A 211,759-nucleotide genomic window follows, 5' to 3' on the forward strand; every position below is an offset into this window, starting at 1 on the left:
TCAAGGCAAGAGACGTTTAGAGGTGGTTTGCCGTTGCCTGCCTCTCTCTGCATAGCAACCTTTGCCTCTCTTGATGCCTTTCTCATCCAAACAGGGCCAACCCTGTTTCCAATATATGATGAGATTGGCTACCCGGATCATCCAGGTCAGGCCGCCACTGTAATAGAACCAACCCAAACATCTCAAAAGAGCATCCACACTTGTGAGTTCTCTGGAATTCTTCAGCTGGCTTGAAGTAAAAAGGGGGAAGAGGGGACAGAAAAACAGATGTTCCCAGCTCTGATTTTAAGTAGCCTGTAGCCTGATGGGGAAAAAATGAATAAAGTGCTGCTGGGCGGGTGCCTTTAGGGAAGAAGAAAAGAGGATGGCAATTGCCAGTTAAAAACATAAAAATTAGTAGCTCAACAACTCTCTAACTCAAAATACAGGGAATGAAAAGGAGAAGAGGCATGGTTGGTGTCCACCTTCTAACAACTTGCTCTAGATGCTTGCTTTTCTTTTTCTGTATTAGGTATGCCTCTAATGCTTGGGCTAGGTGAGGGAGCACGTCAAAGGGCAAGAGCCAGCTCTTGGACCATTGGCTCTTAGCCTGGCACTCACAGCTGGTGCCATTGGATGAGCCAGCAACGGAATCCCAACTATCCCAAGATCTAGTTGGTTGTTTGCATTGCTTTACTTACATAATTTATTTCTTTTGCTGATATATCTTTTGCTATATTGCTGATGAAATGCTTAAAATTGCTAAAGATAAAGGAAAAGCAAAAGTAAATGGTGACATAAATAGAATCAGAATCTTAAATGTAGCTTTTCAACAACTTGTACAAAGAGACAAAAAGAACTTTTATAATAACCAGTGTCCTTATGCGGACTCTGTTTAAGGCGCACATTCACCCTGTGTTGTGCCAGCTGTAATGGAACCCAGTTGAGTTCTGGATCCAGTTCAAGGTACTGATTCTAGTATTTAAAGCCCTTCATAGACTGGGACCTGCATACCTGTGGGACCGCCTCTCCCATTATGTCCCCCGCTGGGCCTTGTGCTCTGCAGGTAAAAAGCTTCTGGTGGCCCGTGGCCCGAGGTACATTTGGGCGCGAGGTGCCAGGATCGCTCTCCCACTGGAGACCCAGGCCCTGCGGGACCTATTACAGTTCTGCAGGGCCTGCGAGATGGGGATGCTCTGCTGGGCCTTTGATTAGGGGCCAACTTTGTGTTCCCCTTTCTGACCGCCTTGCCCTCCTTCTGCAGCCGCCCCATATTTACATCATAGTGGCACCCGTGGTCTATAGTGATTTTATAGTAGCCTGATTGGATCAGTGGCGCCTGGACTTTTTTTCATGTCATCTGGGTTAAATGGTTTTTAACGTTTTTATTGGAATATTGTTGGAAGCCACTCTGAGCCCACTTGCGGGAAGGGTGGGGTATAAGTCAAATTAAATAAATAAAGTGTCAAAGCAAGATTACTGTCATGTATGCGTGCTGTGAAACCTACCACATGCCCACTGGACCCGTGCCCATCATGGCTGGTGAAAGCTAGCAGTGATGGGATTTGGGCACCATTAGCTGACATCATTAATCTTTCTCTGAGTTCTGGGTTTTTTCCAGAATCACTGAAGGAGGCAGTGGTGCGGCCCTTATTGAAGAAGCAATCATTGGATCCTGTTGATCCAGCCAATTACCGGCCAGTTCTGAATCATCCGTTCCTGAGTAAGGCAATTGAGAGGGCGGTAGCAGAACAGCCGCAGGTATACCTGGATGATGCCTCTATCCTGGATCCATTCCAGTCTGGCTATAGGCCTGGCCATGGTATGGAGATGGCTCTGGTCGCCCTCACAGATGATCTGTGGTGACAGCTGGATCGGGGTGGGTCAGCACTACTGATGCTATTAGATCTTACAGCAACGTTCGACACGGTTGATCATAATCTTCTGATCCACCGCCTTGCCAATGTGGGGATTTGTGGGACAGCCCTGCAATAGCTGAACTCCGTCCTTCAAAATCGGGGACAGAGGTTGGCACTCGGGGAACAGATGTCCGCTTGCCATTCTTCGGTATGCGGTGTCCCTCAGGGGGCGATTCTTTCCCTGATGCTATTTAACATCTATATGCGCCCCCTCACCCAGTTAGTGTGCAGCTTTGGGCTGGGTTGTCACCAGTATGCAGATGACACCCAGCTCTATCTCCTGATGTACAGCCAGTCTGATCTCACTCCATATTCCTTGGCCAAGGGTCTTGAGGCTGTAATGATATGGTTACATCAGAGTTACCTGAAATTGAATCCCCTGAAGTCGGAGGTTCTGTGTCTGGGTCATGGGGCAATTGAGTTGGGGACCCAGCTCCCAACCTTCAATGGGGTACAATTGAAACCTTCACTGACAGTGAGGAGCCTGGGTATGACCTTGGATGCCACACTTTCAATGGAGGCCCAGGTTGCAACCGTTGCCAGCTCTGCCTTTTTCCATCTTCGACAGGCCAGGCAACTGGCGCCCTATCTTTCGCCCTGGGACCTGGCCACAGTAATCCATGCAATGGTCACCTCCAGGCTAGACTACTGCAACTCACTGTATGCTGGGCTGCCCTTGGGCCTGACCTGGAAGTTACAGCTGGTCCAGAACACAGCGGCACGCGTCCTTACTGGAACGCCAATCCGAGCGCACATTCATCCTGTGCTGTGCCAGCTGTACTGGCTCCCAGTGGAGTTCTGGATCAGGTTCAAGGTGTTAACCTTGGTGTTTAATGCCCTTCACGGACTGGGACCTGCATACCTGCAGAACCGCCTCTTTCATTATGTTCCCTGCACTCTGCAGACAAGCAACTCCTGGTGGTCCTCAGCCCAAAGGACATCTGTCTGGCCTCAGCCAGGGCCAGGGCTTTTTCTGCCCTGGCCCCAGCCTGGGGGAATGCTCTGCCATTAGAGATCCAGGCCCTGCAGGACCTGTTACAGTTCTGAAGGGCCTGTAAAATGGAGATGTTCCGCAGGGCCTTTGGCTGAGCATGTGTCCTCCTTCTTCCATCAAAGACCACCACTTTTTCTGGGGCTGCCCTCAGCCATCTGCTATGCCCATTTACGGACTCCCAAATATTTATTTAAATAGCCTGCATCTGGACTATTTTAATGTCTTTTAAAGATTATTATTGATTTTATGGTTTTAATTCACTGTTATATGAAGGTTATTAGCTGCCCTGAGCCCATTTGTGGGAAGGGCGGGGTATAAATCAAATCAAATCAATAAATTGGGAGGGGTAGCCAATAAGGTTGAAGACAGAGTAAGGATACAGGATGATCCTGACAGGCTGGAAAACTGGGCTAAAACAAATAAAAATGAATTTCAACAGAGAAATGCAAAGGTCTGCTTTTAGGAAGGAAAAATCAAATGCACAATTATAGGATGGGCGAGACTGGTCTTGGCAGTAATATGTGCAAAAAGGATCTAGGGGTCTTTGAAGACCATACCCTAAACCTGAGTCAGCAGTGTGATATGGTAGCTAAAAAGGCAAATGTGGTTTTGGGCTGTATCAACAGAAGCATAGTATCCAGATCATGAGAAGTGATGGTATCACTCTACTCTGCTCTGGTTAGACCTCACCTAAAGAATTGTGTTCAGTTTTGGGAACCACAATTTCAGAAGGATATAGACAAGCTGGAACGTGTCCAGAGGAGGGCAACAAAGAGGGTGAGGGGTCTGGAGACCAAGTCCTATGAGGAAAGGTTGAAAGAGTTCAGAATGTTTAGCCTGGAGAGGAGACGACTGAGAGGTGATATGATAACCATCTGTACTTGAAGGACTTTCATATAGAGGATGGCTCAGAGTTGTTTTCTGCTGCCCCTGAAGGTCAGACCAATACCACCGAGTTGCAATTAAATCAAAAGAGTTTTCAGCTAAACATTAGGATAAACTTCCTGACAGTTAGAGTGGTCCCTCAGTGCAACAGGCTATCTCAGGAGGTGGTGGGCTCTCCTTCTTTGGAGGTTTTTAAACAGAGGCTAGATGGCCATCTGACAGCAGTGATGATTCTGTGAACCTTGGCGGATCATCTGGGGGAGGGCAGGAAGGGTTACATCAGTGCTTAGTTCTCGTGGCCCCTTCTGACATGCCCAGGATAAGGCCCATTGCAACCATGAGGTTAGGTAGCAAATTTCTCTAGGCCAGTTTGGCTATGGATCCTGATGGATTTTTGCCATCTTCTGGGCATGAAGGTCACTGTGTGTGTGTGTGGGGGGGGGCATATTTGGGAATTTCCTTCATTTTGCAGGGGTTGGACTAGATGACCCTGGAGGTCCCTTCCAACTCTATGATTCTATTCAAGTATATGCTTAATGGAGTCTGAACTTGCTGAGACTGAGAGGGAAAGAGACCATGGGGATTGTAACGAGCAGCTCAATGAAATTGTCGACCTATTATGCCAACTCTGTGCTGGGGATTATTAGGAAAGGGACTGAAAATTTAACAGCCAATATTATAATTTCCTTGTACAGATCTGAGGTGCGGCCTCCTTTGGCATACTGTGTGCAGTTCTGGCCCACTGTATTTCATAAAGTACATTGGAGAGCTGGAAGAAGTACAAAAAGAGGTCTGCCAAGATTATTAGGGGTTTGGAGCATGTTTCCTGTGAGAAAATGCTGGAGAATATGGGAATTTTCAGTTTAAAAAAAGATAATGGAGGTTATAAACCTTTTATAAAGGTTTATAAAATGATGCACAAAGTAGAGAGAACTTTCTCTCTCTCTCAAAATTCTAGAACTGGAGGGCATCCAATGAAGCTGATGGGAATGAGATTCAGGACGGGTAAAAGACTGCTTTGCACAGTGAGTGGTTAAGATGTGGAATTCACCGCCAGAGAATGTAGCGAGGGTCACAGTCATAGGCAGCTTTAAAAGGGAATTAGACCAATCCATAATAATATTGGCCATTTTATTTTCAACCTCTTTCCTAATAATCTCCAGAACAGGGCCAAGGAGGCAACTGCAGGGGAAGGCCTCAGCCTCTCTGCCCGGCTGTTAGCCCTCCATAGCAACTGGTTGGCTGCTGTGTGAGACCAGAGGCTGGGCTGGATGGACCACTGGTCTGAACCAGCAGGACTCTTCTTACTTTTCAGAAAGGAAGTGGGAGAGTTGGATCTCTGGTGTCTTTCCCCCAATACCTAGCACAATACATCCAGGCCTCATCTAGTGGAATGCTGGTGTACAAGGAGACCAGAAACACACCCAAATACACTGGAAACCCTCAGAATACAGCATCAAAGGAAGAGCATTGTGTGAGTGCAGTCCACGGCCTGCCAAACGATACATAAGATAAGAGCATCTGGAGCATTTTTATATTGGTTTCTGAATGTGTGCATTTGATTATCGTAAATACTGTACAATTGACCACTGAGGAAGGCCTTGGGGCCAAAACACGTCTGATCTGCCTTTGAGTTGGTCATTGGACTGTATCATCATCATGTGTATGGAGAATGTTTCAGCAATTTTTAATGTATGTATGTAGCCTGCCGTTCAGGTCTTACGTTTTTAACTTGAATTTTGTGCACACCCATAATAAATATCTTTTTGGAATATATTTTACATTTTAGGTTGTAACTTGACCTCTGTATTTTCCCCTGCTTGTTTGGGTTGAGTCTGTGGGGGCTGTTCCCCCCCACCCCCTTCTCTTCTTTGTTGCCTACTGGAATCTGGCCTACAGGAGAAGGACCTCTCCACAGCCCATTGCAATCGTTTTGCCCAACACTTTGCAGATAAAATACCAGGCGTCCCTTTCAACTGGAATTTTACATCAGCAGCAAGAAGACTGGGTGGTCCCAGGATGCCAGTTTGGCCAGGGGCACCTTTCAGCTAATCCAGCCTGAGAATGTGGACAGGATTCTCGGAAGTTTGAGACCGACCACCTGCCTGTACGAACTTTGCCCCTCTTGGCTGCCTAAATCTTTTGTGGGTAAAATCTTGTCCCTCTGCCAGGACTTGCTGGCCACGATTGGACTACTGTAACTCACTCTACGCAGGCCTACCCTTGAAACTGACCCAGAAACTGCAACTGGTCCAGAATGTGGTGGTATGTATCCTTGCAGGAACTCTGTTTAGGACATATATTTGACTTGTACTGTGTGAGCCGGTTGAATTCTGAGTCAAGTTAAAGGTGTTCGTGTTAACCTTCAAAGGGCCCTTAGTGGACTGGGACCTGCATATCTATAGGACCGTCTCTCCCTGTACGTTCACCTGAGGGTGTTATGCTCTGCAGACCAACATTTGCTTGGGGTCCCTGGCCCCAAGGATGTTCGCCTGGCCTCGACCAGAGACAGAGCCTTCTCACTCTGGCTTGGGCCTGGTGCAACACTCTCTCAGCTGAGATCTGAGCCCTGCGGGATTTATTAGTTCTGCTTGGCCTGAAAAACGGGGATGTTCTGCCAGGCCTATGAAAATGGTTGAGGATTTGGCGAACTATCCTGCTGCTCCCTTGCCTGGTCTGCTTCACTTCCAAAGCCTAACAGATCTGTTGTGCCTACCCAGGGTGATATGCACTGAAGTTACCGCCCGGCCGTATCTTAAAGGTCCTTGTTGGAATGTATTTTATTGTTTTACTGTTTTATATGGTTTCAAGTTATAAGGTATTTATATATTATTGCTGTTAATATGACCTGCCCTGAGTCCACTTCCAGGGAGTGCAAGATATAAATCCAATAAATAAATAAATAAATCTAATAGGAGGGGAAACAGGGTTGCACTTACCTGTAACTGCTGTTCATTGAGGTTTTCTGTGCAGACACACATGGGACTGCGCTTGCGCAGGCCTACCAGCCGGAGGATATCTTAGCCTAAAATTTCCACTAGAGGGCGCTCAACGCCTCTCAGAGCGCAGGCGCGGCTGTTTTCCTGCCTAAACAGCCTATACCCGGGAGGCGCGGCGCCCTTTGCCCTCAGCTCCTCTTGCCACCGCCCCCACACAAGGTGAAGAGCATCAGCAGGGAAGGAGGGGGGGCATGTGTGCCTGCACAGAAGACTTCAATGAACAACAGTTACAGGTAAGTGCAACCCTGTTTTCATTGTCGGTCTTCTGTGCATTCCCACATGGGAGATTAACAAGCTTCTTACTTGGTCAGTGGAGCTTACTCTTCAATGAAAGATGGATTGTAAAACAGCTGTGCCCACTGACGTCTCTCGCCTATCAAGGACGTCCAGGGCATAAAGTCTCACGAAGGTGTCCGACGATGACCAGGTCGCTGCCCTGCAGATGTCCAGCAGAGGAAGTGCTCTCAGGAACACCGTCGACGTTGCCTGCGACCTCGTGGAATGCGCACGGACTCTCAAAGGACAAGGTTAAGTTAGGGTTTTTATAGTATACCTTAGTGGTCTGAACCACCCACCGTGCGATGGTTTGAGCACTTGCTCCTTTCCCTTTTTTAGGGCCTGCATAACAAACACTTAATTGCCTATCTACTCTGAACATCTTAGTCTGGTCTAGGTAAAAGAGTATGGCCTCCGCAAATTCAATGTGTGAAGGGCCCTCTCAGCTTCCTCCACAGAGTTAGGAAAGAAAACTGGGAGGGACAGTTCTTGCGTCACATGAAAACGCAACACCACCTTGGGCAGGGATTCTAACCTAGGTTTCAAGATCGCCTTCTCCTTGTGTATCTTAAGGAGCAGTTGATCCATGGAGAGGGCCGCTATCTCACTAACCCTTCTGGCAGATGTTACCGTAAGTAATGTCACCACCTTCATAGATGGTTCCCTCAGCCCACATGTGGCCAAGGGTTCAAAAGGGCTCGACATAACTAGCTGTAGGGACCACTGGGGAATGATCTTCCCCATTGGTGGGAAAAGATTCAATAACCCTTTCATGAACAACTTTGAGGTGTAGTGTGAAAAAACCGTCTTTTTAATCAACGGGTTTATGAAAGGCTGATATTGCTGCTAAGTAAACTTTCACTGACGAAACAGAGTCCCTGTCTTTCAGTTCTAATAGAAAATCTAACACTGTAGCCAAAGGACAGGTAAAAGGGTCAACACCCTGTCCTCCTGCCCAAGCCACTAATTTTCTCCACTTGTAGTGGTAACATTGTCTGGTGGATAGTCTCTTGGCGTTTAATGTAACGTCAGCCACTTTAGCAGACAACTGTCCTACAGTCTCAGCAACAAAGCCGTCAGTCTGTTTGTTTACAGCATGGTGACATATCCCACGACACAAGATCAGGTCCACTTCTTTGGGAAGGTGCCGGAAGGTCTGATTCAACATCTGGTGTAGTGTATGCATAGGAGTATATGCGAAAGAGATCTTGGGGTAAGAGTGGACTGTAAACTAAATATGAGCAGTCAGTGTGGTGTGGTGGCAAAAAAAGCAAATTCAGTCTTGGGTTGTATCAAAGGGGCCATTGCATCGAAATTGCAGGAGGTCACAGCCCCTCTCTATACTGCCTTGGTCAGGCTGCACCTGGAGTATTGTGTGCAGTTCTGGAGGCCTCACTTCAAAAAGGATGTGGACAAAATCGAGAGGGTGGAGAAGAGAGTGACGAGGATGATCAGGGATCCGGAGACTGAGCCCTATGAGGAAAGGCTGAGGGCCTTGGGAATGCTTAGTTTGGAGAAGATTGAGAGGGGACGTGATTGTTTTCTTTAAATATTTGAAAGGCTGTCATTTGGACGAGGGTAAGGAGCTGTTCCAGGTGGCAGCAGAGGGTAGGACACGAAGCAATGGGCTTAAATTACATGCACAAAGGTACCGGCTGGATATCAGGAAAAACTTTTTCACGGTCAGAGTAGTTCAAAAGTGGAATCAGCTGCCTAGGGAGGTGGTGAGCTCCCCCTTACTGGTAGTTTTCAAGAAGAGGCTGGACGAATATTTGTCAGAGATGCTTTAGGCTGATCCTGCACTGGGCAGGGGGTTGGACTAGATGGTCTGTATGGCCCCTTCCAGCTCTGTAATTCTATGAGAGTGATGAGGATGATCAGGGCTCTGGAGACTGAGCCCTACGAGGACAGCCTGAGGGGCCTTGGGAATGTTTAGTTTGGAGAAGAGGAGATTGAGGGGGGGGAACATGATTGCTCTCTTTAAATATTTAAAAGGTTGTCATTTGGAGGAGGGCAAGGAGCTGTTCCAGTTGGCAGCAGAGGATAGGACTCGTAGCAACGGGCTTAAATTACATGCAGAAGGGTACCGGCTGGATATTAGGAAAAACATTTACACAATCCGAGTAGTTCAAAGGTGGAATCAACTGCCTAGGGAGGTGGTGAACTCCCCTTCACTGGCAGTTTTCAAGAAGAGGCTGGATGAATATTTGTCAGAGATGCTTTAGGCTCATCCTGCATTGGGCAGGGGGTTGGACTAGAAGCTGTGTATGGCCCCATCCAAGTCTGTGATTCTGGTACAATTGATGAAACTAGAGTTGTCTTGGCCAAAAGGGTGTCACCACTATGGCTGCCATCCCATCTGCCTGCATCTTGCTCACCATCCTGGAGATTAAAGGTATCGAGGGAAACACACAGAAGAGACTCCTAGACCAGGTGATCTGAAAAGCATCCCCTAGAGAGTCTGCTTCCAAGCCCCCTCTGGAGCAAAACGGGAGCTTTTTTGTTCACCCTGGTGACAAAGAGATCTACATCTGGTGTGCCCCAATCTGAGAACACCTGTCTTATATAGTGGTCCCTGATAGACCATTCGTGAGTGTCTGACCCTATTCTGCTTAGCCTGTCTACAACAGTGTTTTCTATACCTGGAATGTGGACTGCTTGAATGTGCGCACCGTCCTCTACAGCTCGCTCACACTATTTTATTGCTTCTAGACACAAACGCGGGAGGTCGTTCCCCCTTGCTTATTCACACAGAACACAGCTGTGCTGTTGTCTGTAAGAACCGGCATGTTTTTGTTTTCTACTATATCTGAAAAAGACATTAAGGCAAAATGTATCACCATCAATTCAAGGATGTTGATATGTAGGGAGAGTTCAGATTCCGCCCACTTGCCATGAGCTGAAAACCCTTCGCAGTGTACGCCCCAGCCAGCTGTAGAGGCATCCGTGGTAACAGGTACATCCATGCAGATCAACCCAAAGGGTACCCCACACAGCAAGTTATCAGCCCACAAGCACCATTCCAGGCTTCTAAGGACTGGCCTAGGAATACTAAATTTCTTCTCTGGGCTGTGTGTTGAGGTATGGTAAACAAAGATAAACCACAGCTGAGCCTTTCTTATGTGCAGTCGTGCCAGTGGCATCACCACTGTGGTAGACGGCATAAGGCCCAGCAATGTTTGGATCTGTCTAGCTGATTGAAACCTATTTCTGAAAAACATCCGAATCATCCTTTTAATTTTCACTATTCTCTCCACACGGAGAAAGGCCTTACCCAAGCAGGCGTCCAGGGCTGCACCTATGAACTGAACCCATTTGGAGGGTTGCAATCTAGATTTTTTGTGGTGAACTACTAGGCCCAATTAGGAGCAGGTGTCTAATGTTAACCCCACCTGTCTATCCAAGTCCCTTTCTGATGTGGCTGAAAGCAGCCAGTCATCCAGGTATGGATAAATTGAACACCCCAAAGTCCTCAGATGGGGCACAACTACTGCCACACATTGAGTGAAAACCCTTGGGGCCGTAGAGAGCCCAAAAGGGAGCACTTGGTACTGGTAGACTTCATCCCCACAGGTAAACCTGAGGTACCTCCTATGGGAGGGATGAATGGCTACATGGAAATATTGATCACCTGCAAACCAGGAACCCAGGGGCAGGAGTGTCAGCACCACATTAAGGGTGGTTATTCTGAATTTCTGTTTTTCAGGCGACTTACTCAAGTCCCTGAGATCTAGTATGGGTCTAAAACTCCCATCTTTCTTCTCCACTAGGAAGAAGTTCGAATAAAAAACCCAATGATCCTGTCCAGGGGGCACCAATTGTATCACTCCCTTATCCAAGAGAGCCTTCAACTTGGATAGCAACTCCAGTCGTGGATTGCTATCAACTCTACCAGGAAAATGCAAACACGGTAAGTAAAAGAATTCAATTTTATAACCATATTTAACAATGTCAAGAACCCAAACATCAATAGTGACACCACTCAGAAAAATAATTACTGAGCCGGTCCCCAAACATTGGCCCAGAGTCCGGGCCTAGTCAGAATTGCTTCTAAACATTTTGCTGTTGATCCTTCATGGGCTGTAACTGCGCACCCGACCTAGGCCTGTAGCTGTGTTTCTTCTTAGAAGGGCCCCCTTGACCCTCCTGATATGGGCAACTGAGGATATACATAAGAGTGATAGGGCTGGTAGCGGTATTCTCTGCCCCTATAGTAGTGCTGTTGCCTATACAGGGGCTTCCCGACACCCTGTTGCGTCGATGGGAGAATGCCATAGGACTTGGCTGTGAGTCTGTCCTTTCTCTTTTGAGAGAATTAATCATCTGTCTTCTCCGAGAAAAGGGATTTTCCCTCAAATGGGAGGTCTTCCACCTTGTTCCTGGTTTCAATCAGTAAGGCTATCGACTGTAACCAGGTGTGCCTCCGCAGGACGACTGCCAATATCAGGGCTCTAGTTGCTGCATCAATCGTGCTCCTCCCTGCATTTATCTGGTGTCTCGCCAAGCGTAATGCCTCCTCCCTGATAACCTTAGCCAAAGGTTTCTGCTCATTGGGAAGTTTCTCATGAAAGGCAGCCGCCTTTCCCCAAAAGAGTATTTGATAGGCACCTATCATCGCCGAATAGTAGGCAACCTTTATGCTCAGGGCCGCGGATGCATATATTATTCTCCCGATGGCATCCAACTTTCTCCCCTCCTTGTCGGAAGGCATAGAGTATGAGCTTTGGTGCTGACGTGATTGCACTTCCTCCATCACTAAGAAGCAGGGGGGAGGATGCATAGAAAGGAAAGGGCAGGAGTCATCCCTGATCCTGTACAGCATCTCTGTCTTCTTGGTAGTAGACAGTTTAGAGGCTGGCTTTTCACAGAGAGAGTTCATAAGGTTGACAAACCCCTCAATAACAGGGAAGGTGACATTAGATGTAGATCCTAAGTACTGAACAGGGGTCATTTAGTAGAAAAAGAGCTGGAGGAACTCATTAGCATAACTTATTAGCATATCTCATTAGCATATGCCACGCCTCTTGCCATCACCGGAAGTGTGTCATTAGTGTAACTGATTTACATATGCCACACACCCCTGACATCACCTATCCTGGCTGTTTTGGACCCAATCCTGGCCATTCAGGGCTGAAATTGAGCCCAAAATGGCAAAAAGGGGCTGAAAATGGCTGAAAGGGGGCCCAAAATGGTCAGGATCGGGCTGCTGCTGAGCGGGAGAGTGATCCACCACCCGTCAGAAGCCCGATCTGGGCCATTTCGGCCCCAATCCAGGCCGAAACGGGCCCAAAATGGCAGAGAGTCAGGTGGGCAGGGCTACCTGACATGTGACCTCTTTGAGGAACTGCGTTCCTGTGTGTTCCCCCTCGAAATGGTTCCCCTGGTACTGAAGGATGTTGTCCTTAGACTTGGTCTCTAATGATGTCATGTCAATTTTCAAGGCTTTAGCCATCCTCTGGAGCAGTTCAGAGTAGGACCGAAAGTCATCTGCAGGGGAGGCCTCGCCTGTCTCACCCGAAGCTTCATCTGGGGAAGGGTCCGATGGTCCGCTTGGGCTGACTTCCCTCTCATAACGGTCAGGTTCAAGGTCCCGGAGTTGGAAAGACATTGCTGATTCTGGGATGGAATGGGGTCTCCCCCAAAATCTGAACAAGACAGCTGTGAGAAGGGCTCATTAATGTCTACATCCGAGAAGTACCTCGGGGAGCAACCATGAGAGTCCCACATAATTTCACCTTCCTTCACAGAGGATGTCACTGAGGAGGACTGGGACCTCGATGAAGGGATCCTTGGGAGACCCAAGACACCTCTCTCTCTGAAGTGCCCTCCTTTCTCAGTCGGGCCCTGCTTGGGTCCTTCTCAGTCAGGTGCTTAGTTTTTGCCTATTTCTTCTTAGGTGGTTGCCAAGGGACTGGGTCTGATGTTGGTTCCGAGGTTTTGGCTTGTGCCAGAGTGAGGGTGTCGATACCCTTCTCTTCCAGGAACACAAGGCGGAGAGAAGAAAAGATGTGAAAACTCACAACGCAGTTCCAAGCAATCGAACCTGTCACAGCAGCAGCAAAAGAGGAACTGAGGGGCAAAGGGTGCCGCGCCTCCCGGGTATAGGCTGTTTAGGTGGGAAAACAGCCACGCCTGCACTCTGGGAGGCGTTGAGCGCCCTCTAGTGGAAACTTTAGGCTAAGAAATCCTCTGGCTGGTAAGCCTGCGCAAGCACAGTCCCGTGTGAGAATGCACGGAAGACCGACACTGAACTAATGGATTGGGTCCAGGAGACAGTAAATGCCTCCCTGAGAGATGGAGAGAGGGGGCTCCCGCTTCCACCCTCTGAGCCCTGCCACCACTAGCCTGACTGGCAGGGGGAAAGGCAGGGGAAGAGGCCTCCTAGGCACGCTTCTGGAGTGTTGCGCCTTCAGTCCTGGGAGTGACATCACTGCGCCACCCCAAGAGTGCTCCTGTGCTTGGGAGTGGGCCAGTTTGGGCTCCAAATTGGCCCGCTGTGGAGTGCGTGCTCCTGGGCCTGCGCAATTACTTCTTGGAAGCAAAGAAAAGGTGAGTGCAAGGTTCCTCCTCCCACCAGGAGGGTAAGGGCAACCCTAGGGTGGTCACTCCTGCCTTGAAGTGGGCAGTGGTGCATCCGCTCCTGGAGAAACCTCCTCTGGACCCAGGAGGGCTGAATAACTACCGTCCATTCTCAAACGCATAATTTTTGAGCAAGGTGGTTGAACGAGTGGTGGCTGGGCAACTTCAGGGATTCCTGAATCAAGTGGATTGTTGGATCTGCTCCAGTCTGGTTTCAGGCCTGGTTATAGGACTGAAGCAGCCTCGGCCACCCTGGTGGATGACATGCACCAGGAGATGAACCAGGGGTGTGTGGCCCTGCCACTTCTCCCGGGCCTCTTGGCAGCTGTTGTGAGCATTGATCACGGAGTCTTACTGGACCACCCTTGGGAACTGGGACAGGGAGGCAATTCTGCAGTGGTTCCAGTCCTACTCGAAGACCGGTTCCAGAGTGTGGTGCTGGGGCACTGCTGCTCTGCCCTCGGCCTCGGGGTCCCATCTCCCCCCCCCCCACCATGCTGGGTAAAGCTGCGGGGAGGGGTCATCCAGAGGGGCGAGTTGATACCAGCATGCAGGTGGCACTCAGCTCTGTCTCTTGCTATCGGCAGATCCAGGGAGACTGTGGAAACTGCGAACAGCAGCCTGGAGGCAGTTTTAGGAGGGGGGAGGACGTCCCCTGGCTGGAGCGGGGGGCTGGCAGAGAAGGGCAAAACCTGCCCTTGATTGGATGGCTGCTGCTGCAAAGGCATCAGGGGGGGCTCCCCTTCCTTCAGGTCATGTCAAAGACTCGGGAAAAAGTGGCTCTCAGAGAGCATCAGGGACCACCTAGCTGCAGCCGAAAGAGAATGTATCTTAAGTTATTTAAAGAAAACAATTCCCACAGTTTAGTTAAAGAAAGTTTAATATATATATATATATATATATATATATATTTATATTTATTTATTCATATATATGTATATAATATGTTTGTTATAACAAAATAGGCAGTTATTGAGGGTAAAATATTCATTAAAACCTGATCTCTAAGAAAGTATTTATACTTTGAACAGGACTCTTACCATCAAGACAATGGTCGCCACAAAACCTGTCCTTCCTACGTGAAGCAGAAGCTCTTGGGGTGCCTCAGCAGGTCTGGCACCCCACCCACCCCGCCAGACACACCCAATTGTGTCCTTCCTGTGCTTTTAGAAACAGAAGCCCTCTGCAGCCCTAGCAACAGCAAAACATGAAAAAATAGACTATAAAGAACATTCTTAGGAAATTATGAAAACAAGTTTTCCCTTGTGAAGCCGTGGCAATTGTGCATACATTATCTTGGACATTTTTAAAAAAGTTTTTCATTTAACCACTTGTAAAATTTGCTGCCAACAAAAGAAAACTATGAAACAAAATCCTGCAATCAAATCTCTTGAATCAAACCATGCAATTAAAGTTAAGCATACAGAGTTGCTTACACTTAACATTGTTTAAGACCACTTTTCTTTCATTTCATTAGGAAATCTTTAAAGAATGTATATAAAGCTTTTATTTCTCAAAATCTCTGAAGGATACTTTCCCTTAAACATTAAGGAGTTTACAGCGTAATTCTCCACCTGTCATCCACAACAGCTGGCCAAGCTGCTTCTTCCCGGTCTTTGAGAAACTGGCAGTGCAAAAGCAGATCGGGAGAGTCAAACTGGTCTAAGCTCAAAAGGGGTGATGAGTGTAAAACACTCCCCTAAGCCGTGGGGCGCAGCGGCTCCAGGGAGACCACCCCCTCCCCCTGTGCTGAGGAGGAGCTGGAGGTGGGATCGGCAGCCAGGCTTTGCGTCGTGCATGAAGCAGAGCAAGCCTGATCCGGAATGCAGGGGCTGGCTGGCCTTCACAATTTCTCCTTGGCTGGTACCCAGATGGAGGGGCCGGAGTGCTCTTCAATAATCTGCTTTACTTGGCTGTAGATCTCCTCCAGTGTGTCTCCTTGCACTGTTGCTGCAGAGAAGAGAATAAACCACCACTCACTCATCTCGCGCGTCTGCTTTTCTTTTGCTCACCCATGGCATGGGGGGGGGGGCGGGTGCTGCCTTATGCCAGGTGGCTCCTCTCCCCCCACTACCTTTTCCTCCAAGCTGGATCACTGTTCCTCCATGTTTCTAATCTCTACTGTAGGCAACCCTGAGGCACTTGGAGGTCCAGACTCCCTTGCAGGCTGCCTTAACACTAGTATCGGTGAGCTATTCACTCAGAGCAGCACTCACTGTGTGCTCACTGCTCCTCACCCAAATCTTTCTTAGTCCAGTATTCAGTCTGCTAAGCCAGCAATCTTGGAACCACTAGTTAGGCGTACCCCTCCTGACTGTGCAAATTACGTGGAGAATCCATACAGCCAGAGCCCATACAAAGATGTCACTCCTTCTGAAATGCCACCAGAACTTTCAGAAAGGTTCTCAGCAGATTGGATGGTTTTGCATTTCATGAAGGGCGACAGGAGAAACCAAACGAGTAAGGATAGAAAAACATCCTCCACACTTTCCGAGAGAGCCCTCCTCCTCTTTAGCCACAGGGCGTATGAGATCACCATGACCCACACTGAGTCATCTAACCAACCTGTAAAATGTTCTGTAAATTCTTGCTCTAGCTTCATGGCTCTCTCAAAAGTCTTCCGGGCTTGCTCTTCTGTTAATCGTTTATTCATTTCCCTAAAATTGTAGAAGTCATCAATAGCATTAACTGTGACAGATCACAGAGTTTCATGTAAGGAAAAAAACAGCACAGAAAAGATGTTCTGGGAAATATTTGTTTTGGGAAACAAACGGGCAGCGCCTGCAGAATGTTCACATGCTCAGAGCAAGTTTTGGGCCAAGCTTTCCTCCCACTGGTTAGGAGATAGAGACACGCAGCTGTGGCTGCTGACCTTCCCCCCAAAGGAGTGGCATGCATGCCATATACTAACAGGTAACAGAAGCCTCGTCACTAGCCCAGAGAGGAAAGGGGACAGAGCAGCACTGCATGCAGACAGCTGTCACTCACATGATGTTTTCCATCGATTTAGGTCTGATGTAAATGGAGATCGGATGCAACTGAGCCACTTGAAGTCTCTTGATTGCATTTCCAGAGACGTCGAGGATGCAGTGTTTACCCTGGGACAGGGAGGGAAAAGGTATTTCAGAGCAGAACATGGAATCTGGTGGGAGCTCCAGCTTCGGATAGCTCTGAATGCAGCTTCCGAGCCATGCTGTCAAATCTGTACAATGAAACTGCTGAGGGAGGCTGTCTGGAGACTGGAAGTAAAGAGTTACCCATATGCAGACGGTGCCAAGGCTGTTTCTCTGCTGCAAACAAGGTTGTCTGGAGGCAGAAACTGCCTAGATAACGGCCACAGAACTGATGCTCAGTACAGACAAGGCTGAGATGCTGGTTGACAGTATGGCCAGAAGCTTCAGCCTGGTCAACGTGTGCCGCCCAATGTGCCGCCCCCCCCCCTCCGCCTAAGAGAGCAAGCAGGCAACTTCAGAGTGCCACCAGACCCGAGTCTGCCGATGGATGTGCAGACCTGACCTATGTGCACCTTCTGGGTGCGCAGCAGTCCTGAGCCACAGCCCTCCATAGCCACCAGGCCCATTACTCCTCCTCGCCTGCAGCCTCTGCTAGTTGGGAGCGCCTGTATCTCTCTTGTGTTATTCACTCGTAGGGAAGGGAGGAATCCTGTGTGTGCTTTTGTGTGTGTGTGTGTGTGGGTGGGTGGGTGTTCTGCACTAAATGACCAGTAAGACTAAGGCTTGTTGCATATTCAGGATTTTAACCAGGATTTTAACCACAAGTATAGAAAAGTCAAATGCATAATTATAGGATGGGGGAGAAGAGGAGGTTGAGGGGGGACATGATTGCTCTCTTTAAATATTTGAAAGGCTGTCATTTGGAGGAAGGCAAGGAGCTGTTCCAACTGGCAGCAGAGGGTAGGACCCAAAGCTATGGGCTTAAATTACATGCAGAAAGGTACTGGCTGGATATTAAGAAAAACCTTTTCATGGTCAGAGTAGTTCAAAAGTGGAATCAGCTGCATGGGGAGGTGGTGAAGCTCCCCTTCACTGGCAGTTTTCAAGAAGAGGCTGGATGAATATTTGTCAGAGATGCTTTAGGCTCATCCCCTGCATTGGGCAGGGGGTTGGACTAGGAGGTCTGTATGGCTCCTTCCAACTCTGTGATTCTGTGACTTGTTTTGGCAGTAGTATGTACAAAAATGATCTAGGGGGTCTTAATAGACCATACACTGAACATGAGTCAGCAGTGTGATACGGTAGCTAAAAAGGCAAATGCAGTTTTGGGCTGTATCGACAGAAGCACAATGTCCAGATCACGCAAAGTGATGGTATCGCTCTACTCTGCTCTGGTTAGACTTTACCTAGAGTGTTGTGTTCAGTTTTGGGCACCACAATTTAAGAAGGATATGGACAAGCTGGAACGTGTCCAGAGGAGGGCAACGAAGATGGTGAGGGGTCAGTTTCCTATGAGGAAAGGTTGAAGGAGCTCAGTATGTTTAGCCTGGAGAGGAGACAACTGAGAGTTGATATGATAACTTGAAAGGCTGTCATATAGAGGCTGCCATATAGAGGATGGCGCAGAGTTGTTTTCCGCTGCCCCAGAAGGTCGGACCAGAACCAATGAGTTGAAATTAAATCAAAAGAGTTTTCGGCTAAACATTAGGAAGAACTTCCTGACAGAGCGGTCCCTCGGTGGAACAGGCTTCCTCGGGAAGTGGTGGGCTCTCTTTCTTTGGAGATTTTTAAGCAGAGGCTAGATGGCCATCTGATGGCAATGCTGATTCTGTGAACCTGGGCAGATCCTCTGGAGGAGGGCAGGAAGGGTTACATCAGTGCTTAGTTCTTGTGGCTCCCTCTTACATGCCCAGGGTAAGGCCTTGGGGGTCAGGTAGCAATTTTCCACAGGCCAGTTTGGCTAGAGATCCTGGAGGTTTTTTGCCACCTTCTGGACTTGGAGCAGGGGTCACTGGGGCAGTCAGGGGGGGGGGAGGAAGAGTTGTGAATTTCCTGCATTTGTCAGGTGGTTGGACTAGATGGCCCTAGGGGTCCCTTCCCACTCCATGGTTCTATGACCTTTGTTCCAATCGAAAGTGTTGGGCTACACAATAGCAGGGTAAGTTACAACATAATACAACTGCAGAGAAATTTCATAAGCATTTGCAGTTTTGTATTTTATTGCTATGTAATTGTATATATTAGTTCCAGATTGAGTCATTACACATCAGAGAAGCTCATGTCTTCTGAAGCGAGCTTCAACCAGGTGCTTGTAGCATCAAGCTACAATTATATTTTATGTCCTGGAATCAAGTTGTCAACAACAAGGTAAGGACTTTCTACTCTAGAGTTTATTTACTGGAAATTAGTTGCTAGTTATAGGATAAGATTCTTCAGTTTATGTCTTTAAGGAAGCATATGACTGATGGTTCCACAGCTATTTGTTAGCATTGTGGGTAGAAATTGGTAGTTTGGTGTATTGTGGTTATTTTGGGACGTGTTATAAAAGACAACAATAATAAAACAGATTAATGAAACAAATATACATTCTGCCACAGGCGTTTTTACGGTCACATCGTTGTTTGTTCCAGTGCAGTGTTCCTTCCTTCCTTCCTTCCTTCCTTCCTTCCTTCCTTCCTTCCTTTTGTGTACTTTACACTGTGGTCCCCCCGTGTGCCTGGCAGCCTTGGACAGTCAGCAGGAGGGCACATTAACGACCACCAAAGAGAACGTTGTTTCTAGTAACCCTCTACTCCACCTTTGAAGGCAAAGGGCACCGGTCTATAAAAGGGGGGGGGGTCACTGTACTGGCCTTTTTACTTTCAGCCCTCTCTCTAATCATACTAAGCACGGAGTTCGCCTTTTTTACCTGTTACACACGGCGCTGACCTTTTTTTCACTGAGCTGTCCGCTATAATCCCAAGATACCATTCCCTCTCGATTTCAGCATTGCACTAGTAGACACCTACCTTTTCAGCTACCTCTCGCACAGACTGAACGCTTGTCCCATACAGATGATTGTTGTACTGTCCAGCTTCGATAAATCTGTGATCCTGAATATCTTTTTCCATCTGTTCACGGCTCATTACGAAGTGGTAGTCCCGCCCATCCACCTCATAGTCCCGTTTTGGTCGAGTGGTATCTGTACAAAGAGGACAACCAGGCAGATGGAGACAAGACTCATCCATTTGAGCCAGGAGTTCTTGGGAACATCATGGCTTCCTGAGATGGCCAATGACAGCCAAGGACCTCTGCCCACTGCTAGCCATGATGAGAAGGCGAGGGGGACTCCTCAGCTGCGGAGGCTCAACAACTCCACCTGCAAGCCCCGTCCCTTCTCACCTGTGCCCTGCCAATGCAGCTGGCTGCTGCTGAGGTTGACATCTTGCAATACAGCGTGCCCCCTGCAAATCCCAGCCCTATCCATTCTCCTGCCTCTGCACAGTGCCCCCCGTTTTTGGGACCTTCCATTCCCACATCACCTACATCCTAAGCTTTCCGTTACCTGCCTGTACTGCTGGGGCATCCAAGCACCTGGCCCCTCAGCCTCATCTCCCTCGCCTTCTCCCTGCTTCTGTGGCCTCAGGAAATGGGAAGGAGGGGGAAGGGGCTCCAAGCCACCCCTCCTCTCTGTATCTGCCAATAAATCTCGGGTTTGCATCCTGGTGCCCTCCTGCCTTCATTTCTGCGCTTTTTTCTGGCTTCCCTCTATCCTCTCACCTGCCGCCGCCAAAATCACCCTCTTTCTTGCTGCTCAGAGCTTGTGCTCCAGCCCTACAGACTATCTCTGCACCCTGCCTCCATCCAGGCCACATTCCAGGTCCTTCCAATCTCCTGTGACCTCACCTACCCCCATCTTTCACAGTATACATGACAGCAACTCTGATGTACAGGTTTACAGGAACGACTGAGTACCCTGGATGAATATGCTCTAGAATACTGTACAGGATTTATCGTGCATGCTTTATGCTAGTCTACACGCCTCCTTCTTCTGTGAAGCCTTTGTCCTAATTACAACCCCACCCCCACCCACCCCCAAGTGTTCTCACTTCTGTTCACATCCACTGATGGTTCCTTTTGTCTTTCCTGCTGAAATTTCAATTCTAAGCCTCAACGGGGCAGGTGCCTGTTGTTGCTGCCTATTTATTTAAGCCTCATCATAATGTGCCTCCCCTGACCACCCTTTCCATACATACGTGGAACGCATGATCCAAATTTGTCTGGAAATTCAGATATCAGGTCATCATTTATCCGGTCTTTCATAGGTCCGAGAACGATCACAGGCCGCGTGTAACTTACTGAAAGAAAAATGGACACACGTATTTCGTTACGGGCTGTCTTGTCCTGTTTCAGCAAAGTCCGTGCAAGCAAACTAGCTGGGGGCCAGCATGCTTGTACTAAAGAGCAGTTCCCCACCGTCTGCAAAGGGAACAGGATTTTCCCAGGACAAGGAGGGGATGGCTGGTTGCAACATCATGCTGCCTGGTTACGGAGCGGTTGGCAGAGCCTCCCACCCCGCATCAGGTGGAATAAACTTCAAGGACTATGCCATTTACTCTGCTGGAAGGGAGAGCCTTTCCAAGATGTCAATCACCTGAAAGCCTCCCAAACAGGCAGTGGAAACTTTTTTTTTTGTTATGCAGCTGGAATCTCTGCGTTATGCCCTTGTCTTTGTGGCACAACAGAAAGGTTTGGCCACTGCTCACTCAAGCTCTGAGGGCGAATCACAGCTCCCTCACTGAATGAGCCCCGGGCACCTCAACCCCAAGGATCCAAAGTGGAACTCTGGAAGCAGATATTCAAGGGAAAGAGCTGCCTCTAGAGCGACATCCCAGCTGATGGCCTTGGCTGAGCAGACACCATGGACGATCTGGATCGAGGAGGGTTGGTGTGCTGGTGTTGTTGGATCTCACAGTAGCGTTTGATACAGTTGATTACGACCTCCTGACTCACTGCCTCGCTGATGTGGGGATAAGTGGGACTGCCTTACAGTGGCTATTCTTCATTCTCCATGGTTGGAGACTGAGGTTGGCGCAGGGGGAGCAGTTGTCGCCTCGCCACCCTTTAGTGTGTGGCCCTCCTCAGAGGGCAATGTTATTTAACCTCTATATGCACCCTCTAGCCCAGCAGGTGCAGAGTTTCAGACTGGGTGGCCATCAGTACACTAACGACACCCAAAACTTTATCTGCTGATGGACGGCCAGCTGAATTTCACACTGGACAATCTGACCAGGGCTCTGGATGGTTAAAATAGAGCCGACTGAAACTAAACCCGATGAAGACGGAGGTCTTGCACCAAGGTGGTGGGCTGTACGGTTCCGGGATTTGACTCCCATCCCTTCATGGGGCACCGCTTATGCCTGTATCGACAGCAAGGACTTTGGCCGTGGTCCTGGATGCCTCCTTATCAATGGAGGCCCAGGTCATGGCAGTTTCCAGGTCAGCGTTTTTTTAATCTTTGCCAGATTAGACAACTTGTCCCCTACCTTTTGACCCACAACCTAGCTGAGATGATTCATGTAATGGTCAGTTCTAGGTTGGACTACTGCAACTTGCTTTACGCTGGGCTGCCCTTGGGCCTGCTTTGTAAGCGGCAACTGGTCCAAAATGCAATGGTGTGTGTTTTGACTGGTACTCCGTTCCGGCCACATGTAACACCAGTTCTGCGCTAGCTGCACTGGCTCCCAGTGGAATTCCAGATCAAGTTGAGGGTTTTGGGTTTAACCTTTAAGGCCCTTTGTGGACGGGGACCAGAGTGCCTGCAGGCCCGCCTCTCACCGTATGTTCCCTGGAGGGTGCGTTGTTCATCAGATAAACATCCACTGGTGCACCCTGGCCCCAAGGAGGCTCACCTTGTCTCAATCAGGGCCAGGGCTTTCTTGGCCCTGGCACCAACCTGGTGGAACTCTGTCTGTGGAAACTCAGGCCCAGCAATATGTGCACTGCTGTTTTTATGTTGCCATGTTTTTACTTATATATGATATATGAGAGCAAGTTTGGTGTAGTGGTTAAGAGCGCGGGACTGTAATCTAGAGAGCCGGGTTTGATTCCCCACTCTTCTGCTTGAAGCCAGCTGGGTGGCCTTGGGCTAGTCACAGCTCTCTCAGAGCTCTCTCAGCCCCACCCACCTCACAGGGTAATTTGTTGTAGGGATAATAATGACATACTTTGTAAACTGCTCTGAGTGGGTTTTAAGTTGCCCTGAAGGGCGGTATATAAATTGAATGTTATTATATGGTTGTAATTCACTCTGAGCCCACTTGCGGGGTGAGCAGACTATAAATGTAAATAAATAAATAAATAAATAAATTCATTTATTTATTTAATCACATTTCTAGACCGCCCTCCCCGTCAGATGGGCTCAGGGCGGTTTAACAACAACTTAAAACAGTAAAAACATTATAAAAACATTAAAACATCAAAACAATTAAAATTGGCGGGTATAAAATATTAAAATGCAGCATTGTCCTGCATGGGTGGTGGAAGGTCTTCAGCGGTATGGCCGGCGAGAGGAGAGCCCAGCCCCCACCAAATGCCCGGCGGAACATCTCCGTCTTGCAGGCCCGGCGGAAATAACTGAGAGGCCTGGACGGGGCTCCCTGCTCCGCTCCCCACCCACTGCTGACTCCTCTGTCCACCTCCTGGGCTCCCAATTCCTCCTTTCCACCCCTCTGCTTCTTCCCCCAAGGCTCCTTCCTCCTCCGCCTCCCTTCACGGATCTCCTCCTCCCTTCCTTCCTTCCTTCCTTCCTTCCTTCCTTCCTTCCTTCCTTCCTTCCTTCCTTCCTTCCTCCCTCCCTTCCTTCCTTCCTTCCAGGGAAGGGCTGTGAGGCAGACTGCTCAGCCATGCTGCCCACTTGGCCGTAGGCCCGGGTTCCTTTTTGTGAAGGCACAGGGTTGCCTGGCAACCTCTTCATCCAACTGATTCTTCAGTTAGTGCCACAAAGACACTGAGACACGAGGGGCCAGAGTTTGTTGCCTGGCTGGTGATACAACAGGTGGTAAAACCTGAACAAGCTGTTCAGTCTTCTGCGGCTCTCTCATCTGGACTTCAGGGTGGGGAGCACAGATACTTAGAGAGATTTCTTTCGGTCTGTAACGCTGCTGTTCTCTCCTCCCTTTCAAAGGGACCAGCGAAGTGGCTCAGGAGGAAGAGACAAGCAGAGATGTGGAGGTGAAATATATTCAACTAAATGCAGAATTTGCATTTGAGTAATTTCTCCTCAACAATATTCAGTCAGTCATGACTCACGTTTTTGTCAGAGAACCTAAAAGGACAACCTTCATTTACATCTTAGGCCGTACATCTTTATTTTCAACATCACTCACTGCAAATCAGGTTACAAACTTCCATGCAACAGATTATTTTGGCAACAAAAGTGATTAACAGGTAGGTCTCCTCCAGTGTGCCTGAAAGTAACAAAGACTTCTGCACCTCTTGAAGTGTCAAGTGGTAGTCACGGAGGTTGGGGCCCACTTACCACCTCATGAAAACTGGCAGCAGCCCACCCCTTTCAGCCCAGGGAAGGTCTCCGGTGCTTCCTCCGCAGTTGCACCACATCATGGCTGAGCACCAGGGCTACGCATTCTTGCAAGAGGCCCCTTAGCATGTTTCCTATCGCACAACTTTTGATGTAAAATAGTAAAGAGTCCAGTAGCACCTTTAAGACTAACCAACTTGTTTGTAGCATAAGCTTTGGAGAGCCACAGCTCTCTTCATCAGAGCTGTGTTTCTCGAAAGCTTATGCTACAAGTAAGTTGGTTAGTCTTAAAGGTGCTACTGGACTCTTGACTATTTTGCAATTACAGACTAACATGGCTAACTCCTCTGGATCTGTGAACTTTTGATGTGTGCATTTCCTTGTGCCCTCCCCGTTGTCCTCACCATCACTCACCTCTTTTATTCCAAGGTTTCTTCTGAGCTCTGTCAGAGGTCTTGCAGGTGACATTCTTGCTTCACACTGCTGCCATCAAATGGGCTCTCCCTACCTTGGATCTACTGTGTCTATTAACATGTCTATTAATATTCTAACAAAATAAAATCTTACTGGGAAGAACTGGAAGAAGAACCAAAAGTAATTCCCCCCCAATCTCGCCTCTTTAGTTCCAAGACTGCCAGGCTAAGTACTTCCTGAACACAGTTGCACAAACCTTCTTGTTGAGTGACGGGCTCATAAGACAAGACACACTCCTCTTGGCCACCTAGAAGGTTGGACAGAAAAAGTATTTTTTCAAACAATAATGTTACTCCTCCCCTTCACTGCCCGGAGAAATGTAATAGCTTTTTTTTTTTTTTTTAAAGGCAGGGATGAGGTGAACAATCATTTTCTGTAAAGGTCATTTGATGAACCTTTAAAAACCAGACCATTCTAAAAAAGGAGCATCTCAAGTTTAGCTGACCTGAAATGCAATCTCTTATTGCAGAAGATTCTTGCATATGTTAACACTACAGAGCAGGTAAATGATACGGTCGGTCACTGCTAAAGGGGCGAATGTCCTCTATCTTTGTCTACCAGAATTTAGGCCCCAGGAGCTTAAATCAATTCAAATATGGTCATTTCACTGTCTTCTTGCTAATATCAGCGTTTGCAAGGGGTATGTTCTGCCTAAATGCCTTCTCAGCCAAGGGCTGCCAAGCTCGGTGAGGCTACGGGCACTTTGGGAATTTTGAGAAAAAGTAACGCACACCACACACAAAATAGCTGCCATAGGATATCCTTACGCATCCCAAACATATTTTTAACAAACGTTTCAATTCAACGCATCACTGGATGGGAGGTGTCACAGACCCCTCAATTCTTCAAGAAGCCCAAGAGCAGAAGTTAAGAACAAAACACACTGCTGAGGGGCAAGAACCTCACCTCCCAGGTGAACAATTGCCATCACCAGTCCCTGTGAACTAACCCTCAGCTTAGAGACCAAAAAACAAAGTCTACACCTATTCTGGGTGTTGTCAGCTGACTTCCAGAAAGCAGTTATTTGGTAGCTGTTAGACATGGGCATGAATCGAAATACAAATCAAATTTCATGACGAATTGAACCGATTTGTGTATCGCGAAAACATGTTCTGTAGGGCCGCATTTTTCACGAAATCTATGACTTTTGGGGCCGATTTGTTTGACTCGTGAAATGCTTTGTGATGCCAGACAGGCTGATTCCCTAGGCAACATAGGCCCGGAATGTCTGCAGACCTTTTGTTGCCAAGAAAACCCCAAGCTTAGCCCATATAACCTTGATAGGCAGCTCTCTCTGCCAACCTGAAAGCTCTCATTCTATTCTATGAGAGCAACAAGCAGGGGGGACATGGGCCTTCTGTAGCCATGGGAAAAAGAACACGCAAGCCTCCTTCCGACTCCAGCACGTCCTCCCCCTCCCCCTCGGAACAACTCTTTCCAAATCGCAGTTCAGTGCATGCCCGCCCCCCGGCACAGCCACTGTCCAAACACAGCACGCTTCCCTCACCCCTCCAGCCCCTCTCCTTCTCACTTTGGGGGGACTGCAATTCTAATCACAGAAACTCTCATTCAAAACTCCACATTAATACACAGAGATAAAACACACAAGCTTATTTACATAGAAACACAGAGCTGGAAGGGACCCCCCCCACACACACACTCCCAGTGACCACCACTGCCAGTGACCGCCCAGAGGAAGGAAAAAACTCCAAGATCCCCAGTCTGGCCTGGAGGAAAATTCCTTCTTGACCCCAAAGTCAGGGCGATTGATTGGCATTAACCTGGGCATACAAGAAAGGGCCACGAGAGCCTAGCGCCAGCTCTCCACATGCCCTCCCTCTCCTGATCTGCATACAAATGGCAAAACATTACACTGCAGAAATGAGTTTTCTAGAGGATACGAATAACTGCGCACTGGAGCTGACTGGAAGTGCAGCAATGGAGCGAGGAGGCCCTGTGACGGACAGGCAAAGGCCTGGCCCTTCAGAGGGAGAAAGACTGGAGGGATCCTGCTTTACAAGTGAGTGTGGCAGACAGAGTTTGGGTCCCGAGAGTGTTTGCTGAAGAAAGCCTGTCACGGAAGACTCCGGAAGTTGCTGAACCTGCCTCTTTGGGGCAAAGCACGCTAGCTTGAGGAAGAGATGGCAGTTATCTCAAAGCCCCCGATTCTGAGGGAATCTAGAGAAAGGTTTATGTTTTCTAGGAGGAGCTCACATGTACACTGGGAGAATCCTGAGGTGGAGGGAAGGCCAATATTGGCCTTGGCTGGTGGCTGCTCTTTATGGTCCTAGATTACCAACTCCAACCTTATCAACAAAATGTGCCCAGCAAGTCTGTTACACCTGTAAATTGGCTCTTTCCTCTTTTCTGAACCCTCTTATTCCCCTGACCCTGGGAGTAAATTAGAGTTACTGTTCCTCTTCTGTTTCCCTCACAGGTGCTGAGCTTATTCCACGCAGAGGCCACTTGGACGGGGTCTATCAGGAGGAGGGCTGGGGTAGAGGCCACACAGGTTGAGCCTTACATCACACGACCTCTGACTGAGCGTCATTTTAAGAGCAGTGAAGTGACTCTATACTTGGCTCTGAGTGGGGCTTAAGACCTGGTGTGAGATGTCGGCATTGTTGCACTGATCGGTAATTGTGACCACAACACTATTAAGTTCAGCATTCATGACAATGGAAAGTTAGCACTAAAGATCAAGAAACATTTGATTTCAAAAGGGGAAGCTTTGCAAAAATAAGCAGGCTACTCAGAAGAAAGATAATGAAGAGAGTCCAGTCCTTCCAGAATGCCTGGGATATCAGAACAACACCCCGGGGGGGGGGCGCTGTAGTGATTGCCCCCCCACCCCGGTCAATAGGCGCAGGGTCTGAGTCTTGTTTCAGAGGGCTGAGAGTAACGGTGCACTGCTAAGGTGAGACTGGGGAAAGCCCATTTGAAACAGGGGAAGGGGTGGGGGTGGTCTGGGATGCTTGCAGTGCAGTTGCTGCTTGCAACGCAGTTGTGGGAACGGACTCTTGGACGTGGAAGGCCGTGCTCGGCGCCTGGTACGGTATCCTGCAGCAGACAGCAGGGAGTTATGGCAGACTGAGTCCAGGCCGCAGGCACAGTGTCAAACAGCAGGCGGGGGAACGGGCAGCCCTGAGACGGTCGGCAGTCCTTTGCCTTGTCTGCTTGGCAGTGGGAACACGGGACCCTCCAGCACACCCTAACGACAGGCTCCCCCTGTGCTCAGTGGAAGGCAGGGGTAGAAACGGCAACGGCCGTGGTTTTAGAACTACAGTCACAGTTATGCTTGACTGTATCACATTGTTATTTATTTATTTATTTATTATATCTGTTAGGTATGTAAACCAGATACAATTCCACAGTAATAAAACCACTAAAACATTAATACCATAATAATTAAATAGTAAGTACAATGAAGTCCATTACTCTATAAAAAAGTATAAAACAAATGAGGTGTAAAAGCTGTCGGCTGCACCCTACAGCTGGACCTAGGCAACGAAGGCAGTGCTTGTGGCCACTGGAAAGGGGCAATTTGGCCAAGTCCCACAGACCCTTCTTTCTGGTAGGCTGCTGCACCAAAGACGCCTGGCCCAGAGAGGGAGTGGACGACATGCTCAAGAGAAGGAGAAAGAAAAAAAGAAACAGGGAGGGAGGGAGGATCTGTAGGAGAAGGTGGTGGTGTAGATCACAAAGTTGCAGGAGGGAGTTCTCAATTCTGCCAAGCAGGGAGGTTCAGATGCCCCCATCACTGTATGCACATCAACACCCCCTTTCCTCAGATCCGGCAGGTCCTGGCTCCCACAGCTAGAAGGCCCCGAGTAAGAGGATTCTGCAGGCACATAATCCACTGGTGTGCATGCATGAAACACCACAGAGAGGAAGTTACGAGGCATGGGACATGGATTTCCCTAGGATGCTATAGCAAGATCCCTGCATGCTCTTGGCCCTAGCCATGTCATGAAAAGAGGGGCATACAAGGAGTTTAAATAAATCAATATTGGTCACTGAAATTCAAGAAATATAGAGACAAAAGATTCAAGGAGACCAACAAAAATGACCAACAACGTTTACTGCACAGTCCGCTGAGGAAGGTAGAAGAAACCGTGTTTAGAGATTTCGGAGGAGGTTTTGTAAATGAATTTTCACTCAAGGATGAAATTATTAACAACGAAAGGTGAGGCAAGTGAAACGTGAGGGGATGGGCAGGATAGCAAGAATGTGAGCTGTCCCACCGAGGACATCCACTCTGGGTCATTTTCGCGTCAAATCTCCTCTCTGGCGTTGGGGCTTTCTGAGATGCCTGACAGGAGCACCTGGTGAGAACGTGTGTGGGAGTGAGCAGACACCAGGGTGGAGGAGGGCGTATCGAGTACTTGGATCAGAAGCTCCCTCAACCACAAGGCAGCAACTGCCAAATCAAACAAAAAGGCATGAGAGAGGAGGCCAGCAGACACTCATCCAGCAGTCCAGCCCTCCTTGGAAGAAAAGCAAATGGGGATAACAGCTTCAACACAAGCGCCACAGCTCACTGAGCCTGGACCAGAACAATCACATAAGAAAGGCTTGGGAGAGACTAGAGAAAGGGTACTTGGGACTCCTATAATGTAAGCACAAGGGAAGAAATCCTAGCCGCTAAGCTACTACCCAAAGATGAAGAGAGATACTTACGGTAGCTACTTTCACTGTCACTGGCGTTAGACGTTACATGTTCTGTAAATGCAAAAAAAGAGAGAAAATAAGGTGCTGTGAGACAATAGCATGAATTCTGGGTGAAAGCAGACCAAAGGAGCAGAAATGGCTAATAGCCTAGGTAGTTCACCCAGAAACAACAACATCAGAATAACTTCCTTGACGTCCAAATCACACCCTGTGATTTTTCGACTGGTACTCAGAAGAGGTGTTACACAGTTATTGTATGTAGAACAAAATGGCTGATCTGCTACTCCTGTTTTACACTGGCTAAGCACCTGCACTCAAGATTTAATACATACCCGGGGGTGGGGTGGGGGGAGAACCAACCCTCCAGGATACAAAAGAAGTTATTAGGATGCACAGAAGAGTTGAGAAATGCTGGAACTCCAACGGAATATACTACCCTGCAGAGAAGCTGCTTTCTTAGGAATTGTTTAGCCCTGCAAGGTTGGCAACCAGAGGCTTCCTAGACTGTAAGGAGGGGAGATCGGGGCTCTCCGCTCTTCTCCCCGCCTCCCACTCTCATTGTCCACTCCTTATTCCTGTCCCCACAAGTACACCCTTTCAATTGGAGTCAACAGACTTCGGGCAAGCAAAGCTGCCTCTGCTACGTACACTCATACCACTGACTTGGCTTCCAGCTTTGCAGTTCCTTCCCACAATGCAATTTAACTAGATGCTGTTTATTATGCTGGCTCCATTTTATACCTCCTTTTCTCCAAGGAGCTCAAGGTGGTGTACACAGAGCGATTTCCTTTAAACTGCACCGAAGCCTGAGCAGTAGGTTACGCTGGGCAACAATGACAGCTGTGCGGCTGCCCGGTGAACGTCATGGCTAGGTGGAGATTCCAGCACTCCATCCGTGCCATCTAATGAGCTCTCTGTGTTTCTCTTGTGCAGACGAGGCCTTAATTACACAGTGCCTGCTACGTTCAGGGGTGGAGAGAAATCGCGCTTGATACTATCCGCTGTGCTGGAGAGCGTGCTTGAAGAGGAGACCAAACTCCTAAGCGAACTACCTCCTTTTTCCCGTGATGCCACCCTAAGGGCTCCAGGGAGCCATGTCTGGAACCCTTATTCCACTTAGGGTGTCCAATCTGACATCAACACAGCATAGGGTAAAGAAAACTGGTAACGGGAGCAGAAATTCTTGTAACTGTGCAGACACGGAAAGGCCTCTTAGTCCGAAAGCAAAAGCAGAGGGCGGTCATGTCATCTCAGCAAGATGGCAAACTACTGAAAAGTAACGGAAGCCCAGCAGAGGAATCTGGCAGGCAGGAGCTCCTGCCCCCAGCAGTGTCCACAAAACACGACGTCTCGGAGGATGAAGTGTGCAGGCAGGAGGCAGGGCTCAGAGGGTCACAGGACTTACTCGGGTGGGTCACTTACTCAGGCCTTTTGATCCCATGTCTTCAGGGATCTCCTGCAGAGCAGTTCCCAGAGGGCAAGCAAGAGAGAGACAATCACAGAGAAAACAACGGTCAGTAGCATGTAACAGAGGTGTACAACAAGGCGGTTCCAAGAGCGTCTACAGGGGACAAAGAGACCTACTTAAAATTTAGTCAGGCACCAATTCAAGAGCAGCACAGCAGACTCAAAGGAAACCACCCTCCGTCCCTCTGCGGACGTGATGGGAGGGTCTCCAACGCAGCCACTGCAATCGGGCACCACATTCTCAGGGGGGCAGCCTGGCTGTCCACACCAGCCAACAGGCACAGCATCTCTCTGGTCCACGGCAGCCCCCTGCTGCAGCTCTTGGAACCGCCTCCAAGGGAACCCCCTGCGGCACACCAGGCAGGCCCTTAGACTTGTCCACCTCTCTCTCTCTCTCTCTCTCCCTCCACCCACATACTTACGGTCAGCATCACTGGTCTCTTGCTCACTCTGCTCCTTGTTCTTGTAGAAGGGGAATTTTCGGGAAAAGAGGTTCTTTTTACGCTTGTCATTGAATGACTGCTGAAGAAGAGAAGGAGGGGCAAAACAAAGCACGTCGAATGTCCAGTGTGTCACAGAGAGGCCCAGCCCTAGCCACTTGCTGAAGGTTGACTTCTCGGTCCACCACATGCAGTTTGTCTGAAAACGCCGTGGCCTTCTGCAGGCACAGAGCGGCATTTAGGCATTTGGGAGGAGGAGCTTTCCAGCCGATCAGCAGCAGGAAACGCTGCAAGGAAGACCAGACTGCCGCCGCAGCCCAGGAGACGGGAAACACGGGCCGCTCTCAAGAACGAGAGTAGACTGTCAACCGACAAAAGCTTCGGACGTGCACAGCATGCACAAGGGCTGGTCTGCTTCTATTTAAAAAAATCCTGTTTTCCCTTCTCCCTGAAAAGGGGTCATGTATGTATAATAGTATATTCCCCTGCAGGAAACCATCAATCACATCAACCAACAAGCCAATCATCGAGCTCGGAAAAAGAGAGAAAAACATCTCCCATCTTGACCTGCCCAGCCTGCAGACTTGTGGGCGAGGCCTTTCTGGGGAAAGCAGCATGGCGGGCAACGCCAGTGACAGGCAGAGACCCCTGGCAGGGTCTTTTCCACGGCTGCCCCCAAGCTGCGGAGCTCTCTTCCCCAGGAGGTGAGGGTGACACTCTCGACAGGCCTCTTAGGGATGAACAAGAACCTTTCCGTTCTGGAAGGCCTTGGAGCGATGCGCCTGGCTGAAGAGGCGCTGCTGGTTGGAGCCCCCAGGCTCAGCTTTCAGCTGCCTTAAATGGTTCTCAGTGGACTGTACGTTTTATTATATTTATGACTGTTTTATTTTTTTTAATTTGCTGTAACTTCTCTTAGGATTTTTGAAGTAGAAAGCAACATGAAAGTGAAAGTGAAAGAAACATACTCTTTGCCAAAAATGCCACAGCCAGCCCTGGCATTAGTAAACAGCTGCTGTTTTATCCTCTCTGGGTAACTGTCCGGGCGAAGGGGATTTTCATGCTGGGGCTCTGCCGTTGTTGTTCTAGGATCACCCTACCTAAGACACAGTTATCCCACGACAGTAGGAGACCTGTGAGCAGGAGTGGCTGAACAGGAGATCATGGGCTGCAGAGAACCGCGGGGCATCACAGCAGGGACACGGGAAGCCAGGCGTTCCCTCCCCTCCCTCACATGCGGCTCCAGAGGGTCCCCTCTGCCCAAAGGAGAGGCTTGGGGAGGAAGGGGCGGTCTGAAGAAATGCTCTGGCATGCCCTGTGGCTCTTCGGGTTCTAGTCCCTGAAAGCAAAAATCCCCTCGGTCAACGAGTGTCTTGACTCAGAAGCCTGGCGGCAGAAGAACTCACCCTGCCTGTCTTGGCACAGGCTCCTTTTGGAGCAGAGTTCATGTTACCTCTAGGCAATTCTTGCCACACGTCTCCTTACCCGCCTGCAAACTGTCATGGTAGCTTTGCTCTGAGAATCCAAAAAAAAAAACGCTTTGAAAGAACGCTGCAAGAGAAGCAGCCTCCTGGCGTCTCCTGGACGACCAATGCAACGCTGCGTGCGGCCTGCCCCTACAAGAAGCCAAGCAGAGGCTCCCAGGGGATTAGCCACAAGCTCGCTTGCCTCCTCCCTTTAAAACACAAATCTCGAAAGAACAACAAGCTCATCAACTGCATGTGGAAGGAATGCTGAGAAGTCAGCTCCGACAGCAACAAAACAAAACAAAATAAAATGTGGTTAGAACTAATGGTGCTTTGATTTGTGGAAAATATCAGCCGTGTGATTTTAAGGCACTTACAAAGCAAGAAAGAACTGCATTTTAAGTTGTAAATCCACATTAACTTCATGAAAGCTCTCGCAGCCTCTTATCAGTTCTACTTCATTAGTAAGAATGTGTTAAAAAAGGAAGCACCTAAAAAAAAAGACCCCACCCGGATAGTGGCAACTGGACACTCTTTCTGTGCCGGACATGGCATGTGGCATAAGCGGACTCTGCCCAGGGCCGCTCCCCCCCCTCCCCCCCCGTGTATTTCTGACAGAGATTCAGTCATTGAAGCCTAGCATAAGAAGGGCAGGAGGGTGTGCTATAAGCAGAGGGGTGGGGGGCTTCGGCACGCACTTTCTAGAGAAGGAAAAAAGGGCAACAGCCGCCTCCGCTTGTGGCGAGGTAAGCTCGATGATTCCAGTGTTAGAGGTTACATTCTTTTCACAGCCAGGTTTAAGAAATAAAAACAGCCACTGAAGACTGCAAACGTGCATAAAGCTCTCAGCCAGGTCAGAGGAGAAGCAGAAGAGGGAAAGCGGAGCTGGAGGAAGGGCAGATTTTAAGGCAGGCAGTTCTGTCTCAATGGCAAGCGTAGCTGGGTTTCCACTCAGGATCTCATGCGTGGGTGTGATGCAGTGTTAGGACACAGGAGCAGTGTACAAATTGTCACAGTCAGCACACGGCATGGGAAGATGGGAAGCAACCAGCAACCGAGGCCGTGTGCACACAGCGATGAATGACCAAAACACAGATCAGCATTCTGTGCCGAGGCAGAGTGGACTGCGGGCGGCACACACCGCGCAACCCAAGAGGGTCCTCTGGGACTTAATTCATGCCTCTTCCCTAACTCACAGGGAAGAGCCAGGAACTGTGCCGGCCACGTCAGCCATCGCCCAGGCCTTGGGCAAGATGCTTCCACTTCTCCTCCCACCCTCTTGGTTTCTGACAGTTTATTGGGTGCATCAAACTTCTGTTCACATTCAGAACAGCTACAAAGAGGCCTTAAGGAGGGGGGGGGGGGGCGGGGGGAGATCAGGCAGTCACCTTCTCCACTCAGAGGACCCCAGAGGTGATCAACGTATCAAATGCTACAGGCTGGATCCACGGACTCTCTTTTCTTATCTCGGTCCCACTGGAAGACAGTCCTTGGACTCAGCTCTGTATTCTATCATAACATCCCATTTTGTTACTTTTAATGCAGCGTTTTCCTTGCCTACACTCTATTGGGCCTATCACTCACTTGACAAGGATGAGGCGCACAAAATATTTCACCTTTTTAGAGAAAGCACTTGAACAATGCCAGCATGATGATGATGATGATGACGGTGATAATAACAACAACAACATTCGATTTATACACCGCCCTTCAGGACAACTTACTTTCTACTTAGAGCGGTTTACAAAGTATGTTATTATTATCTCCACAACAATAATCACCCTGTGAGGTGGGTGGGGCTGAGAGAGCTCTGAGAGAGCTGTGACTGATCCAAGGTCACCCAGCCGGCTTCAAGTGGCGGATTGGGGAATCAAACCCAGCTCTCCAGATTAGAGTTCTGCTGCTCTTGACCATTACACCAAACTGGCATGCCAATTTCCGACTGAGAATAGCAAGAGAATTCTGCGAATCTGCTTCTGCACTAGCCAAGCTGGTGGCTTCCACAATGCATCGGATCACAACCCAAGCAATTTTCAGTGAGCCAGAATCCAGTGTGTCAAATGGCTTGCACAGCTCTGGGAATCTTTCCAGCCTGCAGGTAAACTGGAAGAGAGGGCACTGCCCAGCTGCCCCGAAAGGCCACAGGGACCTTCCCTGGGTAGTCCTCTAGAGGAGATGCGGCCTCTCCTCCCCTCCCTGCATCTTTATCCTTCTTCAGGAGTGGGACAGCCACCCACGCTTAAGGCACTGGCGGCCCACCTGACCGGTGCCTTCACACCCTAATGCAGATATTACTTTTTAGGGCCCGCAATAAAAACATGTTATCCGAGGGCAGTTCTGCCAAGCCCACATTTTCAGCATTCAAGTGTGCCTGCTGAGGCTACCTCCCTTCCGTTAGTTCCCAGCCTCCTGGCAGCCTAGAAGAGGGAAGCAGGAAGAGGTCGCTGGCAGGCCAGCTAGCGATCTGCGCAACACAATACCGCACTGGATTCTCTCTGTCCTTACACAGGACTTGTTCCTCAGAGGCCTTCTCGGAGTGATGCTCAGCTCCACAGGAAAATTAGCCCTTGCGGGACAGATGTAAGACTCAGATTAATCCCGCCCCTGTTCCCACCAGGTGTTTCTGGGAAGCCACACCCTGTCACATCCCACAGTAGATGGTATTCAGACAGACAAATCTTGGATGATGGAGATGCCACTGACCATCGTCACTCATAACCACTGTCCGATCTCCCCTCCAGGAATTTGTTTGAAGGCACCTAATTGCCGCTTTTGGCAGCAAATTCTATCAGGTGTTGCATGAAGATACGCTTTCTGTTGTCTACCCTGAATCTAATGTCCTACCATTTAATCGAGTTAACTGCCTGCCAGCATTAGGAGAGGGAGAAAAAACCTTACCCATTTTCTGCTCACCACTTATAATTTTATTATTTATTTACTTGTTATTACGTCTTTACATCCCGAGATCATTTTTCTAAACTACAACTGGAAACGTTTCGGACTTTCTCAAGACGGAAGGTCCTCCAGCCCTCTGAGGGTTTGCTGCACCGTTTCCAGCTCTACAGGAGCCTCTTGGACGGGGTGACGCAGGGCTCCCGGTGTGGCTGCACAGCGAAGCCACGTAAAAACATGCAGGGGACAGCCACCGAACTATCCACCTCTTCCCCAATAGCCTGTGAACTGCATTTTTTCACCACCGATGCCTCCAGAATTGCATTTTTCATTGATTTGATCACCACAACCCCCAAGATTTCTTTTTTTCCTGGTTAGCCACTTGCACTTCAGAGCCCATCAGTGTATAATTTACTAGGGATTTGGGGTAGTGGGGTATCGTAAACTAAAGAGGCAATAAGTTGTCTCCAGACTCACCCCTTTGTCGCCTCTTGTTTTAGAATTAAATTTCACCGTTTTTAAACGGGCTCGTTCTTTCTTCTCAACCCTGCCAGGGAAATGCGAGAAGAAAACACGTGACTTCAACACTGCAGTACATGTTGCTGCCCAATGAACCTCTACGTGCTGCATTTAATGAAGAAGACCACACCAGCCCCCTAACTAGCAGCTGGAAACTGACCGACACAGTAAAGCCCAGGCAGGGGACGTTTCCCTGGAGCCATTTCCACAGCTGACATTGCCCCGGCCCATTTTTATAACGAAACAAAAGGGTGGTTACAGGAGCCAAGGAACACCACTGGGATTTTTCCAGCGCTCAAATTGCCTCTCGTATCAGTAAGAAAACAATTTCCAGCAATAATAATCATTACATAATTGACAGTTCTCTCAAATGGCAGAAATTTAACTTCTGGGGTAAAGATAAAGTATAGTGCCAAAAGAGGGCATTACAATTGTTCCCATGAACAGCTGCAGGAATTACTTGAGTAAAACGAACACGTCTGCCGGGGGCCTTCTGGCTGGGGAAACGTCTCCTCCTCCTTGCAAGGCACCTGCCCAACGGCAAGGGAGTCACTGGGTCAGAACAGGTGGGCAGTGGGGCAGCAGTGGCCACTTTCCAGGGACAGTCAGGGAGCCAGGGAAGGGGGGGGGGGGGCGCAGTAACAACAACATTCGATTTATATACTGCCTCTCAGGGCAACTTAATGCCACACTCAGAGTGGTTTACGAAGTGTGTTATCATCATCCTCAAGACAATCACCCTGTGAGGTGGAGTGGGGGGGGGGGCCTAGAGAGCTCCGAGAAGCTGTGACTGACTCAAGGTCACCCAGCTGGCTTCAAGCAGAGGAGTGGGGAATCAAACCTGGTTCTCCAGATTAGAGTCCGGATGCTCTTAATCACGACACCAAACAGGCAAACAGTTGTTATTTTATGAAAGGTAATTTGGAACTGCATTTTTTGTTACCTCGTAGATGCAAAAACTTCCTCACTGCATCCCAAATGAAGAACCTTATGAAACAGGGGAACCTGCAATGGCTGACCTGCACTGGACAGAGGTCTTCTCCTTTGGGTACTACTTAAAAGTTGTCTTCTCTCTTAACATTATTTATTTATTTATCACATGTATAACCCCACCTAATTTCCTGGCCTTTGTGTCCCTTGTGGCTTTCTCAGACCAAGAGCAGGCATGGCTGTAACAGGGAGAGGACCTTTGGGCTCAGAAAGCAACTCCCCAGCCATTGAGGGAAGCAATACCACTTGTGGGTGAAGGAGGCACAGAAGAGGAACTGGGCACCTTCTTTTCTGTGTGTACACTGAGACGGGCGGCAAACACCTTTGCTCATCAGGCTCCAGTACCTGCGCTTGCTTGGGATCACGCCAACCTCGTCGCTTTCGCCACCCGGCATGACCAGCCGTGCCTGCCACCATTCATCATCGGAAGCATTGAGGACGTGGAGGATGTCGCCAAAGCGGAAGTTCAGCCCCTGGCTAGGGAGGCCACTGTCTTTAGTCTTGTCATAGTCAAAGAGTGCTCTGGAGACAGAAGGGAAAGAGTCCGCGCTTGAGCAGGAAAAGGAAAGCAAGGAGCTCGGTACAGGAAGAAAACAAGCCATCTCCTCCAGGCAGCTTTATTCTTCCTTCGACTCCAAGAAGCGCACTGGATTAGCACAGCAGCAGTTATCCACTGCCAGAAAAGCATTCATGATGGGCAGAGCAAGATGCTCTGAGCCAAAGCTGCTGTGGCGGTGTTGGGGAGAGCAGCGCATGGCCTTTGCCACCAGGCTCTGCTTCTACAAGGCACAGCATTGTTGGGTGCTACGCAAAGCAAGGCTCTCTTCCCACCTCCTCTTCTGTCCGTGGGACAATCAGAGTTGGAATGGAGCAGTGAGAGTCTTCGAGTCTTGCTCTCAAAAAACACTCACCTGGGTCTCCCCTTCCTGAAGGCCCCCAAGGAAAGACATTCCTAAGCCTCCTCTGGCAACTTATCTTGCAAGACTTGCAACATCAAGCGCTTTGTTTATTGAAAACATTTATATCCCTGCTGTCTATCCTAAAATGGGTTCCCCAGGGCAGACTACAGTGGATTTTAGAACAGTAAAAGGACACAGTATTTACAGCCAGTGAAAGCATCCATTTATTTCCCAAAAATAAAAACAGTCACCACATCAGTAAATGCAGAAGCAACATCACAGCAGGCAACAGTCTTTTAAGATGTATTTATAAATGCTGTAACCTGCTCTGAGCCTGCACGCGGGGAGGCAGGGCTAAAAGCCTAGATGATGATGATGATGATGAACAGCATCAGCAGTCAATTCACAGAATCATAGAGTTGGAAGGGGCCGTACAGGCCATCTAGTCCAACCCCCTGCCCAGTGCAGGATCAGCCTAAAGCATCTCTGACAAGTATTCGTCCAGCCTCTTCTTGAAAACTGCCCGTGAGGGGGAGCTCACCACCTCCCTAGGCAGCTGATGCCACCTTTGAACTACTCTGACCGTGAAAAAGTTCTTCCTGATATCCAGCCGGGACCTTTCAGCATGTCATTTAAGCCCATTGCTTCGGGTCCTGCCCTCTGCTGCCAACTGGAACAGCTCCTTGCCCCCCTCCAAATGACAGCCAAAGCCCCCCTTGCAGAGGACCATCTTCAGCACAGACTGGGGCACTGCCATACGCTCTACTGGGGGCCCTCCCTGTGCAGAAGGCTGCGGCTAGACTGCTGGGGTTGGGGCCAGCTAACAGGAGCAGGTGACCCTGATAGTTCAGCAATTGCACTGGCTGCCAATGAACTCTCCGGCCTCCATCAATGAGCTGGCTTTGTACTTGAAAGCCCTACGTGGCTTGGGGCCAGGGCAACGGAAGGTCCACCTTCTCCCATATGTTCCTGCCTCAGAGGCAGGATCATGGAGGGAGGCCCTTCTGACTGTCCCATCAGCTAAGGAGGTTCATTTGGTAGGCACACAAGGGCAGCCTCTTCCAGGGGCAGTGCCACAACTATGAAACAGCCCCCCCGCCCCGCCCCCCCCACCGGCATGTCGACCTGTAGGAGGGAGCTGGAGACTGCGTTATTTAGGACTGCTTTTAATTAACTCAGTTTTCCACACTGGTAGTCTTAAACTGTGTTTTAAAATTTGGGGTGGGGGGGTAGTGTATTTTTATTATTGTTATTGTTATTTATCTAGTAAGGTGCCTTGAGTTCCTGCATGGTAGAAATGAGGATAATAAATGTTTTAAATAAATTAAAAAGAGCAAAAGTGCTCAAAAGACTTCCCTTGGGGGGATACTCCAAGATGACAGAGGTGATCTTGAGACAGCCCCCCCTGTTCTACAGAGGGTGGACCACGAAGCTCTCTGGTGACACCTTCTCTGCTCGGGCAGGTGTGTTTGCGGCAGGCCGTCTGCCAGGCTCCGTGGACCCAGACCGTTACCCACTGCACTTTGAACTGGTCCCCCACACTGGCAACCAGGACAGATGGAACAAAACAGGAGTAAAAGAAGCTGCTGGCTAGCAGATTGGCAGCCACGTCCTGGACCAGCTGCAGTTTCTAAGCGTGGCTCAAGGGCCACTCTGGGTAGAGCGTGCTCTGACAGAGCGGATGGATCCTGTCCAGGAACATCAAACTATGGCCAGACCCCTCCTGTCCAGGAATGGATGCAAGTGGCAAGTCAACTGACGCTGGGGAAAGGCACTACTGGCTTAATGGAGCCAAGCGTCCACCTCGAAGTGTGGATCTGCATTTTTTAAGGGGAGTGGCGCCAGCTGAGAATTCCCACTGCCTTCCTCGGATTTGTTGAAAAAGACAGACACAGCTGGCGGGGGGGGGGTGTCATCTCCGTATTAGAAGAGAACAGCATCAGAAGACAAGATGCAGTCCAGGGGCACCTGCAGGCCAAAGCCCACGGGGCAGAGCAGCAGCCCCCCAACACCGCCCATGGAGACCCTGTCCTCCAGCAAGAAGAGCACTAACAGGAAGGGCAGCAGGTGACTTAGGCAGATACCACCAGGCCGTGGCAATCAAGGCAGAGAGACGTGCCAGTGCACTTTCCCTCTCTCTAACTCGTGAATAATGAAGGGTCAGTTCTGAAAATGCTGGTTACCAGGGGATTCGTTTCCTTGGATTTCTGTACCACTTCATATGACAATACAACAATACCTCCCTCTCTGCCATACCAGCTCCACATTTGGTTGGGCAGCATTAACTGCGTCTGAATTAGCACTTGAGCTGGGAGGGGCCTCCTCAGAGCACACGGCGCACGTGGTTTCTCCTCTTCCCGCCTTGCTTGCCACTCCTTTCTGCGTTTCAGAAAGGCAAGGCCGCCCTCATATCGCCTGTGGTTGTTGTGCCTGTGGTTGTTGTTGCCCTCATATCACGACAGCCGGCCCAGTGCTTGCAGAGCTGCTCGTAGGAGCCACGATCTGCACTGGGGAGCAGCAGAAAAAATGCCCTGACACCTCCCTCTAGAAACACCGCCAGGCCCGGCACTGCCTTCTGATCACTCATTCACAGAGAGCAGAAGCTCAAAGTCAGCCTGGGGCTCCCTGATGCCAGGCGCATCTGAATGGCCAGCAGATCTCTTCTAGGGCAACAGCGTTTTTACCCTCTTGCCATCAGTGGTAGCACACTTGTTTAAGGAACTAACTTCTATAAAGGTTCTCGAGGGGGCTTCTGCACAGTCCGCAGCCTACATCTTAAGACAACGCCACAAGAACACAGGGCAAAAGCGAGACCCGTTACAGAACCACTCCAGATGCTCTGATGAGCAACAGCGCCACCCACTGGCAGGAGCCCATTACTCTGGCCAGAAAACTTTTCACCCACAGCAGCTCCATCTCGGCTGATAGCACTTCACTTCAATAACATCCTCATCTTGCCCAAGGGTGCCTCCAAACACTCGTTCACTCTACCTCCTTTGCTTCTGTGACAGCCTGGCAAAAATGAGGGGGGACTGGCTGAGAGCTCCTCCACTGCATTGCTGGATCAAGAGAAAGAGCACTGGGCTCACTCTACTGGTGACGGAGTGGTCCAAATGTCCAGGTGACCTGGCCCGTGCTTTCCAGGTATTAAACACCACAGGAGACGAAGCAGAGCCACGTGGCACAAGCGCTGGGGAGCAGAGATGAAGTTCTCCAACACTGCCCCCCCTTCTGCCGTTTTCTTTCCAGGCAGGCTACCAGAATCACTCTCACTCCATCCCCCCAACTCCCAGCACAGACCACAGGCAGTTACACTCACCACAAAGAAAATGTGCAACTCAGACCAGCTCCTGAGAGAGCACCTCTCTCAGTCCACACCCCAGTCCCAACGGCAGGGGCCGTTTCTTTGCCTTCAGTCCAGCAAAACACTAAAGCCAGGTAAGGCCGTTTCATATGAAGACAACACCCTCTCCTGTCATGTCCTGCAAGCAGGACGGCAAAGGGAATCAAACCCTTACAAACAACACCTGACCTCCTGCGTGGCATCCAATTTAATAACAGGCAAATGGCCTCACCTGACATAGAGGGACCTCTTCTGACTGGTCCGCAGGGACCCAGACCCTGAACTGATGCTGCTGTTCATCATCTGCTCTCGCAGGTCATGGATTTTAGCTTCAAAACGGCTGTATTCTGCAAAAAAAAAGGGGGGGGGGGGAGAGAGGGAGAGGGTACAGGTTCATAGCAATTCCGCAACTCAAATCCGCCTGCCAACTGTTATAACCGCTGCTAGTTAACAACAACAACAACATTTGACTTATATATCACTCTGTGAGGTGGGTGGGGCTGAGAGAGCTCTGAGAGAGCTGTGACTAGCCCCAGGTCACCCAGCGGGCTTCAAGCAGAAGGGTGGGGTGGGGTGGGGGGGGGAACAGCTTGGATGCGGTGAGTCTTGCAGCCTGTATCTGCACAGCCACTTCAAGGCACCGCCAGCCAGGCCTCCTGCTTGGCTCATACAAGCAGGTCTGGTGAGGGCCCTACTGCACTTTTGCACCTGAGGGAGGGAAACCTCTCCTGCTGCCCTCCCCCTTTTCCGCTCTCTGGAAAGCGGGACCAAACAAGCATGCAATGGTTACAGAGATCAGGCGTGAGGCATTCCACATATTAAGAAGTCTAATAAACTACTAAAGCATCGGAGTGAGCAAGGATAAAAAGGAAAGTTGAAAACATGTGACCCTCTGGGCCCTAACTGATGCTCTATGGTGTTTAATTGCGACTCTGCCTGCGGCTCTTCTTGCGCAAGCCTCATCACAAGAACCGGACCCTCCCTTCCCCCCCCCCCCCCAGGACGTGGCACTCTGTGCACTGCTGAAGTGCAACAGAGTCACTTGCCTTCTGGACGGTACTGCGCCACGATAGTCACAGCCTGGCCTGCGTTTTTCAAGGCAGCGGCAGCCTCTTCGTGAGTTGCAGCTTTGAGGTCCATGCCATTCACCTGCAAAAGCAAATACAAGAGAACATGGAGAGGCACTTTTCATAGACCTACACAGCTGGAGTCTGTGCAGGTTCCCGTCGCAGCTGGAGGTAAAGCAGAACTCCCATCGAGGACTGCTGGAGATGGAAAGAGACAGAAACTTTCCCAGGAATGGTTGTTGTGGGTTTTCCGGGCTGTACTGCCATGCCCGCTCTGAGTGGGCATTAAGTTGTCCTGAAGGGCGGTATATAAATCGAATGTTATTATTATTATTATTATTATGGTCTTGGCATTGTAGTTCCTGACGTTTCGCCAGCAGCTGTGGCTGGCATCTTCAGAGGTGTAGCACCAAAAGACAGAATTGACAGAGATCTCTGTCTTTCGGTGCTACACCTCTGAAGATGCCAGTCACAGCTGCTGGCGAAACGTCAGGAACTACAATGCCAAGACCACGGCCATACAGCCCGGAAAACCCACAACAACCATCGTTCTCCAGCCGTGAAAGCCTTCGACAATATATTTCCCAGGAATCTCCAGCCTGCAAAGCATCCCACATGCACAAAAGCAGAGCGGAGCCACTAGCCAATCCACGCCCAGAAACCAGATGCAGTCAGACACAGAAAGAAGCATCCCTAGGGGCACCTTCACTAACGTTCTGTCTTCAGGGACTGAGGTTAAGGAACGATCTCTTTCCAAGACAATCCACACGGGTAGGCAACGTAAAATACGCTACTCCGTTCATGCTCATCCCTGGCCAGAAAGAACCTCTCCAATCAAGAAGGTCATCCTGGTTTGCAAGGAGGAGGTTGGGCTTCAGTGAACCTCAGAGGAAGAAGGTTCCAGAGCTGGGAAGCAGCTGCTTAGGTGGCCTCTCTATTCCAAGAGGGAGGGAAGGAGGGCACTGAGGCGGAGGATGCCTGCTCTCTTTGGGCTGTGCTGACCAAAACCAGCACAACTGAATGGTGGGCAGGATGGGAAAGGAAGCCAGTGCAGACTGGAGCCCTGACCCAACGGCCCAGGGACTGTTGTCCAGACAGGGCTGCCATATTTCGCACTGCTACAAGTTTCTAAGGGTTAGGGTTTCTAAGGGAGACTCCATTCGCCCTCCCCCCCCCCCCCCCGCTTATCTACCCAATTTACAGAGCACTGTGGCTGTCTTCCTTGTAAGGTCACAGAGACAAATACCAGGTATGCATTCTGGAAGGAGAGGCTGCTTTTGAAAAACAACAACTCTACACTTCCACTTCCAAATCTACTGGCATTCCAAGCCTACGCAACCAGGAGAAGCTGAAGATATGAGCCAGCCCACAGCCTCAACCACTTGGTTCAGAGAGAGGCCCGAGCTCCCTCTCTAGTTAGCACACCTGCCATCCCACTGCTACTCTTTACAGACCGGCTTTTCCCTCGGGCCCTTGCTCCTGGCTAGCATAACCCTAGCCGTTGACAGCATTTACACACTCTCTCTCTCTCTCACTGGCCACGTTCTGTCAATGTGACTGAAGAAAGCAAAAATACCCAAATGTTTTCTCCAGTTCAAGCACCCTACCGAGATTATGCGGTCTCCTTTCCGGAGCTCGCCACTGAGATCTGCAGGCCCTCCCGCAAGGATGAAAGAGACAAAAATTCCTTCACCATCTTCCCCACCGACAATGTTGAAGCCAAGGCCTGTGGAGCCTCGATGGAGCACCACCTTCCGTGGTTCCCTGCAGGAGAGAGAGAGAGAGAGAACACTCTGGCCATTAGCCACCACTCTGCAAATCAAACGTTTCTTTAAACTAAGCTTAAAAAATTATAATAATGTTGAATGCCGGGCACTGTCACTGCTCTGTTCTGAAGCGGCGCTTGCAGCATCACTGCGAAAGCTTCCCAAATCTGAGGTCAGCATAGTGAAGAAAAGCAGGTCAAATCTTCTACCAGAGCACATTTCTTCTTTGAACCCTGCAGAGCGGCTTGGCTCCTCCCCAGAGTTTCCTTCCTCCCCTCATACCACACACCCCTGAGTCCTGACCTGCTGGAAGTCCATAATACACCCCTAACCTTCTCTGTGCGCTGCATGGTTTCCGCTTTGAAGAAATCCTCATTCATTTCCATTATCTTACACGCAGCAAGATACACGCCCAATTTTCAAAAGCTACAACCATTTTCCTAGCATTGCTGTCCAGCAATAGGACTCTTCATTCATTTCCAAGCCCTTTCACTCTGGAAAGTTACAGGGAACCCCACAGAACCAAAATGCTGATGGGTTTGGGGGCAACAACGGAAGTTCTCTCTAGCAGTTTCTTCTTCTGTCACTCTCTTGGGAGAAACTCCAGGCAGAAGCCACGACGAGCTCCTCGGCAGGGTAAAAGTGTGTTAATAACAGTCATTAACGGCAGCTTATTTAGCATGTTGTTGTCACTGATGCAATGTGGGTGCTGTGCGATGTAGCAGCTTCCTACCTGGTTATCTCGTCATCTCCAAGCATCCCTTTGGGAACAGGGGAGTATCTTCCTGACGATGCAGGCGAGAGGGACTGCCCCACGTAGGTTGATGGACTGATATGGTTGTCAATGGGTAGAGGATATGCTAGAAAGGAGAAGCCAATGCTGAACACAGAAAACAAGCCACAGGCAGTGCCTTATGGGGGCACAGGAGACACACAGTTTTCTTTCCACTTCATCCCTCCGCTAACTGAGCCGTTTCCAATGTCAGAGTAAGAAAGACCAAGGCAGCCAGCTCCCTTCCCCTGGGCTAGCCTGAGACAGACTGCCCAGTTCCAACCAGCTCTCTTCCCTACAGGCTATCCACTGGGACGTGTGTGTGGGGGGGGGGAGTGTTCTTTTACCAAGGCAAACCTTTCTTGTAAGATAGTTATTCCAATGATATTGTACTGTGAGTTTAAAATATAAGTAATAGTAGTAGTTCTAGTAGTACTAGTTATTATACTAATACCAATTATAATGATATTCAGAATATTTATCTCATTATACTAAAAGCTTTGTTAATTGGGATCTGTGGCTACTGTTCAACCAATTAGGGCTACTGTTCAACCAAATATGCTGGCAAACCAAGCTTTTACGAGATGTGCAGTTGAGTGACATGGCTGGCATGCTGGTTAACTGAGCTGTCCAGTTAACCATGCCGTGTAATAAAAGTTTTCACCATGTTTTGGACAAGATGCAACCCCGAGGAAACATTCTAGTTAGATCACAGATTCCAACACAACAGAGAACGATTCCCACAATCCACGGCTTTTTCTCTGCCGGAACTTCGTTCTGGCAGTTCTCCCTCCCTCCCTCCCTCTCAGCCAGCCCTCAACCTGCGCATTCACGATGTTGTATCTTCCGTTGCATATCCTCCCTTCAAACTCTCCCCAGTAGTTATGTTAAATCCCCTGCAATTCTCCTCTTTTAATCTTGATACCTCTTTATTGGCCTAACAATTAAAAAGGATATGTTGTTTTTAATCAGTCCCTGCCGGCCAGAAGAAGCAGGGGAGGGTTAAATTTAAAGAGCCCTTTCTGTGTGTGACCTGATTTGACTGGCGCTTTGTGGCACAAAGTCGCACGTGAGCAATAAATGGGTTAACAATGAAGTTGGACCCGTGCAGTATGGGAGTTGTAGGCAATAAGGATTTGGGGTAGTAAAACACTGTGCGGCCTCCTGTAATGGCCGGTCCCAGGGATGTGAGGGGGGACAGTTCTTTCAGCGCAGTCTGATTCTCTCCCTACTAAATGCAGCAAATGGCCCTGAATGAGGAGCTGCTTTTAAAAATGTATTTTTAGTTTGCTTAAAATACACAGGTCAGTTGTGCCCTTCTTTTTTCCTCCTTTCCTATATTCACTTTCTTGAATTCTGGTACACTAGCAAAGAGGCTTTCTTGCCTGGTGGAGTTCTTGTGTTCTTTATATTCTGCCGAAGTAATTGCATGCTTGTGACATTTTTACTATATCTTCCTTTACCCTTTTACTTGTGTTGGTAGATCTGTAATGACTCCTTTCTCATACGTGCACCACGTGAAATTGCAAGTGCACATTTGAAAATTCATTGGGGTTTTATTTCTTGTTTAAATTTCAGCTTCATTGAGGGACACTGAACTTTATTTTGTGAATAGTTCCAGACGCATAACATTTGCCTTTCAAAAAACCAGTCTGTGCATGGTGTTTCTTTCATTTCCATGGTCAGTCATTTTGCGTACTCAAGTCTTGTTTTTGCACCAAGTTTTTGCGCCGTGAAAATCCTACTACATAATTGCCTTAGCGTCTTTCAGATGACTCACAGGGATTCTACAGAGCAGGCACGTGAGTGCGGCGGCCCTAGCTGTGATAAGGTGGAGTTGCTGCCGGCTGTGCTCACTGCCGCATTGGGTGCTCGAGCCTCCGGCTCTGTGCAGAGGGAGCCGCAACTCAGAGGTGCGAGGCGCTCAGAGAAGAGCTCCCAGGCAGCCACAAAGCCGAGCAGGGCAGAAGCCACGACGCTGTAGCTGCCAGCTAGCCAGGCAAGCAGGCAGGCAGGTGCCCAGCTTGCTCTGCCGCCTCCTGGCTGCTCAAGGCAGGAGGGTGTTGGGGGCGCTAAGGCAGGAGGGGGTTGGGGGCTTTCCAGTGTATTGCACTGAGTGTCACATGTATGACTATCTGCCTTCTGGTCAGAAGTCCTGGATGTGTGCTCGCTGCAAGGAGCTCCTGGTTCTCAGGGAACGAGTACGTACCCTTGAGGCCAAGGTGGCTGACCTGGAGAAGCGGAGACAGTTAGATAGGCACGAGGACAAGATTCTCAGGGACAGGATAGATGTGTCCCACTCTAAAAATGGCAGCGTTCTTGTTGTCAAGGAGAATGAGGATCTTGTGGAATCAGGGCACCGTACTGAGGATAAGGGGAACATGCCCTCAGAAGGGACCTCTTCTTCAGTTGGTGAGCAGGTTTCCTTTCGCATCAAGGAACCATCCCTGGGTGGGGCGGGAGGGAGGCTCTTGGTAGTTGGTGATTCGATCCTTAGACAAGTAGATAGCTGGGTGGCACAACCGCGTTCTGATCGTATGGTGACTTGCCTGCCTGGTGCGAAGGTAGCGGACATTACGCGTGTTATAGATAGGCTGGTAGATAGTGCTGGGGAAGAGTCAGCGGTCGTGGTCCATGTTGGAACCAACGATGTTGGGAAATGCAGTCGTGAGGTCTTGGAACAAAAATTTAGGCTGTTAGGCAGGAGACTCAAGGCCAGGACCTCCAAGGTAGCCTTCTCAGAAGTGCTACCTGTTCCACGCGCAGGGCCAGAGAGACAAACGCAGATCAGGAGTCTCAATGCGTGGATGAGACGATGGTGTAGGGAGGAAGGGTTCAAGTTTGTTAGGCACTGGGATTCTTTTTGGGACAAGCGGGAGCTGTACAAGAGAGACGGTCTCCACATGTCCCGAGAAGGAACCCGGCTGCTGGCACTTAAAATCAAAAAGGTGGCAGAGCAGTTTTTAAACTAAATGCTAGGGGAAAGCCGACAAGAGATACAGTGTCTCTGGTTCAGGATGGTTCATCTCAGAGAGATGAAGGGCTAGGTATAACACTTCTACAGGGAGATAGATTAGAGTTGTCAACTGAGATGGAGACAAACAGTGCAGATGACCTAACTACGTCTCGAGGCAAAGTGTGCCGGGGAAGTTACAGGTGTTTATATACAAATGCTAGAAGTGTCCGAGGTAAAATTGGGGAGCTGGAATGTTTAGTGTTGGGCGAATCCATAGACATTGTGGGCATATCAGAAACTTGGTGGGATGAGGAAAATCAGTGGGACACGGTGATTCCTGGATATAAATTATATCGGAAGGATAGGGAGGGAAGGGTTGGTGGTGGGGTGGCTCTATATGTCAGAGAAGGTATACATTCCAGTAAGATTGAGAAGGTAACTGAATTAGATTCGCTTCTGGAAATGCTATGGGTTGAAATTACGGGCCCAAATGGAAACTTAACTGTGGGAGTTTGTTATCGCCCTCCAGATCAGAAAATAGAGGAGGATTATAAAACGATGACAGGATTAAAGATGGCTGCTAAACAAAAAAACTGTGTTGTAATGGGTGATTTTAACTACCCACACATTGACTGGGCCAATGGGTGTTCGAATCGGGGGAGAGAAAGTGAGTTTCTAGACTGTCTCAATGACTGTGCTATGGAACAGATGGTTACAGAACCTACTAGGGGAGAGGTGATCCTGGATTTGGTCCTCAGTAATGCTGAAGACCTGGTGAAAGATGTAAATGTGATTGCACCACTTGGGAACAGTGACCATAATGTTATTGAGTACAACATATGTATAAATAGGAAATTGCCAAATAAGACCAACACAGCCATGTTTAACTTCAAAAGGGGTAACTTTTCTGAGATGAGGGGGTACGTGAAGAAGAAACTGAAAGGGAAAGTAAAAAAGGTCAAAACACTTGGGGAATCTTGGAGACTATTTAAAACTACAATCCTGGAAGCTCAAATTAAATATATACCGCTGGTTAGGAAAGGCACAAATAGGTTTAGGAAAAGGCCAGCATGGTTAACAAGCAATGTAACAGAAGCTGTAAAAGGTAAAAAGGATTCTTTTAGGCAGTGGAAAACTAGTCGGAGTGAGGTTGATAAAAAGGAGCATAAGCTGTGGCAAAAAAAGTGCAAGTCTGTGATCAGACAGGCAAAAAGGGAATATGAGGAGCATATTGCAAAGAACATAAAGAAAAACAATAAACAATTCTTTAAATATATTAGAAGTAGGAAACCAGCTAGGGAGGCAGTGGGGCCCTTGGATGACCAAGGCGTAAAAGGATTACTAAAGGGTGATAGGGAAATGGCCGAGAAGCTGAATGCGTTCTTTGCTTCTGTCTTCACTGTGGAAGATAAGAAGTGCATGCCCACTCCGGAAGCACTGACTTTGGGAGGGGTTTTGAAAGACCTGAGTCACATTGAGGTGACGAGAGAGGAGGTTATGCGACTGCTAGATAATTTAAAAACTGATAAATCACCGGGCCCAGATGGCATACATCCAAGAGTTCTGAAAGAACTCAAGTGTGAACTTGTAGATCTCCTCACAAAAATATGTAATCTGTCATTAAACTCTGCATCTGTTCCTGAGGACTGGAAGGTAGCTAATGTTGTCCCCATCTTTAAAAAAGGTTCCAGGGGAGATCCGGGAAATTACAGGCCAGTCAGCCTGACGTCAATACCGGGTAAGTTGGTGGAAACTATTATCAAAAATAAAATTAGTGGGCACATTGATGACCAAAAGCTGATGAGGAAAACTCAGCATGGGTTCTGTAAGGGAAGATCTTGTCTCACCAATCTGTTAGAGTTCTTTGAGGGAGTGAACAAACAAGTGGACAAGGGAGACCCGATAGATATTGTTTATCTTGACTTCCAGAAAGCTTTTGACAAAGTTCCTCATCAAAGGCTCCTAAGTAAGCTCAGTAGCTATGGGATAAAGGGCCAAGTCCTCTTGTGGATCGAAAACTGGCTAATTAATAGGAAACAGAGAGTGAGTATAAACGGGCACTTCTCACAGTGGAGGGTGGTGAGCAGTGGGGTGCCACAGGGGTCGGTATTGGGTCCAATGCTTTTTAACTTGTTTATTAATGATTTGGAATTGGGATTAAGCAGTGAAGTGGCTAAATTTGCAGATGACACGAAATTGTTCAGGGTGGTGAAAGCCAGAGAGGATTGTGAGGCACTCCAAAGGGATCTGTCGAGGCTAGAAGAGTGGGCATCCATGTGGCAAATGAGGTTCAATGTAGCCAAGTGCAAAGTAATGCACATTGGAACCAAAAATCCAAAATATAAATACAAGTTGATGGGGTCTGAACTGGCGGAGACTGACCAAGAGAGAGATCTTGGAGTCATGATAGATAACTCACTAAAAACGTCAGCACAGTGTGCGACTGCCATAAAAAAAGCTAATGCTATGCTAGGGGTTATTAGGAAAGGGATTGAAAACAAATCAGCCGATATCATAATGCCTCTGTATAAATCGATGGTGAGGCCTCATTTGGAGTACTGTGTACAGTTCTGGTCGCCACACCTTAAAAAAGATATCATAGCACTGGAAAAAGTACAGAGAAGGGCAACTAAAATTATTAAAGGGTTGGAACACTTTCCCTATGAGGAAAGATTGAGGCGCTTGGGGCTCTTTAGCCTGGAGAAAAGACGACTGAGGGGAGACATGATAGAGGTTTACAAGATAATGCACGGGTTAGAGAAGGTAGAGAAAGATGTGTTTTTCTCCCTTTCTCACAATACAAGAACTCGTGGGCACTCTATGAAATTATTGAGCAGTCGGGTTAGAACAGATAGAAGAAAATACTACTTTACACAAAGGGTGATAAACACATGGAATTTGTTGCCACAGGAGGTGGTGGCAGCTACAAGCATTGCCAGCTTCAAGAGGGGACTGGACAAATATATGGAGCAGAGGTCCATTAGTGGCTATTAGCCACAGGAGATAGATGGTATTCTCTTTGTGGGGAGGTGGTGCTCTGTTGTCTTGGTGCTGGAAGGAAGGCAGTGGGAGGGCTTCTGGTGTCCTGGCCTCACTGACAGTCCTTTAGATGGCATTGGATTTCTAGCCACTGTGTGTGACAGAATGTTGGACTGGATGGGCCACTGGCCTGATCCAACATGGCTTTGCTTATGCTTATGTTCTTATGGTGGCGCATGGCCTGATTGCGTGCGCAGCCACCGGCTGCCGGGGGGGGGGGGATAATCATGGCAGTGACTCTGGCTCCCCCTGGCAGAGCCCCATAGAGCACGCTCGGAGCCTGGCCCATGGAAGGACAGCGCAGGCGGGCAGGTGGGTGGGCAGAGGCTGCTTCTCCTTTAAGCCTCCCGGCACTGAGCCAGACTGGCTGGGGGCTCCTCCTTCCCCTTCCTCCGCACCTGCCACCCGATTCAGCCTCCCTGCCTGGCTCTCCCTCCCTGCTTGCTCTCTGGTGCGCCCACTGGCTGTGCACCAGCTCCCCCTGGCAGGGCAGAGTCCCGTGGAGCACACGCAGATCCTGGCCTGAGGACGTGCGGGGGCGGGGGGGGGTGGAGTTCGTTCCGCCTTCAACCCTCCCAGCGCTGGCTGGGCCGGCTGGGGGCTCCTCCTGTGCCAGGGGCAGCCAGCCAACCAAGCTGCAGAGAAGGAGAACCCAGATGGGGTCCCACCCAGATGGGGCTCAAAAGGCGGCAGGAGTGGGTTGCCAGCTCCAGGGGGTGAAAGCAAGCAGAGACGGTTCCCATTTGCAAATCAGGAGCCCTTCTTGCCTGGGTGCACCCTTCTTTTTCTGAGATAAAGGTATTCACAAAGTGCCTGGAGAGAAGTGGTGCAGTCACCGCTATTGGTCTTTGTGGCTCAGCTAGATTCCCAAGTTCCCTGGGGTCTTGAGTGTGCACATGGGAATGCGCTTAGATGTAAGCCCCACTGCGCACCGCAGCATTTATTTCTGCGTGAAGGCCCAGTGCTCTAAAGGGTCTTGCGGTTGCAGGGTGGTACTTGCAGAAGGCTTTGGTCAGATGAATGAAACTGTTGTAACAAAGTATATTGGGAGAAGTAAGAATGAGTCCCAGACCATGAAGGACTTCTTCTTGCCTATAAAGAACTTGAATTGAACCTGAATATGAAGGGAGCAGCTGATCTGTTGGTGCGATGGGCCTACTCAGCCTAGCCAAACTATACTCCCATCCTAAAGAGAGTCACCCCTTTCTACGCCCGTAGACTTCAGTGGACTGAAAAGGGCGTGTTTAGGAGTGTACTGCTAATCCCCTTAGCCTGGATTGTGGGGGAAAGTGCTCCAATCTCTTGATCATTCTGGATGCTTTTTGGCACCCTTTCCAGCACTACAACCACTTTTTTGAGATAGAGCAACTAGAATTGTACGCAGTATTCCAAATGAAGCTGCAGCATAATGCCATAGAAAAGCATTACAATATTGCGGTGGAGGCGGCAGGGAGGCCCGGCACAGCGCATCCCTCCCAACCGTTTGCTAGAGCCCGTTGCATTTTTTCACGCAACGGGCTTTGTTGCTAGTGTTAACATAAATGTTTTTAAGGCAAGAGACGTGGTTTGCCATTGCCTGCCTCTGCGAAACAACCCTGGAGGGATCACCTACTTAGCTTCCAAGATCTAAGATCAGGTTAGCCTGGGTTGTCCTGGTCTGAGCTCAGGTGGTATACTGCCCCAGTTGACTCTTATGGTCTCAAGCCTATGCTTGGTCTCACCATGCTCATCCCTGATTTAGATTGGGGTTGTGCAGGGAAAGAGTTCTGGCCCTTTGAGCCCAGTTTGCTTTTGCTAATCCAAGCTGTGTTCCCTGTGCTGTGGTAGCATTTTAAAAGAAAAAAGATGCTTCATTTTCCCTTTAAAATGCTTAAAACAATGCAAGAAGCCCAGTTACAAGAAGTGCGAATATACCTTTCATCCACACATTTCTCTAATCGTTTTTGAAGTCCCTAACACCCTCTAGCAGTTGCCACTTCATGTGGCAGTGAATTTCATATATTACAGATGCGCTCTTTAATATCCAGAGGAGTTAGCCATGTTAGTCTGTAGTTGCAAAATCGTAAAGAGTCCATTAGCACCTTGAAGACTAACCAACTAAATTGAAGCATAAGCTTTTGAGAACCACATACATAAGTGGGTGTCAAGAAAATATTGATGGCACCCAATACCAATACCTCAGACAATCTAATTCAAAAGTCTTTTAATCAAATGGATTCTGGTTCTGGAAAAGGCATGCTCAAAACTTTCAAGTTGCTGCTCACAAAGTAAATTTCTGGCTCACAACACTGCACCGCTTAGAGGGAACATGACAGCGGATCTCTTGGATGAACGTGATGGTTGTCTTTCATAGGCATCTTTCAGGCACATGTCTTGACTGTTTTGTTTTCCAGTTAAATAGTAGAATTAACTGCATTGCTGCCTCCCTACACACATCAGAAGCTGCTCCAATTCTACTTCAATTGCCTTCCTGATCCCTAAAAAGATGAGGCCTGGAGCCACAGGACCACCTGAGCAGACGGCTGGGGAAGGGGAATGGGGGACAAACTGTGTTTGCCACGGCCTTTCACCAGCAGTTTGTGGGATAAAATCTCTTTACTTCGAAACAAAACAGAATTCGCTCTTCATTTTGCTTTGCTCCTATAAAAACCCGGTTTCCCTTCTGCAGCAACTATGGTCCCTGGTTTAAAGATCGTCTGAGCTTCTGGACTGCTCCTTTCTGGTGCACGGTCAAGGATCTACCAAGCACTTTTGCCATACTTTAAATAATAGTTTGGTTAATTGTGTGTGTGTGTTTAAATGTACCCAAATAATTTTCATATGCAGTGTTTTGATACGAATATAGTGGAGATAAAAACGTTTGGTCAATTGTTTTTCTAGAAGTGTTGTATATGCAAATTAGTGAAAGCAAATGAAACTTACAGTTGGTGACGTCTGGAGGAGTGTACGTATCATTCATGAACATGCTGGTGGGTTTTGCAACTCTGAGATAAACGCAGTCTGAGGTGTTCTTTAAGGCAGCTACTGCTTCTTCATGTGTGACTTCCTCTAAGCAAACACTGTTTACCTACAGAGAAAGCACAAAGGGGAACTTCGAAAAAAGTCACAGGTATGCAGAGGACTGTGAGGTGACAAATGTAAAGCCTATTGCAAGCAATATTTGTGGAAAAGTAAGGAGTGGGAAAACGGTGAAGGAAATGCAGCTTGGAGATCTGGAGCTTTCCATGACAAAGGTGTGAAAAGACTGCTAAAGACAAATGGGGAGGTTACAATGAAACTGAAAGAACTCTTTTTGTGAGTTTTTATTGTGGAAAATGTGGGGCAATTACTCATACCAAAGCTGCTGTTTTTGGCAAAATGTTTAGTTCTCTTCTTGAAAAGAACTAAACATTTTGCCAAAAATGTTAGCCCTTCCAGGGCTAACAGAGAACTTCCGTTCCATACCGTGTAAGACAGAATGGTTCAGGAGACATTTTTATAAAGGGAACAGAACGGTAGTATAAAGGAACAGTTCAGGAGGAGGCTTTTTTATGAAAGCATCAGGGCTGCAGTGTTTTGCAATGTTTATTGTTTTAGCCTGTTATTATTCCAGTGTCTTTTATGTTTGTAATTCCAGTCTCTGCACAGTTTATGATACATCTGATGCTTTCTCCACTCTGCATTGTTTTTCTAACTTTCACAAGCCAAATCCTATTGCACTGTTTATTGGATGTCTTAGACACGCTGATTACGTTGCTTTATACCATGTGACCTGCTGAGTCTCAGCAAGAAAGGCAGGAGATAAATAAATAACCTTAATCTCTAACGTGTCTGCAGGAACCCCCCCCATCTCACCTCCCACTTGGGAGTGCTGGACCCCAGCCACTGCAGCAGCCAGGCAGGCAGGGGGTGGTTCCACTTATTTAGGAGACAGAAAGCTCTCCCCTCCTCAAAGGCCAAGCTGCCCAGCCTTGGGTTTGTTTCTGGGCTGTACCCATGCACAAGACATGAATTCCAGTCTTCAATTGAGTAAAGGATAACTTTATTAATTAAGGAGCATCTCCAGAAAGCAGGAAGCATTCTTACTCAGGCAACAGGCAATAAAGCAAGAAATCCTGACTATTGCTAAATAGTGAAATCTAAAATTTAAAGAGTGAGCCACCTAAGCGGCTCCAAGTGGTCTCCATTGTTGCATCTCCCACCCATCCATCACAAAGTGAGCCATTTCTCTTGCACTCAGTCAATCCAGTGCAACAACATGCTAAAGATGCTGAAGTAACACGCAGGTCTCAGCTTACAGCTTCCGTCTCTCTGAATGTCACGAGTGAACTGAGAAGCCCTCTTTTTCAGGCCTCCGTGACTCACCTGGCAACTCAAGAACCAATCAGGGCTAAGCTGTTACTTGGCATTTCAACTGTGTGAAATCGAGGAAGTTAAAACACAGAGCTCTCTGAGACTGGTCTCTTCAAGGCTGAATCTCTGGGGAACCTAGAGATTGCTCCACAGGTGTTCCCAACCCGTTCTGGTAAACTCATTCCAGGGCTAGACCACAGACCCTACAGCACTTTGTATGAAAGTCACTAACCTGAGACTAGGTCTTTGCAAGAGACTTAATCCTTATTGCATGTACTTGTTCATTACAATAATCCTTTATGTGTTAGTATCTTGCTTTATTAAAAAGATTATAGTTTATTTCAATAAAGAATAAATATTAAACTCTAAAAGAAGTCACTGTGTGCCTTGATTGGAAGAGTTAAAACAAGGAGAACCCATACAAATTATCTGTACTAAGATCAGTTTGTAGGCCTCGTTATCTATAGAGAGCCAGTCTGGTGTCGTTGTTAAGAGCGCGGGACTCTAATCTGGAGAACCGGGTCTGATTCCCCACTCCTCTACTTGAAGCCAGCCGGGTGAGTCACAGCTTCTAGGAGCTCTCTTAGCCGCCCCCCCCCCACACACACCTTACATGATCAAAAAGAGTCCAGTAGCACCTTTAAGATTAACCAATTTTATTGTAGCATAAGCTTTCGAGAATCAAGTTCTCTTGATTCTCTCGAAAGCTTATGCTACAATAAAATTGGTTAGTCTTAAAGGTGCTACTGGACTCTTTGATTTTGCTACTACAGACTAACACGGCTAACACCTCACAGGTGATTATTGTTGTGGGGATAATAACAACATATTTTGTAAACTGCTCTGAGTGGGTGTTAAGTCATCCTGAAGGGCGGTATATAAACTGAACGTTGTTATTGTTATTATTATAAAGCCACTGGAGCTGTTTAAGAGTTGGGGTATAAATCTCAGAACTGGATGGTCTGGAAGTTTTAACGTGGCACAGATAAAACAGTCCATTGCACCGTAATACTAGCACACAGGGACACCCAAAGAACCTGGGGGGGCAGTTGATTCAGGACAGAGGAATGGAGGCACAGTGAGCCAGGCAAGGGCTGTCGAATCTGCCCACAAAAGGCAGCTTGGAGATCTACAGAGAAAACAAAAGGAAAGCCGAACTGCGACTCACTGCCAGAAGCTTGTCTCCAATCTGGAGCCTGCCATCCTTGTGCGCCGCCCCTCCTTCAATAATTTTGGTGACGTAGATGCTGTTGTCTCCAGGGATATGCTGGTTTCCAACACCCCCAGCTATGCTGAACCCAAGACCTGCTTCGAGAGAGGAAAGACAGTCAGCACCACTTCTACGTTTCACCACCTGATGTTGCTGTTCAGCATATTAGAGTACGGTTAAGTCATCTGGAATTCCGGAACCCTTTTCAGAGAAAGATTTTATGGAAGCGGTTGCTTTGGTAGGAATCAGACAGGGGAAACGGAACCAGCTGAAGAGGAGTTCCCTCAACTTCCTGCAAGGTTCACAAAATCCCCCAAGAAACATCTGGCCCAGCGGCAAGAAATGTGTCCTCCTCCCAAACGAAAGCCAACACACAGCCCAGAATATACAGAAGGAATTGGATTTTATTGCTCTTTGTGGTCTGGACACAGTTGTATAGAATCCAAAACCCTCCCTGAGAGGTAGTCCACTGAAAACTGCAGGCTGACCAGTCACTAGGGAGGGGGAAGATAGAAACTACTGACACACAACACAGGCACTTGTCAGTTGCAACTGTTGACAACACACAGACCACACCAGCTCCCACTGCCTATCACAAACCTTTGGGGCCTTTCACAAGCTTTATCTCCATGATCTTTTCTGTGACTTGCTTTCTTCTCTTGACATACAGCCGAACCATAGACCCAGCCTCTTTTAGCGCTTCGACCGCTTTGCTGTGTGTCACATCACGGACGTCCACCTCGTTCACACGCAAAATGCAGTCATTAACCCTGCAGATGGGTAGCAAGGATTCTCATGAGTCACTTTCAATCCTCTCCTAAACCAGAAGGCTAAACCACAAGCTATTTTTACTAACAAGATCTGGATTTTTGAAAACCCAAACTCCAGATCAAAAAACATGCAGCCATCTTTGGGAACACCAGTGTCCTGTTCTCAGCTTGAAATGTGTAACAGACACAACATTCTGAGCAAGCATCTAAAAACTGATAGATGTCACATCTGAACTTGCTTTCCCCCACCCGATTTTGTACATGTTTACTTGGAAGCAACTCCCGCTCAGTCCACTGGGTTGGCTTCCCTGCAAGTCTGTGCAGTGCAGCTGCCTCCACGTTTCCCCTCGGAGGGCTGCCTTGTCCCCCACTCTGCCGGCAATGGGTTAAAACAGCACACTCACGGCTCCTTTTGCTCCTCCCACAATGGACAAGGGAAGTAAGAAGCAGTGAACTCAGTTACTAAGCAGTTTTGTTACCAAGTAGCGGTACCCCCCTCGTCCAGCTGCCGTTCCCTGCTTTCCGCCCAAAGTGTCCTTTAGAAGGGCATGTGCACAACATGCTTCCATCTGAACGCAAGCAGTTTTGCCACTGACATACAAGCTGATACAACTGACTGCTGCAGAAATGTGTCTACTATGAACTGTCCTGGGAGACTATCCTAAGCATTCTGAGTAAGGTTTTCACTCCTCAGCCCCGAGAGGGCAGTTCCCTTCCTCAAAACACTTCCAACATTTCCGTTTTGAGCAATGTGGAGGAGCTTGTCAGGCAAGCCAGCCAGCCTGCCTGCCACACCTGGGAATGCATATCTATCGGGGGTGGGGGTGGGGGATGGGTAGTAGTGTAGCTTCCTTCCCTCCCTGCATCTTGGCTACGCTTTGCTTGGGCTGAGTGGGGTTATCAGTGCAGCTGGGACTGAGCGGCGGGGAACCGACCTTGGGAAACTCGGCTCTGCATCCCTTTCAGGACTTTCGCGCTTCGCAGCTATGCGCCAACTTCAACTGACCCTTGTTTGAACTGGGCAGACAGGCCTGGAGGTATAACTTCTCAGGGAAGACTTTGCTTTGGCAGTCCAGGCAATTACTATGTACAAGTGCACTTCTAGGGAGCAATATCTAATAAAGGCCTTTAAAGCATACAACTGTGTTTGATGAAGTGGAGAGTCTGAGAGAATCCCCTAGCCAGGCCTGACAGAGCTCAGCTTGTGGCTTCTCCAAGCAATGAGGACGAAGCCCCCAGTGCAGCGAATCTTCCACCAGACAGACGAAGAGGAAGGGCCTCTCCAGCACACACGACACTCTGGCCAGTCTGAAGGCTGAACTGGTGGAAAGGGAATGGTGTTACCACTAAGCTTCAGTGCGCACTTGGGCCTGGGGACAGGAACGGAGAGCTTTACGTGTGAGGACTCTCGGGATGCCCCAGCTGGTCCAGGATGCAGGGGCAGAGGGGCTGCTGGAGAGGCCTGAAACACCTTCCCTGGCAGCTGGCTGGCTTATGGACAACGGTCAGTGGCAAAGGCCAAGGTGGCCTGGGACTGCCCCTCCTGCAAACCCACCAGCTCAGGGCCTCCTGCTCCCCTCCACCACAGCCACAGGCCGCCAGGAGTGTGAGGATTCGTTTTTTCTAAGCGATCCTTGTGTGCATATGGGAGGCTGGAAAGGGCAAATGCTGCTGTTGAAGACTCTGCCAGGGATATTCCTCACAAGAACTCCACACAGCAGCTCAGTTGGCTCCGAACTGACATCTCAGGAACATCAACATGGGGCAGAGAAGCAACAGTTTTGGCACCAAAGTATGACACTCCCTCACAAGGATGGTGGCGAAAACTGATTGAGATGAGGTCAAAACCTCAAATAAGACGTATGTCCAACATACCGCAATCTTCCGTCCTGTGCTGCTGCACCCCCTGGGATAATCTTCGTAATGAATATACTGGAGTCATCACCAATGTGTGGGTTGTCAGTTCCTCCTGCGATGCTAAAGCCAAGACCTGAATTGCCCTGGAAAAGAAACACATCAGCTAGAGAAATCCCCGGAATTCAAAAAGTTTATTTTGCCAAGGGCACCCCCAAGCAGATGACAAATTAAGACAGGGAAATAGGGACAATATTTAGAAATAAAACATCCAAAACTTACAGAACCCCTCCCATCTGATCAGATCTTGTCACTGAGAGAAACAATCTGCCTACATCATTAGCTGGAAATGGAAGATTTGTGTTCACTCACCGTGAAGCTTCCTTTCTCTGTGGTCCAGGAGTGGGTCAGTCAGACTCATGGGAAGTAGCTCCTCCTCTTGCGCAGGGTCGGTTTGGCTTAACAATCCCAAGTAGGAGGAGCTCTTCCCTGGATCTCCAGTTCTTCTCCAAGCCCACGATCTCCTTGCTCTAGGCTGCTGACGCCTGAATATTGTCTTGCCATCTGCTTATATCCATACTGAAATACGTATAAACTCAACAACCAACATTAACTATTTACATCAACATATAAGATGTTTCCCTCCCAATCTGAAAATTACTGGGCGGGTTTTGACTGACCCACTCCTGGACCACAGAGAAAGGAAGCTTCTCAGTGAGTGAACACAAATCTTCCATTCTCCCATGGTCCAGGAGTGGGTCAGTCAGACTCATGGGACATACATCTAGCAGTGAACTACCGGGTGGGTAATTTGCATATTATGCCTTCAGAACGTACTGCAGCACCCTCCTCCCAAAGGCCGCTTCCGCTGATGCTATCTGATCTATCTTGTAGTGTTTGGTAAAGGAATGCACCGATTTCCAGGTGGCTGCCTTGCATATCTTTTACAAAGTTGGAAAGGCCCTATATGCTGCTGAGAATGGGCAGTAATGCCCTCAGAGAATGGGCAGTAATGCCCTCAAGGGGAGACACCTTACTTGTCTTGTAAGCCAGTATGATACAGTCTCTGATCCACCTGCTCAAAGTAGATGTGGATACCTGACTTCCTAATGAACCTTTCCTAAAGGAGACAAATATATCCTCCACCTTACGGATTGTCTTGGTCTTTTCAATGTAGTCACTCAATGCTCTCCTGACGTCTAGTCTGTGCCATTCTTTCTCTTTAATATGCTTAGGGTTTGTACAAAAGAAAGGAAGCACAATGTCCTCCCCCCTGTGAAACTCTGAATTCACCTTCGGGATAAAGGTCGGGTCAGGCCTCAAGACTACCTTATCTGCATGAAAAATGCAAAGATCCCTATTCACTGACAGCGCCCTTATTTCTGATACCCTTCTCGCTGACATCAGCCCTATCAGGAAAATAGTCTTGAGTGTCAGCTCTCTAAGGGGGTCGAGCGCCATGGGCTCAAATGGTTCCTTTGTAAGTGCCGGCAGCACTACATTGAGATTCCAAGTTGGGAATCTATGCACCTGCGGTGGATTTATCAGCATGGTTCCCCTTATAAAGCGCCTCACGTGAGGGTGTTTAGTAAGGGACCTCCCCCTTCTAGATCCCCTCACTGCTGATATGGCTGCTAATTGTCTCTTCAAAGTACTAGTACTTAGTCCCTTGTCCAAACCCTCTTGCAGGAAGAGCAAAATCTGTTTAATGGATGCAGTCAAAGGGTTACAGTCCTTCTCTGTGCACCAAGCCGAGAACACCTGCCAAGTCCTGTCGTAGCTTCTGTTTGTTGAGTCCTTCCTAGAAGCTAACATGGTCTTTATCACTTTCTCTGCGTAACCACATTTCTTCAGTTGGTCGAACTCAACTGCCAAGCTGTCAGTCTTAGCAATGTCGGATCGGGTGTTGTATCTCCTCCTGTCTCAGCAGGTCCAGCCTGTGAGGCAACTCCCATGGTTCTGTTCTCGATAGTCTCATAAGATCCTGGAACCATGGTCTCCATGGCCAGAACGGTGCCACCATGATCACCTCTGCCTGCTGCTCCACTACTCTTTGTATCACTCTGCCGAGGATGCTGACTGGAGGGAAGGCGTACAGCAGTATACGGGGACAATCCTCACTCAGGGCGTCGGTCCCTATTGCCTCCTTTTCCTCCCACCTGGAAAAGAATTTTGTGACTTGACTGTTTGAGGCCGTTGCAAACAAGTCCACTTCTGGTGTTCCTAACCTCCTACATATCTGCCTGAACACCTGTTCGTTCAGCTTCCACTCTGTTTGGTCCACCGAGTTCCAGCTCAGCCAGTCCGCTACTGTGTTCTGTGTCACTGCTAGATGCATTGCCTTTACTGAGAGGAGATGTGCCTCTGCCCATCAGAAAATCTCCCCCGCATCTCAGTTCAGCATTGTGGACCTGGTCCTGCCTTGCCTGTTCATGTAGGCTTTCGCTGTCATGTTGTCCGTCCTTATTAGCACATGTTGATGCTCTAAGGCCTCTTGCATCTCCCATAGTCCGTAGTTGATGGCTCTCAGCTCTAGGAGGTTTATGCTTTGGTCTCTTTCTTCCACTGTCCAGGTTCCCTGGCACATCCTGCCCACCATGTGAGCACCCCATCCTGACAGACTCACGTCCATCATCATAATGATCCTCCTTGGGTCTCTGAGAGGCATGCCATCCATGAACGTGACTGGATCCGTCCACCAATCCAGCTCTGCACTCAGTGACTCTGTTATCTTTACCCACTTTTTCTGTTTGTGGGCTATGATCTGCTGGAAAGGTCGTAGGAAGTTCTGTAGCCAGCGAGTGTGGAACTGTGACCAACTCACGATGTCCTGGCAAGATACCATCATTCCCAAGAGTTTTGCCAGAAACATCACTTCCACTGTTTTCCTGTCCTGAATCAATTTTATCATCGTGGTAATCTTTTGTTGTCTCACTTCTGATAAGAAGGCTCTGTCCTTCACTGTATCTACGGTTACTCCCAGATGAAGGATTCTCTGTGTCGGAACAATACTGCTTTTCTTCCAGCTGATCACAAATCCATGTTCCTGCAGGCAGTGTGTGGTTTCCTGTGCTGCCATCCTCCTCGCCGACAGAGAGGGTGCCTTGATCAGCAAATTGTCCAGATATGGGGACAGGGCTATCCCCTGGACTCGAAGTACTGCTATTAAAGTCACCAGCACCTTGGTGAACACCGTCAGCGATGACTTTAGCCCGAACGACAATGCCTTGTATTGATAGTGTTCTCCATTGTACATGAATCTGAGATATCTTCGGTGAGATTGGCAGATAGGTATATGAAGGTAGGCCTCTGATAGGTCGACAGAGGCCAGGAAGTCATCCTTCTGAATCGCCCCTACAGTTGTCTTCAATGTTTCCATTTTGAACTTGCGGGACTTTATGAACTGGTTGAGCCATCTTAAGTCTAGGATGGCTCTTATCTCTCTGTTTTTCTTCGGCACAATAAAGAACACTGAGTAGACTCCCCGGTTCCTGAATGGTATCAAAACTGGTTCTATTGCTCTTATTGTTATCAGATGGTGGATGGCTCCCTGGATCTTGAAGTGTTTCGATTCCAGGGGGTGTCTCGGTAGCGTGACCAATCTCGGGGGCGGTTGCCTTTCAAATTCCAAGGAGTAGCCCTTGGATACTGTCTCCAGTACCCACTTGTCCAATATGGATCTTGTCCATTGGTCTGCAAACTCCTGTAATCGTCTCCCGATTTGGACGGGCTTCCCGCCAGCTTGATAGTCATGCCTGGGTTCCTTTCTTCTGACCTTTTGACTGTTGGCTCTGTCTTCTGAAGTTGAAGTGTTTGTTGTCGCTCCTAGGCCTTGTCTGCCACCGGTTCTTGAAAGATCTATCAGATCCCGGAAGAAAGGAGAGCTTGGAATCTCAAAAGGACTGCTTATCCTTGCTCTTCAAGTCACATTTCTTGGATGACAGGACCTTTTTCTTTTCGGAGTCTTCTACCAAGAATTTATCAAGCGCCTCTCCAAACAGCTTGGTCCCTGAGAAGGGTATGGCTGCCACCTTATTCTGCACTGGGGGGGGGGCACATCCCAGTTTCTGAGCCACGTATTACGTCTTGCTGTTACATTGAAGCTCATGGCTCTCGATGACATCTGAAAGGAATCCATTGAGGCATCTGCCACGAAAGCTGTAGTCAAGGCTAACTTCTTGATCCCGTTCCTGAACTTCTTTGGCATCTCCTTGCCCACCTCCGCGAGATCCGATGCCCAGGTGAATGCTGCCCTGGCGAACAAGGAACCTGTGGCTGAGGCTCTTAATGATGCTGCAGATGATTCAAAGTTCCTACGCAACGCTTGCTCCATCTTTTTGTCAGAGGGATCCTTAGGCATGCCCTCTGCGTCCATAGGCAGCACAGATGTAGTAGCCAAGCTGGATATAGGGTCATCCACTGCAGGTAGCTTGATCTTCTTTGTTGCATCTTGACCTAGCGTGTAGAACTTATTGAACACTGACTGTAAGGACTTTGGCCTTGCCGGGTTATCCCACTCTGCCTTTAGTATGCCGTGGAACATGGCTGGTAAGGGCACCCCCGTCTGTGGCAGTCCCACTTTGGGAAGAACTCTATCACTGCCCTGTGGGTAGGACTGGTCTGTGTCCTCTTTCCCTGTGTCCTTTTGGGCAATTTCGAGCACCCTCAGAACCTTTGGTAATAATCTTGAGTATAGTTCCTGAGGAAAAAGTTGGATGTGTGCAGAGGCTATTGTCTCTTCCTCTTCCGACAGCTCTTCCTCAGTATAGGACTCTTGAGCCGAGACTTCAGAGTTAGAGTTGAGTTCCTCAGACTGGCTAGAGGACTCCTCTGACCAGTCCTTCTCTTTCCTCCTCCTCTTAGACCTATGATGGGAATCAGACTTTCCCAGTCTTTTGCCTTTGTTAGAGGGCGGCTTCTGACTCCCCTTAGTGGATGGTGTTTACTTTTCTCTGAACTCTTGCACTACTGCTCTCAGTTCCCTTCTCATTTCACCCCTCATCCAGGCCAGAATATTTGCTTTTACAGCCTGGCCAGAGAGATCTACGTCCTTATTATCCTGGCTCACTCCACTGGGGCCTTGTACTGACTGCGGGGAGAGGGGTGAGCTCGGGGTATCCAGGCTGCTTAAGGCTCCCTCTGCTGTTCCTGCTTCACTCTGCCCTGCCTTGGAAGCCATTCCTGCCAAAATCTTCCCGCCTAAGGGAGACAAAATGGCACCCGTTCAGAGGGATATAGGGAGGGAAGGAGAGAAGGGGATAGTGGAGGAGGAGGAGGCAAGGGGTGAGCCTAAACACCACTAGCGACTCCCGGGAGGCCATTCCCAGCGCCCACTGGCTCACTCTCTCCAAAGGCTCCAGGGGCAGAAAAACCTCTCTGGTTGTGCCTTGCTCCCCTAAGGCCCCCGCCAGAAAACGCAGCTCCTTACCTTCTGCCAGGGGGCTGAATTCGCTCTCAGGCACTGCTGCCACCGTTGCCCGTGCACCCGGAGCACCGAAGGTTGCTTTGGGCCGGCTTTCTTGGATGCAGAAAGATGCATTGTTATGCGTGCCGCCGTCGTGGGCGCCTGCAGCCTCTTGATCGCACTGCTTTTCAGCGCCGCTTTTCTGGCCACTTTCCCTGCGGCACCCAAGGTGGGGGGGGGGATAGAGCAGGGTAGGAAGGACAAGCCTTTCCTTTTCCCCTTTCCCCTGCGGTTGTCTTCGATCTTCTTTTCTTTTCCTTTTTTTTCTTTTTTGGAACTGCTTTGCTCACCGGAGCAAGCCAACACACAACCCTGCAAGGGCAGGACCGGAAAAAACTGGAGATCCAGGGAAGAGCCCCTCCTGCTTGGGATTGTTAAGCCAAACCGACCCTGCGCAGGAGGAGGAGCTACTTCCCATGAGTCTGACTGACCCGCTCCTGGACCATGGGAGAATGGTCACCTTCTGCTTCTCACTAGATTACTGGCCAGGCACTCAACAGACACTGGGGCATACTCCCAAACACTGAAATTAGATCCAAATGAAGACCGCATCCCTCCCAGTCAAGGTCCAGTGATCTGTTACTGCCATGGTAACTACACTAGAACAAAAACCTCCCTGGGAAAAATGGAGCCCAAATACATAAGCAATGTGCTGACAAGGATAAAACAGCACTGCAGCCATTCTTGCACTCCAAAGCCAGAGGTCAAAACTATACACAGCCTTTACTCCAATGTGGACTTTATTTAATCAATTGAAGACATTTTTCTGCCGCCTTCCCACTGAACCTAGGGCCCCTAAGGTGGCATACAATAAAAACTCCATCTCCCAGTGAAGGGCAGCCAAGGCCGTTTCAGTCCCATAACCAGGCCTGAAACCAGACTGGAAAGGATCCAAACACAATCCACTTCCTCCAGGAATCCTTGGAGCTGTCCAGACACCACTTGTTCAACTGTCTTACCCAGGAATGGCCACTGGAGGGCTGGTCAATAGTTATTCAAATCTCCTGGGTTTAGAGCAGAATCTGTGTGGTTCTGTGTAGATTTTTCCTTTGAGCCTCAGCTGAGGGGAACACAGCACTCCTGCCAGCTCCAGAAGCAGCTTCAATTGTAGCTCAGGCTTCTTGGACTTGAGCATCTCCAGAATTCAAAGCAGGGCACTTCCTAGATAATGATGAAAGGCACTGACTCTGTCCTCCCTGCCTCCTCGGCGGCTGGAATAGAGATGCCCCACTGGCGCCAGGTTTCAGAACAGAGAAGGCTGGATGTATGGAAAGTCTCTGACTATCACCACTACTCCAAGTTCCGGACCAAAAATATTCTGAATTTGCAGTCTGACCCCTTTCTAACAGGAGGTCTTTTCCTGTTCCCCTTAAAGCTGAGAGACAGATACTGTTTGGGATTCCCAAATAGGAATCCATGCCTACGTAACCTGCCACACACCTGCTCAGGGTGCCGTATTAAACCAGCTATGCTGCTTTGCTCATTTGCGTCTAGATTCAGCTGGCTGCTGCTTAAGGCCCTTCCTGACCAGGGGCTCATGGAACCGATGGATGGCCTCTCCTGCTACAGACCTCCCCCGTCCACTCCTGTTGACAAAGCCATTTCCTTGGGGAGCCTACAGCGCATCCCCCAGGAGCCAGGCTTCCTCAAGCTGCTCTGGAACTGGCTGCATGAAGCAGTGGGCCAGATCCACTCTCGAGAGGACTCTCAGAAGGCCTCTAAAGACTTGGCAATGGAGAGCTTTCTATTAAGGCCTAACTGAATCTGTGTGCAATCAAACTGTTGTTCTCACTTGGACCCTTTCCATGAATTGGCAGTTGGCAGGGGTAAGGGCATTGAGCTTTAAATTCTCTTGGTACATCTTTTAGTTTACAGTGCGTGTTTTTCAAAAAAAAATTAGTAGCCTTCAGAAAAGACAGGATATGTATACTACTATAAACAAAGTATCTGGGAAAGACAGATTTAATTTTCTCATTCCTCTACAAATGAGAGCTTTTCTGCTTCCCAGACTCAAATTCTCACATGCAGAAAAGCCCCTCTATACCAGTCTAAACAATTCAACAACATACATTTTAAGTAACTTATGCTGTCCGAGTAATACTGTATGAAGAAAAAGGAAGGATGGGACATCCCTGCAGAGCTCAACTTATCACTCTTCATGTGCCTAGGTGTCCAGCCAAACACCAAAATACTCAAATCAAAAGAGAAAAAAAGGGAATTTCAAGTAAGTGAAAATTTCCTCCTCTTTCTTCAGGTTCAGAGGGCGGTCTCAATATCTTGATGTTAAAAAGTAACACAGCCTCACTGGGCAGGCTCCAGGCACTGGCCGAACTTTATGCCGCACCTACTACCTGTTGCAAAACTCTGCCGCAAGGAAGCCCCAGTGGAGTCCCAAATATCTACTTTGTGGCGCTCTGCAGATGAATGGGCAGAGGCCCAAGTGGAAACTAGAGGTGGACACAAACTGGGAAAATGGTGGTTCATGAAAGCAACAAACCATGAACCACTATGAATTTGCCTAGTTCACAAAATGATTCGTTTGGTTCATGGTTTGTAACTTCAGAGAGCCATAGAACAGCCCCCTTGACAGTCAGAGATGCCAAACTCATCAGAAGTCTTCAGCAGGCTCTCCTCCAGCCACCTTCCAAGTTTGGCGAAGATTGGATTTCGGATGTCTGAGTTATATACCCCCAAAGCAGCTGCCTCCAGGAAAGTTCCATTAGATATTATGGGAGCCACAAATGCCAATTGACTTACATTGGCTCCATTGAAATACATTGCAGCACCAGAATTTCAAGAAGAAGCTTCAAATACTTCCTTCTGTGACTGAAAATCCAACACCATTTCCTCCCTGTCTAACTGCCTGCTGGAAACTGAAACCACTTGCCTGAGAGCTGAGGGGTGCTCTAATAGAGCAGAACTGGAGCTCTCTGGTGGCCAGCCAGAGCTGCCTATCAAGCTTTGGAAGGCTGTCATTGGTGTTCCCAGGTCTGCAGAAGTCCCCCCTGTTGCCTAGGGAATTGATTGATTGATGCCAGGCTGTCTGCAGTGACGAACTGAAAAACGAACCAAAAGAACCACCTTAAAATTCGTTGCGGTTCGTCACGGTTCATCAGAAATGGGCTCCAACGAACTGTCAGTTTGCAAACCAAAAAAAGCCAAAACGGCCTGGTTCATGACGAGCTTTGGTTCATATTTCAGTTCATGCCCATCTCTAGTGGCAACTCTTGCCAGGCCCTGAAGAATGTGCCCCTCACACCATCAAGGGGACAGAGATCCCCAGCTGTGGGGAGGCGTCCTTGCAAGCACCTTGCATTCCTGTCCTATACTGAGCCATCCAGCCAAGATTCTCTTCGATACCTTTTTGCCCAAGGCTTCCTAACTGAAGGAGCCTGAGGTACCTGGACCCACTGGGAAGTGGCCACAGCTGCCCAAAGCTGCAGGAAGGGATTCTCAGGGTGGGCCAATCCCCAGTTCGCTTGCTGTAGAAACTCTTGCAGCTGAATGCAACGCAAGAGACAACATAAGAGCTGGAATTTCAAATGTCTATGGTGTGTCCCTCCTCCCAGAAACCTGTACAGACAAAAGGGCCCACATCCCTGGCATCCCTCCAGGCCCACTCAGATCATCCGGCAGCCCTTCTCCAATTCAGCTTATGCTTTTTACTGTGGCGGACAATGTGCAAAGAATCAGTTGCGAAGGGGAACCATCACCCAGCAATGAAGCAGATGGTGAATCAGAGCCTTTCGGACCCCACTCCGGTCCCAGGCAAGAAAACCACCAACCACAGAGGCACACCCTCCCAGGCCATGCCAAAAACCTACGTATGTGGGGATAAGAGGATACAGGAGGACTGCTCCACAGATTTATTACTTATTAGCAAGGTTTTTAGCTGGCCTTTCTGCCCTCATGGGGCCACCAAGGCAGTTAATAAAATTAAAACATACATACAAATTAAAATCACATCTTAAAATCTCATGACAGAACCTTGTTCAGGATCAAGAGGTGCCTCCGAGAGGTGCTCGGTGTCTGGGCTCTACAAGAGCCCATCTTGCAGAAGCTGCAGGACCCAGACGATGGCCACAGGGTCCTACTTTGGCGCCCTATGACACAAAGACTCCCCATTCACTGGCAGATACACTCTGAATGCGGACTCTTGTCTGGAGGATTGCAAACTGAGTGGCTCGCCCAGGAGCACCCAATGGGTTCCGTGATGGGACGGGGATCTGCCTGGGTCTCTCCTCAACACTGCACCACGCCCAGTGGCCCCCAGCTCAGCCCTGCCAATGCACAGATCTCAGGGGAGGGGCTGCCACTGCAGGTTGGCTGCACGTGATTCTGGAAGGGCAGCAGGAATCTCAACTAGCCAGACCTGGCCAGGCTGCCCCCGCTTGGCAGGACATTAGCGCGCCAGGCCGCATGGCCAATTTCTGTGATGCCTACAGAAGAATGAGCCAATGAGGACATAGTTGAGGGCACAGCTGGGATCCTCAGGTGTGCCAACCCCAGTGTTACTGGGACCTAACGCTAGCCAATGAGAGGCAGTGCCTCCCTTTGTGTGCAAATCTGAGACCTCTCGTATCAATTTCTCTGACTGGGATATGGAAACAGGTTGCTGATGCATCTCTGGATGTCATGAAATGCCCTTTTAAGACTGAGGCTGGGACTGATTTCAGAGCTCCCTGAAGAAACATGGTTTCTTCAGGAAAACGTTTAGCTCTTTCCCTTGCCTCTGCAAGGCTGGTATCCAAGTGAGCTCCAAAGAGCTTTCAGCCCGAAAAGAGGAAGACAGCCTGGTGCAGCTGTGATTCCAGCTGGGAAGCAAAAGATCCCATCAGGATTCCATTGGAGGACACAGTTCATGCTTGCTGGCTGGAATGAATCTACTGAGCCTGTAAGCAGAGCTGCAGAGAGGGAAATGTTCCTTAGGATACCCTGGTCTTCGGGAAGCCGGTACACCGGCAAAAAGAGAAAGTGCAGGCCCTGGCTGTAAAAGAGGGAGCTTCGAAGCTGTGTCTTGCTGCATTTCAAGTCATTTTATTGCAAAGGTCTAAGCAAATGCCCTTTCTGGACTGCTTAGGAAGTCGTGGCTCATATGGAAGTATCCACTTGCAGGACCTCGATCTGTTCCACGGCGCTGCCGGAAAAGATGTCCTGCTGGATGACAAGGTTCCCCCCAGTGCTCTACAAGCTCTGACTGCACGGAGAACCCTGGATACGGAACAGCCAGTGCCCTCGGCCGCACCCGAAGGCAAAGGAGCTAACTTTCTCGAGAAGAATGGATGCCGTGGTTCCCCACGGAGGCAGCCCATCACTGGTCCAGGAGCACAGGGCCCTGCTGTACAGGGAAGAGCAGCTGAGACATTTGAGCTTGCGCCCACTCTTCTCAGATAACATGCGCCCTCCTCCTACCAATGCTGCTGAGGCCCTGCGCTCTCCATAACTGAAGCAGAGACCAGAGGAGAGCTCTTCTGGAGGCAAGCTGCTAACCAGGCCAGAGTGCCACAGCTCAGGTGGAGAGGCCGCTAGGCCCACCCAAGTCTGTTCTCTCTGACTCACCCCCAATTCCCTAAGTAGCGACATATGGGAGGATGGGGGAAAGAAAGAGAAAATGGAAAAGTCAGAGAAACTGAGCTGAAAGAGAAAATCTCACTTTAGGAGAGCTGGGAATCTGGGACCCCTATCCTGCTAGAGGAGCATGAAGACTGACCCTGCCTTGTGGCCTCGCTGAGGAGTTTGTGCCTGGATGTCAAGGCGGCTTCTGGAGCATCGGCCACATGCTTCCCACCAGGCTAGCCACTTTCCACCCTGCATTAGCAGCAGTGGCTGTTTCTAAAGATGCCTCTTGCCCAGGAGGGCAACTATGCTGGAGCACAGGCAGGTCCTCCCCCATGCATCAGAGGCCCATCCAGGTCTGGCCGTGTCTGAGGACAAACTTATGAAGAACGAAGGGAAAGCGCCTGAAGAGGCAGGTGCAGGACTACGAATCCCACGGACCTCAGACTTTCAGCGCTGGCTGCTGAGCCCCCTAGGTCCCCTGCCTCAGCAGCGCCTCTCATCATAATGGATTTGGGAGGTTTATGCCGGGCTACCATCTTTTCCTTACCACTCAGAGGATGCTGCATACATTAATTAGGCCACAAATCCTGCCAAACCTGTGCAAAGGAGACCAGCATTCTTTCTCCTTCACAGAAATGGAGCTGAAGCAGAGGAGCAGCCACTGACTGACGGCAGAGGGAGCTGATGGACGAACCAAGAGCAGAAGGGACAAGAAGGGCAGCTGAAGGCGGGAAGGGAGTGGGAGAGGCCTGGCCAGTGAGGGACTAAGGGGTTCACCGGAGCCCACCACTGCCGCCTCAGGCGTGGCTCAGTCCTCCAAGGCTGTCTTCTGAGGGCAGCCAGGTGACGTTCAAAAGGTATTTATTTTATTTATTTATTTACTAAGATTTATAGTCCGCCCTCCCCAACCAAGTGGGCTCAGGGCGGATTACAACAATTTAAAACACAGTACACAATACATCAGCAATAGCCATTTAAAATATAAATAATACAAATCATTCATTTAAAACATTGGCACCATATAAATACAGTTATCAAAATTGCAAACAGGTAGAGCACACAAAAGAATTTCTTTTCAGATTCTTTGAGCAACAACACTCTATGAAGAGATGGGAGGCGAGAAAAAGAATTTGTCCCCAAGCAACTAGAAAGAAAGACTATTTACCCGTTCCAGAGTAATTTCTTCATATTCATACTCTGCATCAGTGCCATTGACCTAAAGAAATACAAAAATATCCATGACACATCTGCCACCTACTCAGGGACCAACCTGCAAGCGGCAGAGACAGGCGAGGCGGGCAGGGCTGCGTTTCTGAGGGAGAGGGGGCCCTTGGCTTCCGAGGTGGGGGGAATGGACACTTGTGGACAGTTGTTGGCGAGTGCCAGGCTGCCAGACCAGAAGGTCTTCTGGCCTCATCCAGCACAGCTTTTCTCCTGACGGCTGAGCACCACATGGCCACCAGTCCTTCCCATGCAGGCCCTGCGCAACCGGCATGGACCCTGACCAGGCCCTGCAAGCATTCCAGCACCACTTTGGGGAAAAAATGGCTCCCAGGCCGCTGCCGTAACACAGAAGGGCGACCACACTTCCCTTAAATACTCTCGGAAGGACATGTGACGATGCAAACCACAAAATGAAAACTCGCATTTATCTCGGGTCTTGGAGAAAGACACTTTCAACTAAGAGCAAACTAAGAGCAAAATGAGAAGCGGGGGGAAGATTTCATGAAAGTAGCACCACAGCGCAATATTCTACAAATGCTGACAGTGGGATTGTCTGACTTGCTCAAAACAAATCTTTTGAGAACATCTGTCAGTGACATTTGTGTTTTGCAAAGAGGATTGAACAGGGCAGATACTGGGCCTGTAAAATTTTGTGGATCTCCTCTGGATACCTTTTTAAAAACCAGCTTTACGCCTGAGATTTCTCAGTCCTCTGGGAGAGCAGCCAGTTTCAGTCACAGGATTTTTTCAGGAATTCTTCCAGAGCCCATCAATGTGCACGATCCCGATCGAAGTTCTTGCCAGTTTCTAGCCTGCTTACTGGCCCCATGCTCTGGCCCTTGTCCACCTGCCCCAGCTCTGGAGTCAGCCTTGAGTGACAGCTGGAGAAGCCAAAACACGTGGTTCTCCGCCCTGGCACAAAGGCTCTCTGGAGAGATACAGTGGTGCCTGATAGAAATACTGGCCAGCGGAAGACTTACATAGGTGGGTGTCTCCGGAGCTTCTGTGTTGATCACCAGTGGGGGTGGATTTGCCTTGAAAGTAAAGGAAAGATCCATGTTAGAAGGAACATCAAAAGAGAAGCAACGATTCCCTCCTAGTCACTGCTAACTGCCACTCACTGGAATGGAACAGCTCAGCTGAGTAACCTGCAGCCCAAGCAGATCAAGCTTCTTGGGAAGAAACAAACTCGCCAGTTCAACCACCTCTAGCACTGCAGCCTGTTTCAAAGCCAGAAAGTGACATGCCTCCTGGTCGTTTGCACCCCACAAACCTTCCCAAACCTGTGCAAGGCCCAGGAATCCTCCTCTCTGACTAGCCAACAGAAAAAAGGGGACTGGCTTTCCTTTGCGAACAGAACAGGAAAAAGAGCCTCTGCCTATCATCTCTGAGAATTCTTGGAGAGCAAGTGAGGTACTCGATGCAGGAAAATGTTGTCCCCATCTTCAAGAGGGGGAAAAAGGAGGAACTAGGTAACTACCGACCTGTCAACATGACGTCCCTACTTAGAAACCTTCTAGAACAAATCATCAGTCAGTCCTTGAGCATTTAGAAAAGACAGCTGTGGTTATTAAAAGCTAGCACAGGTTCCTCAGAATAAGTCGTGTCAGACTAACCTTATCTCCTTTTTTGAGAGAGTTACTACTTTGCTGGATCAGGGGAATGCTGTGGACGTGGTTTATCCTGATTTCAGTAAGGCTTTTTGATAAGGTTCCACATGATATTCTTGTTGACAAGTCGGTAAAATGTGGGTTGGGTGCTACTACTGTTAGGGGGAATTGTAATTGGTTGACAAATCGCACCCAAACAGTACTTGTTAATGGGTCCTCACCCTCTTGGAGGAGAGTGACAAGTGGAGTGCCTCAGGGATCCGTCCTGGGCTCTGTGTTGTTCAACATCTTTATAAACTACTTGGGTGACAGAACAGAGAGGGTGCTCATTACATTTGCAGATGATACTAAATTGGGACAAGTTGCAAATACAGTAGAAGACAGAATCAAGATTCAGGATGATCTTGACTGGCTAGAAAACTGGGCTAGAACTAACAAAATGAATTTCAACAGAGATAAACATAAGGAAAAATCAAAGGTATAGTAGGTATAGGATGGGGGAGACGTGTCTTAGCAGCAGTGCATGTGAAAAGGATCTAGGGGTCTTAGTAGCTCATACACTGAACATGAGTCAGCAGTGTGATGTGGCAGCTATAAAGGTAAATGCGATTTTAGGCTGTATCAACAGAAGTATCATGCCCAGATCACGTGAAGCCGTGGCATTAATTTATGCTGCTCTGGTGAGACCTCACTTTGAGTATTGTGTTCCATTTGGGGCACCACAGTTAAAAAGGATAGTGGCAAGCTGGAACGTGTCCAAAGGAGGGCAACGAAGATGGTGAGGGGGTGTGTGGAGACCAAGTCCTATGAGGAAAGGTTGAAGGAGCTCGGGATGTTGAGCCTGGAGAGGAGACAACTGAGAGGTGATAGGATAACCATCTTCAAGTATATGAAGGGCTGTCGTGCAGAGAATGGAGCGGTTTTATGTTGCCCAAATTAAAATTAAATCAAAGTTTTCAGCTAAACATTAGGAAGGACTACCTGACAGTCAGAGCGGTCCCTCAGTGGAACAGGCTTCCTCGGGAAGTGGTGGGCTCTCCTTCGCTATCCTTCTTTGGAGGTTTTAAGCAGAAGCTATATGGCTATTTGTCAGCAATGCTGATTCTATCACTGGGAATGAACTTAGGCAGATTGTGAAAGGGAGGGCAGGAAGGGATGAGCCGGTGCTCGGCTCTTTTGGCTACCTTGTAGTCAGGAAGGAACTTCCCTCCAGGCAGGATTGGCTAGGGATCCTGGAGGTTTTTTGCCTTCCTCTGGGCACTGAGCAGGGGTCACTGGGGAAGTGCGGGGGATTTAAATTCCCTGCATGGTGCATGATGTTGGACTAGATGACCCTTGGGGTCCCTTTCACCTCTATTTTTCTATGGTTTCTGTTATTTATTTCCCCAAAATGGGGGGGGGGAGTATTTCTAATTATATGGCACCTTTTGCCACATGGAACATTCCAGGAAGCTTACACTATGTAAAAACTCAACAAATATGAAGCCGTGAAGACAGATGCAACCGACATTTTAAAACCTTGGAAAACACAATGGAGGAGAAATGGTAAAGTGGCAAGATGACTACTGTTCTTTGTGATGTGATGCCTCTGGCTTCACAGAAGCATCTCTACAACCCATGTGCAGCAGGACATTTTCACACCAGGCTGTGGATTGTGAAGAAGAGTATGGCTGGGAGAGAAATGAGGGCAGGAAATGGGATGTGGAGCGCTTGTGAAGCCCTCACCCAAGGTCAGTTGCGGCTGCAATTCTATCAGGAGCCGGATTATCCCGTATCTTGTACTATTAAGAAACAAGTCTCAGAAAATCGCGGCCTTCTGTTCTCTTGGCAAACTACTCTTGTTGATATGTAGCTCTCTGCATCTGGCTTGCATCAGAAAACTGTACACTGCAGGCATTTTGGCTTTGTAATTGTAACACACACACACACACACACACTCCTTAAGGATCATCCACAGCCTGTTTTGGGAACCACTTCTGGATTAATGACTGGAATGTGGGGCTGGACGTTATCTTTGCAGGAAGCCACAATTTCTTTTGGGGAGCAACAGGACTATCTGACCACTCTGGTGAGGCTTGGAAAAGGGGTACACATAATCATCCCTTTGCCAGCATTAGGCTCCCCCTCCAATAGGGATTCCATTCAGAAAGGAACATGCAAACAAAACGGAAGCCGTTTCATTCCACAGATGACGGAACTGTCGTATATGCCTCTTGCATATCTGCCATGATTGTATGTTGTTTCTGACTTTGGCCTCTGAGAGTACGGGAAGTTCTTTATTGCTGTACTGCCAGAAGGTTATCTTGCAAGTGTTTACTTGCTCTTTCTCGCTCCACGGAGCCAGTGTCCTTGGATGCCAGCTAGACTGGCTGGAGATGTAGCCGTCTTGAGAACTGAAAGATACTACACCGAATTGGCTCTGGGTGTATTTTGAACATATCCCACGCTTTCAACTCACAGCTCACAAATTTCCAACAATATAATTGCAATTCCTGCAATACCCAAGACAGCATAATAAAAACAGCAACGATAAATCCAAAAAAGAGGTTGTAATCAATAAGCATCAGGAAATAAAGAGACACAACAAAGCCAGTAGTCAGTAATTCTCAGTCACAGCAGCACAAAATATATTTATATCCCTGCTTTTCTACACAATGCAGTTTACACAGCCATCTAAAATAATACAAATGCAAATACTTGCAGTATGAATTAAAAACAACAAGAAACATGCAATAAAGTGGCTATAACTTGCAGGTTCCCAGGAAAGCAGGGTTGGAGGTGAGGCGGGCAGGCTTAATATTTATTTATAGCCCAGAGTTTCAATCTGGCAGTTTACATGGCAATTAAATCAACAGGACTGATAAAAAATACAATACTTGCCAGAGTGTCAAAAACAGCACTGTAGCTTAAATAAATTTGTTAGAGTACCCTTAAAAGCAACCAACACATATAAACAGCCCAACCGTCAGCTAGGCCAACAAAACTCAAAGCAGCATGCGCAGATAGCAAAGGCTGTCTAAAATCTTTCACAGTCAGTGGAACCTCTGAAAATAAGACCAGTGGTAGGTAAAACTTCCTAAGAAAATCCAACAATATACATTCTTCGTTGTTTCTTCTTTTATTTTGTTTTGTATTGGCTTTCTCCCCTTGTTTGTTAATAAATTGTTATTTTATTTATTTATTTATTTGACAAATACAGCACCGCAGAGTAGAGGTGGAAGGATGACAGATACATTGACGAAGAACCAGAAATCTTTGAAAGTGAAGTGAAAGCTGCACTTAAAGCAACTGGGAGAAACAAATCATCAGGAGTAGATGGTATACCATTAGAGCTATTTAACACTACAGAAATTGATCCCATCTAAATCTTAACAAGAATCTGTCGACAAATATGGAAAACAAAACAATGGCCCACAGACTGGAAATGCTCAGACTAAATTCCAATTCAAAAGTGGGGGGTGTGTGCCAAAAAGTGCAGCAACTTCACTGAACTCATGCATTAATTTTCAAAGCAAACAGAGTGATGCTCAACAGCAAAGACTTTCACCACATATGGAACAAGGAATGCCAGAGATTCACGCTGGATTCAGAACAGGAAGAGGCACTAGAGACTGACGACGGCTAATGAAATATACCAGGGAATTTCAGAAGAAAATCAGCCTATGTTTAATAGATGACAGCAAAGCTTTTGATTTTATGGCTCATGAAAAGCTATGGAGAGTGTTAAAAGAAATGGGGGTGCCACAACATCTGATTGTTTTCATGTGCAACCTGTACTCTTGACGAGGGGCTACTGGTAGGACAGAATATGGAGAAGCAGAATGGTTTCCAATTGACAAAAGTATCAGACAAAGATGCATATTATCTCCCTACCTGTTCAACCTCTATGCAGAGCATATCATAAGGAAAGCTGGATTAGATTTAGAAGAAAGTGGAGTGAAAATTGGTGGAAGGAACATTAACGATTTGAGATATGCAGGTGACAGCATGTTACTGGCAGTGAAGACTTGAAATGACTACTGATGAAGGTTAAAGGAGAAAGCGCCAAAGCAGGATTACAAATGAACATCAAGAAGAAAAAAGTAATGACTAAGGGTGTGTAATTCAGGTTTCAGATTCAGGTTAAATACCCAAATCTGACCCCATTCGGAAAGATTCGGAAATGCCAAAGCAAAGCTTTCTGAAGCGATTTGGGTCATTTCGGAAAGCTTCAGGAGCAGCCGGCAGCACTTTGCTGGCTCTTTGCATTTGCAAACAGCCAGCAAAGTTCTGCTGCTTTCAAGCTTCCCGCTCTTTTTTACCACAAGAGAGGGGGAGAAGTAACGAGTGACTCACTACAACCTCCTCCTTCCCCCTCCCATATGGTAAAAAAGGCAGGAAGCTTGGAAGCAATTTTCTTGCTGTTTGCAAAGTTGCATAGTACAAGGGGGAAGAGGGAGGGGAATGGAGAAGGGATGGGGGAGTTAGGAGTGTCCAATCCCTGCAGCATTTCTCCTTCCAGCCAATGGGGATTCTCTGGAAGGAGAGTGCCTTTTTTGAAATGCTGCAGGGATTTAAATTGGAGGCTTGACCTTTGATCAGCTTCCATTTTTCCCTGGCCTAGAGAGACATTGAAACTTCCTGCTGGATTCTCTTGTCTCTGTGGTGGCCTGGGACTTGGCTGGCCTTCTGGACTCATCTGGACTGACTGACTGCGTGGATTCCTTGGTGAGACTCACCACTGGACCTGCTGAGCTTCTGGACCTAACTGGACCTGCACCTGAAGACTGGTAGGAGAGTCATTGACTCACTGGGTTTTCTCCTTGGGGGAAGGGAGTTGGTTGGTTGTCTGGGTAGGTGGGAGGGGGAAGTGAAGGGAAAATTTTTAAACTTTTTAAATTTTAATTATAATTTATTTTTTTTCTGATTGAGTTATTTCTTGCTGCCAAGAGGGAGAGGGAGAGGGAGAGGTGGCCTTTCGTTTGAGTGGCTGGGGCATTTGTTTTTGGAAGGGTGGCTTGGCTTGCTGGGTTTGAGTGCTTCTGCTTGGCTACAGTTTGTGTTAATTTGGTTTTAAATTGGTGTTTACTGTTTTCTTTTTTACCTGTGTTTTTTACATTTTCTGTGTCTCTGGCTTGTGGGGGGGGGGTGGCCTTTCTGGGCCTGCATTTGTTTGTGCTTGTTTGGTTTAAGACTGCTGTTTTCTAGTATATGTGCATTTTAAGTTTTCTGTGTCTCTGGCTTGTTGGGGGGGGGTCTGTGTGTTGGAGGGGGGGCTTTACAGATTGTTCCTGTTTCCTTTATTGATTTTTTTTTGGTGAGCTGTCTTGGGGGGGGGTTGTTGTCTAGTTTTGAAGTTCTTTCGGGGGTCCAATATGGTCCAGTATGCAAGCTTTGTTGCTGAATGGGCAGGGGGTTGGGACTAGATGGTTTGTAAGACCCTTTCAACCCTAGGATTCTATAATTGTACATTGCTATTACATGTAAAATATCTTAGATTTCTTTGCAGGTATCATATAGCATTTACTATAAAAGGTGCTAATCCAGGTAACAGATCAGGGTCTTGCTGAAAGAAAACTCATGTGAGAAAATTATGCTAATCTGTGAACTTATGTAACGAGACAGTTCCCGTGTCTAAAACCAAGTTTCAACTTGCCAAGAGAAAGATGGATCTCTCTCCGGGGAAGCCGAAAGCAGTTAGTCTTTAGACCTGTCAAACAGATAAGTTCTTTGAACCAGCTGTTTATCAGTACATTTATTTATATAGGGTTCAATATTGCTTTGCAACTCCCCATCAAACACACAGACACCAATCTAGAGTTTATTTCACTTTATTGAAAATACACCCTAGTTTTTTAATGAAGCAAGCAATCAAAATATAAATGGCTATTAATATGAATCCTATAACAACAGAACATAGAAAGGCAATAAGAAATAAGTTCACTAACATTTCTCAATAAATCCTAAGTTCAACATTGCTCAAAGTTTCTATGAAATACATAGGTAGAAATAGTTTCTCACCTAGATTCTCCCAAGAGATCTCTTCCATCAGTACCCTGCTTATTCTTTCTGTGTTTGCAATGATATACCTAATCATATGCAAATATTTAGGGTCTATTCACATGATAGCACAAACAAATATTGATTGGTTTGACACTTCACTGAATATTCATAATTTCATAGTACAGCCTTCGAATTAGTTAAAAAATTATGTCATAATCTGTACTGCAGGAAAATACTATAAATCTCTGACAAGTGTCAAGAAAAGTTAAGTTGGACGATCACCATTGGTTGAATCTCTGATAGAGGAACATCAATCTCGGTAGAGTCCACTATTTTAATTAATTGTCAAAGGATGAAAGCACACCTGTTGAATTACCTTATACATAGAAAAAATACACTGAAAGTTCATGTAAAGTTTAAAAGTTCATCTAGAGAGTATAGAAGCTAGGCCTAGTATTGTTCAGTATTGATCATTGGCATATGATCTTAATCTATATTGGCATAACACTTCAATACATTTCACAGCAAATCTGATTCTGAATCAATCTTAGATTTGATAGAGATTGTTAGGTGAATTAATCTTTGTTGCTTGTATTTGTTCCATTCTTATCAGTTCTACCTGAACAGTCATTTGTATTTTGATATCTTGTTTTATTTAAAGGAGTAGAGTTTATTTCAATTAAAAACACACACAACTCTAATGAGAAGTCTCTGTATGTCTTGATTGAAAGTGTTAAAACAGGAGGAACCCATATAAATTACTTGTCCTAAACGACAGGTTCCTCCAAAGACAGATCTCTGTTTTTGGGTCTCGGAGCTGATCAGCGTTGGGATAGAAAGCTTAACACGAAACAGTCAGAAAGCCTTACTGGGACCAGATAAGCATTCCATTACAGCTCACCAAGCTTCGTGTTAAGCAACACCCATGGAAAGGAAACTCCAGACTTGAGGAGCCTCAGCCAAAAAGGCCCAGCCATGCTTGCCGTGCTTCCTTGGGCACGTGGGCATATTCTGAGTTGGGCCTGGGAAGAGGACTGTAACTGGTGCGGGGGGGGGGGAGTACACATGGGGCAGCTTCATTCTGTGCCAACTGAATTTTCTGAACTGTCTTCCGAGGCAGCCCCGTATACATGGTGTTGCAGTAGTTTACGTTGGAAGCAACTAGAGCATGGTTAAGCGCTGGCCAAATCACACTGCTCAAGGAAGGGCTGCAGCCGCCAGATCAGCCGAAGCGGATCAAAGGCACACTGGAGCACAGAAGAGATCTCTGTAGACCAGGACCGACCAGCACACCAAGCTGCAAGCCCACTCATTCCGGAGAAAGGGCTCTGAGGAGAACCAGCTGTGTCCTCTCTCACTGCTCGGCGGGACTGCTGGCAGTAGCAGTAGCACCTCCATCACTTCAGTTCAGTTGGCCCTCAGCCTGCCCATGACTCAGGGACTGCTCAGAGCCAGCACTCTCTCTCCTGGCACGTGCACCTGCTTTCCTCTGACCCCTCACTCCAAACCCCCAGCAATTCCACTAAGGATGTCTCTCAAGGCTAGAGTCCAACTTTAGAAAGTTTATTCAAAGCACACACAAAGACAGATGAGGAAGATTTGTAAAGGGAAACACAGAATTTGGGAAACAAAAACCACAATTTCCAGCGAATTCAAAATCACATGATTCTCAGGTCTTGCGGGGGGGGGGGGTCTCTGTCAAGCATTCCAAGGTTCCCTACCAACCCCTCTCTTCTTGCTAGTCCTTAATTTGTGGGTTCTATGTTAGTCTTTCACAAATAAGAAAATGGGAGACTTATTCAAATGTTCCCCCTCCAAGAAGGTCCACACCGATAAACGGGTTCCCCAGGATCAAGTGGGTTCCCCCTTCTGCACTTTTCAATTTGTGGGCACAGATACAGGGCAGGCTGCACACTTCACCGGAGGGATGAGCCTGGGGGGAAATTTCCCTTCACGGTTCCATCACGCGTGGCTGGGCTCTCCGTGGTCTTCCTTCAGAGGTGTACTTGGCAGCCATCTTGGCGTCGAGTCCTCGAGGCTGATGTGATCTGCCCTTTCCCCAGCTCATGACATGGAAGGTTTGGCCAGCTAAGAACCTCACAGAAAGAACTGGCCTCGTACAGTCAGACAGCAGAAAGGGCATTTCTTCAACAAGAGCAGCACCAGATGTGACGCTGAAGGAGCTGCCACAGGACGCTTCTTGCATAAATTTGCTTCTGGACACGCTGCATGAAAGCAGTGCCTCACGGCTGGGAGTTGCATTTTATTGTGAATGTTTTAAATTGTGATTTATAAGCTACCTTGAGCATGAGGAAAGGGTGCATATAAATACTTTAATAAATACTTTAATAAATAAATACATTTTAAAAACTAAAGTGGAGAAAAAGGAGGGGCAGATAGATAATCCTTGTTTCTTTGCAACTTTCATAGGTAGATTAATGGATTTTTCTCATGTATAATAAAGTATTAATGCTACATTTTTGAAAACAGGAAACAGATGCATCCTCTTTGTTACATAAGAGTAGAATTGGGATTGCCACGCTCCCCAGCAACTGCAGTTTTGTGTTAGAATTTTTATAGGCTCCCACGCTCCTTACTTTCTGCAAGCGATGCAGAACGGAATTATTCAAGAGGGCTTTTTGCTCAGACAGGAGGGCTGTGCTGTAAGAAAGCGCTCTCCAAAGGGGTGCCTAAGAAAGAGAGAGGGGCTGTAGTCTTCACTACTATGTACTGTCCATTGCAGTGCACATAACCCTCCTGGGTAAGCTGCTATGTTGCTTGACAGGTCAGTCCTAGAATGGCTTATGCTCCGTTCCAGCATTTCTTTAACTCTGTATTGGATTTCTGCAGGTTTGAAATCTTTGCAAATTTGCACTTATACACTCCATTACATTATTTATTGAAATTATTTGAAATTGACTGTACTGACTTATATTATATAATTTGCTTTGAGTATTAGTGAGAAAGGCAAACTATAACTGACATAAATAAAAACAAATGAATAAATAAATAAGGATGGTGGGGCTTCAAAGGTTTGACCCAGTAGAGGTCCCCCGCATGGACAACCCGACATTCTTCCCCCCTCCTCCAGAGTATGTCGGTGTGGGGCTGGGAATTCTGTCTGGTCTTGAAAATTCTTGCGCACTGAGGACAGGTTCTTCCCAGATACGGGGTTCCACTCGAAACAGAATGTCTTAAAAGACACGCCTTTCCTGAAGAGTCACCCTGCAATATACTGAAGCCTTGGTTTTGTCAAGATGGGTGCAGATGACAGGTGGCATGTCAAAGCAGCACCGATTCCATGATTATCAGCAGCCCATGCAAACAACACTCAGCCAACCTTACAGAAACAGCCCAGCACAAAAAGCTGCATGCAGTAACAGAAACATTCATATCAATAAAGACGGTAATAAGCATAAAATGGCAAAAAAGGAATAAAAACCTGTGATATGGAGGATGGGATGAATGTGGCCTCGGCAGGGACTGGCAGTACAGAGACAATGGGAGGAGAGAGCGGAGCCGCTTCTGTAGTCTAAAATCATCAATGAAGAAAGGTCAAAAGAGCAACGCAACAGTTGTGGACAAGCACTCCAACAAAGGACCCAGCAGACAAGCGGCCTGGTTGTAGCCGTCGGCCGGCCGGCCGGCCGTTCTTTGGGAGAGGCACCCCCCCCCATCTATGTCCCCAGGACACAGCACACCCCCAAGCCGCCTCTCCTCCCCCCCCCCCACAGGCAGAGGGGGAGGCCAAAGTGGCTCTCCTACATCACCCAGTGATAAACTTCCCAGGCCCGTGAGAGGCAAGGGGCTCAGGATTCTGATTCAAAGCCCATTCAAGCTCAACTTGCTACTGCAAACTTCCGGACACAGGGGACCCTCCCCCGCCACACTCCCACTTACGCCTGACTGGCCAAAGGGAACCTTTCAGACAATTATTTTAGAATGGCATTTTGAACAACTACTGGGCACTGGAGTCATGGTTTGCACATGTTTATTTTAAACATGGCTTGGGTTGCGGTTCAAGGGAAGGGAAACAGGAATGCCCGGCCAATAGCAGAGCTCTTCTCTGCCCAACAAAGGGAGCAGTAGCACCACCCCGGGTGATTCATACTTTGAACAAGAGCTGCTTCATATGTCAGGGACGCTTCCCAGCTCAGCAGCACAGCACTGGCTCCCCCTGACTCCTGCAACCACATACTCTGCTCATACACACAAGTAGCACACATCTATCCCAGCAAAAGCATTTTTCTCAATGCAGAAATTTAAGATGAATGATCAAACAATCATTTCAGATCTCCACTGTAACATCAAAAAAACACTCATCGATACTATTAATATAACATTTTAAAAGAGTGAAATGTGATAATTTTAAAGAATGCCCCCTCAATCAGTTTATTTTATTTATATCCCTCCTTTCTTCCAGTGGGGACCCAGAGTGGCTTACGTTGTTCTCCCTTCCTCTATTTCATCCTCACAACAACAACCCTGTAAGGTGGGTTAGGCTGAGCGGGCGCGACCAGCTCAGGGTAGCCAGCCTCACAAGCTCTCACAGCAGAGTGAAGAAGCCCCTCCCCAGATCCCAGCCCAACACTCTACCACCACACCATGCAGATGCGCACATGCGCACACTCTCTCACTACTGAACTGCCCTTGTGAAAGGAAACAACTGCTTGACAAATGTGCGCAAGTCTTGGGGAAGCCCCTGCGCTGATTTTTAGGGACGTGTGCACAGAAACACAGCCATCGCCTGTCACCAGGAAATAAACCAAGAGCAAGCTGTTAATAATCAGATAATGTTAAGTCCCAAGGAATTGGTTGAGATAAAATAGAAAAAACATCAAGGAAGGCGACAGTTTGTTTCCCACGCGATGGACACACCCTTTAGCAAATTCTGTGGAGAGCTCTTAGATGGAAGGAAAACAAAACAGCTGAAATAAAGCAGGCCCTCGCCCTGATGTAGGGGGGCCAGGATCACCAGCTATGCTCCAAGGAGCCCAGGGGGTGGCCATGGGAGGCCGGGCAGTTGGAGAGCAAGTTCCTGGACCCGGGCACCCAGGATGCACCATCACTCTGCAGCTCTGAACCCGGGTTTTTCGAGCCTTAATCTGACACGCCAACCACGCTGTGACCCTGATCTCTGCAAGCCGAAAAGCCTGCTGGAGACGGAGATCCCACCAGAGCAGGACGCAGCAGGGCTCAGCTGCAGGAGACTGTAACAGACGGCTTGTCTGCCTCTCATTAAAGCATCCGCTGAACAGACTTAAGACCTTTATCTTAATTCTGAGTCGTTTTCAGACTATTAAAGGAGACCTGGAAAACAGCTCTCTCCTTCGAAGCGGCTGCTTATCAATACAAATTATTTATAGGGTTCTTCTTGCGAAACCTTTCCCCGTCAAGACACACAGAGTCCTCTCTAGAGTTTAAGTACCCTTTTATTGAAATACACTCTAGTCGTTTTAAAAATAGATATGCTTATTAATATAAAACCTACAAAGATGGAACAAGTAAAGGCAGTAAGAAATATGTTTCCTACCACTTCTAAATTAACTCTTAAGTTAAAATCAAGCAGTTTTTCTATGAACTGCACCAAGATTTCCCTTAGCACATGACCAAGGTAAGATTCCCACCTAGAACTTCATGAGACCACCTTTCCAGCCACAACTCTGATTGAATGATCTGAGTTGACCCTTCTTATAGGTTATGAGCAAAAATCTAAGATCTTTTTTCATGCTTTAAGCTTTATTATTTATATTTTCAATTGTATAACATTCAATTGAGCCAAAAGATGACGCTATGTGCAGCTGCAAGGTAAAAAGCATACATCGCTAGAAATGATGGGAGAAGTGAAGTGAGCGATCCATTCTAGGATTAGGTGACACTCATCTCCATACAGTCCACTATTTTTAATTAGCCGTCAAAGATGAAAGAAATCCTGTTTTCGTTTTACAACAAATTTTAAAAAACTACAGCTAAGTTCAAACAAAGTTCATGTAAAAGTCACTAGAAAACCCCTGCATTACTAAATTATATGTGACACGGTGGCTGGGCTGGACACAGCAGCAACCTCCACTGACTCTGCACCTAAACCTGCAGCCAACATAACTCCATTAAGATCAAACTTCATTGACAGAAAAAAATGAAGGGGGAGGGAACAGTGAGCGTAGCTGAGCCCAGGAAATCCTGTCTACCTCCCCAACACATGCAGCCAGATTCAAACCACTTACAGGGAGGCCAAATGCTCTCCTGCCTCTCCTGAGAACAGGACTCACAGAAAGAATTCGTGTTTTCTCCAGGGAAGGTTGGAGGCCATTCTAGACCCTGGTGGACATGACAGAGCAGCCTCTTCCTGGGAGGAATTAAAGCTGTGCACCTGATTCTCACGGCTTTTTGGCAGGGTCCTCCTACCAAACACCACTTCAGCAGAAGGAAGCTTGTCAACTATATAGTGCTTAAGACAATTAGTGAAAGGACGCCCACGCGGCTGCCTGACCTTGCCAAGAAGTCATGCCGAGATGTGGACTAGCCAGTTCCAGGCCCCATTCCGTGCAGTTTGCATAGGTCCTCGGCCCTTCTAGGACCAACAGTAGCCTATCTTATTGTCCTCCCCCCCACCCCAATATATCAACTTGCTCCCTATCCACCTCGGTACTGGATTCTCTACTGGATCCTTGTTATTTATAGATCTCTTGCCGTACTTCTCTCTCTCCACTTTCTTTTCCTACACTCCCTCTTCCTCATCCACCTGCTCTAACTCTTTGCACCGGGCATCACTTCTTGATTCATTTGGCCATACGCTGCACAAGATTTCCATTCTTTTCTGATTTTATTCCATTTGGGGTCTCAATTTTTTGTAAGCCAGTTAACAGGTGACAAAATTATTCAAAAACCAAGGCTGATGGTGAAAAGCACCAAGAGAACCTTCACAAACCGGGCGCCTGAGCAACAATGGGGCAAAATTGGAGTTCAACGCAGGCAAGCGCCAGGGGAGGCACACAGGACCAAAAAAGCCCAACCCCAAGGATGTGCTTAAGGGAGGCTGACCTTGGGAAGCAGCTGCTGGAGCCACAGCGGGCAGCTCAATGAAGGTGCCGCCCTAGTGTGCCGTGGCAGTGAAAAGGGCAAACTCGATGCTGGGGATTATTAGAAAAGGGACTGAAAATAAATTCAGCCAATATTATAATATCCCTGTATAGACCGATGCTGTGTGCCATTCTAGTCACCGTGTCTCCAAAAGGACATTGCAGCGCTGGGAAAAGCACAGAAGGGGGGGGCAAGCAAGAGAATTAGGGGGTGGAGCTCCTTTCCTAGGAGGCAAGGCTGGAGAGGCTGGGACTTCTTGGTTTAGAGAAGAGACAACTAAGGGGAGACGTGATAGAGGCTTATAAAGTTATACGCAAGGTAAGAGCAAATGGACAGAGAGAACTTTTTCTCCTCTCCCGTAATACTAGGACTTGAGAGCATCCAATGAAGCTGATGGGCAGGAGATGGAGGACAGACAAAAGGACGAGTGATTAAGACGTGGAATTCACTGCCAGAGAATGCAGAGAGAGCCACAGGCACAGACAGCTTTATAAGGGAATTAGATGGGAGTTATGGAGGAGAGGTCTACCCATGTTTGGTGTAGTGAGCCAGTTTGGTGTAGTGGTCAAGAGCGCGGGACTCTAATCTGGAGAGCCAGGTTTGATTCCCCTCTTCTCCGCTTGAAGCCAGCTGGGTGACCTTGGGCCAGTCACAGCTTCTAGGAGCTCTCTCAGCCCCACCCACCTCACAGGGTGATTGTTGTGGGGTAATAATGGCATACTTTGTAAACCGCTCTGAGTGGGCATTAAGTTGTCCTGAAGGGCGGTATATAAATCACATGTTGTTGTTGTTGTTGTTGTTACGGCTACTAGCTGTCACGACTAAAGGGAGCCTCCACATTCCTAGGCAGGGAAGCACTGAGCCAGAGCCAGGAAGCCACATCTGGGAAAGGCTCAGCCTCAATGCCCTGCTGTCAGCCCTCCACACTGTTGTTTTATGTTGTTAACCACTCCAGGCCTCATTCGAGGGAAAGGCAGTATAAAAATCAAATCAATCAATCATGCTGTTTTATGTGTGTTCTTTCTCACATTTTTGTAATCTAGCTCTACTGCGCTGTTATACTACTAGTAATAAAGTCTGTTAGGGGGAAAAAATACAACGGGCTCTAGAAAGGGCAGGGCACGCGGGCCAGGCATTGCTGCCTCTGCTGCTCCCGAATCTGGTCAGGGGGAGGGCAAGGCAACTGGGCCTGGCATTGCCCCCTCTCCAGCGCCCTGATCGAGGCAGGGAGAGGGCCGGGCGGCTGGACCTGGCATTGCCCCCTCCTCAGTGCCCACTGGCGCCGGATCAAGCCACCACAAGCAGGGAGCACTGCCCCGGGGGGGGGGGCAGCGCCACACCCCCTAGCGGGCTCACGTACCCGGTAGCTGCCCATTTCAGCTCCTTTGGGGCCAAATCAGGCTGCGGCAGGCGGGGAGCACCGCTGGGAGTGACTCCCCTCTTATCCCTGCTAGGAGCGCGCTAGTGCACCTGCACTCTGAGGTAAGAGCTAAGCAGTCTGGAAGACAGCTCCCCTTTTATAGCTATAGATGATTTAGGGGCACCTCTAGCCTCTGTTTATATGAGGGATTTTTTTTACAACAAACACAGAAAACCAAACCTTTTTCTTGTTTTTCGAATCTTGACTGTATCCACGTGTCAACCTTGCTAAGAATCCCAAAAATGGCACTTTAGTTAATACCGTAGGGCTGCAATTCTGTGTTCCCTTACTTAAAAGTTGCAGCCATTTCCTTCTAAGGGAACACGCACATGTTCACTCTAGGAGGGCTACAACTTCCACCCACACCCACCTCTACCCACACTCAGGGGTCAGTCTCACTGAACCAAATGCAATGTACTTCTGAGTAAGCATGCTTAGAAGGATCAAGCCCTGTGCCTCTGGGCCTGGCGCTTCAGTCACGGCTACAGCCCTACGGATGTGTGAGGCTGCCAGCTGGGCAGGAAAAAACAATATATCCTGGCCTTCTAAGGGCAGTTTGGAAATGGACAGTTGAAGCTTTTCATGGCACAAAGTCTAATAACGTCCTCGAATAATTGCTGCAGATGAAACTGATATTTAGAGGGTCAGCTAGAGGGACCAGTTTAAAAGTTGGCAATCCTGCCCATGCAGTGAAGGTGTTTTGCAAAATGGTGGCTAGTACCAAGCCATGCATTTGTTTGCCTTGTGCAAATACTCAAAGCAGGACTTTTTTGTTTTCTTTCAGGAATTAGTGGAAGCAGGTGGAAGACGTTTTTGATCAAATACTGGGAACACATAAAGCTACCTTTTGCCCTCTGGAACCGAGATTGTTCACGTCCATGTGCAAAGATGTGTCTAGAACTTTGAAGGGCCTATAGGAAAAACAAACCTGCCTAGCTAAAGCAGAACTGTTAATGGTAATCCTGAGAATATGGGGGGAGGGGGGAGCGCTGCTGCTGCTGCTGCTCCTGCTTGGCGTGTGGAAGCTGTTAAAGAGACGTAGATGCCCTCTGGGGGCTAGCTGTTGGCAGCCCTAAAGGGTCCTCTGGCTAGTCGTAAACCACATGTGCAGAAAGCAGCAGTGAATAAGCTTTAGAAAATTAACACGGAGCAGAAAAAGAAGGGTGCGCCCAGGCAAGAAGGGCTCCTGATTTGCAAATGGAAACCGTCTCTGCTTACTGACTTGGGTGGACCTCCTTGCCATGGGGCAGCGATTCCTTCTGCCCCTGAGCAAGCAGGAGAGGCCTGCAACCTCAGAGTCTCTTCTCCCCCTGACGTGCTCTGTCATCAAAGGCAGGCTGTCGACCTCCGGGTGGTGACAGAGGTCTGGAATGACAACTCATCTCCAGGCCACCGAGATGAGTTCCCCTGGATGGCTGCTTAGGAGAGGGGACTCGATGGCATTATATCCAGCTAAGCTTCCATCCTTCCCTGAACTCCACCCTCTCCAGGAATTTTCCAACCTGAAGCTGACAACCCTACTTCCCAACCTCCAGGTGGTGGCTGGAGATCTGGAGTTACAACTGGTCTCCAGCTGACAGAGATTCCCTTCCCCTGGAGTAGAGGGCTGCTTTGGAGGGTGGACTCCATGGCCACCCTCTCCAGGCTCTCCCCCGCCCTGATCCCCCAGAATTTCCCCACCTGGAGCTGGCAACCCACAAGCTTGCCTCCTGCCACCTTTCGAACCCCAGCCGGGCGAGGAGGAGGCAGCACAACCTTACAAAATTACAGTGATGGATACTGACAGGATCCTGGCATCTAAACTTACTTTAAAACAAGAGAATAGGTTTAAGACGTTAATTAGCAATAGGAAGAGATCAAAAATAGTTTGTGGTGTTTTGTCTCACAACATCGAAAAGGTCAGTATAAATAACTCTGATCCATCCAATCATCGTCTATCCTCCCAAGCGGTTGCCATTTCCAAGTGTTTTAAGAGTCCCAGAAAAAAACAAGGGGAAACCAGGGTTGCACTTACCTGTAACTGTTGTTCATTGGGGTTTTATGTGCAGACACACATGGGACTGCGCTTGCGCAGGCCTACCAGCCGGAGGATATCTTAGCCTAAAATTTCCACTAGAGGGCACTCAACGCCTCCCAGAGCGCAGGCGCGGCTGTTTTCCAGAAGACTTCAATAAACAACAGTTACAGGTAAGTGCAACCCTGTTTTCATTGTCGGTCTTCTGTGCATTCCCACATGGGAGATTAACAAGCTTCTTACTTGGTCAGTAGAGCTTACTCTTCAATGAAAGATGGATTGTAAAACAGCTGTGCCCACTGACATCTCTCACCTATCAAGGATGTCCAGGGCATAAAGTCTCAAGAAGGTGTCTCACGACGACCAGGTCGCTTGCCCTGCCTATGTCTAGCAGAGGGCCTCCTCTCAGGAAAGTCGTTGACATCGCCTGCGACCTCGTGGAATGCGCACGGACTCCCAAAGGACAAGGTAAGTCGGCATGTTTGTAGCATACCTTAATGGTCTGAACCACCCACCGTGCGATAGTTTGAGCACTTGTTCCTTTCCCCTTCTTAGGGCCTGCATAACAGACAAACAACTGCCTATCCACTATGAATGCCTTAGTCTGGTCTAAGTAAAAAAAGTATGGCCCTCCGTACTTCCAATGTGTGAAGGGCTCTCTCTGCTTCCTCCACCGGGTTCAGGAAGAAAACTGGGAGGGACAGTCCTTGTGTCACATAAAATCGTGATATCACCTTGGGCATGAAATCTAACCTTGGTCTCAGTAGCACCTTCTTGTTGCATATCTTAAGAAAAGGTTGGTCCATAGAAAGGGCCGCTGTCTCGTTAACTCTCCTGGCTGTTGTCACCGCAAGTAACACAGCCACCTTCATAGACAGCTCCCGTAACCCACATGTTGCTCAGGGTTCAAAGGGTCTCGACATCAGTCTGGACAGGTCTAGCTATAAGGACCACTGGGAAACTATCTTTCCTGTTGGCGGGAACAGGTTCAGCAACCCTTTCATAAACAGCTTTGAAGTGTAATGTGAAAACACTGACGTTTTGTCGATGGGGTTATGAAAGGCTGATATCACCGCTAGGTAAACCTTAACGGACGAAAACAGAAAGTCCCTTATCTTTCAGTTCCAATAAGAAATCCAATATCACAGTCAGAGGACAGGTGAAAGGGTCTGCATCTCTCTTGCCTGTCGAAGCCACAAACTTCCCCCACTTGTAGTGGTAAGATTGTCTGGTAGATAGTCTCTTGGCATTTAGTGTAACGTCAGCCACTTTAGCAGACAACTGTCCTACGGTCTCAGCAACAAAGCCGTCAGTATGAGTTTGTTTACAGCGTGGTGACAAACCCTGTGACATAGGATCAAGTCTACCTCCCTGGGGAATGCTGGAAGGTCTGGCACGACATCAGTACAACTGAGGAAACCAGGGTTGCCTGGGCCAAAAAGGTGTCACCACTATGGCTGTCGTTCCATCAGTCTGCATTTTGCTCATCATCCTTGAGATAAGAGGTATTGGAGGTAACGTATAGAAGAGACTCCCCGACCAGGTGACCTGGAAGGCATCTCCTACGGAGTCCGCTTCCAACCTGCCCCCCTTGAGCAAAAACGAGGGGACTTCTTGTTTGCTCTGGCAGCAAAAAGATCTATTCCTGGTGAGCCCCAATCTAAGAATACCGGTCTGATATAGCGATTTTTGATGGACCATTCGTGTGTGTCTGACCCTATTCTGCTCAGCCTGCGTGCAACGGTGTTTTCCACACCTGGAATGTGGACTGCCTGGATGCGCACACTGTGCTCTACAGCCCATTCCCCTAATCTTATCATCTCTAGACACAAATGACGGGAGGTTGTTGCCCCTTGTTTGTTCACATAGAATATACCTGTTCTGTTGTCTGTTAGAATCTGTACATTTTTGTTTTCGACTATATCTGAAAAAGACATTAAGGCAAAAAATTCAAGAATACTGATATGCAGAGAAGCCTCACTTTCCGTCCACTTGCCATGAGCCGTAAGCCCTTTGCAGTGAGCACCCCAACCAGTTCTTCTGAGAAAGGTAGTCATCTCTTTTCTCTGAAGAGAGAGATTTTCCCTCAAATGGGAGGTCTTCCACCTTACTCCTGGTTTCAACAGGCAAGGCCGTCAAGCATAGCCAGGCGTGCCTTCAAAGGACAACCGCTGAAGTTAGGGCCCTAGTTGCAACATCAACCGTGCTGCTCCCTGCATTTATTTGGTGCCTCGCCAAGCGAAGTGCCTCCTCTCTGATGACTTGTGCCAGAGGCTTCTGTTCATCAGGGAGTCTTTCATGAAAAGCAGTCACCTTCCCCCAAAGGATGCACCCATCATTGCCAAATAGTTGGCGACTTTAATGCTCAGGGCTGCCGATGCATACGTCTTTCTCCCTATGGCGTCTAACTTCCTTCTCTCCTTATCAGAGGGCATGGAATGTGATCCCTGGTGTTGCAACTGCATTTCCTCAGTTACCAAGGAGGAAGGAAGAGGATGCATTGAAAGGAAAGGACAAAATTCAACCCTGATCATGTAAAGTGTGTCTGTCTTCTTTATAGTTGACGGGTTAGAGGCTGGTTTCTCACAGAGAGCATTCATGAGGTCCACAAACTCTTCAATAACAGGGAAGGTGACATTTGATGAAGATCCCGAGTACAGGTACTGGAGGATCTTGTCCTTAGGTTAAGTCTCCAACGTAATGTCGATCTCCAGGGCTTTAGCCATCCTCTGGAGCAATTTGGAGTATGACTGGAAGTCATCAGTTGGAGAAGCCTCACCCGTCTCTCTCAACACCTCATCCGGGGAAGGATCTGATGGTTCCCCTGAGCTGAGTTCCCTTCCATAACGGTCAGGTTCAGGGTTCCAAAGTTTGAAAGACATCGCTGACTCAAGGACGGAGTGAGGTCTCCTTCCAAACTCTGAGTAGGATGCCTGTGAGAATATGGAATGAAAGGGTTCCCCAATGTCCACGTCAGAAAAGTATCTCAGGGAACGACCACGAGAGTAAGACCACTCACAGTATGGGTGGTGTCTGCTCCTCCTGGATGATCGTTCCCTCAGGATCTCACCCTCCTCCATAGATGATGTAACTGAGGAGGATCTGGACCACGTTGAAGGGGTCCTCGGGGGATCCCGCGTCTCCAGTTCCGAAGAGCCATCCTTCCTTAGTTTGGCCCTGCTTGGTTCCTTACTCATCAGGTGGTTGATCTTTGCCCGCTTCTTTCTTGGCGGTTCCAAGGGAGCCAGATCTGAAGCCAAATCTGAGGATTGAGCTTGCACCAGTGTGGGCGTCGATGCCGCAGGATGAGATGACTCCCTCAACTTCAAGCGTCGTATCTGAGTGGGCAATGCAACCAAGTGTGTGGGCAACCTTGGTTCCAAACGCCGCTTCTGACTTCTGCCCGAGTCAGAATGGGTAGATGGTTCCCTGGATAGTTCTTGGGCCCAGGGCATAGTTGGTTCCAACTGGGACGTCTGGGGCACCAGGACCGAGGTCGGATCTGGTTGGCTCTCAGTGCCTTCGGGTCATTTCAAATCAGCTGACTTCAGTCGCAGGCTTGGCATAGCCATCGCCTTCTTCCAGAGAGCCGCTTTTAAGTGAGAAGATCGATCTGCTCGAGCTTTAGGGGTAAAAGCTCTACAGATCTTGCAGACTTGAGCATTGTACGCTTCTCCCAGGCAAAGCTGGCAAAGGGAGCGCCTGTCAGTTTTTGCCATTTTAGTGTTGCAATTAGGGCAACATTTGAAAAGGGCCGTATCAGCCACACTCTAACTCCTTTCTCTTTTCCAGAAGGAACATGAGTGGAGAAGAAGAAAAACGCAGAAAAACTCACAAGACACTTCAAGCTATCCAACCTCTCATGGTGGTGGCAAAAGAGGAATTGAGGGCAAAGGGCGCTGCGCCTCCCGGGTATAGGCTGTTTGAGTGGGAAAACAGCCGCGCCTGTGCCCTGGGAGGCATCGAGCGCCCTCTAGTGGAAACATGAGGAGAGATGTCAGATAAGGGATGGGGGTAAAACCCAACTCGATAGTGGAAATTTTAGGCTGAATAATCCTCCGGCTGGTAGGCCTGTGCAAGCGCAGTCCCATGTGGGAGTGCACAGAAGACCGACAATGGACTGAGGAACAGCAGGGCACACCACCTTTGCAATCTCTTCTATAGGGCCACATTAAAGCATTTTCAGTGATTTATGAAAAAGTTACAAGTTTACATCTGATTTCACCTGGCAACATTAACTTTTACAGTTAAATAATCTAAACTGTGGCCATTTATTGGAAATAACCATTATTTGGGAAAGGTACAGGTTTAAGAGACATTGACCGTACGGATACTAAAGAAGTCAGGCAGTATGAGGAGAGATGTCAGATAAGGGATGGGGGGCAGGGGGAAACCCAACTTGATAAACAGGTCAGGAACCAATAAGGTTGAATGACCAAGAAAACATTTAAATAAAATATAAAAGAAATGTAATAATTATTTATTACACAGTGGTCTAATGTGTTAATTTACATATACAAAAATTTTGTGGCTCGTAACAGGTGACTCATATTGGGGGCTATAAGTTTAAGTGCCACACTACCTTTTATCTTAACTATATTTACGAATCATTTTGATTGCATTCTGTAATTGACCTATATCAATATGTCTATTTTTATTTCCAGTTTTAGGTTTAATATTTTAACTACCTGGCCTGAACCAGCAAAATTTATATTTATATTTATGAGCCAAAATATATTTTTAATGTGTGTGTATTAACAAATTAGACCACTGAAGAAGGCCCTGCATTTGGCCTCTGTATATGTGCAATCAATTCTGTGGCTTGGCTGTGACTCTGTGTAACCTGCTGTTACTAGGTCTCATGGTTTTTAATCACTTTTACACTGTGCCATGAATAATAATTAGATTTCTTCTCTATTTTAGGGTTTTTTTTCTTGGCCACTCAACCATATTGGCTCCTGAGATAAGGGAAGGGACAAGGCCGCCTTAGTCCCAATGTTTTCCAGGGGGACATGTTGTAAAAGCAACTAATAAGGGAAGAACAAATGAACAAAAAACTAATACCGTTTGAGGAAGTGAGTGTGAATCCTCCCAACAAAGAGATATTTATTTAAAATCTACCCCACTCGGAATCTAACTGGCCCAAAGGCGAAGCTGCAGGTCTCTGGGGTTGACAGAAACAGGCTGCAAATATATCAAGATGGGTAGCTGTTTTTGACTGTAGCAGTAGAAAAGAGCAAGAGTCCAGTAACACCTCTAAGACTAACAAAATTGATGGCAGGGTAGGAGCTTTCGTGAGTCGCAGCTCACTTCTTCAGATACAAATATGACAGTAGGGCATCATCTCAGCATGTTCTGCTTCTTTACACTGACGCACAGAAATCGTTTCCTTCTGTGGCACCTCACAGCAAAAATCCCGTCCGTCTCCAGTGTATAGGGAGACTGCTTGGCTTGCTCTGCTAGCACTTTATTCCCACCCACCCCTGCTTCTCCTCAATCAAGCCCCGAGCTGCAAAGCCGGGATAAACGGAACACGGGTGCCATAGCTAATGCACAGTACTGAGTAGCTGGGACAAAGGCATCCAGCCGCAAATCCAGACAGGCGCACGGGAACTTCCTTCGCCCCTCCAAAAGCAGAGGGCCAGCCTGCCTCTGAACGAGCCCTCTGAACCACAGGCCATTGGGCAAGCTTTATAAACAGTCTGCTAATCGATATGGGCCCTGGAGTGATGTACACGGGGACCCTTCTGCCCCCCTCCCACCCCGCTGGACGTAACAGGAGCTGAGCCAATGAAGCCCCAGAGGCCACCCCACTGGTCCCCCCCCTGCCATCTCACACATCAACACCGCTCCCTTCAAAGCACTGAGCTGCGCCACACAGGTTCCCCAGGAACAAGGGAGCTCTGACGCACGCAAGCTCACCCCCTGGAGATCTAGGTTGTCTCTAAAGCAGCCCTGGACCCAAATCTTGCTCTTCTACTACAGGCCAACATGGCTACCCACCTGAAAAGATCCTCTGTGAGACAGGAAATAGGGTAGCTGGAGGTTAAGCCATGGTCTCGGTGCACTCTATAACCGGTGGCAGAGCATGATCCTGAAGAGGCTGCCTGGCCCTCCCGGCCCCTCCCAGTGAGCTTACCTGTTCCAAAGAGCAGCCACACCCCAGGCCATCCAAGCCACTGTCTCTGCCTGCCTTCGCTTTGCCCGTGCTTTTGGTTGGACTCTTCTTCACACTGTCCTTCAGAGCAGTGAACCTGCCCCTGTGCTTGGTAGGAACAGGCCCCGGGGCTGAAACGCCAGCTGCCCGTCCAGCTAGGGCCTGTGGCTGATGCTGGCGACACAGAAGTCCTGCAGTCCGGGTGCTGCCTGCACAGCCAGCCCGTTGGAGCACTCCTGCTCCCCGGCCATCTGGAGCCCCACAGAAGCTCTTTTGCAGGTGACCATCAGCAATCATTCAGGCACCTGGCCAGGCCCCTTCAGAAAATGAGTGCTGCAAGAGAACAGAAAGGCAGGGCCAGGCAGGAGCAGCGCGAGCAAAAGGCTCTTTCCATCAGCAAAGCAGATGCCCAGGCTGGCACGCGCTCTCCTGAACGAGGAAAGCATTCCATTGGGCAGCACGCTGTCAGCCCCTTTGCTAGGCAAAGATAATCAATGCCTTTCTGTTGGAGAGCACATAGTGAAGGTCACCTGGCATTTCCACAGCTCATTTTAAGACATGTTCCTCTACACGCTGAGAGCCAGTGGGGCAAGAGAGACAGGGAACACTCAGGCACTGCTAAGAAGGCGCACTATTTGCCGAGGGGCTCTTCTGCAGGACCTGTTTCATGTTGCTCCCTTCTGCTCCAGCATGAATCAGAGTTGTGCTTATGACGCACCTGGAACTGCACATATACAAGATGCAAGCACGGAAGGAGCCAGATCTGCGGGAGAGCATGAGCGGCCCTCTCTGCAGCTAAAGTGCATTTATCTTTTGCATGGAATCTTCCTCCTCATTTTCTGAGCCTCCAGAAAGCGCAGCTGGCTTAGCTGATTAAACCCCCAAGTGCAAAAGACACACTCACTATAGATTCAACACCATTCTGGGAGGAATGTGAGGTTGCGAGCAGAGATCTGTCTTAGGCCAGCCAGTGAGCCTTGAGCCTAAGTATGGTGTGGATCTGGGTCCCCCCAGAAGAACACTTTGCTGAGGAGACTGGTTAGGCCCCTGGGCGATTCTGCCCTTATCGCTGGCATTTGGGCAATCCTACACACGGAGGGCCACTGAAGAGAAGGCCACTTGAAGAAGAATCACTTCCATGTCTTTGCAAACCAGTTTTCTTATCGGCAGCCCTGGAGCTGCCTCACATACAGCAGATTAATGAGTTGCCATATCTAGCGATGGCGGCACGTCCTCTCAAGCACAGATGATGAGTAATTCAGCTCACCTGGTGGGTACACAAGAGAGGACCTTTTTGGTGACAGCCCCAGGATTACGGAATGGTTTAGGGTGGGCAGCCATCTTGGTCTGCAGTAGAACTGCAGGATCTGAGGCCCGTAGCACCTTAGAGACCACAGAAGATTGTAACGAGTCAGTTCCCGTGTCTAAAACCAAGTTTCAACTTGCCAAGAGAAAGATGGATCTCTCTCCGGGGAAGCCGAAAGCAGTTAGTCTTTAGACCTGTCAAACAGATAAGTTCTTTGAACCAGCTGTTTATCAGTACATTTATTTATATAGGGTTCAATATTGCTTTGCAACTCCTTATCAAACACACAGACATCAATCTAGAGTTTATTTCACTGTATTGAAAATACACCCTAGTTTTTTAATGAAGCAAGCAATCAAAATATAAATGGCTATTAATATGAATCCTATAACAACAGAACATAGAAAGGCAATAAGAAATAAGTTCACTAACATTTCTCAATAAATCCTAAGTTTAACATTGCTCAAAGTTTCTATGAAATACATAGGTAGAAATAGTTTCTCACCTAGATTCTCTCAAGAGATTTCTTCCATCAGTACCCTGCTTATTCTTTCTGTGTTTGCAATGATATACCTAATCATATGCAAATATTTAGGGTCTATTCACATGATAGCACAAACAAATATTGATTGGTTTGACACTTCACTGAATATTCATAATTTCATAGTACAGCCTTCCAATTAGTTAAAAAATTATGTCATAATCTAAACTTCACAACAAAACTACAAATCTCCAACAAGTGTCAGGAAAAGTTAAGTTGGACGATCACCATTGGTTGAATCTCTGATAGAGGAACATCAATCTCGGTAGAGTCCACTATTTTAATTAATTGTCAAAGGATGAAAGCACACCTGTTGAATTACCTTATACATAGAAAAAATACACTGAAAGTTCATGCAAAGTATAAAAGTTCATCTAGAGAGTACAGAAGCTAGGCCTAGTATTGTTCAGTATTGATTATTGGCATATGATCTTAATCTATATTGGCATAACAAGATTTTCAGAGTGTAAGCTTGCGAGAATCTGCTCTCTCTCTCTCTCTCTCTCTCTCTCACACACACACACACAAATACATTCAGTCTCTACATAAAACCTTTATGTGAAATCATTAGTGGTTTTGGAATAGGTTGTCCTCAGCTCTGCGTTTCTTCATCCAATCCCCCGATGATGCAGCAGAGACTCTGCCCCAACACTTGACTTCTGGGGTTAAATAGCTCAGAGGAAACAAGCTGGAACAGAATCCTGGCAAGACGGAGGTAATGTGGGTTGGGGAAGCAGAGACCCTGAAGAGCATAACGGGGCCCAGCTGACACTCACTGACTCAGTTAAAAGCCAGGAGGAGATACTGGATCCAGCCCTATTACTGAAGAATCCAGCCAATGCAGCTGCAAAAAAGGCATTCTACCAACGGGGCTTGGCTTGGAATACTGCTCCCCCCGCCCCCCGCAATATGGCTGCTCTGTCCATGTAGCTCTATGCTATGGTTACACTTCAGGGCGAACGTACTTGTCTAGACCTAGAGAGCCCCGGCTGCCGTTCCCAAGCGCTGCACAGCCAGCCACTGGAACCCCCGAGCAGCCTTAGGGGGGCTGGCCCTTCGTTTGAGCCTCTGCAGCCTCGGGGTTCACTTCTGAGAGGACAGGCACACATTCCATCAGTAACTCTTGACACCAGAAGTAAAATATATTTTGTTTATTAATACATTAATTCAGATTAGGAAGCGTGCGCACATGGCAGGAGCCACTCTAGTAAAGCACAGAGCAAAAGGCAATGAAAATAATAACAGCTGGTCTGTGCCGGCTAAGACTGACCAACTAACTAGACACTAAAAGCCCGGCTGTCCTGCATCGCTGACATAGCTTCCAGGCATTGCTCGCACTCACAAAACTTAGAAAGGAAAGTCCCAAACCAGGCCAGGCCATTCTGGTCATCTCGGTATCTGGCATGGAGCAGGTAGATACATGCAGGTAGAATGGTTCAGACTAGAGAGGATCCACACTGCTGTGAGCAGCCATCTTTTCAAGAGCTGTCAGCCAGTCAGGGCACACTTAGATAACAGAACTGCTAGCAAGAGAAACCAGGAAGGGTGGCTGGAGGCTGATCCCCCCCCCCTGCCTGCGTTGGGAGCAAACAGGGTCCAGTTGCAGCTAGTCAGGAGGCCCAACTGAGTTTGGACCCATGGAAACTTTTACCCTCCTGAACCATAGTCACACAAGCAGCAGGTGAGCCATGTAAGGTTTTAGAGGCTGGTCTCAACAGCACTCTGCATGGGTCTGCCCCTCAAGACAGCTGAATGCTGCAGCCTGCCTACTACCAGGCGCTAAGCTGAGTGTACAGGTCACTCCGATTCTGCATGTACTCCACTGGTCCCTGATCAGTTAGCATGTTCCATTCAAGGTTCTCGCTGTCAACTACAAAGCCTCTAATGGCCTTGGGCCCAGATGCCGGCAGAACTGCCTCTCCGGCTATGCTCCACTACGACAGCTGTGCTCACCTGGGCCAAACACTTCTGTTGATGCCTCCCTGCAAATGGGTGGGGCTGGCAATTGCCATTCACGTACATTCTCAGTGGGGGCTCCCGCCTTGTGGACCGGCCTGCCTGAGGCTATAAGGAAGGACCTCACACCTCTACCATTTTGCAGAATGACAAAACAGAAAAGCGCTGGAAGGCATTCTTATAAAAAGACCAGCACTACGGTATAATGGATCAGCTCAGGAAGTTGCTTCTATAAGGAACAGGATTACGATACATTGCATTCTCCACTGTACCACCCACCTTTAACTGCAGTTCAGTCTCTTCTACTTTTGAAATGCTCCCTGCAGTATGATATGCCAATCTTTAGGCCACTTTGTTGCCTCAGACAATTTTTTGTTGGCTTACATCATTTCAGTTCTTCAATCTTAACCCCACTACATTCTCATATTTATCAGAAATCTCTGCTGTTGATTGAATTGTTTTTATCATTTGTAGCCTGCTGTTTGTTTAAATTGCTGTTATCGATTTATAATCCACCTTGGTTCTCAGAAAGAAAGGAATAACAATTCAGCGGCATGTGCTGACCCAGGCTTACACACAGCCCTAAATCTCCACAACCCTGGTATAAATCTACCATGACCCTGGTGGAGCCACTTTGGTGTCGTGGTTAAGAACAGCAGAACCGGGTTTGATTCCCCACTCCTCCGCTTGAAGCCAGCTGGGTGACCTTGGGGCAGTCGCAGTTCCTTCAGAGCTCTCTCAGCCCCACCCACCTCACATATACCAAGACAACAGGCAATGCTGTCATTATAGTCCATTAAATGGTAGAAACAAAAATTCAGAATGTGTTTAATTCCTATCACACCTACAAGCTACAGTAAGTATAATATTACTGTAAGAATGGCAGGACTCTAATCTGGAGAGCCGGGTTTCATTCTCCACTTGAAGCCAGCTGGGTGACCTTGGGTCAATCACAGCTTCAAGGAGCTCTCTTAGCCCCAACCACCTCACAGGGTGTTTATTGTTGTGGGGAAAACAACAACACAGTGTATTGTCGAAGGCTTTCACGGCCGGAGAACGATGGTTGTTGTGGGTTTTCCGGGCTGTATTGCCGTGGTCTTGGCATTGTAGTTCCTGACGTTTCGCCAGCAGCTGTGGCTGGCATCCTCAGAGGTGTAGCACCAAAAGACAGAGATCTCTCAGTGTCACAGTGTGGAAAAGATGTTGGCAGGTCATTTATATCTACTCAGGAGGGGTGGGGTTGAGCTGAGTCAGCCTGTAAGAGTTTCCCAGGGTGTGGAATGCTAATGGCAGGAGGCTTCACTGTATCCTGAGGAGGTTCTTTTGCATATGGATTGGGGCTTGATGCGCTAATCTTCTCTGCAGGGCTATTGTCGAGTATAGAGTGTTTTGTTAGCCTGGTGTTTTTCAGAACTGGAAACCATGTTCTGTTCATTCTTAAGGTTTCTTCTTTCCTGTTGAAGTTTTGCTTATGCTTGTGAATTTCAATGGCTTCCCTGTGCAGTCTGACAAAGTAGTTGGAAGTGTTGTCCAGTATTTTGGTGTCCTGGAATAAGATACTGTGCCCTGTTTGAGTTAGGCTGTGTTCAGCCACTGCTGATTTTTCAGGTTGTCCAAGTCTGCAGTGTCTTTCATGTTCTTTTATTCTTGTCTGGATGCTACGCTTTGTGGTCCCGATGTAAACTTGTCCACAGCTGCAGGGTATACAGTATAGTCCTGCAGAGGTGAGGGGGTCTCTACTGTCTTTTGCTGATCATAGCATCTGTTGTATTTTTCGGGTGGGTCTGAATACTGCTTGAAGGTTATGCTTTTTCATAAGCTTTCCCATCTGATCAGTAATTCCTTTGATATATGGCAAACAGTTGGGAGGGATGCCCTGTGCCGGGCCTCCCTACCGCCTCCACCGCAATATTGTAATGCTTTTCTATGGCATTATGCTGCAGCCACGTTTGGAATACTGTGTACAATTCTAGTTGCTCTATCTCAAAAAAGTGGTTGTAGTGCTGGAAAGGGTGCCAAAAAGCATCCAGAATGATCAAGAGATTGGAGCACTTTTCCCAACAGTCCAGGCTAAGGGGATTAGCAGTACACTCCTAAACACGCCCTTCTAAGTCCACTGAAGTCTATGGGCGTAGAAAGGGGTGACTCTCTTTAGGATGGGAGTATAGTTTTGCTAGGCTGAGTAGGCCCATCGCACCAATTGATCAGCTGCTCCACGCATATTCAGGTTCAATTCAAGTTCTTTATAGGCAAGAAGAAGTCCTTCATGGTCTGGGACTCATTCTTACTTCTCCCAATATACTTTGTTACAACAGTTTCATTCTTCTGACCAAAGCCTTCTGCAAGTACCACCCTGCAACTGCAAGACCCTTTAGAGCACTGAGCCTTCACGCAGAACTAAATGCTGCGGTGCACAGTGGGTCTTACTCCTAAGCGCATTCCCACGTGCACACTCAAGACCCCAGTGAACTTGGGAAACTAGCTGAGCCCTAAAGACCAATAGCAGTGACTGCACCACTTCTCTCCAGGCACTTTGTGAATACCTTTATCTCAGAAAAAGAAGGGTGCACCCAGGCAAGAAGGGCGCCTGATTTGCAAATGGAAACCGTCTCTGCTTGCTGACTTGGGTGGACCTCCTTGCCATGGGGCAGCGATTCCTTCTGCCCCTGAGCAAGCAGGAGAGGCCTGCAACCTCAGAGTCTCTTCTCCCCCTGACTTGCTCTGTCATCGAAGGCAGGCTGTCAACCTCCGGGTGATGATGGAGGCTTGGAATGACAACTGATCTCCAGGCCACCGAGATGAGTTCCCCTGAATGGCTGCTTAGGAGAGGGGACTCGATGGTATTATATCCAGCTAAGCTTCCATCCTTCCCTGAACTCCACCCTCTCCAGGAATTTTCCAACCTGAAGCTGACAACCCTACTTCCCAACCTCCAGGTGGTGGCTGGAGATCTCCTGGAGTTACAACTGATCTCCAGCTGACAGAGATCCCTTCCATTGGAAGAGGGGGCTGCTTTGGAGGGTGGACTCTGTTGCATTATACTGCACTGAAGTCCCCAAAGCTCCACCCCTGATCCCCCAGAATATCCCTACCTGGAGCTGGCAACCCACAAGCTTGCCTCCTGCTACCTTTTGAACCCCAGCTGGGCGGAGGGAGGGGGGGACTCGGCCGGGCTCTCCCTCACTGCAGCTCCATTGGCCGTCAGCCCCTGGCTCAGGAGGAGCCCCCAGCCGGCCTGGTCCAATGCCGGGAGGGTTAAAGGAGAAGCGTCCTTTGCCTGTCTGCCTGCCCACCCGCCCGGCTATCCTTCGGCAGGCCAGGCTCCACGTGCTCCAAGAGGCTCTGCTGGGGGGGGAACCAGAGTCTGCCAGGACAACCCTGGCAGCCGGTGCACACGTGCGTGCGCGTGCGCACGCGAGCAAGGCATGCAGCGTCCGCTTGCCCTGAGTGGCCGGGAAGCGGAGACCCGGCGGCTCAGCTTCTCCCCTGCCTGCCTTCTCTGAGGGAAGGGCTGCCGCCTCGGAGAGCTTCTGGGCGCGCCTTCAGGCCCCTGAGCAGGTGGCGCTCTCTCTCTGTTGTCTGATTCCTCCTGGGGCTGCTGAGGGGCCGCCCGGCTCTGGCTGCAGTCTCTGGCTGGGGGGTGCGTGCGCAAGCAGCAGGGCATGTGGAGGGCACGCTTGGCAGGCTTGTGCGCCTGGCAGTGGCCCATTCCGGCCTCGTTGCACCTGCTTGCCTTCCTGCCCGCCTGGCCGGCGGCTGGGATGTGGCGGCGGCTTCTCCTGTGCCTGCCTTCTGCGAGGGAAGAGCTGCCGGCAAGTTCAGGGGCTGCCTCGGGGCCCGGAGCCGGCAGCTCCCTCCAAGCCACACCAGAGAGAGCTGAGCTGCACTGTCTCTGCCCGGAGCCACTGAGGCGGCGCCGGGCTTCAAGCCGAACAGCGCCAGGAAGCCTCATGCACCCAGAAGCAGCTCTTGCAGCGTCGTTGCCACCGGGTCGGGCCCGGCACAGAGCGCAGCTCGGAGTGCCTCCCCCTTATTCCCACTAGGGGCGCACTCCTGCGCCTGTGCTCTGGGAACTTTTGTGAGTCATCTGATAGATGCTAAGGAATTATGTAGTAGGATATTCTTTTGAGCGAGGTCCATTGTATGCACGCATGCATGCATGCATGCACACATTTCTGCTTTTTTTAAAGCAGCAGAAATCCTCAGGGCCACATCTAGTAAGCAGGCAGGTATGCCAATATCCAACTTTTTATATTTCTATTTGGAGTCTCGATTCCCTTCCCAGAAGAGCTCTGGAGTGCTTGGCACACTGGGAAAGGCCTTCCTTGCACAAGCGCAGGCTCACACATATGGTTGCTATGACAACGCTTCAGGTTGTGACTGCCTTGTAATAGAAAACCCACCAAATAATCCAGACAGCTATTCTGGACTGTGTGCTTCACTTATGACCACAAGGACACAAGCTATGCTGCGGATAAAAACAAACTTAATCCCAACAAGACAGACGTGCTGTGGCTGAGCGGAAAGGCTGACTCAGGATTTAAGGTGCCACCCCTTCTGGATGGGGCTGCACTCCCCTTGAAAGAACAGGTCTGTAGTTTGGGTGTTCTTGGATTCAGGCCTGCTGCTGGATAAGCAGGTGGCAACTGTGATCAGGGGTAATTTTTACCAGCTTCAACCGGTTAGTCAGCTGCAGCCTTTCCTGGGCAGAAAAGATCTGGTCACTATGGTGCATGCCCTGGTTAGATTACTGCAATGCGCTCTATGTGAGGCTGCCCTTGAGGAGTATTTGGAAGCTTCAATTGGTGCAAAATGCTGCAGCCAGGATGCCGATTCAAAAGGACTGTAAGAAACATATCACACCAGTTCTGCCTCATCTACACTGGCTCCCAATTTATTTCCAGGCACAATTCAAATACTGACATTTAATTCAAACACTGACATTTAAAGCCCTATATGGTTTTGGACCAACGTACCTGAAGAACTGCCTACTCCCTTATGAACTAAGCCAGCCGCTGCAGTCATCTTCGGAAGCCGGGCTTCAGGTGCCTCTGCCTTCCGAGATTAGGCAGGTGGGGACACAAGAGAGGGACTTCCCGCTGATGGCTCCGAGACACTCTCCCTAGGGAGATCTGCCTGCCCCTCCTTCATAGATCCAGAGGAGTTAGCCGTGTTCATCTGCAGTAGCAAAATAGTAAAGAGTCCAGTAGCACCTTTAAGACTAACCAACTTTACTGTAGCATAAGCTTTTGAGAACCACAGTTTTTTTTGTCAGATGCATCTCTGACTAAGAGAGCTGTGGCCCTCAAAAGCTTATGCTACAGTAAAGTTGGTTAGTCTTAAAGGTGCTACTGGACTCTTTATGATTCTGCTCCTTCTCGTTGCGGTCTTCCACCAGCAGGGAAGACATTCTTGTTTCGCTTGGCGTTTCCTCAGTGATCCTTACTCTCTTCCCAATGTTTTAACTGTTTTTATCTTTTACATTTATTTTATGCTCTGATTTTAAGGTTTTTATATAATGTATTTGTGTGCTGGTTTTAATGGATTTAAGGTGAGCTTTTTATCTGTATGGTTTAATTTGTTAATCACTTGGAGGCCCTACTGGAACAGAAAGGTGGAGCAAAAATCATGTAAATAAATAAATAAATAAATAAATAAATAAATAAATAAATAAATAAATAAATAAATAAGTAACTGCAAAGCAAAATATAAATGCTGAAATCTCCATGCTGGATAGCTCCTCCGACATTGCGCGCGCGCGCGAGTGTTCCGTATTCAGCTTTTCAGTATTTTGCTCCCTTCTCATCTTACCTTCCCCCTCCAGGTGACCAGTCACCGGCCTGCCAGAATCAGGACTGTCCTCTGAGGCCAGCAGCGCTCTCCAGGCCCTCTGGTGGGTCCTTCCCATCACCAGCTCCCCCTTCCTTTGGCCTGGAGAAGCCAAGGGTGGATCCCGAGACCCCCTGCATGCCACGCAGGTGCGCTGTCACTGAGCCGCGCCCCTGTCGCAACCTGGGCACCAAAGCATCTAGCCAAAATGCCACCTTTTACCGATCTGCCCGTGCTAACAAGCAGAGTCGAAACAAACCGTACCCGAAGACATTCGCTCAGCAGCCGTCACCCGAGCCTGCTCTCCGGGCAGAGGGGAGCGCTCGCCACTACCAGGGTACCTTCAGCATAATTCCTTATGCAGCTGTTTTGATGACAGATCAGTTTTCTCGAGAAACCGCACGAGTACTTAAAAGCTTTTAGCCTTAGCTATGATAACCACAGCCAGGGCGCTACAATTGCCCATAATGGAAGCCGCAGAATCTCTGTTCTTTCTTCTTCATACATATATAATAGCGTTAAGCTGGAGGTGAAGATTTCTGTTTATTCATTTGTTTCTTGGCACCTGTGAAACACATTACAGGGGCAAGCCTTGTGACCGTGCCACTGGCAAATCCCCGGCATTCATTCAGACCGTTTCTATTCTGTTCAGAGGATGGATTTTTTGTTTCCCCCCCTAAATGTAAACTGCTGCTCTGTGTGAAAGGCTGACATGAATTATGGGGCAGTTAAGCTGCTTTACTTAAATGTAGGCAGCTTGCAGCTACAGCAGCAGAGCCCCTCATCCCTGTTACTGTCACCCAGCTGGGCCCCACGGACCCTAAAGTCTTTTATATATAATCCTGACGCGATCCTGTGCTTAACGAGGCCAACCCAGCGCGTTGGATGCCCTCACCAGAGGCCATGGAAGGCCGCTCTGTCTTCCTCTGGGCCAAGCTGCCAGGCTGCCTGTGGGGCCCAGGCCCCAGAAGGGCCCTCTGCAAGAAAAGGCCGCCCCGCTGCTGCCGCTGCTGCCGCTGGAGGGGTCAGGCTCCCAGGCCTGCTCCTGCGTGGGTTTCATGATCCAGCTGCTCCCTCTGTTAGGGACTCTCCCCTAATGTTCAAGTGATAGCCTACCCTCCTGGACCTTCAGAAGCAGCAAGGTGGTCAAGTGGCTGGGCTGGGAGCCAGACCTCTGCTGCTTCGAATCCTGCTGCTCCCGCAAGCTCTGCAGGGGGCCTTGGATCAGACCCTCCTCTCCGCCCCGCTCCCCAGCTGCTTTGTGGGGATACTAACACTGACTTCTGTCATCACCTCTCTGAGTGGGGCACTCGTCTGTTCAGAAGAGTGGTATATGAGCAGTTATTACTATGGATATTGTTATTACATCACAGCCCCTCGGGGATGCGAGTACAACCAGGCCCTCCCTCAGTCTTCTCTGCTGCGGGCCAAACATAGCAAACCAGACGCTCCAGCTCCACGGCCACAATCAGAATCCCATGAGGGGAATACTAACACTAAGATCAGACGGTGGAGTCCAAACCAAGTCCTGGGCCACCATCACCATCTGCAAGGGAAGCATTTCAATCTCTCCATGTGCAGCTAAAATCAAACACAACTACAAAGCACAGGGAGAGCTACGATCCTGGGCTTCAACTGGCTGAAAATGGAGCAACCTCTCTCTCCAGCGTAAGTCAAACTTGCTCTGTCTCTACCTGCTTGTTTATGTCATCCAAACTTGCATAAGGCAAATATTTCCAGTTCAGCTGTCCAACAATTAGCTTTCCTCTGGGTACATGCTGAACAAAACAAAACAACAAAAAAGGAGGCAGAAGAGCTTCTTAAAAGCTCTCGGATAGACTTCTAGGAACCCCAAACTTGCCCAATAACCCACATTGGCAATTGCCTCCCAGAAACTCAGCATCAGTAACCAACACAAGGGATGAGGCCTGCCATGCTGCAGGGGTGGGCCAGCCTAGAGACATCCCCCTGGAAGCCGCCTGGACTCGCCCAGGCAGTGGCTCCCACTTCCAGAAAACCTGTTTCTGGAGGGCAGGGTTAGGGTGCAGCTCCCTCCGCTCACATCTCCCGTGAGGCTGTACAGAGGCCCAAACGTCTCTCCCCTTCCTCGCCTCCCAGTGTGAAAGAAGCAAGGGACCCACTGAGGGACCCCACCTCTCTGGGCCTCCCCGCTCGCCTTTCGCATTTCCCTGCAGTGAAGGAGCAGAGGAGGAGTGAACGAAATGGGGAACCCAGTTAGGGTCCCTCACTGGGGCGTGGGGGGAAGAGATTCAGCGGCACCTTTGACTGAGGCAAACCACGGCTTTGCCTATTTCAGCACTATGTTTAAGCACCACAGACTGCCTTGGCAGGCAGCCGCTCCCCGGAGTCCCAGGCAAAGAAGGGGCTTTCCACACCCCTGCCTGCTTCACAGGATCCTTTATCACAGGCACTGACCCCCCGCGAGCCTCCTCCCTGTGCAAAGCAGCTGCTCCGTCCCTGAGCCACAGTCCCCATCGACAGGCCTTTTTCCTTGAGCCTCCAGCTCATCCCTTTCAGTCCGAAACGGGCACCTGGGCACACATGGCCAGCCACCAACTGTGCCATCTGCAAGACCTGATGGCTCTTCAGTCTTCAGAACAGGAAGCAGCCATCTCCACTAATTCCCCCCTGCCACTGCAGACCCCCATTTTGCCTCCCACACCGGTCTGCTGAGCCCCAGGAACAACTTAGCCTGCATCACAGGGAAGCTCGAGAAACACCGACTGGAAAGAACCACAAGCTACCTAGCTGGTTCAACACCGACGCCCAGGGGGACTTAAAGGGGATTGACAGTGGACTGGAAACCATCAGGGGCACCCAACAGGATCAGGGCTGAGATGGACGATGGCAGGATCTTTGCAATGACACAGAAGGAAGGATATGAACATGTGATATCAAGTTCTGCAGCACTACAAATAGTTTAGGAGGGCCTTTTCAGATCTGGCTAGGAATGACAGTCATTGAGGTTTATAGAGTGCCTAAATGCATACTAGGTGCTTGGAAAAGCATAGAGAAGATTGAAATCCTGAAGAAATGGGAAGGAAGTAACTGTCAGGGTAGGAGCCCCTTTAGTCCCTGTGGCCAATAACCACGGACGGATCCCCTCCTCTGGGAATCTGCCCAGCCCCCTTTTAAAGCCATCTCCGTTGGCAGCTTCCTCTTCACCACCCCACCCTGCTCCGTTCTCTGCAGCACCAGGTTGACTGCTGTTTTTGAAGCCTACAACTGTATTTCAGGCTGAAAGGAAAGTCACAACAAAACTGAAATTAAGACACAGAGTAGGTTAATATTTGCAAAGATGTCAACAAGATGAAGGGAAACTGCCAAGTCTACATCTATTTATGAAGGGACATGAATGCAAAGGATTCAAGTTACAGGAAGGAAGGAAGGACGTGGCAGCAGAAGCGCCCCTCTGCCGACCAGAGCTGCAGTTGCCAAGCTGCCACGCGGAGCTCTGGAAGCACACCCCCCCCCCGCTTGGGCACTCGTCAAAGCAGGCTGGGAACAGCCCCTGCCAGGGCCACTTGCAGGAGAGGGCCTCCTCCTCTCTCCCCCCCCCCCCAGGGCAGCGTGCCAATCTAGACACTCTTCTAGCCAGGCCATCTTGTTGGGCTTCCTTCTGACTGGCCATAGCCAGCTGCTTCCATTAAGACCAAGCCCTCCATCCCTTTATGTCCTCCTCCCTTATGTCAGCAAGGGACCAGCGAGCCCTTCAGGATCAGCAACCTAAGTGGCAATGAAAACTGTTTTATCCAAAGAGGGACCAAGAGACAGCTGCAAAGCAACACTGGGGCATCCGCTCAATCTAGAGTAACTCGTCAGGCTACAGAAAACACTACTCCCCCCGCCCCCCCCCCCGGCATGTAACTCCAGATGAACATCATTTTGCTATATTGTTCATATCTAGCATATTTAAAAAAGCAAACAGTCAAAACAATGAAACTATCAGGGGAATTAATACAGGCCGCTCTTCTATTGACATAGCATTCAAAGTGAGGCTAATATGCACTCATGAGACGCCACCAAATATGGAGAGCCTTGCTGTAATCGAACCCTAAAATCCGCGGCCAGGAGATGCAAAGGCCCCTGTCCCCATCCCGTCCCGTCCCCCATCCCGCCCAGAATCCTGGCTCTGACACCTGGCTGCTCCTCCCTGGGCCCAAGTGCAGAGGCCACCCTTGCAACAAGTGAGGCTTTACCTGGCTGGAGCTGGCAGCGACTGAAATGCAGTCAAAGAAGCGGTGCCTGCGAGTGAAGAAGGCGACCATCTGCTGCCAGCGTGACGGCTCTGACTCCTCCGGCAGAGCTTCAGCCGAGCCCTTCTTCACCCACAGCTTCTGCCTGGGCCCTCCCGAGCCATGGCCCGGTCCCGTGTTGCCGCCTCGGCTGGTGCGCGAGTAGAGGAGAGCATTGTTTCCAAAAATGTAATTCATCCCTGCAGCTTGGCAGGTGGTTGTCAGGCAGGCGTGCTTCCCTGTCAGCAGCTGAGCCGTGAATGATCAGCCCAACTGCAGGCGGAATTGCAGCTGCATCACTTGGGAAGAAAAGCCAGCCTCGAGCACAGCCTCTCGGGGAGTGCAGCTCCTGGGCTGGAGCCGGGCTGGCCCTGTGGCTTCTCCAAGGGGGTGTCTGCACTGCCAGAAGGCACAGGGGCAGACCCTCCCTGGCGCGTTCCTGAGGGCTGCAGTCTTTTGCTTGGGATGCAGGGCATGAAGCCTGTGAGAAGGGGAGCAGAGAGGTGCTCCCGGGACCAGAGGCCGGCTCTCAGAGGATGGGCATGGGGGAAAGGTACTGGGGCCAAACGTTAGGGCATCCCGCATGAAAAAGCCAGGGGAGCGCTGGGAGGGTTTGCAGCCACGTGGTCAAAAATGACAAAGCAGGCAATGCAGGTAAGCCTCTGGGGTTACTCAGTTCAAACACATCCTGAAAGCCTGAGGAAGTTGTTTTTAGCCTTTGGGAAATAAAATCTTGGACATTATTCAGATGGTTTTCTCACAGGCAACCAAAGGGCACGGTTCTCCGTCCTCAAAATTCCACTCTGGCTTGTGAGAAGGAAAGGCCAGCTGATGAACATCCCCAGCTCCTGCTCTTCCCTGTGCCCCACAGCAAGCCTGTGAGCAAATCCTGCACACACACACGCACACACACTCCAGTGACACAGGAGATGAGTCGTGCAGAAACTATAGGCTGGAACAGACAAGAGAGAGCTGGGGCACCGCGGCCAGGAGGACAAAGCCGCTGCGGAAAAGCCCTTCCTTGCGGAGTTGCAGCAGCCAGTGAGCAACTCCAGTCATACAAGGTTTCACGAGAGACATCAGGTGGGAAAGAGGTGGGGGAGTCACAGAGCCGGCAGCACAAAGGTCAGGGCGGAAAGGAGAGCGCAACGATTCCAAGCACACACACACACACCCAACAAAGCCACCAGCAAGAGCCACAGCGACGGGCGCCCTCACAGAACAATCCACAACAGAGCTCCACAGAGGACGACCAAGTGTTCAAGTTCCGCTGAGAAAGGCCACAGGTCTGCTGGCCACAACACAGCCAAACAAGGACCGAGGTGGCTTTGAGACCTGAAGACGGGGGGGGGGGGGCACAGCACCTTTAACCAGCACCAGCTTTTGAGCGGCAGGACATGGCCCTGGCTATCTATGCTCTCGTCACATGAACTTTACATAGGGCTACTCCTGAAGACTGTTCAGATGCTTCTGTCATGCAAGTAAGCCACTGGCAGGCACACGTCTCACTCGCTGTCCCCCCTCTACTTTGACAGGGCTGATCCAGCCACGGGGATCCAAGCCACGGCAACATTGAGACGACACTACTGCAACAGGCTCTACACAGCTCTCTCCTCAAAGTCAACTCAGAGGCTCCAGCTAGTGCAGAATTCTGCCTGCTCAGTTATCATCAGGAGCAAGGAGCACCACGCATATTATGGCCATTCTGCAGTCACGCCACTGATGACCCATCAGTTACTGGGCTCAGTTCAAGGTATTGACTATCACATGCAAAGCCCTCCGTGGCCTTGGTCCCTCATATCTGCAGGCCCGTCTCTCTGCTGGTGCTTCACCACAGAAGCTTTGCTCATCTGAACCCGGCCTTCTGCAGGTGCCACCCTGCAAATGGGCACAATCAACAACTGCCCAAGCACTTGCTTCCTTCACTGTGGCCACGAACTTCTGGAACGGCCTGCCTGGCAAGGTCAGGAAGGCTCCCCCCTCTCCTGCAAACTGTGCAAAACCGAATTATTCAGGAAGGCGGTTTATACAGATAATAGGACTACATTTATGGACGTCATTTACTGAAATGTTGTTTTTGGTTTTTTTAGAAAGGAGTCTTTAGTACTGGGGTGTGTACTATGCTGTCTGGTATGTTGTCTCTGCTGGTACAGGCATGATCCTACTATGTTACTTCTGCATTGTTTAATGGGGCATGTTAATGCTTATGCTCTGTTTTTTTCTTGGTTTCTGCTCTCTTATCAGGTTTCTAAAATCCAAACCTCTACTGATGTCCCATTCCTGCTGATTTAAATTGCCTCCTGCTGTGCAATCCACCTAGAGTCTCCATGAGGAAGGCGGCCTATAAATGACATAAATAAATCAGACGACGCCAGCCCCTCTTTGCTTCCCGGCTCAGTTCAAAGCAGTGGGTGTCACCCTAGGTAGCGGAACGGGCGCTGGCTCTCAGTCCGGGCAACTGAGCCGCCGTCAATGGCCTGCTAGCCCCGCTGTCCGCCTCCCACCGTCCCTGGTGGGCGTGGCTCACCCTCTCCGTCGCTGCCACCACTCACTGATTTGTACACCAACTGACTGAGGGGCAGTGAGACCCCTCTGGCTGAATTTCCGTGCTGGGAAGTGAATTCCCCAATCTTTGGGTGGGCCCTGGAGAACTGGCAACCCACCAAGGTCTGGTCTGATCAGGTTCTCCCGGGCTCCCTCCCTCCCTGTAGCGTGCCAAGTGGGGGAGCGTACGTAGTCAGAGCACCACCAGGTCCTTTATATTCCAAAAAAGTATAATTTAATAACTATATACAGAGCACTGTATACAAAGCAGGTAAAGGCACCACGCATAGGGGGGTAGACCCTCCCCTGTTCAGAACCCCACAGGGCAGAAAGTCAAACAGAGGAGAACTGCTGTGTGCTTTCCCTACCACACTGTTCCCTACTCTGCCTTAAGGGGATGGTGGGGGTCTGAGGGAAGGTTCACCTTTTATTTCCTTTCCTTTCTGCTGCCTCCCAGGGCCTCCACACTTAGGGCCCAGGCACCCGGGTTTCCCCCAGCAGCAGGAGCCTCTCCTTCTCCAACCAAAAAGGCGACTGACTTTTCCCCCTCAGGATCCACTGGGTATATCTATCCAGGCTCCGACCCTTATTTTTCCCGCACTTTCTTGGCCCCGGGGCAGCTGGGAGTTGTAGTCCAGGAAGAAGGGCGCCCCACACCAAGACTCCTGCAGGCCCCTCCCTGGCCCCACAGCCCATCAGCCCTCAGGGGGGCTGCCCGGACCGCCTGCTTCCACAAACCGCAGCAGCCTATTGACTCAGACCTCCCCCAGGAGCCCTGCTCTGCCCATCTCCCTCTGGCCTGAGCTGGGGCCGAAGGGGGCCAAAAGACAGGCCTCTTTAGGCTGCAGCGTCCTCACCACGGGCCTCTCTCTCTCTCTCTCCTCGGCAGGCATCTGGCCTCGCACAGAGCCTTCTCCCTCACCGCCGCCGCTTTGGAACCTCTCCTGGTTTATCCCACCCTTCCTCAGAGCGGCATTTTCTTCCCAACTCCATCGTATCCTCCCAGTAGCCCTGAAAGGTAGATTAAACTGAGAGGAAGGGACTACCGCAACAGCACTCCGCTATGGCCGAGTGGGGGTTTGGACTTGACCCGCGTCTCCATCTTATTCTTCCCTCCACTCTGCTGTGTGTTTCTGTGTGTGTGTGCGTGCACGCACGGGCGCATGTGCATCACTACCAGAACAGCTCCGCCTTACTGGACTGTACCTTGTTGCTGCAAACACCTGACGAGAACCTACTTGGACTGAAGGGCAGGGCAAACCAACCCTAGGCCCTCTATCTCTGGTGATGGCTGCATCTGGAACTGCTTGAACGAGTCGCTTGTCTAACTTTCCCACCAGAGTCCCTTCCGTCCTCACTCTGCATCATCATGGCTAGCATCCCACACAGAGGAATCGCCTGCAGATCTGCGACGCAGCCGCTGCTTGGGTATCTTTTTGCTCTGACTTCCGGTCTTCTCTGGGCCACATCTGCCTTCCTCTACCTGCAGCGCTGCCCTCCCCAGGATTCACGCTCTCCTCTCTTTCCCTCCAGATCCTAAGCACAGCCTGCCAGATCGGGCCCATGAGGGCCCACCTCGTCCAGCGGCCAACCAACTGCCCTAGAAGCCGACAGACAGGCCAACGCCTCCCCCCGCTGCTGCTTCTCCTCACCGGCACTCCGAGATTTGCCGTCTCTGTATAGGGGGGGGGGTCCTTCAGCCAACGAGGCAAGCAGCCCCTGAGGGGCCTCTCCTCCACGGATCGGTCCAAGTCTGCCCTCTTGGCAAAGGAGCACCACAGTGAAGCTGCAAAATGGGAGCGCTTCCCACCCTTCCAACGGGGCAGAGGCAGACACAAAAAGGAGGCGCCCTCTTCCCTTTTCTCCGCAGCCAAGCCAACCCCTACATGGGCTGCTTCGCAGCAAGCCTGGGAGGTAGCAAATTTTCCAGGAGAGATGATAAGAACTGGACTTCCAGCTGATTAGCTGGGATTCACATCGAACCCTCTGACAATGCTGCTGTTGCACTGTCAATGTACAGCAGTAACGGTATTTCAGAATTGCGATACTGTCTCGTCCCACGTATACGAATCCCTCCAAAGTATTTGCAAATTAGATGGAGTTTTTCATCCCCCCAATCCACCCTCTAATTCATTAGTGCTGAAAGTGGACTCCCAAGAGCTGCTGGGTGCTCACCCAATGGACACCTCACACTCACACCGCACCACAAGCCACTGCGGAGACCCCACTCATTAGGAGCTGCAACTCCACGGTGCCTTGAACCCCGGGCACAGTCAGTCCCGCTTACCTAACAGCCTGAGTCACAAGGCAATGTAAACAGCCACGGTTGCCACGGTGCATTGGCCTAACCCGGTGACATCCACTCAGGGGCTCAGGAGCCACGTGAGCCCCCTTGAGAGGCCACCTGTGACCCCTCCCCAACGTGGAACCCACTCCATGTTCCAGGAAAGATGGCAAGGCCATTCGGTCCCACCTTGAAACAGCTGCTGCCCAAGGGACTGGAAGACAGACAAGCTGTGAGCCTCCCTGAGCTGCGGACCTTATGCCAGGGAGGGAAGTCAAGGGCCCATCCTCTCCAACAGTCCCTCCACCCATCTCTGGAGCCTGTGCGCTCTCATCCCAGCTCTCAGTGGCTACCAGAAGGAGCGAGCTGGCCACAGACAAGAAACAGCAAAACTCCTGCCACCCTCGCAGCAAGCTGGCCACAACGTGGTTTGGGGGTGTGTGTGTGTGCACTTCCACTGCCCTTTCTCCTGGGCCAACTGGCTCTCCTCCTTGGCAATGTCACCTCTTGCCTGAGCTGCTCTGCTGCTTGCACAGAGAGGCTGCACCACCCCAGACTCCCACTTCTGCCTGCCTGCTCTCCCTCAGGCTCCTGCAGCAAGGCTGGGGTGGGATCCACAGCCATGAAGCCGGAGCCTGTCAGCATCAAGCACTAAAGGCTGGTGTGGCAGCCCCTGTGAAGCCACCTGTTTTCTCCTCCTCTTCTTCTTCTTTTACTAGCAACGAAGCCCGTTGCGTGAAAAAGTGAAACAGGCTCTAGCGAATGGTTGGAAAGAGTGCATCGTGCCAGGCCTCCCTGCTGCCACTGTGGCCTCTGGAGGGACGCGCCACCTTGTCTGGTCTTCCCACCGCCATGGCCTATGGAGACATGCGTCGCTGCGCCTGGCCTTCCCGCCTCCACCGCCTCTGGAGGCCATGTTGCCAACAACTCGGTTTTTATCCTGGTGCACCTCTGCAGGCGCACCAAGATAAGAATTGAGTTGTCACCAATATGGCTTGGCTTCGATATGGTAGGATTATATAGCGACTCAGGACGTGTCTAGGGCTGAAGGGGCTTGGAGAGCCCAACCACACCCTGCCATGAGACGCCCCTGCTGCCCCCTAATTCTGTGCCAGGTCTGACTATCTCCAGATAGGCCAGTCACCCCAGTGTAAAACCTTGGGAGTTGGGCATGGGGCTGCACTGACAGAACCCCACATCAGTATAAACATGTGCTTTGATGGACTGTAATGGCCGGACTTTCTATAAAACAGCTTCATGTGTTCAATTTGTACTGGAAATGTAGGGAATTTCGTTTTAAAAACTACATCCTATGACTTTCACATTGATGAACAAAATTTGAGTCCAGTAGCACTTTAAAGGCTAACAAACCTTTCCAGGATACAGGCTTTCCTGAGTCAAAGCTCACTTCATCAGAGAAGCACATTTCATACAGGGGTTCCAAGATCACACCCCGACAATCTTGCTGGTCTCCAAGGTGCCACCAGACTCGAGTCCTGTAGTCCTACTGCAGACCAATGCGGCTGCCTATTGGAAACGTTTCATATTGTTATTTTACCACTTTTCATTTATTTGCCAGTATGCACTATATTCTTGGTTTGTGAGAATTGTATACACGCTCTGTGCACAGCTGGGTGGCGCCTGGCTGCCACGTGAGTGTGTGCTTGGGCGCTACTCCTGTGCTTTCCCGGCCAGCCTGCACGTCCGCAGAGTGCCAGACCAGCCTTTGGCCAGCGAGACGGGCTGCGTGGCGCCTCACCCCTTTAGCGGCCGGAGCGCCACTGGAGTGCAGTTCCGTCTCTAGCTCCCCATGCACCGAGGGTGAGGTGGGTCTGAGAGGCCAAGCCGCAGCCCTGCGCTGGAGCGTGGCAGCCGAGGGCACGGGAGAGCTCTTCCAGCCCCCTTGCAGCTTCTCTGCCGGTGCGGGCAATGCCCATCGGCCTGCGCCTTGGCCTCCCACTCGCCTTCCCGCAGCTCTGATAAGGTTGCCAGCTCCAGCTTGAGGAATTCCTGGAGATTTGGGGACTGAACCTGGGGGGAGTGCGATTTGGGGAGGGGAGGGACTTTAGGGGGTATAATGCCGTAGAGTCCATCAACCAAAGCAGCTATTTCCTCCCTAGGGGAACTGACCTGTATTATCTGGAAATCAGTTGCAATTCCAGGAGAGCTCCAGGCTCCGCCTGAAGACTGGCAACCTCATAAACAGGCCAATTTATTTGTGGGGCATTGATCTTTGTTTGCTGGAAATAACAGTTGTAAATCTGGGAAATCTACGGGCCCCATCTGGAGATTGGCAACCGTACCCGCCTCACCTCAGCCTTTTCTGCAGAAGAGCTCTGTGCAGCCCAGGAGCTTGCATGCTCCCTCACTGACCCTGAGGAGTTGAAAGCAAAGGTTTCACCTTCACTTCTGAGCTACTGAGGGACTCCTCTGCAGGGTGGTTGCAAACGTTTCGGGGGGGGGGGGTGCGGAAGCGGATTCTGTAACTCCATTGTGAAAGCTGATCTTCCTTCTTTGGCCCAGGCAAGATCTGCCTGTCAATGCAACTGTTACTCTTTTCTCCCACTGGTTGAATATCCCCACCAAAGTCAATCCCAGCTCTGCCCTCCTCGTTCCCATTGCTCTTGCAGCGCCAGAGTCTGGCTCAGCCCCGGTGGGGCTGTCCCAGGGTCGCTGCCGCCTTCCTCCTAGGCGGTGAGTCAAGCGTGCACACACACACACCACCCCGCCGAGGGCTGAGCAGCAGTGGCTGGCAAGAACCGGGTGGGCTTGGAGCAGCCTCCAGCAGGGGGCAGCAAGCTGAGTGGGGCAGGGCTGGCTCCAGCTCCTGAGGGGGCTCCGCCTCAATGAAAGGCTGCTTCCAGCCCTTCTCCCACCGCCTCCACCTGCAGTAGCGCCATGGAGCCTCTGGAGGGCCGTGCTGGCCGACTCACTTTTTATCCCCGCGAGTGCGCCTGCGTAGGGATAAAGCGGTGCGTCGTCTCGAACATGCTTACCCTTTTATGTAGTAAGATATACAGAGACAGACAGACAGACAGACAGTGATGAGCGTAACATCTGGCCTGATGAGAAGTTCCGATGAACGCAATAGCTTGCATAATGTTCTGTGACATTTTGGCTCTTCCCAGTAAAAGGTGCCACCTGAAAGGCAGGCCCCTTGCCCACCCTCCCCCCAGAGAGCCCTTTGCTGACTAGTGGAGCTGTGAGCTTCAGGCGCCTTCTAAACCTCCACGCACAGGCAAGGCCGCTGCTCAGTCTTTAACCCCGTGGACACTTAACTGAGATTACATCCCATGAAATGGAGCTGAACTGCTTCTGATTAAGCATGCATAGGAGGACCTGGTTATTGCCTTCATGGTGAACCAGCATGCTTCTGTAGTGGTTAGTGTCAGGTTGGGGCCCGGGAGAAGAGGAAAGCAAAAGATAGTTAGAGCTCTTTAGAATCTAGGATAATTCCATCATTACTGTAGGTCCAAAATAAAACTAAGAGTTTTGTTTGTGAAACACTACATAACCCACCCATGGCGCCTGTACCAAGGCTGTGAGACGGGATCAACGTATGCAGCTGAAGGGGGGGGTAGAAAGGGGCATCACTGCTCAGTGGTGACCTATAAAGCAAAACTCTTTGTGAGGAGAAAACGGAGCAGAGAGAGAAGTCCGAGCCATCCCGTCTCCTGCAACGCTAGAGTCCAAGCTGAAGGAACTTTTAATATAGGCAAGCATTTCTTTTTAAATATTCAGCCAATAGTTAAAATTCTTATGTAGTATAAGGGTATAAATTATTACCACTATCATAAAATTTGGTGCTGCGTGCATTATTTTAGTCCCATCACTTTTAAGAGATAAGCTGCCAGTTTTATTAATTTGTTTAATGTATAAGTAGCTTTTCCACAAGCTTAAAGAAAGGATGATGAATAACATAACCACTTCAAAAAGAATCATAAAAAACTATAGTTAGTAACAGCACAGCAGCCCCCGCCCCTCACCACAGCTCCGACAAAGAATTTCAGTTAAATCTTTCGGATAAATTAGTCCTCCAAGCTTTGCATAGTAAATTACTCTAGTAAAAGCTGCAGCTGATTAATCAGTGGAGCTGATGAAGGACATGCAACAGGGAATGAAAAGAACAATTCGGCATTTCAGATTGTAAGTTAGAAGAACTGTGTTTCTTCGGTATCTCCAGAGGCTCCAACACTGAGATTTTTAGCAATATACAAATTCTGCACCTTAATATACAAGAGGCACCTTCACCCAAGAACAAAAACAAACGGAGTAGAACCTTGAACGCTCTGGGGGTCGGCTACTTGATTCAGGCCACCAGCAGCGTTGGACCCTCTTCTGAGTGGGGGTCTGCTGCTGCCCTTCTTCTCTGTCCTGCCCCTGCTACTTCCCCCCCCCTCACATCAAGCTGTGTGAAGGCACCTGCACTGCAGGGTTCTAAGCCAGTCACTTGCACAGTATCTGTGCGCTCTCCTTTTCATATTTGAGAGTCAAGGACTTTAAGAGTGTAAAGATCCATTAAAGGACTTCCACAGTCCAGCTCACCAGTTAAGATCTACCTAGGAAGTCCTGCTCTCCACAGCAGACTTCAGCCCAAGGCCTTGGCAAACCACTGCCAGGCTGAGCAGGCAATACTCGCCTAGATGGCCTGATTCCGTTGAAGGCAGCCCCCTGTGTGTTCAGAATCCTCCCACTGCGGCATGCTGTGCCCTCTGAAATCACATCCAGGGAGTCTGGGAGCCCCAGGAACTGCAACAGGAGCAAGAGTCGACAACAACTGCACCCCTTCTCTGCTGCGAAGCCATCTTCTGCCAATGGAAGACAGGAGGAGGAGTTTCAAACCATGACATCTTACTGAGGCAAGAGCGGGCATCAAAAGATGTGCCGTGGAATTGTTGAAATCATTTCTCATGGAACAGCCTCAAAGGGTCACTGTCAGAGATCAGCTATCTGCATAGGGCACAATCTTATCCCCCACATTATCCAACCTCTATGTAAAGTCTTCAGGAGAACTCACTCGCAGCTACGGAACTGGATGCCATCAATATGTAGATGAGACCCAATTCTATCTCACTATCCAAATCACTGCAAGATGCAGTAGAAATCTTGGGTCGCTGCCTGACAGCTGTGGTCCAGTCACTGAAAGCAAACAAATGGAAACTGAACCCAGATGAGATGGAGGCAGAAAAGAGCAAGAGTCGAGTAGCCACCTATAAGACTTAACAAAATTTGTGGCAGGGGATGAGCTTTCCTCAGCCACAGCTCCAGATACAGCTAGAATGTGAGTCCATCTGTCCAGTTTGGTGTAGTGGTTAAGAGCGCGGGACTCTAATCTGGAGAGCCGGGTTCGATTCCCCGCTCCTCCCCTTGAAGCCAGCTGGGTGACCTTGGGCAAGTCACAGCTCTCTGGAGCTCTCTCAGCCCCACCCACCTCACAGGGTGTTTTGTTGTGGGGATAATAATGGCATACTTTGTAAACCGCTCTGAGTGGGCATTAAGTTGTCCTGAAGGGTGGTATATAAATCGAATGTTATTATTATATTATTATTATTATTGTATCTTGGAGAGTGGAGTATTGCAGAAGCCGAACGCTCATCGTCAGTGAATGACAACGGCGGACGTGATTGAATAGGGTGGGGTATGCGGAGGGGTGGTGGGTGTGGAGAAATCAGCACAGGAAGTCCGTGTCTCGATTCAGTTCAGGGGGATGCCTTGCCTTGAGCTTCGTTATCAGTTGCAATTCAGACGTCCCTCTTCCGGATCTCCCTCTGAAATTCCTCTGCAGGAGAACTGCTACTTTTAGGTCAGCAAGACAGAAGTGATGCTCACTGGGATGGCACAGTTACTGAACGACGCTGTGCTCCCCACTTCTGATGGCGTTCACTTGACCCTTGAAGAAGGGGTTAGGCTTGATCCAGAGCTAGTGCTAGAAAAGCAAGTTAAGGCAGCTGCAAAAAAATGCTTTTCACAACTTGAGCCTAGCTTGGGAAATGGCCCCTTTCCTCGACCCACCCAATCTGGCCACCTGGATCCAGGCCATGAGAACACAGAGACTCGAGTACTGTCATGTGCTATGCATAAGTCTCCCCTCTAAGTTAAGCGAGAGGCAAACATTGCTTCAGAATAAAATGGGGGGGGGGGGGCGTAATTGTAACTCTAACCCTTCCCTGGATAGCCCAGGCAACGCCGATCTCGTCCCATCTTAGCAGCTACGTGGCCTTGGTCAGTATCTGGATGGGAGGCCTCCAAAGAAGACAGGCAATGGCAAAGCACCTCGGTTAGTCTCTTGCCTTGGAATCCCAGCAGGAATTGCTGTCACTCAGCTATGACTTGACTGCACCACCGCTGTGGTTGTGTATAGCATAAACACCAAGCAACAGCAACCCACGAGTTCTCTCCCAATCACTTTCTACTTAGTACATTCTCATGTGATGCACTGGGGACAGAATGCCACTCGACAATACATTACATACTAAAAATGTGACATGACCACAATAAAAGCATCGCCATCAGGAAAAATCTGAAGGCAACACAACTGACAAGCAAAAAACTCTGTGCGATAACCTTTTAATAAAACACTGCCTGAAAAGGACTTGGATTATTACTGAATTAGCATCCAGGGATCTTTCTCCAGCCCTCTAATTAGTTTACTTTAAATGTTGGCAAATGTTTTTTAAAAGTAATCTTGCTACTTGTTAGAAGGACACCATCTTGCTGTTTAGCTAAAATCAAAGATTTAAGAAACAATTATTTATGCCATTTCACTCCACCTACCAGCATATGAAGATTGAAGTGTCTGGACTTCCGCACGCTCTGAAGGAATCTCCTGCTCATTTTCTGAGCGTGCCATACGGAAACGAACATGACGGCCTTATCCCCAAATTCCCTGCAGTAGCAAAGCAAGTGACCCTCCACACCAAGTGATCCAAGCACCAAGCAGCTCTGCCTGAGCAGCTGCTGACCGATCTCTCTCTCTCTCTCTCTCTCTCTGGCTGCATCCGTTCAATTGGATCAATCCAATTCCCATCTGCTTTGTGTTCCGGCATCCTCCTCAAATGCACTGATTATGTCTGCTGTTCGTGAGGAGCAGTCTTAAACAGTTCTTCTGTTAAAGAGGCCAACCTGTTAAACACTCTGCTTCCAATTGTACAGGAAGGATGGTTTATCCTCAGACAACTAAAAAAACCCATTCTTGCTTTTTGTGCAAAATAACCCCTCCAGCCCCCACCCCAAACTCAGTTTATTCTAAACATCAGAGAACCTGGAGCAGTACCAACGTTCTTCAGAGCTTAGTCTCACTAGAACAAATCAGATTATACACTGTAAACGACGTTAGTCCACTATTCCTTCGGACCCTCCACTGAAATCTGAGACCTGAAGCAGCAACATGGCAGCTCAACTGCTCGCAGGTCCCAGACAGATCAGGCACATCCCGCCCATCCGGCAGTTGCTCCACTGGCTGCCAATCAGCTGCCAGGCTCAAATCAAGGTGACGATGATCACCTACAAGGCCCTTCCTGGCCTAGGACCACCGACCTGTGGGACTGCCTGTCCTACTGACGCCCTGGTACAGCAGCTTTGGTTGTCTCAACAGAACCTCGGAAAGGCTCCTCCATGTTCACTGGTAAGACTGGCAACCGCCCACTCGCATCCATTCTCTGTGGTAGCTCCTACCTCATGAAATGGCCTGCCTGAAGAGGCGGCTCCCACAGTATGACCTTGCTACAAAAAGTGCAAAACAGAAATGTTCAGGAGGGCACTCCTGTGATGGAACTGATGGGCAGTGGCACAGAGCAGCATTTCCTGTGCGCCTGTCATCCCACATTTTGCACTGCTCACACAATGCCATCTTGGGCATTGTTCTGGTCACACTGTCATTTAGCTTCGCATTCCTAGTCCTGGTGCACGGTTTCATTTGCATTGTTCATGGTATATCTTATACTGTATGATCAGATGGTTCCTGTATGACTGTTCAAATTTTTACTCCTAATCCTATTGCATTATTCATTTGATGTTCTATGATTACAGTAGGAAAGGCTGAAGGGGCTGGGTATGTATATGAAGAGGAGGTGACTGAGGGGTGAGACGATAGCCCTCTTCAAGTATTTGAAGAGCTGTCATAGTGAGGACAGAGTGGAGTTGTTTTCTGTTGCCCCAAAGGGTTAGTCCAGAAACAACAGGTTAAAATTAAAGCAAAAGAGTTTTCAGCAAAACATTAGGAAGAACTTCCTGACAGGGTGGAGGTGGTGGGCTCTCCTTCCTTGGAGGTACTTAAGAAGTGGCTAGATGGTCACCTGACAGCAATGACAATTCTCTGGCTTAATATGAATGTACACAGATCGAGAGAGGAAGGGCATGAAGGGAGGAGCTCGTGCTAGGCTCCTTTGGTCCTCTTACATGCCCAGGGTAATGCCAATCACCACTTGGGAGCCAGGAAGGAATTTTCCTGCAGGCTGGAATCCTGAAGGTTTTCAATTATTTTATATAGGGTTCAATATTACTTTGCAACTCTTTATCAAACACACAGGCACCTGTCTAGAGTTTATTTCACTTTATTGAAAATACGCCCTAGTTTTTTAATGAAGCAAGTAATTAAAATATAAATGGTTATTAATATAAATCCTATAAAAACAGGACACAGAAAGGCAATAAGAAATAAGTTTGCTAACATTTCCTAATAAATTCCAAGTTTAACATAATCAAAGTTTCTATGAAATGCGTAAGTAAAGATAAATTCTCACCTAAATTCTCTCAAGAGATTTCTTCCATCAGAGCTCTGCCATTCTATCTGAGTTTGCAATTTTATAAGTCATCATGTGCAAATATCTAAGAGCTTTTCACATGATAACACAAACAAACGATAATTGGTCCGATGCGTCATTGAATATTCATAGTTTCTATTGTATAACCTTCCAATAAGTAAAAAATGACATTATACTCAAACTTGCAAAATAAAGCTATAAATCTCTGAGAAGTGTCAGAAAAAGTTAAGTTGAGAGATCACTATTGGTTGAATCTCTGATAGAGAAACATTAATCTAGATAGAGTCCACTATTTTAATTAACTGTCAAAAGATTAAAGCACACCTGTTAGAATTACCTAACACTTAGGAAAAAAAACACAGACGGTTCATGCAAATGCCAAGACCACGGCAATACAGCCCGGAAAACCCCCAACAACCATCGTTCTCCGGCCGTGAAAGCCTTCGACAATACATCGGTTCATGCAAAGTCTGAAAGTTCAGCTAGAGAATACAAGCGCTTGGCCTAGTATTGCTCAGTATTGATTATTGTCATGTGCTTTTATCTGTATTGGTGCAACAAACCCTGACTCTCAGTGAGAAAAGCAGACTATAAATAATGCAAATAAATAAAAACCTGACACCTCCGGATAGTTGTACAGTCTTTCCAAACATCTGTCTCTTTGCTGGGACATCTCGTGTCCTCCATCAAAAGTCTGTAAGCATTCCTTGGGCTTCCCTAAAGGGAAACAGCTGCATATCTTCTACTCCTATATAAAAGGCGAGCCATATTGGCGACGACTCACCTTTTATCCCTGCACAGGCGCACTTGCACGCCCCTTTGCAGGGATTAAAGATGAGTCCTTGGCAACGCAGCTTGCCAAAGAGATCCCAGCAGGCCGATGCTGGCGGTGAGAAGGTTCAACGCGATGGAGCAGCTGCTGCAGGGCCTTGGGAGGGCTGCACTGGGCCTCCATACCACCTCAGGTAGGGTTGCTGGTCCCCCGCTCCCACCGTCCACCCACACTCCTGCTTACCTGGCCTCCCAGCACGCACCCTGGTCGCGCGGGATGCTCCAGCACCTGCAACCATCCAATCTGGTCTGCAGGAGCACTCCAGGGCCCTTTCTACCCCCTCTCCACACTCCTGGGCCTGCAGCCGCCAGGATCGGGTCGCTGGGGAGCCCAGGAGCATTCCGCCCTGCCCCGCGCTCCCAGCCTGCAACCACCCAATATGGCCAAGATCGGGGCTGAACTGGGCAGCTGTGGAGTGCAGAAACACTCCACCACCCTTCCCCCCCCCCGTGCTCCCAGCCCACAGCTGCCCGATCAGACTTGGATCAGGGCCAGGATGGCCGCCGCGCGCAGGACCACTTCACTGCCTGTTCCATCCCCCTTCCACGCTCCCAGCCTGCATCGGCCCAATCTGACCTGGAGTGGGGCCAGATCAGGCAGCTGTGGAGTACTCCTCCGCCATTCCGCCCCCCCCCCCCGGCGCTCCTGGGCCCACAGCCACCAGGATCAGGGCCATATTGAGCGGCTGCAGATCACCGGAGTGCTCCACCACCCCTTCCGTCACTTCCCCCATGCTCCCAGCCCACAGCTGCCCAATCGGATTTGGATCGGGAGTGCTCCACCGCCCTTTCCGTCCCTTCCCCTACACTTCCGGCCCGCAGCTGTCTGATGCGGCTCGGATCGGGGCCAGATAGGGCAGCTGCAGAAGGCAGCAGCGTTCCAGGACCCATTGTGCCCCCCCCACAGCACTCCTGGGCTCCGCAGTGGCTCGATTTGGCCTGAATGAGGCCCATTTTGGTCAATTCAGCCCACTGCAGAGTGCAGCCAAGTCAGTTTTCTAGAACCTGTTGCATTTTGTATTTTATCAGCTGTCTCTACCTTGTTTCCTGATGAGACGGTATACTGCCATTTTCCCGCATTGTATCTGCACTCTGTATCATCTACATCTCTTCATATTAATTGTATTTGAGACTCAATGAAAAAAGCAGACTATGCTAGTGAATCAATAAAATTTTGGATTACAAGCAATCACTTAGCAGGATGAGTTCCTGTATCCTCTCCCCGTCTTGGTGATAGCTCACAGGGGCAGCTTCCAACAGTCTACAAAGACTGTTCTATCGTTGTGCAACCACAGCAGGCTCACAGCCAGCCTGCCCTCCAGCCATTTCTGTTTAGAGCACCCAACTCAATCACAGCCATCTTAATTAAAAGGTAAACAGGCCAGCAGCGCGTATTTTTATACAGCAAGCCCATCCAAAGGCACGTGGGAATTTTTAGGAGTTTGTATTTGGGATCTAAATGCCAACAATCACTGTATTCGTGGGCCTTTCAGGGAAGAGAAGTGAAAAAAACATGGCAACACTACAGAGAAGACCCTATTCCTGGTCAACATACACCTCATCTCACATGGTGAGAAGATCCCCCGCCGCCCCAAAGGGTCACTGATGAAGATCTAGTGTTCTGTCAAGTTTGATCAAAGCAGGCAGCCATTCAGGTATCTTCGATCCAGGTTGCTCGGGCTTCTTAGAGCAACGCTTTGAATTGCACTCTGGAACAAAACGGGAGCCAGCACAGAGCTGGCAATGCGAGGATATGTTTGCTCAATCTCTTGCCGCAGCATCTGGGGCCAGCTGATCTTTCCCATAGTTTTCAAAGCAGCATCACAGAGCAAACAGTATCTTGATGTCACCAACGCACAGGGAACTGGGGCACAGTCGTTCCTTTCCAAGAGAGTATGTAGCTAAAGTTTGTAAGAATCCTTTTCTATAGATGTAAAGTGGATTACAACAGAATAAAGTATCTACAAAATTCTGCTTGGGACTGAAGAACACTGTAACAACCGTGGCCAGCACAAAAATGTGAAGGTCTACATTAAAATAGAAGAACCGCCAAGACCTTTTTCGATCCTACCTCCCAACAAGGACTTTAAAAAAATGAGGGGACACTGAGAAAAACACTTTCATTAAGCATCTTCCCTTCACGGAAATGCTGCCCAAGACTAGGCTGTCCTGCGAACGCTTTGTAAGCACGGGGCAACGGAACACTTTTTAAGTCAGTCTGTAGAATCAGAGACAACGTAGGACATGACGTGGGGCGTCTTTCAATGCTGTCTGCGTGAGTACCTGCCCGCCTGCCGAGCTCCTGCGTTCCTCGAGGGATGAGCAGTGACCACCTGCTTCCCCTGCCCGCCTCACGGGTCAGTCACGACCAGTGCTTTTAGTTAAAACACAGTCACCAAAAATAAACGTGATCTTAAGACACTTGAATGTTTACCCAAATTCAAAAACATGCATACTAGTTTTGTTGCAATATATAATGATGTTTTAGCTAAATGAAACAATATAAATGTTGGTATGATGAATGCTATTGTTCTAATGTAGCATAGTAAGAAAATATTGATATTAACGGTTGACATGTTGAACTGAGGACAGTTCACCTCCCACTGTCTTCATATTCATCTGCTTCTACCACCTTCGCTAAATAACCAATCATTCATTTTCTGATAAACCTATAAAACTAAATTGAAAAGTCTTAAAAGAGATCACTATATAAAAAGGTACCTTCTAAATATGAAACATGCATCTATCCCTGAGTTGTGAATATGTATTAATGTTATAACCGCCAGCAATGCTGGACTTTTAAGTAGAAAACTGATTAAATCCGGCCTTCCTGACTAGTGATTTAATTTATGGGTTAATTTGGTTTAAATCAAATCCATCCTGTGTCTTAGTATGTCTTATTTCTATGCTGGCCCAGGTTATGCTTAGATAAGCTTGCTTACTGATTTACCTATTTTTATTCATCTGCAAGAATGGATTTTAAAACCAGAATGACCTTTGTCCCTTTACTTGACTTTTCAGGATAATCTTTACCAACAAGTATTGGGGAAAGCTTGTTAGTCCATTGCAGCAAATTAAAAACAAGGCACCTTAAGTGGCACCTTAAAGACGAAGATCATTTCCCAAACATGGCCATTAAAACAAATATCAAGATTGGGTCCCCCCACACACACTTCCTGCCCGTTTGGGGGCAGCTGCTGCCTCAAACACTGCTCAGCTTCTCAGCAAGACTCCTGAAGTTATTTACAACAAGACTTATGAACCTCTTTGATTATTAATTTTTTATTACTAAGTATGGGGAAGGAGGTGGGAGGCGCTAAGTATGTGTAGTATATAGTACTGGGACTTAATAGTTGCAATTTCTATTGCTAGGTGGATAAATATTGAAAAAGATTAAGTTTTTGTGCACTCTGTATTCTAAGAACTCCTGTAGTGAAACTCTGATTAAGGTATGTTTTGTGTACTCTGTATTTTAAAACTCTTGTAGTGCAAAATCTTACTGTTCCTTTGACCCTGTTATCCCCCCTTCTTTCTGTACCCCTCTTTATTCTGAAAAAAAAAAAGACTTATGAAGCTCTTACAGAAATAGGTCACGGTAGTCCCCTGTGCAAGCACCAAGTCATTACTGACCCATGGGGGGACGTTGCGTCATGATGTTTTCTTGGCAGACTTTTTGTTATGGGGTAGTTTGGTCACCCCAAATCCCAGTTTCGGTCAACAGCAATTATTTTATGCTACATTCAGCAACAGACAGGCTAAATGTTCAGTCAGCTATCACACGTTGGTAAATCTGAAATTGGCAATCCTCCTGACAGGGACCATATGCCTCTTCTTTAATCCCTCCAAGGCAATTCAACTGCACATTACGCAAGCCACTCCAAAAGACTTGGAGATGGAGAGCAGGGGAATCACGAGGACCAGCAGTGCTGCCCAGGAAACTGTCACCGTATTGCAGCCCTCTCACAGCAGGTCTTTACATGCAAGTGGTGCTGGCCTGCTTAACGAAACCGAGCCGACTGAAGAGTAGTCAGTTCTTCAACAGGCTATTTCAGAAATGAAATACAACTAGGGGCATGCAGCAAAAAAAATGTATTATTTGGAGCCAGATATCAGGAATACCATAAATATTTGCAAAATAGAAGAGTCCAGTAGCACCTTTAAGACTAACTAGTTGCTTAGTCCTAAAGGTGCTACTGGACTCTTCTATTTTGCTACTGCAGACTAATATGGCTAACTCCTCTGGATCCATAAATATTTGGTATTTCTAATATTCGAGTCTGATTAAATATATGAATTTGATTTTATTTAGGAATCCCCAATATATTTGGAGCCAGTTTGGTGTAGTGGTTAAGAGCACAGGACTCTAATCTGGAGAGCCGGGTTCGATTCCCCACTCCTCCACCTGAAGCCGGCTGGGTGGCCTTGGGCGAGTCACAGTTCTCTGGAGCTCTCTCAGCCCCACCCACCTCACAGGGTGATTGTTGTGGGGTAATAACAACACTTTGTAAACTGCTCTGAGTGGGCATTAAGTTGTCCTGAAGGGCGGTATATAAATCGAATGTTATTATTATTATTATTATTATTATTCCCTATGGGGGAAACTATCCTACGGGCTGGAGGGGCCATTTTTCAAGCAACCTCCACCAAAATTGCAGAGAACTTAGTCCTTCCTGTCCACTAAAGACCCCCAAATTTCCAGAAGACAGGACCCAGGGGTCCAACTCTATGGGCCCCTGAACAAGATGCCTGGTCCACTCGCCACTGTTACCTATCGGGAAAAAATCCCAAGGCTTTCCAGAGCAAAGAAACCCCCAGCCAAACACTCAAAGGCAAACCCCAGCCAAAATCCTGTCCCAATGTAAGCTGAATCAAAAAAATACAAGAGGACCAACATCAAGCCAGAAAACCTTAACAGAATCAATGTCAAACCAGAGAATCTCAGCAGAACCTGGGTTGAGGAAAACCTGAAGCACCTGGGCTGAGGCAAGAGCACATGGTGGAGAGCTGCTGCTAGAAGGTAAGGGGTTGTGGTCTTTCTGCCCTTTGCCCTTTGCCTTTCCTAGCTACTGTGTGAGAAGCTGAGGGTGAGTGGGTTCTGTGTAGCTTGCTGGAGAGTGGTTCTGGTTAAGTTCGGTGTGGGGCTGTTGGGGGCTGAGTGAATTGCTGTTGTTTGCTGCTGGTTGCTGTTGCTCTTGGTTACAGCCCCGCCCCCTAGTGTCCTGGGGCCCTGCTGGGCTAGGCAGGGAGTGACCTTTTGAAACAAAAGGCTCCTCCCCGCCAGACGGCGAGAGCTAAAGGGCTCTTGGCCTGTGGCTCTTAGCCTGGGGATCTGCCGGGGGACCTGAAACTCTGCCGGTATACTGGTTCTGCTGGTACTCTAGGTATATATCTGGAAGGCAATCATGTCTACTGAACCCCCTTCGTAGTCACCTGCATGGAGTGTGCCATGTTTGTTTTCCTCCCAGAAGAGAAGACAGAGTTCACTTGCCAGAAGTATAAGCTGGTCAGAGTTTTGGAAGAAAAGGTTCAGAGCCTGGAGGAAAGGATCACCACCCTTCAGGAGATCAAGGAGGGAGACAATTTTATTGACAGCAGCCTGGGGGCTCCGCACAGCCAAGAAGAGGAAAGTCAAGGAGGAGGGGAAAGAGTCGATCTCCCTTCTGAGCCTCCTTTCAGATCTACAGTACAAACCCGAAGGCGTCAACGAAGAAGATGCTCTGGTCCACTTGAGCTCAAGAATCGTTTTGAAGCGCTAGAGGTGGTGACGGAGATGAGAGTGGAAGGAGAACCGCAAAGATCTGGAAGAGGGTGTGCAGAGGACATGGGGCCTCATGGAAGTGGGAAAAAAAGGAAGGTGGTAGTCGTCGGGGACTCCTTGCTCAGGGGTATGGAACGCCATGTCTCTGGGCCAGATCCCCTATTCCGAGAGATGTGTTGCTTGCCGGGAGCTAGAATTCAGGATATTACCGACTGGCTGCCGAAACTCATCAAGCCTGCTAAGTACCCGTTTGTGCTGATTCATGTGGGAACGAACGACACGGCTGCGAATACTGTTGCAAGAATTAAAGAGGATTATGAAGCTCTTGGAAGGCAGTTGAAGACATTGGGAGCTCAGGTGGTATTCTCTTCTATCCTTCCAGTCACAGGAAGAGGAACACGCAGGGAGCGGACCATACTTGAAGTGAATCGTTGGCTGAGTTGGTGGTGCCGGCAGGAGCGCTTTGGGTTCTGAAACCATGGGATAGATTTTCTTAGAGAAGGCCTTCTAGCACATGATGGGCTTCACCTCTCAAGGGCAGGGAAGAAAACGTTTGGAACGAACCTGGAGAACTTCATCAGGAGAGCTTTAAACTGATGCCACAAGGGGAAGGGGACGATCGACATGGGGATTTCAATGACGAAGTGAAAACAGTGGGGACCCACCTGGGTAGGAAAGGTCAAACAAAGGTACAAGGCTACAAGTGTCTATATACCAATGCCCAAAGTATGGGCAATAAGAAATAAGAGCTTGAGCTTCTATTGCAAACAGAGGGCTATGATATAGTAGGAATTACTGAGACTTGGTGGGATGATTCCCATGACTGGAATGTGCTAGTGGATGGGTATGAGTTGTTCAAGAAAAACCGGAAGGGTAGAAGAGGAGGTGGAGTGGCGTTGTATGTGAGGAGAGGGCTTGATTGTCAAGGAGTTATGGAGAATGGGGCGGACAGCCTGGTGGAAAGCATATGGGTAGAAATAAGGGGAGGAAGGACAAAGGGCATTATTGTTGGAGTCTGCTACAGACCACCTGACCAGCGAGAAGAAACGGATGCTGCCCTCTTTGAACAGATTGGCAGAGTATCCAGACATCAGAACCTTGTAATTATGGGTGACTTCAACTTCCACAATGTGTGCTGGGAGACAGGCTCAGCAAAGCGTCATGAATCACGCAATTTCCTGACCTGCCTGGCCAATAACTTCCTTTTTCAAAGGGTGGAGGAAGCTACAAGGGGCTCGGCCATACTAGACTTGATATTAACCAACAGGGAAGAATTGGTAGATGAGATGAAGGTGGTGGGGACCTTAGGGGGAAGTGACCATGTCCTCCTTGAATTCCAGTTGCTGTGGGGAGCCAAGGAAGTTTGTAGCCAGACTCGTAAGTTAGATTTTCGTACGGCCAACTTCGATGAACTCAGAGGTTTGATGAGAGTCATTCCGTGGGGGAGTGTGCTGGAAGGAAAAGGAGCGAGTGAAGGGTGGGCCCTTCTCAAACACGAGCTTTTGCAAGCTCAAGCCCTCACTATCCCAGCAAGATGGAAACATGGTAAGGGCTCCAAGAAACCGATGTGGATGTACAGAGAGCTCCAGAATAAGCTAAGAGAGAAAAGGGAAATGTTTAGGAAATGGAGAGAAGGACAGACCTCTAAAGAGGAGTATATGAGGGTTACTAGGTACTGCAAATCAGCCATCAGAGAGGCCAAAGCTCAGTACGAGATGGGTCTGGCCAGAAGGGCTCGCTACAATAAGAAAAACTTCTACAGATATGTGAGAAGTAAACGCAAGGTAAAAGAGGCAATTGGACTGCTGTTGGGAGTAGATGGAGAAACTCTGATGCAGGACAGAGAAAAAGCAGACAGGCTTAATGACTTTTTTGCCTCTGTTTTCTCCCTGAAGAACTCAGGCACATCTAGAGATAGAAAATGTGGCAGGACACCTGAGTGGCTAATTGACATTGACAGAGAGGTTGTGGAGAGGCATCTGGCTGCATTGGATGAATACAAATCCCCTGGGCCGGATGGGGTGCACCCAAGAGTACTGAAAGAACTTTCTAGAGAACTTGCAGAACCCCTGTCCATCATCTTCAAGGCCTCCTGGAGGACTGGAGATGTGCCACAAGATAGGAGAAGAGCAAATGTTATCCCAATCTTTAAGAAAGGGAAGAAGGATGACCTGGGAAGCTACAGGCCGGTCAGTCTGACTTCTGTTGCTGGGAAGATATTAGAACAGATTTTAAAGGGATCAATCTGTAAGCATCTGAAGGACCACTCAGTGATCTGGGGAAGTCAGCATGCTTTTGTTCCTAACAGATCTTGCCAGACCAACCTAGTTTCCTTCTTTGATTGAGTGACCAGCTTACTGGATCGGGAGAACTCTGTTGACGTGATTTATCTGGATTTCAGTAAAGCTTTTGATAAGGTCCCCCATGACATTCTGATGGGCAAACTGGAAGACTGTGGACTGGACTATAGGACAGTTCGGTGGATAGGGAACTGGTTAGAGGACCGCACTCAAAGAGTGGTGGTCAACGGCATTTCATCAGATTGGAGGGAGGTGTCAAGTGGGGTGCCGAAGGGATCGGTTTGGGGCCCGGTACTTTTCAATATTTTTATCAATGATCTGGATGAAGGAGTGGAAGGGCTGCTCATTAAATTTGCTGATAATACCAAATTGGGAGGAGTAGCAAACACCCACGAAGATAGAATTAAAATTCAACAAGACCTGAATACTCTGGAGAAGTGAGCAGCTGTGAATAGGATGCAATTCAACAAAGACAAGTGCACAGTATTACATCTGGGCCACAAAAATGGGAAGCACAAATACTGGAGGGGGGATACACTTCTGGGCAGTAGTATATGAGAAAGGGATCTTGGGGTAAGAGTGGATTGTAAACTAAATATGAGCAGTCAGTGTGATGCGGTGACAAAAAAGGCGAATTCAATCTTGGGTTGTATTAAAGGGGCCATAGCGTCGAAATCGCAGGAGGTCATAGCCCCTCTCTATATTGCCTTGGTCAGGCCACACCTGGAGTATTGTGTGCAGTTCTGGAGGCCTCGCTTCAAAAAGGATGTGGACAAAATCGAGAGGGTGAAGAGCAACGAGGATGATCAGGGGTCTGGAGACTAAGCCCTACGATGAAAGGCTAAAGGCCTTGGGAATGTTTAGTTTGGAGAAGAGGAGGTTGAGGAGGGACATGATTGCTCTCTTTAAATATTTGAAAGGCTGTCATTTGGAGGAGGGCAAGGAGCTGTTCCAGTTGGCAGCAGCGGGTAGGACACGAAGCAATGGGCTTAAATTACATGCACAAAGGTACCGGCTGGATATTAGGAAAAACTTTTGAACTACTCTGACCGTGAAAAAGTGGAATCAGCTGCCTAGGGAGGTGGTGAGCTCCCCTTCACTGGCAGTTTTCAAGAACAGGCTGGATGAATACTTGTCAGAGATGCTTTAGGCTCATCCTGCACTGGGCAGTTGTTGGACTAGATGGTCTGTATGGCCCCTTCCAACTCTATGATTCTATGATCCAAACTGAAGCAAGGTACACTGATGCAAGCTGAACAGAACCAGTGTCACTCAAACATGCCAGGCAGAACCCAAGGGCAATGCAAGCCCAACAGAACCAAAGAATCTCAACAGAACCGAGCCGGATCAGGCAGCTGTAGGCTGGGAGTATGGGGGGTGGTGGAAAGGGTGGTGGAGCACTCCTGAGCTCTGCAGCTGACCCGATCTGGCCCCAATCCTGGCAGCTGTGGGCCTGGGAGCATGGAGGGGGGGGTGGAAAGGACGGGAGCCAGGGGAGTGAAAAGGATGCTGGAGCGCTCCTGTAGGCCAGATCAGCTGCAGGCCTGGCCTCCTGCGGTGCGCAGGTGGCCAGGTAAGCGGGGGTGGAGGGTGGGAGTGGGGGACTGGCAACCCTACCTGAGGCGGCATAGAGGTCCAGAGCAGCCCTCCCATGGCCCTGCAGCAGCTGCTCCGCCGCGCTGGTCCCACCACCAGTAGCGGCCTTCTGGGTCCTCCGAGGCAAGCTGTATTGCTGAGGATTCACCTTTTATCCCTGCGGAGAGGCGTGCAAGTACACCTGCGCAGGGATAAAAGGTGAATCGTCGCCAATACGGCTCACGTTTTATATAGTAGATATCTGAAAATGCCGGATATACTCAAACAATTCTAAATATGCATTTTTCAGGTACATATTCTGTATTACTGAGCTAAATTGCACAACCTTAAATGTAACACACAAACTAAATGTGTATTCCAGCGTTTGACCGAGAGCTCAGATCCTGCATGAAACGTACTGCTTTTATAAGTAGGATCGTTTCAATGCCCTGCCCTCATCATATTTCCAGCTTAAGAAAAAATTATAAAAACTTGTGTTAATGAGCAAAGAAATGCCAAGCTGATGGGAAAGCATGGCGTCTCCTCGCCAATGCATCACTACCCAGTAACTCTCAGTTATTTTTGGCATACGGCATCTGGTGCTTTACGCGGCAACTCGAAATTCTCTGAGTTGCTGTTTTCTAGCTTGTATATGGAAGAAACGTTTCAGCACATTTTTGATTATTACAGAAACACCAAGAGCAGAACTCCTGCACCATCAATGAAGGATGCCCGAGAATGATCTCTAGTTAGTCTTGGAGGTGGGGAAAGACCTTATAGCCCAACTGAATTCAGAGAAGGACTCTCTTCCAAATGATACTCCCCCTTAGTTAATTAAATGCAAGTGGTGCCCCCCCTTCTCTTTATTTACATGTATCTGTAACTCTAGTAAAATGCCTAAAATTTGGGCTAAAGTAATAAAAAGGCCACTAAGAAGATCCTGCAAACTATCACACAATTAGCCTGTTTCCTGCAGCTGGGAAGCTGTGTGGCAGTTACCTTTGAAAGAAGTTTAAAGTTTGGCTGCATGACACCAAAGTTCTGTGCAAAGAGCAAAACTGTTTTCAGCCCAGCCACTGTGCCTTAAATATTAGCACATCCAGTAGGGAAATACAGGCATTTAGCAGGAGAACAACCGTCTGTAGCCTTTACTGATCTTATGTCAGCATTTGACTCAATTTTCAGGGGACTTCTCTGGATGAAGCTTGTAAAATCCAGACTGTAAAAGGAGCCTGTACCACCGAATAAGGTCTTTCCTCAAACACCACAGCTCAAGTCTGCTGCTCAGACAAAGAGCATCTCACTCAGCCCCAGCTGCTCGAGGTGTGGCAAGGCTTGTGTACTTGGTCCTTCTCAGTTTAATCTCTTGAGACAATCTGATCCCACTCTTTTAAAAAGTTCATCCCCCCATCTTCCCAAAGTAGCCAACACTAAAATTAGCATTTTAGCGCATGCTGATGATGCAATTATTCTTTCTCAAACCAGTCTGGATCTCTCATATGCATGTAAGGAAGTCTCAAAATACTACAGAAATGCCTTGCACATTAATTACGGCAAAGCTAGTGTTATGGTCTTTCTAAACAGCCCCGTGATGACCATCTGCTAGAACAAGTACAGGCTTGTAAGTATTTAGGCACTGTATTTCATTCTTCCGGCAAACGGACTGCACAGCTCCAGCATACATAAGCAAATCCCCAACACTGTGGGAGTGAAGCAATTACTCAATTCTCTTAGGTCAAAAGTGGACATTTGGTTCCTGCTGTAGTTCACACATACAGGTCAAAGGGGTGCCTCAACTTCTTTATGGGGTACTTCTATGGTTTGGTGGTGGGAAGTTCATTAACAGCTGTTGCAAAAATCACAGCCATAAACCCCTGGCTACTTGCCACAGAGGTCCATCCGCGGATTCTCTATCCTGGCTTTAGTTTTATAGTCTGGAGAAGGCCTGTGCTATGGAAGCAAGGTCCCTTATTGACCAGAAGAGGGCACGACTGGCCCACCAAGCAAAGCTGGGAAAAGCACCTCTGACCACAGCAGGCACAATTAGCCGTGCTGTGGGCCTGCTCCGTCAGGAGAGTGCAACTCACTCCAAAGTATTTATTCCTTTTACACCCACCAATGGGGACCTAAACAGATCACCTCATTCTCCCCTCCTCTCTTCCTGGGAGGGCGCTTAGGCTGAGAGTGCGTGGCTGGCCCAAGGCCCCCCTTGGCGGAATGGGGATACGCACCTCGGTCTCCCGGCCTAAAACTACCGCATCACACCGGCTCTCACGGCTACCTGAAAATGCATTTAAAAACAACCCATCGTTAATGAACCTCAGCGTGATCTCATAAATTGATGGCCATTATGGAGACCTCGGCACTATCCTCAAGAAAAGCACCTTGCAAGGTCTATTTTAATTTCTTCTCTGCTTACAGCACAAGCAAGAGGAACAGAATGACCTCTTCTGGAGGAAATGTTCCTTTATGTTCCTGGTGCATCCTGGGTCAGGGCAAAGCAAAGCCGCCCGCCTTTCTGGCTCAGTGGTAGGACCCACGTCTTGCATTCAGTATATTACTGGTTCCTCCTCCGGCATCTCCAGCTCTCGAAAGCTTCCTTTCCTATGTTCTTTGCTTCTACAGAGCAGAATGCTGCCTCCTGCTGGACCTACAGAACCAGGGTAGCCTCAAACCCTTGTAGTGCTACGGGGTGAACAATCTGAAGCTGCTTCCGCTTGAGCCATTCCGGCTAAGGCACGCTCCATGCATCTATACCATGTGAAGCAGGAACGTCCACAGCTAGAAGCAGGGCCGTCAGGGCAAGGACGTCACACTCATCTGGCCCAAAGGGCTTCCGGTGGCTGAAGGGCTCTTCCGGGTTTCGCTATGTCATAATTCTTCTGTTTCCTGCAGGTTTTCTACTCATATCTATTTCAGGGGTTTGCCATTCTGTAATTTGTTTGCCACATCAAGCTTTGGAGAGGCAAGATACTAATGTTTTAACAATGTTTTAAATCATCAATAAAAAATAACCAGAGAGAAGCCATCAACCCTCTGCCCGGATGTTTATTCTGCAAGCTCATGGCAGAGATTCCTAAACTTCAGCCTCACACTGTGCGGTGGCATTCTGGTATATTTACAGAGCTTCGAAGACTGCTGGTCAAGTCCCCAGCTGAGCAAGAGAAATATAGGAACCTTTTAAGAACTGCATTAATGCTCCTAAGTATTTAGATCACCCAACATCTATCTCACACGCGCACACATGCACAAACAATGGAGGGGTAGAAACGCACACAGCACCGGCTGCAATACTGCTGGGCAGTCAGCAGGGGGCAGCACAAGCTCATTCAATCAAGCTACTGAGTTTGACATAAATCATTCAGCACTGTGGAGGCAAGGGGGACGCAAACGCACTTGCGAGACCACCAGGAAAGGTGTGTGTGTGTGGGGGGGGGGGCTGCACAGTTGTGCTGAGCTTTGGAGGTAGTCCTGAACCAGCAAGACTCTCACGCTGCCCCACAAGGGGGCAGAGGAGGGAGCTCACCTTGGACGCCACACGCCAGCCAGTCAGCCAGCCAGCCCCAGACTCTGGGCCCGGGCAAAGACTCTGAAGGGAACAGGATCTAACTGCAACCCCCTCCTACTCACAGGCACCCTTGGACATCCCTGCCAACATTACAAGACTGTACAGGGGCACACCCTAAAGCCACAGCTCCAAATGTCCGGAAAAAAAGAAAAGCCCCACGTATTTCTCCACCAGTAAACTTAGGACATCCTTTTCAAAATTAAATATTTCTTTCCATAGTTTAAACACTTTTCTTTCTGTCCTGTTTAGAGATATAAAATTGCCCAAAATTTTAAAGACACATAAAAATGGCCCTTGTCAATAATTATCAGTAATACTAATCTGTATATATTTACAATTATGGAAATGAGCTTTCTTATACTGCCTTTATGTTGATCTCTTGCTCTAAACTCTGATGTGATCTGATTATAATTATACAAGATTGGTGACTAGGGGTGTGCGATCCAGATCTAGGGGGGAAACGCAGAGTTTAAGCTGATCCAGCTAAATCTGGCATTCCCAGTTCCCACTGAAGAACCCCAGAGCCGATCCAGGCACCCAGACTTCGCTGGGATGGATTACTCAGCGGCAGCAGGGAGCCACAGGCAGCCAGCGAGAGGGCTGTGGCGTGAACGGAGCCAAGCAGAGCTCCACCCTGGGGCAGAGAGGTGCAAGGCTGGCAGGACGGAGGAGGCAGCAGCAGCAGGCAGAGTGGATTCTCGTCCCATTCGGCCGCTCCCCGGCAGCCGTTGTCAGCTAACTTTAAACTCCACAGCTTGACTTAGCTTCACTCCCCCCCCCGCCTTGTTTCAGTAAATCCCTCCCTAGGGATTCTCAGGTTTGAAAATAAAACTGCAAGGGATTAATGTCAAACCAGAGAATCCTAAGCAAGGGGGGGGGAGGCACAGAGTTTAAAAGCCTTGGAAATGTCTCCTTCCTAGGAAACAATGGAGAGTGGCGGGGGGCAGCTTGTTCAGGGGTCCACAGAACTGGACCCCAGGGCCCGATCCTCCTGAAATTGGGGGAGACCTTTAGGGGACAGTCAGAAGGAGGCTGCCTGCAAATTTGGTGGAGATTGCTTTAAAAATGTCCCAACACCTCCAGACATTCACCCTCATATGGAATGGTTGGTTAAATCTGGGATTCTCTAACCCAAACCAAAGTATCTGACCCAAATTTCAGGAATCCTGGATTTTTAAAAAAAATAAAAATAAAAACCCAGATCCTCCAGATTTTTTTCTTTTGCTGACCCCTGATCTAGAACCATTTTAATCGGGGTTCAAGCGAGGAGCAGGAGCCTGTGGCAGAGGAGCACGTCCTTGTTGACCCCCCTGGACCTCTCAGGGGCTTTCGATGCCATTAACCAGGACATCCTTTGGGAGAGGCTTGGGGGGGCGGGGATCAGAGGGCACCATGTTTCAGTTGCTCTCCCATTACAAGAGCTGCCGATTCCAGCAGTTTGTCAGATGTTTCAATATTTCCTCTGCTTTTTTTATTATGATGCTTGAAATCATGTATTTTTTCAACCCCTGGGGCCACCTTCTAATAAAGGAACTGTTGAAGAATTGCTTCTCAACCTCATACAATTTATACCTTGGGATCATATTCAGATGGGTGTTATACACCATTATTCCAGCCATTGTCCTCACTGTTTCATCACCCAAACCACTCAGTGGACCAAGGCATCAAACAGGCTCTAATTACTGAGAGAGTAAATTCAGGAAAGACGGTGTGAACTGCCTGCATCATTCCTCTATTCCCAGTTCACTGGTCACGGCAATCAGCCATTCACCCCAAATCCGTGAAGAAATCTTCAGGGCCCTTTCAGGGCAGACCCTCTTAACAGGTTCCCCATCTCAGCAGAGAATACAGAATGCTACAATCCAAAATCTCACTGGCAAAGGTCTGACCATGGCAATAGAACCACAGAAAGTACTTCCCACTTTCAGATCATCACCTACCAATCCAGAACAGACAACCAGACTGGGGGAGTATCCTGATACATGTGACAGAGGATACCTAATTTGAGAGACACCCTAGATATCAACATCTGCAGCAACCGATTAACTCTTGTTACACAGAGATGTTCTTATCTTAGGGTTTCCGAGACCACCTCTGTGTAACAAGAGTTAAATAAAAGAAGCCGCGTCCTCCAGTTTGCAAGATCTGAGCAAGTCTGTAAATGATAAAGACTTTTGGAGGTCTTTCATTTACAAGAGTTGCCATAGGATGGAAAAAGAGTCGACGGCACATAACACACACACACAGAGAAAGAGAAGCGGTAAAAACTATTTATGAAAAACTCGCTTTGCTGGATCCCATCTAAACACCCTGCGGGAATGCTCAGCTTCCCCAACTCCCCCCCTTCCAAAGCACTCTGAACTGCTCCATGAAATGCTCTTCCTGCAGGACAGGAGACCCCCCCCACCCCCGGGGAGCAATGAGAGGGGGGAAATGGAGGGCAGCTGCAGGAGAGAATCGCTACTTGCCTTGTGCATGCCGATCGTTCCCACGGGATCCAACCCACTCTGACCCCCAGATCAGAAGGAAAGAAACACTTGGCAATCATTTGAACAGTATTTTCATTTCCAAAACGGCACTGCAATAACAAAAGTTTTCCTACCTTGACCGGTGAAATACGAGAGTGAGAAACAAATCCGTGTACATTCTCAACTTGTGAAAGGTTCTTCTGAGACACATGAACAAGCTCTGGAACGGTCACCTCATTGGAAGCCTGGAGACAACTGTGCTCCAGGGGTGGAGGGTCGTCATCCCGAGAGGGAGATTCCTGCAAAAATCCAGACAGAAAGCTCACAGAACAGACCTCCCCAATCAAGCATGTTTGCTCAGGGAAACGCAGAGAAGCACCTCCCTAGCCCAAGAACAAATACAGAAGCAACGACAGTCCAATCGCAGCCCCACCACAGAGCACGTCTGCTTCGGCTATGCCACCACAAAAGTGGAAGGTTGGGTCCAGATGGCTGCCCTCTGGGGCTCAGGGAGGGGAACCTTTCCACTGAGGGTGGAGGATGGAGTAACAGCTCTGGTGGAATGAGCTCCAAGTGTCTCCAGAAGAGGCTTGTGGTTCACTTTATACCCCAGCGGGGACCCAACACAGTTTACAATAGTCTCCCTCCTCTCTCAGAAGGAAAAGCATTGAGAGACAGGTTATGCCAGGGGTCCTCAACCTGGTGCCCATCCACACCACAGCACTCACCAACATCTTTCCTGGCACCTACCAAGCAGGCCAGGCCACGTGGGGCTTTTCCCCAGCAGGGCTTAGAATTTGCTCTTTGAGATGGGACTGGCTGTGCAAATCTCTTAAAACGTTGCATTGGCAGCTGCTGACACCACAGCACAAGGGTCTTCAGTACGACTGAGGGTAAGCCACGGCAGCCATTTTGTGGCTGGCTCCACCTCCAGCCATCTTATGGCCGCACCCACCGCCCTACGTCAGAATTGCAAAGGTACAAACAGGTCCAAAAAGGCAGGGGAACCCTGGATTGTTTTAAGGAGAGTCACTCTTCTGCTAACAACCCTGTGAGGTAGACTAGGCTGAGAACAAGTGACTGAACCAAGGTCAGCCAGCCATCAAAGCTTGCATGACAAGAGTGGGGATCTGAACCTGGATTTACCAGATGCTAGTCTGACATGGTGTGCCCTGAACTAGGTCACCATAACAGAGCATGATGGTATCTGCAACCTAGTGACTGAATTGCTCTGAAGACACTCTGGTCTTTCCTTGGACCTGAACAGCAAATGAACAGGTCCAAGTTAGTCCTGACGGAAAGCAGTTCTGTCCCAACGTAATGACAGTTCTCTCTAAGCACTCGCAAAATGCAAGTCCTTCTCTGCTACCAAGCCTGGATTCAGGAAGCCGGTGGGAGGGATCAGGTCTGGCCTCAAACGAAACTGAGAGCACTTTCCACGGAAATGCAGCATGTGGATGCAGTACCCGCCTTCCCCCTGGGAATACGGAGGTGAGGAAGAGGGTCTGAGTGGAGGCACAGAGACCACTGGCATTCCCTCCTGCAGTGCACACACGGCCGCTAGAAGTGCCACCTTGCAGGGAAGACGTCTCAAGTGGCTCACAGAGCAAAAGAACTGGATGAGGACAAGTTGAAGACTCCACTCAGCGGTCAGTGGAGTCTTCTAGTGAGACCCCTGAAGAACCACGTCGCTCTACGTTGGGTAAAAAGAGCAGCTCTGTATGCGAAACTCTGAGGCTGAGATGGTCGCTAGATCATTTTAAGAGATAAGTATAATAGTTTTGGAATACACAGGTGGAGCCAGGTGTTCAGCAGGCGGAGAAACTAGCCCCTGGGCAAGGGGAGAGCTTGGGGAATCCAGCCTGCAGGGGGGTGAAGGCGCAGGAGTGCAGTGGCGTCACGGCTAGCTTTAGCATAAACACACGATGGGGAATGTGAAGAATCGGCTAAGCCGAAGACCCATCTTTTCTATCCTACGGCCGTATGTTAAAAGATTTTAGAGATTTATCTATAGACAGACAGCAAATGTCATTAAGCATAAAAAGATGTCACCGTAATAAGAATTTAGGGATTTCCGATGAAGGAATGATCAAGAAGAGTATTCTTTACATGAAATATGTATGGCACCTGTGTGTTTACAGAAATTCCAATGCGTTTCATAGTAGATTAAGTCTGACCTGGTTTTAAATCATTTATATTTACTTATGTTTGAGAAATATTAAGAGATTTAATTCTTATAGCATGCATGATTCATCACTAGTTGGATCAAGTTTAATCTGCATATATATTTTAATATCTTGCCTACATAAAACGATTAGTGTTTGTTTCAATGAAGAATAAAGATTTAAATTCTAGAAAGAAGCTTCTGTGTACACTGATGGGAGTTAAACAAGAAGAACCCACATAAATATTTTCTAGTGAGAAACGGGTTCTCTAAAGAGAGGCTTGTTATCAGACCTTATTTGAAGTTTTTTTATGATGCCCAGTTACGGCAATAAATTTTGCAGGCTGGACAGTTCAAATCTTTAATTAGGTACAGAGATATTATTCTGTTACAGAGGGACAGCACCCAAGAAATCAGAAGGAGACCGAGACTTGGACTGACAGCCAGCCCTGAAGGAACCAGAAAAGTTGTTTAAGTATAAGGAGGGGCAGCTGGGGCCAAGATCAAGATCATCCAAAAAATGGTATTCTTCATTACTATGTAAAGATGTGAAAATTGGACAATGAATAAAACTGACAGGAAGAAAATTGATTTATTTGAAGTGTGATGCTGGAGGATACTTTTATGAATACCATGGACCACCACAAAAACTAAACCAAGTAAGTGGGTTCTAGACCAAATCAAGCCTGAATTCTTACCAGAAGCTAAAATGACTCAACTGAGGCTGACATACTCTGGTCACGTCATGAGAAGACCGGACTCACTGGAATAGACGATAATGCCAGGAAAAGTGGAAGGCGGCAGGAAGAGAGGAAGAGACAACATGGGACGGATTGACCCAATAAAGGAAGCCACAGCCTCCAGTTTACAAGACCTGAGCAAGACTGTTGAGGATGGAGCACTTTGGATTCGGTTTCGTTTTCTCAGCCATGCCGGACGCTCCTCTCGGCTGGTCCGGGAGGAAACGACCGGGCACCCTGACCGGGCGGCTGACCCGCAAGGATTAGCCCCCAGGACTCCCAGGGAGGGAGCCAGGGTCCGGGACGCGGCGGGAAGAACTCCCCGAAATCAATGCGGGGGGGGAATTGCCCGTTTGTCCCTATGGAGGCCGGCAGATGTGCGCGGCGCCTCGAGTGCCGCCGGGCAACGAGAAACGGCAAGTAAAAGAAACAGGCGGAAGCCTGTAAACAAGCGAATCCCTTCTGTTCTACAAGCGTTTGTGAAGGAGAGGTTGATCTGAAGAAGACTCGCTCTTCCCCTTCGTTGAGTTCCAGAATTTTGTTGGCGCCCCCCCCCAAAATGGCAGCAAAGAGGCAAAGTCCCGCTCTCGGTAAGTCAATCTCGGCTACCTTGCAGAAGGGGGAGTCGCTCGAAGAGTTGGTACGCAGGGCGGTGGTGGAAGCTATAAAACCCTTTGTTGACAAGCTGAACGAAACTGATCAAAGGGTGGGCTTAATTGAAAGCGAGGTGAAAACCATTAAGGCAGCAGCGGGGGGGGGCAGAAAAGTCTGCTCTGGAAAGTGCGTCACTTGTGAAGGCTACAAAAAAGGACCTGAAGTTGGTGGAGAACCAGCTGATCGGGCTACAGGTGGAACGAACGCAGACAATTTTGCGTCTGCAAAACGTGAAAGAGGAGGAAAATGAGGATCTGTGGGATTTGGTCTCGGAACTACTGGCGACACCCGCGAGGACGACTAAAGAAGAGGTTAAAAGCGCCATTTTGGAGGTCCGTCGGGCTTCTTCAAAATATGCAACAAAGCGACAGTTGCCTCGTGAGATCATTATTGACTTTTCATCTAAAAAGATTCGGGACACCATCCTATATAACTCATACAATGCGGATTTGGACTTTATGGGTTTGAAAGTCAAGATTTTGAAGGACGTTCCATTTCTAGTCCGGAAACGGCGTTTTAAATATAAAAAGTTTGTAGCACTTCTGAGGGACCATGGAATAAAGTACAAATGGTTATTCCCGGAAGGAATATGGTTCAGATATAAAGATCAGGCCTATAAGATATTATCAGAAGATCAACTAAAGGATTTTGAGAATAAAAACCCAGAACTCTGCTGCACCAAGAACGAAGAAAAGGAGGAGCCGGAGGGGGGGGGGGAGGAGGAGAGCATCGCAACAGCAGTTGCACAGAGAGAATTGCGTCCGGGACCTAGAAGGGGGAGGAAAGTTTAACCAGAATTTGAAATGTTTATTCTCTGTATGATTAACCACTCCATCATTATTTTATGGAGCTATTTTTGTATTATGACAGTATGAAGGGAAACATTGAAGTGTAGTGTTTAGTGTTTGTAGTTCATTCCCCCCCTTTTCTTTTTCCACCCCCCCCTTTGTCCCTTCCCTCTCCCCTTTCCTTGTGATAGTTTTGTGTAGTGTTTTGTAGCTATGAAAAATAAAAAATTTATTAAAAAAAGAGGATGGAGCACTTTGGAGGTCAATTCGTCAGGCGGCCACGAGTCATAAGCGACTTGACAGCGCACACAGTCTTCACAGTCGCCACTTTTCTGGAAATCCAGAAGCAAGCCATGGTAGAGAGGGAACTGCTGGTGCAGGATTATCATCATTGGAAGTTCGGCAGAGCAAGCATATTCCACGCACTGGCTCCCCAGCGCACGGGCGAGGCACTGCTCTCTTTGTGACACTGTTCTTCAGTGGTCCTGGTGCCTGCTCTGCACCTTCTTCAGCTTATAAACAGGTTGGAGTATGTTAGAAGAGTGACCCGGACAAAGGAAGTCCTCCTGGGCCCCATTGGCACACCGTGTGCCCCAAGATAAAAAATTCTAGGGGCTCTTGCGAGTCTGCTAGGCCAAGCTGATCTCCCCGGGAGGTTTCATGGGCAGGGGTCATTCAGCATTCTGGGAACCTGCCTGTAACGCACACAGCAAGACACGGAGGGAGCTGACAGCAGGGCGGGCTGCAACCTGCCGCAACACTTACTTGCCAGCCCCACTACCTGCCTCTGGAGGGAAGCAGAGGTCATTTTCTGCCTCTGAAACAAGCAGTGGAGAATCTGATGGACGTAAACTGAAGCGAGAACGGAGAGTCTCAACTGACCCCAAGCCCAAAATGTGCACTGTCTTTGGAAAGGGGAGGACGGCACAGGAGAAGGGAGCAGGGATTCTCCTCGCAGGCAGGACAGAGAAGGGAGCACACGTGCGAGTGAAACGTCCACAGGGAGAGGGAACAAGGGGGTCCCAGGCTATTCATATTCCCCTCTCCAATGTTGCCACATGCTCCCTTTAATATACAGATTTAAGTTGTTAATTGATTTGTTGATAACACTGATTACCTATAATGCTTATGAAATTTATATTGCCCCCAGTATCAATATGACTTTTTAAAAAAATTATTGATTTTATGGTTTTTTGACTTTTAATGTATTTTTTTAATGTTGTTAGCCACCCTGAGCCCATCTGTGGGGAGGGCGGGGTATAAATCAAATCAATAAATAATCGTCTGCCTTTCTCACTGAGACTCAAGGCAGATTACAGTGTAAACCCACATGATCCACATTTGGGACATTCAATAAACAATACAATAGGGGTGCATGGCAGATATTTGAAAAGAAGCATACAATTCACAGTTTAATATGGATTGAGAGAAACTGAAGCAATATTTGGAGAAAAAATGGGATGTCGAAGGGAAACTGTGGCAGTTCGAAAATTACTGAGACTTTATAAAAGAAGAGAGAAGTGGCTTTACCGGGAAAGGGGGATTTAAATATTAAATTCTAAGCTATTATCAGGGTTAAGATGAAAATTCTGTTTTATTACACACAGTATTAAATAGCAGACGTATTATTATGAATAGATATTATGAATATATATGAGCATGCTAGCTAGGTATTTTTTATTGTAGTTAAGTTCTTAGTATAACAGGTATTTTATATAACTAAAATAGATTGAGAATAAGAATAAGAAATGTTTAAAGAAATACATAGACTGTAAGTTAAATTGATTAACTTATATGAGGGAGAGTAAAGAGATTAACAGCCCAATCCTAAGAAGGGCACGGAAAGTGAACAGGAACCGAACTAAGGCTTGCGAGGGCGCATCTAGCCCGTACGCCCGCGTAAGTGGCCTTCCGCCCGCGCTGGGACGTGGCGCTGGCCCGCCGGCGGGCCAGCACCGGTGCAAGCCACAGGCGCCCGGGCGGCGGCGCAGAAGTGGCGTAGAGCCCTACGCCAACGCAGGGGGGGGCGGGGAGCAAGGCGGGGTCAGAGTTAGTCCGCTCCCTAAGCTCCTCCAGAAGCGGGAACGCCCACAGCGGCGCAAAAAAGCTACGCCACGGAAAAAGAAGGCGTAGCCCATAGGCGTCCATGGAACGGCGAAAAATCAGCCCCCTCTCTGAGCGCCTCGCCCCGCCCCTATGGCCCGAAGGAGCATACGATGAGAACTATCCCGGGGACCAATCAGCGTGCGCGCCCGGCGTGGACGAGCCCCCCTCTCTGCACCCAATCACCTGCGACCGCGCCCTACAAAACATCCGGCCAGCGCCGCCCAAACCCCCAGGTAAGTGAGCACTCGGCCGGAGGCTCTGCCCGTCTGCTGAGTGGCATTGCCCCTTTGAAAACCGAAACGGGCTGAGGGCATTCACATTGGCAGGCGCAGAATGCACTCCGGGGACTTTGCGAAAAACTGGGGGAACTTCGCATAAAGGGGAAGAGGTGCCTAACTGCCTAACTCTCTTTCTACCGTGATAGAAAGAATGACTCCACAGCTAACTGATGCATGCTAGTTGCTTCTAACTAAGCACAAACAAACTAACCCTTCCGTGGCAGAAGGGAATGACACTTTGCAAATTAACCGCATGCTCTCCCGTTTCCTTGCAGGTGCCCTGACTCTTGCGCTCCCACCTGGTGATGACCGACAGAGCGCTGACAGGTAAGGAGGAGGTGGGGGGGCATTCCGCAGATTAGTGCAAACCGCCCATTCACCTGAACCCACCCGCTCACTTGCCGCTTTGGGTGAGGCCCAGCAGGGGTGGGGGGCAACCATGGCTGCCCCTGGCTGCCTCAGAGGCAGGCGCCTCGAAAACCACATGTGGCCAGGTGTTTGTTGTGACCAGCTCATTCTCTCCCTTAAAGGTAAAGGCTTGCCAAGGCCGAGTGCATCCTCACCAGACCGTCATGCATCAGCTGCTGCCCTCGACCATGTGCAACCCCCCCCCCGGATGGCGGAGTGTGGGGCTTGCCTTGCCAGTGGAATGAGGCAAAGCCCACACGTGTCTTTTTCCCCCACAGGCACGTCCAGGGCATGGCTGCTCCCCCGCGCCCCGCCCTCCCCAAACATCTCTGACGGACGGTTGGCTGCAGCCCAGGAAGCACCGTCGCGCCGCGACCTGCATCCCAGCCCCGCCCCTCCGAGCGGGAAGGAGGGCTGTGTGGAATGCTCCGGCTCCCTCGCCAGCCTAAACGCAAGCCCGCTCTTTCCAGTGCAATAAAACGAGATGTACAACAACTGTCTTCTGTGTCTGCGAGTCTGACTTCGTCCTCCGCCCCTCCCCCAACACTCCCGTCACATCTCCCCACCTGCACATTGCCACAAATGTATCCGACACACCCCGTCTTGCCTCCCCGCCCCCTCCCTCCCTCCTCCTCCCCCCCTCCTCCTCTGTATTTGACCAGTGTCTGTACCACCCATCTGCCGAAGAGAACTTGATTCTCAGAAGCCTGTGCCACAATAAAATTGGATAGTTGTAAAGGTGCTACGGGACCCTTTTTGAATTCGCTACCACAGGCTAACACGGCTAACCCCCCTGTATCTATGGCCAGGTAGAGGGTTGGGGCGGGGCATGTGAGCGGGGATCCCCGGTGGGGAGAGTAGCTGGCACACGATAAGCCAGGGAGAGGGTGGTGCGAGCTGCAGCTGCAAGGGGGCGGGAGATGGCAGGGCAAACGGTCCGCTCGCTGGAACCCTAGCCCCCACCAATGGAGAATCCAGGGTGGTGGCAGGTGGATGCCATATCCCGGGCAGGAGGTCTCGCGCGCCTGGGGAGGGTCGCCCCCATCGCAGCCGCAGCCCCAGCAACACAGTCCCATGAGCGGCCGCCTCCCAGAGTGGGTCCAGCCCCTCGGGCGTCTGCAGCAGCCCCATTGGTCATTCCAACACCTTCCACCCCAATGCGTCCTGCCTCGCATCCAATCCCGTGGAGCAGTTGCCAGCCTCCCACGCCAACAGGCCATGGTTGTTGGGAGGGGTGGGGTGTGCCTCTCAAGTCCGTGCCGAAGCCCTGCTCGGGCGGCTCGTCGCCACCCTCGACCCTCCGGCCCCACCCGCTGCAGCAGCTCCACCCGCCCCAGAGGCACCCCTCCCTCGGGCCCAGTTGCGTGCGAGAGGCCGGGCCCGTGGACGGCCAAGGGGGTCCGGCCGCCGGCCTCGCCGGTGACCGCCGCTGCCGCCTTGGGGGTGGGGTGGGGTGTTTTGCTGCACAGACGGCTCTCCTACACGCCTCCCCTTCCTCACGTCTGCTGGGGGAGGTGGGATGATATAATAATAAAGGCTGATTTCTGTGCAATGGGTGTCTGTGTTCTTTGCCTTGGGATGGGGACGAGGGGGCAGGCCCGCTGCGTCTGCCTCTTGGTGGCGGCCTCAGGCCAGCCCTCCCCTTCGGCACCACTGGGGGGCTGTCCCCTGCTGCCAGAGACTGGCTGCTGCCCTGGATTCCTCATGGCAGGGCGCCTGCCAGTCCCATGCCAACCTCTCTGGACGCGGCCGCCAGGGACTTGGTGCTACATTGGGCAAACGGGGGAAAGGCTTCTCAGACCACGCCCACCCCTCTCCTTCCCGACTGCGAGCCCCGCCCGACACACGAGCCGAGGCAGTCTGCCAGCATGGGCGCGGTTTGCCTGCTGCTCTGGGGCCTGGCCGGGATCGCGTGCTGCCCATAGGCTGCGCCTTTCCTGGCCCCTCCCCCTGACGCTTGTCAGGAACAGCGCCCTTTGGCTGCGCCTGGCGGCGGCCGTGGATCAGACCCACCCACAACACTTTCTGGTTCTCCAAAATTGCATCTCTGCGCCGCTGCGGGCGCCGCTGCGGCCACACTTTGCTGGCACAGGATCCGGCCCGGCGGCGCTGCCACACCACCAGTGCAGCCGCGTCGGCGTTGGGGCCGGCCATAGGATTGCGCTGTAAGTAAGGGAATAGAAAATGGATAAAATGTTATACTAATAATATAAAGGTTATTAATATGCTAGCAATGTGTTATTTAGAATATAAGATTTAGTAAAGGAGGGGTTAATGGTAGTTCTGTGTTTTAAAAAAAAGAATAACAAGCTTAGAAGAGAGTTTAAGTGTATGTTTAATAGATTACATGAGGTATTATGTAAGTAAGCAATAAGATAGATAAAGGGTTGGAAAACTGTTGGAAGACAAATAAAAGGGGGGAGGAAAGGGAGGGGGTTAGAAACAGATATTAATAAAGGGGGAATGTTTGTATTTTATGATTATATAATCTAATCCAATAAAAATCTTTATAAAGAAAAAGAAAAAGAAAAAGAAGCATACAATTCAAATACAGGAATACAGTGCTGAAACAAAACATAAGTAATATGCCGAGACCTTAAATGACATAAACTACACAGAAACTACACATCCACAGACAGTACCCAGTAGTACAGTCTACAGTCCCTGTCCCTTTACCAAAGCACCTCTCGCGGAACCATTTCCTTGCAGTACAGTCCTACTGCTGGAGTAAAAAAAGCCCTCCTGAATACTTCAGTTTTACAGGAAGCCAGGAGACTGGGAGCTCCCCTGACTTCTTCAGGCCGGTCACTCCATAAGCTGGGAGCCATTACAGAGGATGCACATCCATAGGTCACGGCTGGGTTTTGCCCACCTGCAATGCGGCATCTGCAGAGGGCCCCTGTTCTGACGAGAGAAGCTGCCGTGGTGGAGCATAAGGGGAGACATGGGAGGACCACAGGCCAGCAGCATGTGCTGGTCAAAGTTCTGAACGGATGAGGGGGGTGGCCAATGGAGCGACTGTGAACTGGGGGGGGTCGCAGTGCCTTGTAAATGTAGGAAACGGATCAATCTCACTGACTCCCCAAACCCTGGCAGCAAAGCAGCAACTCCTACCCCCCCCCCACACACACACACACACACACAGAGCTGTGGCAGTTTGGGGGAGAAAACTCACAGTTCCAACACAGCACAAGCACAGACGAGTCATTCAAGACTTTAAACCATTATTTCAACACAGCCCTGCACATGTGTCTACACACACACATCTTAACACCCATCAACATTCCTGCTAAGCTGCTTGTCCAGTCACACAGGGCAGCGCTCTCACACACAAATGCACTTAAAACCTCTCCCCTCCTCACAAAAAAGTACTTAATTTCCAACTGTTCAAGCAATAACGTGCAGACGATGCGGCCTGGGCTTAGAGGTTTTAAAAAAGAAAAGGAGTGGAAAAAACACTGAGACTAAGCAGCTTATATTTACTTCAAAAGGACGATTCTCCCTTTCTCTGCTCCCTCGATGCAGACATCTAGTCTATCAGGGACTAACATTTAACAACTGCTCACAACAGGGTGAATATCCTTGTCTCCCCTCCCAGGGAATAATATTGATGGGGGATGATGGAATTCACGGGCAGAACCCGTTTGCAGGGCTGAGTCCAAAACCAGGCACAAAAACAGAACCTCGGATCACACATGCCGAGTGCTCTCCTAGATTCAAAGAAACTACAACCAGCTGCCAGATTTTTTAAAAAGTTGGAACAAAGCATGGATAGTATTCGTCTAAATGGAAAGTATGATATTTAAGGATTTAGCTAATAAGAAATAGTAATATGAAAGAACTTAGAAACATGAAAGCTCAGGAAAAAAATCAGGAGAAAGAAGTTCTCATTTGTTCCTGGGAGGTTTTTCATCTTTTCTAATTTATTTATTATTTGGTTTAAAACATTTCTATGCAACCTTCTATGCACATAATTCAGAGTCCACAAAGCAACAAACATTAAAACAAAACATCTCAGACATTAAAAGGCATTTAAAATATAAAATATCGAAAGGCATTAAAAGGCATTTAAAATATAAAATATATACACACACAAACACACACAGAGAAAGGGAGATAGTAAGAGGCAATGAGGGCACACCAAACCCCAAAAGTCTTCACCTGCTCATGGAAGACAGACAAATCTCCCTGCGATGGGAGTTCCAAAGTTTCAGTGTTACAACTGAGAAGGCCCTTCCTTGGGTCCAATGGAAAAACTGGAAAATTGGGGGGACCACTGAAAAACACTTTTCTTTTAGAATGACTGGAGTGGCTTCCTGTTGAGGCAGAACTTAGTGTCAAGGGATCTACCTGACTAGCTTAAATTGCTCCTCACTAAACAGATTCAAAAGGGTGCTGTTGGAGACCATCTATCTTCGGTGTGGGAGTCAGCTTGCATGGTTCCACAGGGTGCAATCCTGGCCCTCGCTTTATTCAGCCTTTATGTAAAGCCTTTACAAAAAATAACTCATAGCTATGGCATGGGATGTCGTCAATATGTGGATGACACCCAGCGCTTTCTCTATCCAAATTCCCTGGAGATGCAGCAGAAGTTCTCAGTTGCTGCTTCACAGCTGTGGCTATTTAGCTGAGGGCAAACAGATTCTCTTGATCCCCTCTGGGTTGTTTTTAAGAACTGGAGTGACACTGGCTATTTTCCAGTCATCCGGCACGGAGGCCAATTAGTAGCTCGACAATTTCTTATTCAAGTTCTTTGAGAACCCGCAGGCGTTTGCCCTCTAGGCCATGAGACATATTAGTTTTCAGTTTGTCTAGCAGTCCTCAAAGTTTGTCTCTTATCACCACAACTGCACTTCAGACACAGCCTTTTCAAAAGCAGTGGCTCTAGTGTGGGTACCTGCCCCACATTCTCCTCCATGAAAACAAATGCAAAGATTTCATTCCGCTTTTCTGCAACCTCCCCTTCAGAAATCTTTTCATTCCTTCATCATCCAACAGCCCAGGATAATCACCCTGTTCCACTGTTTGTGACAGAAGTCAAAATGGAACATTTCAGTCATCCCCCATATACCTCTGTGGCTGGACTAAGGCTGCTCGGCAATGTTTCCGATGTCACTGCTGAGCTCGGAAGGCTGGAGAAGTCCCATGTGCTCACAGGCTGCACTAAGTCCGTTGGCTTGGAGTGATCGATACTTTTGGGATTGCCAAGTAAAGTCACTTCATAAAATTCTTGAATATCTGGAGACAGAGTTAAGATATTTCAGCAATCAACTGTCAGACGAGGTTAGAAGTACACAACGTGGCTTGCTCTTGATCATCCGCCACCTTTCATTTATACACAGACCTCAATCAGAATAAAACAGCAACACAGCATTATAATGCAGAGAGAGAGACTGCCTGCCTGCCTGCCTGCCTGCCTGCCTGCCTGCCTGAGGTGGCCTTGTGGAAATATTTTAAACAAAAATAAATACACAGATGGCAAAGCACAGATTAAAAAACAAGGGGAACACAATAAACACATGCGAAGCGGCACATAGGTGAGCAGGGTCATTCTAACAGATAAATTATACCCCCTGAAAAAGGGAGACCACCACCTACAGTTAAATCTGCACACAAACATTTGACTTGGGAGTCTAAGACTGAGCAGAAACACTCTCTTGCACACACACCAAACAGAAGGCCTCCCTAGGTGACTGCCCGTTGCCGGGGCATTTCCTTCCCTTGGAGACTCAACAAAGACATAACCTGAGCATCCTTCACCCAGGTGTTTTTATTCATGTTGGTTTGGGGTGGTTGGGAATAAGACGACAGGAACGTCTTATCAGTGCAACAGGGGTTAGGGGGCTAACATTGTTTCCTGCTCAAAAATGTTTGTATTTATTAAAATATTTATACCTTGCCTTTCCTACCGCTCAATATGGCTTATAAATTCAAACTTTTTTTAAAAAGCACAATACACAACAAGGCCCCACATAACCCCTTCCTCCTCTTCTAAGCACATCATGTTAATACATATTTTGCTTTGGTTCTATTTTTTCAGATTTCTACAATACAAACCCTATTACACCGTTGATTGGATCTCCCTGTCGATTGTAGTATCTTGTTCTGTGTAATCTGCCTCGAGTCCCAGTGAAGGCAGATTCTAAATCATATCAATAAAAACATACCTGCAGCCTGCATCCCATTCAAAGTCTCTCAAACACCGTCAGAGCCACTGCCCTCTGAAGGAGCCCGTTCCACAGGGTGGAGTTATGATGGAGAAGCCAGAGGCCATATAGGCTACCCCAGGCAGAAGAGCCCCAACTGCCATGTAGGGACAGACAGGAAAATACATGAAGTGCTGTAAAGGTCATAAGCAGCACTCTGAAAGGAACTCAGAAACGAATGGGCAGCCAATGCAGCTGTTTTATAAGAGAGGAGAGGCTGTCCCATTAGCTGGCCCCTGGCGATAACCAGGCTGCCACATTCCAAACCAGCTGCAGTTCTGAAGTGGTCAAGGGCAGACCAACACAGAGCAAACTACACTAAGCCAAGCAGCAAAAGCGTGCATCAGCCCGGCCAGATTGGCCGAGTCAAAGAAGGGAGAGAGAGAATGGGCCAAAGAGGGCTGGAAGGCAGCAGGCTCAGTCGCGACACCCACCTGCATTTCCAACACTGCAAGGGCAGCAGCTCTGAAAAACACCACCTCCATTCCACCCACCACAGGAGGACCTCTGCCCCCTGAAACAGCAGCCTTCCCTCTGGTTAGTCTGGACTAGTCAGCTTCAGCTTCTTCCGCCTCAGCCAGCTGCCCAGAGCCTTAAAGAACTGGCTTACAGCCAAGATGGACACATACGGCGAGTTTGGGAGGCAGAAGGCTACAAAATCAATGCAGGATTTCACCGGCTTTATTCTGTTCTCGTCCCCATCTGGACGGCCCAGGGTAGCACAAGCCTGAAAGCTAAGCAGGGCTGGCCCTGGGTGGTAAGCCTGGGAGGGAAGACCACCACGGCAGGCCAGGAAGATCCACCTTGGTTCGTATCTTGCCCTGGAAACCCCGGCCGGGGTCAGCAGAAGGCGGCTGCGGCCCGATGGCGCTTTGCACGCAGGCACACACGTTTGGCTCTTCCTGGGGATTTCGTGTCCTAAATCTCTCTCTCTCTCTCTCTCTCTCTGCCTGGCCTGAAACATTTCTCTTATAACTTCCACAACCCTGAAAGAAAAAACCACCGGCAGCCGCAAGGGCCCGCCAGTCAAAGCGGCTTCCAAGTTTCGTCGGACCCCTCCGAGCAGTCCGGGGAGCGCCGGGAGCTTCCAAGGGGGGCCTCCTGCTTCCCCCCTCCCAGCCCGGCCCGGGCGCCCCCGGAGCTGGAACCGGGCCCCGACCTCCGCCGGGAACGGCCAGCCGGGAACAGCTGGAGAGGCCAAGGGGGGGGGGCGGCAGAGCCCGAGCGGGGGCGGCCCTCCCCTCCACCCCCCTCGGCCGCCGCTCCCCCCACCCCACCCCGAGGCGGCCCCCGCCTGCCCGGCACTCCCGCCCACCCCCGGGCAGGCCCGCGGGAGAAGCTCCCGGGCAGCCCGGGAGGGAGGGGAGGGGGGCTGCAGCGCCCCGGAGGACCCCCCCCCCGCACACACACTCCAGGACCCCCCCCCGGTCGCGGCTCTGGCCGACTCCCCCCCCCGTCCCGCCCCGCCCGCCCGCCCGCCCCACGCGAGACCTACCGAGGAGGGCCTGGAAGAGTCCGCTCTGGAAGACGCCGATGACCCGCTCGACGGAGCCGCGCAGCTGCCGGTCCTCGGCCTGGCCCAGGCGGGCGCGGAGCTCCTCCAGCAGGCACAGGGCGCGCCGCGCGTCTGAGGGGGGAGAAGCCGCCGGGCGGGGCCGTGAGGCGGGGGGGGGGAGGGGGGGAGGGGGCCCGGCCCGCCCAGCCCCGCCCGGGACCTGTTGCCGCTCCGCCCGGGGCGCTCGGGCGGCGGGACCCTCGCCCGCCCGCCCCCCCCCCGCGCCCCCCCGGCCGGGGGCGCCCACCCACCGACCCACCGACCCACCTTGCTTGCGGACGGGCATGGCGCTCGGCTCGGCTCCCCTCAGCGCCGGGCGGCCGGACGGGGCCCCGAGGGCGCCGCGCTCTACCGCCGCTCCGCCGGGCCCTGAGGCGGGAGAGGGAGACGGAGCGCGGCCTCAGCCTCCGGCGCGGCCCCTTCCCCGGCCCTTCCCTCCCCCGCGGGCTGCGCGGCCCCCGGAGAGAACTCCAAACTTTCCGGGCAAGATGGCGGCGCGGGAGGGGCGGGGCCGCCGGCGGGGAGGGAGGGAGGGAGGGGCGCCGCGCGGCCAATGGCGGCCCGGCCCAGGTGAGCGCGCCCCGCCCCTTTCGCCCCGCCCCGCGCGAACTTTCCGGGCGGGAAGAGCCGCCCCTCCCCCTCCCCCCTGCGAAGCCCCCGGCGGGGGGGAGGCGGCGGGGGGGCGGGGCCGGCGGGGGCCGCTCTCCCCCCGCCCCCCGCCCCGCAGAGCGACAGGCCGGGGGAGGGGGCGCGGGGGATCCCGGAGCTCCTGCCGGCGGAGGCGCCGGGGGCGAGGGGGGGGGCTGACTCTTCGCGAGCCCCGCGCCGCCGCCCGTCGAGGCAGGGCCGTCCCGCCCCGTCCCGCCCCTGACCTCCCGGGGGAAGCGGCGCCTTCCCGGGACCCGCAAGCGAAGCCGGCCTCGCAGACCCCTGGCGGGCAGGCGGAGAGCCTGGGCCTCTCGAAGCGGGCCGGGGCGGGGCAGGGGCAGGGGCGCCCCGCAGGCCCGGGACAGCCAAGCAGCCTGCGCGGGGTGGGGGGGGGGAATTAAGCCCCCTGAGGCCGGGCCCGGGGACGGGTCCGGCTCCTCAGGCGCCACCAGCAGCCCCGAGCAGGGCCCGCCTGGGCTCTCCTGGCCGGGAACAGGCCCAGCGTGGCGTTGGGTGCGCCCGTGCGGGCCCCCCGACCCCCGGGCTCCGCTTCACAGTCCGGCCTGCCCCCCGACCCTGGGACTAGGATGGCTCCCAGCTGTGGGGAGCGGCGGCCCGCCCCACTCCCCGCGCAGGCCGCCCCGGAGCCCTCCGCTCGGAGGGGCCCTGCGGCGGGCCCTTGTGCTGCAGAGAGCCTGGTGGGTGCCGGACCTGTCCGTACGGAGGCGCCGGTGAGAAGGAGCCTGGCCCCGGGGTGGCGGCGGTCCCTGTGGGGCTTGGCTAGCCTGCCGGGGCAGGTGGCTTGCAAGTGGGCCAGTCTCTTGAGACAACACCCCGTCGGGCTTGGAGCAGAACAAGAGCGAGGCATGAAGGGGCGAGCTGGTGCCGGGCCCTTTCTTACATGCCCAGGGTAACGGCACTTGGGGGTCAGGAAGGGATTTTGGTTGGGGGTTCTGGAGGGTTTCTGCGTTCCTCTGGGCATAGAGCAGGGGCCACTGGTGCCGTTGACTGGGGTGGAGGGAGAGAGCTGTGAATTTCCTGCATTGTGCAGGGGGCTGGACTAGATGACCCTGGGAACCCCTTCCAGTTCTTTGTTTCTGTTTCAGTTTTGACTGGAAGCTCCTCGCGGTTTGTCTTGGTTTCAGAAGGCTTTGCCGCTGAGCGATGCCAGGGGTGTCTTCCGGTAACTACAGCAGCAGCCATGCCCCACACGGAGCTCACCACAGCAGGCCCCTCCGCATTCATCAGTTGTTGCAAGAGCTTTAAGGCTTCCGTCTGGAGGCGCGGCGGCGCTACAGCTTTCTTATCCTCTGGGAGGGCGTCAGTATAGGAAGATACCTTCTCCCAAAGGTAAAGTCAGCAGTGCCTCCCTCCTGTTATTGCTTGGTAATTGGTTATCCTTAGATTCAGCTCTGAGACCGAATATGGCCTCCTACCCAGGGAGTCCCCATTTTCTGCCCCCTTTGTCTCTTGGTGCTGAGTATGACCGAGACCTGTGCCTAGCCTGGACCTCTTCGGAACCACATCTCCCAACTTGCAACTCCCCAAAATAACTAGCCTACCTTAAGTGAACGTCCTTTAGGGTATGTGCAGAGTTTAGGGAACGAGGACGTGTCATTTTATTGCTTTTCTTTGGATCTTTGCTCGATTGTCTGTGATAGCATATGATCTCTTCACTTAATGCGGCCGCCATTTTCCCAATCGATCACGTTGACCCAAAGAGAGAAAGACCTCAGGGGGAGGGGGAGCAGTTAAACCCCTCAACTACCTAACCTGTAAGTAAAGGAGCTAGTCCCTGAGACCACCGGGTTAGGAAAGTGCCAAAGCGAAGCCTCTAAAGGCAGCAGAAGGGAGGGGCCCCGAGACCAGGCTGCCCTGGCAGGGATTTCCTTTGCAGTGGTCTGTGGTGGTGGCAGCTAATCAGAGAGAGGGATTTAGGGGAGTGGGGAAAGGGGGCTGATTCTCCGGAACAATTTGTACTGGCGTTAAATTTACTCTGCAAGCTGCCCCTGGACACCTGGTTTATTTGGCTTTGTATTGCTTTCTGGTGAAATGGAGCCATTGAGGGAAGTAGGTATCTGTAATGTGTTTATAATCCTTGAGAAACGGTGGGCATTTTGCTGGCTGTGCTCCTGTCATGCTGCACTGGATGCCACATGGCACAGCCTGGCTGCAGAGGGGGGTGGGAAGGCAGGGGTGCACAGGTGAGCTGCCACGCTCAAGGCATGGCGAGCAAAGGCTTCAGCTGACGGCAGCCTTCTTTCTTCACCTTTAGAGGCGGGGGGCGGGGGAGACTTGCTCCTGTGTGTTCACCCCGTGGCCCGAGCTCCTTCACTCCCTAGGCAGAGGCTCGTTGTGAAGGACCTCCCCCCACACGCTGTGCAGGATGGGTGTGGAAGCCTGCAACTGCAAAGACACAGCTTGGGGGGGCTCAAACAGCCCCTCGGAGCAGAACAGCAGCCCTGCCAACACAGAGGCCTTCCACACACAATGGCCAGCCAGGCACATCCCACAACAGCCTTTGGGAGATGGGATGAATGGGGGACATCCCTCGGGGCCCGCCCGGTGAGAGAGATCACGTGCCCGCTCTCCTTTCCTGACTGGGCCAGAGGCTGGTGGCTCTGCCACGCTCCCAAGTCGGCAATGAATGCTGAATGGTTCAGACAATCTGTGCCTTGTCCTTTCCTCTGCCAAGCAGCGCCAGCCGCAGCCTGCTCCCACGCCACTCAGCTGGACTGCGGCAGAGGCGGGCTTCGTTGCGGCTGTAGAAAGATCCTCTCTCATGCACTGTGAGGCTGTTCCAGGGCCTTTGGGGCTGTGCAAGAAAGCCATGCCAGCGAACACGCCATCTTTCCTTGTCTTTTTGACATGGGCTCACTTTGATGCCTTTGTGAGGTGAGGTGTTCCAATAGTACTGGAAGCTGCCTTAACCAGCTACCCCAAGTTCAGGCCCCGGTAAGGGGCAGAATGTAAAGCAACAGCACTCGAAACCTCTTCCCACTCCAGAGCGTGGCCCCCACTCTTCTGCCCAGGAGCAACAAAGGGTGACCCTGCTGGCTCTACAGGAGGAGGAAAGACGTACCTGTTGCCACCCCAGGGACCGCAACCGATGGCACCGAGCAGGGGGCTTTGGGGCAAAACCAGAACGTTTGGCTTATTCAAAACAAAACTGCCTCTTGCCAAGGCAGTGCTTCCTGTGTGACTGTTCTCCCAGGGGAAGGATGCCCCCCCCCAAAAGCATTCTGCTGGGATTTTCCTGGCAAAGCATCCAGACAAGGGAGTACAGCTTCTGCCACCGAGGAAAAGGGCCTCAGTCCAGACAGCAGAAGGCCCCTTCAGGGCAGAGAAGCAACACTCGCCTCCGCTCCTTGCCACCATGTGAGGCATGCCTCTGCCAGCACCTCTGGCTGGCTGGCTGGCTGGCTGGGAGAGTCTCCTCTGAATCTGGGTCAGCCAAAACAGCAGCAGAAGTTAAGCTCTGCCTGCCGCTTCCCTGCCTGGGCCATCACTGCTGCCCCAGCCCATAAGCTCGCCCAAGATCACGCTCTCTTTCACACGCTCACACATCCCTCCCGGCAGGTCCCTGCTGCTGTTGCCACAACACACAGAAAAGGTTTGTGGAAGATCTCCTGTACCGAAACATTCGCGCTGTTCCTCCTTCAAGAGGAACTGCCCAGGAAGGCACCCAAAGCAGTCCCACCAGACGGAAGGGAAAGGGGTCCCACAGGCCCCCTCCAGTGCCCAACAGCCCCTTCTCATCTAGGAGTGGGGTGGGAGGACAGACGCTGACGAAACGCTGATGGTCCGGTAGACCTGGCTGCAGCCCTGGCCCTTTAAATTTTAAAAGGGAAAGGACCAAACTGGCACTGGACTGACGATGCCGGCATAGTGCCAGGGAGGTACCCGTGTTGATAGGCAGAGGGACAGCAGGATTCGAGTCCCATGGCCCCTGAGAGAGCACCACAGTTTTCAGGGGGGGTAAGCTTTCGAGAGCCAAAGCTGAACAAGGGAAAACCTTGGCGGTCCTTAAGGTGCCACTGGAGTCAAATCCAGCTCTGCCAGCCTCTAGGAAAGGCGGAGGGGGGGGCGGGTGGAATGCCAGGCTGTGAACGATGTACGCCCTTGGTACTTGCTCGCGCTGCATTCCTGACAATGAACCCAGTAAGATCATGATGCCAGCGACTTTTCAATAAAGCTCTTGACACAGTGGAGCCTTTTGGGAAGTCGCTTGCATATCCTTACAGCTTCCCCCTACCCCTGGCACCCGAGAGACACACACACACACACACCCCTCGCAGCTGGAAAAGGGTGGGTGGGCTGGCAGATTCCTGGACTCCACTGGGGCTCGGCTGTCAGAGTGGCCATTTATTCCCCTGCTGCACGCGCGGGGCGGGGGGGGGCTTTATTATTGTTTTAAACTGGCAATTAAATAACATATCAATGTAACAGTACAGCAATATGTTGTACCTGGATCACTGAATTCTTAGCCTTCATTTTTAGAAAGCACATCTCCAGCTCCTTCCACCGGGGAGATATGCCCTTTATGCCTCGAATAGAAGGGGCTAGAGGCATACTTTAAAAAAAATAAATAAAAGCTGGTAATTCAGCAAACTCTGTACACATTTTGCTACACTGTTATATTGAGATACCCCTCTCCAATGGCCAGATTAGAAACACAACAAGTTCCCCAGTGGCAGGGGAAGGAAATGGCTATTGCAGCAGTCGAGCCTCACAGGAGTCCATCCGCCTGCCCCCCATTTTGCAGCTGTGGGGCAGAATCTGCTGCCTCTGATGTCGGGAGCGGGGAGAATGCTCCATGATGCTGGCATGGTGCATCTGGGGCTGGCGTCCCCTCCCTCCCTCCCTCATCCTGCTGCCTCATTGGGGAGTGAAGGGGGACAAAAATAACAGTCCTGAATTTTCAGGCCCTCTCCCATAAATCCTGGCGGGGGAAACCCCCCACCTCCGAAGCAGTAACAACACTTCTGAAAAAACCAGGACAATGAAAACAGTGCCCTGCCCAGAATCTGGATCAAAAATTACTGTGAAATTTTTTGAGATGAACCACACCGCAGCCCATGCGAGAGAAAAGGGGGCCCTGGTTTTTTGGCCTCATACATACACACCCATGATCTAGCCCTCCAATGTGCACGAACAGACAGGGAAGAGAGAGGAACCAGGCCCAGCCGCCCAGCTTTGTCACTGTTGTTTAATGTGAATTGAGGCCAAGGGTCTTTGCACACAGCCCCTCCCCATTTGTTACAGAGGTGAGATGCCTTCTTCTTCCCCTTCACTCCACTCTCACAGACTTCCTGTGACTGATCTGTTCGCCTCAGAAGCTTCACAAAAATACCTCTTGAGTATCTCCCTTTTTGTACAAAGTTTTGTGCGACTAAACTCTGGAAATCCTGGAAGAGCCCCTGCAGATGCTAAGCTGCCCAGGCGTTGCCAGCCCTGCCCGTGGGACTGCCCGCTGAAGATCCCAGCTGAGCCACTGCTCCGTGTCCATGACTACTATGGAGTGTATTACTGGCAAGAGCAACAGCACTGCTGCAGTGCCCAGACCGCACTGGGAATGGGGGGCGGGCACGAGCCTCATCCCAGCCATTGGCAGGTGTCCTGGCCACCAATGCTCCTTGCCACCCCATGGCTTGTGATGCCAGCAGAATACAGGAGATGCCCCCCCACCCCTCCCCCTGCCTCTGCCCCCAGCCATTCCTCACAGGGCCTCTGCCACACCGATTCCCACCTGGGCCAGCCAGCAGGACAAGCAGAGATGGCGGCCAAAATGGGCCTGGGACAGGCCCTCAGTTGGGAAGACACTGCTCCTGGGCATGGGTGCAAGAGGAATAGCTCGGCAGGCAGGCAGGCGGGATGTTGGGGGGCCTTGGGCCAGGCACGCTTTAAGCCGCCTTGGTTGGTCTGCAGCTGCAACCGCAGCCTTTGGCTCATTCCAGTGGAGTGACTTTCCAAGGCAAGGGGGTCCTGGCAGTTCCAGGGCTTCAGAGCAACTAGTAACACAACCTAGATTTTGTCCTAAGAGCTGAGATTAGGAGGGGAAATGGGAATACTTGAAAGGAATAGCACGGAGCTAGTTGGGTCCCTCTAACCTATGCAAGATATTCCTGTTTATGAGACAGACACACCATGCATGGATTAAATTATGCTCAAAAGTTAAATTAATATAAATTCAGGACTAAAATACAGTACCATGAACTCAACTAACCAAGTGGCTGCTGGCAGATTTGTACAGCGTGACACTCCCCGTGAGTTCTCCTGCTGCCCCTCAGTAAATGTAGAGGCGGTCTGAGATGGCAGCAGGCATGTGCGTCATGACTTGCATGCGCAGCCACCAGTAGTAGTCCATGGGGTGGTAGCGGGTGTAGGGCGAAATGGACATCAGGGCGTGCGCAATGCTCTCGATCACAGGCGAGGTGTCTGAGGAGCCGCTGCTGCAGTACGATTCCATCTTGGCGATTTGCTCATCAAAGTACTTCCGGCCATAGTCGCGACGCACAATTTCGGGCAGTTCATCCCACATCTTGTCGGCAATGGCCTGGATCCGATCCGGGCTGTACAAGCTGGTCCCGGCGATGAAGTTCCCCGGTTCCACAATGCAGACCTTCACATCATGGGGGCGCATCTCATAGCGCAGGCAGTCGGAGAACGCCTCCACCCCAAACTTGGTGATGCAGTAGGGGGAGCGAGCAGGGTTCGCCATCCGCCCCATCATGCTGCTGATATTCACCACGCGGCCTAGCCAGAGAGAGCACAGCGTGAGGCAACCAGATCCCACCCCCACCCCCCGCAGGAGCAGGAGGCGGAGGAGGGCAGCCACCAGGGAGGAGGCAAGCCTCGGGCCTCACCTGGATGGGAATCCTCTGGGGGGGGGGGCAGGGTTGACACACAGCGCTCACGCGGAGCTTGAAGAGCAACGGAAGTGCAACGCGTTGCAAGCTCCCTCTGCAAGCCAAGCTCCGAGTGGCCTCCCTCTGGGCTCCCAAGAGAGGCACCATGCCTCAGGGGCAGGGCATCCGCTTGGCATGCAGTCCGCCCCAGGCAGCAGCCCCAGGTCAAAGGACGAGACGGGTCTCAACCAGACATCCTGGAAGGTCGCTGCCGTCGGAACGGACACTACTGACCATGACAGACCAAGGCAGCGGCCTCTCGCTTGCATCTTCATATTGCTGGACAGGAGTGTCCCGGGAATTTATGGGGCATGTGTTTGGTGGGGGGGGGGGGACAGCCAGAGTGGTAGGCAGTGTCTGGGAGAGGGGTGTTCAGACAGAACGAACGCATGCTGGGAGCTGGCCCAAGGGATTCTGGCGTCCGAGGCCGACGATGGCTGCCCCCAGCTCAGGAGGCGGAAGTGCGGCCTGGACAAGCTGCGTCTAGCCTAGTCCCTGCCTTGCATGAGGCTGGCGTCAGCTGCCAGGAGCCTGCTCGTGTGCCGTCCCCCCCCCCCACCCATTGAGGGGTAGGGCCTGGCATGCAGCTGCCCCCCCCCTCTCCAGGCATAAGAGCAGCTGCGGTGCAGGTGCTCCGGGGAGGCGGTATCTGCTCTCTCCTGTCCTAGCCAGGCTTCCCACGGCTGAGTGGCAGCAAGCCTGGCTTTTGAACCTCCTTGCTCCCTTCTTTGGGGGTGGGGGGAGGCAGGACCAGAGGCAGCCCAGGACCCTTCTCCAGGGCCATTTTTCCTCCCAGTCTACCCCTGCCTGGGTGCATCAGTGGTGGCCTGCCACGGCCAATCCCAATGCCACATGAGGGCCGGCCTGCCCATTAGGTGGTGGGGCCTTTGGGCACCCTTCTGGCTCTCGTGCCCTAGGCATGGCCCAAAGCTCGGGCCGGCTCAGAGCTTACCCTTGGCTCTGCGGATGAGAGGCAAGAAGGCCTTTGTGGTGCGGATGGTCCCCCACAGATTCACTTCCGCCACTTCCTTGTAGGTGTCCATGCTGGTGAATTCAACCTCTCCAAAGGTCGAGATCCCAGCATTGTTGACCAGACCCCAGAGTCCTGGAGGAGGCAGCAGAGCAGAAGTGAGTCCCCCCCCCCTGTGCAGCCCCCAGGCTGGGCAGGCTTAACCCAGACACCCTCCAGTCTGCAGCGGAGCAGCACCATGGGTGGGCTGGGCTGGAGGGGCTCCTGGGATTACGAACAAGCCAGCCTCTCCTCGTCCCAGCACTGCCTGGCCCTCCCGGCTGGCTCTCTGGGGGGCGCCTGTCCCTCTCAGCCCACTCGCAGCGGGGCTCTCCCGGCCCTCCCTCTCCCACATACCCGTCTCGGGATTCTTCAGCGTGGCGGTCATGTGGTCTACCGCACGGGCCACATCCTCGCTGTCGCAGACGTTGAGCTGCACTGTCCTCATCCGGTCACTCTTCATCGCATCGAGATCCTTGGAGCCTCCACGGCCTTGGTCCTAGGGAGGGAAAACATTTCATTGCACCGTCAAGGGGCAGCCGGGGACCTGCTCACCAAAACTAGCAGCCAGGGCCCGTCCAGAGCTGCGTCCTTCAAGCAGAGGGCCGGCGGCGTGGGCCGGCTTCCTGCATTCAGTGAGACGCAATGCCTTCGATCAGCTTGTGGCTCAGCAGCGGCACAATCTCCCTCGCAGAGGGACGGTGTGGTACAGTCCACCCCAAGGGCACGAGGAAGAACCGGGCAAATCCCGTCCTTTTGCCCACCATGAAGCAGCCTAGCGGAGCCTGTTGCTAGGGGCTACATCTCATTCCACCAGAGCTATGAAATGCAACCGCTAGCGCCCGACAAAGACGTCCATGGCCGTAGAGAATACGTGGGAATGTGAGGTCAAGGCCAGCAGTTCGGCCAGGAGGCATACCTACAAGAAGCCCAAATGGCTACCACCAAAGCATTTCTGCTCACAGGACCTTCCTAGCTTTGCTAAATTAGTCCCTTAGTCGGGATTAAGAACTGAACCAACACAGGAACGCTTCCTTCTACGTTCTAGTTCAGCCAATTCATACTGAAGTCTCCCTTGGAAGTTCTCTGGATGAATCATCGTGACTTTCAGAGCCTGGGAGATTTCGAGTGCCGTCCGAAGCAGAGCAGCACCTGCTGGAGTCAACGCTTCATGGGGAAGCACCGCCAGGACCTCACTACAACAGGCGTGCAACTAGGGAGTGTAGTTATTGCCTCTGGCGGCTCCTCTGAAGAGCGACTCTCCTTCCGCACCCATTCAAGGTCTCCAAACAGACAATGCATACAGCTGGACCATGCACTGCCTTGCACAGCCGCCTGGCCCCCATTTTTTCCGCTGCTCCTACGTGTGCAGGGACACCCCATCTGCATCAAATGAAGCGCCCAGGCTCATAAAAGTTTCTGCCATAACAGCTCCAATTAGAACAGCTTTGAGGAAGCCTTGGAAAGCGGAGGAGGGTGGGGCAGCCCCCCACCTTTCCAGGGCATCCTCCGTCTCTCTGGGTCCATGCAGGTCAACAGAGAAAGCGTGCACCACTGTCTTGCACAAGGCAAGGGAAATGGGCCTGCTGGACACATGCAGGAAACCTCCCAAAGTCCTGGCATAATTCAGCCATCTCTGCCCTGCCCTGCCCATTCTGATTTTAAAATGGCTAGAAAAATGCAGAAAAGAGCCACAGGCTGTGGAGGCAGAAACAGCCCCCACCCCACCCCGCAACTCCCTCCCCCTGAACTGGCTGGGCTGCCCCGGAGCCTTCCCTGCCTCCTCCAGCTACTGCAGAGGAGTGTGTGCTGTCACATCGCCACCAACTGACGGCCACCCCACCACGGGGCTTCCAAGGCAAGTGAGAAGCAGGTGGGGGGGGGGGTTGCCCCGGCCTTCCTCTGCCCCCATCCAGCGACGGCCCTGCTTAACTTCTAAGATCTGATGAGATCGGGCTGTTCCGCCCTCCAGTGTTACTGCCTGCTAAAAGCCACCAATGGGTGTTTGTGCCTGGGAGAGAAGGAGAGCGAGCACACCCCCCCCCCATTTCTCAACAGGTTGTCTAAGAGGAATATTATTCATTCCACTGGTTGTGGTATATGTTACTTTATTGAGGTAGTAAGCTGACGCGGGTATTCTTGGTCTTGCTTGTCTATAGTGCCGCGTTCTCTCTATTTGGTTAATTACTGTACTGAGACCCACCTGGAGGGGGGCAACCCTATAGCAAGTGGGTATTTCAGACTTAGGGCCGGGGATCAAAGCAGCTCGTCGCCCAGGAAGCCTCCCGCCAGAGCGGACGGGGGCATAAGCCAGGGGGTCAACTGGGCGGCCTCTCTGCCCCTTGCCAGCGCAAAACGCCCCGCTCCTTTCTCCCCGGGACCCTCCCCGGGACCCCTCTGGCCCCCAAGGGGGGTGCCTGCAGCTCCCGGTGCCCTACCTTCAGCAGGCAGCCGGCATAGATGATGAAGCCTTTCTCGTGTAAGTACTTGGCCAGGGCATAGCCAAAGCCCGAGTCACAGCCGGTGATGAGGACGGGTCGCTCGCCGATCTGAAATGAGGCAAAGGCACAAGGAGTGGGGGGGGGAGCATTCCCTCCTCCTGCGTCCCAGGAGCACAAGCAACGCCCCAGGCCTCTCTGCTGGGGTGCCCCCCCGCCTGCCCCCCCCCCGCCTGCCTGCTTTCTTTCTTCCACACACCCACGGGCATTCAGAGAAACGGGCATTACGGGGCATGTGCTTGCTGGCGAGGAGCTTTTCCAGGGGACTCTTAATGCTAACGAGCCCTCAGCGCAGACCCTCAACCCCTCAGAATGGTCACAGTGTGGCCCCAGCAATCCCAAGGGGAAACCCCAAGGGAGATCACCCCCCCAGATTCACCACTGCAGCACCATCCTAGCAGCGACAGCCAGGGGGAGAACCCCTCAGGGCATCAGGACAGGAAGGCAGCTTCCCTCCCCCCCCCCGGGGGTGGGGGGGGGCCTGGCACTACGGCAAGAGGGAGCATCAAGGCAGAAGAACAGCGCCAAGCCCAGCATTCTCCTGCCACGGGGGCCAGCCAGCCCCTCCCATGATACCCACAGCCTCTGGTATCTGGAGGGAGACTGCTTCAGAACATGGAGGTTCCACATGGTTCTCACCGCTAAAGGCTGCTGCTGCCAGCCACCCAGCCCGGTGGCAGTGCCACCTCCTGGGCCAGCAAGCGCCTCCCCTTCCCAACTCACCTCTTCTACGTCTGTCCCGTAAGTCCGCCTGCCTGGCTGGCTCAAAACAGAGACGCAAACCTCCGGCAGAGGCCTGCAAGAGAGAGTACAAGATTCCCAAGGGAGGCTAAGCGAGGCTTCCCTCTGCAAGCCAGCCTCCCCCCTGCCCCGGGGCTCCAGGCCCACGCGTCCCCCCTCCAGCCATTCTGCCCCCACAGAGCCCAGCTAGCATTCCCAGGGCTCCTGTCCAGGGTGGCTCTGGCAGCAACCTGTTCTCCCAAAGCAGCCTGGAGCTGTTCTCAAAGCACCCGGCGGGGAGGACCGATCTGGGCCAGCTGGCACTGCAGGCAGCTTTGATGTCCGAGAGCCCAGCAGCCCCCTTTCCACCGTTAAGAGGCTTTGGCGGCTGCAGGAAAGAACATGCCCAAGACTTGAGAGGCACAACGCGCTACCAGCATGGGTGGAGGGGGCAACACTACACTCTCTGGAGGAATGGCTCAGACCCCTCTGAAGCCCTTCAACGCCCCTCTCCTGCTAAGCCCCGTGACTCAGTTGTAAAGCAGGGGGGCATGAGGCGGTTGCCCGGCACTGGGTAGGGGGGGTGTGATTCTTGCCTCAGTACCAATGCAAAGACCTGGCAGATCTCGAGGGAGGGGCTGCGGAGAAGGGGCACGCGGCTGCTGCTGCCCCCCATGCCCCCCCTCTCTACTCATTGCCACTTTCACAGTGGGGGCCACCTTGCCCCAGTTTCAGGACAGAAACTGCCTCGCATGCCCTGGCCTTTGCCAGAAGAGGAGCCGCCCTACAGACTCCTTTGGACCTCTCACTGGACTTCGAGTCCACTGGCCACAGCACGTCCTTGACTGGACAGCAAAGGTAGACACTGGGGAGTGGGGGGGGGGGCTGTGCTCCTGAGGTTCCATTCCTACCACCAGAAGGTGGCGCTGTGGGACAAAGGCCCAGCCCCAAGGCACCTGAAACTTTGGTCTGGCAGGATTCTAACATGCCCCCACCCCTTCCTACATCTGCATGAAACTGCTGGAAAAGGTCGGGGGAAGCCCTCGGCATGCGTCCAACACCCAGCTCTCCATCTCCTTTTCATCTCGATCAGACGAGAGACGCTGGTTGTCCTGGACAGCTGCCACCAGACCGAGGCTCAGTCCAAGGAAGACGGAGGCAGGATCCAGGTTTGTGGAGTCTGGGCAGGGGTTCTGTCCCCCTCGACCAGGGCAAAGCTCCAGAGAGACTTTGACCGACTTCAGCTGGTTCACCATCGGCAGCCCTTCCTCGAGAGGCAGGATGCGGCCACAGCAACCCATACAATGCACGATGGGCAGAAAGCAGGGGGTGGGAGAGAGGCGCCATCAAGCCCTCGGTCATGCTAATGGCATCGCTGTGGACGCAGGCCAGTGGCTGGCTACCCTGCTGCCCGGCACACCCAACAGGGACAGACACTAAGAGCCAAGCCGCTAGGAAGAAAACACTTCCTTGTAGGGCAGAAGGATCCCAATGACCCCCAGGTGGGACAGACTCACCAAGGGAGGTTATTTAAACTCAGGAAACAAAGAAGGTGCCCTCCTCTATTCTGGGCAGCTCTTTGGAGGGGCACAAGCTGCTGCTGTCGTATAGGCGTTAAGCAGTTGGGCTGCGCACCAGCACTCTGCTGGTTCGACTCCCAATCCCGCCATGAGCTCAGCAGGTGGCCTTGGGCCAGCTGCTCCTCGCAGCCCCAGCTCCCCAGCTGTATTGTGGGGATAATAACAACACTGACCATGTTCACTGCTCTGAGTGGGGCACTAATCTGTCCAGAAGAGCGGTATATAAGCGCAGTTATTGTTACAGAGAGCTGCTTTAGCATAGTGGTTGGGTTGCAAATCAGCACTCTGCTGGTTCGACTCCCACTCTATGGGCCTTGGGCAAGCTGTTCTGCTCAGCCCCAGCTGTGCTGCAGGGATAAAGATAACACTGACTTTATTCACTGCTCTCTGAGTGAGGCACTGATCTGTCAAGAAGAGTAGTATATTATTATTAAAGGAATAAACCTTTGACCGTCCTTAGGTCTATCTTGGCCATCTGGCCGGCCAGGGGCAACAGCGAGCAAGTCCAAGCAATGAGAACTAAAGTAGTGCTGACCTTTGAAATGCTGCAACTTCAAGGAAGACCGGCCTGCCCGATTTAAACATTGTTTAGGATAAGTACTGAGTGCAGGGGAAGGGGACTGCGCATTTTTTCTTTGCTTCCGTGCTCAGACTGAAATGCATTGACAGCAGATGGGTAATTTTTATTCAGCTTCCTTGTATTTTAAATGCTCTCCGTCTGATCCCTCAGTCTGAGGCAGTATGCCTCTTGGGTCATGCCACATGAAGCGTAGTAATCCAGAGGGCCAACGAGTCGGCTTGCCACCCCGAGCACAAGGGCTCTAAACAGTAAAAAGAGGCGAGCAACTGGCCCCGCACTTGCTTGGAGGAGACACAGCAGCCAGGCAAACCCTCTGGACAGGGACGCAGACGCGGAGTGCTCGACATGCGACTCCCTCCGGCAGGAGAAACGCCGAGCATCACTAGTGGCCACGGATACCTAGTTTGTTGCGGCACTGCTGGGGGGAGCGGAGGGGAGGGGAGGGGTGGGCAGCAGAGACTTGGGATGGGCCCCCAGGTTCCTCTGACCTCCTGGGGGCCCACCAGAAGGCTCGGGGAAGGGCTTGCGAGCCCATGCTGTCACAAGGTGTCCCCATGGCTTAACACGGCCACCTGCCGTTTTCCTTTATTTTGGGAATACCACATTCAAATTCAAGAAACCATTCCACAACTGCAGGAGAAGGATCTCCTAATGGGGCCTGGCTTACGGGGCTACACGGCTGCTAGCTGCTACGAAGTGCAACTCTATCTGGCCGCCTGATGCATCACTTAAAATTATTCTCTGGTTTCCCCGACAAAAGGAGTCCTCCGTTTCCCTGCTGCTTTCAACATGTGTGAGAGACGGTCTGCTTGTTTTCAGACTTTCAAAGTGAGAGTCTCCATTCTTGGTTCTTCACCGCCCGGGCTCCATTCTAGGAAGGCTATAAATGTCAGGCCCCGAACCCCCACCCACCCCCCACGGTGTACTTACTCGGCCACCTGAGGCACAGCTCTGAGGAACCAGGAAGCGCCCTCTTCTGTGGGGTTCCCGACCAAAAAGGAATCGCACGTCTCTTTGAGACGCTCCCTCGCTGACCAGCGGCCGACCAGGAGGCTTTTGCTTTGGGTTCCCTACCCTGGGGGCTCATTGCTGCGAGCCCCCCGATGGTTATTTGCCTGGGGGGGCGGGGGGGGGAGATGCTCCTCTGAGGTTCTCCACTCTGGCTGCTGTGACTCAGGCCGTTCAGAGCCCAGCAGTCCTGTCCAGATTAGGGGGAGCGTTCCAGCTTGGGCCTCTCTGGCAATTCAGCGCGGGAGTCCTGCAAGGCTGCCAATCAAGCTCCCCCAGCATCCAAAGGACTCCACGGCCGCCGCCGCCCCCCCCCACGCCCTATGGCCTTTGCTCCTCCAGCTCCCAAACCACCAGCCGTCCAAAGTCTCCTCCCACAAGCCCTTTCTCCGTTGAGACCTTTGTGTATGGATGCCCCCCCCCTCTCCCTCTGCAGCCAGGATCACAAAACCCTTGCCCTCCCCCCCTACTGCCAACAGCTCTGTAGTTTTTTTGGGGGGGGGAGGTAGCCATGTTGGTCTGTAGTAGAGGAGCGAGATTTGGGTTCAGGGGTACCTTGGAGACCAACGAGATCTCCAGGGCGTGAACGTCCGAGGGCAGAGCTCCCTTCGCCAGGTCAGGTCCATAAGTATGTTCACTGAACTGAATGCCTGTTCTGCCCCTCCCTCCCTCCCTCCCTCCCCTCTTGGCCCATTTTAGATTGTAGGCTCCTTGGGGAAGGGACCCCCGTACTCTGTAAGGGGCCAAACACACCAGAATCACAGGGTTGGAAGGGACCTCTAGGGTCATCTAGTCCAACCCCCTGCACAAGGCAGGAAATTCACAACTACCCCCCTCCGACTGCCCCCATGACCCCTGCTCCATGCCCAGAAGCAGGGGGCGTTACTGCGGGCGTTACAGAAACAACCCTATCTGTAAGCAGAAGGCAGAAGCCCGCTGTGTGTTACCAAGGGCGCTGGGCATCCCTAAACACGCAGGGTGAGAAAGGACAGTCTCCATTACGACCTTGACCATTACAGCAAATCCAGACACGACAAAAAGCCACTCACAGAGCTTATCTTAAAGGGTCTACAAAGCAGCGATGCCTGTTCCTGACTTGCTCACGGGGCAACCCTAAGACCCCCCGTGAAAAGAACCGCTCCCCCCCTGCTCAGGCTGCAGCAGCTTTTCCAGGGCCAGAAAGGGGTACCTGAAGCCCCCTCTCGCCCTGCGTCATCTGGTTTAAGGAAGCATTCTCGGGAACTGAGAACAAAGGAGTCTGGAGAGGGCCCAGGGCAGGCTGGAAACGCTCCCGGCCCCCGAGTGTCCGTGCCTCTCAAAGGGACTCGGACAGACCTCTGGCCTTGGCCCGGAGGGCTGTCCATGGGAAGCAACTCCGAGGCTCGTTCCTTCTGGGGCTCTCGACAAGCAGTGCTCCCTCCCTGCAGCAGCTGGGACTGAGGAGGAGAGCTTGGTCAGGCGCAGAGGGGGAGTCAATATGCACTGCTGCCCCCTCCCCGACTCTCGCACCAAGGAGGCCTGCCAGCCCTTTGGCAAACAAACAGGACAGGAGCCCCGGCAGGGTGCTGCTGGGCCAGCCCGCTAGCAGGGGCAGAAGTACAAGCGCCCTCCTTTGGCCCCCTCCAAGGTCCAGGCTGCCCCGGATGGAGTGGAGTGCCCGGGTCTGCTGGGCCTTCCAGGCTGGCCCAGAGGTCTTTCGCCGCCTCCTGCAGAGGCTCCAATGGCAGGCAGCCACCTGAGCTCACCTGTAAACCCAGGAGGCCCATCTTGTCCAGAGCAGCCACCCATCAGGGGTCCTCTGGGAAGCCCACAAGCAGCAGGCAAGCGGGGGGGGGGGTGTGCGTTTTGTCACCAGCACTGGGGGCTCCCACGATCCTGCACTGTAGGGGGGAGCCTTCCTCGGAGGAGCTGTTTCAAGAAGGGACCACCACCAGGGCCTGCCCAGGAGGAGCCGTTTTTGGGGCGGTGGCTCAGGGGAACAGCCTCTGCTCGGACTGCGGGAGGTCCTGGGTTGAATCTGGCGGGAGGTGATGGGAAAGGCCTCCCTCCCCGGGAGCCTCCCTGCGCGCTTGCAGCTCTGTCCTCGGGACACACCCGATTCAAAGCATCTCTAGTGGCATTTCAAGGAAGCCAGACGAGGCGGCTTGGTGACTTCCGGAGCTCCAAGTTCTGCGTAAAAGCAGCCAAAAGCGTGGAAGGTGGGCTCTGGCCCAGAATCCAGGGAGCCTCGGCTTTCTTCGAACACTCAGGTCGCCAAGCCTTGTCGCAGCAGCGCCCGGGGAAATCTCAAGACACCCGGGGAGGGGAGGGGAGGGGAGGGGAGGGGATGGGAGGGTGCCGGACAAAATCCTCTCATGGCCAGGATGAAGCAGCCACCAAATACAGCTTTAGCTCAGAACCGATATTTCTCTTCCTTGCAGAGCGCATGGGGCTGGAGGCAACATGGCAGGCAGGCCAGGGGGGCTGGCACACCGAAGGGCCACCCAGGGAGCCCTTGTCCCTTGGGGTGGGGGGTGGGGACTTTCCTGTGCACTGAGAAGGAGCCGTGTCCCCCCGCCCCCGCCCCCTTGCTTACTCACCAACGACGGCCGGCTGCGGCATCCTTGAGGCGGGCACTCTTCACAGCCAGCTGGGCAAGGGGCCGGGAGAGGCGAGTAGCAGCGAGGAGGGTGGCCATGGGGCGGTCTCAGGAGGGTTCCTCTCACTCTGCAAAACAGGGCAGAAGCGCTCTCCTTTATTTGCTCCCAGCATTTATGGCCTTGCTGACTCCAGCATTTTAGCTGCAGAGCAAGGCCGGTGTCGGCTGCCCTCCCCTCTGCCCCTTGCCCATAGAGATAGCAAGAGGTGCACTCAGGCCACCCCTTCACTGCCTTGAGGCCTCACGCCCACCAGCAGGGGGAGGCTGCCTCTCTGGCACCCATGCGCTGAGCCACACAAGCCAAAGCGCGTGGCTTCGAGGGCCCAGGCACCAGCGGACTCCCTCTGCTCTCTGCCCTCCGCTTCCCTGGAGCCTGAGGCCAGAAACAACCAGGGCTTCACATTCTTCTGGTGTCCTTTCCCAGGGCTTGAAGCAGCTGAGGTTTAGCCTGCTCAACAGGAATGTTGCCCCCACCCCTTTCCCCACTGCCACAGCCTCAATCCGAACCCCCTCCCCATCTTTGCAGAACTTTCTGTTGTGGGACCTTGTCTGAGATCCTGGCACCGTGGCTGAGGGCTGCCAGGACACCATGTCTCCAGCTTAGCCCACACGAGCTCTGGGAGCAGCAACTCTCGCATCTGAGGCACGGAGCACAAGCAAGAGTTTGGGGAGGAGGGGGGAGTAATTTGTCAAGATCTGATTGATGACGGTGGAGTAGAAATACACAAGCAAGCCAAAGGCACATGGCGTCCCTTGCTTTCAGAGGTCCTTTGCCAGCGGGCCTGTGCTCCGCCCCCCCCCGCAGCGGCACTGGGCCTCTGAACCCGTCAGGGTGGAGAAAGAAGGCACCCCTGCAGGGGGGGGGCACTTCTACAACTCAGGCAGTCTCGCAAAGCATCGCCAGCGGGCATTGTTCCAGGTCCGCCTGGGTCAACCAGATGCCCTCCAGCACTGGAACAGCCGCCAGACCATGCCCTGCCAGCGCCAAGCCCCTTGGGACAGGAGGACGCGGCCGGGCGATGGGTCTCCTGGGCAGGCAAGATGCCACCGGGGTGGGGGTGGGGTGGGGGCTGTTGGCTGCACTCTCACCTTTCCTGGTGTCTCTGCCAGGCTCTGAGGGGGGCCTGCCAAGGTGCAGCTTGCGGAAGGGATGCCCTGCCCACCTGTGGCTGGTGCACACAGTGAAGAAGGGACAGGGTGGGCGGCAGGCAGACAGACAGACAGACAGAGAGGCCTCGAGGGGCCTGTCCTTGTACCTGCTGAGGCAGACGCAAACATTTCCACCCTGAATCGACCTCAAGGATGGAAACCGGTTCTTCCTGTTTCCAGCTGAAGCTGACACTGCCCGCCCAGCGAGTGCAGACAGCCACAGGAGCCAGCCAGCCTCCTCCCCCCAGAGCGGATTGGCTGGCCCTGGTAGGAATCACAAAGCTGCCTAGGCAGAGTGCTGATTGGCTGGCCCATGTGGCAATCACAAAGCTTCCCCCCCCCTTCTTTGAAAAGCTCTGGGGAAGCATGCACTGCTCTGCAGGTGCGCAGGTGTGTGCACAGAAAAGTGCACAGCCTGCCCAAAGGACGGGACAGGGAGTGCATTGAAGGCTTAGCATGAGTCCCAGAGCCCAAAGCGCACAGGAACACGCAGGCCACACGGAAGGCAGGGCGGTGGCATGCTGCAGGCCCAGGGGTGCAACGCCAGGGAAGGCCTCAGTCTCTGTGCTGGGCCCCCCCATCTCTTTCAGCCCATGAGCACTTTTGGAATTCTGACAGGGGGGTGGACGCAACCACAAAACGGCCGCCCCAGGAGGCTGCCATGGGCCTGGAGCCACCTGTAATGTGCCAGAGAGCGAGGGTACGCGTAATTCTAACAGCAGGTCTTCAGCATCTCAGGCAGCTCTGCTTAACAGGAGGCTCTTTAAAGTTAACATAATAGTTTAAAATATTTTCTTGCATATACACAAAAGCTAGCCAAGAAACCTTCACCTGGCAGGACCTGTTTTCATTTTGCAGGCATCTAAGGGGGGAAACGCTGCTGCTTCCAGCCGTCCCTTTGCCTGAGCCCCTTCCTCATGAGCACAGCCATTTTCAACCTACACTCTTTCTTCTGCCAATGGGAGCTGGTGCTGCCATTGGTAGATGTGGTGATGCTATTATCCACTTTCACCTGGATTATAAAAGGACATTAAAACTCGGAAGACCCAACCACTTCATCAGAAGTTCCCACTTAGGCCCATGAAGCATCCCGTCGTATGTGGTCAGAATCAAATTCCACCCCGTTTTTAAAATACCCCTCTGCTACTTGCACAGGTCAAGTACTTCACACGCAGCCATTCCCTGCACCACGCCACAGACATCACACACGGGAGAATGCCTCCCGGGCCCTCCCTGCCCCCTGCCCCGAACCACTCCGGCGGGCCATGCTGGGCCCCTGCTCTATGCCCGGCTGGCTGGCTGTGGCCTGGCAGGGCTCCCCTTCCCTTCCTCTGCCCTGCGAGGAGAGGCAGGCCGTCTTGCACCGCGGACAAAACCTGCCTCCCGTCTCGCAGCCACCCACGGCTGCCCAGGCCGGCTCCTCCGGCAGGTGCCGGGCGCGGCCTGGAGAGGCAAAGCGGGCGGCCTCCCCTGCCCTCTCCGCAGGCAGCCGGCCAGGAGCCCCGGCGGCCAGGCTGCCCCGGCGGCAGGCGCTGCGAGCCGCTCCCGGCCACCTGCCCTCGGCAGCCCCGGTCAGGAGGGCGCCGGGCAGCCAGGGCACGCGGCGGAGGCGGCCGGGCACCGGACGGGCATCGGGCTGGGCGCGGGGGGCAGCCTCCCGGGTTGGGGCGCGGAGCCCGGCCGCAGCCAAGAAGGGGCGCTGCGCCTGGGGGAGGGGGGGAGCGGGGGCAAAGCCCCTTCCGCCGGACCCCCCCCTCCCCGCGCGCCGTCCGGCTGGAGGGGGCCAGACCAGGGCGACGGACCCCCACCGCCCCCCATGCGCCTGCGGGGGCTGGAGGGGAGGGCGGGGGCGGGTCCCGCCGCGATTCCTTGCCCGGCCGGCCGGGAGGCTGCGGGAAGCGCGGCGCGCGGGTCCCGCCGACCCACCTGGCGCGGGCGGGCGGGCGGCGCGGGCGGCGCGGGCAGTCCGGCTCTCCGGCGCGGCCGGGCCGGGCCGGGCCGGGCCGGACGCGGCAGCTCCGCCTGCGCGCCAGGGAGGCTCTCCTGTGATGGAGTTCTCGCCCAGGCCGCGCCTCCCACCCGCCCGCCCGGCTCGGCTCGGCTCGGCTCGGCTCCAACCGCCGGCGCAGAGGGGGCAAGCAGGCCGGCCGGCCGGGCCCCGGGTTGGGGGGCGGGCGACGGGGACGGGGCGCAGCACGGAGCGGCGCGGCTCACCTCGGCTCAGCTCTCCTCGCCCGGCCCGTTGCCGTCGCCCGCCGCCGCCGCCGCCGCCTCAGCCGTCGAGGAAGTGACCTCAGCGCGCCGCCGCTCCTCCCCTCGCCAGCGCTGCGCGGGCGAGAGCCATGCCGGAGGGGCGGCCGCGGCGGCGGGGGGCGGCCCTGGCCGCGGCGCTGCTCGTGGCGGTGCTGCTGCTGCTGCTGCTGCCCGCGCTGCCCGCCGCCCTCCTGCTGGGCGCCCTGGCCGCGCCGCTGCTGCCCCTCCTCGCCCGCCGCCCGCCCCGCCTGGGCGCCCCCCTGCCCGTGAGTACCGCCGCCGGCCCGGGCGGAGGGAGCCGGAGGGGGACGGGGGCGAGGCGCGCGCGGGCGCCGCCAGTCCCGGGCCCGAAGTCCGCCTGCAGCCCCGCGGAGAGCGCCTGGGTGGCCAGCAGGCTCCGAGCTTCCGAGAGCGGCTGGGCAAGGAAGGAAGGAAGGGGCCTTGCGGGCCGGGCCGGGAGGGCCCGGGCGCGGGGCGGGGCGCACAGAGGCCGCTCGCCCCCCCCCCCCGCGCAAGGCGCCGGGCAGCTGCCCCCAGCTCCGGCCTCTGCGCGCCTGCCCAGGGCCCGCCTCGCAAACGCAGGGGAGGGAAGCCGGTCCCGGCGCCGCCGGCCTGGTGCGCAGCCCTGAGGATCAGGCCCCGCGCCCGCCCCGGGATCCCGGCCCGCCGTGGCGCTTAGCCCGGAGGGAGCCCTTCAGGCCGGAGCTGGTGGCCGGGAGGGAGGGGAGGCAGAGCCCCGGCCACCGGTCCGGTCCTGTCGCCCCAGTCCCGCGCCTGGGTGAAGCGGCTCCGTTCGCGGCTCTTGGCGGGAGGGGCGGCATCCCGGAAAGCCCCCTCGGCCGCCTCTCCTGCCCGGCCCGGGGCCGCCAGAGGAGCCCAGAGCGGCGCGCAGCAGCTTCGGCCGGACCTGGCTGGCGGCCCCTGGGCTCGGCTGGGGCAGGCTCGGGGAAGGGCCGTCGGGGTGGGGAGGGCCGGGCCGGGGCCGTCTCTGCCTCTGCGGGCCGCCCCGTGCCCAGGCCGGAGGGCCCGCTGCCGAGCTGGCTTGTGCGCCGTTCGGGGCCTGCCTGGCAGCACGCCCCCCGGCCGGCCCCTGCTCTCGCCCTGCCCCCCGCCCCCCCCCGAGTCATGCCGAGGAAGTGCCCGAGCGGCAGGATGCCGGCAGGGAGGGAAGGAAAGGCCGGACCCCTGCACTCCCCCCCCCCCAACACACACACACACACCCCGCAAACAGCAGGCTCGGCAGTGCAGGCAGGTCTGCAGCCCCCCGCCCGCCCCTCTCCCCAGCCCCCGCGGGGCGCCTGTGGCACTTCAGAATCAAGTTTGGGGGGGGGCACCTCTCCATCCTGCCCTTCCTTCGGGGGTCCTGTGAGATACGTACCCCAGTGGCCCTGGGCCAGGGAGCCTCCGTCCTGCAGGTAGCAGGAGGGGGGCAGCCCAGAGCACGTTCCCCGGAGCTGCCCCCTCCGAAATGGTGAGCAGATGGTGGAGATAATAAAGCAGCCCGCTTGCTCAAGAGAAAAGCCCGGGCTTTCGGTGGGGGGGCTGCCGGGGGAGGAGGTGCATTTTCAGAGGAGGGCTTCCGTTCCTTTCAGTCTGAGTTCTGGCTTTGAGGCTCCCGGTTTCAGGATGCTTTTAGTTTAGAGGTGAATCGTGGACCCAGACACTTGGGCTTAAGTTGTTTGGGGATTGGCCTGTTCTTTATTTTGCTGCTGGTAGCCTGTGACTCACAGCTGGATGCCGTCCAGCCACCTCAAGGTGCCCCCCTCTGCCTATCCGAGGTTGTTGAGGAGGGGCTGATGGCCAGGCTGTGTTCCCTTCTCTTGTTTTTTAAAATAGCCCTGGAATGGGACAAAGCCCCCCCCCCCCGTCCCTCCAGCAGCACCTGCCAGGGCTGAGGGGCTGGCACAGACTCCAGAGAGGTCTGACGTGACCTGGAGGAATTTTCCATGCCCTCTCATTCTTCCACTCAGCCTGGGGCAATGCAGGAAAGACGCCAGGCATGCCAGGCGAGGGGAGTCATTCACAGTCAGCTTTGCCAGGCGCATTTTCCACTGCCCGTGGGCTTGACCTTGGGGGCTGGATTTGAGGCCGCCACTTAGTTGTGGCTGCTCAAGAGCCCCCAGCCCCCACAGGGGCGCTCCTGTTCTCTGCCTCCTGCTCAGCTTCTTCCCAGTCCTGTGCAGTAGCTGTGGTCTAACCCTGTGGTCTAACAGCTCCCCGTGAAACTGCCACGGCTTTCATTGCAAAATATACACAGGGGGGGCAGGCGGGCAGCTTCTCTGCTCAGTAGTCCCAAGTGCATCCCAAGCAGGGATCAGCACAGAGCTCCACCTGACTCCAAACACATTCGCCAAGCTGGGGGGTGCGGAACAACATCCCCCCGCCCCAGCCACTGAACTGAGTCTGAATAAGAGACGGGTGCCTCCCACACCTGAAGAGCCAGGGGGGCTCCTGGCCTGGCTGTGAAAGTCCCCCTGCGACACTGTTGAGGCACAACCACTGCACCGTCCCCGTCCCCCGCCTCCAGCTGTGGGGGGCCGTATGTGTTCCATGTGGAGTGCTGCCTGTCTTCCATTTGGCCCCCGTGGCAGGCTTCTGCATTGCCACTCAGTTCCTCCAGGCCTCCTGTGCAATTTTGCTCAACACACAGAATGAAGGAAAAGGTTAAGGAATAAGGCGGGGGGGAGGGGGGAGTGTCCGACAGCCCACTTGGCACAAGCGGATCTCCTGCCTTGTTCAATTCGTCCAGTACCAGCTGGGAGGGACTGGGCTGGGGTTTGGATCAGGGCCAGCGGGAGGGGGTTAACACTTTTCTCCTGCGCTCCTTTTTCGGAGTAAATTTGCCCTGATAGGAAGCCTGAAGGATGCCCTTCTCTCCCAGCCCCCCTCCCCGCCTGGGTGAAGCCAGGCATCTGGAGGACCTCTCCTCCTGCCTGTCCCCATCGAATGCCCATTGTGGGCAAGGGGAGCAGAGACTTCGGAGGAAGCCCGCTAGGCAGGACGTGGTCAGTGTGTGGAGCAGCCACCAGACAAGCCCTTGGGCAACCTGGGCCACAAAAGAAGCCCTAGCCCAGAATAATGAGGGGCTGCCAGACTATCCTCCTCCGGCAAGCAAGTGTCCAAAGCGGGTGTGCTGTGGAGCCACGGCCCTCTTCCCTTCCGCCTGTGCCTGCCAAACAGCTGCACTACAGTGTGGAAGGAGCGGAGGGAACTTGGGCTGGAGGCGGTTCTTCTCTGTTCCGTCTTAGCCGAACAGAAGAGACAATCGCAGGACCGGGGTCAAGGGGGGTTGACTCGGTCGGCATCCACGTAGCCGAGGACTCTCTTTCCCTGTCATTGCCGTTGCAATGGTCATGGATACGGCCACGAACACAGAGGCCCAGATGCTGTGTCATGGCAGAAGTGGAGCTGGCCTGGCCTCACAGCTTGACATGCCAAATAGGGAGTTCGGAGACTCGGAACAGAATAGCCCTGGAGAGAGAGGGTAAGGAACAGAAGAGTAACAACGGCAGGGCCTTTTGCAGATTAGAAACCATCTCACCCAGGTCAGTGGCTGGTGTTGGCTCCCCAGTGCGAGAAGTTTCTGAGAATGGCACAAATGTCCAACTAAATACAGAAATGAAGTCTACAGAAGGCTGAGCATTGGTTGAGGGACAACATATTCAAATGTATCAGAAACTTGAAATCACTATCTTTAAATAGACTTTTTAAATAAATATACAAAAGATGCAGAAGAATACATAAAAGGACACATACAGAGACAATAGACAATGGTGTCATATTCTATTAAATGGTAGAAACAAACATCCAGAATGTGTTTAATTCCTATCACACCTACAAGCTATAGTAAGTATAATCTTACTATAAGAGCGGCAGGATTCTAATCTGGAGAACGGGGTTTGATTCCCCACTCGAAGCCAGCTGAGTGACCTTGGGCCAGTCACAGCTCTCTCAGAGCTCTCTCAGCCCCACCCACCTCACAGGGTGGTTGTCGTGAGGATAACAAACGCTTTGTAAACTGCTCTGAATAGGCGTTGAGTTATCCTGAAGGGTGGTATATACATGGAATGTTGTTGTTGTTGTTGCTGGATATTATGGGAACTGTTGAGTATACCATTGTTCTGCAAGCATTTCTTGCCTAAAATCTTTCTTTTCTCTTAAATAGTTAGCCTTTGTTATTTAATTCCTTAGTATCACATACTGTAATTTCTGATAAGATTTTGGCTGCAACAAGCAGATTCACTAGTGGCAGTCTGCTTGCAAGGGGTTGTTACAAAAAAGAAGTGTCATGCTTAGATTTTTAAAAAAATCTTCCTACTCAAGAGTCTTACCTTAGGCTCAAATATCTTGTCCCAATATACTGGACCTCTGGGCGCTTCCACTAGATATTCAGAAAGGTGAATTTGACATACACTGTTCCATAACGGCCCCATAGAATTTCTTCAATAAACCCTTTTATGTCAATGATTTGTGGAAGATTTTTTTCAAACTTTGTAAGATCTCTCTGTTTATTAAATGTCCTGCTCAAGATCCCTAAAACCCTCCAGCTGCCTACACTGGTATCTAGAGACCTCCTGTTGATTATATTTTTCTTGCACTGCATCAAAGGATATAATCAGTTGGGTATCTCTGAGATGTATTAGTTGGATTAAACCATTCCTTTACCCACACACTGAAATTACTGAATTCTTTAGCCCCTTTAAAATTGAGATGGTCAACAATCAATTCTGGTTGTGACCTATATGTGTCCCCAAAATTGATCTATTCTGCTTGAATCAGGTTGGTTGCAGATTCTATCTTTTCTCACCACATCCAGGGGAGTTAGGCTCTATAAGTGGGATAACTATAGCAAGTTTCATGGAAATTTATGGTTTATGGGGAATATTCATGACCAAGCCAAGCAGTAATACTTGTATTAGACAATCCTTTTTAAATAAAGAAATGACAACGAGATGTGCTCAGAAAAAGGTCAACAATATTTTAGAAGGAAACATGCTTACGTTAGAAGAGATCCAGAAATTATTTCTACTGGAATTTGGCAATATTATTAAAACAAGCAAAGAAATTGAGAAAGAGATAGCTAAGACAGATGATATTGGGGGAAAGATCAGTGTTTTTGTGTTCTGAAAGAAGAAATGATGAAAAATGCAATCTGGGTTAATGGTAGTCATGGAAAAAATAGAGTATAAAAAAAACAGCAAAACTAAACCAACAAAAGATACAGGAATGGCAGAAGAGATCAGAAATGGTATTTAGAAAAAGATTATAATGTGCAAGAAGAAGATTTAAAAACCTCAGATAAATTGGAACAAAGAAAAAATCAGCAAAGAAAGCTAACCAAATTGGCAGCCCAATCCTAAGAAGGGCACGGAAAGTGAACAGGAACCGAACTAAGGCTTGCGAGGGCGCATCTAGCCCGTACGCCCGCGTAAGTGGCCTTCCGCCCGCGCTGGGACGCGGCGCTGGCCCGCCGGCGGGCCAGCACCGGTGCAAGCCACAGGCGCCCGGGCGGCGGCGCAGAAGTGGCGTAGAGCCCTACGCCGACGCAGGGGGGGGGCGGGGAGCAAGGCGGGGTCGGAGTTAGTCCGCTCCCTAAGCTCCTCCAGAAGCGGGAACGCCCACAGCGGCGCAAAAAAGCTACGCCACGGAAAAAGAAGGCGTAGCCCATAGGCATCCATGGAACGGCGAAAAATCAGCCCCCTCTCTGAGCGCCTCGCCCCGCCCCTATGGCCCGAAGGAGCATAGGATGAGAACTATCCCGGGGACCAATCAGCGTGCGCGCCCGGCATGGACGAGCCCCCCTCTCTGCACCCAATCACCTGCGACCGCGCCCTACAAAACATCCGGCCAGCGCCGCCCAAACCCCCAGGTAAGTGAGCACTCGGCCGGAGGCTCTGCCCGTCTGCTGAGTGGCATTGCCCCTTTGAAAACCGAAACGGGCTGAGGGCATTCACATTGGCAGGCGCAGAATGCACTCAGGGGACTTTGCGAAAAACTGGGGGAACTTCGCATAAAGGGGAAGAGGTGCCTAACTGCCTAACTCTCTTTCTACCGTGATAGAAAGAATGACTCCACAGCTAACTGATGCATGCTAGTTGCTTCTAACTAAGCACAAACAAACTAACCCTTCCGTGGCAGAAGGGAATGACACTTTGCAAATTAACCGCATGCTCTCCCGTTTCCTTGCAGGTGCCCTGACTCTTGCGCTCCCACCTGGTGATGACCGACAGAGCGCTGACAGGTAAGGAGGAGGTGGGGGGGCATTCCGCAGATTAGTGCAAACCGCCCATTCACCTGAACCCACCCGCTCACTTGCCGCTTTGGGTGAGGCCCAGCAGGGGTGGGGGGCAACCATGGCCGCCCCTGGCTGCCTCAGAGGCAGGCGCCTCGAAAACCACATGTGGCCAGGTGTTTGTTGTGACCAGCTCATTCTCTCCCTTAAAGGTAAAGGCTTGCCAAGGCCGAGTGCATCCTCACCAGACCGTCATGCATCAGCTGCTGCCCTCGACCATGTGCAACCCCCCCCCCGGATGGCGGAGTGTGGGGCTTGCCTTGCCAGTGGAACGAGGCAAAGCCCACACGTGTCTTTTTCCCCCACAGGCACGTCCAGGGCATGGCTGCTCCCCCGCGCCCCGCCCTCCCCAAACATCTCTGACGGACGGTTGGCTGCAGCCCAGGAAGCACCGTCGCGCCGCGACCTGCATCCCAGCCCCGCCCCTCCGAGCGGGAAGGAGGGCTGTGTGGAATGCTCCGGCTCCCTCGCCAGCCTAAACGCAAGCCCGCTCTTTCCAGTGCAATAAAACGAGATGTACAACAACTGTCTTCTGTGTCTGCGAGTCTGACTTCGTCCTCCGCCCCTCCCCCAACACTCCCGTCACATCTCCCCACCTGCACATTGCCACAAATGTATCCGACACACCCCGTCTTGCCTCCCCGCCCCCTCCCTCCCTCCTCCTCCCCCCCCTCCTCCTCTGTATTTGACCCGTGTCTGTACCACCCATCTGCCGAAGAGAACTTGATTCTCAGAAGCCTATGCCACAATAAAATTGGATAGTTTTAAAGGTGCTATGGGACCCTTTTTGAATTCGCTACCACAGGCTAACACGGCTAACCCCCCTGCATCTATGGCCAGGTAGAGGGTTGGGGCGGGGCATGTGAGCGGGGAGGGGGATCAATCCCCGGTGGGGAGAATAGCTGGCACCCGATAAGCAAGGGAGAGGGTGGTGCGAGCTGCCGCTGCAAGGGAGCGGGAGATGGCAGGGGAAACGGTCCACTCGCGGGAACCCTAGCCCCCACCAATGGAGAATCCAGGGTGGTGGCAGGCGGATGCCATATCCCGGGCAGGAGGTCTCGCGCGCCTGGGGAGGGTCGCCCCCATCGCAGCCGCAGCCCCAGCAACACAGTCCCATGAGCGGCCGCCTCCCAGAGTGGGTCCAGCCCCTCGGGCGTCTGCAGCAGCCCCATTGGTCATTCCACCCCAGGGCGTCCTGCCTCGCATCCAATCCCGTGGAGCAGTTGCCAGCCTCCCACGCCAACAGGCCATGGTTGTTGGGAGGGGTGGGGTGTGTCCGAGGCTGCGCGTGGCTCCGCCCTGGCTCGGCGCCGTCTCCTGCGTTCAGCAATTGTGGCCACTCGCGTTGCCCTGCCGGGGGGGGGGAACCACTCCGAGGCTGCCAGCCCCACCAATCCTGCAGGGAAGGCCGCTGGCCCCGCCCACAGGGGCAGTGGAAGAGCGCATCAGCTGTGCAAAGTGGCTAAAATGCGGGAGCCCGAGGCCTCCCGGCTGGCTGCCACAGCGTGCCCCTTCCCCGGCCGGGCCATGCAGGCTGGGTGGCCACCCCAGGCCCGGGAGGGCCCCCCGATGGCAGGTTGCGTGACTGCCCCAGCTCAGGGCGGCATGCCAGGCAGGGCAGGTGCGTTAGGGCAATATGGAAGACATGCCAGAGCGGCCCCTGGCCAGTCCTTGTGCATCCTAAGCCCCCCCCCCTTGGAAGGGATGCGCTGTCACCGCGGGCCTGGTCATGCGCTCATGGTGCCAGGGCAGGATATGGCTGGCAGTTCACCAAAGTATCGCAGGCAGACACGGGTCCATGTGTAGATGAGCTTTATTCCCAGTCCCACGGCGCAACGTACAGCCAGGCCCAAGGGTTCACGTCCCGCAAGGATGCACTTGAGCAGCACAGCATCCCCGCAAGGGAAGAGGGCCCTGGGGCCATAGGAAGCCAACCACCACGGCCCCCTCCCCTCCAACCCACAGGTCTGAGACGGGGGGGGGCCTGTGCTGAACCTATCCATGAACTATGCAGCTGCCAGACAGAAGATAGGGAATTGTTACATCTCAGACCCTCCAAGGTCATGCCGGCGGGCGGTGTAGTTTGGTGGGCAGCACAGAAACACTATACCCACAGCGGTCCCGGCTGCATGGAGGGCGACGGGTGGCGGGAGCAGTGGGCGGCCAGGCTCGGGGCCCAGCTCATTGCCAAGGCTGCCGGGAATGACCTCCTGGCAGATGAGGGTGCGATGACTGCGCGGCCAGTTTACCTGGAGGAGCTCTTCCCTGGCCGTGCGGAGGAGGCCCACCTCATACGAGCGTGGCTAGACACGGCGCTGTGCGAGGTGGAGCATGACCTCCTGGAAGAGGAGGTGGCTGCGGGCCCTGCGCGCAGTAAGTCAGGGTCCTCGGCGCCATCCAGGGAGCCTCCTCCGCTGCCACAGAGGGCAGGCCATAAGGGCCCGGAGGCGTCCCAGCCACTTCCGTCGAGGCGCAGGTTGCAGGTGCTTGCAGCAGATGCCGGGCTGCCACCAACGGGTGCGCCCCCTCCCTCTCTCCCCCCTCTGCAGGGACCATCAATGACAGGTGGATGGCTGCCATGGACCGGGTTCACGGGGCATTCCAGCAGGCGCGGGCAGCGGCACCATGTGAGTCTCGCCAACAGGAGGGGCACGGGCATGTGGGGTGGGGCGGCCTGCGGCCGCGACAACAACCCCAGAGCCCACAGGGGCCCTGACGCTCCCATCCCCCACCTCTTGCCCCCACAGCGGCGCCCGCCCGGAGCCCCTCGCCAGATGAGGAGGAACTTGGGAGGGGCTTCACCGCCTGGTCTCCACCCCGCTACCCGCCACCCGCTGAAGACCCAGAGGGTGACCCAGTGGAGGGGCCTGGCAGGAAGCGGCCGAAGCTGGAGCCCGTCCCCGCAGACGGCCGGGCAGCTGCCGATATGCCATCCCAGGCACAGGCATCTTGGACCCCAGCCGGGCCCCTGCTCTGTAACGGGGATGCCGTGGCGGGGTCGCTGGCCTCCCCCTGCTCCGACGCGCTACCTAGCCCTCACCCTCCTGGCTGCTGAGGCCGGGGTTCTGGGTTGGCAAGCTGCTCTCTGGGCGCCTGATGCGGCCCTGGAATCGATTGGGAATAAAGCCAAGTTCATTAACCGCTTTTCCCGTGCAGCCCGTCCATGGGGGGCGGTGGCTGCTGGCCGGGGCGGCTTTCCCATGCTCTCTACATGCAGGGGTTGAGGGAGCGGGGACTTGGAGGGGCCGCCTGGGACACCATAGGGGCGTAAAGGGCGAGTGTTTGGCCGGCCGAGCCCCCCATGGCCAGGCATGGCCCTCAGCGCGCAGCATGCCACAGGTGCTCCGCGACCCTGTCTCGCACAGCTCGGTCATGCTCCTGGGGCTCTGCAGGGGCGTCAGGAGAAAGGTGACCGGCGGGCGGCAGCCAGGGGTCCTCGCCTGGGCCCTCTGTGGCTGGCAAGGGGAGCTGCTGGCGCACGGCAATATTGTGCAGCATGACACAGGCAGCCACGAGCTTGGCGACGGTGAACGGCTGCATGGCCAGGCGGCCGCCCGTGTGATGGAGGCATCTGAAGCGCATTTTCAGCTGACCGAAAGCACGTTCGATCACCATCCTCGTGCGCCGGTGGGCCTGGTTGTAGTTGGCTCTGTCGGCGGGCTCATCCGCAGGGTATGGCGTCAGGAGGTAAGGCAGCAATGGATAGCCACGGTCACCTGCAAGGGGAGGCGGAGTTAGGATCTCCCTTCCCATCCCCGTCCCCTCACAGCTCCCCCACCAACTCCTGACCTAGGAGCCAGCCTCTCCCCTCAGGCCATGATGACAGGAGCCTGTAGGCCGGAGGTGGTGAAGATCTGTGCGTCGTGGACGCTTCCCGGGAACTTGGCAACGAGGTCCGTGAAGATCCCCTGGTGGTCACAGGCTGCCTGGACGTTGATACTGTAGAACCGGTGCCGATTCCTGTAGACCTGCGGCTCCTCTCTGGGAGCGCATATGGCCACATGCGTGCAGTCGACTGCTCCAATCACATTGGGGAAGCCTGCAAAGGAGGAGAAGCCAGCCCGGATGGGTGCCAACTCTGCCTCCGAGGTGGGAAAGTGGATGTGCTCGCGGATCCGACCAACTAGGGCGTCCAGGAAGGCATGCAGGCAGCGGCTGGCGGATGACTGGGAGACCTCCAAGGCCTCAGCCATGACTCCCTGGAAGGAGCCGGTCGCAAGGTAGCGGAGGGACAGCAGGACCCTCTGGAGGACGGGGATGCCCCGGGGAGCCGCAGCTTGCCCCTGAAGGGCGGGCGCGAGCTCCTCGCACAGAGCCTGTATGGCTGCCCTGTCCAGGCGGAAGCGGTCCAGGCAAGTCATGTCGCCCAGGAGCAGGGATGGCACCCTGGCCTGGAACCGGCGGCGGCGTCTGAGGCGGCGCCGCCTGAGGGCCGCTCGGACAAACACGGCTGGCAGGAGGTGGCTGGTCCGGATGGCTGGGAGCCGCGGCGGCAGTGGCGGGCACCAGGCGGGGATGATCAAGGTCCTGCCTGGAAGGAACGCAGGTTGAGTTTCAGCACCCTGAACCCCCCCCCCCACGCACAGCAGCAGGCCTACCGGTCTCAGCAGCCCGTTGCAGGTGGTGCTCAGGAGCAGGTCCTCTGTCCGCTGCATGGGCCGTCCCAGCCACCCTTCCCGGTCCTGCACCCCCTGTGCCCTCCTCCATCTTGCCGAGGGGATGGGTGAGCACATGACTAGGTGGCTGGTTCCCACCACTTATCTCGGGGACCGGACATTCCAGCGGGCACTACCCCCATGTCTGCTGAGAGCACTAGTGGCGGCGGAAGCCAGCGCCAGGCAAACTGGACAGAGGCCGAGAGAGTGCTGCTTTTTGGGCTCGTGGTGGAGAATGCGGAGGTCGCCCTGAGCACGCACAGGGGCGCCTCGTCCCGGTCTCGACGACGGGCATTCTGGCAGATGGCAGCTGACAGGGTCTCGGCTGTGGGCAACGCGCCCCGCACTGCTCACTCGGCAATGAAGCGCTGGAATGATTCTTTCGGGCCCGCGCGCAAACGAGTGCGCCTCCTCATGTCTCAGGGGGTTCCTTATGAGCGGGCCCTTGACGAGGGGCTCCCAGGCCCAGAGGCGGTCATGCGAGCGGTCATCCCGGAGGCGGTGGTGGGCGGCCTGGGCGTTGAGGTCCTGCCCGGTTAGTATTTGTGGATTCAGGGAGGCGAGGGGGGGACGTATGGATCGTGGCACATGTGTGACAGGGCCTCTCCCGTGAGTAGGCACGGCCCCTGAGGGTCCAGACCCAAGCCAGGCGGAGGCAGAGGCAGCGGAGTCTGTGCCCCCCCTGGCAGAGAGCGGGGCCCAGGAACAGGCAGCCCTTCCACCGCCACAGCAAGCCCCTGCTGCCAGCGACGAGGAGCCTCAACCGGGCCCGTCGGGGGGCATGGATCCGGAGCACAGTATGTATCTGTGGCCCTGCTGCTGGTGGGGCCAGGGACCGGCTCGGCCGCCGGCCTCGGCCACACATCCAAGGCCACTCATGGCGCCAACCGGTCTCAAGACGAGGGGCTGCGGCCGCAGTTGGAATGGGTGTGCTTGGCGCGGCTCGGTGGCCTGTGGCAGCCCATGTTGGGCCGCTGCTCTTCCCTCCCTGGGGCCTCTTCCCACCCATGTCTCGCTCCAGCAGGGACCATGCGCCTGGAGATAGGCGGGGAGGTGATTGCCCAGCTGCGCGAGCTGCCACCCTCCCGGAGGACCTCTGCTGCCGGAGCGGCTCTCCTGCAGTCACTCGGCCTCCCTGTGTCGGTGGAGGGTGAAGGTGGCCCTGGGACTCCGCCGGTTCAGGACACCTCATCGACAGAGCCGCTCGAGGAGCTGTCCCAGCCTGCAGCACCATCCCCTCCAGCCCCCCCGCCCCCGGGTGCCATGGGCCGTGTGCGGGAAGGACCTGGCTCCGCCTCTGAGGGGGAGGGGCCCATGGAGGGGATCCTTCCAGGCGCACGGGCTCGCGGCCCCCGCCCTGCCCAGCGGCTTCCCCCGACACTAGCCGCAATGTGGGCGGCGATCGAGAGGGAGCGGCTAGAGGTGCACGCTGCATGGGAGGAGGCGAACAACCGCGGCCGGGAGTTCATGGCTGCGGTACTGGAAGTGGGGGAAGGGGTCCGTGCCTCTCAAGTCCGTGCCGAAGCCCTGCTCGGGCGGCTCGTCGCCACCCTCGACCCTCCGGCCCCACCCGCTGCAGCAGCTCCACCCGCCCCAGAGGCACCCCTCCCTCGGGCCCAGTTGCGTGCGAGAGGCCGGGCCCGTGGACGGCCAAGGGGGTCCGGCCGCCGGCCTCGCCGGTGACCGCCGCTGCCGCCTTGGGGGTGGGGTGGGGTGTTTTGCTGCACAGGCGGCTCTCCTACACGCCTCCCCTTCCTCACCTCTGCTGGGGGAGGTGGGATGATATAATAATAAAGGCTGATTTCTGTGCAATGGGTGCCTGTGTTCTTTGCCTTGGGATGGGGACGAGGGGGCAGGCCCGCTGTGTCTGCCTCTTGGTGGCGGCCTCAGGCCAGCCCTCCCCTTCGGCGCCACTGGGGGGCTGTCCCCTGCTGCCAGAGACTGGCTGCTGCCCTGGATTCCTCATGGCAGGGCGCCTGCCAGTCCCATGCCAACCTCTCTGGACGCGGCCGCCAGGGACTTGGTGCTACATTGGGCAAACGGGGGAAAGGCTTCTCAGACCACGCCCACCCCTCTCCTTCCCGACTGCGAGCCCCGCCCGACACACGAGCCGAGGCAGTCTGCCAGCATGGGCGCGGTTTGCCTGCTGCTCTGGGGCCTGGCCGGGATCGCGTGCTGCCCATAGGCTGCGCCTTTCCTGGCCCCTCCCCCTGACGCTTGTCAGGAACAGCGCCCTTTGGCTGCGCCTGGCGGCGGCCGTGGATCAGACCCACCCACAACACTTTCTGGTTCTCCAAAATTGCATCTCTGCGCCGCTGCGGGCGCCGCTGCGGCCACACTTTGCTGGCACAGGATCCGGCCCGGCGGCGCTGCCACACCACCAGTGCAGCCGCGTCGGCGTTGGGGCCGGCCATAGGATTGCGCTGTTAGAGGCCTAACGAGAATTTAGGAATATATTTAAAAGAATTTTTGGTTCGGATTATGGAAAAGAAGTGCAGTTGGATGTACCCTTCAGAATTAACGACAAATATTTTTATTTTATTATTTATAGTGGTCCTTTCTCACCGAGACCCAAGGCTAAACAATATGCAACATGCAAAACAACATAAAACACCAAGAGATTCTTGTCAGGCTTTGTGATCCTTGAAGCCCTTTCAGGCAAACCCTGACTAGGTCGTGGAGGGAAACGCAGCAGTAATTTTGCCAGACCTCTGAACAGTACTCGACAAAGAAGAGAATGGCAATTCTTAGTGTGCAGCCTAAGCAAGGAAAATGTCTTGTACAGATGGGGACATCCCTTCAAATTTATATCTAAGTATAAAGGCACTATCGTCGTAGTTAAAACTGAAGAAGCAAAAAAATATATTCAAAAGTCGAAGGAGAAATGATCAATGAGACAGATATTATACGAGGGACAATTAAAGATAGGGGAAAAGAAGGGCATCCTTGACAGTCAAATACAACTGAATCAGAGAGTAAAGATCAAGTGTTTCCTTCTGTGGTTAAGTCTTGTGTGTGAAAGAATCACAGACTTGGAAGGGGCCATACGGAGCTTCTAGTGCAACCCCCTGCCCAATGCAGGACGCACCTAAAGCATCCCTGACCAATATTCGTCCAGCCTCTTCTTGAAAACTGCCAGTGCAGGGGAGCTCACCACCTCCTTAGGCAGCTGATGCCACCTTTGAACTACCCTGACCATGAAACAGTTTTTCACGGTCAGAGTAGTTCAAAATTAAATGAAACGGAAACTTCTTTCAATATATGTGAATGGATTGACTAGCCCTCTTAAAAGATGACAGTTGGGTAAAGCAATCCAGAGAGATGCACCACAGATTTTATGTTCAGAGGAAGTCATGAGAAATATTTGCTCTCACTTTTGAAGGAACAAATCTTTAATGCCTTAGCAGCACCCCCAAATTAGAGGGGTGATGAATGATTTGTATTAGTAAACAAATAGCTGTTGCTAATTTGCAGCTCAAAAGCGAGCGGGATGCATGTTGCATTTTGATTAAAGATTGGATCCTGTTCTGTGGAATTCTGGGATATAGCTGTGTACCTAAGAGGGATTTAAACCCCTCAATGGCAGTTTTGGATGGGTGGAAGCAGAGAGAAATTTCTGCTGGAAATTTTAATTGTGTGCTAACATAGTTGCAATAAACTGTATATACAGATCAAAATGCCCACGTATTTAAAGAATGATTATTGTTGGTTTGTTTGCTTGTTCTGGTTTATTGTCTGCCTTTCTCACTGGGACTCAAGGCAGATTACAAATACAATAGAGCTGCTGTGGCATAATGGCTAAGTGGTTGGGCTGCAAATCTGTACTCTGCTGGTTCAAATCTCACCACTGCCCTGAGCTCAGCAGGCGGCCTTGGGTCAGCCCCTCAGCCCAGCTCTGCAGGGGATAAAGATAACACTGACTTTGCCCACTGCTCTGGGTGGGCACTGAACTGTCCAGAAGGGCAGTATATAAGCACATTGTTGTTAACTAGTCAGTCAATCAATAATCCGATTACAAAATAAAACATTTGCATGATAACATTTGAATCTTACCAGCAAAGATTCCTAGTTTTAAAAAGCTTTACACTCAATCAGCGACTCCTTGTTCTCCAAGCGAACAAATTATTTTAATTTGAGAATAAACTGGATAAAAAACTAGTATAATTATTAGCAACGCGGATCAAAGTAACACAATCAAAGCTATTAAGTATACTTTGTTATGATTAGAAGTAACACTGAACAATGGGATAATTAGCTATTGTTGGATGACAATTTTGAAAACCAATAAATAGGGGAGTCTGAATTGATCGGAAGGTTCTCAGAAGGGGCTTCTTGACTGGGACCTGCTTTTCTTTGGTTCGGATACTTCTCTTGACTCCAATAATTATTCTCCTCTAATTCTCTATGTAGAAGTAATGGATGGTACTATTTCCCTGTAAATTAGTATTAAAGATGGAAATATTTATGTCATGATAAAATGGAAGGCAAGATTCTGTAATAGTATTGCTTGTGTAATATACCCCCAAATGACCCAGAAACATTGTTGAGCTGTCCCTCTTGCCAGTAGAGAAATGATCTGACCTAAGAATGGAAATTAAGCCCGCACCCCGGGGGGTGCTTCTTAATCTGTCTGAATCAGGCCTGACCAGAGTCATCGGGAGCAAAATGCAGAGAGCTATGTGCTAGCCACAGAGCAGCCACGTGGAGGTTTCGTGAGCGTTTTCCTGTCAGCCCTTGTTTCTCCTACTCCCCCCCCCTTACACACACACACACACACACTACCAGAGGGCCTCCTTTCTTCTTACTCTGTAGTCCACCTTTCTTGCTGAAATTCAGTGTGGAAGTCAGTATCATTGCACTATAGCAAATTACATTTGATCTGTTCCTGCAATAAACTGGTCTCTCCGAATTCCAGTTCTGGGGAAGGAGTAGATGGTTGCAATGTTACTGAGCTGTAATGCAAGAGCAACGATTTTTTAAAAGCCTCTCCCAATCCATGCAGGGGGGGGCGGGGGCGCTGCTGCTGAGGCAGGGAAAGCGGTGCCCCTGGCTGCCTCCCCGGAGGCGCTTGGCTGCTGTAGAGCACAGGCTTGCCACGGGGGCCTCCTCCCAGCTTTTGCTTCTCACACCGGGCACAGAGGAAGGCCACGACCGGCCAGAGACATGTCTGAACGTTTGTGGGAGAGCCATCCTGCAGCTTCGGGGTGCGGCCCTTTGGGCCACCTCTGCTGTTGCTGCCAGCGTAGCTGCATTCGAGCCAGGCTGCCTGCACGGCGGGCAAGAGGGTTGGCTGCCTTTGGCTTTGCCCCCCCCCCGCCCTAACCCCTTGGCCTCTCTGAAGATGGTTGTCTTTCTCCCCTTCTGCAGGCGGAGGGCAAGGCAGTGCTCGTCACAGGCTGCGACAAGGGATTTGGCCATGCCTTGGCCAAGCGCCTGCACGCCGAGGGGTTCACGGTCTTTGCGGGTTGTCTGCTCAAGGTGAGTACGGTGCGCTGCTCACCTGCGGCAGGGGGAGGGGCCGGGAGGGGGCCTGGCTGGTGCTCCGGATCAAAGTTGAGCAATGCTGGGCACGGGGGGGGGGGGGCGCGTTTTCCACCCCTTTGGGTCTGGGTGTAGCGGCCGGCTGCCCAGATCAAGTGCCCGCTGGGCCCGAGTGAAGACTGGTCCACTCGGCAAGGGCGGGTCGCGGCTCAGTTCTGGAGGCCGACGGACGGAGGTGGCTGGACAATCTTGAGTGGGCAGGAGCAGAGCGGGGCACGCCTCATGTGTTCCTGCCCGCTTTCTCCTGCCTGTGGCATCCTTTGCAGCCTTGCTTAGGCAGTGAGCCACTCGAAGGGGCAGCAAGAACGCCTCGCTCACCCCTGCTGCGCCCCCAGTGCTGCCTGCGTGGCAGTAATGTGAAAAAGCAAACCCACGTGTGTCTGCAAAGAGGAAAGCGCGGCCCAAAAAGCCTCTGGCTCCCATCCCCTGTGGCCCTCAGAAGGGGGCTTACGTCTTCTCAGGGAGCCCCTCCCCTCGGTGATAGGGGGGCAGAGGCCAAAGGGCTGAGAGTGGGCGGGGGGCAGGACGGGGGGGGCTTTTAAACACCAGGCCGCCCTCCTTAGCCTGGCCTAGGCCCTTCCAGGAGGCCGGGCGACGACCTGGGGCCCCCTGCTTAGCTCCAGGCCGCATCCTTTTTGGCCCCCACTCCAGTCTGCGCTGTGCACTCCTGTGCCCTGCTATAAAGTGAGCTCTGCCGGATGTCTCTTTCTCTCCCCTTCTGTTCTGACACTGTTGGGTTGCCAGGGGCTGGCCCCCACGTGGCCCACGGAAGCAGCCCGGCCCAACCACCTCTAGGCCATGCAGGCTCTCCTGCCTACACAGACGACTCTGCAGGTAGACAGAATAATTGGGCTTGTAAATCGGCCAAGTGGAAAAGACGCCCCCTCCCCCCAAACAGTCCAGCCTGACGAAGCCCTGGCTGCCCTCCAGAGGAGGGGGAATGCCTGCATGGGGACATTTGGGAGGGGGAGAGGAGATTTCCAAATTGTGTCCCCCCCCTCCATGATCCCCCCCCCCCGCCGGCTTGTTCAGTTGTATTCAGGGAGCTGGTGTGGTCTGGTGCTTAGAGTGCAGAACCAGGAGCTCTGTGCTTGCTGGGGGACCTGGGGGGGGGCAGCCCAAACTCTCACCTTCATTGGAGAGGGGGTGGTTTGAGGAGGAAACGCAGAAGGGGGAGTCCTGGGTGCTGCTTGGGGCTGCTGGTAGGAAGGGTGGGGTGAAACGGGCTAAGGAGCCTGCAGCCCCGCTCGCAAGCTGTGCTCCCTGAAGGTGCCGGCTTCAGCCTCCTGTGGGAGGTCCTTGATGCAGTGAGAGATCTGCCCCTGCCTGGAGAGCAGCTGCCCAGGCAGAGCCAAATGGTCCCGTGGCCCGTTTCGACTTGTGGCAGCCCATACCGATCTGTGTGGGGCACGGGAGTTCTTGAGAGCCACTCTGGCTTGGTTCCGCTCCCCAGACCAGCCCGTTCGGGGGCCTTTTCTCTCAGGGACTGCCAGTGAGCTCCAGCTCTCCACTCGAGTCCCCCTGACTGGACACGAATCCCGAGTTGCCCCGCGACTCCCATTCTCAGGGACGCTGAAGGGCACGGCTGCTGAGCCCAGGCGACGCCCTGTGGCAGGAGGGAGGGCGAGCAGGGCCAGCTGCTCACGCGGTGCTCTTCATTGGACCTGGAGGGTCAAGCGAGGCCTCTTGGGCAGTGGCCAGGGGCAGAGCGTTTCCAACGCGACCCAGGCTCCAATCAAGCGTGTCATGCACCACTTCTGCCCGGCTCGGGCACTTCAGGCATTGCAGCTCACTGGCATATCCCCAGCAAGGTTTGGGGGCGAGTGTGGGACGAAGCAAGAGCCATGGGGTCCTGGCAGAGGGGTGCTGGGCAGCAAGGAGGGCATGGCCTTTGCAGGCTTCCCTCTGGGTCAGGAGCAAGAAATGTTGGGGCAGCCCCGGCCTCCTGTATGCAGTCCGAGGTGCCGGGATTGTGGCTCTGGCCTCCAGATCAGCCCTGGCATCGGGACCTGCGTGCAAGTCAAGGTCCTCCCCCTGCTCTCTGGCTAGGGCTGAGAGAGAGCCAGCGTGGTGTAGTGGTTAGAGCACCAAGCTAGGATTTGGGAGCCCCGGGTTCAAATCCCTGCTCTGCCATGGAAGACCTTGGGCCAGTCACATGCTCTCAGCATAGGGTGCCTCACGGGATGGTTGTGAAAATGAAACACGGGAGAGGAGAATGATGGTGGGGTATAAAGGAAGGAAATAAATAAACAAAAGACACGCTACGGTTTGTAATGTGTCCTGTCTTCGTTCCTCAAACCCGACCTTGCCTGAGGCAGCCAGATGTCAGGTGCAAGGGAGCTAATTTCCCAAACACGCAGGACCCTCGTGTGGATTGGGACTGTGGCATGAAGAAGAAGGGGCTTCAGTCTCCCCCCCTCACTGTTTTCCCAATCTGAAACATGCTCAGGGGTGACCTGTGCCCCACTGGAGGGGAGTGCTCTTGCACTGATGGGCTAGGCAGCCCCTCCCCGCTTTAAGCAGAGGTGCACTTCTGGGCTCCCCGGAAAACTGTTCCCCCCCGTCCTCCCGACCCCCCTCTGATCTGGAAGGGCTCCGTGGCAGGGTTTGGGCAACGCCTTCTCCCCCTGTGTGTGCCGGGCAGGACAAAGGAGGTGATGGGGCCAGGGAGCTCGAGGGCCTGGGACCAGAACGCATGGAAGTCCTGCAGGTCAACGTGTGCAGCGACGAGGAGGTGGCTCGCGCTCTCGAATTGGTGCAGAAGAACTTGCAGGGCCTGGATAAAGGTACATACCGATTCGCACCTGCACCCTGCTCCGTGGCCCTTCCGCTGGCAGCCGGCTGTACTCGACTGGAGCCCAGAGAGCCTTTGGTACATGCACAGCCACCCTGGGGCAGTCGGGACCACGGGCCCCCTGCTGCTGTGTGGCTAAGCAGGGAGGTTTCGTCCGGCCTCCTTGGTCCTGGCAGGTGACAGGCCACGGGAAGAGCAAGAGGACTTTGCCACGTGACAGCCACCATCCACCAGTCACCCCCTTTCGGGCAAAGAGACCCGTCGGGCTCTGTCCTCCCCCAGCACTTCCACCGTACCTCCCCCAGAGGAGCCTACCCCAGCAGGCATAGCGAGGAGCCTTCTGCTGGCTGGCACTGCGGTGCCGGGGAGTGTCCCTGTCTCTTTGGCCCGTTGCGTATTGTTGGCAGGTGATACAAGAACCTCCAGTCTGATTTGCTTGGTGAAGGATTCCCTTCCTCAGCCCTAGAACTGGCTGCCAAACTGCTCCAGGCTGCGGTGGAGTCCACCAGGGCTGCCTCGGTCCCCCGTTCTTCAGCGCTGTGCGTGTGTGTGTGCGCATGTGCGTGTGTGCAGGCGTGTGTGCTGGCTGCCACCAACACCCTGGCCTGGAGGGGTTCTTGCAGTTCCGAGGGCCTGGCTGGGTCCTGCTATGGGGTGTGTGGGAAGGCTGGGGGTGATGGGAAGGAGCGCTGCTCTCCTTGCAATGATGTCTCTTCTGGGTTGCTTGGCAGGTCTGTGGGGCCTGGTGAATAATGCTGGCATCGCCTCCTTTGGGGACGTGGAGTTCACCAGTCTCGAGAAGTACAAGGCCGTGGCTGAGATCAACTTGTGGGGGACCGTCCGAGTGACAAAAGCTTTTCTGCCTCTAATCCGCAGAGCCAGAGGTACGCAGGTGAGGTGTCTGGATCCGTGAGGGCACAAAGTAGCCCCTCAGCTCCTTCTGGGCATCAGGTCCTGGTGCAGGTTGGTTGGAGGAGAAGCAAGCATCTTGCCACCCTACCTAGGCCCTGCCCGCGCCTGCCGTTTCCTGCTTGTGGCAGAGGTCAGCATCGCCAGGGCTGCAGGTCCACGCACCGGCACGCGGCCCCATAGGAATGTCTAGTGCCTCGGCATACAAACGCCAGTCTTGCATAAGAAATCTGGACTGCGTTGAACTGCTGAAAACGTGTCGCTCCTGCCAGCCCTGGGAAAATGAGGGCCCTGGATACATTGTCCACTGTTGACAGCCAGTCCCGTGCGCTCCTGCTGGGAATGGCGCATGGCCTTCTCCTTTAGGTTGCTTGTCTGAGCTCTTCACATGGCTGGAGCAATGCACGTATCCCCCCCCACCCTTTAATAAGGCAGCAGTTCCCCCCACATGGATGAGGAAGGTAGTCTGTGGAGGGCTCCCTCCTGTGTGGGACAGGTGTGGCTTGGGAGAAGGACGTTCCTCTGCTCGCGGAGCGGGGAGGGAGGCAGGCTGGCTCGGTGGCTTGTGTGTCCCCTTCCTTTCCAGCCGCTTCGTGAATGTCTCTGGTGGCTTCTGCTTCGGGCACCACAAAGGCCTGAGGTTTTGATGTGGCACAGCTTAAAGTAAAAGGTGGAGTAAGGGGTGCCTGAAGGGGCCCCATCAGGTTTGGAAATGGTATATTCTGACCTGGACAAATCCCCTCCCGCCCTGGTTTTTCTCTGCCTTCCTGTCCAATTGGCCCTCTCAACCACTGCTGTGCAGGCCGGGCTCTCCACAGGCACACAAACCCATCTGTGAGTTTTGACCAAGTGAAACCCCAACAGAAAAAGCAGTTAAATTAAAGCCCGGGGAAGGCGGGGGGAGGGAGGGCTGTGGCTCACTGCCAGAGCATCTGCTTGGCGTGCAGAAGGTCCAAGTTCAATCCCAGCCGGCATCTCCAGTGAGAAGGACCAGGGAGCTGGCGGTGGGAGAGGCCTCTGCCTGAGACCCCGGAGAGCCACTGCCAGTCTGAGCCGGCAATGCTGACCTTGAGGGACTGGAGGTCCAATTTGGGGGAAGACAGCCTCCCGTGTGTTCACTAAAATGAAAAGAAATCTTGTCACAAAGCGGCAGCAGTTTTTGGAAAGCCCCAAGTTGTTTCAGTGCTTTCAAGTGCCTAAAATGTGTTCAGATGTCTAAGTGCCAGTTGGAGGCAGTTGGAGAAACGGTTCACAGCACTAACTCCATCCCAGCCTCAGACACTTCTGGGGCTTCTCTCAGGGGCCTGCTTTCAGAGCCAAGGTTTTCGCCTGGGAAATGTCCTGTGACATAGAAGAGGGTGCCTGGAGCATGTGCAGAGTGCTCAACCCTCCTTGCCGAGTTACCGCTGACAGTCCTCATGTATCTTGAATAGGGAGAGAGGCTTCCAGACAGGCTGGTGCCCCAGGGCACCGTTCCTTCTAGAAATTCAGCAAACCTGGGACAAAGGCTGGCAAGGTGCTCCTGGAGCTGCTAAGCGTGGCATTGGGTCTGTGTGTCCCTCTCCAGGCCGAGTCGTCAACGTGACTAGCATGCTGGGGAGGATGGCCAGTCCGCGGCGCTCCTCTTACTGCATCTCCAAGTTTGGGGTGGAGGCCTTCACCGACTGCCTGAGGCAGGAGATGTACCACTGGGGGGTCGCAGTCATCGCCATTGAGCCCGGCAACTTCATTGCCGCCACAGGCATCCTGACCCAGGAGGGTGTCGAGGCCCAGGCGGAGGAGATGTGGCGCCAGGCTAGCGAGACGGTCCGGGCCGACTATGGCGAGGCCTACTTTCTGCAGCAGGCCCAGCAGATGAAGGCCTTCGTGAACAGTGGCTCGCGGGACAAGTCTCTGGTCCTCGAGGACATCAGCACGGCCTTGACCTCCCGGCACCCCTACACCCGCTACAATCCCATGGGATCCCAGTGGTGGGTCCGGCTGCAGGCCGTGGCCCACCTGCCTACTGCTCTGGCCGACTGGCTCTACATTGACTAGCCCCCAGCAGTGGCCTGGGCTGTGCCACAGAAGCACACACACACACACGCCCCATCCTCTGGGCAGGATTTCCTCCTTGGACCTGCTCTTTGCCCTGAGAGGCATGTTTATCAGAAGTCTTTGCTGATTGTTTGAACTGATTTTTATATTTTGTAATCCTCCTTGATTCTCCGTGAAAAGGAAATAAATACATTTTCAAAGGCTGATTTGAATGCGTAGAAATTATCTGCCTCCTGCACAATTTTTTTAATAAAGTATCTGTTATGACCTTTACTTTCACTAGGGTCGATTTTTCTTTTAATCTTTCCCTTAACACCCTCTGGGTAGTTTGCTGCCACCAGGAATATTATATTCCAAGATATTTTATTAAAGTTTTCCCTTTGGTAACGTGCTTAAGCGTCAGGCTCCTTCGTGGTTCTATGTGGCCCTGAGGATAGGAATGGGATATAGCAATGACAGCTACTCTGGGACACAACAAAACAAAATGAACTTTTATTTAGTCAAGAAGCGTATCGGTTTCATAAAAGTAGTTCTCGGTTCTTCAAGTTACTCCCTATAAACTCATTCACACAGATCTCTTCTAAGGCTTCGCACACAGCTAGCCTCCTTCACTAGGCTCCATAGTCCTCTCACAAATACTTCGAATCTAGGCAGCCCACAGCCGGCCTCCCCTCCCCTGACTGAGTGTCCTTTCACAGACGTGCTCAGTTCAGGGTCCACACAGGGTCATATTTCTCTCATAAAACACTTCAGCGTACTCAGGCAGCACACAGCCGGCCTGCTTTCTTCTGACTGACACTTTTGCTCTCCACTCTCAGTCTCAGACTGCCTTCACTCCGCCCACACTCTCAGTCATCAACCAATCATATCGCTCACTCATCCCTCTCTCACCCCCACTCTTCACCTAGCTCAAACCAAGCATTTAAAGACACAGGCACACATTTACTTGGAATCATTACAGCATCCCGGACCAATATTCGTCCAGCCTCTTCTTGAAAACTGCCAGTGCAGGGGAGCTCACCACCTCCTTAGGCAGCTGATGCCACCTTTGAACTACCCTGACCGTGAAACAGTTTTTCACGGTCAGAGTAGTTCAGAATTAAATGAAACAGAAACTTCTTTCAATATATGTGAATGGATTGACTAGCCCTCTTAAAATATCCAGCCAGTACCTTTGTGCATGTAACTTAAGCCCATTGCTTCGCGTCCTACCCTCTGCTGCCAACTGGAACAGCTCCTTGCCCTCCTCCAAATGACAGCCTCTCAGATATTTAAAGAGAGCAATCATATCCCCCCTCAGTCTCCTCCAAACTAGGCCCTCAGGGCCCTCAGCCTTTCCTCATAGGGCTCAGTCTCCAGACCCCCCTGATCATTTGGTTTCAAATTTAGGATCCAAAGTGTCACCGAGGCTCGCTCTGCCTGCCTGTCCCCGTGCTGCCCCTTTTCTGTGGTCTGGATTGCCTCTGCCAGCCCTACTGGCTGCTCCCAAGGCCCAAGACCACCCCTGCCCCACCAGCAGGATATGGGTCTGGTGCCAGGCCTCCCCTGAACAAAGTCATCGGAAAGGGCTGGTGGCATTTGTGGTGCAGCCCTTCTGCTGGTGCCAGCCAGGAAGACGGCCCTGCTCCACCCCGCCAGGTGGTTCTGAACCTCACAAAACGCAGCTGCCTCCTGCAGCCACTCTGCAGAGGACCGTGGTGCTGTGGGAGAGCCTCCGCTCAGCACGCAGAAGGTCCCAGGTACCATCTTTGGCTTCTCGAGCTCAACAGAGCAGAAGATGTGAAAAAGTCCTGCCTGAAGCCCAGGAGAGCTGCAGGCAGTCAGGCCAGGCAAGGAGGACCTTGAGGGGGCCAGGCTCAGAGCCAGCCGAAGGGCGCTTGCTTCTTAGGTTCAGGTGCCCTCAGTCTGGGCTGCAGCAGGAAAAACGACAATGAACAGTTTCTTGGAAAATGTCTCCCATGACTGGTGGCCTCCCTCCGATCCAGCGGCTCTGTGTTGCCGTCCATCGGCAGAGAGCAGCCAGGCAGATGGGCTGCGCGAGGAAGGACTCCTGCAAAGCCGCGCCTGAGGCCCTAAGCCTCATGAGTGGTGCACCCCCTGCCCACGATCTGTCAGGGGTGGGTGCCCCCCCTTTAGGGAAAGAAGCAGTGAGCAGCCCTGAAGTTTCCACTGTGGGGGCTGCTGGATTCTGAGCTTGCAGCGTGACCCTTCCTTCCCTCTCCTGCACGTGCGTGCGGCATTGGTGAGCCTTGGAAGGCACGGTAAAGGAGGGGTCCAGAGCAGCCTCCTCAGCTCCCTACAGTTCTGGCCTCACATACCCGCCCGCCCCCCCCCCCCACCAGTTCAGCTGGCCCCACCTCCTGTTCCTTGGCTTAGCTCTGCAGCCTTCCCAGCCACCATTACCTCTGCCTTGCCGGGGTTCTGCTTCAGCTTCTGGGCCATTCAGCCACAGCAGTCTAGCCCTGCCCGGGCCCATGACAGCAGCCCCAGGCTATTTGGGTAAAGAAAGAGAGGGTGTCATCAGCATACACATGACCGCCTCTTCCTAAACAGCCTCTTTTAAGCAGTGGAAGGTCTGTGAACAGAAGGGAGCGCAGGGCCTGGCAAAAGAAGTGTCCGTTAATGACCAGGCGTGCAAAAAGAGAACTGGGGCAGGCAGCAGATGAATCAAGCATCAGGACAAACAGCCAGCATTTCTTTAAATATGCCCAGAGCATGAAACCAGCCAGAGAAGCCGCTGGGCCTTTAGATGACCAAGAAATAAAAGGACTGCGGAAGGAAGACGGGGAGATGGCAGGGGGAGCTCCACGCCAGAGCCCCGGCTTTCAGGAAGGGAGTCTGAAGGACTGAGGCAGTTCTGGCCCCCGCATCTCAAGAAAGAATTTGTAGAGCAGGGGAAAGCCCAGAAGGGGCAACCAAGAGGAGTAGCGGGGTGGAGCCCCTTTCCCAGGAGGCCAGGCTGGAGAGGCTGGGAAAAGAGACCGCCGAGGAGAGGCATGGCCGAGATTCATAACATTAAGCCCAGGGGGGAGAGGGGGGGGGAGAACTTCTTCTCCCTCTCCCATAATACTAGAAACGGAGGGCTTCCAGGGAAGCTGCTGGGCAGGAGATGCAGGACAGACAAAAAGAAATACGGTGATTGATTGATTGATTGATTGATTGATTGATTGATTGATTGATTGATTGATTGATTGATTGATTGATTGATTGATTGATTGATTGATAGCCCTCCCTCCCCTCAAGCTGGCTCAGGGCGGGTCACAACATCTCAATCACATAAATACAAGATTATAAATACATAAGCAAGTAGCTAAAACAACACAATAAACACATCCTAAAAATACAGCATGGAAACAGCGGTGGCGGCAGGCTTTCAGAGGGGGATAGGCAAATGCTTGGAGGAGGGGCTATCCGTGGCCGCCAGCCCCGGCAACTGAGCAATGATAGGACATGACGGCTTCTGTGCCGCTCTTCCAGACAGGTGAGTGCCCCGATGTGGCTGGGGAGCTGGGCTGGGAGGAGGGGCTGACCCAAGGCTGCTGCCTGGCCGCTCTTGTGCATGGCACACCCACTCCGCAGTCACTCCCTTGGTCACCAGTCGGTTACTGGGTTCACTTCAAGGCACCAATTATCCTCTCCCAAGGCCTTGAGCCTGGATACCCTGCCCTGTTCCACCAAGGCAGACCCCCCCTCGTATGAGCCAAGCTTTCTGAAGCTTCCTCCCTCCAAGCGACCGCCGCCCCATTCCCGTGCATTCTCAGTGGTAGATCCCACCTTGTGGATCAGCCACACTTCTGCTATTCCACAGAATGTGCAAAACAGAAACGGCCAGAGGGTGTTTTGTGAAGGGATTAGAACTACAGTGGAACGGAACAGTCCGGGAGGGCGCTTTCACGAGGGGATGGGGTTGCACTCGATTGCAGTCTTTAATTCACCGCACCGCCTTCTGCCCTCGTGACCCCCTTTTGGCATCCCGGCATGCCGGGCCTTGCCTTAGGCCGCTTTTCCTTCGTCCTTCATTGTTTGTCTGTGTCGTCCTCCCGTTCTGGAATCCTAGTCCTCCTGCACTGTTTATTGTGTCAGGGTCTGTTTGTATGTTGCCTGACAGGACTAACGCCATGTTTAATTCTTTAGTTGTTTAGTCTTCTTTTCCCTCTAGGCCCCACCACCTGCGAGGGGCCGTTTCCATGGGAGAAGACACTGTCTTATCTTTTCTTCAAGCCGAGTCGACCTTGACTAGTGTTCCCACCGAGAACTCTCCTGCTATGGGAACTCTGGGGGGGGGAGGCTGGGCTCTGGGAGTGTGAAATGTAACAACTTCTGTTCTGTGCCTCATTCCTAACAATGCCTTGTTCAGCCAGGGTCTCAAATCCTGGAATATGGACGTCTAGGCCTGAATGCCGTCACTCAAAATAAAACCTTTTGAAATCAAGAGACCTTGTCTTCTTGCAGAAGGGAGTGAGGCAGACTCTCGTGCCTGGAATGCCATAGTCTGACATCATCAGCTGTCTGACCAAATTGTCTCTTGCATTTTGTAATTGCCTTAAGCTCAGCGAGAAAGGTGGGCTATAAACAAAGTAAATAAAATGAAATAAATGGAAGCCTCTTGAGCAGACTAGACCTGCCCTCTTTTCTCCTAGGCAAAGAACACGCCTTCCTTGATTCACCCGCTCACCAGCAGATGGACGGCTGCTGCCCACCAGAAGCCAGTTTGGTGTAATGGTCAAGAGCAGCAGGACTCTAATCTGGAGACCCAGGTTTGATTCCCCACTCCCCCACTTGAAGCTGGCTGGGTGACCTTGGGTCAGTCACAGCTCTCTCAGAGCTCTCTCAGCCCCACCCACCTCACAGGGTGTTTTGTTGTTGGGATAATAATGACATACTTTGTAAACCGCTCTGAGTGGGCATTAAGTTGTCCTGAAGGGCGGTATATAAATCACTTGTTGTTGTTGTTGTTATAAGCTGTCCCAGGGAGGAGCATGAAAAGAGGGCCCCGGCTGTGCTCCCGGTGGAGCAAATCGCCATAAGAAACCCACCCCCAGGACAAAATGAGATCAAAGGCTCCTCCTCTGAGCCTAGAGGGCACCGCTGAGCCTCCCCAGCCAGCCAGCCACAGTCACTTCCAACCAGTGCTCTTGGGCTTGCCGTGGGCAGAGTTTCTGGGGCAGAGGGCACAGTCCTCTTCCAGCCACGCTCTGTTTACAACTGAACACCTGCCCACCCTCGTCAGGAGCACCAACTGGACTGCTTGGCACCATGCCCTCCAGCAGGGCAAACCAGTGACCAGAAATGACCTCGGAGTGGCTCACACACTGGGCACCAGGCCAGCACCAGGCGCCGCAGCTGCTCTCGGGGTTGAGAGGGGAGCCAAGGACTCTGGGGCCTGAAAACAAGAGGACAACCGGGACACAAGCTTGTCCGGCAGATGCCCACAGCTTCCCATTTCCCGGTCCTCTTTGCAAGGAGATTTCTGGGTCGCCGGGCCTCTCCTGAAGTGCAGTGGTGAGTTTTGCAGAAAAGTGCCGCTATGACTGCATAGCGAAAAGGTTTCTGAGAAGCAGCAGCGCTCTGCTTTCTGCCCTACACATCCCTAAACCCTGAAGCCGTCAACCAAACTCCGCGTAGGTTTGCCAGCTCCCGGTGCCTGTTGCGCTGAGATAGCGAGCTGTCATGGAAGCATCACTCCCGAGCGCACCTTCAGTCTCACCCTGACCTCCCACCCCCTCGCCAGCCCCCTCCAGAGCAGCACTGGAACCCAGTCCAGAGTGGGCCTTCCTCTTGGGCCAATTCTGAGGAGCAGCGTTGCTCTCAAGAGCCCCGATCCGCAAGCCCAGCTGGGAGACAGGCCCCTGCTGTCCTGCTGATGGGGGAGGGCTCCTGTGGCTCGGTGGTAGAACGTCGGCTTCAGTCCAGGCAGCATCTCCAGTTCAATAAAAACTGGGCAGTGGGTGATGCAAAAGACCCCCTCCCTGTGCTTCTGGAGAGTCCCTGCGAGGTGGGGGACGCCTGCCTCTCGAATGCCAAGGATCAAAGGGAGTCCGCCCTTTGCCTGTCTGCCTTGCATCAGCAGAGAGCTCACCCTTTGCCAAGCCCCGTCCGAGCTGTGGGCTCAATAATAATAATATTTGACCTATAAAGTGCCCTTCAGGAGAACTTAACGCCCACTCAGAGCAATTTACAAAGTATGTTATTCTTATCCCCTCAACAACAATCACCCTGTGAGGCGGGTGGGGCTGAGAGAGCTCTGAGAGAGCTGTGACTGACCCGAGGTCACCCAGCTGGCTTCAAGCAGAGGAGTGGGGAATTTAACCCGGCTCTCCAGATGAGAGTCCTGCCGCTCTCAACCGCTACCCCAAACAGGGCCTTCTGCAGGTATCGTATTACCCTGTAAATGGGCAAAATCAGGAGCTGCCCAGGCACACGCACTCTCTGGCATGGCCCCCACCGTGCAGAAGGGCCTACCTGGAGAGGTCAGGAAAGCTCCTGCTCTCTTGGCTTGCTGAAAAGTATGCAAGACTGAATTATTCAAGAGGACTTTTCTACAGAGGTAATAGGGCTGTACTGTGAGGAGACAGTTCAGAGAGAGGCTTTGGTAAAGGGATAGGGACTGTAGACTATACTACTGGGTACTGGTCTGTTGCTGCAAGTCAGCTCCTACTGGGTGATTACTGTGTTATTTAATATGTCGTGTTAAATTGCGTATGTTTTGTTTCTGCAATTTTCCATCCTTGTATTCGAAATTACGCTTCTGTCCAAATGTCTGAAATCCTTACCCTGTTGTATTGTTCATTGACTGTCCCAGCTATTGACCACATTGACTGACACTGTAACCTACCTTGAGTCTCAGTAAGAATGGCCGACTGTGAATAACATCCGTGTTTTTTTTTAAGGTGTTGGAGATACTTGACCCCAAGCGAAGGGAAAGGATGGATTTCAGCGTGCCGAGTCTCTCTTGGGGCCTGACCCTGCGGCTTCATTAGAGATGGCAATGATGGTCCCCAGTGGGGCCCCAGCTGGTGCTGAGCGGGGGCAGCTTGTGCCCCTGCCGATCCCCTCCGGTCCCGAGCAGGAGAGCTGGGCTGCAGGCCCTGTGATCTTGCGGAGGGGCCGGATGTCCCCGGCCCAGCAGAGGCTCTGGCCTCTGGCCAGAATGAACTTTTTACGTTCTGGACATTCAAAATTAACAGTGTAAAAAGGAAAACAGATAATCTCTTTGCAATCCCTTCACGTTTCAGCCAGGCTGCCATCGGAAGATCAGAGTCAACAGATACGGAGTGCCAGAGAAGCCCCTTGAGGCCACGCTCCCCTTCGAGCCGGCAGAGGAGAAGCCTCCTGGGGCTGGGAAATTCTTGGAGGGGGGGTGGCTCCTGGGGCGGGCAGGGCTTAAGGAGGAGGGGGAGCCCAGGGGCAGTAATGCCACAGAGCCCACCCTCCAGAGAAGCCATTTGCTCCAGTGGAACTTGTCAGGTCCAGTGTATATCTAAACTGTGCTGACTCCATTTTCTAATGCTTCTAGTGTTTGAGTGCTTTCTTCCCAGGTGCACCAGTTCCCAGGCAGCATTCCCACCGGAGGAGACTGTTTTGTCTAACACCGTTCCACCAAGCATTGGCCTTGAAGAGAGCAGCTTCCCAGGACTGAGAGATGTTGTTTTGAGAACTGTGGGGGGAGGCTGATCCAGATGGGTATTGTTACTTTGTACCTCATGCTTTGCCCTTCATTGGTAACAATGATCGTGTACCATCCTGAGTCTCCTATTCAGGACAGTGGACTATAATGGACCTTTTCTGCAGTAAAGTTTCCTTTTCCAACCAACCGGGACGGTTGGGGCATGCGCGATAGGGCGTCTGCCAAAAAGTTAGTTTTGCCCGGGAGATCATTTAGAGTGAAGTTGAATTTGGAAAAGAATTCCGCCCATCGCAATTGCTTGGCATTCAGTCTGCGTGGGCTTCGGAGGGCCTCCAGATTTTTATGATCCGTCCAGACCTCGAAAGGGTATCGCGCCCCCTCCAGCCAATGTCTCCAGTTAGTAAGGGCCGCTTTTACTGCAAAGGCCTCCTTCTCCCACACATTCCAATTCCTTCCGCCTCCGAAAATTTCCTAGACAAGAAAGCACAAGGCCGCAGCCTACCATCCTCCCCCTTCTGCAGTAAAACCCCCCCTATCGCCGTATCGCTGGCGTCAACCTGTACTATGAAAGGGGATTGTTCGTTGGGGTGGGAGAGGATGGGTTCTGTTACAAATTGCTTTTTTAGACAATCGAAGGCCGTTTGGCAATCGGGGGTCCATTGCAGTTTGGCAGAGGGTTTTTTAGCTTGGTCCCCTTTATCTTTGGTTTTCAGCAAGTCTGTTAAAGGGAGCGTGATTTGGGCGAAATTTGCTATGAAGTCTCTATAGAAGTTGGCAAAACCCAGGAAGGATTGTAGTTCTTTACGGGTGGTGGGCGGCTGGGCGGATGAACCCTCGTTGGAGGTTGGTGTCAATGAATTTCCGGAGCTCTTCGCGTTCATGGAGACTCATGGGATAAAGTCGTCCTTTGGGCAGTGAGGCTCCGGGTAAAATTTCTACCGCACAGTCCGTTCGTCGGTGCGGGGGTAGAGTATCTGCTTCCTCTTCAGAGAAAGCATTTAGAAAAGGCCAGTACGGTTCGGGTATTTGGTTGACTTCTTCTTGGGTGAGAAGGGCCTTTTCTTTATGAATGCCAAACGGCCTTCGATTGTCTAAAAAAGCAATTTGTAACAGAACCCATCCTCTCCCACCCCAACGAACAATCCCCTTTCATAGTACAGGTCGACGCCAGCGATACGGCGATAGGGGGGGTTTTACTGCAGAAGGGGGAGGATGGTAGGCTGCGGCCTTGTGCTTTCTTGTCTAGGAAATTTTCGGAGGCGGAAAGGAATTGGAATGTGTGGGAGAAGGAGGCCTTTGCAGTAAAAGCGGCCCTTACTAACTGGAGACATTGGCTGGAGGGGGCGCGATACCCTTTCGAGGTCTGGACGGATCATAAAAATCTGGAGGCCCTCCGAAGCCCACGCAGACTGAATGCCAAGCAATTGCGATGGGCGGAATTCTTTTCCAAATTCAACTTCACTCTAAATGATCTCCCGGGCAAAACTAACTTTTTGGCAGACGCCCTATCGCGCATGCCCCAACATAAGAGCAAACGGGAGGAGACTGTCGACACTGTCTTCTCGCCTACGCAACTTGGGGGCGTGGTGACTACTCGCAGCCGTGCCAAGCAGCCCCTCCCGGCCAACCAAGAGTGGAAATCGAAACTTAAAACTGAAGTGGAGAAGGAAGGGGATAGGGCTCCGCGAAGCAAACTGACCCAATCCCCACAAGGGGATTGGTTAGCCGGGAGCAAGTTTTATGTCCCAGACAGCCTCAGACTGGAAGTTTTGCAGCGCTGTCATGATGCTCCCACTGCTGGACACTATGGGTATCTGAAAACTTTGCACCTAATCCAAAGACAATTCTGGTGGCCGGGCATGCGCAAAGACATTTCCCAATACGTTAGTTCCTGTCCTGTTTGCCTCAGCGCCAAAACCAGGAAAGGGAAGCCTCCGGGTCTCCTGCAACCATTGGAAACGCCAAACAGACCCTGGGAAGTAATATCCATGGACTTTATCACTGATCTACCTATCTCAAAAGGACATAATTGTATTTTAGTTGTGGTAGATCTGTTCTCCAAACAAGCTCATTTTATCCCCTGTACTACTATACCCTCCGCTCGAAAACTGGCAGATTTGTTTCTAAAACACATCGTAAAATTACATTCTTTTCCGTCCAAGGTGATTTCGGATCGCGGCGGACAGTTCGTTGCCAACTTCTGGCGGGAGCTTTTGAAAATGTTGAATATTGAACAAGGCATCAGTTCAAGCCACCACCCACAAACCGACGGGCAATCCGAAAAAACAAACCAAATATTAGAACAGTTTCTTCGTTGCTACATCAATTTTCAACAAGATAATTGGGTGGACCTTCTCCCTCTGGCCGAGTTCTCATATAACAACAGTGTACACGCTTCAACGGGGGAGGCCCCCTTCAAAATTGTCTACGGAACTCACTTCAATCCCTTCCCGTTGGATGCACCCCCTCTCCATTCCTCTACATTGCCAGATGTATCTTCGTGGTGGGGGGAGGCGGCGCAGCAATGGACTCTTATTAAGAAACACCTTGAAAAAGCCAAATTGGATTACAAAAAATATGCAGACCGCCATCGTGTGGCCGAATGGGAATTACAACCCGGAGATCATGTGTATATTTCCACAAAAAATCTAAAACTCGCTCAGACAAGCCGCAAACTCGCTCTGAAATTCCTAGGACCTTTTCCTGTGCGCAAGATAATAAATAAAGTGACTGTTGCTGTAACTTTGCCCAAGAACCTGCGCCATGTGCATGATACGTTCCATGTCAGTCTTCTAAAGAGAGCTCCCATCGACAACAAATGGCACGTCAAAGCTCCACCCATTCCAACTTTGATTGACGACCAAATACACTATGAGGTACAACAAATCTTGGACTCTAAACTCAAACGAAATCAGCTTTTTTACCTCATTAGATGGAAGGACTTTGATTCTGGTTACGATGAATGGGTGAACTCTGCACATGTTCATGCTCCTAGATTAACCAAAGCTTTTCATACTCGCTACCCATATAAGCCAGGGGGGGATCTGTTTTAAGGGGGGCAGAATGTCAGGTCCAGTGTATATCTAAACTGTACTGACTCCATTTTCTAATGCTTCTAGTGTTTGAGTGTTTTCATTGGTAACAATGATCATGTACCATCCTGATTCTCCTATTCAGGACAGTGGACTATAATGGATCTTGTCTGCAGTAAAGTTTCCTTTTCCAAACAATGGACTTGTGTTTGCTTCTAAAGGGAACCCTGTAGTGAGTGCCTTATTTAGCCACAGTCTGACAGAACTGACTTCTCTGTGGCCTGGAGATCAGCGGTCATTCCAGGAGATCGCCCGGCCCCACCTGGAGGTTGGCATCCCTGTGACTTATTGCCTTTTTGGTTCCCTTCAAATTCTGTTCCCTAGGCAATTTCGTAGGCTGCCCCTGGCTGCTAGCTAGCTCAGTTTTTGCTTTAATTGTTGTTTTTACTGCAGCTTTTAAATTACTGTTTTGATCTCAGATTTTTTTTTGTTCTGCTACTATTTAATTGGGGGGTTCATTGTTACTATATGAATTCATTTGGTTTGTTACAAACCACCTAAAGCATAAAAAGCAGCAGCTCAGAAATGTTCTGCAGGCCATCTATTGGCTGGGGGGGTGCAGAGAAACGGGGGGGGCGGGGGGGCTATCCCTCCCTCCCCCCCCTGCCATGGGTTCCTCGCTGCTTCACTCTAAGCCGAAGAGCCACTTCTGACAGACACCTTCAAAAGGGGGAACCGCCTTGGAAACCAGCCCTTCGGACTCTGGCACGCTGCTGCTCTGAGCAGACCTCGGGTAGCCAGATGTGCAGCTCGTCTGGAAAGGAGACGCCCTCCACACATCTGAACACGTTCCTGCTAGCTTCATCACAGAGGGGCCGGTGGGGTTGCCGTCGGTTCGGATCCAAATGATCATGGGACGGAAGGACGGCACAGCCGTACAAATCCTGTCCTTGGGATGGAGGGTGCGGACCTCTTCACAATCCTTGTTGTTGCACAATCCTATGCATGTTTACTCAGAAGTAAGTGGAGCTTATTTCGTCCCAGATATGCACGTGGGAATTGCAGCTGTTGGTAGCTATCCCCCCCCCACACACACTTTATGCAGTGGGATCTGGCTGGCCCCTTTTGAATATGCTGGCCTTGACTGACAAGCCGCCTGTCTGTCCAGCGGGCCAGTCCTCCAGGAAGGCCAAGTGTAGGGGGAGCTGCCACACCAAGGGTGGGAATCTGGGCAGCTCTCCCAGGACTGGTGAGGCTGACCAGGCGGACTCCCCTCCAGCGAGCTCCAAAGAACCTATTAAGTGTTGTGCATGAGAGCCCATGGAAACAACTTTATTGAAGACTGCAAGCAGGCCGACTGAAACCAGGCTGAACAGGAGGGGCCAGTTTATACTTAAGAAAACCGCACCCCTTTTTAGCAACAACCGATACAAAGCAAGTAGTTAGAATCCTTCGTTTGCATGAAGTAGTTACAAAGTAACTACTTACAGCACCGCGATTGGATTATAAGGCAACAGTTATGATTGGCCGTCACCCGTGCAAAAACACCCGATAGCCAGGTAGGCCTCGGGAGCCTCCGTTCAGACTCAAGCTCCAGCCATACACCACAGAACGCTGGTGAAATCCTTTTGCCCCAGTGAACTCCGCATCCAGCAGGACTCCGTTTCTGAAAAGAGAGGCCTTTGATTGTACCCCTTGGCATGAATGATGTCATGGCCCAGTCTGAGAGTGAGGTCTCCTCTGGAGGAGAGGAGCCTCGTGTAGCCAGCCAGGACTCCTCAGGAGAAGAGGAGCCCTGTGTAGCCAGCCCTAGCCCTGACTCAGCAGAAGCCGGCAATCAGGAGCAGCAGCTGCTGGCTGATCAAAGCCTATGGCCAGCAGCTGAGACACCAGCACCTTCTAGCCCCAATACCACGGGGGAAGCTCAGCCAGGGAGTTCCACAGGTGCAGCGCAGCCAAGAGCCTCCACCCCCCCCCCAGGTTCACCCACGCCCAAGGAACACCGCAGGCAGCGCCAGAGACTGGAACTGCAGGAGAGACGGCGCAGTGCTCGCCTCTTGAGCCAACGCCAGCTGCTGGAGAGTGACGATGAGTAGTGGCAGGATAGAGTCCCAGCAGCTGGCTGAAAACCACGCCTGGCTATAAGAGCCAGTCTGGAGGAACTGCTGGGCGTGGAAGCAACGTGTCTACTGCTTGCAACCACTCCGTGTTTCGTGAACCTTGCCCGTGCCTGCTTTTGGACCTGACACTATCGGTGACTGACCTTGGACTGTGCCTGACCTCGCTCTTGGACTCTGGACTCACTCCTGGCTTTATCTCGTGCTCTGACCACCGGTTTGACTTGGCTTTTGCTCTTGGAACTCCCCTTTGACTTTGGCCTTAAGGTTTGGACTTGAATCACCCTGCTTGGGCTGGCCCAGTCCGTGACAAATGAGCCTGCGGCGGCTACCCAGGGACAAGGGAGAGATCTGCCTGCCCGCCTGCCCGCCTGCCTGCCCGCCCAAGTGTCCTTCTTTGCAACCACTCTGGGGCTTGGTGGCAAGCCTGCTTGGGTAGAGCTTAGAGGCAGAGCCCTGCCAGGCTGGACCTGCTCCTCCCCCCCCCCCATGAGCTCTGGTGCCAGTGAGGGGGGGCAGACAGCCACTTCTGCAGGCCGTCGCGTGATGCCTTTCTGCCGGAGCTCAGCCATCACGGCTCGTCCCGAGGCCTGCCTGGGCTTGGCTCTGTGGGCAGCGTCAGCTTCTCTGCGCCCCCTGCTGGCCTCCTCAAGACTGGCCGGGCTCCCCCCCCCCGCCCCCCATAATGAGCGTGGGCTGTACCTGTGGCAAGAAGCGAGCAAGAAAGCCCCTGGAAAAGGGAAAGAGGCAGGGGAAGACCAATTCAGCAACGGGGGCGGGGGGGCGGGGGGGCAGAAGACTTTGCTCTTCTCACTGTGGGATGAGCGCATCTCTCCAACGAAAGGCTGGAACGTGTCCAGAGGAGGGCAACGACGATGGGCCCGCTTTTTAGAACCTTTAATTGGGGCTTCCTAACATGCTGCACCACACTATAACCCTTTACTGATGTTAATTAATTTCCCACAATCAAATTGGCCTTAGAAGGTTACTGAAACAGTTTAGCCCCTATTGTAAAACTGATGTATTCAATGTAAATTATAATAAAACCAAGATAATGGCCCTTAGTTGCAGCATTCATCTTTATGAGTGGATAATGGATGGGAAGCTGTTAGAAGAAGGGTCTGATTTTACGTATTTAGGGGTGGCGTTCCCCCAGTCAGGCTCTTGGACAGACGGTACTGTTTGTGCTAAGCATGAGGCTGGCTTTGGTATCCTTAGATTTTATAGGAAGAGACTCAGCTGCTTGGTTCCCCCCCCCCCCGCCAAACCTCAGAAATTTAAAAGAATGTCATTACTGCTGGCTTCTGTATGGTGGAGCAATTTGGGGCTCTGGAAATCGCCAGTCCTTA

At 51.5% G+C, this 211,759-nt stretch overlaps 3 protein-coding genes across 16 annotated transcripts; 1 reads left to right on the forward strand and 2 right to left on the reverse strand.

The window, feature by feature from the left end:
* Positions 1-14,569: 14,569 nt before the first annotated feature.
* On the reverse strand, positions 14,570-154,904 carry DLG1 (discs large MAGUK scaffold protein 1). Of its 9 annotated transcripts, none has more exons than XM_054983019.1 (25): positions 154,683-154,904; positions 154,356-154,487; positions 151,726-151,892; positions 139,651-139,815; positions 82,310-82,399; positions 72,256-72,309; positions 71,217-71,267; positions 59,050-59,174; positions 57,005-57,174; positions 56,363-56,499; positions 53,785-53,929; positions 44,829-44,955; positions 43,937-44,093; positions 42,309-42,411; positions 41,495-41,609; positions 37,366-37,542; positions 35,989-36,058; positions 30,672-30,705; positions 29,259-29,300; positions 24,775-24,825; positions 20,821-20,922; positions 19,594-19,766; positions 16,620-16,729; positions 16,197-16,288; positions 14,570-15,581 (listed from the first exon to the last, which is right to left on the reverse strand). In XM_054983019.1, exons 1-25 carry the CDS (start codon positions 154,699-154,701, stop codon positions 15,475-15,477), a joined length of 2,715 nt encoding a protein of 904 aa, XP_054838994.1. In that variant the 5' UTR covers positions 154,702-154,904; the 3' UTR covers positions 14,570-15,474. The 9 variants fall into 9 exon arrangements, with proteins under 9 accessions (XP_054838994.1, XP_054838991.1, XP_054838993.1 ...); XM_054983016.1 differs by lacking the exon at positions 30,672-30,705 and adding an exon at positions 31,139-31,238; XM_054983018.1 differs by having other exon boundaries at positions 56,363-56,502.
* Positions 154,905-160,257: 5,353 nt separating this feature from the next.
* BDH1 (3-hydroxybutyrate dehydrogenase 1) lies at positions 160,258-177,059 on the reverse strand. Of its 6 annotated transcripts, none has more exons than XM_054983708.1 (7): positions 176,785-177,059; positions 171,946-172,072; positions 166,202-166,274; positions 165,419-165,529; positions 163,338-163,479; positions 162,924-163,076; positions 160,258-161,819 (listed from the first exon to the last, which is right to left on the reverse strand). In XM_054983708.1, exons 2-7 carry the CDS (start codon positions 172,041-172,043, stop codon positions 161,350-161,352), a joined length of 1,047 nt encoding a protein of 348 aa, XP_054839683.1. In that variant the 5' UTR covers positions 172,044-172,072; positions 176,785-177,059; the 3' UTR covers positions 160,258-161,349. The 6 variants fall into 6 exon arrangements, with proteins under 6 accessions (XP_054839683.1, XP_054839686.1, XP_054839682.1 ...); XM_054983711.1 differs by lacking the exon at positions 176,785-177,059 and adding an exon at positions 176,314-176,432; XM_054983707.1 differs by lacking the exon at positions 176,785-177,059 and adding an exon at positions 175,368-175,455.
* LOC129332532 (D-beta-hydroxybutyrate dehydrogenase, mitochondrial-like) lies at positions 175,467-197,840 on the forward strand. The gene is made up of 5 exons (XM_054983706.1): positions 175,467-175,672; positions 191,721-191,831; positions 194,539-194,680; positions 195,420-195,572; positions 197,165-197,840. Exons 1-5 carry the CDS (start codon positions 175,496-175,498, stop codon positions 197,632-197,634), a joined length of 1,053 nt encoding a protein of 350 aa, XP_054839681.1. The 5' UTR covers positions 175,467-175,495; the 3' UTR covers positions 197,635-197,840.
* The last annotated feature ends 13,919 nt before the right edge of the window (positions 197,841-211,759 follow it).

The sequence above is a fragment of the Eublepharis macularius genome, chromosome 6, assembly GCF_028583425.1.
Source record: "Eublepharis macularius isolate TG4126 chromosome 6, MPM_Emac_v1.0, whole genome shotgun sequence".
NCBI lineage: Eukaryota > Metazoa > Chordata > Lepidosauria > Squamata > Eublepharidae > Eublepharis > Eublepharis macularius.

Bases quoted from the DNA above. Each gene is read 5' to 3' on its own strand.
- DLG1 (XM_054983015.1), bottom strand. The intron at 53,930-56,362 runs GTGAGTCGCAGT...CTTTCTCTGTAG, and splicing joins TTGGAGACAAGCTTCTGGCA to GTAAACAGTGTTTGCTTAGA. The intron at 20,923-24,774 runs GTTTGTGCAACT...TTTTTCTTTCAG, and splicing joins GCCCGTCACTCAACAAGAAG to TAAGTTACACGCGGCCTGTG.
- BDH1 (XM_054983708.1), bottom strand. From the start codon at position 172,043: ATGGCCACCCTCCTCGCTGCTACTCGCCTCTCCCGGCCCCTTGCCCAG. The intron at 163,480-165,418 runs GTAGGGCACCGG...TTCCCTCCCTAG, and splicing joins ATGCCGGCTGCCTGCTGAAG to GACCAAGGCCGTGGAGGCTC. The intron at 161,820-162,923 runs GTAAGCTCTGAG...CTCTCTGGCTAG, and splicing joins TCTCATCCGCAGAGCCAAGG to GCCGCGTGGTGAATATCAGC.
- LOC129332532 (XM_054983706.1), top strand. From the start codon at position 175,496: ATGCCGGAGGGGCGGCCGCGGCGGCGGGGGGCGGCCCTGGCCGCGGCG. The intron at 175,673-191,720 runs GTGAGTACCGCC...CCCCTTCTGCAG, and splicing joins GCCTGGGCGCCCCCCTGCCC to GCGGAGGGCAAGGCAGTGCT. The intron at 195,573-197,164 runs GTACGCAGGTGA...GTCCCTCTCCAG, and splicing joins TCTAATCCGCAGAGCCAGAG to GCCGAGTCGTCAACGTGACT.